The sequence below is a fragment of the Sceloporus occidentalis genome, unplaced genomic scaffold, assembly GCF_023333645.1.
Source record: "Sceloporus occidentalis isolate IW3139 unplaced genomic scaffold, rSceOcc1.0.p SCAF_8, whole genome shotgun sequence".
Classification (NCBI taxonomy): domain Eukaryota; kingdom Metazoa; phylum Chordata; class Lepidosauria; order Squamata; family Phrynosomatidae; genus Sceloporus; species Sceloporus occidentalis.
This window is the reverse complement of record NW_028316988.1, coordinates 7,918,883-8,155,066: the sequence shown is the minus strand read 5'-3', so window position 1 is coordinate 8,155,066 and position 236,184 is coordinate 7,918,883. Positions and strand designations below refer to the sequence as shown.

General features: G+C 45.5%; 2 protein-coding genes across 2 annotated transcripts; one reads left to right on the top strand and one right to left on the bottom strand.

The window, feature by feature from the left end:
* Positions 1–3,325: 3,325 nt before the first annotated feature.
* LOC149307764 (protein Wnt-4-like) lies at positions 3,326–142,819 on the bottom strand. Its single transcript, XM_089536807.1, has 5 exons — positions 142,809–142,819; positions 8,491–8,726; positions 6,914–7,045; positions 5,143–5,285; positions 3,326–3,924 (listed from the first exon to the last, which is right to left on the bottom strand). Exons 1-5 carry the CDS (start codon positions 142,817–142,819, stop codon positions 3,457–3,459), a joined length of 990 nt encoding a protein of 329 aa, XP_089392933.1. The 3' UTR covers positions 3,326–3,456.
* Positions 142,820–143,331: 512 nt separating this feature from the next.
* LOC149307763 (ephrin type-A receptor 8-like) lies at positions 143,332–205,830 on the top strand. Its single transcript, XM_089534396.1, has 17 exons — positions 143,332–143,412; positions 164,154–164,218; positions 170,822–171,485; positions 180,331–180,486; positions 184,808–185,143; positions 186,791–186,915; positions 190,133–190,295; positions 190,704–190,800; positions 191,869–191,936; positions 192,307–192,432; positions 193,891–194,076; positions 195,536–195,597; positions 197,046–197,255; positions 197,758–197,907; positions 200,736–200,926; positions 202,650–202,805; positions 204,250–205,830. Exons 3-17 carry the CDS (start codon positions 170,840–170,842, stop codon positions 204,362–204,364), a joined length of 2,787 nt encoding a protein of 928 aa, XP_089390522.1. The 5' UTR covers positions 143,332–143,412; positions 164,154–164,218; positions 170,822–170,839; the 3' UTR covers positions 204,365–205,830.
* The last annotated feature ends 30,354 nt before the right edge of the window (positions 205,831–236,184 follow it).

Sequence of the window (236,184 nt, the reverse complement as noted above, 5' to 3'; positions counted from 1 at the left end):
CTTCGACTTAACATGTTTAAAGGATTGCTGTTTTAACACGGTACGAATCAGCCCTCCATATCCACAGATTCAGCCATCCATGGCTTGAAAATATGTCGCATGCCTTCAAGTAATTTCCAACTAACCCTAAGCTGAAGTTAGCATGGGTTTTTTTCCCCTGGGGTTGAGAGTATGTGATTTGCCTAAGGTCACCCAATGGGTTTTCTTGGCCATGCAGGGAATTGAACCCTGACCTCCAAAGTCCTAGTCCAGTGATGGTGAACCTTTTAGAGGCCGAGTGCCCAAACTGCAACCCAAAACCCACTTATTGATTGCAAAGTGCCATGTCTCTCTGGCTTTCTAGTAACAAACTCTGGCAAACTCTGTGCTGGGGCGACGGCACATGTGCCCACAGAGAGGGCTCTGAGTGCCACCTCTGGCACGTGTGCCATAGGTTCGCCATCACTGTCCTAGTCTTACGCTCAAACGCTATGCCATGCTGGCTCTCCTGGTTGCATTACTTGTTACTTTAAAAGCATTCATAAAACAGTAAAAAGGAAGCAAACATTTGTGGAATAATAAGCACATTACCCACCATTTGAACATTTGGAACGGTTTGATGTTATCACTGTAATAACAAAGAAGTAACCGTTGCCCAACATTATGCCCTCTCCAACAGTCTGCCCTCCATATCCACAGATTTTTTTTAATCCACAGTAAACCTTGATTTTGTCATTTTATACAAGGGATGCCATGTATAAGGCCATTGTATTTAATGGAACTTGAGTATCCACAGATTTCGTAATGCCAGAAATTGCCTTAACCTCTCTTCTCTGGTATGTTGTCCTACAGAGGTGGCCACTGGGGCTTTGGACCATGGGATAGCAGCCCTCCAAGCATAAGAGCCTGGTAAAGTTTTGGGGTACAACTTCTCAACCTGACCACTGACCGTAGTCTAATATTTCCAAGCTTTAATTGTCCCCATTTTCTTTCCTTGTTGCTATTCTCTCTTTGGCCTTTTGAACTGCAGCTTTTCAATGCTAGGGTGCTGGCGAGCTGCTTGAACTCTTGACAGGTAACCCAAGGGAAGAATGACAGCCGGAGAGGTCCAAGGAGGTTCAAAGACCCCTCAACCATCAGTTTAACATCCTCCGCTGGTCGCCACAGGAGGCAGCCTGCAGGGTTTTAAGAGTCATGGTCACAATTTATAAGTGCATCCCATCAGGTGAAAAACAACAGATGACACAGCCGCTTTGTTTGCTAGATCGACAGCTAACAGGGCCAATGCGATTTTAGGCTGCATCAATAGAGGTATAGTGTCTAGATCAAGGGAAGTAATAGTGCCACTCTATTTTGCTTTGGTCAGGCCCCACCTGGAATACTGTGTCCAGTTCTGGGCAAAACAATTCAAAAAGGAGAAACTAGAGCATGTCCAAAGGAGGGCGACTAAAATGGTGAAGGGCCTGGAAACCATGCCCTGTGAGGAACGACTTAGGGAGCTGGGGATGTTTAGCCTGGAGAAAAGAAGGTTAAAAGGTGATATGATAGCCCTGTTTAAATATTTGAAAGGATGTCATGTTGAGGAGGGAACAAGCTTGTTTTCTGCTGCTCTAGAGATTAGAACACGGAGCAATGGATGCAAACTACAGGAAAGAGATTCCACCTCAGCATTAGGAGGAACTTCCTGACAGTAAGGGCTGTTCGACAGTGGAACACACTCCTTTCTTGGAGTGTAGTGGAGTCTCCTTCATTGGAGGTCTTTAAACAGAGACTGGATGACCATCTGTTGGAGATGCTTTGATTGAGATTTCCTGCATGGCAGAATGAGGCTGGACTGACTGGCCCTTACAGTCTCTTCCAACTCTATGATTCTATGACACAACCATGCTGGTAGAATTCAGAGTCTGGAATATCAGTATGCAAAGGGATCTTGTATCACCTTTGAGACTACCTGCGCAAAAGGAGTTGGATCATAAGTTTTCATAGACTTGGTCTACTTCCTTAAATCTGAAGAAGTAGACCAAGTCTATGAAACTTCTGCTACAACTTCTTCCACACAGTTAGAGACTTGTCGCATGAGAAAAAGCCAAAAAGACCAGAAGAGTAGTAGCTTTCTCCATGTTTCCACGTGGCACCATAGCACTTCTGTTCTGTTCCAGAGAGAGATAGTCATAAAAATGTGCCTTTTGTCAAACAGATTTGTCCAGTGTGACAAAAGGCAAGCTTTTATGACTGTCTCCCTGGATCTGGAACAGAATGGAAATGCTACAAGGGAATGCAGAGAGGCATGGAGAAAGCCACTACTCTCCCGGTCCATTTCAGCTTTTTGTTTCTCACGCAATAAGAAAAGTCTCAAAGGTGCTACAAGATACCTTTGCATACAGTGCTTGGAAGAACAAGCAGCTCTGGGAATGCCATAGGTTGGTTGGTTTTTTACACAAGCCTCTTGAGGAATAGCACTCCACATATAGTCAGAGACCCTTCCATACATTCCAAGGCTGGTTCTTGGTGGTGTCACACCTCCTTTGAGATGCTGGTATAGTTGTCGGTCTGACACCAAGAACTTTGAGCATCATCTGTAGCCATGTGGAGATGAGTATTGTTACAAGGTATTTTCAGTGCCCTTCTGTTCTCCCTTCCCTCCATATTTCTGTTTCCATGTTGGGCTCCCACACTGAAAACTATGTTTCCCGGGGAACCACTGTACCAAGCTTCTCCAGGGGAAGAAAAAATTCTCTAACAATCCACAGGTTTGTGATCACCACAAACAAGCACAGCAGGAGCACAATATTGTGCTCTCCCCTCCCATAAGAGCAGCTACTTTACTTCGTACCCAACATTTATGGTGGGATGGATGTGTAAAATCTGACTGCATCCGGAACAGAGCAATGATACAAGTCACTATTACCATCGTCCTTCCATATCCACAGATTCAATCATCCACAGCTAGAAAATATTTTTAAAGCCTATCAATTCCAAAAATCAAACTTTGGGTTTTGCCATTTTAGGCAAGGGACGCCATTGTGTTTAATGGGACTTGAGCATCCATGAGGGGTCCTGGACCCAAACCGCAGTGGATAGCAAGGGCCCACTATATTGCTATTATCACTGCCGTCTCCTCTTTTCAGGCGCCGTATTCCTTCCCAAGGTTTGTCTCTGGAAACGTCACAACCCTCTCTCTCCATTTTGGGTCAGTAGCCACAATAGCCTTAAGGTCCAGCTTTTCCCTGCAGCAGCATGGGCTCTGTCCCAGAAGAGATGGCAATAAATAAAGCAGACCAAGAATGACAACAACAAGCGCGGAAGCAACCAAGCAAAAACCAAACAAACCATTCGTTATTGGAGCTTTAAATATTTTTCTTTTTTTAAAAAAAGATCTGATTCCTCTTTTGCAGTTTCTCCCAAGGTCCTCTCCCGCATTGTCTCTGAGGCCGCCTCTGTCGGATCCAAGGCGCGACGGAGGCTCTGCGTCCCATGTCACCGACAAGTGTGCATTTCCACGACTCGGTGGCACTGTTTACACTTGACAAAGCAGCACCAGTGGAACTTGCAGCTGCACCGCTCAACCACCTCCACTTCGTCCGTGTGGAAGCCACGGCCGCAGCACATCAACTCACAGCCGTCTATGGCCTTAGAGGTCTTGTTGCAGTGCCTTCCGCTGGTGCCCAGGACGCCATTCTTTAAGTCATGGTCACAGAAATCGGGGCTGGAGTCCAGGTAGACCAGATCCTCGTCTGTATGCGGCTTGAACTGGGAATTCTTGGGGACCAGCACTTTGGTGGAGCCGGTCTTCCTCTGCTCCACCTCCGTGGCCCCGTCAAACTTTTCCTTCAACACGTTGCCTACTTTCCGGAAGGGAGGCATAGCTTTCCAGCAGGTCTTCACCTCGCAGGAGCCCGACACTCCGTGGCATTTGCACTCCACTCGCATATTGTTCAGGATGGCCTAGAAGGGCAAAGCAGAGCTGGTGAGGTTCTCCTAAAGCTCAGGATTGAATTCTACTATCCTCACATCTTCCCTCCATCCCCATTTTACTCCTTCCAGAATTCATTGGACACATCTTGTATTGAGGTGGAACTGTCCTATAGCTGACCATTAGCATACTGCTAGAATTTCCCATAGAGTTGCTATAGCTGCCCTAGGCCTGATTCCCACTACCTTTTAAACCAGATCGCAAATCCCTTTGAACTGGTTCAAACAATCTGGTTCCCACTTAAAACGAATCGCTGGTGCGAATCTGAGAGGGGGAGCCATGCGCTAGACCCATTTAACCTGCGTCTTTTTGATGCTGATGTTTTCCCTGTCTTTTGTGATAAACCGATTCCGCACAAGTGTGAACCAGATGCGGATCAGAATCAATTTAAATTGTATGACTTATCCTAGAAGTAAGTGTGTTTAGGGTTATACTTTAAATCTCTCCACTTTAACACATACATACATACACAATCACTTGGCACCTCCTTATAGTATACACATACACATTATTAAATGTACAAGAGCATTGTGTTTCTATCCTTTCTCCATGTGGGACTATCCCCATTCAAACATGAAAACCAACCCGTTTTTAAGATGCTATGTCAACTTAACCTTTAACAGCATACAAATCACGCATAATATCCACATTCAAAACCCTCTTCACTCTTTTGCAACCTTATATAAAGCCTCCTTTCTCCCCTAGCCCCATTTCTACCATCTCGCCCCCCAATTTGCATGTATCTATTATATACATAAAGTAAACCAAAAAAATGTGACTGTACAATAACCAAATCTGTTTATGGAGACTTCAGAAACAACCAGGGAATTCAGCTTGAGAGCCTTTCTGGCTGAAGGGTGGGATAGAAATACAGTAAATAAATAAATTCAGGAAGTTGTATGACAAAATAAAGCCAACTTTCTTTGTTCTGGTTGAAAAATGACACTGGATTAGGAATAAAGCGGAATGTTTTCCAGGTTCCTTTCCCCTGGCTTTTGCGATAAGATGGTCTAGTTCTCCAACTGTGTCTATACTCTTCTCTTTGAGCCTTAAGGGCTCAAAACACACTGCTTATATATATATATATATATATATATATATATATATATATCTCAACTGTGAATATGCATGAGAAGCAAACACTTCTATTCCATGGAGCCTTGACAAGATGAAGATGCTGCGAATATTACCTTCCTTCCAGCTTCATTGTTATGAAGGTTCATGAGTGCCCTGCTGGAGGAAGCTCCTTTGCTCCTTTCTCTGACGTCGACGAAAGACTGGGAAAAAGCCACTCCGTAGGCGATGTTGTCGGAACAGCCGGACCATTGGAAGCCTAGAGCAGAAGGACAATGTGTAAGGATATGGAAACGGTAACACATGCAAGTACTGCATCTCAGAGTAGGGAGCTACTTTGACTTTCTCCTCCTTGAGGTCCTGTAGGATATCTTTCTTTGGCCAACAATCCCAAAGTCAGTGGCTGCCGTGTCTTTTTTCCTTTATAGTCTTTCCAATGTTCAGCTGACGTTAAGGACACCATGGGAAAAGAAAAACAGGGCATCCTCACAGCCATCTTTTCTCCACACCTTACTCCTAGACATCACTTAACTTCTAAAGCTGAAGATGCCAGCCACAGATGCTGGCGAAACGTCAGAAGAAACTCTTCTCGAAACAGATAAGGGTTAGGTTTGGATTTGCGTTCTAAGAAGTGCTCAGGGTAAGCATCACTAAAGGTCCTGCTAGGACTTGCCAAGATCCAGTAACAATTGAACTATGCTCCATTTACACCGACATGCAGTAGCTCTTTACTAAGCTACATTCGGTTTTGACTAGACATTCATGTCAATGGGAAACCTTTACCTTTAAACTATGCACAGAAGCGATCTTCATTTACCTTTACACTGCTGCACAGGAACATTAAATACTTTATTTAGTTCATTTTAAGTATGGTCTCGCAAGTACACAACAGCTTGGATGCTTTGTTTGCCATGGTCTTTGGACGAAGCGATAAGACATGAAAGCCATCCCACTACAAAAGAGATGGTCAATACAGCATTGCCATCTTCCAGGCTGGGTTCAGGTCCTGCATCCATTTGCTGCTTCACACAATAAACAGCTAGAATGAAACAAGCATAGAGTTGGAAGAGACCCCAAGGGCCATCCAACCCCATTCTGCCATGCAGGAAGACACCATCTAAGCATTATTGACAGATGGCCATCCAGCCTCTGTTTAAAAACCTCCAAAGAAGGAGACTCCACCACTTTCCAAGGCAGCGCCTTTCACTGTTGAACAACTCTTACCATCAGGAGGTTCTTCCTAATGTTTAGGTGGAATCTCTTTTCCTATAGTTTCCATCCATTGCTGCATGTCCTAGTCTCTAAAGCAGAAGTAAACAAGCTTGTGCCTTCTTCCACAAGAGCATCTCTCAGCAAAGAAACCTTAGCATCATCATGATCATCATCATTAAACTACCCCTATTACTATTTCCGATCTTGGGATGAGGTGGTCTTCAAGGTCCCTTCTACTTCTAGGACCCTAACATCTTTGCAGCAATACAGCCTTCCCCACCACAGCATGCTCCAGGGATATTTCCTTACCTTGCGGGCTGACTAACTGTAATCTTAACCCTAACCCTTCTGCTTCTAGGATCATAGCATCCAAGCCTTGCAGCAATGTAGCTTCCCCACCAGAACATGCTCCAGGGATATTTCCTTACCTTGCGGCCTGACTAACCCTAACCTTAACCCTAACTCTTCTGTTTCTAGGATCCTAGCATCCAAACTTTGCAGCAATATAGCCTCCCCACCAGAACAGACTCCAGGGATATTTCCTTACCTTGTGGACTGACTAACCATAACCCTAACCTTAACCTTAACCCTATCAGGTCTGCTTCTAGGATCCTAGCAGCCAAGCCTTGCAGCAATACAGCAATACTGCAACATGCTCCAGGGGTATTTCCTTACCTTGCGGGCTGACGCCATGCACTGTCCTGTCACAGCCACATTTGTCGAGTTCTCCGCTGCTGCATGCCCGCGTCACGGCGAAGGCAACGCCAGCGGAGGAAATGGCGTACACAAAGGCCGCCTCCCGTGTCCCTGGCAGAAGGAGCAGGAGAGACAGCTATCTGAGTGAAGGAGTAACTTGTGCATAAGGAGCGCACACCGATTTATCTGTAAGTGGCAACGAGGCCTTGGCCTCTCTCAGAGCCTGGCTGTTTTTTCACCCTTCTTATGTAGAAGAAGAGTTATTGCTATAGAGGTTGACTGTGTATATTTCCTTATGTGTGTGTGTGGGGGGCATATGCGCCACATATGGATGTGTGCATCTGTGTGTGTGTGTCAGAGAGAGAGAGAGGCAGAGAGATTGGTTTAGCGGTTCTCCATTAAGTCTTGCAACACTTTAGTCCCTGCCAAGGGTGGTTAGAGAGTAACAGGCCCTTCTGTCTTGGAGGATCCTGGCACAGAGAGGACAGAGGCCTTCCTTTCGTTCCCACAGGCTTCGACAGCCAACAGGGAAGAACACAGATGCCCTTGACGTCTCCAACGCCAACCCAAGCCTCTGCCCATCAACCAAGGATGGGAGGAGAGGAGGAAAATGAATAAGCCTCGGCGTTCAGGATATGGCAGGCATTGAGGGATTGGCAGTCCGAGCCCCGGCTCAAGCAACCAAGAGACCTCTGAGTTAATCGAGGGTAATAGCAGACTACCGTCCGTGGGTTTTGCTCTGCGGCTGTCCCAGAGAGAGACGACTTCAGCTGCTGGTATTTCTGGCATTTCCAGGGGTAAACCTTAATAAGCAGAAAGCAACAGAGGATGCTGGGTGTATTCAAAGGGGGCAGCGGTGGAAGGAGGAAACTGGGGAGAAAGGAGCATCTGAAAGAGGCAACGAAAGCAATCCCAGTTCTAGTTCTTGTCTCTTTATGGTGGAGGAGAAAGGAGATCAGGAACTATTTGGTGCAACAGCGTAACCCAGGCTTCCATATCCAGAAGCAGAAGGCAAAGATGTGGCTTTAACATCACTCTGACCAAGTACAGATGCAGCTTTAACATCACTCCACACTCGCTGGGATTAGGGGTAAAGGACCCCCATTAATGTGGGAAAACCACAAATTAAAAAAGCACTATTATTTTTACTTGAGAGAGCACCCCTCTAGGAACCTCTAGCTTCTTCAGTGCAACTGCCAGATGTTGGTCATAGAGTCATGCCGGAGAACCTACAAATGCCCAGTGAAGTGTTTTCTCTAGGAACTTCTAAATTTTCCAGCACAACTCTATGGTCAACTTCTGGCAGACATTGCACTGGAGGACAGAGGTTCCTAGGCAGAATATAATAATCAAAACCCCAAATAATCAGATCCGCACAAGTCAAAGCCACAAATGCGGAGGGCCAACTGCAGATGGGTAACCGTGAAAGCTCATGCTAAAATAAATCACTTTGTCTTCAACATGTGATGCTAAAATCTTCCTTTCCCTTCCTTCCGCACCTTCGTGCTGAAACAGGAGAACAGAGCAAAACTTTTAAAAGTGTGTGTGTCCCTCACCTTGAGTTACCACTTTGCCAAAGACTGGCAGACTATCCAGCGTGGAGCAGTTCCAGCGGCGGTTGCGGAATTGAAACTGGCACTCCTCTATGGCGAGCTGTGCCCCCCGGCGCACGGAGTCCATGACTTCGAGGTTCCTTTTGCACATTTGCACTTGGCGCTGGATCAGGCCCTTGAGCTTTTCACAGGTCTCCTCCTCTGAGATGCTCCCCACCGATGACAGCTTTGCTAAATACCTGCCAGGGCAATATCCCCCCACCAAAATGTATACATTTTAAATCGGTGAATCCAACCACCAGTCAGAAAATTTAGCATCTAAGATAACACTATACTACTAGCAGAAAACAAATGCATTTGTCATCCCTAGTTCAACCCAGTCCCAAATCCTGTGTCTTGTACACAGATGAATTTCTCCCACATCCCTTGCTTTCCCCACTTTTCCAACCGACAGATCATGGCCTCCTGGTCAGTGGTCCAGCAAGATTCAGGCTGATGAAAAGCTAGAGGTCAAATTTCAGTCCAAACGTTAAATGAGTTCTCCAAGGTGCTGAACTTATTTTGAGGCAAGTGTTCAGCATTTTGGATAGACTCTTTACAGTCTGGACTGAAACCCAGAGCAGATGCATTCCCCCACTGAAACTACTACACTCTTAGTACAGAAGATCTATCCAAGCAGAATACAAAATTAAACATATTTACATTGTGCATTCACATCCTAAAACCCTACTCTTTTCTATCCAAGAATTGTGAAAAATTAAACATATCTGCATTGTGCATTCACATCTGAAAACCGTACTCTATAGTACTGAAGTTCTATCCGAATGATATGCAAAATTAAACATATTTACATTGTGCATTCGCATCTGAAAACCCCACTCTTTAGTACTGAACTTCTATCCGAACAACATGCAACATTAAACATATTTGCATTGTGCGTTCACATCCGAAAACCCCACTCTTTAGTACTGAAGTTCTATCCTAATGAGATACAACATTAAACGTACTTGCATTGTGCATTTGCATCCTAAAACCCTACACTTTAGTCCTGAAGTTCTATCCAAACAATATGCAAAATTAAATATACGGTATTTGCACTGTGCATTCACTTCCTAAAAAAAACCCTTCTTTAATACTGAAGTGCTATCTGAGCAGTATGCAAAACTAAACATATTTGCATTGAGCGTTCACAGCCGAAAATCCCACTCTTTAGTACTGAAGGTCTGTCAGAGCATTGGTGCTTACAAATGCAGCTGTGCATGCTTTTTGGGGTAACAGCCCCTGCCCAAACACAAATACACACATTGTGCCCAGCAGTTCAACAGCCATCCTTTGTCCTCCCCAAAAGGAAAAGGATAGGACTTGCCCTGTCAGGACTAAGGAGTCCCAGTGTATCCAAGGACTATTAGCAGAAGCCAAAGCGGTCCAGAGCCAGCCAAGATCAGCAGAAGAAGGCCACCGGCTGCCAGCTCTGGCCGCCACAAGGATCCCTCCGCACGGTCAGTGTTCGGACTGGCAGAGGCTCCCTCCAAAACCACTTCCCTCCCCGAGGCCACACTTCGCTTTTCCTGGCTTCCTTTGCTTCGCAGAGTTGGGCCTTCCAGCCGCTGGGAAATGTTGCAGCAAGCAAAAAGGAGAGAGACAGAAACCTTCTTCTCCCCCCCTTCAGACAAACCCACTGGAGACTGGCACGTCTTGAGACCCCAGCAAGCTCAAAACATCTGTTTTTGGCCTCCGTTTCCTAAGCAAAGCCAAAGGGGAAAGAAAGAGGCCAAGAACTATTCTTCATTTGTCGCTGCAAAAAAAGCCATTGCGATGGGACCCAAGTCTCTGTTGGAGGACAGGAGCTTGGAAAGGTTGCTTTTGGGACTCTAGTCCTCAGAATCCCCTGGCTAGTGGGACCACTGGGAGATTTTGGGGTTGTAGTACAGAAAAACTACAGTTCCTTTCCCAGGTTCTACTACGAAGCCAGGGCCAAACTGGGTACGACATTAAGGAGACAGTTTTGGTTAACATTAAGGATGACATCTCCTTTGTCTACAGCCATGTTCTCCAACTCTTGGCATTTGTCTTTTGGTTTTTCAACAAAGTGCTTGCAAGAACCTGATACCACAACTCCAAACTATAAGGGCTCCTTAGTTTTCCGAACCAGGTGCCAAAATAGGCATGTTGACAAACACAAATGCTCAACACCTGAGTTAGAAAGACCCTTTTCCATCTTCCTCATTGTGACTGCTGCCAGTATGCTCCTCACCACCAAGCTGTCACAGAATGAGATGCTCTGGTTTTGAGCATTTTGAGGCTGCCCATCTCTGCCCGCCTTGCCCATAGCCCACCCTGGACTTCCATTTGGCAAGCGACAAGGACCCTGGTTCACAACCCCAAGATGTTTCCCAGATTTTCCCAGACGATGGATGCGTCTGACAAACTCAAATGTAGTGGAGGAGTCAAAGCCCAGCAGATCCCTTTCAAATATTTCCAAATAAAAAGATGCTCCAGATAAGAGCTTTCCCAAACAAACACTTTTTTTTACTCTTTGAGGAGGATAAAAATGAAGATAAACGTATTATTTCAAATGACAGATGGGACCGGAGCAACGGTTCTTGAGAAATACAGTTGCCAGATGTTCTTTGCTGCAGCTTCAGTTGGTTTTTGGAGAAGTGAATGCCCCTGGGCAAAATATATCTAAGCATTTTCAGGGCCTGAAAAAGCACATGATGCATACTCTCCCACTGTTGAAGCTAAGCAGGGCTGGCAGAGTTTGGCATCACTGCAGATCCCAGAACCCCCCCAGACACCACCATGGTGCTTCATCAATGGCTTTCCAGACAGCATGATCACAACTATGGCTTTTGCATTCTGCTGCCTTTAAACTCCATTATGCTCCATTATGTCTGCATGACAACCAAGAAGACCACAGTCCACACTATGCATCCAATGAAGAGAACTCTAGTCCACAAAACCCTACGTGTCTTCAAGCCCCCTTTCAAATTATGGCAACCCCATGATGGTTTTCTCTGGTAAGGAATACTCCAAGGAGATCTGCTTGTGCCTTCCTCTCAACTATAGCTTCCGGCACACGGTGAAATCCCACATCCAAGTACTGACCAGGCCTGATCCTGCTCAGCTTCCAAGATCAGATGGGATCTGGTACCTTCAGGTACTGTGGCTACGAAACCTTATGCCATAATAAAACTGATAAGATTGGGGGATGCAACCAGTCTGGCACAAGTCTCTTGTTGCTGAAAAAGATGTGTGCCATGATTCGTTCGGTGTATTTTAGCCTCACCAAATACTAGGGTTGGAAGAGGCCTGGGCCATGGAGTCCAACTCCTGTTCAATGCAAGATCTTCAACTAGGGTATCCTGAACATGGAACTGTCTAGCCTCTTGTGGAAGATGTCCAGAGAAGGAAACCTCACCACTTCTCCAGGTCATTGTCTCCATTGCTCTTCCCATCAAGATGTTGCTTCTAATGTTCAATTGCAACCTACCCTCCAAGTCTTGAGACTCTTTTGGATGATACCCAGAGAAGGAGACTCCACCATTTCTCCAGGTCAGTGTCCTCATTGCCCCAATGCTCTTCCCATCAAGATGTATCTTCTAACGTTCAATTTCAATCTACCCTCCAAGTCTTTAGCAAGATGCTGTATTTCAAGTGTAAAATAAAACTGTCTTTTAATTGGGGCCGCGTCCGCAATTCAGAAACAGTGGAGTTTGACACCGCTGTAACTGCCATTTGTGCCATCCTATGCACTCTTGGGATATGTAGTTCGTTGTGGCACCAGAGATCTCTGACTGAGAAGGCAAAATGTCTTGCAAAAGTCCAAACCCCAGAATTCGACAGCATTGACCCACAGCCATCCAAGCGGTATCCAAGTACTGCATTTCTACAGAGGCGATGAAGCCTTGTATTGCGACCCACCAGGTCCTACACTGGAAGATATGTAGGATATAAAATCAATCAACACAACAGAAGTTCAGCTTTTCAGACTAGTCCAGCAGAGAGCGCAGTGTCCTAAGAACAGAACTGGGGGGAAAAGAGAGCAATAATCCAACCTGCAAACAAAGCCCTGGGCCCAATTGCTAGTCCTGATTCAATCAGATGCCAAATGCCAAGTCAACACCTACGTAAATCCTATGGATTCAATGGGTCTAATCCAGGCGGTGCCAGAAATGGGACTTGGGCCAAAGGCTGCAAGGGTTCCTCAGCCTTCACTTCTGCCTTTCTTGCATGCAAGTGTGGACAAGATAGGCAAAAACCACAGACCATCCCATGATGTTTTCTCATTGCAAAGCACAATGCCTGCCCATCAATGTCAGCCAGTCCCTTTCTCTGAAATAGAGCCTACAGCACCTGGTATTCATTGGCAATCTCCCATCCAAGGATTAACCAGCACTGCCCATGCTTAGCTTCCAAAACCAGATGGGATCCGGTGCCTCACGTTGTCAGCAAATGGCATTTTGGAGTTGCATTTTACGGCCATCTCTTTCGCTGTGGAGAGTCAGTGTGTACATCTTAAAACTCATTGCAAATAAAACGTCGGGGCATTTTGCATCTCCAACACACCTGCCAAACATTTTTGTTTGTGCACCCTTGGATCACCCACAAAAGTCCCAGCTGTGGCTTTGCCAGGTTCCAAGAGAATTGCCAGTGGGAATGCTGTCCGCCAGTTAACCTCTTGTCACCAAAAGCGGAGAGGATTGTGCCAACTCCGAAGAACAGCCCTGCCCTCTCAGACTAAGCCCTGGAGCTTCTTCTGCCAGCAAAGGGCAGGGGGGGAAATCCCAAGAAACCAACCAATTTTCTTGCAAAATGAAAGTTCAGTGTTTGCAGCAATCAATGGAAGGAGAGGAAGGAGGAAACAACCCATAAAGTTATGCAGTCAACCCACAATTGATTCCTTATCCATGGATTCAAGCACCCATGGCTTGAAAATATATAAATTCCCCAAAGCAAACCTAGATATTGCCATTTTATATAAGGGACACCATGGTGTAGTGGTTTGTATGCTGAACAAGGATTCTGGAGACTAAGGTTCGAATCCCGCTCGCCCATGAAACCCACTGAGTGACCTTAGGCAAGTCACACTCTCTCAGCCTCAGGGGAAGGTCATGGCAAACCTCCTCTAAACAAACCTTGCCAAGAAAACCCCAGGATAGATTTGCCTTAGGGTCACCATAAGTCGGAAATGACTTGAAGGCGCACAACACACACAGGGAGACCATTTTACTAGGCCATTGTATTTAATGGGACTTGTGTATCTACTGATTTTGGTATCCATGGGAGGTCCTGGAACCAAACTCCAGCGGATACCAAGCACCTACTGTCAAGTTAAGATTTTAACTCTAAGTACCCGATCCACCCCAGATTATTTGCCCAATGGAAAGAAGGAGACAAAGCAGCTAGAAAAATAACCCAAGTCTCTCTTCGGCCATGGGGTTAAAAAGACAATGTGTTGGAGATGGATTACCAATATATTGCAATCCCATTTTGCAGGGGGACCTTCTTATCTACCAGGGTTTGATTCTGGGACCCTCCATGGATACCAAAATCCATGGATGCTCAAGTCCCATTTGATACAATGGGGTATTATTATTATTACTAATACCATTTTTAGTGGGCCCTTGGTATCTACTGGGGTTTTGTTTCAGGACCCTCCATGGGCACCAAAATCTGTGGATGCTTCAGTCCCATTATATACAATGGAGTACTAAATTGGCGCCTCTCATACAAAATGGCAAAAGGAAGGTTTGCTTTTGGGAATATTTTTCAAACTGGATAGTTGAATACATGGATATGGAAGGCTGACTGTACTCCTTCTCCCCCAGTTTTAACCCCAAACTATTAAAATACATCAACATAATAACCCTCTTTGACAGTAACTGAGGCTTAGGGGAGGCCTCTAATAATGCTCCCGTGGGAAGGGGATCTGGCCTACAGGGACCATTTTGGAATCCCACGAAGGCCATATCTAACATGGCCTGAAGTTCTTCATCCCTGATATAGGATTAACATCTAGTGGGACTTTGCCCCACCTTCTGGTCACGAAGCTAAGCAAGTTACCTTAAGCCAATGATTTTCCTTCACAGTGGCATCACAAGGGTTGGTATTGCCCGGTACGATCCATACCACTTGCGCTCTTCTAGTGATGCCCCTGTTCCCTCGCAAAGAACTAGAGCTTGGAAACATTGCCCCCATTTGGACTACAACTCCCAGAATCCATAAATGCTACTACTAATAAAATGGAAAGCAGAGCTAGTTTTATTTCCAGGGGGGGTGCAATGGGCAGGCTCTATGCCTAAGTAAGAATGAAGACTGGAAATTAAACACAAGCGTTTCTAGCCCAACAGACCTTGCCCACACCTTCTGCCCCTTTGGCACAGACACCTCCTCGGGGCACAGGAGAAAGGAAAACATTTACTACAAAACAACCAATCCGCTTAGCAACTGTAAGGGTACCGCTTGGCTCTTTCCAAGTCGAGGCTTAACCCCAAGGGCTGCGTTGCCACACGCTTCCCCGCCCTTATAAAACAGAGAGTCGGGGAGGAGCGGCTGGCATCATGCCCTGATCTCCTCGGAGATGCTCTGAACCCTGTCTGGCACGTAGGTGTCCCGTGGTGCCCTTTTGGGAAGCCGGGAAATACCTGAGCAAGAGGAGAAGGTAGATTTCAGTTGAACGTTGGTAGAGATACTGTGCCATTGTGGAGACCTGCTTGGCCAAGAGAACCCAATGGGTGCCCTTGGCCAGGTCACACTCCCTCAGACTCAGAGGACAACAAGGGCAAACCTCCTCTGAACAAATCTTGACCTCCTCAATAAAAAACTCAATAGGTTCGCTTCGGGTTACCGTAAGTTAGAAATGACTTGAAGACACACAACCACAAGAGCGGTTTGGGAAGAAAAGCAACCCATTTGAAAGGTGGTGCTGGAAGAGAGTTCTCCCAAAGTGACCGATAAATGGGTCTCAGAACAAATCAAGCCAGTATCTTCCTGAGAAACCAACATGACTAGACTGAGGCTATCCTACTTTGACCATATCATGAGAAGATATATTAGAAAAGAGGGCATTATAGAAGCATAGAGTTGGAAGAGACCTCAAGGCCCATCTGCCCCAACCCCATTCTGCCATGCAGGAAGACATGATCCAAGCACTCCCAACGGATGGACATCCAGCCTCTGTTTAAAAGCCTCCAAAGAAGGAGACTCCACTGCTCTCCAAGACAGGGAGGCATAGGGAAAAAACAAAGAAGACTGCATTAGTCTTGAGCTTGCAGGGCCTGAGCAAGGCTATGGAGGACAAGGTTTCTTGCAAAGTTGGAGATCTCTCATTCATAGGGTCACCATGAAGCGAAGCAGAGAGATTCAGAAATGGAATCATTGACTGGGAATAGAGCAAACCATCGGCCAACAGGAGTAGAGACTGGCCCAACCATGTGTTATGGGTGTTCCACCTCAAGATTTCTTGGGATGGATTAGATGGCCTCCAAGACGTTAACGATTTTGCAATAAACATGCTGCCCTTCAAGGCCTGCTCCTTTCTGCCACCAAAACATAGTGACTTTAAAAATGAGAGACAGAGGTATCCATTGGTCAGCTCCTCATTCATACTCCGCTCCAGATTGAGTCTCTGGAGATCTTCAAAAAGAGTCTGGACAGCTACCTGCTGGGATGCTTTCGCTCAACGATTTCCAAACTTTATTCTTCTGGGGGGTTTGGGGGGCTTCAGTTGCCAGATGTTTCAGCCAATTTTGCCAATGGTCAAAATGTCCGAAACGTCTGTAGGACCAAAGTTTGGGAATCAGTGCTTTAGCTGGAGATCTTGCACTGAGCAGGGTTCTCAAACTTTGGTCCTCCAGGTGTTTTGGGCTTCAGCTTCCAGAAGCCCCAGCCAGCTTGGCCAACAGGCAGGAATTCTGGGATATGAAGTCCAAAACACCTGGAAGAACCAAGTTTGGGAACCACTGGGTGGCCTGTGGATGCATGCTTCCAATTGTATGGTTCTATGAAAAAAACGCAGAGATGTTCTGAGCAGAAAAACTGCCAAATGGGAAAAGCAGTCCTTTCCCAATCCCATGCCGCAGTGATTCCCGAACTTTGGTCCTCCAGGTATTTTGGACTTCAGCTCCCACAATCCTTACTGATGGCCAAGCCAGTGGGGACTTCTGGGAACTGGAGTCCAAGAGATTTGGAGGACCAAGGTTTGGTAACTATCGCCATACCGGCATCTCGGTATGTTGTTGTTGCTTTATTAAAACAGGAGAAAGAAAATATGGGGGTGGTTGCGCATAACGTGTGTTTGCTTCGAGAGCTCTGATAGAAATGTTGCCTTTTCTGTGAAGTGATGGAGAGGGCGAGTCTCAACAAGCTGAAGAAAGAAAGAAAGGAAAAGAAAGAAAGAAAGAACCCAAACACCCTCTTGTCGTATTGTGAAATGCTCCCCTGAGCATCAAACCACACATTTGGCAGGCACAATTCCACCAAGCCGCCCAAAGAGAAAGTGAACACCTCTGTACCGGCCTAAAGCAACAGGGAATGCCACATGCACCTGGGCACACAAGTGCCAGGAATTGGGCCAAGGAGAGCGTGCCCATGCGCACAGCGGCTAACCCTCACACCCCCATGATGTGCATTTGCCTATTGTGACCCACAGCTAGGCATGGAGGGAGGGGGGTCCACTAAAAAAATGCGACAGGACCAGGCGCATTCCAACCCAGAGAAACCTTCCAAGCATTTCATATCTCCCGAAAGTCATCTCACTCATGGGAGCTGCCCTCCGGCAATCTCGCCTCTTCTGGATGTCTGTGGAGAGGAGAAGAATGCAACAAAGCTCCTGTCTTTTGACCTCTTATGCTTAAAGTGCTTAAAACATATCCAGGGGTAGCTGCGTTGGCCGTAGAGCAAAGCATAGTAACATCCAAAACCCACAAAACCTTTATCAGTCCAAACGAAATGCACAAAATACATGTTGCAAGCTTTCAGAGCTCCACTGGCCATAAGCACAGTAACATCTACAAAACAGTGATATCTTTATTGGCTAAGCTGAATGCACAAAAAGACATGCTGCAAGCTTTCGAAGCTCCACCAGCCAAACAGCAAAGCACAATAACCTCCAAAATCCACTGAACAGTGATACCTTTACTGACCAACTCAAATGTGCAAAAATACATCTTGTAAGGTTTCGAAACTCCACTGGAACAATAGCATCCAAAATCCACCAAACAGTGTGGATCGGACCAACTCAAATGCACAAAATATATGTTGCAAGGTTTCAAAGCTCCATTGACTTCTTCCTTGGGCAAAGGGGTTGAAAATTATACAGAAGAAAGAAAAACATGACAATGTTAAGTCGCAGACACATTTTTAACACCTTTGCATGTTGGAGAAGCCAGTGGAACGTCCTGGACTTTATGACTCTTTGTATCCCAGAACCCATATGGCCAGAAGACACCACACTGTCTCTCCGATATATATATATGTGTGTGTGCGTTTCAAGAGCAAACCAACAGCACTTCTGCCATGTTTGTCACTTCAAAATATCGATGTTGCTGTTGTGTGCCTTCAAGTCATTTTCAACTTATGGCGACCCTAAGGCCGAATCCTATCATGGGGTTTTCTTGTCTGGTTTCGGGTTTGCAATGGCCATCCTCTGAGGCTGAGAGAGTGTGACTTGCCCAGGGTGAGCGGGGATTTGAACGCTGGTGTCCCAGTATCCTAGTCCAACGCTCCAACCACTGTGCCATGAACTGTCTGTCTGTGTGAAGTTGAAGGCTTTCATGGCTGGCATCCATAGTTTTTTGTGGGTTTTTTGGGTTATGTGGCCATGTCCTAGAAGAGTTTATTCCTGACATTTCTCCAGCATCTGTGGCTGGCATCTTCAGAGAAGGCCATTCATCATCTCTGCAGATGCCAGCCACAGATGCTGGCGAAATGTCAGGAATAAACTCTTCTAGAACATGGCCACAGAGCCCGAAAAACCCACAAAAACTGTCTGTCTGTCTAAATATCCACCCATCCACACATCCCTCCCTCCCTCCATCTATCTATCTCTCCATTTGCTTGTTGGGATGAGTTACGTCTCCCATCCCTTTCTTCTGTCGTTGCTCTTGCCATCAAATGCAACCTTGTCTTTTGGGAGGAAGGTGAGAGACAGGCCTGCTTTCCTCCACTTCTTCTCCACCTCTCCCCATCCATCGCTCAGCAGCCGAGACACACTCAAGCAAGACTTTCAGAATGCCTCTGGCACATTTTCTCCAAGCTTTGCACCCAAGACGAGTCGCAACAGTTACACACCAAGTAATGCATCTGGTATGCGGCGCGGGTCTCCCCCCGACCAGCCCCTGTTCCCGATTCCACCCTGCCCTGGGGCTGGATTTTTTAAAATCTAGGTTAGGCACTGAGAAAGTCTAACTTGCATTGGGAACGCATTGGGAATGCAACCGGTTTGAAGGCTGCAACCCAGTGGACAAAAGTGACTCTATAACTGAGCCAAACATCCCATCTCCCCCCTTTCATTGCTTATGTGGGTCTTCCTCCCCTTTTGCAAGCATTGGGTGACTTTGGGAAAGTCACAGACTCTCAGCCTCAATGGCAAACCCTCTCTGAACAAATCTTCCAAGAAAACCCCCTTAGGGGTTGGAAAAACTGAGACGTATCGGAACCATATGTTGCCTTTTCTCCTCCTCCTTTCTTTTTAAAAAGGTAAATCAATTTAGCATTATAAGGTTATAGTGAAAGGGCATTTTTGCATTATGCAGTGGGCATATCCAAGAGGATACCAAAAGTTGTGGGTGCTCCCTTCTCATTAACTACAATGGCAAACAGTTCCCTTATATAAAATGGCAAAAGCAAGCTTTGCTTTTGGACTATCTATCTATCTATCTATCTATCTATCTATCTATCTATCTATCTATCTGGAATATGGACATGGAATATTTTCATGTCATGGATGTTTCAGTCCGCAACCATAACGCCAAGTCAGCGCATTATGCCCCAGTTTAGTTTCGTTTCATGTTCGAAAACCTTTGGAAGAGCCCTAGTGCAGATCTAAGAAATCCCATTAAAAACCATGGATGACAACCGCCAGCGAAAGCCAAGGAACTAGAAAACAAGAGCTTCTCCAGAGCAATCCAGAAAAGCCCTGCATTGGCTCAGACATACTGAATACATACTGTATATACTCATGTATAAGTCTAGAAATTACATGCCCCTATGTTTTACCCTCGACTTATCCACGCATCAAAATCAAGAATCGTGGCCCCAAAACTTGCCCTCGACTTATCCATGAGGTCGACTTATAGTGGAGTATATACTGTATCTCATGAATGTATATACTAGGATGGCAGTCAGTTTGATCACGCACTTGAAAATCTTTTGAGTGATTCAAAAGAGGCCAAGAAGAACCAGGTTGCAGATGATGATGTTATATTATGGCCATTCCTTTCAATGCATAGGCAAAAATACAGTGGCAAGGTGTACCATTTTTGGAAGGTGCACCATCCATCCATCCATCCATCCATCCATCCATCCATCCATCCATCCATCCTGGCATAGGGAAGGGAATGTCTTTTCCAAGGTGCCTGTTGCAACAGATGCAGGGACCATCAAAACCCAGCAAAAGCAATGCTGGGAATTGTCATAGAATCATAGAGTTGGAAGAGACCGCAAAGGCCACCCAGTCCAACCCCATTCTGCCATGCAGGAAATCTCAATCAAAGCATCCCGGACAGATGACCATCCAGCCTCTGTTTAAAGACCTCCAAGGAGGGAGACTCCATTCCACTCCGAGGAAGGAGTGTGTTCCACTGTTGGACAGCCCTTACTCCCAGGAAGTTCCTCCTAGTGTTAAGCTGGAATCTCTTTTCCTGCAGTTTGCATCCATTGCTCCAAATCCTGTTGTCCGGAGCAGCAGAAAACAAGCTTGCTCCCTCCTCAATATGACAGCCCTTCAAGTATTTAAACAGGGCTATCATATCACCTCTTAACTTTATTTTCTCCAGGCTAAACATCCCCAGCTCCCTAAGACTTTCCTCATAGGGCTTCATGGTTTCCAGACCCTTCACTATTTTAGTCGCCCTCCTTTGGACACATGGCTCCAGTTTCTCAATGTCCTTTTTGAATTGTGGCGCCCAGAACTGGACACAATATTCCAGATGGGGCCTGACCAGAGCAGAATAGAGTGGCACTATTACTTCCCTTTATCTAGACACTATACTTCTGTTGATGCAGCCTAAAATCGCATTGGCCTTTTTAGCTGTCGCATCACACACTCTTGCCTTCTAGATGTTCACAGACTCTCTGTTTAAAGATCTGCTCCAGAATCTTTCCTGGTATCATCTTGGGCATCACCAAGGAAAGCCTTGATATCGAGTGACCACCTACAGTTCCTGTTATTGAATGCCAACAGTCCCAATGACAACATTCATATCAAGAAACAGGAATGATTCCAGTCCCTTAGAACAGCTAAAAGCAACTGCAGTGATAAACTCCATAGACACAATTTCTCATGCTTTGCGTTATGCCGACTCTATAGAGCAACATGAAGCTAAGCAAGTGCTAACTTCCAAGACTTCCCTCCAAATAAATCCCATCACTCTGCTTTTACATTGGCAAGCAAGGACCTTTTTATTCCATCCGATCTGGAACGAATCTGTCTTGTAAGGACCACCATCTACTGTCTCGCTTTCCCTCTCCATTTTAAAGCCACTGTTCCAGTTGATATTTAATTCTATAGAACTTTGCTCCTCCAGATGTTTTGGACTTCAACTCCCAGAAGCCCCAGTTGAGCATGACCAACAGTCACGAATTCTGGGAGACGAAGTCCAAAACATCTGGAGGACCAAAGTTTGGGAACCACTCCCATAGAGCATGGTACCATTTGAATGTTAATGTGCGGCCCTCCGGATGGGAATGGACTGCAACTCCCAGCAGCCTTTCCCAGAAGAGCCAGGTAAGAGGAAGGCAAGGATATCTAGCTCCGCAAAATATGGAGAGGCACATGATTCCCATCCATCGCTGGTTGGGAGTTATGGGTTATGCAGTACCACTGCATTTGCACAAATGATCCTACTTTGAAGCATGGATGGAAAACTGACATTGGAAAGTTGCATGCTTTGATGGAGGATCCTTGGTTATCTTTCCTAAGCTCTGCTTGAATCATATCAAAATGTTTGCATTTGAGGTTTTTAACCAAATAAACAGTGATACCCGCCATGCCCCCAAATCTTGTGCATCCAACCAAGGAAGCCCCTCTCTTGACCTGTCAAATTTCTAGCCCTTCCATGGTTTGCAGATGCCAAGGAAGGCCAATGCAATTTAATGCCACATCTGTTGTTGTTGTTGTTGTTGTTGTTGTGTGCGCCTTCAAGCCGCTTCCGACTTATGGCAACCCTTAGGCGACCCTATCGTGGGGTTTTCTTGGCGACATTTGCTCAGAGGAGGTTTGCCACGGCCTTCCCCTGAGGACTGTGGGACTGCAACTCTGGAGACCAGGGTTGGAATCCCAGCTCGGCCATGAAACCCATTGGCTGACCTTGGGCAAGTCACACTCTCTCAGCCTCAGGGAAGGCAAGGGCAAACCTCTGAACAAATCTTGCCAAGAAAACCCCAGGATAGGTTCGCCTTGCCATACATTGGAAATGACTTGAAGGTACATGACAACAACAACAATGTGCATTTCGGTTGGCCCTATAAATGTCTCACAATTGGATGGATGTGGGCTAATATCCTACTTTGCAATATGGCCAAGATGCCCCCCCTCCAAAAAAAATCCTCAAAGGGCTACAGATCCCTTTGCAAGAAAGGAAGAATGAAAGGAAGGCCGAGAGAGAGAAGAAGAAGGGAGGGAGGAAGGGAGAAAGAAGGACAGCAAGAAAGCAAGAGAGGAAGTAAGCAAGGAAGGAAATAAGCAAGAAAATAAGCAAGGAAGAAGGGAAGGAAGGAATAAGCAAGAAAAACGAAAGAAGGGAGGAAGAAGGAAAGCAAGGCAGGAGGGAAGGAAGGAAGAGGCAAGAAAGCAAGGGAAGAAGGAAGAGAGAGAAGGAAAGCAAATAAGCAAGCAAGGAAGGAAGGGAGGAAAGAAAGAAGATAGAAGGAAAGCAAGCAAGGAATGGAAGAAGGGAAGCAAGAAGGCAGGGAAGAAGGAAGGAAGGGAAGAAAGCAGGGAAGGAAAGAACGAAGCCTGGAAGAAAGATTGAGGGAAAGCAAGCAAGGAACAGAAAAGAAGGAAGGGAAGAGAGCAAGAAAGCAAGCAAAGAATGAGGCATGGAAGCAAGGTAGAAGGGAAGGAAGGAAGGAAGGAAGGAAGGAAGGAAGGAAGGAAGGAAAGAAGGGGGTATGTAAAAAAGACAAGGAAAGGAAGGGAGGGAAGAAAGTGTGGAAGGAAAGAAGGAAGTATGTAAGAAAGAGGGAAGGAAAATAAGCAAGGGAGGAAGGAAGGAAGGAAGGAGCATGGAAGAAAGAGAGAAGGAACGTAAGCAAGGGAGGAAGAAAAGGAAGGGATAGAAGGAGGCATGGAAGAAAGGTAGAAGGAAAGCAGGGAAGGAAGGAAGGGGAGAAAGGAAGCAATGCAGGGAGGGAAGCCAGGAGGGTGCTGGGTGCCAGGGTCGGGGCACCTGCTGCCGGTGCCAGCCTTGCCCTTGCCCCTTGGGTGTCTGTCTACTCACAGCCAGTTGCTGGCGTTGGCAGAGAAGGCGGCGAAGACGAGGAGGAGGAGGGAGCGGAGGAGGAGGTAGCCTCCCGGGGGGCTCATGATCTCCTTCCCGGCCGGGGCTCCGTCCTCCTCCGGCTCCTGCTGCCTCTGCCTCTGCCTCTGCTGCTGCTGCTGCTGCTGCTGGGGCTCCTTCTGCTGCTGCTGCCCGGCGCGGAGCCTCACTCTCGGCCAGAGGAGGCGGAGCGCAGCCGAGGCAGCCCCCGGGCGGAGCGGACCCACAGCCACCCACGCCCCGCTGCCAGGGATCTCTAGTTCCCCCTCCAAGGCACCTCCTGGGCACACAAGGGCTGCTGCAGGCTGCAAGAAGGGCAACACTGGTGGGCATTCAGGAGCAGCTGGCACTTCAGTTGCTCTGCCGACTGCAAAAGGGGTAAATGCAGCTGGCAGCCAAGAGTCATTGGCACTCAAATGACTGCCAACTGCACAGGGCCAAAGTAGTTGGCACTTCAATGACTGCCAGTTGCAAAGGGCCAAAGTGGTGGCACTCCAAAGCAGTCAGGATGCCCATTGCTGCCAACTCCAAAAGGGGCAAATGTAGCTGGCAGCCAAGAGTCATTGGCACTTCAATCCCTTGCCAGTTGCAAAGGGCCAAAGTGGTGGCACTCAAAGTCAGCTGGGATGTCACTTATTGCAGACTGCAAAGGGCAAAAGTAGTGGGCACTCGGGGGTAGTTGCCAACTGCCAAGGGCCAAAGTAGGTGGTACTGCCATTGCTGCCAAATGCAAAAGGGGCAAATGCAGCTGGCAGCCAGGAGTCGTTGGTGCTTAAATGACTGCCAAGTGCAAAGGGCCAAAGTAGTGGGCACTCGGGAGGAGTTGGCACTTCAGTTGCTACCAACTGCAAAGGACCAAAGTAAGTGGCCCTCCCAAGCAGTCACGATGCCCATTGCTACAAACTGCAATAGGAGCAAAAGCAGCTGGCACTCAGGAGTCACTGGCACTTCAATTACTTGCCAAGGGCCAAAGTAGTGGCACTCAAAAGTAGTTGGGCTGTCAATTACTGCCAACTGCAAAGGGCAAAATTAGTGGGCACTCAGGAGTAGTTGGCACTTCAGTTACTGCCAACTGCCAAGGGCCAAAGTGGTGGCACTCCAAAATAGCTGGGATGTCAATTACTGCAAAGGGTAAAAGTAGTAGGCATTAAGGAGTAGTTGGCACTTCTATTACTGCCAACTGCAAAGGGTCAACGTGCTGGCACTCAAAAGCAGTTAGGATGTCCATTGCTGCAAACTGCAAAGGGCAAAAGTAGTGGAAACTCAGGAGTAATTGGCACTTAAATTGCTTCCAGTTACAAAGGGCCAAAATAGTTGCCACTACAATAATTGCCAACTGCAAAGGGCAAAAGTAGTGGCACTCAAAAGTAGTTGGCACTTTAATTACTACAAACTGCAAAGGGCCAAAGTAGTTGACACTTCAGTTATTGCCAACTGCAAAAGGGCAAAAATAGTGGCACTCTAAAGTAGTTGGGACATCAATTACTACAAACTGCAAAGGGTCAAAGTAGTTGGCACTTCAATTGCTGCCAACTGCAAAGGGCCAAAATGGTGGCACTCCGAAGTAGGGGGGATGTCACTTGCTGCAGACTGCAAAGGGCAACATTAGTGGGCACTCAGGAGTAGTTGGCACTTCAATTATCACCGACTGCATAGGGCAAAAATAGTTGGCACTTTAATTGCTGCCAACTGCAAAGGGTCAAAATAGTTGGCACTCAATTAACTCAGGAGAAAGGAGGAGACATGGCAGACTCTTGCCCTTCCCAGTTGGCTTTGGCAAAAGCAAACTGCTGCAGCACTGCTTGGCTTATAGGTTTGCCTTCATCCATGTCTTTAGCTGCCTTGACCTCACTCTGATGCTGCTTGACCAAATGCGTGTCTGTTTTCAGGTGAGAGTTTGGGACAGTGGTGCAACACCTGATGTGCATCGCATCATGTGGAGTTTTAGGTGACGCAGACTTGATATAGGACCTGAGTTAGCAAAAGCCCTTGTGGTTCGAGGCAGAGGGCAAAGGGTTCTCCATATCTGCTCCGGCGCCCAAGTGCTGGGATATTGCAGCGTCAAGGGTCACCTGCCGAACAGAAGCGTTACTGAGGCCTATGGAAATGGCACGCAATCCTATGCGCTGGGGCGCTTTCATTCCAGCGTTGCCCCCTTCGCTCGGAGATTGACGGCTCTCGATAGCAGATAATTCAAGTCCCAAATTTGTCTGCTCCTTGGACTCCATCCAAAACGAAAATGGGGAACGTGTTGACAAATTTCAGTAGCTTGGAATCCGGTTGAGCGAGCCGCGGGATTATCGTGGCACAACGCAAGTGAGAATCCCTTTTCTTCTTCTTCTTTTCCCTTTAAAGAGGAAAAGGTCATGTGCAGCAGAAACTTACAATGAGATTTTCGAACGCCGCTCCGTTCCGGCGTTGCGTTTTCTCAGCTCTCCTGCGCGACCAGGGGTTTTGGATTTGAACACAGGGCGCCATAAACGTACTGAACATAGGTACTCAAGGCTGCCTAAGGATGCTAAGAATTTTCTAGACTAAGAGGGTGAGCAAGGAAGAAGTATTAAAGTGTGCATATGTGCCATCAAATTGTCGGTTGACTTACAGCAATCCAAAATCGAGACGAGACTCTTCTAGATTGGCTTGAAGAACGATGAGTTCTTACAATATAGTTCCATGGGATTTGCCATCATCTCTATGGCTGCACTGCCATTTTGTTGGGATTCCTGCACTGAGCAGTGGGTTGGACTTGGCGACCCATAGGACATAACTAGGAGGTGTGGAGGGTGCAGATCACACTGGGTGACACCTCAGAGTAGACTGGTGGGAAAGGGTGCCTTCTGGGTCTGCCATCTTCATAGCCATCCTCATACCCAGACTTTTTAAACACAGTCAACACTGTCATCTTCATACCCATCCTGTGAGGCTATTCAAGGCGTTACGGAGCTATAGGATGTTACCATTAAGCAACTGGAATGAGCGATCGTTGCTGATCTGCCATATATCATCCAGAGATCAACCAGTGGACCCAGGTTTACTATGTCCTCACCTCCAGTGTGGCTTCACAAAGTCCCATCAAAACCAACTGAGGATGGAGCAAGCTTGTTTTCTGCTGCTCCAGACACTAGGACATGGAGTGAAGGATGCAAACTACAAGAAAAGATATTCCACCTCAATTTTAGGACGAACTTCCCAAGGGTAAAGAGCTGGTTGACATGGAAGATGCTGCCTTGGAAGGTAATGGAGTTGCCTTCTTTGGAGCTTTTCAGGCAGAGACTGGATGGCCATCTGTTGGGAATGCTTTGATTATACAGTGGGACCTTGTTATCCTCTGGGGTTTGGTTCCAGGATCCCCTGTGGATAACAAAATCCATGGATGCTCAAGTCCCATTAAATATAATGGCATAGCAAAATGGTGTCCCTTATATAAAATGGAAAACCAAGGTTTGCTATTTGGAATTTATACTTTTTTGGAATATTTTCAAGCAGTGAATGCTTGAATCCGTGGATAAAAAAATCCGTGGATAAGGAGGGCCGACTGTAATATTCTTTCTTGGCAGAAGGAGGTTGCACCGGATGGTCCCTGGGTTCCCTTCCAACTGTATGATTATACGGATGGAGATTGATTTCCTCCCCAAAACGTTGCAGCAGGAAGGCTATGGAAGACGCTAAGATGGCGGAGTCTTCTTTGGAGGGCTTTAAGCAAAGGCTGGATGGCCATCTGTTGTGGGTGCTTTGAGGGTGCATTCCTGCATGGCAGAATTGTGTTGGAATTCATGGTCATAGAATCATAGAGTTGCAAGAGACTCCAAGGGCCATCCAGTCCAACCCCATTCTGCCATGCAGGAACTCACAATCAAAGCATCCCTGACAGACGGCCATCCAGCCTCCGTTTAAAGACCTCCAAGGATTCTATGATTCAATAGGACTTACATAGGACTGTGAGCCATGAGCCAGGTAGGCTCTGAAAGAGACAGTTCCTCGTCTCTAATGGAATCAGCTCTGCTAATTGTTGTTAAGGTCAACTTCAGCATTTGGAATATTCTCCAGCTATCACCTGCCATTACTATACTACTGCTTTGCTAAGGAAGATCAATGCAAAGAGGGTTCGCACGTTCTGGTTGAGTTCCTTCTCTGGACAGCGTGCCGCGCCGTCGGATGGAAACCCAGAGGCAATCTCCTTACATCAGCCGTTCCTTTCCTGCACGAGAAATCCATTTCGCCGAGGGTCGGTTCAAAATGTACGGCAGCGAAAGAATTATTAACTCGAGAACCAAACCAGTCCACCTCCCTCGCCTTTTCGGACGCAGGTCTCTGTATTGGACAAGCTTGCAGGTTGGGGGGAGATTTGAGCACAGATTCAAATGTGCAGCTTACATACATACATACATACATATTCATGTTATAGTAATAAAGCCATCAAAGCATATCCTGGTATAAATGAAATCTTAGCAACATTTTACAGATGTTTCCCCACTTTATACATATCCATTCAGATTAGACGAAGATGATTTTCTAATGTTTCTGACATGTTCCGTAAGTACTTTACGTTTAGTAATTGTACATTGGTTATGTAAGAACTTAGACAAATGTGCAGTTTGTTAAAAAAGACGAATTTTCTCTCTTTAGGGGTTGGATCATCACATGTTGCTTATGCCGACGGTGTTGGTTTGGTTTTACTTCATTAGATTTTGGCATGCTTCTGTTCTGTTCCTGTTGTATCACCAACATCCCATCTGCAATCTAGTCCTGGATGTCCAAAAACATTTAAGAGCAAAACCCCATTTTCGGCTGCCCCCCGGACGACATTCCAGTTATGCTTTTTGTGTTGTTCAGGGTAATATTTCTGTGTCCGGTGTCGGCAGTCTCTTTGCATTATTGGCCTGTGCTCTATCTTTTCATCTGCGCCTTAATTTTCTTTTTGCAAAGGCTTCGGAGTTATTAATCTTGCAAAGGGACGCCCACTGCTTTCTTTTGATGTTGCAACGTCCTTTCGCTCCGGGTCGGCTTTTGTTTATTTTTCTTTGCAGGGATGCTCATATTCTTTTTTAACAATTAGTCTCCTAACCTTTCCATTGCCTCTTCTTCTTTCGTGGTTCAGATTGTCTTCTTCATTCCTCTGAGGTAAAAAGATCCCTTTGCAAACTTTCAGGTCCCCTTGATCTATAGATAGGCTTCTATTTCCGCAACACTGTCATCTTCATATTGTCCCAATTTGGCATTAATCCAGTTTAATTCTCTGTTGTCCCACTTTTCCATCTGCTTCTATAATGTCCCTGTTTCTCTCTCTTCCTCAGCTTTCTCCTTTTGTCCCGGATTTAGTTCCGTTCCTGCAAACGTCGGTCCAAAATGCACTGCAGAAATAATCCGAGTTGAGATCGCTTTAACTGCCCTGGCCCAGTGCTAGAGGATGCTGATAATTGTAGTTTATTGCGGCACCAAGGTCTCACGAAACTACAGCTCCCAGAATTCCCTGGTATCGAACCTGGACAGTTAAAGCGGTCTCAGCCTGGATTGTTTCTGTAGCGTGTTTCGGACCTGAGTTGAAGCAGGAAGAAGAGGAGTCATCTTGCTCTTCCCAAGACGTTTGGGCAAAAGCAAATTGCTGCAGCCTTTCCTACCTTGTATGTCCTTCTATGTCTGAAACTAAGACATAGCCATGTTAGTCTGCAAAGGGATCTTGTAGCACCTTTGAGACTCAGCGAAAGAGAGACGTTGGTAGCATGAGCTTTCATAGACTCAAGTCTAAACCATTTCAGTGAGTCCCAAAGGCGCTACAAGATCCCTTTGCGGACTAATACGGCTATGTCTTAGTTTTGGTTTAGTCTCAAACGTGCTGCAGCAATGATTTCCAAACTTTGGTCCTCCAGGGTTTCTTTGGCACTACATCTCCCAGAATCCCCCATCACCTTCGTCAACAGTCAGAAAGTCAGGGAGCTTAAGTCCCAAACACTTGGAGAACCCAAGTTTGGGAACTGCTGAGCTACAAGATCCCTATGCCTATATTATTATTATTATTATTATTATTATTATTATTATTATTATTATTATTATTATTATTTATTGTGAGTCTCATTGCTTACTCCCATGGCAGTGGATGTAGGAGTATTGCAACTTATTCTAGGAGTATTGCAATTTATTCCTTAATTAGAGAGATCTTGTAGCATTTTTGAGACTCACTGAAAGACAGAAGAGGACTTAAGTCTACTTCCTCAGATGCTTTTTGGTCTCCAAAAGCTCATGTTTCCAACTTCTTTCTTTCAGTGAGTCTCAAAGGTGCTACAAGATCTCTCTACATACTTATCCTACAGACTAACATGGCTATATCTTTGAACTTATTCCTTGCGAGGGATTTGGCGCATTGAATGCTTGCTTATTTATTTGATTTATTTGATTTGTATGCTGCCTTTCTTCCAAAAAGGGACCCAAGGTGGCTCACAAGATAAAAACACTTAAAAACAATTAAAACAACCCAGTTAAAACAGTATAAAATTAAGATTAAAAACACACAGACGTTAAAAAATGTCATTGTGTTTGCAAATCTTGCAATGCGGTGATGTTGAAATACTTTTGGTATCCAAGCAAAGACCGCCTTTGCCGGAGAGGCTGAAATCCTGGTGAACGTTATCCTCTTTCCTCCTCTTTTTTAGGTCCCCGGTTTATTGCAGCCCCCTTTGCTTCCACCCGGACTATTTTTGGGAGACTTTTATAGCTGCAAAAAATGTGTTTATGAACCCGGTAAACAGTCCATGCGGCCAAAGCGGACTCCAGCATCTCTGCGGCTCTCCGAAATTTGGGCCCGGGCCATTCGGCCAAAGGACAGCACAGCTGGCAGGCCATGTGAGGATGCCTTTCCCAGAGGTTACAGATGTGCGCGGGACATTATGGGAGAGAAGGGTTGTTATTTTATTTTATGTTTTGAAAAAAGAAGAGTAATTGGTTTATTCCTGAGGTAAGCTGTATAAATAGGAGGGGGAAAATGTTTCCTGTTCCAAGGCAAATAATGAACTTGGCAGTGTGTTGGCCTTGCTCCACCAAACAGCACAAGGCCAACACGCATCAGTGTGAATTGTGCATTTTCCTCTTTTATTGGGGGGTAAAATGTTACCCTAACTTGGGAAAGTGCCGTTTTTGGACTTTATTGGCCAACTGAAATGCGCAATATACTTGTTGTAAGCTTTCGAAGCTCCATGGGCTTCTTCGTCTGGCAAGAGGTTACAAACCGAACCATTTTTGTTGCATTTGTTCAATGGCCGACGCATGTTGCGTACCCCTGCATGTTTTTGGACTGTGTGTGTCTATGTGCCTTCAAGTCATCCATCGGTTTATGGCAGCGCCATGGATTTTATAGGGTTTTCTTAGGCGGGGAAGACTCAGAGGTGGTTTGGCCAGTTCTTCCCTACAAAATATCGCCTGAAGCACCCGGTTTTCCTTGGTGGTCCCCTATCCAGGTTCTCACCAAAGCCAACCCTGCTTAAGAGCAAATGTGATCTGGTACCTTGTGTGTGTGTCTGTGTATATATGCCTCCAAGTAACCCATTATTTGAGACATTTATCCTTCTCTGTTAGAGAACTTTGGTGCCAGAACAAACTACGGCTCCCATAATTCCATAGAATTGATCCATGGAAGTTAGAGTCAAACTGGATTATTTCTGTAATGCGGATGCAGCCTAGAAGAAGCAATCGGACCCCTCTTTCTTAGAAAAGGGACAGTTTGGAGAGGTTGGAGGTTGCAAAAATGGGCTGATACATCTCCAAAGCTACACTTCACCCACTGTTGTTGTCCTCTAATCCTAATCCAACCCAGTTTCCAACATGAAATCCAGAAACAGAACATGCCCAAGAGGTGGCTGTCTTATCCCTCCTTGGGGACCGCAGTCAGCAATGTTCTCTGGAGTATTGGTCCCAATATTGGGTTGTTCTTAGAATTGGAGGAGTTGGAAGGCATCTCAAGGACCACGTGGCCCAACTGTCTGACACACAGGAACAATGCACCAGTCAATCTGTGCTCAAAGATCTCCAAAGATGGAGAGCTCTTACCTTCAGGAAGTTCTTCCTGACATTTAGGTGGACTCTCTTTCCTTGTAGCTGAAATCCATCAGTTTGTGTCTGAGTCCCAGGAGCACCAGAAAGCCAACTGTTCCATCATCTGCATGATGTACCTTCAGATATTTAAAGATGTGTGTCAAGTCACCTTAGCGTTCTTCAAGCTAAGTATACCCAGCTCCCACCAAGCATGGTCCCACTTGTACAGTAATGTTTCTGCAATGCTGAACTGAATATGGACACTGCATCACAGAAAAATATCCGGCTGCCTCTGTAGGAGAATGTCCTCCATGCCGGAGACATTTACTGGGTTACAGCTGGTCAATCTGAACTACTCAAATGGTTTAAAATGCCTTGAGAGAATAGAAGAGTCTTAGCCTGGTTCCAAAAAAGGTAGGATGGGTCTTTTGACGCTACTGAATTATAGTGCTACGATCCCACTTTGACTGGCATGACAACATCTGATAAAATCTTGGAATTTGTAGTTTGTAGGAGAACTGTCCTGGGCAAGTCATAGTCTCCCATAAAACACTCGACAACAACAAAGCCACGTGATCCAAAAGTAGTAACAAATTGAAGTGTGTGTCATCTTTCTGAGCCAATGTGATTTGAATGGGACTACAACTCTGGAGACCAGGGTTCGATTCCTAGCTAGGCCATGAAACCCACTGGGTGATTTTGGGTACGTCACATACTCTCAGCCTCAGGGGAAGGCAATGGTGAACCTCCTGTGGACAAATCATGCCAAGAAAGCCCCATGATAGGTTTGCTTTGGGGTCACCATGAATCAGAAATGAAGGCCCACAACAACAATGAACAAGTGTCGCCTTTATCAGATCCCGAAATTGCCACAAGCTTTCGTTGTGTCCACAAGCATTCAAGTTTAGATGGTACCAAATTTGGAGGACTGAAGGAGAATCGTTGAGTTCCGGCCGAATTCAAAGACACTCGTAGCTGTGTTAGTTTGAATCCATATGCAGCACCTTTGAGAAGTTGGCAGCATGAGCTTTTGTAGACTTGAGTCGACTTCTTCAGATGCAAAGAAATAAGACACAAGTCTATGAAAGCTGATGCCTTAGTTGGAAAGGAAGGCACACAACAACAACAACAACAAATGTAATCTGCAATTCATGTTGGAGACCATGCAAAGTGTGCAACCACCCAAAGCCTCATCCGCGCCCAGTATGGCAACAATTCCCAGCTTTTCCAGTGCGTCGAGTGAATCCAATTCCACGGCCCTTTCTTTGGGAAGGAGATGGAAACCTCCCATGGAGTGCCCTTCTGACCCGCCCGAGATAAAAGGTTGACTGAGGCATGGGGAAGAGAGCCGGCGGAGAAAAGCAGAGGCATTGGGCTTACCGAATCCAGCTCAGCACGAGCCTTTTCTCTGTCCCTAACCTTCTCCCGGTTAATCATCACCGGTGCCTTGGCAGACAGTTCCAGGCTGCTGCCTGGTAAGAAAAGACCATTAATTCAAGACTTAACAGGATTTCGGATGCACCGCAAGAGACGCCACGGAGGAGAGACGGGAGGCTTGATTAAATATAAACTGGGGGTGAGTTTGAAAATCCTTGGCGGCTTCCAGAACAGATCAGTGCCATGCCCCAGGCATCTGTGCCCACTATGCCAAGGATACCCCTTGGGTCCATTGTGCCGAGGATACCCCTTGGGTTTGTGGCACTCTTTGCTTTGAATCAAAAACTTGCCCAACTTTTGGATCCTCAAACTTTCTTATCCTCTTTAGGTCTCTGTCTTTTGTTGTAGATTTCACAGCTTCGGGTCACTTTGGAGGTATGCTGCTTAAATGACACATGCATCTTAAGAAGCCAGAAGCTGCACGAAAGCTGCGCTCAAGCCCTTAGGACTGGAGCCTGGCTTTGCCATGGCCTCCAGCCTCTTAGGACGCATGCAGCATTTACACAGCATACCTCCAAAGTGACCCAAAGCAGCTTTATTTTGGCCTGTCTGTTCAGGCCCATAGATAGCCAGTGTGATGTAGTGGTTTGAGAATTGGACTGTGATTCTGAAGACCAGGGTTGGATCCCTACCTGGCCATGAAACCCATTGGGTTGCCTTGTGCAGGTCACACTCTCTCAGCCTCAGGGGAAGGCACCATCAAACCTCCTCTGCCAAGGAAACCCCAGGATAGGTGCGACATAGGACCAACACTCAAATCGTGATACAATGCTGGCTCTCTTCATGCCAGTATTGGTATGTATGTCTTTGAACATGTTTCACCTGGCTAGGCCAGAGATCAAACATGAAAAGGTACATATAAGGTGCATTCTCATGCGCAATAACCCTCATCTCAGAAAATTGAGGCAGAGGACAACATCCATTAACAGACAACATCAGTTGAAACACTTGTTAAAACACACATTATCTTGGGATAGGGGCTATTCAGTCACGCACCTCCGCTTTCCATGGAAGAGTTTCCTCTCTTCCTTTTCTTCCCAATAAATCTCTTCCTTCCTATCCTGGCGTTCAAATCGCCTTCCAAGATCATCAATCACTCCTCCTGAATGGAGCAGCCACACATATCCTTTCTGGTCAAAGGAGCCCTCCCCATTCAACCTTAACTCTCTTTTTTATACTGCGACTTTGGCAAAAAGATGGGCAACCCTTCCTTGGCACCCTGCCTTCTCCAAGGTGCTCTCTTGCATCGCCAATCTTGTATCTCTCCCCCCACCCCCCGCCCCAAACTCAGATCTAGCCTTTTGTATGGGTGGCTTAGCCTTTCTTTGCAAAGAGGACATGGTTTGTGCAAAGTCTCCTTTTCCAAGACAAAGCCTGATATTGTGCTGGGCTTGAAACACTCCGAGGGTGTCCTGCCCCATTTTCCTCTTGTGTTGCTCCTTTGCCTTCAGAAAGCGAATGAATGATGATAAAGCCCAGCAGGGGAAAGGGTTGGATCCTCCAGTGTCCTGCTGATGCTTTGGAGGTTTAATTTAAAAAAAGGAGGGTAAGAAACGAAAGGGGGAAAGACGTTGTGCACATACACACTTGCAACACGGCCGACTGTTTTGGCCATCCATGTGCACAAATTGAATCAGCCAGGCCTTGAAGGCGATGCTGCAAATGTGGCACTCTTCCATACAACACAATGGTTGCGCTATGATTCCAACTTTAACTGCGATGGTTCTCGCACATCAAGAAAGGGCATTTGGCACTATCAGCCAGAGAGCTGATGCGTCCATGCACATTGTGAACGTTGTGGAAGGGAAAACAGAAATTAAAGGCAAGCAAGCAAACAAAGGGGAGGAATTAAAAATGAAAGCCATGGAATGTTTTGCAAGAAGAACAAATAATAATTAACATAATGCATTAAGTTAATCATTAAATGCCTAGCCTCTAATGCAGTTATCTGGAGAGTATGACAAATGTAAGAATTATGGTAATTTTAAATGCATGTTTAAATTTGGGACATAATGCTGTGTTGTTGCGTGCCTTCGAGTCGTTTCGGACTTATGGTGACCCTAAGGTGAACCTGTCACAGAGTTTTCTCGGCAAGGTTTGTTCAGAGGGGGTTTGCTTTTGCTTTCCTCTGGGGCTGAGAGAGTGTAGTAGGTTTTCATGGTCGAGTAGGGATTCGAACCCTGGTCTCCCAGTGTCCTAGTCCAGGACTCAAACCATTACACCACACTGGCTCTCTAGATCAGTGATGGCGATCCTTTTAGAGGCTGAGTGCCCAAACTGCAACTCAAAACCCACTTATTTATTGCAAAGTGCCATGTCCCTCTGGCTTTCTAGTAACAAACTCTGGCAGACTTTGCACTGGGGTGATGGCACATGTGCCCACAGAGAGGGCCCTGAGTGCCACCTCTGGCACGCGTGGCATAGGTTTGCCATCACTGCTCTAGATGCTGCACTATTACTTTAATGCATATCCTAACCAATATGTCAAATTTCTGGCCTCATTCTCGCTACCTTTTAAACCAGATCGCAAATGGGGTTGAACTGGTTTAAATGACCCTGGTTCGCACTTGAACCGAATCAGTGAAGAGGGGGGCCATGCACTAGACCTATTTAACCCATTTTGACGCTGATTCCCCCCCCCCCGCTTCTTTTTGGATAAACCGATTCCGCGCAAGAGTGATGCGGATGGGAATCGATTTCAATTTGCCCCGGAGCGGGTCCGTTTTGAATCGAATCATTCAAGTGTGTTGTTTCAGTTTATTTTGCGGCATGAAAATGCGATGGCGGCAAATGTCGTGCGAACCATGCTCCGCTGCTGAACCGATCCATCGATTCGGATTGTGAAGCGATTTATTTGTAAGTGGGAATGCAGCCTATGATTCTGTGTTACGTTACTGCATTATATTATTACATTTCACTTACGAAAATGACGGTGAAAAAATGCCATCTATTATTATGTGTCTGTTGCATGTCTTCATTTCCGACTTATGGCGACCATAAGGTGAACCTTGGCAAGTTTCTTCAGAGGGGATTTACCATTGCCTTCCTCTGAGGCTGAGAGAGTGTGACTTGTTCAAGGTGGGTTTTCCAAGCTGAGCAGGGATTCGAACCCAGGTCTCCAAAGTCATAGTCCAGTGATCCAACCACTACACCACATACCCACCCTCATTTTCAGCTTTGGAGAGTCGGAAATAGCTGTATGCATTCTTGGGAACCCTATTTCTTACCCGTCCAAAACACTTGCATTTTCCCTCTTTCATAATATAATCTCACCATCCTCTTTGTTTAGATTGATGGCTGCCATACAGATCCAAGGTTAAAGGGCTCCAAAAAAGTGAGAGGACATTGAAACCCGTGGATTAATAGACTATGGACTCCGACTGATTTCGCGATGTACTTGGTGACCGATTATGAACGGCGTTGTAAAAGGATACGGAGGCTGCAGGGCTGGGAGAGAACTACAACCGACCTAGTGCCTTCACTTTTGCAATTGCTTTGTCAATGGCTGCAAACTGAGTTCAAAATGCAACAATTGGTTTGCATGCCATTAACTCACTGGGCAGAGAAGGCAAGAGCAAGCCGGCAAAAGCAAACTGCTGCGAGCCTCTCCATCCTCCCTCATTTACAACTGTTTGCCATCTTGACCACACTTGGATCCCAGTTTGCATCTGTGATATGTCATTTGAGCGTTGGACTATGATTCTGGAGACCAGGGTTCGAATCCCACTCATAAAAACCCACTGCTTTGGGCAAGTCACATTCTCTCAGCCTCAAGGGAAGGCCATGGCAAACCTCTGAACCAGTCTTGCCAAGAAAACCCCAGGATAGTTTTGCATTTGGATCGCCATAAGTTTGGAAAAACCTGGAGGCACCCAACAGACCCAAAATAATAGATAGGATTTTCCCCCTTGATTCTCATGAGCGAAAAGTAGCAACATAATGTTGTTATTATTATTATTATTATTATTATTATTATTAAGATGTATTTCCAAAGTGCTGCAAATTTACACAGAGTAGTCAATTAACTCAAAATGCAGCGATGCAACATGCATTTACCGCTTAGTACCTCGGTAAGCGGTATAGAAAAGTACTTGCTATTGCTATTGCTATGCATTTGAATGTATATCCCAGTTTTAATCTGTGAAATACTGGAAGGTATGCTTTTGAAAGCTGTGTTTGCTGTCCACAGCTAGCAATTGGTAAGACTTCCTAGAATGGGGGAAAGAGTGACTATTTTGAGCATACAATCTGGAACCGTCCTTATACATAGGTAGCACCAGAGCAAGACAGCAAAGGCCGAAGCAGGCAAAGAGGCTGCATTGGACACACAGACACATACATATATTATACTTAAGTGATCTCTGCCAACAAATCTGTGTATCAGAGCAATGCACCTTGGCCTGCCGGAGCTCAAGGGCTCTTTGGAGCAGAGGGTTAAGGGAAGAGGACCGGACCCTGGGGCATCGCACGCCGCTTTCCCCCCAGCCCTGTCTGTCGGATTAAGCGGGATCGCCGCTCACAACTGCGGCCAACGTGAAACAGGAACTCGGACTTCCCAGACCCCCAAAAGTTATTTTGGGTAGCGCTGCGTAAACTTTCCCCTTTGGAAAATGTGACACACGCTGATCCCTTTTGTATTTGCTCACCAAACACTAATTAAGGCATGTAATGAAGACAGGGGCGTCCATTAATAAAGAATAATTATGGAGTGGGATTAGCCAGCTTATCGGAAACAGGTGGCGGCCAGGGACGCGTCTGCTTGCTGGGCAGCCGGCATGAGCTCAGGCTCTCCCCCTTTGCCCAGGACGATGGGCTCATAATCCACGGGACAAGAGCCCACCCTTGGCGGGTTCCCCCCCAAACAGCCCTCTCCCATCCCAGCTGTGCCCTTTCTTTTGATACTTGACTTTGTGGGATTGACGCAAGGAGGCCACTAGCCCTGTGCAGACACATTGCTGAGGAACCGGCTAGCTAGCCATGACTTGGTCCCTCTTTTCCTTCCTACCTTGCCTCTCTATCTTTTGCAATTCTGCAAGTGGGCCTCTCTGTGTTCTGTATGCATGTGAGTTTGCTTTCCTTTGGGGAAAAACTGCTCCAGCGAGATGCTTTGGAACTGGCGGATCTTAAAACTTAACAACTCTGGAGACCAGGGTTCGATCCCAAGCTCGGCCATGTAAACCCATTGGGTGACCCTGGCCAAGGTTACCCAGTGGGCTTTCCTAACCCCACATCAGCCACAAAACCCACTGGGTGAGCTTGGGCAAACCTCAGGGGGATGCAATGGCAAACCTCCTCTGAACAAATCTTGCTAAGAAAAGCCCACGATAGGTTGGCCTCATAGTCGCCATAAGTCAAAAACAATCTGAAGACACACAACAACAACAAATGTCATCATCATCATCATCATCATCATCATCATCATCGCGACAGTTTGATGTTCAACAGTGGAACACACTCCTTCCTTGGAGATCGTGGTGGAGTCTCCTTCTTTGGAGGTCTCCAAACAGAGGCTGAATGGCCGGCTGTCGGGGATGCTTTGATTGAGAGTTCCTGCATGGCAAAAGAATGGGGTTGGACAGGATGGCCCTTGGTGTCTCTTCCAATTCTATGATTCTATGATTCTATGATCATCTCTTTATCTTTTCTGTCTTCTAATGGCAACTTGCAGTTTACCTCTCTGAGCCATCTGCCAGGCCTGTGGGCCGAACCTTTCCTTTTCCTTTCTGCCTCGACTCAGTCTTGATTCAACCTTGATTCCATCACTTTGCTTTTTCCTCCAGCCAAACTCCCTTCTCCTCTGCAGCTCCAAATTGTTTTCTTCCTCCCACGAAACGCCTTGATCTCCCTGCCAAGAGGAACAGGGTGAGCAGCTGGCTGACACTGATCAGAAGTAGGCTGCAATGAGTCAAATGTTGCTCTCAAGAGCCGACAGGCTTTGTCTGGGTGTCGGGAGGCACGAATTACCCCATCTCTGGTCCCCATTTTTTTTGGAGGCTGGGTTTGAGATATAGCCATTCCCAGTTATTGAACGCGCTTCGGAATCAATTCTTCTGAAACTACTGTCTGAAAAAAAGCAGGTTTTTTTGCATCGATTGCACCAGGATCAGAAACGGTTTCAAATGGGAACGACGGTTGTATAATCCGCTCGGCAATGCGCTGTATTTTGTAGTGGGAATGAGCCCACAGAGAGCCCATAAAAGCAGTGACAGTTGGCATGGCTTCTCATCCAAACCTGGGTTAAGTGATGGCTTTGGTAGTACACCTACTAAAATTGGATTGATGGATTGAAAATTAGCACGGTTTCTACACAAGGATGATGAGATACCTGAAGCTATCACTTCAGGATTACTTCTGCATTTCTCTGGGCCAATGCTGCATTTGCAAATACAGAAATAATGCAATTTGACCCTGCTTTAACAGCGATGGTTTCATGCTATGGATCCTGGGATTTGACGTTTCCATCCTATGGATCCTGGGATTTGCACCTCTTTGACGGAGGTTAGCATTGAACTCCCATTTAACATGCAAAGATGGTACATGCTAAAATGTAACCAAATGTCTGCAAAAGGGCACACTATCAAAAGGAATGGGGCACTAGCTGTTGTAGGTGAAAAAAGTCTTGAGATGTGGCTAAGGAGAGCAGAATTTGGCTCTAAACGCCTTGCGCCTACAAAGCCAGACAGTAATTTGCAATTGCCTAGGAATATAAACCCACTGGGTGATATTGGGCAAGTCACACTCTCTCAGCCTCACGGCAATGACAACCCCCCCTCCTTTGAACAAATCTTGCAGAGAAAACTCCATGATAGGGTCTCCTTAGGGTCATCGTAAGTCGGACACGACGTGAAGGCACGCTGCAACAACAAAGAGCTTTGAAAAATGACTTTCCGGACTTCGAGTTAAAGTCCAAAACGTATAGTGTCATAGATTGGAAGAGACCACAAGGGCCATCCAGTCCAAGCCCCTGCCATGCAGGAAATCTCAATCAAAGCATCCCCGACAGATGGCCATCTGTCTTTCCAAAGCTCTCCAAAGGCATTCAGAGAGTCTATAGATCTGCTACGTTCCTGCAGCTGTGTCACTATGTGGTTGCTGCCTGGTATTGTGTTGGACAGATTGTAAATCGTCCTCTCCTTTTTGCAAAGTCTCCCTGTCGAAGCAGCAGGCAACATCTCTGGCCGCCCTTGAGAGAAGGCCACCTAGGGACACATCCTTGCCCTCCGCGTCCTGCGTCCAAACAGTCTGTTTTTTCATTCTTTCACGGCAACAACATTCTTCACAATCACACTCTGTCTCTTCCCGACTGGTCTGCTAAGGATCATTGAGACCTTGACTTGGGTTCCAAGAGGGGTACCAAAGAAACTCCAGCTGTGGATAGGAGAGAGGATTACATATCAGTTCCTTTTGTTATGAGAAAGTCACATAAAGGATGGGAAACGTTCTTTCAAATGTGGATGAAATCGAAATAGATTCATCCATGCAGCCTTGAATGCTTATGGCGGCAATGATGGAGTTGCTGTCAGTGAAATGGGCACCAATTCCCATCTAACTTGATGCTGAAGGGCAACCTATTGAAGTGGTACCAAGTGTAATGGGAAACTGAAGGTACACAACCTTGCAGAATATTTAGGGCTACTTCCCAGTATCTGTCTTTCTTATTCAATTTACCATCACATCCTTCCGCACATCTTCCACTGTTAGCTGCCTTGAATCCCTGAACTGGAAGGAAGGCCGGATATAATTAAGCATCATAATAATAATAATAATAATAATAATAATAATAATAATAATAATAATGGGATGCCAGCCACAGATGCTGGCGAAACGTCAGGATTAACTCTTCAAGAACATTATTTCACATCTTTTCTATTGCCTGTAGTTTTACCCTTTTATCTGAAGATTGAACCTATGGCTTTCCATGTGCAAAGAGCGCACTTTACCACTGAGATAAGTCCCCTCTCCATCTGAACACAGTCCAGTCCATTGGTCCAACTGGTTCATTATTATGTCTTTTGACTGGCAGCCACTCTCTATGGTCACAGGAAGAGGCAGATATTCGCCATCATTTGATGTCCAAAGAGCCTTTTAACTGGAAGTGGAGGAGATCCTATAGAGACAGATTAAGGACGACTGCCTCTATTGTGTGCCTTCAGGTAGGTTCCAGTTTATAGTGACCCTAAGGCAAAGCTAGCATGGGGTTTTCTTGGCAAGACTTATCCAGAGGGGTTTTTTGCCATTACCTTCCTCTGAGGCTGGTGTTTTATTCAAGGGATTTGAACCCTGGCCTCCAGAGTTCGAGTCCAATGCTCAAACCACTTAACTACATTGGCTTTTGGGGTTGTGTCTCCCTTAAGATTGTTCCTGAACTTGGAAAAAGGTGGTTCGGTTGATCTTCCCGTCCTGTCCTTACTCCAAATAATATCTTTCCTAGATGCAAAGCATTCAGCGATCACAGCTGGACCGCATTCAGCGTTGCTCCGACCAACGTCCTCTCTATCCCTGTCTCCACATTGCACAAAAAGACCGGAGGAAGATGCCGGAGAGCTGTAGCATCCTTGTGCGGGGAAGCGTAGTTTCTACTCACCCTAACCAGATTACCTGCTAATCCGGAGCTCTTCTATGGCTGCTCCGACGACCATGTTGAGAGAGGCCTCCCTAAAAACCAGTGCATCCCACCCTTTGCCCCTTGTCTCTCCAGGGGAGTTTATTCCTTTTCAGGCCCTTTCTTTTGGAAGGAGAAAGAAAACTTGGCTCGGCTTTTTAATCTCAGGGGAAAGCGACATTCCTTGCAAGAGGACCTGGTTCCCTAGGAAGCCAGCGGGAATGAGTCTGCTTATGAAAAACCTTTTGGTCTGAGATCACAGAGCTTTTACAACAAGGTTTGGCAGCAACCGTTGCTATTAATCCTCTGTCATCCCACTTTTACAGCTGCTTCTAAAATGTCCTGGTTTCCTTCTCCTCCTCCCACTTTGTCCTCAGCTTACTTAGCTTGCTGCAAACTGAATCCAGAGTATAAACGCAGTTTGCACTCAACTCAACAGACCGGCATGGTGTAATGGTTTTGGTGTTGGACTAGGACACTGGGAGTACAGGGTTCGAATCCTGGCTCAGCCACGGAGGGACCTATGGACAAGTCACACTCTCTCAGCCTCAGGGGAAGGCAATGGCAAACCTCCTCCGGAGAAGCTTGCCAAGAAAACCCTATGATAGGTTCACCATAGGGTCGCCATAAGTTGGAAACGCCTTGAAGGCACAAAACAACCACAAATAACTCAACGGGGAGCAAGGGAGCAGAGAGGGCAAAAGCATGTCCTTCCCAGTAGACTCAGGCAAAAGCAAACTGCTGCAGTTTCTTCCAACTTCTGTGTCTTTCCTCATAAATGACTTTTGCCACCATGACTACATTCCACTGTTACTTAGACAAATGCATCCCGGTTTCCATCTGTGAAATGTTGGCGCATACTGACTCTCTAGCAGAAGGCAATGCTCTGGCTATAGCAAGCATGCCTGGAATAGCTGCCATTTGCATTGATGGAGGGACTGCTTGCATCAATGAAATGTCAGTGCTTCAAAGTCTATCTATCTATCTATCTATCTATCTATCTATCTATCTATCTATCTCTCTATCCATCCATTCCTGGCATGAGTGCTGTAGTATACAAAACCCCACAATCTTGAGTTTCTTGTTACTATGTACCGTCAAGTTGCCATATTGACTTGACTTACATCTCAGCTTTATTCCAAGGAGTATTATACATGCCCCTCTATTTCATCCATACAGCAATCCTGCAAGGTTGCCTACTATTACCTAGGAAGACTTTAATCAGAGTCTTGCCACTTTGCACCCTTGCAGGATTATGATTCCACTTAAAATGGCTGCCTCCTATGGCATCCTAAGTATTGTAGTTTGGCGCAGTGCTAGAGATCTCTGGCAGAGAAGTCTAACTATTCCACCGAACTAGAAATCCTAAGATTTCATAGGATGGAGCCGTGGAAATTAAAGTGTCATCTAAACGGTTTCATTGCATGGGGCCAATAAAGCACAATGATGGTAGGATAAGAGCATCTTTGGCAGGTATCTATCCCTCCTGTTGCTACTTTTCATTTCCATGTTGGCAGAGAGCACTTCTTCCAGCGGAAAGGTGCTTCCCGCCAATGACTCAAATGCAAAGCAGCAACAGCAGAGACACAAAGTTGTGTGATAAGCACCTGCCGAAGACGCCATTACCTTGCAGTCGTTGTGCTTTGCTTTGCTAAACTCCTAAGCAACCGTTGCGTAGTGTGCATCAAACCCTAGCCTTGCAAGCATTTGCTTGCTATGGTTAAATGGCAAGCCCTCTTGTATTTCAATCTTTCCTAAGGCCACCTACATTACAATTATATATATATATATTTATATATGCACGTTTAATTGACTGATGAGTAATAAAATGTTAAAAAGCTTTTAATTGACTGCCCGCCCTATTGATTTTTACATTTAGAGCCCCATAGGCCATCCGCCTCCTTGTCATGCCGACTTCAAAGAGGATTAAACGCTCCATAAGAAATTTACAAGCATCTCTGGAAAATGCAACGGAGGCATGCGCCAGACAGAGGTCTACCTCTGGGTTTTGCTGGATTCTCTGGGAAAGCCTTTTCTTTCCTGCCATGTTCACATGTTGCAAAGACGTCAAAGGTTGAAACATAACCGGGCATCGTCATAGCTTCACATTGTGCGGTCAAGGTATCTAAATGGATACGCATTTGCAAGGTATGGAGCCTGAAACAAAATGGTGCAATGTATCCAGACTTCCTAGCATAGAATTGTAGAATCATAGAGTCACAAAGGATGCCAAAGATCATTTAATCCAGCTCTCTGGCATACATGAATATACAACCAAAGCACTCCCAGAAGGTGCCCAATGCCATCCAACATGTTTGGCACCCCACTTATTTTGTCGCCTGGTGTGGGTTTGAACCCCCAGCATCCCCCGAATGATGCCCATGGTTTTCTTCCTCGCTCGTCTTTGTACAACTCTTTTATCTTCCTATAATAATAATAATTTATAGCATATGATACTATGGAAAAATAGATTCGAGTATCTTTAAGAAGTTACCGCAGATTTGAATACGCGGAAGAAACATCGAGACTTCGTTAATACGGAAGGCTTTTAAGTTGTATTTGTTTGTGTGTTTATGTGGATTTGTGTGTTGTATGTTTATATGTTTATGAAATAAAAATTAATAATAATAATAATAATAATAATAATAATAATAATAATTAGAAAATGGATGCCTGCTTCCCTTTTATCATCCCCGGAGGACTGTGTAGCTAGAAACGTAGGCTTGCAGTATTAATTAATTGATTAATTAATTCAAATAATTTGTGTTATTAAATACATCTTATCATTATCTTATCTTAACAACAACCATAATAGTTCCTAACATAATATATTTCCCTATACGTTTTCATTTATATTTTATCCCCATTCGTCCCATCATAGTCTTCTGTTATTCATATTGGATTAAAATTCTTATCGGGAATCTTCTAGTTCTTCTCTCCAAATATTCCTTTCAACTCTTGTTACTACCGCTTTCTTATCTATCTATCTATCTATCTATCTATCTATCTATCTATCATCTATCATCTATCTGGAAAAATTAAGAGAAGACAGATAGTAGAAAGGAAAGGGAAAAGATTTGAACAATTCCAGGTCTGTAAAGATCATGGGTTTATAATGAAAAGTATAGTACAATTTAGTTGAAATTAAGGTACATAATGTTAATCTCCGGAAGGACATTTTGGATATATGCATTTTTGTGCTGTTTATGCGCTATTGTGTTTGTTCATTTTATGTCCTTTAGCATTTTTATATCTATATAATTAAAAAAATTGGCACAGATGTATAAAAATGACTTTGCGGTATTCAAATAAATCCCTCGAACCCAAGTTGAATTCGGCGTACCCCGATCCAGTCTCTTCAAGAGAAACCCATGCAAAGCGATGCAGAACTCCCCCTCCATGAAGCAGGCCCTTTCGCCTCTAGATTTATGGAGGAGCGAAGCTCATCCTGTTATGGTTGCTGCTGCCAGAGTTGTGCAAAAGAGACAGGGTCTGCTCCCACACAGAAATGTGTGTGTTCCCCCCCCCCCCCCCCCCCGAAATTGGGTCTTCTTGGCTGCCTGCGGAGTCTGGCATGAACATGGTCCAGCTCTGTTGTAACAGGAAATGCGGATCAAAGTGATGCTTGTTTTCCAAGTGAGTCTGTTATCTCTCTCCGCCGGCTCCTTTGTTGTCAAACATCCTCCGGGAGTTTTTGGCCGGCGCGGCCATTCACACCTGGGCACAACGGGCAATACCTGAGCCTGGTTTTGAAGCATCTCAAATGGGAGAACATAGGCCTGATACAGATGGGTGGGAAGCAGTGTGGCATCATCGATTCTAGGGTTAAGATATCAGCATGCTCCAGAACCCTAGTCCAGTGATGGTGAACCTTTATGAGGCTGAGTGCCCAAACTGCAACCCAGACCCCACTTATTTATTGCAAAGTGCCATGTCCCTCTGGCTTTCTAGTAACAAACTCTGGCAAACTCTGTGCTGGGACGATGGCACATGTGCCCACAGAGAGGGCTCTGAGTGCCACTTCTGGCACGCATGCCATAGGTTTGCCATCACTGTTAGTCCATATGGATGCTGCCACACAGGGGCCACCATGATGCTGAGCCCTATCACACGGAGGTTTTTGCAGCTTTTTGCAGCTCAGATCCAAGGTGACTGCGGGTCCAACAATGAGAATTCATGCCATAACGTGAAGTGTTATCACACATGATTCCTTTCTATGGGGGCTCCTTCCGTGGCGCTTCCGCAGTGAATCCAAAGTGACTTCTCATTTTGGTGAATTCGGAAAAAAGTGAATTCACCGAATCCACTTCCATGCTCACTTCAATTTCACTCCGAATTGGTCAGTTGTGGAATGCAACTTTGCTTCTGCAACCCCCCCCCCCCCAACCGGGTTGCAAATTTCCCATGATGCCACACTGCAATGTTCCCCCCATTTCCTTTCGGTGGTCCTTTCACTTTCAGGGCAACTTTCAGGGCAACTCATTTTTTGGGAATATATATATATGTGTGTATGTGCGTGAATGTAAATATACAGATATGCCTATCTGTTTATCTGTCTATCTATCTATCTATCTATCTATCTATCTATCTATCTATCTGCTGAAATTGCTGAAATGGAAGGGAAAATAAAAAAGGGGGATGAAGAAGACACAGAAAGATTCACGAGGCAAATATTCATGCAATCACGCAATTACACAGAACAGGGAACAAGAACTTGCTCCCCCTTTCACCCTGGAAACGTACATCTCGATGCATTCAGACCCCCACTGAGCATGCGCAAGGGTGCTGATGCGAATCATTGAATCCCACTGGTGTGGTAATACAATTTGCACTCACTCCGCTTTGCTTGAATCCGCATCATGTGACTTGCCTTGGATTCGATTCCCCCTCGATTCAGAAGGGCAACGCAAGGGCAACCAGGTGTGATAAAACACGTTACAGTGTGAATTCACATAGCTGAACCAGGAGTCACCCTGGATCTGAGCTGCAAAAACTTTCGTGACAAACACCGCTGCCCCCGCCGCGTGTTGTCCGAACATCGCTGGCAGGAAGTGGCATCATGGTGGCACCCCTTCCTGTTTGCGACTCTGCAAAAAAGAAGCCGCTCTAGTGGGTGCGTCTATGTTGCAGCACAGACAAGGGGCAAAAACGGGCCACAGACCCACCCGTCTGTACTGCCCCATACTCTCCAATATTTCACAGACGGAAACTGGGAGACATGTCACTGAACAACATGATAGTGAGGACAAAATGTTCAAGTGCTCAGTGAGAAAGAAGACACAAGCTAGGAGAGGTTGCAACAGTTTGCTTTTGCCTGAGCCTCCTGGGAAGAGCAAGATTCTTCCACCTTTTCTCCTTTCAAACTGAGTACAAGCTATTTTTGCATTTTGACTGCTTTTTGATGCAAGGTAAGCCAAGAGGAAAGGGGGGAAATGGGAGAAAAACTGGGACGTTATAAAAGCAGCTGGAAAAGTCAGATGTGAATCAATCCCTGCCAAACCGGGACTGTTGGAGAGCTTGCTTTTTTGCTATTCAACGTGAATTCAAACCTGTTATGGGTCTGCAGATAAAATGGTTGCATTTCCCAGTTCCTTCCTGCAAGTTATTTTTTTGTGACCATATGTATGTTTGGCCATTTTTAGGGATGTGTTAAAGAGTGAAAAACAGCAATACACTCTTCCCTCCATATTTGCGGCTTTGATATTTGCGGATTTGATTATTCACGGATTTGGTTAATATGTTCTCTCTGGGAATCTCTAGGTCCTCCGGTGCAACTCTATGGTCAACTTTAACTGCAAGTTGCACTGAAAGAACTAGAGATTCCTAGAGAGAACACACTACTAGGCCTTTGTAGCTCCTCCAGCGCAACTCTATGGTCAGTGTCTGTCAGATGTTGACCACAGAGTTGCACTGGAGGACCTAGAGATGCCTAGAGAGGTGTTCTCTCAGGTAAAAACATGGTGTTTTGTTATTTGTGATTTTCCCATATCCACAGGGATCTTGTGCCCCTAACCCTAGTGAATATGGAGGGACAAGTGTATTTTAAACCTTAGTTCAAAAGCATTTAAAATGATAAAATACTTTCAAAAATAGGTTTGTAACCCATTGCTGGCACTAAGGGCACAGGGCTTTATCACATGCACCTTAAAAAGTGGGATGTGCAAAAGTGTCTTTGGTTGGTACTTATCATGCAACATTGTGTCCGTCCTGCTACCGCCTAGCATTCCATTTTTTACTATTGTGCATCTGTTCATTGATGGGAAAAACCTGTCAATAGGCTCTCAGTCTAGCTGCTGTTCCATGACTGCCATTCTGCGATAGGTCCCTTCCGCCGCAGCTCCGCTTCTCAGGCAGTTTTGTGGTGCGGACAAGCCTGATTCTGCTCCTGTTCCCATTTGCTACCTTTTCCCCCCGAAGCATGGGACTGGTCCATGAATATACACACAGCAGCAGAGAGAGGGCAAGAGCAGAGATTTTGGATGCCAACACCTTCCAGAAGCCAGCTGCTGTGTGCACATTTACACAGCACCAGCTTCAGGAGGTGGTTGGCAGCGGCGATCACTGGTCTCTCTGTTCCCAAAGCTGTGTGACATGCTGTGTGAATGTGCTTTGGAGGATCAAGGCTGCCAACACCTTCCCAAAGTCACCTGATGTGTGCATTCACACAGCAGTCGGCTTTAAGAGGTAGTTGGCAGCCGCCGTTGCCCATTCTTCCCCTTCGTCTTGGAAGCTGGCAGTTGGCATCTGTGGAAAACGGATCGTGAGACCAGTGCTACCGTGGTGAGAAAGCCTGATCAGACATGATGCCAAACTGGTACGCTTCCATTCTTAAACTAGCATGATTGTGGAAGGGACGGTATGTTGGCATGACAAAAACATTACCCATGTGGGTTACAGTGTTAAACCTCTCCTCTATGCAGGGCATCATTGTGCAATTGGTAACTCGGCGCAACCTCCTTTCAGGACAAAATGGGATTATTCTTCATAGCGGAGCTCCTGATCAATTCCCCACTGCGTGCTCCTCTGTAGCAAAGCCGATCTCTCTATCCAGTTGCTGCGGAGTCCTGTTCCTGTGCTGCTCTCCTCGACAGTCAAAAATGAACATCTGTTTGTTGCTGTGAGGGGATCTCTGTCATGCTCCTTCTCTTTCCCTTCTCCGCTTCTCCCTCAAGGTTCAAAAGGTGATGGCTGTAACCAGGCCGGTATCTGGTTTACACGAATGTGCTATTTGGGTGTGGTGTCAGGGGTTAGGGTTTATTGCCTCTCTGTTTTACGCTGACATCTTGCGCTTCTCGACTGTCACTTGCCTCAAATACTTGGAAGGCCCAAAGCAGACCACGAAGCAATGGGGACCCGTATAAATACACACCCTCTAACATTGCGCAGACGGTGACTGAGATGCATGTGGCCAAGCAACATCAGAGTGTGGCCAAAGAGAGAAAAGTTATTAAAGAGGAGGAACCAACAATCTAGGAGGGGCTGCAGCAGTTGGCTTTTGTCTGAGCCTACTGGGAAGAGCAAGGTCCCTTCGCTTGCACTTTGGACTCAGTTTGCTGCAACAGAAGGAAGCAGAGACAAAGCAAGAAAGTGGGAGTAGAAGAGAGAAACCGGGACATTTTCAAAGCAGCCGAAAAAGTGGGATGACATAGGATTAATGGGGGCTGTCCTTGCCAAACTGGGACACTTGGAGGATAGGTAAATTATGGACATGCTGAGATATCACATTCACTTGGTAAGCTGTGGGGTCTATTGCCAGTTCATCCATCCATGTACCTTGAGAGAAATTGGCTTCCCTGAACTAGAGATGGATGAATGGCCTTTCACTGTTTTAAGATATTTTAAGTTCCAGGTTCTTTGTCCTAACTATGAAGAAGTGCGCCCAATTTGAGGAGCATCTTGAAGTGAGACCAGGAACGTATGGGAATGCTTGCAGTCTATATCTCTATCTATCTATCTATCTATCTATCTATCTATCTATCTATCTATCTATAGAGACAATGTGGCATAGTGGTTTGAGTGCTGGACAGTCACTCTGGAGACATAGAGCCAATTCCCAGCTCAGCTGGGAACCACAAGCAGGTCGGAATTGATTCAAATTTACCCTTCGGATGGCTGGAGCTGAATCATTTTCAATTGATTCATTGGTTAATATGAACCAAAAGTGGGTTATTTTGATGTCAGAAAATGCCAGAAAATGGGATCGGGGCAAATGTAGTGGGAACCACGCTCCGATGTCTAATCGATCCATCAATTCGGCTCACACACCGATTTATCTGTAAGTGGGAATGAGCCCCAGGACACATTGCCCATGATATGAAAGAGACACCCACCAAATCCAGAGTTTAAAATCATGAGACTGCATCTCTGCCTAGGAAAGAGTCCACACGTTTTGTGTTTTTCTCTCTCCAAGATCCACGGCAGTTCAAATGGTGTCAAACTGCATGATTTCTGCCATGCGAATGCAACCCAAGAGGAACAACCTACAACTGGGAAAAGCTGTTGTACTTTGACTTGGCCTGAGCCTTTGGGGTAAGGCAAGACTCTGCTGGGTTAACTTGCACTACTATGCATCCTTCACTTGCTGCAAACCGAGTGCAAAGTGCAACGTAGTTTGCACTTCGGACTCAGTTTGCAGCGAACGAAAGATGCTGTGGACCAAGGAGGAAAATGGGCGGAAGCGTGAGAAACTGGGACATTTTAAAAGCAGCTGAAAAAATGGGATTGCATAGGGTTAATCGGGATGCTTAATCAGGTGGCTATTAATAGACAGGGCAGGGATGGTATCTGACTCTGCAGTCTAAGGATTGGTTTGGAAAAACAATGATTTGGCTATGAGTCAGCCAGCATGGCCAGAGGGGATTCTGGGAACTCCCTGGAAAGGTGCTTTCCAAAGCTCTGCCAAGGATATTGCAAGCTGGTGCCAGGCCTGAGGGCATGGGGATGGTCACCCCTGTTTAGTGTTTTCCCTGGGAATTCCTCCATGGATAAATTTCCCCCAAGTGTTTCTCAGTGCTCCGTATCATCCTTGGCCTTCCAAATGGAAACGGCTTCAGGTGGGGCCCTCTCTCCCCATAGCTTTCCCTATAGACTCATGCACCCTGTGCCTCGCCTCTTTTCCTCCTGGGCCTCCCTTGCTGCGACTTGTTCAGGTAAAGGCAGGCGAAATGCTGCAGGTAACATTCCTGGCCTGAAATATTTCTGCAACGTGGCGGTCGGGGGGGGGGGGAGGTGGAAAGGGTGTGTGTGTGTGTGTGTGTGTGCGGGGAGAAATACCTCTCTGACTAATTCCATACAAATAGGCTAATATGCTGAGGAATGCTATTATGAGATGGGTGTGCATGCGCGTCTCTCTCGGTACAAAAAACAAATTGTCAAATGTCTCTTCGAGTGGGCAGAAAAGGACAGGTAAGCCGAGAAAGTGAGTGGGTGCAATCCTGAGGTACGGTTTAGCTCCGGTTTCAAAATGCCACTGCCAGATTTCGAATCATAGCAACCTAGAGTTGGAGGTGATCCCAAAGGATATCCAGTCTGACCCCGTTCTGCCATGCAGGAGTTCACAATGCAAACGCTCCCAACAGACAGCCATCCAGCCTCTCTTTGAAAGCCTCCAAAGAAGGAGACTCCATCACTCTCCAAGCTGCTTCACATATCAAAGTTGAAAAAGATGGCATCTATATTCCACCGTCAAGTATTCACTTGTGCCAACTGGGCTGGGAATGCCATTCTTGTTCATACCCTGTTAAAGTCATAAATAGTTTATTTATTGCAACCAATACAAACACATCAGTTGTCGCATCGTAGAATCATAGGGTTGGAAGGGTTTCCCAGGGCCATCCAATCCAACCCCATTTTTCTGCCATGCAGAATTATTTATATCAATTTACACTGTTATAGTATTTTAACCTTGTGATAGTAATATTCTATTACTTTTATCATCTATGTGGTTTTTAGATTGCAGGTTTTTGATTTTGTCTTGGATTGCTGTTCTCCCTCCTTTGTACAGTGCTATGTAAAGCCGATGGTACTATACAAATCAATGTGATGATGATGATGATGATGATGATGATGATGATGATGATGATGATGATGCAGGAAGACACAAGGAAAAGCGTTTGGACAGATGGCCATCCAGCCTCTGTTTAAAAACCTCCAAAGAAGAAGACTGCACCATTTTCCAAAGCAACATATTCCGCCGTCGAACAGCCCTTGCTGGAGATCACAGATAGTATGTTCAGTGCCCTGTTCCATGATTGCACTTTAACTACAGCGGCTGTGTCCTATGGAATCCTGGGATTTGCGGTTTTAAATGGAGAGGCAACTCAGAATTCTGGGTTCCTTCCTTCCTTCCTTCCTTCCTTCCTTCCTTCCTTCCTTCCTTCCTTCCTATTCCTTGCAAGTGTCCATCAAACAGCTCTTACTGTTCAATGTCTCAAAGGTGCAGCCAGATCTCTCTACCTACTGATTCTACAGACTAAGAGGGCTATATCATCAGAAGCAAATACAGCAAGGCATCTCCCAAGGAGGTGCATCAGGTATCGGAGAAACCCTGGATCCGCTCCATGTCAGGGCTATTCTTCTTCCCGGGGCTCCTAAGCCACTGAACAGATAACTGGTCCAGCCTAAATTCCAGGAAGCCCGGACATTTTGAAACATAGATCTCATTCACGGTTGCTGTAACCTGAGAGCAAGCCCTGGAGCCAGCCGGGATTAGCAAAAGTCGTTAGCTTCACCTGCCTTGCTTAGCTTTTTGCAGAAGACTAGGTGGGCCCTTTGCCTCCCGGCTCCAGGGGAAAGCGGCAAGAGCCCAAAAGCCGCGGGGTCTGATATCGATCCTGTATTCGGCAGCACCCGCACCTGCGGAATAAGAAGGGCAGACGTCTTGATAACCTGTGCCTTAATCCTGGTTTCCTTCCTTGTGCTCAAAGCTAATTATCCACCTTTGGCTCTTGCAACACACAAGATGGGATTGTTATAGGTACTCCATGAGAGTTACCTTCTGCAAAGTTAATTTATTTCACGGAGTTTGCCTAGCATAGTTGCTGCCAGCCAAAATAGATAATGTTTGTTGTGGGGTTTTCGGGCTCTGTGGCCATGTTCTAGAAGAGTTTGTTCCTGACGTTTCGACAGCATCTGTGGCTGGCATCTTCAGAGAATGCTGGCATGGAAGAGAGCTGGATATATATATATATATATATATATATATATATATATATATGGATACTGGTGAAAGGTCAGGAGCAAACTCTTCTAGAAAATGGCCACAGAGACCGAAAAACCCACAAAAAACTACAAAATAGATAATGCTGGTGAATACACAAAACAGAACTGATATTAGGCTAAATGCAAACAGTTCTGGTTCCAAGCACAAGACAAGCTCAACCTGTAGTTACCTGTAACTATACTCCTTGTAACTTGTTCTTTACCTGTCCAAGCTCCATTACTTGTAACGTCTTCTCTCTAAGTTTTGGATGTTGTTAAATTAGGGCCTCATTCCCACTACCTTTTAGATCGGATCGCCAATTGGTTTGAACCAGTTCAAATGATCCTGGTTCCCAGTTAATCCGAATTGGTGAGGGTGGCCATGTTCCAGACCCATTTAACCCACATCTTTTTGACGCTGATTTTTTACGCTTCTTTTTCGATAAATCGAATCCACGCAAGTGTGAACCACAAGCGGATTGGAATCGATTCAAATTTCCTCTTTGGCTGGCTGGAATTGAATCATTTTGAATCAATTCATTCGTGAATGGGAACCACAAGTGGGTTATTTTGATGACAGAGAATGTGATCAGGGCAAGTGTAGTGTAAACCACGATCCGATGTCGAATAGATCCATCGATTCGGATCACACACCGATTTATCTGTAAGTTGGAATGAAGCCTTTATTTGTTGGCGGGGGTCAGGTGCTTCAGTCTGGCCGGCTTTCCTCCTTTCTTGCACCATAATCCCAGGCTCCAAGGCTTGCCCTAGAGAAAGAGAACCGTCCCACAGAAATCTGAAGCCAGACTGGATCGATAACACTCAGAGAGAAAGAGATATGACATACCAGCCACAGCCCATTCCATACCATGGAGATTCCAGACCCTTATAGCTCAACACTATACAAAGCTCCCAAATGGGTCCACAACCCCAGGACCAGCTCTCTTCACTTAGGACAAACTGGGAGGAAGCCCATTTCACTTGGTTTGTTTCTTTTATATCCCACTTTATCCTCAGCGAGCTCCAGGTTTCATCCGTGGCTCTCCTCCGCAGGTTAAGAGAAAGAAGATGAACAGTCACGCTATGAGTTGAATGTGGGTTTTGCAAGCCTCCATCCATCTAATGCTCCATCCAACACTCTGGAGAAGGTCAGAATATCATTTTGGTTTGGAATTTGGGAGTCATCTGAAGAAGGTGTACACCTCTACGATTGTAGCTTCCAGATCTCTTGAGGGATATTTTCATTTTGATTCTATCCGTCGAAGCCTAGTGTCTTGGATGACCCATGCCACTTAGTTTGACCACATCTGGGTCCTCCCTGATCATGTTGGCAGTTATTCTCCTCCGCACCATCATACAATCTGGCTCTAAAAAGAGTCTATGGTCCAGTATTTGACAGCTGGTGGCTCTTTGCAGGTTGGCAGAGCACCTGGATTGTATGAAGAAGACACCAGGTACAGATTAAGAGATCATGGATGGCATTGCGCTTGGGATTTAGGTGCCCATAAATGGCCTTACATGCATACAACATTGAATTGAGTACTTACGCAATGTCCATATTTGACTAGAGGCTTCCAAGACTTTACAATGTATGGGTATCCATTGCACTATGGTCGCTAGTGGAATAACTGGTGTACCATGACCCAACGGGAAGGATAGCGCTGGCTAGAAAGTGCAAGAGCACACCAGGATGTCTGATGGACATTGGGGAGTGCCTGAGGTGCCTCGGAAATGCCCAAAATGCACTGGAGCACTGTTGCCAGTGTCCAAATGGAAAATTCACTAACAGAATTTTATTGCTTCTCTGCAATGTGGCTACTGATTTGTAACATTATGTAATACAGAATATCCATACCATCATATTGCTCATACAATTCATGGGGACACAAGCAAGATCAGAGTGTGTTCAAGATGGCAAAAGTTATCAGCAAGGAAGAACACATGTGGCTGCAGCTGTTTGCTTTTGCCTGAGCCTACTGGGATGAACAAGATTCCTTCATCTCCTCTCCCTCCTGCAGTTAATGGAGATTTTGAACTCCGTTTGCAGCCACTGAAGGAGGCTAGGACAAAGTGGGTGCAAGGAGGAGGAGATAAACTGGGGCATTTAAAAAAGCAGCTGAAAAAGTGGGACAAGAGAGGATTAATTGGGACCATCCCTACCAAACTGGGACAGTCGGAGGGCATGGGTTATGTTCATACAGGGCACTGTTGGGATTCTAGCCTTGAGCGTAGGTGGGCCCTTGCAGAAATCTTGCGACGGAGGAACTCTGGCATGCCTCTCCACCATGGAGCCACCATATCTTGCCAAAGATTCTGCAGTGTGCGGCCAGTTTGACAGGAATTTTGGCTGGACCGGTTGGCTCTCGTTGTGTGTGACTATGACTGGATCTTGGAACAAACCCAACACCTGCCTCCACCTCCTGGCAACGGGAAGCCCTGAAATGGCAGGCGGGCAGCTTCCCGGGGAAAGTTTGCTTATGTATTGATCATATTTATTGCTTATGTATTGATCATATTTATTTAATATCACCACTTTTTCCTCCTGCGTGACCGAAGGAGGCTTGAAACACCGATTAAAACAAAATGCAGCTGAGAACCAATCATTGCAATAAATGCAATGGAGTAAAATAAAAACAATAAATCCTGCTAAGACCAGCATTAATTTAAAACGGTTTAATAGCTTGTCCACACATCATACTTTTCACTACGTACAGCATCTCATGGGTCTCTTGAGTCAAGCTTCCGTCAGCGCTGTCTTCTTCACATATCCTCTGACTGTCCCAGTTTGGCAAGAAAAGCCCCAATTGATCTTCTTAACACACCCTTCTCTCTTGTGTCACCCAGTGCGGTCTGTACTCCCCGCACTCCCCTAGTGACACCCCAGTTCTTGGGCACCTTTATACCTTGCCCTTATTCAAAGCAGCAGAAGAAAGCATGCATAGATCTTCCCTGTCCTCCTACAAAACCCATAAGAGATAGGTTAGACCAGATTCCCAAACTTTGGTTCTCCAGGTATTTGGGATTTCAGTGTCCATGGGATGTCCTGCAACCAAACCACAGTGGATACCAAGAGCTCCGTGTACTTACATTGATCCGTGGATAAGCTGACTCAGTTTCTAACCTAAAATTTCTAGACCTATACACGAGTATATAAAGTAAAACTTAAATCTTGCCCATGCCAATGATGGCAGTTGTTGGGCACCTTTATCCCTTGACCTTCCTCAAAGCAGCTGAAGGAAGCTTGCATATATCTTCCCTATCCTCCTGCTTTATTCTCACAAAACCCATATGAGTTAGATTAGACCAGTCATTCCCAAACTTTGGTCTTCCAGGTGTTTGGGACTTCAGCTTCCAGAAGCCTTGGAAAGCTTGGCCAGCAGTCAAGAATTCTGGGAGCTGAAGTCCAAAATATCTGGAGGACCAATGTTTGGGAACCGTGTGTCCGACTGAGAGAGAACAACTGACCCAATATCTCCCCAGCGAGCTTTGCGGCTGAGTGCAGATTTGAACCTGTTTCTCACCTGTCCAGCTCCAGCCCATTGCCTTTAGACCATCGGAGATTCTGGGGTATCATGAGAAGGCAGCTCAGGTAATGCATTTGCTGCTATTGCTCTCTTGCTGCAGGGGCCAGGAGGCATTTGTGGAGTTGTCCACCTGAGATGGAAGAACGTAGGTACTCTGTACCTTGATTTGGGTGGTAGTGGTAGAGCATCATGTTTGCTCTACCTTAAAATGTCTTGCACCTTTGCCAGGCTAACTGGCTAAACCCTAGGCAACACTGTCCCACGCCAGTCATTGCAGCACCCCAGGCCTGTGCAAGAAACAGCTGCCACCTGCTGTCGGACTGCTATTTCACAGCTATTTCGGGTGCCGCAAGGGGACAAGAAAGGGTGAACATGCTGTCGGTGGCGGAGGGGGTGGAAGGAAAGTTGGGAGCCCTTCCTAGTGGGCAATGAACCCAAGGGCTGCCATAGTCTTGGTTGCTACCGGGGCAAAAGTTCACCGGCTCGGGGTCTCTCCACCAGCCATTCTCCCCGAATGCCGGATTAACTTGGACACACTCTTTAATATCCCTGTTTTCCGAGCGAGGGCTCCAAGCCCCAGCCTGGGCCGCATTCACTTCATATTTCGGAGCATTTTCTTGAAAAATCCCGTTGACAGATGAAGAGTAGGACGGGAGCCAGGTTCCCATGGAACAATAGCTCCATGCAGAGCGTCTCCATGTCCGACCTGGCCCCAGGGAAGGGCTGATGCCTCGACTGCACCAGCAAGCCTCCCTGGGCTCCGGCCCAAGGCACAGGTGCCAGCCCCAGGATGGGCCTTTGGGTCAGCCAGGCTTGCTTTAGGCCCTCTCTGGCATCAGGCCAGGCAGGGGCTGGAAGTGTTAACCTGTTGTGTACTGTGAAGATCTCTCTCTCTGTCTCTCTCTCTTTCTGTGCGCATGTGTGTGTGTGTGTGTGTGGTTTCAGAGAGGTTGTCTGCGCGAGAGACACAGCTGTCAAAAGAGAGGCGGAGGTGCAGGGTGTTGGAAGGAAAAGCTGAGCCGCCAGTGAGAAATTCAGCCGAAATGTGTGCGCATGTGTGTGTGTGCGCATGCCTGCTGACTGTGATGGACAGAGAGAGAAATGGAAAGTGAGGGGGTAATCCAGGATAAGAAGAAGAACCCACGGAACAAGACATTGTTGTGTGCCATTGAGTTGTTTCTGGTTTACAGCAACCTTATATTGATTCTAGCATAAGGTTGTGTTGGAAAGATTTGTTCAGAGGAGCTTTGCCTTTGCCTTCTTCTGAGTCTGAGAGAGTGTGACTTGCCTACGGTCGCCCATGAGGTTGCCATGGCTGAGAGGGGGGATTCGAACCTTGGTCTCCAGGGTCATAGTCCAACACCCAAACCAATATGCCACGCAGGTGTTGGTGAAGATATTACTAAATTTTAAAAGGGAATGTGACAGATTCAAACATTAGAATCTGGTTGGCACTCTAGACTGGTAATTGAGTGTTTTCCAGGGTTGTGCAAGGTTGTGCAGTTTCTCCCTCCCATCACCACTGTCAACACCTATGTAGTCGCCCTGGCATAGCGCACCAATAGAAATCTGTACACCAAAATGTTGTGGTGGAGCCTACCTCACAGGGTTGTTGCGATGACATGGAATAATTCATGGCGGGTGAGTAGTGTGGCCAACAGAGAAAAGGAAAAGGGCCAGGCAGCCATGACTCTGGTGTTGAGGAATTCGCCTCCATCTCTTTCCAGCCATTCACCCGGAGAGAAGTACAATGCTCTGTCAGTGGAAACCAAAAACCATGCACAATTGGAGAGTTATGAATCTTCAACGGTCCCTAAATAAAGGAGAGAAAAAGCACCATGTGGACCTCTGATGGATCCAGGCTGTTTGCAAATCCATGGGTGGATTACCACATGGGCTTGTGCCATCTGCAATGTTTTGTGGCCTTCACCAAATGCACCAGGGTCTAAGAGACTCAGGAGTATGGACTGGCTGTGAGAGGTGCAGGTCATGAGCGCATTATGCTGCTCGTGTCCTGCAATGCCTGAAGGAAGAGGTAATGTTACCGACGGAGCTGGGATCAGAAAACAGCTGGCAACCCTTGCTTCTTCCAGCTGTGTTTTTGCCCGCTGCATAATAGGGCCGCATCTCCAGCTGCTGAGCTGGCTCCGAATTGCAGCTAGGCATGCGGGCATGCAAGGAAACAAGAGCGCAGGGAAGGAACAGAGATCCGGGTCTGAGTATGGTCAACATACATAGCAGCAGGCATGGTTCATCGGAAGCTGGTGCGTTCTCCACACATGAGGAATGTGGGTTGGCTATGCCAAGCATTGGCTCACAGAGAGCAAGGATGGGTGGAAACTGCTCCCCCCAAAAAAACTTTTGCTGGGAGAGAAGAAAGTCTGCTTGATTCCTGAGAAGACTTTGCCTGTGGAAGAATTTGGCTTCGGTCTGCACATTGCAGCAAAGTGGATTCTGCAAGAAGAGAAGCAAACTGAATTGAAGTATCGAAGAACATGCAATGAGAGTTTATCTATGTGAATGGTTTACTGCAAATTCCACCTTGGATCTCTCTTCCTGGGCACATTGCATCCCACTTACATGACGCAGGGCCAAACCCCAAAATGGGGCCTAGACTGTCTTCATGACATTGCACCCAATTCGGGGTTTTCTCCCCCAGTTGCTGCTGTCGTTGTGTGCCTTCAAGTCATTTCTGACTAATTGGCGACCCTAAGGCGAACTCATCATGGGGTTTTCTTGGTAAGATTTGTTTAGAGAGGGTTTGCCATGGCCTTCCTCTGAGGCTGAGAGAGTGTCACTTGTCCAAAGCCACCCAGAGGGTTTCCATGGCCAAGTGGAAATTTCAACTCTGGTCTCCAGAGTCGTAGTCCAGCACTATGATAGGGTTGCCATAAGACTTGCAGGCACACAACAACAGCAACAACAAACAGAGGGTATTATTGTTGCTGAGTCAAAGGCTTTCATGTCTGGCATCCATAGATTTTTGTGGGTTTTTCGGGCTCTGTGGCCATGTTCTAGAAGAGTTTATTCCTGATATTTCACCAGCATCTGTAGATGCCAGCCATAGATACTGGCATTTCTGAAGATGCCAGCCATAGATGCTGGTGAAACGTCAGGAATAAACTCCTCTAGAACATGGCCACATAGCCCGAAAACCCCACAAAAATCTGTTGTTGTTGTTGTTGTTGTTTTCTTATATCCCACCTTTCTTCCAATATAGGAACTCAAGGCGGCAAACAGCAGAGTAGAGGAGACATGGTTCTCCAAAGGTGATGTTTCATTTTCCAGGACTGAATGCGTGTTTGTGGGATGGAGAAGGATGGTGGATTGGCACCGATGCCTCCTTGCCCTCTTGCTCCTGAGCTGCATTGCTGAGATTCAACCTTGTAAGAGGAGCCCCCTTTCTGCCACCTGAGCCCACTGGGCTCCCTAGGGGGTCGGGGGGCAGAGTAAGGAAACTCCCTCTCCTTCTTGCCCAGGGAGCTGGAAGGTGCCTAGTCATGCAAGAGTCTCGGGTTTCCCGTCCCCAGCACCGGTGGCCTTGCAGGTGCATGGGAGCCAGAAATAGCCCCCGGAGGGCCTGAACTGGGAGTGGGAAGGCAAGGGAAGCACCCATGGGAGTGACTCAGAGCTGAGTGGGCAGGAGATGCCAGCCAGCGAGAGATGGGAAGTGATAGCAATGGTGGTAATGACTTTGGCATCATGCGTGCATTCCTGGGTGCAGGATGGGAAGAGGCTGAAAGAGGACACTTACACATGAGAGGTGTAGCAGCTTGAGCATTGGTACACCAACATGGTGTAGCGGCTTGAGCATTGGACTAGGACAGTGATGGCAAACGTTTTAGAGACTGAGTGCCCAAGCTGCTACCCAAAACCCAGTCAAATATTGCTAAGTGTCATGTCCCTCTGACTTTCTAGTAACAAACTCTGGCGAACTCTGTGCTGAGGTAATGGTGTGTGTGCCCACAGAGAGGGCTCTGAGTGCCACTTCTGGCACTTGTGCCATAGGTTCGCCCCCACTGGACCAGGACTTTGGAGACCAGGTTTGAATCCCAGCTCAGCCATGGAAAGCCATTGGGTGACCTTTGGCAAGTCACTCTCTCAGCCTCAGAGGATGGCAATGGCAAATTCCCTCTGGAGAAACTCATCAAGAAAACCCCAGGATAGGTTTGCCTTAGGGTTGCTGTAAGTTGGGAATGATTTGAAGGCACACAGCAACAGCCACAACAACAACAACAACAACAACAACAACAACAACAACAACAACAGAGAGGTGTACAAGCAGATAATAAGTTCATTTTGCTCTGGGTTGGTTGGCCTTGTGCTAATACATAAATGGATGGTTTTCTAGTGATTCCATATTAAGAAGGCGGTTGGTACTACCGGCAATGTTGAATTCTGTCGCTGGAGTATCTTACATCTGAGAGTTTTGGTCCGATTTGCATCAGGGAAGGCTAAGCAGAACCAAGAGGGGCAAAGATGGATGATGTGTTTATTTTCCTCTAGGCTTACTCTGGGTCTTTGACTCCATTAGTCATTTGCAAAATGGTCATTCCATCCACCAAACCACCTTCAAACTCTGCTACTCCAGAGACTAGGAAACAGAGCAATGGATGCAAAGTGCAGGAAAAGCCATCCAACCTAAACTTTAGGAAAAACTTCCTGATGGTAAGATCTGTTTGAGAGTGGAAGATACTGCCTTGGACACTGGTGTAGTCTCCTTCTTTGGATGTTTTTGAACAGAGGCTGGATGGCCATCTGTCGCAGGGAGGGCTTGGCTTGTGTCTTCCTGCATGGCAGAATGGGGTTGGATTGGATGGTCCTTTGGGGTCTCTTCCAACTCTCTAGGATTCTATGAGCCAACACTAAAGTCAAAACGGAGATCCAACATTTGGAGCATTGGGATGAAAAACGCTATCAGCAGAGAGATCTCCAGTTTTGTGACTCACCCGAGTGGGTTTCCATGGCCGAGTGGGAAATTGAAAGTCTCCAGAGTCATAGTCCAATGCTCAAACCACTATATCATGCTCTGCTTTTATGCACACTCTGCTTGTCTGAAGCATCCTATAAGCCTCGCAAAGACGCATGTCTCGGGAGGTGTGAAAAGGGCTACTTTTGTCGAGAGTGAAACGTCTTTCCATGCCGAGAGAGGGAATTATCTGCCAACCCAGGGCTGGATGACCTTCTCTTGGGGGCCTTTTGCACGACAGAGATGGGATTAGCCACAAGACAATTGGGAGGCATTTCTCGCTTCGTCCTGAGCATTATTGGTTGTCGGGTGGGATGTGATTTCCACAGGTGCCGTTGGAAGGCACCGCGGCGCTGGTCCGACACCTGCCTCTGGCAGCCCAGCTCCAAAGAGAGCAGTCCGGCTATTGTCTGGGATGCTATTTGATCTAAGAGGCCCAAAGCCTTCTGTGAAGTCTCTGGTTACCCAGACCGCCGGCTTGGAATGAGCTCAGCCACTGCCTGCAGCCTGGAGTTATAGCATCGAAGAAGGGAGAGTCAGCCAGCCAAGCTCCATCCTCCAGGAACAAAGCTGGGAAACATTACTGGGAGATGTACTATGACTCCCAGAGATTGGGGTTCACATCTCCACTTGGCTATGGAAACCCATTGGGTGATCTTTTGCAAGTCACACAACCTCAGCCCCAGAAAACCCCGTGATAGATATGCCGTAGGGTCACCATAAGTCAGAAACAACTTGACGGCACACGATGATGGCAGCAACAGGAACTTTATCACGCTGCAAGTTTCAGTGAATCATTAGAGAGGACTTTCCTTGCCCTCTGTGATGGGGATGGAAAGTATAGTTGCCGTTGCTTGCTTTGTCGTTGCGCACCATCAAGTTGTTTCCTACTTATGGTGACTCTCTCACAGGGTTTTCTTAGCAGGAATTGTTCAGAGTAGGTTTGCCTTGGAAGAGCCAGCATGGTGTAGTGGTTTGAGTGTTGGACTATGACTCTGGAGACCAGGGTTCAGTTCCCAGCTCAGCCATGAAAACCACCTTGGGCAAGTCACACTCTCTCAGCCTCAGGGAAAGGCAATGGCAAACCTTCTTTGACCAAATCCTGCCAAGAAAACCCCAGGACCGGTTTGCCTTAGGGTTGCCATAAGTTGGAAACGACTTGAAGGCACGGAATACACATACGTAGCCAGGTTTGGCTTTGCGTTCCTCTGAGGCTGAGAGAGTGTGACTTGCCTAAGGTCACCCAGTGGCTCTCAGCTCATATATATATTAATGATATTTATATCCTGACTTTTTCCTAGCCTAGGCATAGTCAAAATTTGTTCAGCTTCGTATCATACTCTAAATTCAAGTGGAACATTAACCAATGTTGTTATGAGCTGAAGGTGATGTTATAATTCTTTGAACATCTCAGGAACCACACATTTCTACTTTCTAAAGAAATGTCAGCCTCCTGAAAAGATGCTCACTTAAAACCCTTTGAGCCCAAATGCTTTATTTTGGGTTCCTTCCATGACAATGAAATCCCTTCGATGATAGCTTCAGCCCAGGCCCCACATGGATTCAATTCCTTTCCGTGACATGACCTTACGTTCTCTTTAAAGTTTTCAACTCTCCCTTTCCGTACCTCGGTTTAATTCTTTCAGTTTTGGAAATCCTTAGCAGGAGTTTAACCGCTTTTATATCCTCCGCCGAAAGAATTTGGCGAGGAGAGGCACCGCTAAGTCCTCAAGAATGACAGTTGGAGCACACGGGTGCGGACGCCAACAAACTTAACCAAGATTGACTCTGTTTCAGAAAGCGTGTCCTGGGAATGATGGGGATGAATGGTTTTGGAAAAGAAAATGGGAAAGGAGAAGAATAAATCATGGCGTTGTAAGCGACAAGTGGATCTTTACCATTGTATTCAGTGAGACAGCTGTGCTACTCTGTTGTTGTTTGTGGTCAACTGACTCAAGGTGACCCTATGGATGAAACATCTCCAAGACCTCCTATCCTAATATGATCTGCTCAGGTCTTGCAGTCTCATGCCAGTAGCCTATAACCATCTGGCATGTGGTCTTCTTCTGTTTCTATTGCCTTCTCCATTTCCAAGCATCATTGTCTTTTCCAATGAGTCCTTCCTTCTCATGATGTGTCCAAAGTATGACAACCTCGGTATGATCATCTTGGCTTCCAGGGAGATCTCAGACTTGATCTCTTCAAGGACCCATTTGATTGTTTTCTTGACCATCCATGGTACCCTCAGCACTCATCTCCAGCGCCACATCCCAAATGATTTTCTTTCGATCCGCTTTCTTCACTGTCCAGTTCTCACATCTGTATGTGAATGCAATGGACTTGGATGATCCTCACTTTGGTGTTCAGAGTTATATCATTATATCTTTAGGATCCTGTCCAGTTCCTTCATAGCAGCTCTTCCTGACCCTAGTCTTCTTCCGATTTCTTGACTACAGTCTCCGTTCAGATCAATATCGGATCCAATGGCATGGACAATCCTAACTTTAGTATTCAGTGGTGGGTCCTGGAACAGATCAAGCCAGAAGTCTTCTTGGGAGCCAAGATGACCAACTGAAGGCTGTCATACTTTGGCCACATAATGACATGGATTGCTAGAAAAGACAACAATGCTAGGAAAGGTGGAGGGTACAAGGAGAGGAAGACCTCATGCCAGATGGCTGGACTCAATCAAGGAGATTATGGGCATGGGTTTGAAGGACCTAAGCAAAGCAGTAGAAGATAGAGGGTCTTGGAGATGTCTTCTTCAAAGGGTCGCCATGAGTTGAGATCAACTCAGGGGGAGCTAACAACAACAAATGATGTATCTTTACACTTCCGGATCTTGCCTTGTTCCTCCATAGCTGAGGAGCACACAGTCCCACCATGATGGAAAGGTAGCACCATGGGAATGTATAAATACTACCAATGAGCTATGGTCCTTCCCCATGGACAACATTGTGTGCCTTTCAGGCAAAGCTACTTCCAAAAGCCCAGAAGCCCATTTCTCAAGGACCCTAGAAAGATGCAAAATAGGTGCAGCAGTTGGAATCTCTGGAATGCTATGCTTTACCAGTTTGTACAAGTTGCGCATGACATTGTTTCGTCTCATTCTGACTCGGTTCTGCCCCCTGGAAGCTCAGAGAGCTTGGAAAAGTGAATTTTGAGAGTACAGCTCCATCAGATTTCCTAGCCAGAAAGGCCAAGGCCCATGTTGCCTGTTATCTGGTAGTGAATACTAGAGGTGTACTCCAAAAAAAGTAACTTTCCTAGGATCTGTTAGCTACCAGCACATGATGCTTAACATTTGGCAGCTTTCTTTTCAGATGACTGTTGGAGTTAAGGCCAGGCAGCGTTAGCTTGGATTTTTGTATTATTTACTATCCCCAACTGAATTGCAGAAAAGAAATGGTGGGAAAGTTTGCATTATGTTGTCTCAGCTCCACTCCTTTTAAATAGCTGGAAAACAACACCACCACACAGGAACAAAGAAAACCTTGGTTTTGCTCCAGCCACAACACCACAACGTCTGTATGGTAAATTGCAGATATGTAGCATTAGGCGCACAGGCTGGCTTTGCAAAAATGTGGGACGCTGAGCATGGCCATGGCTTCTCCTGCAGTTCCCATCATAGGACCGATGGGACCATAAACAACGACGGAGTCTGGATCAACAGGGGGAAAAGTTCTGTCTAAGTTTCTGGTTCCCCAACAACAACCCTGCTCTGGTATTTTCTTTATTTCCGAACAAGAATGTCAAGAACTTGGGAAAGGAAAACTAACTGTACGGGAGCGACCGCAAATACCGCTGGATGATCCTCCACAAGAACTTCCACCCAGTGTGCCACCGCAGCTGGAGCATTCCTCAGGCTTGCCAACCTCAAATATTTCCAAAACATGAGTCAACAGCTCTCCCCATCGCTCCCAAAACGGGCGAAGACAATAAGGGACACACATAAACCTCATGGCTATGGGGCTTTTTAAGGTCAGGGGCAGCTGTACCTGGGATCTGGCAAAAGGGAACCAAAGAATCAAAGAGTAGTAGGGACTGTGAAGGCATCTACTCCAGCTTCTTATCAGCACAAGGATCCATGTGTTGCTTTGGCTGCATTGCAGCAATCATCCAGTTTGACACCACTCTAAGTGCCATGGCTCCATGCTATTGAATACTGGGATTTGTAATTTGTAATTAATAGTTAATTATCGTATATACTTGACTATAAGTCGACCTCATGGATAAGTCGAGGACAAGTTTTGGGGCCAAAATTATGGATTTTGCCATGACCCATGGATAAGTCGAGGTTAAAACTTAGGGGCACATAGCAAAGGATCTAAAGGATGAAGCAAAGCAAAGCAAAGTCAAAGAAGGTACAAATTTCCAGCAGGTATAAATCTTTGCACTTATTCTTAAGGCTGGATGCATGAGAGAGTAGAAGGGTTCAGTGCCTAACATATTATACTCTTGCTTTTCACCAGGGGATGGTTCCTTCTTTTAAGTAAGAGTTAAGATACAGAACTTACATTGACCCATGGATAAGTCGACTCAGGTTTTTGGGGTCAATTTTTTGATCTAAATTTCTAGACTTATATATGAGTATATACAGTAATAGTTTATTATTTAGTCCAAAGACCATTGCAAACCAAGCACCCAAGCTTTCATACAATTACGACTGCAGAATCAACATGAAAACATGAAAATTAGAATCAACTAACTAAATAAAATACATACCTAAGCTTAAGATGCATGTTTTCATTATAAAACAGATCACACGGTCGTAACAAAGAAAGAGAGCTTATTAACCATCGATATTATAATCAAAAGCATTTTATACACTCATATCCTCAGGTTTCTAGGTCAGTTAAAGGGGTCTACAAGAACTTTTCTCTACGCTTGGGAGTCTTCACCGCAAATACTGTCATGCTTTGCATCACATATTGATTTGTGGCTTGTAACAAGGAACTATGGTCCCATACAGACAGGCCAAAATAAAGCTGCTTCAGGTCACTTTGGAGATATGCTGTTTAAATGATGCATGTGTCCTAAGAGTCCAGAAGCCATGCCAAAGGACTGAAACGCAGCTTTGGCGCATCGTCTGGCCTCTTAAGATGCGTGTGTCATTTAAACAACATACCTCCAAAGTGACCCAAAGCAGCTTTATTTTGGACTGTCTGTATGGGCCATATGTTTCTCTTCTACACCCCAGCACCTGGGATTTGTAGATTTGGGATATTTCACCTTCTCTCTCTGAGAGCTCTGGTGCCACTACAAACTACAAATCCCAGGACTCCATAGGATGCAGCCATGGCATTTGCTGGCATGGCTGCATCCTATGGAATCATAGAGTTGGAAGAGACCCCAAGGACTATCCAGTCCAACCTCTTGCCAGTTGGGCTATCCAGTCTAACCCCCAACAGATGGCCATCCAGCCTCTGTTTAAAAACCTCCATAGAAAAGCAGGGTCAAACTGCATTATTTCTGCAGTGCAGACTGAGCCCTAGCCACTACTGGGAGGAACTAAAGAACCAGGGGAGACCCGACAGGGTTGAAACTCCTTAGGAAGGTTGGTACCGATTCCTAAGTCCTCTTCCGAGCCTCGCCGCACCCTGGAGAGCTGCCTATTTATAGACTGGGAACAGGGACTCTCTTTGTTTTGTTTCGGATAAAATGGAAAGCCAAGCAGGGCCCACCCAGCGACTGGGGAGGCCTGTATCTTTCCTTATCAGAGAGAGCAGCCCCAGAGGCAGAAAGACTGGGCCATGGCACTCCACGATCTGTTCTTCAAAGGTGGGCAAACAGGATGGAGACGTCTTAATCGTGCCGGATGTGTGCCACATGGAAGAGGAGAAGACAGAGATGCTTGGGCCGAGGCTGAGGATGCTGCAAGCCGAGGAGAGCCTTCTTCTCTCTCTTGCAAAAAATTGGTGGGCACGGCTTGGCTGTGTTTCCTTGGGCGAGGTTTCCAGCTGAGTTTGTAGTCTCACTTCTCCATCGGTTCCCAGGCAGCTGGCTGCAGCCTCCCTTCTTGCTATCAAGACTGGCAGATAAAACAGGCTTCCTGTTTTGGAAGAAGCTTTTCTTGAAAGAGAAAATTCGGCTGCGAAAGAGATTGGGAGCTGCAGAACACAGCTCAGCCCTGGGCTGAAGGTCTCTCTGCTCCATGCTTCCCACATCATCGTCATCATCATCATCATCATCATTGACCTCATGTATAAGTCAAGGGCAAACTTTGGGGCCAAAATTATGGATTGTGCCATGACCCATGGATAAGTCAAGGGTAAAACTTAGGGGCACATAGCAAAGGATCTAAAGCAGTGGTCCCCAAATGGTGCCCTTTAAGGGATTTTAGACTTCAGCTCCCAGCATCTTAGACTATTGGCCAACATGGCTGAGGCTTCATGGAGCTGATGTCCAAAATCTCTTAAAGGGCACTGTTTGGGGACCGCTTATCTAAAGGATGAAGCAAAGCAAAACAATGTAGTAGAAGTTACAAAATTCCAGCAGACATAACTCTTTGTAACTTCTATTTTATTTTATTTTATTTCTGACAGAGAAGCCTAAATAGCTCACAAATAGCTCACAGTGCCCTAAATCCCATAGCATGGAGCCATGCCAGTTAATCCAGCCTGGATTATTTTTGCAATGTGCAATGTGCAGGACATAAGGACTAAGGAATAAAATAAGCCAAATCGTGGCCAGGTTGGGGCGGTGCAGGTGTGGTTGATGCCCCCTTCTGTCCTTTTTTGGAGCTGTGCCACTGGGGAGGCTTGTGCCCTGACCTTGTGGTGCCCTTTGCAAAAGCAATGACTCACTCCCCGCGAAGAGGCAAGGCACCGCTGCATCTCCCTGGGAGGCGTTGGAGAGCGACGGAGAAAGAGCGTGTCGCAAAGAGGTCTGCAGCCGAGCAACCGGAGCCAAACAAACCCATGGGCAGAAGTTCCAAATGATGCAAAGCCGGGTGGGGTACCATGGAGGGCTGGGGAGAAACCTCACCAGGATAATCCCTTTGGAGGGGGGAAGGTGTAGGTAACTGTCATTGGACACCTTCCCACAGTAAAAGGCAGGCCTGGATGGAGCAGGCAGAGAGAAGAGGTGGAAAAACAGAGAATGGCTGGGAAAAAATGCAAGAGGATAGTGCTGGGAGCATAGAATCGGAGAGTTGTAAGAGACCCCAAGGGCCATCCATAGAATCATAGAATCATAGAGTTGGAAGAGACCGCAAGGGCCATCCAGTCCAACCCCATTCTGCCATGCAGGAACTCAGAATCAAAGCATCCCAAACAGATGGCCATCCGACCTCTGTTTAAAGACCTCCAAGGAAGGAGACTCTACCAATCTCTGAGGGAGTCTGTTCCATTGTCAAACAGCTCTTACTGTGAAGACGTTCTTCCTAATGTTTAGGTGGAATCTCTTTCCCTGTAGTTTGCATCCATTTCTTCATGTCCTATTCTCTGGAGGTGCAGAAAACAAGCTTGCTCCATCCTCAGTATGACATTCGTTCACATATCTAAACAGAGCTATCATATCACCTCTTAAGCTTCTTTTCTCCAGACTAAGCATACCCGGCTTCCTAAGTCTGCTCTCATAGTATTTAGTGGTTTCCAGACCGTTGACCATTTTGGTTGCCCTCCACTAGACACACTCCAGCTTGTCCACATCCTTCTTGAATTCTGGTGGCTAGAACTGGACACAGCATTCTAAAGGGTTCCTACTCCATTCCTCTTCTGAATACCAACTTTTTGCAATCAAAGCGCAAACAATGATACTTTCGACAGGACTAACAACAGGACTGAGTCTTCAGCGAAATAGTTAAACTGCACTTATGCAGACCTGGGCTGAAAATGTGGCTTAGAAAGCACAACTGTGTGTGGAAGGCGTCTTGCACAGGTGTATGGCACAGACACATTCCCAGCTCCTGCTGAGTGTGAGCATGCGCATTTGTGTGTCAGCCACAAAGACAATTGGATTCGATGCTCTCTCGAGTACCCTGCCGGAGGTCGGAGGGAGAGAAACATTGCAGAGCCCCCGGCTGCAGGCTGTCAAAGCTGGGGTCTCGTTCTTCGGGACTAAGGGGGATTTGGGAGGGCGGAGGCGCCTTCCTCCAAGCGGGAAAGGGGGCACCACCGTGGGGACAGGGACAAGCTGGAGGGTGGGGGCAAAGGCAGACACGGCACCTGTAATAACAAGCTCCGGGCACTGGGCCTGACAGCAGGACGCAGGCTGAGTTGGAGTTACAGCTCCTAAGGGAGGCCCCGGTGGCTGTGTGCCCAGGGAACACCTCCTGCTTGAGCTGCCCTTGCCTTGCGGAGACAAGCAGAGGTCAATCCGGCCCTATTCCCCACTTTCTTTCCCCCCTACAGCCTGCAGTTGTAGGGCTTTCTGGTCACAATCGGTGTCTGCATCACCATTCCTTATATCCCCCATCCCTATGCATCCACTCAGAGATACACATTTGGTTGTTGGAGTCCCATGGGAGTCTGGGAAAGTGATGCTGGATGGCACTGCCCAGAAGATCCTGGGAGCTGGGGTCTGCAAAAATTACTTTCTTAGGATGTTGCTGCATGCACTTGGTTTCCAACTAATGTCTGTTGTAGGATGTGAAGTCAAATGCTTTCATGGCCAGCATCCATAGTTGTTTTGTGGGTTTTTCAGGCTCTGTGGCCATGTTCTAGAAGAGTTTATTCCTGACGTTCTGCCTACATCTGTGGCTGGCATCTTCACCTTCTCTGAAGATGCCAGCCACAGATGCAGGCGGAACGTCAGAAATAAACCCTTCTAGAACATGGCCACAGAGCCCGAAAAACCCACAAAACAACTATGTGTTGTAGGATGTCAAACTCTGAGGGAGAGAAAGAAATCGCCATGATATACTGGGTGAGTCAAAAAGGACAGTGCAAAAGTAATGCTGTTCTTCTTTTGTTTCACACCTCTCTTTTGGAATCATTACCGAGCATAGAATCCATTAAAGACACACATGCTTTCATCCTAAAACGGACACTGTCCAAACTTTAAAAGGTGCTGTCCTTGGTTCTGGACCCTATGCCCCAAATAATTTCTGCACTATGGATGGAAGCCACAAGTCCCCACTGTGATTCGCGTAGCATCATTTGTTTGGTTCGTGTCCTTTCTGGAAAGACTTCAGGGTATGGTTTTGCAACAGTTCCTTTGCAAAATAGATAGGATGCCTCCCTTTGCCAATGGACATAGTTTAGGACTCAGGTGTGGAGGCCTGGTTGGCGCATCCATCACCATGGAGGCTGCAGTGAACCCACTCTTCGCTTTATGGCCATTGCTGCTCAAGTTGCTCCAGATTGTGTGGGAGCTGTCCATGTGCTGAACCTCAACTAGAAATAAGGCCCAGCAGATGGGAGGTTCTCATTCCACCTGAACTAACAGCAGGTGCAGCAATGTTAAAAACCAAGAGTAAATGCACCAATCCTTTTCAATGGATCTCACCCCAGGAGTCTTGCTTTCTAAGAAACGGTCATCCTTTCCCTGGGAATATGGAAACCTTAGGTTGGAGAGGATCTTGTTAGTCATGGCTGGGGAAACTATTTGGTTATGGGGTGAAATGATAGCTGTGTATAGATATCTGAAAGGATGCCATATGGAAGAAGGAGCAAGCTTGCTTTCTTCTGCTCCAGAGACTAAGGAATGGAGCAATGGATTCAAATGACAGGGAAAGAGATTCCACCTAAACATTAGGAAGAACGTCCTAAAGGTAAGAGCTGTTAGGCAATGGAAGATGCTGCCTTGGAGGATGGTGGGGTCTCCTCCTTTGAAGGTTTTTAAACAGAGGCTGGATGGCCATATGTTGGGTTTCTCTCACTCATCCATATCAATTATTCTATGATTCTTCTTTGGTATGGGGCCCAAATTCAATTCCAGATCAATTCTCAGGTGCCATGGTCCAACGGTGAGTGGGACGAAAGATAAAAGGGATGAGACGAGAAGTAATAGAATATTTTAACTCCAAGCATTTAGGATCAAGCCTTTGGAGGGGATTTTCAGCCTTTAAGTATCTGGGGGTGTTCGGTGGGGGCACATAAAACCTGGCGCCATGGGCGAAGGAACGTAGTGACCCCATGCGTTTCTTAGGGTTTTCTTAGGCAAGGAATACTTGGGTGGGTTTGGCTGGTTCTTGCTACTGATAGAGCCTCCAGCACCTGGCATTTGTTGGCAGTCTCTAATCCAAAGAAGCAAATGCGCTTAAGCAAAAGATGCGGCATGGTTGGATTTTCCGAAGATGCAGGCAAGAAGGAAGGCTTCCAAGATGGCCTGCAGCAGCTGGCTCTGTGAGATGCAAATCTCCCAATGGTTGTGTGTCTCTCCTCCGGCGGAGGAGTGATCCCAAGCCCGAGAAAGGCAATTTCACAGATTTATAGCTTTGGTCTTCTTTTGATCTCCCTTACGCTTTTGTCTTTGGAAGTACCCCCATCATAACCAGTTTGAAGGGAGGATGGGATCTATTTCAGGGCTTGCTGAACTCCAGGGCAGTGGCTGCTTCCTGGATCACTTTTGAAGTGCTCTCCTAACTTAAACCTTGCTCTTTCCAAAATGCTAACCAGTTTGGAGCCTTTCGCTGTTTCTTGACATCAGGAGGCAATCCGTCACAAGTTCGTCAAGTAAGCAATTTTAATTAAATTTAATTTATTTATGGGATTTATATCCCACCTTTATCCCAAGAGTGAGCAACCCTCCCTCCAAATGATGGAAAATGTACACTTTTGACGACAATTCTCAAAATCCCCTTACCAGCTACCTGGGTTTCTGGGATTTATAGTTCAAAAGGCAACTTCCCCAAGATCTGAGGTTAGGTATGGTTGTAATTTATGGTGGCCTCACATACTCCCTGCCAGACTTGCAAGGACCACATCTCATCCCATGTTCCTTCATCCAATTCAATTAAAAATGACTGGGAAAGCCCCACTATGCCCTCTTGAGGACATAGAGGAGAACATCACCAGATGTTCCTCCACATGTGATGCCACTTGGCCCAGGAAAACTAGATGTCACTTCCTGTCTTGGAAAATAAAGTCCTCCTTTCCCCATGGATAAATTGACCTGTTGGATTAAGGAAACAAATCCCAGGGATTTGATCCACTGATGACCTTAGGTAGAGAGAATGGACTGCATCAAGTATAGAAGTCCTAAACCAGGTATAGCCAAATGACTAAAGCAGTCTTTGGGCTCATTCCCACTGGCAGAATAACAGAGGTCCGCTCTGTGTCTGTAACCAATTTCAAAAGATCCCTCGTTCTCATTATAAAAAGGGATCATGAACTATCATGGCCTTATGGTGACCCTAAGGTTTCGATCATGTATCCCTATCATGGGGTTTTCTTGCCAAGATTTGTTTGGAGGGGGTTTGCCATGACCTTCCCCTGAAGCTGAAAGCATCTGACATGCCCAAGGTGGGCACCATAAACTACTGGAAGCCATGTGGCCTTGTATACCTGAGTGTGAGACCTCTTGAACTCTTGGTTACATGGCACCATTGGGGAGGTAAGGACTTTGGGCAAATGAACTACTTCTTAAGCTACCCCTCTCTCCGTCTTTTGTTTAAAAGGGGCTACGGGCAGCTGTTCTACTTGTAAGCCAGCCAAGAATAATTTGTGGCAGGAAAGTTTGAGCATTTGTAAAAATACTACACACACACACACACACATAGACATATGGGAGAAAAAGGCCTTTAGAGTGTTTTAGTGTGAACTGAAACAGAATTAGACGTTGCAAAAGCAAACTAACCCCTGATGGCCCTGGCGTGTGGCATTTTCTGGGCATGTGTTGGAATTAGAGGGCCGTGTGTCACTCCATTGCTCCTGCCATGACGTTATTGTATTAATCACACTCCAGAACTTGGCAGGGAGCAAACTATGCTTTACTTGTTAACACACCACTATCTCTCATCCGCATACTGACCAATCTTGGGCATGTCTATACTGAAGGCGCATGGAAACATTTTCGTAGTATCGCAACTGTGCCAATTAGGTTGTTGTTGGGTGCCTTTCAGGTCGCTTCTGACATATGGCAACCCTAAGGAGAACCTATAATGGAGTTTTCTGGGGCTGAAAGGGTGTGACAAGGGACAGGTCAGTGGAAGGTGTGCAATGTTGGACCATGAAGGACACCACTGTGGCATCACACTGGAATTAACCCAGTGAATGTGGCCAGACTGGTCCCTGATTTTTCGTCAGCTTGGAGCATATACCAGGGTGGCATACGGGTTTGAGAGTTGGACTACAACTCCGGAGACCAAGGTTCGATTCCCAGTTTAGCCATGAAACTCATTGCGTGACTTTGGGCAAGTCACACTCTCTTAGCCTCAAAACTAAGCCCCTCTGAACAAACCGTGCCAAGAAAACCCTATGATAGATTCACCTTAGAGTCACCATAAGTCAGAAATGACTTGTAGGCACACAACAACAACAACAACAACAGACAAGCGCCAAGACTCCCGGAGACCAGAGTTCAAATCCACACTCAGCCATGGAAACCCTATTGGGCAAGTCACACTTTCTCAGTCATGGCATGCCTTCTCTAAAGAAAGCTTGCAACAAAACCCTTCTGAGAGAATTACCTTGAAGCATAGTGCACCTGAAGGTACATAACAACACAAGATATACCAGTGGTGTAAACCAGTAAAAAAGAAAACCACCTTCCAAAATTGTCTTCTTGGGAGAAGGAGTGGAAGCTTGGCATCAGCAGAGTCTCTGAAGAGATTGAAAACATTTCACATTGTTGTGGAAATCTGAGGGCCAAAGAGACAAATCGCTTAATCGTTTCCATATGATGCCTTTATCCTTGAATATTACCGACGGAGAAAAGGAAGGAGGACACCGACGGTGGGGAAAAAAAGGATTTCGTAAAAGCAGAATCCCGACTTCTTAACATCCATTTCAGGCTTGGGGGAAGCAGACGGTAGCTGGCCCCGCGGATATGGCATGCGCAAGGAGAGCCAGCGTGGCATCGTGGTTTGAGCGTTTGGAGACCGGGGTTCGAATCTCTTCTCAACCCTTCACAATCAGAAGCAAGATCCTTGCTCCAATTCCATTGCACTGGAGATTGCTGTCAAGACAGAAAGTGGAACGGACAACCAAACCACATTCACACTGTGCCCACTTTACAGTTTTTCTCACAATGGAGCAGAATGAAAAATTCACACCCAAACTGGTCCAAATCTCCACTCCGAATTGATGCTCACCCAGGGTGCATCTGCACTGTAGAAGTAATGCAGAGTGGCACCACTTTTAACTGTCATGGCTCAGTGCTATTCAATTCTGGGATTTGTAGGACTGTGCGACACCAGAAAGGATAATGGCCTTGCAAAACCATCCAACCCAGGATTGCATAAGCCAGAACTGCAGCACTTAAAGTGATGTCAAAGTGCAATATTTCTACAGTGTAGATGCACCCAGAGAGCCCTTGAGACAATCGCCATCTTTCAGCAGCAGCTATCTCAAAGGCTATGAGAATATGTGCAACCCTAAGCTTCTTGTAGGGGAAAAGAAAAAATATGATCGATTGATCGATTGATTGATTGACTGATTGATTGATTGACTGATTGATTGACTGATTGATTGATTGAAACTTTCATCTACATTCAGCGTTTCCATAAAATTAGCTTACATGGCCGTCGTTCACGCCAAAGGGTTCTCTATACAATTTCCAAAGCTTTACGAGTTCAAATGTTACCCGATCTCTCCAGCGCAAAGTGTGTTTGTTTTAATTATTGGCCACACAAAAAAATACTTTGGTCCCACACACTTTCCTTTTTAAAACATATTAAAAAATCATTTTGGAATGCAATGAAAAGGGTTTGAAAAGTCACACTTCCAACGACGGAGCACATTACTGGAGCATGGAAGCCATACGGAAAAGAAATGTTGCTCATAGATGTTCCTACCATGATTTTTTATCACAGGAAGACTTGCAACTTGTAATTTCTGTATTCTACGTTTAGTCCACAAAAACCGAAATGCAATTGCATGGGACAAAGCATACATGGCGCAACATTGCTATATGCAAAGAGGATCTTGGGGTTATTACAGATCAAAATTGAACATGAGCCAGTGGCACAATGCTGCAGCAAAGAAGATGAATTTTATTTTAGCTTGCCAGTTTCCAAGTCGAGGGAAGTAATAGTCCCAATATATTTGGGGCTGATCAGACCTGATCTTGGATACTGCATTCAGTTCTGTTAAGAGAGATAGACAAGTTGTAGCAAGGTCAGAAAAGGATGAATCCACGGACATTGTCAAATTGTCTAATTCAGTTTTGCGCGTTTGCAAAGATGTTAAGTCCAAGGCAGAATTCCAGCCACTGCTTTGTAAAGCATTGATTTTTAGACTTCGTAAATCTATTTTGTAAGGTTTTGCAAAATATTGATTTTTAGAAGTGTTTGAAAGAGGCAACAATAAATTCCGTAAATCATAAATCAACTGCATTTTAAAAGTACCTTTAAAAAATAACCAGAGAACCTTGCCTGTTACAAGTCATAAACTAACTCCACACTCATTTTGAAATGATATTTTGTTCTGCTTTCATTGCTAGAAATAGTAACTTATCACACCATTCGTTGGATCTACTCTCCTCCTCCAGAAATAGTAACTTGTCATAATGAAACTGTATGTTTTTTAACTTCTATGATTGGGGAGAAAACCCTGGCTGGGATTTATTGTTCTGTACTACTCTAGTCTATGAGTAAATCCAACCGATTCAATAGGTCTACTCTACACAAGACTAACAATAGGATTCCGGGCTCCTCTTTTGACTGCCCTCGGGGGTCTCCCATAAATCCAGCCGAGTCTGGAAGTGGGATATATTTCTTATTTTCCTATTCCAACCTCTCTCCCAGGAAATCTCGACACGGTATCTGTAACTCTGAAAAGGAATCCATCAGAGAACCAGGCAGGGCCCCACACTGACTCCATAAATTGTCTGCAAAGGCAGGCACCGGCGGAGGGCTGCCTGATTTATTTGCCCCATACTTTGTGCTCCATGAGAGATGTCTGCAGACTTGAGCCTTGTCTCCAGGCGGCAGAGAGACCCCCTCCTTCCATCTCTATGGCTCTCCAGGCACAAGGAGCTCGGCTTTTGTATAGGGAAGCAGATGCTCTGCTGCTGAAAGTGGCTTGCTGTCTCCAAATGTTTCGGTGGACCCTATGCAAAATCATCATCCAGTTACTCATTGCCATGAGCTTTTCACAGGTTCTGGGGAACACAAGAGAAGAATTCGTCTGGACACTTGCAGTGGTTCCACCACACATATAGAATCATAGAGATGGAAGAGACCGCAAGGGCCATCCAGTCCAACCCCATTCTGCCATGCAGGAACTCTCAGTCAAAGCATCCCCAACAGTTGGCCATCCAGCCTCTGTTTAAAGACCTCCAAGGAAGGAGACTCCACCGCTCTCCGAGGGAATGTCTTCCACTGTCAAACATCCCTTACTGTCAGGAGGTTCCTCCTAATCATAGAATCATAGCATTGGAAGAAGCCCCAAGGGTATCCAATCCAACCCCATTCTTACTTTGTTGTGGGGTTTTCGGGCTCTGTGGCCATGTTCTAGAAGAGTTTATTCCTGACATTTCGCCAGCATCTGTGGCTGGCATCTTCAGAGAATGCTGGCATGGAAGAGAGTGGGGTGTGTGTGTATGTGTGTGTATGTGTGTATATGTGTATACACACACACACACACACACACTGTGTGTGACCCTGAGTAGAGAGAATTCCATGTTAATCTGTGTAATATCCTCCCACTCTGAGGCCTTGCCATTCAACAACAGAACAATACATAGATTAACATGGAAATCATTCCTGCCTACCCAGGGTCACATAGTGTCTGTCTGTCTGTCTATCTGTCTGTCTGTCTGTCTGTCTGTCTGTCTATCTATCTATCTATCTATCTATCTATCTATCTATCTAATCTCCAGCTTTCTTCCATGCCAGCATTCTCTGAAGATGCTGGTGAAACGTCAGGAATAAACTCTTCTAGAACATGGCCACATAGTCCAAAAAACCCACAAAAATCTATAGATGTCAGCCATGAAAGCCTTCAACATCACAACCCCATTCTACCACAGAGGAAAACATCACTCTGACAGATGACCATCCAGCCTTTGTTTAAAAGCCTCCAAACAAGGAGACCCCACCACTCTCCAAGGCAGCATCTTCCCCCGTTGAACATCTCTTACCATCAGGAAGTTCCTCCTAATGTGGAGCTGGAATCTCTTTTCCTGCAGCTTGCATCCATTGCTCCAGGTCTTAGTCTCTGGAGCAGCAGAAAACAAGTTTGCTCCATCCTCAATATGACATCCCTTCAAATATTTAAACAGGGCTATCATATCACCTCTTAACCTTCTCTTCTCCAGGCTAAACATACCCAGCTCCCTAAGTCTCTTCTCATAGGACTTTACGGTTTCCAGACCCTTCACCATGTTGGTCATTTTTGTGCTCAGTCTTTGGCTGCTGAACGACGCTGCGCAATTGTCCGGCGCGAGGCTATTGACATTATAACTACATTTTATCTGACACATTGTTTCAGGAGGTGAGAATTAGGTAGGGATTACTTGCCAAACCTTTCTGCACGCGATGCCTTGCCAAAGGCTGCGCTTAATGTGTTCCATTTCACGGAACACAGGAAACAATAATGAATCACGACGCGTCCCCTTACCGATCCGGGACAACACCATGAATATCTTGTTTCAGAAGCTAAGTCGGGTCAGGCCTGGTAGTCCTTGGATGGGAAGCCACCAAGAAACTGATCACTAGGGTATGTTTGGGATTGCATATCTCTGACACGGTAGAAAGCATGCGGTTTGACACCACTTTAAGTGCTGCAACCCATCTAGGGATTTTGTAGGTTGGTGAGGCACTAGCGGACGTAGAAAGCAAAAGACCCTGTAACATTATAAATCCCAGGATTTCATAGGATGAAGCTATAGCACTGAAAGTGGTGCTGAACTGAATTATTACAGTGGTCCCTTGGGATCTGGAATATTTTCAAGCCGTGGATGTTTGAATCCATGGATCAAAAAAAGAATCAGTGGATAAGGAGGGCCGACTGTATTTCTCTTTCCACTCTTCCTTTGATTTTGATTTTGTTTGAGAACTGCTACTTGAAAGCCAGAGATTGTAGGTCTAGTCATATATGAACTTTAGAGCTTATATAAAATGGCAAAATCAAGATTTGTGTTTGTGTTTGGGAATATATATATATATATATATATATGAATATTTTCAAGCTATGGATAGTTGAATCCATGGATAAAGAATCTGTGGATATGGAGGGCCAACTCTATTACGGTGTAGATGCACCCTATGAAATGATGGACCCTGTTGCATTGGATTCTTGGAATGAAGCTTTTAAACAGCTTCAAAATGCCTGCTTCAAAATGCCATATTTAATGGATCAAATCTTGAGTAATTAAACAAAATACACACATACACACCCATGTGCAAGAAAACACCCTGGTGAATGAAATAGGTTCTGAGACTGGTTTTGTCCTATATGTTCAACACTGGACCAGATCTTGAGATGTTGCACACAATACACTCATGTGCAAGAAAACATCCCAGTGTGAATAAAAGAAGTTCTGAGCCTGGTTTTGTCCCACTTAGTCAACAAAACGTTACACCATGTCGCATACTCCCTTAACCTTTCCATTTTTGGAATACTGTATATACTCGACTATAAGTCAACCTCATATATATCAGTCGAGGGCAAGTTTTGGGGCCAAAATTATGGATTTTGACATGACCTGTGGATACGTCGAGGGTAAAACCCAGGGGCATGTAGCAAAGGATGTAAAGGATGATGTTTGTGCTCATCCTAAAGGCTGAATGGATGAGAGAGTAGAGGAGATCCATGCTTCTTTTTAGTGCTCCCAGGATGGACTAAGCTCTTGCTTTTTACCACTCTATTCAGAGAAAAGGGATGGCATATATATATATATATATATATATGAGTTAAAGTGCAGTACTTCCTGTATATACTCGACTATAAGTTGACCTCATATATAAGTTGAGGGCAAGTTTTGGGGCCAAAATTATAGATTTTGATATGACCTGTGGATAAGTCAAGTATAAAACTTGACTTGTAATGAAAGATGTAAAGGACGAAGTAAAGGAAAAGAACTTACAGAATTCCAGCAGGCATAACTATTTGTGTACATACTATAGGCTGGATGGCTGAAAGAGTAGAAGGGGGTCAGTGCTTCCAGGGCAGATTGACTCTTGCCTTTCATGATATATATAGATGTATATGCATTAAAATACAGTACTTACATTGATGCATGGATAAGTCGACTCAGATTTTTTGGGTCAACTTTTTAACCCAAATTTCCAGACTTATACATGAGTATATACAGAAAATTGACCCGTGGATAAGTCAACCCAGATTTTTTTGGGTCAATTTTTGGACTAAAATTTCTAGATTCATACATGAGTATATACAGTGTATGATGGTCTGGATCTTCTCGCCTGCTTCCCCCTCTCCTTCTTCTTTGGTCTTCTGGAGCTGCTGACCTTATCTATGGGACGCAGGGACTCATAAGCCCATTTTCACACTCCCTCATTCTCTCCGATGGCCCTCAAGCCAGGCTCACATTACCCGCCTGTGAAAAGCCAGCCACCTCTTGGGTGCAATTGGTCTCCTGCAGCAGCCTCACGTTGGCGGGACCGACCGATCTGCTCTCAACCTGGGCTTATAATCTTTTCCCCCACCTTCCCTGGACCCACAAGGTGTTGAGCCGATGGCACTGAGTCACTGGGTCCAAAGGCTGGAAGCCTTTCGTCCACAGTCCCCATCATTCCAAGGAAGGCTTTGTATGCATTGAAATGTTCACTGGGCTCCCCTTGCCGCCCCATGCCTCTACCTCCCCACCTCTGCTGGGGCCTATAAATCTGACGGTGCAAAAGCTGTTCCCTGCTTTGTTTCCTCATCAAGTGGGACTCGGTGTTTTTCTTGGAGGGCCGGACCGGCGTAACCTTTCCTCAAGCACCTGCTCCTCCGCCCGTACGGCGCATTCCTCAGCAACACCAGAGACTCGATACGCATCTGGGAGTTCTCCTTATGATGCTGCCCACCTCCCCACCCTCCTTCCCAAAGGCTTTGTGAATTCCTGCACAGTTCCCCCACCCCCCAGCTGTCATTCCATACCTTGTTTCTTTTAGTGGTACTAGGCCGCTCTGAATGCAAAGGTGCAAAGGCCTCAGGGCCCCAGGAGCAAATCTGGCCCACTTGGAGGCTCAGTCTGGGCATCTGGGTTTTCCCAAAGGGCTATGCCAACTCTCTACATTCTAAATACAGTATTTCCCATTACACCCCTCTCCAGTTCTAAAAAGATGAAAATCCCCTCCCAAGGTTGACTTATTGGCAATAAGATCAAGGAATCATAGAGTTGGAAGAGACCACAAGGGCCAACCAGTCCAACTCCCTACAATGTAGGAAGACACAACCGAAGCAGCCCTGACAGATGGCCACCCAGTCTCTGCTTCAAAACCTCCAAAGAAGGAGACTCCATGACAGTCTTCCACTGTCGAACATCTATTACTGTTAGGAGGTTCTTCCTAATGGTCAGGTGGAACCTCTTTTCCTGTAGCTTGCATCCATTGCTCTGGGTCCTGTTCTCTGGAGCAACAGAAAACAAGCTCGCTCCATCCTCCATATGGCATCCTTTCAAAGATTTAAACATGGCTAGTATGTCACCCCTTAACCTTCTCTTCCCAAGGATACACATACACAGCTCCCTAAAATGCTCTGCAGAAGGGTTTGGTGGTTTCCAGACCTTTCACCATTTTGGTCCTCCTCCTCTGGCTACGTTTTAGATTGTCCACATCCTTTTTGAATTGTGGACTGGGCACAGGATTCCAGGTGAGATCTGACCCCAAAAGTGGCACTGTTACTTCCCTCAATCCAGACACTATACTTGTTCCTGCAACCGTGTGGGTCATCCATGATAGTGAAAATTCAATGAACATGCTCAGCATGCCCAGGCTATGCACCTGCTCCTTCTGAAGGAAGCTGACCCCAGCTAGTACACAGGCAACCTGCCTAGTTCCAAGACCTGGGAACTCTTCACCCCAAGGACCTCAACCTTACCAGGATTCAATCTCCGTCTATTTATTTTACCTTGAGCTACTTCATCGCTAGCTGTCTCTCCACTTGTCTCTTTCCCCACACTTAGCTGCCAGCCTTTCCCCCGCCGTTTCCCCCCCTGTGCTGTAAAAATAACCAAACCATCGAAATATGTAAAGCCCAAAAGGATTTGGTGCTTTAGCTTCTGAGCATCTGGATTTATCTTTGGGAAAGGAGCAGTGACTCGGGGAGGGATCGGCAAGATTGGCTCCTTTGCTTGTTCAGCTTTTGCTGGGCTAGTTCCCAAGGGGCTCAGTGCCAGCGCACTGTCTGTTAGCCTTTAAGCGCTCTAATATTAGCATGTCCCTGGAGGAAAGGAATCAAAGGGCAGCTAAGGAACTCTCGTCTGTCTATATGGCCCGTCTTGGCAGGATCTGGGGACATCTGATAGGATACGCCAGGGAAGGAAGGTTCAAACAGGGTATGCTTGATATATGTCTACCCAAGTTCTTCCACCAATTCTGGTGGAGCATAGGAGTGGTGCTCTTCCACTGTGCTGCCCTTCTATCCTGCTACACCTGTTTAGTTGGAAGAGACCAAAAGGGTCATCCAGTCCAACCATGCAGGAAGATATGATATAGAATCACAGAGTTTGGAGAGACCATAAGGGCCATCCAGTCCAACTGTGTAGGAAGATACGATATAGAATCATAGATTTGGGAGAGACCATAAGGCCCATCCAGTCCAACCATGCAGGAAAATATGATATAGAATCATAGAACTGGAAGAGACCTTAAGAGACCATAAGGCCATGGCTCAATGCTATGGAATGCTGGTATGTGTAGTTTGTTATGGCACCAGAACTCTCTGACAGAGAAGGCTAAATATCCCACAGAACTACAGATCCCAGAATCCCATAGCATCAAGCCATGGCAGTTAAAGCGGTGTTGAACTGCATTCTTTCTGCAGTGCAGATGAGGCCTACGTGAGCTCTAGATCTTAGCATGACCAAGCCCTGGCTAAGCAACCAAGGTTGAAAGACTTGGATTCAAGGTGCTTGCCGACATCCCTGTGCCTTTCTCCTTTGCTCCCTGGGTCCCCTCCTCCTTCGGCCCATCCTTTTTCGACCGAGGGCTTGTGCCGAGTAGGGAAGGCGGCTCTCTGACCCCCCTGCAGCTGTTCCTCGCTGCCTGTGTGAGCTTTATTGTTTGCCTGTTGAGGTGTGAATGAAGTAATGGACCTTCTCTACCACTACATCCATCTCGGGGTTGACAGGCTGCCTCAGACACATTGTGTTGGGCTCGCTCTGTATAAACCCTGTCACCTTGCCATCTCCGAACAGGCGGCTTCCTCTGGGAACCCTGTGTAAGCAGCCTCTTCTGGGCAACAATCGGCCAGCCTCGTCTGCGCTTCGTAAATCACAGCTGCTTTTATGGCAAGCCTGCAGGCCTGCGCTGAACATGTCCTTTTGGCCACAGGAGCTGCATCTTGCCCAGGTCTCTCTGTAACTGAGAGTGGTGTTCAGAATGAGAAAGATGGCCTATCTACCTAGTTTAGTGCAGAGGGCCCCGGAAGCCCTGTGTTTCCCCTCAGAGCTGTTTTTGTGGTCCTCTACACCTCCAATTCCCTAGATTGTCCTTTTAGAATACAGTCGCCCCTCAAGTCTGCGTACTTGATATCCACAGACTTGAAAATCCACTGAGGGGCGACCGCCATTAACGTCAATGGGGTGCACACCTGTGGTGCATGCCCTGCATGCATGCCCCATTCAAGCCTATGGGACTTGAATATGTGTGAGGTTTGGAACTCACCGTGTGTCTGTGTGTCCGGAAGGGATCCCCCACGAATTCCAAGGGCCAACTGTGACAGAAACATAGAATGGAATCATAGACTCGGAAAAGACCTCAAAGGCCATCCACTCCAACCCCATTCTGCCATGCAGGAACACAGAATCAAAGGACCCCAAACAGATGGCCATCCAGCCCCTGTTTAAAGACCTCCAAAGAAGGAGACTCCACCACTTTCCAAGGCAATATCTTCCACTGTCAAACAGCTTTTACTGTCAGGATGCTCCTTCTAATGTTGAGATGGAATGTCTTTTCCCATACCTTGCATCCATTGTTCTATGCCCTACTCTCTGGAACAGCAGAAAAAAAGCTTGCTTAATCCTCAAGGAGACATCCCTTCAAGTATTTAAGCACAGTCATCATGTCACCCTTAACCTTCTCTATCCGAATAGCTTACAATTCAGCAGTTGCTTTACGTTAGTAAATACAAGCCTTCGGTCCCAAACAGAGTTCCAAAGAAGGAGACTCCACCACTCTCCAAGGCAGTGTCTTCTGCTGTCGATCAGCTCTTGCCATTTTTATTTCTTTCCCACCTCTCCTTAAGGCTCAAGCTGGGATGCAACATTAAACAACATTAAAATGCAAAACACAGCTGTTCACCCCAACTGGAAGACAACGTAGCGTTGACATATCAAGCTGACCTTGGTGCGATGGAACTACCAAAGGTGGGATGTACATTTCTTTCCAGGAAGAAATGTATGTGTGTGTGTGTGTGTGGGGGGGGGAAGTGGAAATCAAATGCACAGATAAAGGATGGGGGACACCTGGCTGAATGAAACTACGTGTGAAAGGGATCCAGGAGTCCAAGTAGACCACAAGTTGAACATGAGTGAACAGTGCGATGCGGCAGCGAACAAGGCCAATGCAATTTTAGGCTGCATCAATAGAAGTATAGTGTCCAGATCAAGGGAAGTAATAGTGCCACTCTATTCTGCTTTGGTCAGGCCCTACCTGGAATATTGTGTCTAGTTCTGGGCACCACAATTTAAGAAGGATGTGGAAAAACTGGAGCCATGTGTCCAAAGGAGGGTGACTAAAATGGTGAAGGGTCTGGAAACCATGAAGCCCTATGAGGAAGGACTTAGGGAGCTGGGGATGTTTAGCTTGGAGAAAGGAAGGTTAAGAGGTGATATGAGAGCCCTGTTTAAATATTTGAAGGGATGCCATATTGAGGAGGGAGAAAGCTTGTTTTCTGCTGCTCCAGAGAATAGGACCCAATGGAGCAATGGATGCAAGTTATAGGAAAAGAGATTCCAGCTCAACATTAGGAGGATGTCCTGACAGTAAGGACTGTTCGACGGTGGAAGACAGTCCCTTGGAGTGTAGTGGAGTCTCCTTCCTTGGAGGTCTTTAAGCAGAGGCTGGATGGCCATCTGTTGGTGATGCTTTGATTGAGAGTTCCTGCATGGCAGAATGGGGTTGAACTGGATGGCCCTTCTGGTCTCTTCCAACTCTTTGATTCTATGATTCTATGATTCCATCTCTATTCACCATCCCAATCTGATTGGAGCCACTGGTTGCCGTGGGTTAGTAATGTCACATGTAATGAGCCGAGCACCTGCTGACATGCCTCCTCCAGTTTTTGCCACTTTCCCGGTTAAGCCTTGAGCGTCGGAAAGCCAAGCCCGAGCCGTTGGGTCTTGCAATCCATGCGCTCTGTTCTTGCCCTGTGGCGCTTGGCTGGCCTTGTGCTTCCCAGCCCACCCTCTGGAGACCCTTGCTGTGATATGTAGACCTCATTAAACGGGGATCAAGCCTGCCTGGTTTCCAACACCCAAATGGTGTCGCTCAGCTCTGACTTTCTTCAGCTTGCAAATCGGGGAGGGAAAAAGGCGGGAGGGAACCCATGAGGTTGCCCCACCTCAACCTTGCAGTGTCTTTGATTTATTGGGTCCACTTGGACATTTTAAATAGAGTATTAAGTGCAATAAATGTAGATCACGTTCCTAAATATTCGGTGATTTATGCCCCGGTCCCTTCCCCAGGGCAGAGTTCATAAATCCTCTATATGTAGAGCTGTCATGGAACTGTAATTGTGATGTAGTTAAGAGAAAGGAGCGGAGTGAAAAGGAGCAGATGAGGCAAGGAAGAGAACGCTGGCATGTGGGGCAGAACTGGGGGCCAGAAGGGCAAGATGGTGGTATGGAGGCCACACAGCCGGTGGTACTTCAACACCTTCAGGGTTGCACATGCCCCTGGCATGACCAAAACGCTGATGGATTCTGTCCAAATGCTGTTCAGATCGTATGGAGGAACTGGTTTTGGATAGCCCCCGTTTCAGATTACGGAATGATCCATCACCTCTTGCCCCTCAGTGACTTTTTCATTGTGTCATAATCCTCTCCCGTCCCATTTTCAATAGAATAGGGTATTATTATTATTACTGTTATAGTGGGCCCTTGGTATCCACTGAGGTTTGGTACTAGGACCACCCCCCATGGATACCAAATCCATGGATGCTCAATTCCATTCAATACAATGATGTATCATCATCATCATCATCATCATCATCATCATCATCATCATCATTATAGTGGACCCCTGGTATCTGCTGAGGTTTGGTACTAGGACCCCCCATAGATGCTAAAATCCATGGAAGCTCAAGTCCCATTAGATACAAATGGGTTTTATTATTATTACTATTATAGTGGACCCTTGGTATCTGCTGAAATTTGGTACCAGGACCATCCCCCATGGATACCAAAATCCATGGATGCTTAACAGCCATCCGCCAGCCTGAGAGGCAGGAGACTCCGCCCTCCATAACAGCCATCCACCGGCCTGAGAGGGAGTTCACCAGGCAGGTCCAGCTCCATCAGGACTAGCCTGGAAGAAGGAAGAGCCCTCCCTCCAATCCATCTGCCTTGGTCCAGGCCTCAGAGGGAGAGAACAACCACTGGACCTCATCCCCTTTCCCTCCATCATTCCCTTCTCCTTTTGTTTCGTGTCTTTTAGATTGTAAGCCTGAGGGCAGGGAACTGTCTGATTAAAAATAATATTGTAAGCCGCCCTGAGAGCCATTAGGGCTGAAGGGCGGGATATAAATACCTAAATAAAAAAATTAAAAAATAAATAAGTCCCATCTGAAACAATGGGGTATTATTATCATTATTATGACTAATAATATTATTAGTGGGCCCTTGGTATCTGCTGGGGTTTGGTTCCAGGACCTCCCATGGATACCAAAATCCATGGATGCTCATGTCCCATTCTATAGAGTGGGTAGGAAAATGGTGTAAAAGCCAGGTAAAACAGAGGCTGGATGGCCATCTGTCGGGGATGCTATGCTTTGATTTAGATTTCCTGCATGGCAGGAGGTTGGATTGGATAGCCCTTGTGGTCTCTTCCAACTCTATGATTCTATGAAAAGGCATGAGCAGGAGTCTGAGTGTGTGGGAGGGCAAGGCAAGCAGCTCATGTTTTTTGTCCTGAGTGCGACACAACATGGCACTTTAATCGTGATGGATTTGCAATGCAAATCCAGGTTGGAAGTCATGCCCACTAAGTGAGTTTTGGCCTTCTTGCCCTGTTTGAGCCTCTCCCTCTGGGATGAACCAGATTGAAGGGAATTAAGATTCAGAGGCGAATGGAGTTGGAGTCGGGGGAGACTCCTTTCTCCCAGCAAAGGAATGTCTGGTTCAGCTTTTGCAAAGGAAGATTTGGAACCCAGCATGTATACTGTCGCGGGAGTACATTAATGCCCCAAATCCATAAAACCGAGATACACCATTTAAATAAAATAAAATAATTCATCCCAAAGAGAGGGTATTGTGTGGTTTGAGCATTGGACTATGACTCTGGAGACCAGGGTTTGAGTCCCCTCTCAGCCATGGAAACCCACTGGATGACACTCTCTCAGCCTCAGAGGAAAGCAAAAGACAATGCCCTCGAGGTTTTACACTTCTTCAGGAGCAGAAGACAAGGAGATCTGATCAAAAGTCAGAACAGAATTTGGAAAAAGGGACTCATTTGGAATGCAGCTCACAGAATCCCCAAGCCTGCACAGCTGTGGGATTCTGGGCTTTGTTGGCCTCATTCCCACTTACAAAGAAAAGCGGTTTGTGATCCAAATCGATGGATCAATTCAACAGCGGAGTGTGGTTCCCGCTACATTTGCTCCAGTTGCATTTCCCCCCTGTAAATAACCCACTTGTGGTTCACATTCACAAATGAATCAGTTCAAAATGGACCCGCTCCAGCTGGCCGAAAGGGCAAATTTAAATCGATTCTGATCCCCATTTGGTTCACACTTGCGCGGAATTGACTTATCCAAAAAGACGTGGGTTAAATGGTGTAGCGTCCCCCTCTCTGAATCACTTCAGCGATTCGGTTCAAGTGGAAACCATGGTCATTTAAACTGGTTCAAACCAATTTGCGATTTGGTTTAAAAGGTAGTGGGAATCAGGCCCTAGTCTCAGTAAATCACTTCTCCAGTGAGTGAAGACTCATTCCTGCCATTCAGAAAATGGCTGTTTCCCATAGTGCACTTGGGAAGAGTTGGCAAAAGTCAACTCACTTTAGATCTAAAAATAACATTTGAGATTGTCAACACGGGGATGGATGTCTGGCTCCGTGGAGGTCCGAAAAGGACCAAAAGATTCTCAACTTGTAGGGACAAGTGGGGGAAAATTGTGGCTGCTCCAGCTACAAGCAAGGGCTAAGCCCCATGGAGCTCCTGAGTCTGTGCAGGCGGCTGCATCCCTGGCGATGTAGTCAGGCGAGCCATTCATTACAGGAGCATGTCAACAGGTTGTACTGCAGAGTCTCATGAATCGCCAATCTGCCGAAATTTGTAAAGAGAAGAAAACAAACTCCAGCCAAGAGGCCGGATCTGCCTAGGATCTGCCTAGACACAATGGCTGAGATCCTACCCATAGGGATGATGACCTGAGTGCAACATTTCCTACAGCAGCAATCCTTGACTCGTTTGAATTTTGGAGGTGACCGTCTCTCCTGGGGGCACCAGGCCTTCTCTATTTACATGGCATGGATCCCAAACACCTGCCAGCTACCATAGCTGTATCCAGCACTGATGGATGAAGCCGTGGGTAAATACAATGCTTTGGAAGGCAGTGCTGTAACAGCCTGGGTTATCACAACAGCTATAAATCCCCCCTGAATCCTGGATGGGAAATCTCATTATTTCTCTCCCCTCCTAGGACCGGGAGACCTGGCACAGTGATAAGGAAGCAGGGTTGACTCAGTCCAGATCCAGCAAAAGCAAGTGACTCATTCTCTCCATGGGATCCTTCCCTGTTTTGGCCCTTGAGCTTGGAGGTCGGTCCTCGTGTACTGGACAAAAAAAAGCAGATGGGGATCCATGCATTCCTTTTTTAAACCTTGGATTGAATCTGTACAACTTTCTTTACCCTGGGAATTGGGTGGACTTTGGCTTGCATACATACATGACCCTCTGCCCTGTCATCTTCCTATGCTGAAAAACATTTGGGCCAAAAATGTTCATTTGTGGTCTCTGAAATCTTCAGGGACTATTACCAGTAACACTAGTGTGGTGTAGTGGTTTGAGCGTTGGACTACAACTCTGGAGACCAGGGTTTGAACCCTGGCTTGGTCGCTGGTTTCCACAGCCAAGTGAAGATTCGAACTATAGTCTCCAGAGTTGTAGTCCAACTGTCTCTCAACCTCAGAGGATGGCAATGGAAACCTCCACTCAGAGGATGTTGAGGAGGATTTGGGCCCTGGTCTTCAGAGTTGTAGTCCAACTGTCTCTCAGCCTAAGAAGATGGCAATGGAAACCTCCCCTCTGATGCAACTTGAAAAGAAAACCCCATAATAGGTCATAGAATCATAGAGTTGGAAGGGACCCCAAGGGCTATCTAGTCTTGCCATGAAGGAATGTACCATCAAAGCACTTTCTTTTACAAGACCCAGGATTCCACAGAATTCCATAGAATGGCGCCACAGCACCTAAAGTGGTGTCAAACGGCATGATTTCTACAATGTAGATGTATCGTTAGCCAGAGTGACTAATGTCCTGGGATGACAGCAGGCCAAAAATAGGTTGCCTATCCATGAACAAACACAGTGCACCATTCCTACATTAAGTGAGTCAACATTCGTCCGAAATGGTGGGCTGTTTGAAGAAGGAATTTTACTTGTCTCACAAAACCTGAACTGATGGGGTCTGTACCTGGAAATATTCAGCGAAATATTTCCCCTACATTTTAAGTTGCACAAACCAAGCTGGAGAGATTTGCAGGAGGACCATTTCCCCCCCTCCTAGGCCTAAAATTTACCTTTCTTTGCTGCTAGCCCCGATAACTGTGCCGACAACATCCTTCTTCGTCAAGAAGGTAGTTTCTGGCTTCTTCGCCGGGTATCTATTTTTAAAAACAGGGCTTTTATTCTTAGCCCCAGGTTTCCTCCCTTCTTTCCTCCTCTCTCCCACCTTCCAGCTACACATTGCATTCCCCACCAGGTTTGAAGGAAGAGCTCCAGGCCCTGGTTACCCGAGCGCCTGCCAAGTAATCTTTGGCGCTGGCAAACCGGACCCAGCAGCTTTGCTGCCCCATGAAAAGCTCCGATTCAACGGCCTGAGCATGGAGTACCTGACACCTTTTGCAACACAAAGGCCTCTTTCTCCCTCCCGAGGCTCTCCAAGAGCTCTAGGGAAAGCAACAAGCACAGAGGCAGAGCACAAAAGCTCTCAAAAGTGCGCACAGGGGGGGAAATTACGACAACGGCAACAATGCAATGTTTGTCTGAAGAGGGCACACGGCGACCTGGAGCTCATGCACTCCCACAAAAGACTTGCCAAGGATGCTCAGGGGCAGGGATGCAGGCAGAATCCCGGCTCCATCCCAGTCCTGATCCTTGACTTCTGAAAGTGATCTTCAGCTCAGAATGATTTCATACAATCATTGAATCTTTGCGGAAGGGTCCACAAAGCTGAAAGTGTCCACTCCTTGCCATGCAGGAATACACAGCTATAACACTCCTAAAAGAGATACACAGTGAGATCTTATAGCACCTTTGAGACTAACTGAAAGAAAGAAATTGGCAGCATGAGCTTTCGGAGACTTCATCCTCCTTCCTCAGATGCATCTGGACTCCTGAAAGATGACTATCTGACTTCTGTTTAAAGTCCTCCACAGCTCAGTGGTTCGAGCACTGGACTATAGGTCATGTTATCAGGTCAGGAAGGGGTTTCTACTAGTAGTGTAGCATAGTGGTTTGTGTATTGGGCTATGACTCTGGAGACCCGGGTCTGCAAAGACCCTCCAACCGCCCATCTCCCCTGCTGAAAACCATCCTTGCCAAACTAGGACCATTGGAGGGGCATGGGATCTGACTATGCTTTGTCTGTTCCAAACTAAAGCCAGATGAAGCATTGTTGCAGTTCAGCATGGCAATGTGGAGTTGCCCTTCTCCCAGCCCAGTCATAGGAATTGCCAGTTGCAGGAAGATGATAATACAGGCATGAAGTAGAGATGCTCTGTTAATTTGCCACCTTACCCAAGAAAATGCCCATTCACATGCACAATGGCTCTGGCACAATGCCCCTGGTCAACCCGCTCTTCCAGTCCCAGGAGAGAGGCATACAATTCCCTTGCCTCTGCCCTCTTTTCCCTGGGACAGGAGCTGCTGCGTCGGCCGAATCTTCTCCCCGCGCCCCCCATCGCTTCTCCCGGGGGAAGCCAAGCCAACAGACACTACTCATCTGTAGCAACCACAGCCAGGCAAGAGGAATTCTTCCTGACAGCCCAGTTCCCTTATAAATCACCCGGGTCTGGAAGTTGCCACATTTCTAAATATTGATAGTGTCATGGAGTTGGGGGGGAGATCAGAGCTGCAGAGAGAGCACCATTCACCAAGGAGAGAAATGTTGGTGTTATTTTTGGCTTTGTCAACAGAGGCAATGTGTGGGGAGCCTGTGTGGGGGGGACAGGGCTTGAGAGAGTCAATCCCAGTGTGTTTGAGCAGCAGCGGAGTGCCCAGAGGACTATTTATCTATTTATTCTGGGGTCAGGGACCTGGAAAGAGCGCTGTTGTCTCGGGAGCATTGAAGAGAACACCCTTCTATGTATGGGAGTGTTGTTTTGGCTTTCGGAAGGATGGGGAAGCCGTCTTCTTCCCATCTTCACATGCTCTTGAACCAACCCAAGAAGAGGGAAGGGATTCAGGGAATGATCGTCCAATCAATATGGCACCAATTTGGATCAGGCCTTATATCTAGGAAAAAGTAGAGGGATGCAACTATCTGGGGGCAAAATTAGGGAAATGCTTTCCTTAGCATGAAGTCGAAGGCTTTCATGGCCGGCATCCATAGTTTTTTGTAGGTTTTTGGGGCTATGTGGCCATGTTCTAGAAGGCTTTCCTTAGCCTTCACACAGCCATGGTTTTGCAGAATGTCAGGCCCTCTGTGTCTGAAAGGCTGGCATGTCTCCATAAGCTAGAAGTGGGAAAAGTGAAGCCATTGCTCCCCAGATAATATACTTGTCTCTCCATATTGGCTAGGGTTGGGGGCACAAGACCCCCGTGAATATGGAAAAACCGCACATAACAAAAACACCATGTTTTTCCCTCAGAGGACACCTCTAGGGATCTCTAGGTCCTCCAGTGCAACTTTGTGGTCAACATCCGACACACACTGACCATAGAACTGCATTGGAGGAGCTACAAAGGCCTAGTAGAGTGTCCTCTCTAGGAATCTCTAGTTCCTCCAGGGCAACTCTGTGGTCAACGTCCGACAGACACTGACCATAGAACTGCCCTGGAGGAGCTACAAAGGCCTAATAGAGTGTCCTCTCTAGGAATCTCTAGGTCCTCCAGGGCAACTCTGTGGTCAACGTCCGACAGACACTGACCATAGAACTGCCCTGGAGGAGCTACAAAGGCCTAGTAGAGTATTCTCTCTAGGAATCTCTAGGTCCTCCAGGGCAACTCTGTGGTCAACGTCCGACAGACACTGACCATAGAACTGCCCTGGAGGAGCTACAAAGGCCTAATAGAGTGTCCTCTTTAGGAATCTCTAGGTCCTCCAAGGCAACTCTGTGGTCAACGTCCAACAGACACTGACCACAGAACTGCACTGGAGGAGCTACAAAGGCCTAGTAGAGTGTCCTCTCTAGGAATCTCTCGTTCCTCCAGGGCAACTCTGTGGTCAACGTCCGACAGACACTGACCATAGAACTGCCCTGGAGGAGCTACAAAGGCCTAGTAGAGTGTCCTCTCTAGGAATCTCTAGGTCCTCCAAGGCAACTCTGTGGTCAACGTCCGACAGACACTGACCATAGAACTGCACTGGAGGAGCTACAAAGGCCTAGTAAAGTGTTCTCTCTAGGAATCTCTAGGTCCTCCAGGGCAACTCTGTGGTCAACGTCCGACAGACACTGACCATAGAGTTGCGCTGGAGGAGCTACAAAGGCCTAGTAGAATATTCTCTCTAGTAATCTCTAGGTCTTTCAGGGCAACTTTTAGTTAAAGTTGACCACAGAGTTTCACTGGAGGACCTATATGTTCCTAGAGAGACATATGAATCAAATCTGTGAATAATCAAACCTGAAAATATCAAAGCTGCAAATATGGAGGGATGAGTATAATTGAAATCTTTGCTTCAATCCCTGTATTTCTAGCACTGCAAACACTTAAATCTTGATTTCAAAGATATAGCCATGTTAGTCTGTAGAATCAGTGTGTAGAGAGACCTTGTAGCACCTTTGAGACTCACTGAAAGAAAGACGTTGGCAGCATGAGCTTTTGTAGCATTTGAAGAAGTAGACTGTAGTCTACGAAAGCTCATCCTGCCAACCTCTTTCTTTTAGTTAGTCTCAAAGGTCCTACAAGATCTCTCTACATATACATAACTGAAAGGAAGAAGTTGGTAGCATGAGCTTTCATGGACTACAGTCTACTTCCTTAGATGCATTTGGAAGTAGACTTAAATCTATGAAAGCTCATGCTGCCAGCTTCTTTCTTTCAGTTAGTCTCAAAGGCGCAACAAGATCTCTTTACATACTGATTCTACAGACTAACACGGCTATATCTTTGAATTTAGAGATGCACTTTAGTCTTTCAAAGGAAACAGACACACACAGTTATGGATGGGATGTGGACACAGCAGACAGAAGATTTTGCCCTCATTTCCACTTACAAATAAATCGGTTTGCAATCCGAATCGATAGAGCAATTTGACAACGGAACATGGTTCTCACTACATTTGCCATGACTGCATTTTTTCCCTGTAAAATAACCCACTTGTGGTTCACATTCACGAATGAATCGGTTCAAAAGGGACCCGCTCCAGCCGTCCAAAGAGTAAATTTAAATCGAGTCCGATCCGCATCTGGTTCACACTTGTGTGGAATCGATTTATCCCAAAAGGCGCGGAAAAAATCAGCGTCAAAAAGACGTGGGTTAAATGGGTCTAGTGCATGGCTCCCCCTCTCCGAATCGGTTCAATTGGGAACCATGGTCATTTAAACTGGTCCAAACCGATTTGCGATCCGATTTAAAAGGTAGTGGGAATGAGGCCTGGGTATGAATGATTTTCAGTTTCTCACTCCATGCAACATTTGAAGTTTGGGTACTGAAGGATAATGTCATGGAGGGCAGGATTCTTAGTTGGGGGAGCAATGCTTTCATTGTCCTCCATCTTCTTACTATGCCTCTGACAAAGGACTTTATGGGAAAACAATCATGGAAAGGTGGAGGCAAGAAAAAGCCGCCTTGCATTTGATCAAGGAGGCAGCCTCCTGCAATCCAGGAAAGCTCCTGCCAAATAAAACATGTTAGTCTTTAAGATGCCACAAGATTTTGCAACAAGGTTTGCCACTCTGTGGCTTTGAAAAACAGTGGCTGGGGACAGGATGGTGGTCAGGTAAGTAGATTATTATAACGCGAAGCTCAAGGTGGAGACCGTGCCCAAAATTCAAGGAGAAAAGAGAGAATATTGCACAAAAGCGGAGGTTTTGAGTTGTTAAGAAATCCCAAAGAGGTGCAGCATTTTTGCTGTGAACGCGGAACAAAGAGGGGGACAAATATCCATTTCCACATTCGCTGAGGTTATGGGTGAAGGACCCTCATGAATGTGGAAAAACCAATAATAATAATAATAATAATAATAATAATAATAATAATAATACACTATGCTTTTTACCTGTGAGAACACCTCTCTAGGAATGTCCTGGTCCCCCAGTGCAACTCTGTGGTCAACATCGGCCAGAATTTGATCATAGAATCACGATGGAGGACCAACAAATGCCTAGAGAAGTAGAGAAGTGTCTTCTCTAGAAATGTCTAGGTTCTCCAGCACAACTCTATGGTCAACCTCTGGCAGAGTCGCACTGGAGAACCTAGAGATTCATATAGCAAATATATAAATCAAACCCACAAATAATCAAATCCGCAAAGTCAAAGCCGCCAATGCGGAGGGCCAAGTGTACACAGTGGAATACAATACATTAGAAACTTTTCGAACCAGGACCATCATAGATCATCTATTGAAATTTCCTTTCCCTTTCCAAAACACAGCAGAATTCTGGGCAATTCCAAGAAACTGGAAGCCAGCAAGTTGAATATAGATTATTTTTTGGCCACACAACATATAACTAAGAAGGATTTCATGGCTGTAGGATGTGGGGATGGCCACCCGGTTAGAAGACATTGCCAGCAAAGTTGATACATAGTCTTTTTTGGTGGGTTTTTTGGACTATGAGGCCATGTTTTAGAAGAGTTTATTCTTGACGTTTCTCCAGCAGCCGTGGCTGGCATCTTCAGAGAATGCAAACAAAACAATAAATCCATCCATAACAGCCACAGATGCCAGCGAAAGATCTGGAATAAACTCTTCTAGAACATGGCCGCATAGTCTGAAAAACCCACAAAAATCTATGGATGCTGGCCATGAAAGTCTTCGACTTCACAAAGTAGATACATTCCTGGGAGATGGATTTGTTCATGGATATGGACCAGGGCACCTTGGGCAACCATATTCAAGGGCATGCTGTTAGTCTTTCAAACCGTGTAAAATTCCTTGCAAAAAATCATTGTTATATATGGACTAAATGATACGTGGTGTAAATGCATTTTAAGCGTATGTTGTATTTTATATGTGTTTTTTTTCTGATGTTGTAAGCCACCTTGATCCTGCGGGAGAGGCGGCATATAAATGATGATGATGATGATGATGATGATGATGATGATGGTACTATTCCACTGTGTGTGTGTGATGGTTTTTGCTTTTAGCCTTTTCCTTTAATTTGTTTTGCTTCTTCTTTATGGTTACTGCCAGTAACGCGCTTGTATTTTAATAAAAGATGGATTTAAAAATAAAGAACATGCCCAATATTGGTCAGCTGCTGCAAGATGGATTCGTCCCCATGCAAAAGCAAAAAACAAACCCCAGCACTTTTTTTTTCTCAGTGGCAGCTGATTTTTTATTTTGCACCAAAAAAGGGTTCTTATTCTGCGCCCCACGTTTTGTGTATCGAATCATCACAAAAATGTTTTCAGGGTGATGACGAAAAGCTCTTGGATCCGCTTTGCTCCGAACGGCTAAATAGATCTGTCTCTTCCCTCTAATTAAAAACTATCGACAGACAGTACCTTGTCTGGCTGAAATTCATTCATAATAATATGAATGACCAGCGTTGGCAAAGATGCAGACTTTGTGGCACCTACATGCATCTTTGGTGGTTTTGCCCTAAGACAAGGAGGTAACACTTCCCTCATTTTGTTCTGCAGCGGTGAGTAACTTCAGCCATTTTCTTCCCCGTCTTTACAAAGTCTTTGCAAACTTCAAGACTGTGGACAGTTCAGTTTTGCAAAACCCATGCAAGGTAGTTTTGCACCGAAAACCTCACTTTATGTGCAGGAAACAGCTTTCAATGCAGGGATATAGTTTTCCGGGTAGAAAAATGGTGCTTCTTGTGCAGACAATGCTGCTGCTGGGGTCTTATTCTGGCCAAATTTCACACTTTTTTCACATTTAAAAAACTCCATGCATTTTTTTTTTTTTGGCATATAGATAATAGTATTTCTACGCAGGGATATTATGTTCTGAACAGAAAATGCAGTTTTCTGCACACATGTATATTTTATGCAGAGTAAATCCCAAAGAATCTCTGCAAAGAAATGCATTTTGCAACCATTTTTTCAAAGGTGTTTGGATATTTTTTTCCCCATTCCTTATCCAAAGGTTGGAAAAATTGGGCAGAAGCAACTATGGATGCCGGCCATGAAAGCCTTTGACTTCACACTCCACAAAACTGTGCATCCAACCTCGGTTTCAAAGCCTCCAAAGATGGAGAGCTCACCATTTTGCAGTCTATTCTACTGTTGGATAGATCTTACAGTAAAGAAGGATTTCTTTTTTTAATTGGAAACAATTGATGCATAAAGATATTATCATTTTTGTGTGAACTGGTGCACATTTAGAGATTGCATCAAAACAGAGAAGATCTCAATAACTTGGCATTTATGGGAAAACAACAACTCCCCCAGTAAAGTCACAGACAGACATTGATGCAACGGATAGCTTTTATGATACTTGGCTGACATTTATTGACGATGCAAAGAGACGTTCTGGTTTGCTTATGAAATTGCATGTTCTCTGACCCAGTCTAATATGAATTTCTCTTTCGTATTCGTCGTATTTGGGTCCCCATTAGCTGCGGTTGCTATTATGTCTTATCTATCGGTGCGTCCTGCTGTCTATTTGCAACTCAGGGATTTTACAAAAGGTTTGCTCCAAAGTCTCACAATGCAAAGAAGCATTGATAAATGCAAACAAAGCAAAGCAAAACAAAACCCTTTTGTGGTCTCGCTCTGCAAGGGAGAGGAATTTTTGGAACAAATTGTTTTCACATCGAGGGACAAAATATGGGAAGATTGACCATGAGCTTCCTAGGAACGTTTGGCTCTCTGCGATTGATAGTCGGACAGGCAAATTATTTTAACATAATCCAGGACTGGGAATGCAAAAATGCCTTAGTGGAGAATCAGACCAGGATTCCAGACAGGCTTCGCAGGGAGGGGATATTTGAGTTTCTTTCCATTGTGATCCTTCTCCTTCCAACCCCATATCACTCCACCCATGGAGGAGAAATAACCTTCCAGTGGGCCATGTAGGAATCCGTGACTCCGGCCAGGCCCTGGGGAGCGTGCGTTGTATGGACTTCATCTTCTTTGGGACCCGGACCAGAATATGATAATAAAATAGGAGTGAGAAAAGTGTCGAGCTGCTAATCGGAACAAGATTTCCAGGAAACCTCGCCAGATAATTCAAACCAGCAAGGAGTCCGAGTACCATCTCCTCACAGAGTCATAGAATCATAGAATCATAGCGTTGGAAGAGACCTCAAGGGCCATCCAGTCCAATCCCATTCTGCCATGCAGGAACTCTCATAGAATCATAGTATCATAGAGTTGGAAGGGACCATAAGGGCCATCCAGTCCAACCCCTCGCCATGCAGGAACTCTCAGTCAAAGCATCCCCATTGACAGATGGCCATCCAGCCTCTGTTTAAAGACCTCCAAGGAAGGAGACTCCATCATTCTTCCAGGGAGCATCTTCCACTATCAAAACATCTCTTACTGTCAGGAGGTTCCTCCTAATGTTGATCTGGAATTGCTGTTCCTGGAGCTTGCATCCATTGCTCCATTGGGTCCTATTCTCTGGAGCAGCAGAAAACAAGTTTGCTCCATCTTCAATGTGACACCCCTTCAAATATTTAAACAGGGCTATCATATCACCTCTTAACCACCTCTTCTCAAGGTTAAACATACCCAGCTCCCTAAGTCTCTTCTCATAAGGCATAGTTTCTAGACTACCATTTTGGTCATCCTCCTTTGGACACACTCCAGCTTCTCAACAAAGCTGACTTAATAGCAAAGAGTGGTTCTCTGCAGATTGAATGTTGGGACCTCATCTTCTCCATTTCTAGTTGTCCTTTTCCTCCAGGTGAGGCCCAACATCAATCCCTGACATGTTGGGAAAGATGCCAGGATGCCAAGAAAGATCCAACGGCACCAACATCAATGTCCAATTCCCAGGTCAACCAAGAAACCCTTGGACAAGTCACACTCTCTCTGCCTCAGAGGAAGGCAATGTCAGACCTCCTCTGAACAAATCTGGCCAAGGAGAGATAGGGTGACCATAAGTCACAAATGTCTTGAAGGTACACAACAACAACAACAACTATATGTGGCTGAACAAATTATGGGTGATGTTCCAAAACATGGATCCATTAGAGAGACGTTTCTCTTCCTTTCTCAGAACACTTGAATCTGGAGATCATCTGGGGAAGATGGTGGGAAATGGACAAAAGGAAGCATTTCTTTTCATGGTAAATCAAAGAATCTGCAAAGCAAAGACCAGACGGGTTACACTTTCTATGAGAACTTACAAATGTGAAACTCCTCAAGATTACTCACAAATGGGAATGGTACAAAATGTTGGGCATCCCTTTCCCCGCTTTCCCCACCCCAGTTGATCCTCTTTCCTCCAAATCAACAAGTTCCCTTCTTCATTCCTCAAATATTAATGTTCCTCTTGAAGAGGAGAGAAAAACCCTCCTCAGGCCAAGGCAAAGCAGCTCTCAGAGCTGCTATTATTTATGCCCTGAACATGGTTCTCTCATCCCACACGACGGGGGCGCATCAACAACAGACGTTTCCATGCAATCAGCCACAAAAAATTGTGTGATTTGTCAGTGCAATCTCTGTGTGCCACACCATAGAATACCACACGCACTTCACTTTCTGCGGCCTGGTGTTCCTCTCCCTGAAGAATCTCTTGGTTCTCATCTTTCACTCCGTTTCCAATGTTTGGACTGTGAATGTTGTTGTTTATGCAGTCATAATGGTGCCACACACATACAAAAGAGATGTCTCAACAGGCCTGGAGTAAACCCAGTTTTGCAGACTGCAACAAATCCTTAGGAAAAAATAAACCTTATGAGAAGGAATATTTCCAAACATCCCGGTGAGAACCAGTAATCGGGGAGAACTGTAATTCCCAGTATCCCCCAGCCAGCATAGCCACTAGTCATGATGGCTAGGGGATTCTGAACATTGTAATCCAAGGACGTAACATTTCCATGCTCTCATAAGAGCTGAGAACATACATTACTCAGTTTCCCCCCAGATTTTTGTAGAGGCCACTTCATATCATGCAGTAGTTCCCACTGAGGCTGCATCTACACTGCTGAATTAATGCAGTTTGATGTTGCTTGAACTGCCATGGCTCAGTGTTATGGAATCCTGGGATTTGTACTTTGGCGAGAGATTTAGCCTTCTCTCTCATAAAGCTCTGGTGCCAAAACAAAGTACGGATCCCAATATTCTGTAGGATGGAGCCATGGCAGTGAAAATGGTGTCAAACTGCATTAATTCTGCAGGCTAACTTTACAACCATGCAATCCAACATGAAAGGCATAGTCAAGGATATTAGATATTTCATGTTCCAGATCTGCACTCTGTTCATTTCAGTCCTGTCCTTGAAGGGAATTTTGCTTTGTCTATGGGGTACTGAAGATAATAGCCCGTTCCATAACCCATGGAGGTTACAATTGCACTCCATGAAATAAAACAGCGAAACAATGGTCTAAACAGAAGCATCCCTCTTTGACCCACGGAACAGGGTTTGTGCGGAGACCTTCACTGCATGGACTATGAGCATAACATCCCCAATCTGCTCTGCCTTATCAGGAAGAGATAGGATCAACTCCTGCAATCAATTGTTCATGAAGAATGACGATATCATTGGACCATCCCTCAATAAATATGATGGAGTGTTAGTAGATTTAATGGATTTGATTTCATTCCCCAGGAACAAGAAACCACTACTGGGAATGGAGTCCTCTAGCATCCCCCAGATGGTCACACTTCCTTCGCCACTACACATTTGTTGGGTGGTTTCCCAAGTTTTGTACATGGTCTACATTCTAAAATGGCTGCTGAGAATGTGTCTGGAATGGAATTCGGCCCTAAGGCTGAAGGAAGTTCCTCAGCGCAGGAGGAACCATATAGCTGAAAAAGGTCTTGGTCATTTCCTAGTCCAACTCCTAGTCCATCATTCTGGTCAATGCAAAATTCTAGGGGGTCCTTCAGTATGGAGGTGCTCCGACCAACAGCTGTGCTGGTTTGCCAACTGGGGCAACTGTTTTCAGCACTGGGTGACCTAAGGCAGAAGATGATCTGTGATCCACTAGCAGATCTCTGGGTGGTTTGGAGCAGATTCCTGAATTCGGATTCTGCAAGAATAGCATCAACAAGATCTCTGTGTCTGTCTCTCAATCTGGTCTCTCTCTCAATCACCAACAAAACTGCTGAAATGAAAGTTATGAAACTTTAGGTGCTGGGGGAACTAGTTGGTGGAAATCATGGTCCTTGTAAAAATATCAAGTGGATCCTCAAAGCTTAAAGCCTTTCTTGAGATTATCTAAAGCACTTTTCAGCTTTGGGTTCTCCTTTGATATTGGACCTCAGGTCCTAGAATCCATGATCACTGGCCATACTGGATGGATCTTCTTAGGCATGAAGTTCAAAAACACCTGAAGGACCTAAATTTGAGGATACTGTCGTAATGGATAGTGACTGGTTCAAATGGGCCTGTCCCACCATATGAAGGTTTCAATCATGTCATGGAGGATATGTCCCACTCAGTTTGTTTTCACTGCTAAGGATTGTGAAAAGGTCACAATGATTCTAAGCATGGTTCTTATCATGATTCTATGATTCTAAGCAAATTCAGACCATCTCTCCGCTGAATCAGATGGATCCAGTCCATCACCACCAACCCCAAAAAGCTAGCACTCATGTTCCAGGAATCTGCTTTTGTTTACACCAGAGAAGATAAGTTTGAGAGGCAACATCAGTAACAACCATCTTTAAATATCTGAAGGTATGTCATGCAGATGTTTCCTTCTGCCCCAGAGGCTGAGACACAGACCAAGGAGATGACAAGAAAAGTGATTTTACTTAAACATCAGGAAGAACTTAACTGTTGTAAGACCTGTTCAAGAACTGCCTTGTAATGTGGTGGACTCTTCTTCATTGGTGGTCTTCAAGCAACGGTTGGATGGCCATACTCAGGAGTGATTTAGCTTTGGATTCTTGCGTTGCAGGCAGGGACGTAGCTAGGATTTTAGGAAGGGGGGGTCCAGACTAAGTGCCACCATTATAATGGGGCTTGGGTGCAGTGGCGCAGCAGCACACACCATTCATTTTTCTAATGGGGGGGTCCGGACCCCAAGAACCCACCCCCCCTTGGCTACGTCCCTGCTGCAGGGGGTTGGACTCCTAGATGAACCTTGCATTCCCTTGGAACTCTATGATTCCATGTTTAAGCAGGCCCTTGGCTGAAGGGTCCTTTGTCCCTTGTTGGCATGAAATCATAGTATCATAGAATCGCAGAGTTGGAGAGACCACAAGGGCCATCCAGTCCAACCCCCTGCCATGCAGGAACTCTCAATGATGGTCCAAATGCTTTGGACAAGAGCATGCTAGCTTCATTCTGGCCTTCCCCCTGCCTTCCCATGCTGGGACTGAAAGATATTGGCCTTGCCTTCCTGTCCTCCACCCTGAGTCAGCCAGAGAGCAGCAAATGCACACTTGGCACATGGGTCGGATGAGAAGTGCGGGCGCGACAGATGGAGACGTCTATGAGATCACCAAAGGGCCCGAGCCCAAGGAAAAGTCCTGGCTCTTCCCATCCTCCTGTTATCTAGCACTTAGCCTGGGATGACTCAGTGGCGGGGCTAGTGCAGCGTCTCCCCACCCCTCTGCAACCCCCGCCCGGGCCTTGGGAGACGTTCCAGAGCGCTGTGAGCATGGAAATATTTCCTGATCATCTGCCCAAGAACTTGAGTGCTCTTGGAGAGCCCAACGCTGCTTCTGATTTCCCCAGAGGCACCCTGCCATGTCTCTCTACCCCCTGCATTCTTGCAGACAGATGTCAATGCTTCTTCTTTTCTCAGGCATCCACAGTGATGATTCTGCAATTGCAGATGTTGGCGGGGGTGAGGACACAATTCCTGACAATGTTTGGTTTTGCATTTGGGTTTCCTGAAGATGACTCCGGTGGCAACCAGTGGAAGACCAACAGCGGTGGGAGGCGGGGAGAGCTGTACTAGGAGAAATAGAAACAGTTGATGAAGAGAAGACTTCCCATACTTGGTCAAGCCACATCTATGTAGCTTCTCAGCATCTCTTCTCAAAGTTGCCAAGCCAGGACATGGTGAGAGATAGCCATAGCATTGTAGGACTGAAGAGTTGGAAGGGACCTCAAGGTTCACAGTCTAACTCCATGTGAGCAGAAGAAAGCCACAGTTATGACAGGAATCCAAACTTTGTTTAAAATGCTCTAATGAAGGCAAATCCCCACGACTTCCATTCCTCTGTCGATCAGCTTTTGCCAGAAGAGCATTCCTCCTGATGCTGAATCAGAACCTCCTTTCTAGCAGTTTGCATCCATTAGTTCAGGTAATATTATCTAGAGCTGTGGTTCCCAAGTCTTCCAGATGTTTTGGACTTCAGCTCCCAGAATTCCTAATTGTTGACCAATCTGGCTGGGGCCTCTGGGAGTTGAAGTCCAAAACACCTGGAGGACCAAAGTTTGGAAACCACAGATCTAGATCAATGGTTCTTAGGCTATCTGATGCAAGGGACCAGCTTTTCCCACCCCAAATGTACCACTGGGGGCAGGTACCATATTTGTACCCTACAACTCTTTCTTTCTCCCTGGAAACCCACCACCGAGAGGCTGCTTTTGGCTTGTGGTCCGGTACAGGTCCGAAGTCCATGGCTTTGAGTGGGACAAAACAAGCTTACATTACCTTCCACACAACAACTCTTCCAACAATATGATTATCATATCACTTATCAATCTTCTCTTTTCTGTGCTGAACATGCCCAGATTCCTTAGCCATTGGGAGCTAGTCTGAAGTTGGCTTGGTGTGAACACCTTTCAGAGCTGCCCACTTCTGGGCATGTTCCAGTCTGTTGAGGTCCTTCCTTTCCCTCTTTCTATCTCCGTCTCCTTTCCTTTCATTGCATGTCTTTAAAATCATACACACAAGGGCAAAGTCTGTATTATTTATGACTGATTGTACACAAGATGCTGTATTCACTGAAAAATTCAGGGCAGGGAAGCAATAAAGACCACCTTGACCATAAGTAAAGGGCACAAGAGATTTCTGAGAGTGGCTTCATCTGACATAAGTTTTGAAGGCCTGGTTTGGAGTTTGGGTAGGACCTTGGATAGCTCCTTGCAGACAAGGTGCTTTACGAAGGCCTGAAGTTCAGTGGGTCCACCCTCTTCCTGAGAAGCTGAAAGTCTTCAAGAACATTCCTTGGTCTATTTGTCAGCTCCGGGTTTTGGTTCTACTAGCACTGGTGGTGGTGAGCATGTGTATCCCAATGTAAGTGGCAACATGCTCCTTAAAGGCAAGGGTAGCCAATGAGCCCCATTTTATGGTTTCCCCAGAACATCACCTTCACCACCATTCTTTTGAAGGAGAGCCAGAATGGTGTAGTGGTTTGAGTGTTGAACTATGACTCTGGAAACCAGGGTTCGATTCTTCAGTCATCTATGGAAACCCATTGGGTGACCTTGGGCAAGTCACACTCTCTCATCCCCAGAGGAAGACAAAGGCAAATACTCTCTGAAGAGTGTGGGTTTTTCGGGTTATGTGGCCATGTTCTAGAAGGTTTTAGTCCTGACGTTTTGCCAGCATCCGTGGCTGGCATCTTCAGAGAAACTCTCTGAATAAATATTTCCAACAAAACCCTATGTCAGACCTCACAATCCCAAATCACAATGAGAGGTAGATGTTGCAAGATGATGCATGTTTTCAAACGTGTCTTTCAGTCCTCTTCTGTGGTTAGTGCACATCAATTCTAAGTTGAAAGGGCTAAGTTACCTACAAGGGGCTACCCAACATCTTGTGAATCTAGGTCCTACATTTGGTGGATCAGTCTTCTGGGGTTTGACAGACAGAAACAGTCTTTCCAGCCCTGAAGCTTCCATCCAAATTTGCTAAACAAAGCTTAGCCTGCAACAGGAAATGAATCCAAATGTGGATGAAAGAATGCTTTTGGTCCAAAAAAACCCCCAAAAAACGAAGGAGATGGCAAGAGATACTCCTTCTGTTCTTTATTAAGCAACAAAGGGCGAAACCCACAGCAAATTGTGTGCAAAACCACCCAACGGCTGCCCTGAGACATCTTTATCCACTTAATCTGGGACTCAGGAAATTCTCCCCAAGCCAGTTTTATTGGGCAGTCTTGAAGTTCAGCTTTCTGACTCCCAATCACTAACAGATGAACAATTTCGGATTGCATTTTTCTTGATGAGTCTTGGCTCGGCCCTGTCCTTCTCATGTAAAACCCTTCTGAGAAGAAAACGGCGACTGAGCTCTGGGAAGACGTGCAGGAGGTGCTTCCAGAAAGCGCCCCCGTGGCCAACCTACCTGAGGATCTCTGTCCTCTTCTGACCACAAAACCTCTGTCTCTTGATCATTAAGAACTTGCTGTGACTTTCCCATTCCGTACGCTCCCTCCCTACTCAGCAACTCCTTTCCACTATATTCTTTGAGGATGGGGATCATAACAACCAGTCCACTGCTGTTGCATGGCATAAAAGCTAAGGGAAAGAGAACTTGTTGTTGACTGCCCTCAAGTCAACCTCAACCCATGGTGATCCCATGAATGAGAGACCTACAAGTCAAACTCAACCCATGATGACCCCATGGATGAGAGACCTACAAGTCAAACTCAACCCATGGTGACCCCATGAACGAGAGATCTACAAGTCAAACTCAACCCATGGTGACCCCATGAATGAGAGATCTACAAGTCAAACTCAACCCATGGTGGCCCCATGAATGAGAGACCTACAAGTCAAACTCAACCCATGGTGACCCCATGAACGAGAGACCCACAAGTCAACCTCAACCCATGGTGACCCCATGAATGGGAGACCTCCAAGTCAGCTTATCCTCAATCATCCTGCTCAAGTCATGGCCATGTCTTCTCTACTTGAGTCTACCCATTTGCAGTATGGTCTTCCTTACCAAGCATTATAGTTTCTTCTAGTGAGTCCTTTCTTCTCATGATATAGCCAAAATATGACAACCTCAGTTTAGTCGTCTTTGCTTCCAGGGAGAGTTTGGGCCTGGTCTGCTCTAGGACCCATGTATTGGTCTTTTTAGTAGTCTACGATATCCACAGAATTATTTTCCCGGGTACCACATCTCAAATTAGTTGATTTTTTCCCCTATCGACTTTCTTCACTGTCCAGCTTTTGCAACCAGGCATAGAAATGCAAAATACGGAGGCACAGATGCCAACTTATCACCAGATTGGTTAACGGAGAAGAGAATATGGGTAGGAAATGGTGACAAGGCCCAGCTAAGATGGATTCTCCAGACCTAAAGGTTGTCTCTGCTTATCCTCATATTGGTTAGTTTCTAGGAAATCCACGGACAACCTAGGCTGGGGTGGTCCTCTCTCTTCAGCAGGTGCATGGAAGAGGGGCAGCAGAGTAGCAATGAGTGATGGGATTTTAATACCTGACTATCCATCAGTGATGAATGATCTCTTATCTCAATCTGATCAGTCAAAGGAGGCTTTAGTACCTAGGTCTGGTTTCCCTCCACAGATAGTAATGAGAAAGGGAGGGAGAGGAACATCCCAAGTCAAGATTTTTCAACTATACATTATCAACTGAAAAAGCTAAGTCTTCAGGCAGGCGATTGAGGAGATCCATTTATCTTCCTGATTTATTTATAGCCAAGGACCAACAAGGAAAAGGGAAAAGAGGGAAAGGACTTTCACCCCCCGCAAGAGTTCCTGAAGTATTGCAAACACAGAGACTAGAAGTGAGACCAGGGTTGGGTGCCCTAGAGATGTAAATCTTCACCCATATTCCCCCCCCCCATTGAAGCAAAGAATTGTTTTAGCAATGTTCTTCTTGCTTTGCAGGAGTCTTTGAGAATTGCACAGTGTTCTATAACAACTGACGGTTCAGGACTATATATTTTCAACTATTCTTCCCAAGCCTTTCCATAAAGATCTTAAAATTTGGGTAGGCTTGTACCTGGGGTGCATCATTACGCCGCCACGAAAATCTGTTCCAAGCTGACTCTCGGTGTGTGGCATTTGAGAAAATGAACATTGCGCCTGCACTCTCCTGTATTTTGTGTGTAAAATGGAGGCAGAGTAACGTCATGCAAGTATGTCCAAAGTCACATACAGAATGATAGAGAATGGTTGACAAAAGGAGAAGGGTTTTTCCCCCCTACAGAGAAGAAGAAGAAGAACCTGAAAGATTTACAGTTGTACAAAAGATGTTAAACCCAGTTCTTGGAAACAGGACTGGCAACCGCCAATTGCATCTGTGTTAGCTGTTGCTTTAGGAATCCCTGGCATGTTGACATTTAACATTGCTCATCACTCATAGGCAGCTAATAATTTATCACATGATTAATATATTGAAAATCTTAATTTTTTTATTGTATCTATATTTTTAAAGGTTCTTTGCGGCCACTCAGAAACATCCCTGCAGTTTTGCTGCCAATTTCAGAATACGTCTCACAAAGATTAATCCTTTCCTTTCCTTTAAACCAGTGATGTCCAAACTCTGGCCCTCCAGGTGTTTTGAACTTCATCTCCCAGAATCCCAGACTATTAGCCAAGATGGCTGAGACTTCATAGAATCATAGAATCATAGAGTTGGAAGAGACCTCAAGGGCCATCCAGTCCAGTCTCATTCTGCCATGCAGGAACTCTCAGTCAAAGCATCCCCATTGACAGATGGCCATCCATCCTCTGTTTAAAGACCTCCAAGGAAGGAGACTCCACCATTCTTCCAGGGAGCATTTTCCAGTATCAAAACAGCTCTTACTCTCAGGACGTTCCTCCTAATGTTAAGCTGGAATCCCTTTTCCTGTAGCTTGCATCCATTGGTCCATGTCCTATTCTCTGGAGCAGCAGAAAACAAGCTTGCTCGCTCCTCAATATGGCATCCCTTCAAGTATTTAAACAGGGCTATCATGTCACCTCTTAACCTTCTCTTCTCTAGGCTAAACATGGGAGCTGAAGTCCAAAACACCTGGAGGGCCAGAGTTTGGACATCACTGCTTTAACCAACAACTCTGGCCACACAGGTACAAGTAGTGTCTATAAAAGCTAATGGCACACTTAGAGCGAAGATCTGCTCTAGGGCCCACTTATTGGTCTATTTAGTAATCCATAGCAATAACAATAGCATTTACATGTCTAGACCGCTTATCAGTGAACGCAGTATTCTCTAAGCAGTTTACAGTCTGTAAGCCAATTGCCCCAACAAGCTGGGTACTTATTTTACCAACTTAAGAAAGGATGGAAAGTTGAGTCTACCTTGGAGCCTGGGGATCGAACTCACAACCTTGTGGCTGCAGAACCGGCATTTAACCATTATGCCACCAGAGCTCCTAATCCATGTCTAAAACCCAGTATGGATTCGTGATACCATTGTGGGTAAGCCAAACCACTGGCTAACATCTGCCTTTGTCCGCAATGCCATGTAAAGAAGCTGACTTGACTATCACTTGGGAAGGATAGATTATTTTAGTCAGAACCAACATGGTTGAGTGTTGGACTGTGACTCTGGAGACCAGGGTTTGATTCCCTGCTTGGCTATGAACCTTGAGCAAGTCACACTCTCTCAGCCTCAGGGCAAGGCAGTGGCAACCTCCTCTGAACAAACCTTGCCAAGAAAACCACACGATCGGTTCGCCTTAGCTTCGCCGTAAGTCAGAAATGACTTGAAGGCACACAACAACGAAAAACAACTCTCGGTCTTCCAGTTGTAACGTCGGACCATGAAGACGTCCTCTGAAAACAACTCTCCTCTAAAGCAGTGTACTCCACTCTTATGGTTAAAATATTCTTCCTAATGCTTAGATGGAATCCCTTTTCTTGTACTATATATACCCGACTATAAGTCGACCTCATGTATAAGTCAAGGGCAGGTTTGGGGGCCAAAATTATGGATTTTGATATGACCCGTGGATAAAAGTTGAGAATAAAACTTTGGCATCATTTCCCTTTGCATCATCCATGTAACAAAGGATGTAAAGGATGATGCAAAGGGAAATGATGCCAAAGAACTTTCAACTCTTTGTGCTAATCCTAAAGGCTGGATAGATGATAGAGTAGAGGGGATCCACACTTCTTTTTGGTGCTCCCAGGATGGACTACGCTCTTTTGCGACTATTCAGAAAAAGGGTGTGTGTGTGTGTGTGTGTGTGTGTATATATATATATATATATATATATATCCCCTCTACTCTCTCATCTATCTCATATATATATGAGTTAAAGTACAGTACTTACATCGACCCGTGGATAAGTCGACCCAGTTGTTTAAGTCAATATTTTGACTAACATTTCTAGACTTATACATGAGTATATACAGTATTTTGAATCCACTGCTTTTAGAGAATAAGCTGGGTCCATCTTATCACCTCTCAGTCTTCTCTTCTCCATGCTAAACATGCCCAACTCCCTAACTTATTCCTCATAAGATTATTTTAGGGATGGCAAGGCAGGATCTGTGGGAGACCTGTGGAAAATGGCCTTCAGCACTTCTCAGAAGATAGGAGAAATTACAGCAACATGGAAAACACCCGCTCTATAAAGACCTCTCATGCCCTATATTGGTTTGAAGCCCCTGGATCTAATCTGTTTTTAAGCAAGCTGCTCTCAAAAAATAAAGCAAGATTGCAATTATTTTCCAGCTCGCCTAGCCCTTGTCTTAAGTGTTCTTTACAGTAGGATTTGCAGTCTTTGTTAAGGCTGGTCTTTAGGAAGAGGGGAGGGGAGCAGACAGATAGAGGATTAGTGGCAGATGAAAGCAGCACATTTTGATTTTGAATATCGGAGACGGGCTGATTTGTTCAAAGCATATCCCATGGGTTGGTCCTCCTGAAATGGCAACAAACAGTTGTTCACACCTGTGGCTTTAATAAACAGTGATAGGTTGCTATCCCCATTTTTGAAAAATATTAGAAACAGTAGTTGTTGTTGCGTTCCTTCATGTTATTTTTGTCTTATGGCAAACCTAAAGTGAACCTATCACAGGGTTTTCTTGGCAAGTTTCTCCAGAGGGGGGTTGCCTTTGCAATCCTCTGAGGCTGAGATAGTGTGACTTGCCCTAGATTACCACACTAAATCTGAAAAAATCTTCCAAGTTGGTTCTGGATGGGCCAGAATATTCTGGAGTTAGAGTATTTCGGCACCAAAGCTGTGCCAATGCCCCCTGTTACCTTAGGCAATCTGATGTAATGCCTGTCAGCTGTTCATACACATGTCCTACTGTGTCACCCAATGCTGCCACCACCACTGGCACAAACATGGTGCCCAGCATCAACCCCATGGTTGGGCACCAGGTTCTGACCTCCAAACAAGTGACTCACGCCAGTGGCGGCAGTGCTGCATGTCCTAGTATGGTGTTTTGTAAATGGCAATCCAGTGTAGCTATGGAAAGCTCTTTATTTTTCTAGAAGATCCAGAGCAAAAGGTGATTTTGGGCTCGAACAGACAGGCCAAAATAAAGCTGCTTCATGTCACTTTGGAGGTATGCTGTTTAAATGATGCATGCATCCTAAGAGGCTGGAAGCCACACCAAAGCCAAGCTACAGTCCTAAGGACTGAAGTGCAGCTTTGGTGCAGCTTCTGGCCTCTTAAGATGCGTGTATCATTTAAACAGCATACCTCCAAAGTGACACGATGCAGCTTTATTTTGGCCTGTCTGTTCGAGATCATTAAAAAGATTTAAGGGTGGTACAGCGTGGGTTCCATGCTGAACTGGTCATCCATCATCCAAACAGTTTGCACCAGATCCTGCATCATCTGGACTGAGCACCATTGGAAAGAGAGGGTGTGTGTTATTTGGTTCAAGACTTCTGAATTATGGTGAATGTACCACAGGGTTTTCTTTTCATGTTTCTTCAAAGGGGATTTGCTATTTCCACCCTCTCAGGCAAAGAGAGTATGAGTTGCCCAAAGCCACCCAGTGAGTTTCCATGTCCAACACTCAAACCATTACACCACGTTGGCTCCCTTAGTAAGGTACCTTCTAAGGTAGTTCAGTATTATTGCCACCCTGCACATTCACTGCTGTCACCATCAACCTGGCAGTGCCATTTGAATATATGATACATTTCGCATTCCTTTACATGTGCATATGCATGCTGGCTGTGCCTTCGTTCCATGCATCATGGTTTGCCACCCATGAAAGCTGATGCCAAATAAAACCCAAAAGCCTTGCATGCGCCACAGGAGTCTTGGATGAGCTCCTCTGGATATTTCTGCAGTTCTACCAGTGTGCCATGTTATTGGTGCTCCGAGACACATTGTCCAAAGCTTGGTCAAAGTTCCTTTTCTAGGATGCCACATTGGTTGGTGAGAACTTTTAGTGCCCCAAAAGATTACTTTCCCTAAGCCTTGGCACTGGCATATGTAGATGTACCTATAGCTTGACCAGATGTACCCATAGCTTGACTTCCTCTCCCTGGCTTTCTCTTTACCTTTCCTCGCTGGCCTCCTACCCGTGGTCCTTTCCCTCCTTGCAACGGATACTTCTGAAATGTTCCTTGGCCTCAACCATTTTACACAAAAACTCCAAAAAATGAAGAAAGAAGTGGAAAATTCCATAAAGCACCCAGTGCTTGCTCCTTCATTGAAAGGCTGTAGCAGGGGAAGCCACAGGTTGGCACCATCGTCTCGCCCGTGCCGTTCTCTGAGCTTTGGCGCACCATGCCGGAGTGCCACTTTTGCCCGCTTCGGAACCATCTCCAGCTGCCTGTTACATGACCTCTTCCTGTAATCTGCTGGCAATCCCTTCCCTTTGAGTAAACAGCCTCCTGCTCACCTCTTGCTGGTTAAGAAAAGTGCCAGTGAATGTTGAAACTTGGCAAGCTTAAAAGCCGCCCCCTTTTTTTTGCTGTTTCTAATATTAACACCTTTTTCAAGGAAAACTTTCTTCTCTGTTTGCCTTCCCATCCAAATACTCCCGATGTATTTTTGCATTCGGTAAACATTTTGCCCTCCTCCTCCTCCTCGCTGGTCATTTCTAAGGCTTTTCATCCTCAGATCTGCTCACTGGCTTGATCCAACTTGAGATCTCTTACAGGGCTTCTGGCGGAAAAAATCCTGTCCTTCCTTTGGTGTTAGATCAGTGATTCCTAGACTTTGGTCACCCAGATGTTTTGGACTTCGCTTCCCAAAGCTCCTGACAGTTGACCAAACTGGCTGGGCTTCTGGGAGTTGAAGTCCAAAACATCTGGAGGACCAGCGTTTGGGAACCACTGCTTTAGATTGTTCGGAAAACGGCTCTCTATTATTTTATTATTCTATTAGCAAGAGGTGAAGAACTGGTTGAACAAATGACACACAACCCATCACTGTTGGAGGAAGAGTCTTAAGTCAGGCCTACATTACAAAATGGACCCACCTTAAACTCTGCTCATGAAAGCCAGCATGGTGCAATGGTTTGAGCGTAGGATTTAGACCCTGGAGATCTGGGTTCAATACATGCTCAACCATGAAATCCTGTTGTGTGACCTTGGGAGAGTCACACCCTCTCAGCCCCAAAACACCCCATGATAGGGTTGCCTTAGGGTTGCCATAAGTCGGAAACGACTTGAAGGCACACAGCAACAAACTCACTTCACAAGATTGTTTGCAGGAGATGTAGGTCATTGAACAAATATAAAACCAGTTACATAATTGGGGTGCAAAGATATCGTTTGCATTGCCTTTATGGGGCTTATTTTATGTTATCTGTTAGTTAAAATCTATTGGCTATTTTTAAAAGCCCCAATCCTGAAAATTCACAATGTTTGGCTCCCTCTGCTGACATAATATTTGCAAACCATGTTCATGCTTTTAGTATGGTTCACTGTTGACAGGTGACGGCGCATAGGCACATACAATGTGATATGCTAGAGTGTATGAGCCCTACATGGTTATAACAGATGGGTACCATTTTCACTGCCCTGGCTCCATCCTATAGAATGCTGGGATTAGTAGTTTGGGGAGGTACTTAGACTCCACTAGCATGCTCCCCTGAACTACTCATCCCAAGGTTGCACTGAAACCACAAAGGAAAGCGCATCACAACTGTCTGCTTCAAGAATAAAATAAGTTATATGGAGGGAAGGCATGATCTCCCAACTTATAGCATACCATGAAGAGGATAAAATTCAAGGTCTATGCACCCTTTTAGCCATCAGGTGGCAATAGCATACAGCACATCAAGAGGAACCTTAAGTGTAAGCGAGGAAACATAACTCAGGAAGAGGAGAAAAAGATGCACATACACAGCTATCCCTGCAGTGTGTAATGTGAAGTGCACATCCATGGGCAATGTGCATCTACAATACGCACCATGCACAATGGTATTGCACGTGCAACTCCATTCCTGCAACCTCGAACTGGATGCAAATATTCTGCATTGGGGGGGGGGGGGAATGTCCTATCACTTCTGGAGGGGAATTCATGTAGACCTTTGAGACCAACAGGCCTTTGAGAATTCATTCTCAGTGGTGGTTAATTCCACATAAAGAACAGGTACCTTTAAAAAGTTGCATGTTCAAGGGCTCTTGGATTTTACCCCCATCAACAACGTAGCAAAGGATGGAGAGAAAGAGAGGCCAGCTTTGTGATGACCCTTGCAACCAAGTGAATGAGCAGCTCCTTTGGAAGAATGGCTCTTGGCTCCGAAATCCCAGTATACTTTACCAATCCGTGCTGTGCATGGCCAGTTTGGTCTGCAAAGAAAAGAAACAGGCTTTCCTTAATCTCTTTCCTTTACAGCAGGTCTTTCTATGAGAAACATAGGCCTAAATACTATTGGTGAGTCCCATCTAAAGGAGATCCAAGGAATCTATTGCTGAATTGTCACAACACATAGGCAAACCCTGTGTATTGGTTTCCTGGCATATACTACACATATTAGACCTCTAGTTACTACTCTGGCCTCATGAGGGCTCTCTTGCCCATTTTATCATATCTTCTATCTGGGTCCCAAACAGCAACATACTATAATTTCAAGAACCACCTTCACCATTCATATAATCATAGGTCCTGAACAGAACAGGCCAAAATAAAGCTGCTTTGGGTCATTTTGGAGGTATGCTATTTAAATGATGCATGTGTCTTAAGAGGCCTGAAGCCGTGCCAAAGCCATGCTCCAGCCCTAAGGACTGGAGTGCAGTTTTGGTGCAGCTTCTGTCCTCTTAAGATGCATGTGTCATTTAAACAGCATACCTTCAAAGTGACCCAAAGCATCATTATTTTGGCCTGTCTGTTCAGGCCCATAGAATTGGAAGAAACCTTAATGGTCATACATTCTAACCCTCTTCTATGCAAGAAGACACAATCCAAGCACTCTTGACAGATAGCCATCCAACCTCTCCTTAAAAACCTCCAAAGAAGGAGACTCCACCACTCTCCAAGGCAGCAATGTATTTCCTTGTTGAACGGATCTTACCATCAGAAAGGTCTTCCTAATGTTGAGATGGGATTTCTTTTCCTGTAGCTTGAATCCATTGCTTCTAGTCTCTGGAGCAGCAGAAAACAAGCTTGCTCCATCTTCAATGTGACACCCTTCAAAATATTTAAACATGGCTGTCATATCCTCTCTTAATCTTCTCTAAACATATCCAGCTCCATCATAGGGCATGGTATCTAGACCTTTACATATGGATAAATATCTTTCCTGACCATTGTTAGAACTGAACTTGCCATCTCGCCACCATGTCCATTGTTGTATTTTGGCCACATAATAAGAAGGCAAAACTCATTACAAAAGGCCAAAAATGTGTCTAGAAAAGGTGGAGGATACTAGAACGAGAGGAAGACAGAACAGCAGATGGATAGACTCAGTGAGAGAGGTCATGGCTTGAATTTACAGAACCTTTGTGGAGCAGTGGAGGACAGGGGCTCTTGGAGATGTCTTATCCACAGGGTCTCCATGAATCATGGTCAACTCAAAGCCAGCTAACAACAACAAGAAGACTAGGAATGGAGAGGGCATCTATGAAGGAACTAGACGAGACCATGAAGAGTAAAGCTTATACAACTGAGCATTAAAGTTGGTCCAAGCCACTGTATTCTCCATCACTATGTATGGGGAGAGCTGGACAATGAAGAAAGCAGATAAGAGGGGAATCAACTCATTTGAGATGTGGTGCTGGAGATGATACCATGGATGACCAAAAAGACAAACAAATGGGTCCTTGAGCAGATCAAGCCTGAACTCTCCCTGGAAAGGGAGTTGAGTTGAGGCTATCGTAAGGCAGATGAGGTTCAAGGTGGAATTCAGAGTAAATATTGCAGGGGAGGACAGGAGACTTGGAGATGTCTCATCCACAGGGATAGCAATGGGTCAAGGTCCACTTAAGGGCAGTTAACAACAACAACAGCGCACCTATGTGGATGTAGATGGTGGTGATGCTGCTTCAGGGGGTCCAGTGGCAAGTAGTTTCGTGGGAACAATGGACACCATGTAACCATGACATAGGATCTTGGGAGCATCATGAGAAAACTGCCAGTCTCCGCAGATTCTCAGACGAGTCCCTTGCATGTTGCATTCGGCACAGCTCCTCTGCTTTTCCTAAGGAGGACAGGCAAGAAGGAATGGGAAGAGAAAAAGTGGGGGAATGCAGCAACGCTGGGGGAAGTCAATAAAAGGACAAGCAGCAGCAAGGTATTCTTTGTTCCCTGGCAGTTAGAAGACTCCCAGCGAGAGATCTAAGTGAATAGCAAAAGCTGATTCCAAAGCACAAGGAGGACAGAACACACTTTGCTATTCTCTTTAAACAATGAAAGGGAAATGTCTCATTTATCTAGAGGGGCACCCGAGCACAAAGCAAGCCGGTGGTTAATGTAAGGTGTGCGAGGCCACGGCTGGCTGTCAAATGGAAAAAGGGGCAACGCTTGCTCTCCAGAGGGAGGCAAGGGACCCCGGCCACCCAGCCACTGAGCAAGGGCAAAGCCCGCCTTTGGAAACGTCGGAAAGAAAAGCAAAAGTCGGGAAGCGGACGCACTTTTCAGAGCACCAAAGTTGGAAACCTGTGGCCTGTGGGCCGCATGTGGAGCCAGAGCTGTTTGGAGGTGCCCAAAGAAGAGAACTGTAAAAACAGAAAAAGCAATGCTTCTGAAAGCATCCTGGTGTTCTTGTCTACTGGGAGCAAATCAGAGACCTCTCTCATGTCTCCTCTTTTATGTACACATTTTTGGATTCTTGCAATGTGCCAAGGGTCCCCCTCCCCTTCAGCTTAAGGGACCCTCAACCCCCATTTTATGGTTATTTTTTATGTGGGGGCAATGTTGTTTGATATAAAACCGGGAGACACTATCCAGTTTACTCCTTGTTGAAACTACTAGTTGGCTTCAATAAAGGCCTCTGCTGGGCATAATATAGTCAAAGGCAACATCTGGACTGCAGTAATAATGCAGTTTGATACCGCTTTAACTGTCACGGCTCCATGCGGCAGAATGCTTGGATTTGTATTTTGGTGGGGCACCAGAGCTCTCCGACAGGGAAGGCAAAATGTCTCACCAAACTACAAATCCCACTATTCTAGAGCATGGCACCATGGTAGTTAAAGTGGTGCCAAACTGCATTGTTTCTGCAGAACAGAAGCAGCCTGAGCGGAGGTTGCGCATGGCAAAATTCCCATCTCCTAATATCAAAAGTGCATGCTCTGCATGAATGCTTATTCCAAACCATTTCACAGATGAAAACTCAGACGCATGTGGCCAAGCAACATGAGAGCGTGGTTGATGTGGAAACGTTATTAATGAGGAGGAAGAGAGAAGTTAGTGCAGCATGTTGCATTTGTCTGAGCCTACTGGGAAGAGCAAGACTCTTCTTCCTCCAGTTTGATCCTATCCTATCCTATCCTATCCTATCCTATCCTATCCTATCCTATCCTATTCATTTTCTCTCCTCAGCTGAGTTAACTAAGTACAACCTACTTTTGTACTTTGCACTCAGCTTGCAGCAATGGAAGTAAGTGGAGGACAAATGGTGAAAGTGGAAGGAAGAAGCAGAAAGCAGGACATTTTTAAAGCTGCTGAAAAATGGGATGGCAGAGGATTTAAGACTGACTAGCTGAGTTTGTTTAGGCTTCAACTACATACAAATATCTGTGATGAAGTCTCATAAAATCCAGACATTGAAAAGCCCACAAAACAACCCTGTAGATGCCGGCCGTGAGAGCCTTCGATGTCATATCAGACATTGGACTTTGAACAGAGACAAGCACATGACTACACTGTCAGGGAGGAAACTTGACTCTTTTGTATGCTCCTTCCCCCTTCCACCTACACAATCCCATATAGCCCTTATATCCCCTCCCTAATCTCAATAAAGCTCAACAAATCTTCTTCCTTTGAAAAATGGGATTTGGCTGCCTACCTTGGACTATTCATCTCGAAATACCAGGTCCCACATCCTTGTGACAAGTTGTGATCAAGGAAAGGCGAGACAAAATCCTGGTGCTTTCTGACCCTTCTCAACACCAATGAGTTGACAGTTGCTTCCTGTCTGTTGATGCAACTTTTTTCTTTAGGCGCACAATATTTTTGGATTAGGGATGTGGCTGAAATAAGGCGATGCCATCTATACATTGGCCAGTGAAGGCTGGCTGTGCCATCCCACAGCATTGTTATTATTATAAGATGATGTATAGATGGTACTTAACACATTTATGGCTGACGTTGATCATCCACATTCAAGGTCAAGGTTACAGAGTCCAGGTGCACATGGATGGACAGACAGGTGCACACCTGGTGTCTTGTTTCAGTTGTGCAATGTTCAGTACACAGATTGTGTAGCACATAATGCATAACTCTGCATACAGAGATGTACGCTGTTGAACTCAAATGTAGGATCTTGGACAAGAATGGTAAATGCTATCCCAGTGGCAGCTTCTGGCTCCTGTAACAGTTGAGCAGTAAATTCACTTTGGGTTGAAGGACTTTAACTGTATGATTGTAATGATTATATACACATTTAACTATTTTTACTTTTGACATTGTTTGCATTTCTCGCGCTCTTTTTCTCTTACTGGGTTTCTTTCTTTCTTTCTTTCTTTCTTTCTTTCTTTCTTTCTTTGCATTTTATTGCTTTCTAACCTTGTCGTTTACAACCACTCCCTCCAACAATTTGATAACAATCCAGGTATCTGATGGAAGTGGATTCCACTCGACTATAAACCGATGCCATAATGCACGTCTTTATCTTTAAGATGTCAGAAGGCTCTGTTGGCGGAGCTGTTCCTCCTGGTTGTGTATCGCTTCATTTAAATATGATCGGTCCCTGCATTTTAACGAAAGACCCGGGCTGTTTCCATGAGTGTCTTCTTTTGCGTGCCATCATGCCACTTTGTGAGTTTGGTACGACGCTTTGCTGGGCGTCCGACGGCTCCTGTGAGCATATCCTGTGCATAAAATATGAGAATCAAGATGATGAGGCACAGCAGGGCTAACACATTTGCCAAGATGCGCATTGAAGAAGGAGTCGTAAGCAGGTTTGTTGGAACCGTGGGCCCCATGTTGTTGGAAAGGAAGATGTGGCAGTTTTGACTCAAATAATGTTGCGAGGAACAGAGGCAGGACTTTATTCCATTCCCAAAAGAGTTTAAGAAATATAACATTGCATGGTGAGATGGCAATTGCACGATGTTGAAGAGTACCACTTGGAAATCATAAAATCTATGGCCTCATTCCCTTACCTTTTAAATCAGATCGTGAATCGGGTTGAACCAGTTCAAATGACCCTAGTTCCCTTTAATCCAAACTGCGGAAGCAATTCCGAGAGCAGAGCCATGCTCCAGACCCATTTAATCCACGTCTTTTAGGCACTGATTTTTTTCCGCTTCTTTTCAACCAAATCGATTCAGCGCAAGTGGGGACCAGAAGCGGATCGGAATTGGTTCAAATTTGCCCTTTGGCCAGCTGGAGTCAAATCATTTTAAATCAGTGAATGCAACCCACAAGTGGGTTATTTTGATGCCAGAAAATACGTTTGGGGCAAGTGTCGTGTAAACCATGCTCTGATGTCAAATTGATCCATCTATCCGAATTGCATATCCATTTATCTGTAAGTAGGAATGAGGCCCCAATTTGTGCCATCTTCTCTCACTATCCCACCTTCATCCTCAACTTGCTGCAGCATGAATTCTCAATGCTTTGTTTCTCCCCAGTTGCAGAAGCAGAACATGATACATTCGTAATTTTGTTTGGTCATAGAAATTTCTTTTCCACCCCTGTTTATAAATTGGGACTTTGAACTATACTTGGAAAGCAATTGTTAACCGCGATAAGCGACGCTGAGACGGGGACCAGAAAAAAATTATTACACCATAAAATGTAGCAATGTTTCACGGTAAAACCGTGGATAATGAGGAAAATAGAACAGAATGGAAGCAAACAGTCGTACAAATACTAATAGGGCAATCAAATCTCTCATTTGAAAACAACACCAGCAAGATGAAACAATTCCTCAATCGTCTGTATAAAGGCCTAACAACAGAAAGACAGAAATAGTATCAATGCAAAGAGCAGCAAAATCCAGAATATTATTCCAATCTAAATGCTGTCGTTCCAAAATGGACCCTTTGGCTCAAGGTGATTATTTAAAGCATTATATAAAGCATTAAAAACTGTTGCAAATATGATAGTTATCTCCTCCCTCCAGAGACTCCCGAAAGCCATGACAAACCTGTGACTGTGTGTTGTGTGCAAATCATTTCAAAGTTGTGGCAACTCTAAAGCAAATGCATCACGGGGTTTTCTTGGCCCAAGAAGAGCCCTCCCTCCAATCCATCTGCCTTGGTCCAGGCCTCAGAGGGAGAGAACAACCACTGGACCTCATCCCCTTTCCCTCCACCATTCCCTTCTCCTTTTGTTTTGTGTCTTTTAGATTGTAAGCCTGAGGGCAGCGAACTGTCTGATTAAAAATAATAATTGTAAGCTGCCCTGAGAGCCACTAGGGCTGAAGGGCGGGATATAAATACCTAAATAAATAAATAAATAAATAAATAAATTTGTTCGGAGGAAGTGTGTCATTGCCATCACTTGAGGCTGAGAGAGTGTGACTTGATCCATGTCCCCCAGTGGGTTTCATGGCCAAGCTGGGAATCAAACCATGCTCTCCAAAGTTGCAATGCAGCACTGAAACCACTATGCCATTATGGCTCTCACTATTTCAAAAACTGCCCAAAATTTCAGCTTTCATTTTTGGTATCAAAACGGAACGGTGTGCCGCCACTGAAGGAGTGCGGGGAGAATGCCTCTGCTCCATTCCCCGTTGCTTGAGCTTGCCTTCGGCAGTCAAAGTTGGGAGAGAATTGCATTTGCTCTTCATTTTATAACGTGCGCCAATCTAATTTGCACATCCTTGACTAATATGCGTTGCAGATTGCTGCCCAGATACTGTTCAGACTGCGCAGATCCCCGACCGTTGTGCTGTGTTCCTTGGCTGACAAATTGCGAGCCAAAATGGATGCGTATTTTAGGGAGTGATGGATGTGCCAGATGTTGCATGCAAAAATTGGTGTGGGTTTTGTTGGGAGTGAGATTGCCGTGACAAGCAAGGGCCACAATCCTACATGCGTAACACAGTTCACGATTCACAGAGACCCTTCATTTGAGTCTATCGCTATCTACCAGACAAGAGTGACAATGTGAGAGTGTTGTGTGTCGTTTGCTCTTGCACCATTTAGGGCTGCATCTACACTAGTGCAGTTTGACACCGCTTTAACTGCCATGGCTCAATGTTATGGGATTCTGGGATTTGCAGCTTCATGAACTTTGCTTTCTCCGTTGGAGAGCTCTGCTTCCACAGCAAACTACAAATCCCAGGATTCCAGAAGATGGAGCCAAGACCATTAAAGCAATGTTAGACTGCATTAATTCTGCAGTGCAGATGCAACCTAGGTTCACTGAACAGGGCTGGCGTTTCCTTCTAGAAGGTGTAGCTCATGCCTTCCTGATTCTTGTGTCTCCACTTTTGTTGCTTTTCTGGGTTTGTGGGGTGGAGGTAAAAGGACAGAGAACAAAGCCTCCCCGCCTACTCACAAAATAACCGGTATCTGAAAGTGTTCTCAGGCATACTGCTTTGAGCCGTTGCTCTGATGCATCTTCCACTCAATTGCACACCTAATATCCGACCGCTCGGCTGATGCATGGAGAAACTTCCCATGTGAGGAAGAGTTGCTGGTGTCACAGATCCTACTTATCCCAGCAGGGATCAGCCGAATATTGGGAAGAGCATTCCACGGCCCCCTCTTACCGCCAGCCGCCGTCCTCCGTTGCTCCCAAATTACCTTCTGGACTGAAACGTCTCTTCTTCAAAGCTCCGAAATGATTTTGCAGAGAGGAACTTGATGACAATCCATTTCTCATTTGTTTGGTGCTTATTTGCCGCGGCTCGAAAAATTGTTGGGGTCCTTTTCTTCCCTCGCCTTATTTTGTTCTATTTCTTTCTGGCAATCAGCTCGACAAAATAGGGGAAATTCAAAACTCCAAACTTGACTCTAGTCTGTAATTGAATTTTGTCTTCGGACGTCTCTTGGCCAGGAACCAAGATGGTTCCCAACAGGGACTTAGTCAAATGACCAGGGTCCCTTGAAAGTGCTGGAAAAACAGCAAAGCGGATGGGGAAATCAAGCAAGGGCAGGATGGGTATTTGTCGGCCACATAAGGTTTTCTCTTTGGCTCAAGTAGATGCATTTTGCTCTTCTCAATAGCCCACCCTTGCCATTTCTTTGCATTAAGAACACAATACATTTTTCCATACTCAAAAGACAAACAGATGGCTGGAATCCTTTAGGTGACTTATGCATGGGTAAACTTCCATATGGAAGTAGCTGGACAGTTTTGGTCAATGCAGAAAAACCATATTAATTTCAAGGATGTGGAAGCAGAGTTTTGGATGCACCTAGCACCTGTATGTGAAGCCACCTTGAGTGTCAACTTGGGGAGAAAGGAAGGCAGGGTGATGGTGATGCTGATGATGGTGATGCTGTCAGGCAAGCTTTGTCTGTACGTTTCAATGCGCATTGCATAATGCACATTTCAAAGCATAGTTTGTATATTTCAATATACATTAAGCAATTAAGTGGTGACAAAAGAAATGGGGAAAGGCCTAGAAACCCCCAAGCCCTCTGAGGAGCAGCTTAGAGCGCTGGGTGTGTTTAGCCCGGAGAAGAGAAGGCGAAGAGGTGATATGATAGTGGCCTGCTTACTTCTACTGAGAGCAGCACAGCAGGGCAGTATACAAAGGAATAGTCCAGTTCGAAGCTCACACAATACCAGTTAGTCAGTCACAGCAAAGGGCAGAGGCAAGTGCATAGTCACAAGGCAAGTCTAGAGGTCAGATAACCAGAGTCATGAATCCAAGAGCAAGGAACACAGGAACAACAAGGCTGCAAGACTGGTTGTCGGCTGCAAAGAACCTCTGCATGTGGAGGTCTTTGAAAAGGTCTCTGTTTCTCTCAGTTCAAACCTATTAGCTCTACTCTTGGCTTCTAGCCTGGAAGAGCACCTCAAAGACTTCTTGGCTTGTCTTCATGTCACAGGTCCCAGCACCTGCAGCCTAGAGTTCATAGAGTCCGCCTTATAGAGTCAGCTCCAGATCTGCCCCTGTCTCAGACTCCTCCATGTCTTCAGAGTCTGAGTCCTCTGACTGTGCCTCTAAGTCAGGTCCAGGGCAGTCCATGACAGAGAGCCCTGTTTAACTATTTGAAGGGGCGTCATGTTGAGAATGGCGCAAGTTTGTTTCCTGCAGCTCCAGAGGGTAGAACCCAGAGCAATGGATCAAACTAAAGGAAAAGAGACTCCACCTCAACATTAGGCAAAACTTCCTGATGGTGAGAGATGTTCAAATATGTTTTGCCTTGGACAGTCATGGCATCTCCTTTCTTTGGAGGTTTTGAAGGAGAGCCTGGATGGCCATCTGTTGGGGGTGCTTTGACTGTGTATTCCTGCATGGCAGGGAGTCGGACTGGATGGTCCTTGGGATCTCTTCCAACTCTATGACTCAGTGAGACAGTTGACTCAAGTCAGACTCAAGTTGCTTCAAAAAGCCTGCTGCTCCTAGGTCAAGCTTTAGAAAGCTTGTCCAATATGCAGTGAAGGTAGGCTGCTGTGTTAGGCCTCATTTTTCCAAAATGCAATCTTGATAAATTCCCTATGAGCATTTAATATCATAAACCTAACTTTGTGCACGTTATCTTGAGGTCCTAGTTATTGAAACACCACGTCTGAACACCCCACCGCCACTTCCATTTTTGCTATTAGAGTTGGCTCCCAGACTTGAGACTTGACTTAGCTGTATCTTTCAAGGATTGGAGACTCAGCTTGAGACTTGGAGCCTTGGAGACTTGACTTGAGACTTTGGAGCGAAAGACTTGAATACATCCCCGGAGGTATGCAGGGCTATAGTTTTCTCCATCATTTCATGCCTCCCTTTATGGCACCCGAGGTGGTGGTTTATCTGGAGGTGAACGGTTGAACTTGAATATTGCTTAACACACTTGGAAATGAGGTGTATTTACTCCTCGCATCTTCCGAGGGGGCTGTCAGACATTTATATGGCATGGTACTCCCTGGCTCTTGCTTTGAACTATCTGTCACATAAATCTCTAATATTTCAGGTTTGCCCACGTTAATTTGGAACCTTGCAATTTCCCCAAATCCTTTTTGTATGAATTGCTTGAGATGTTGTTACCGCAAATAAAGTACAGTAGCACCATCTGGAAATTGATTGATCTTAACGCACGGCACAGTCGATGCCATAACTGACTATTTTAGGATTATCCCCGATGGTATGAGCAAAGGGCTCAAGGGATGCAGGAAAGAAGAGAGGGGACAGAGGGCATCTTTGCCTTGTCCCCCCTCTTTAGACGAAATTTGGTGTAATATGCCATTTACCACTGTGACAGCTTCAGGAAATGCGGCAAGAGAATGGGAGGCATGAGGATTTTCTTCGGTTCACATTTCAAAGTGAAACCATCCTCATCGAACCTCATCCGAGGATAAGGTCCTGATAAAGCTGGTACCAACACATTACCACCAATGAAGTTGGGAATTAAGTTGAAAAGCTGCCTGTAAAATGAATGCAAATTGAATTAAATTTATTTCATTTTCAAAAAAAATAAATAAATCATAGACTCATAGGATTTTGGAGTTGGAAAGGGATCACAAGGATCCAACACTTGCCATGGAGGAATACACAACCACAGCATTCCAGACGTTCATCCAACCTCTGTTTAAAGGCCTCCAAAGAAGGGGAGTCCATCACCGACCAAGGTTCAACATTTTGCTGTTGAACCATTCTTACAGTCAAGAAATGCTTTCTAACGTTTAGGTGGAATCTTGTTTCTTGTCCTTCAGATCCATTGGTTTGTGTTCCTTCTGGTGCAAGAGCAAACAAGCTCACTGCGTCTTCCACATCAAATCCCTTGAGATATTTAATGGTGGCTATTTGACAACATTTTGAATTTCAGGTTTTTTAAAAAAGATATTATTTTAAAAATTTCTTTAAAAATATCACATCCTACCAAATTTTCACTTTAGCCACATGAAACTATGCGAAACTATGCGGAGTTTATCACACTTATCGCACAGGCTCTGGGGAAACAGAAATGGTGCAGAATGTAAGGGAGCGGGAATGGAACGGAACGGGGAAATCACGCATGTTACCACATGGGAGAATGACGCCAATGCCGCCGGACATCCCCAATCTGTTCCCCATCCATCCAACAAAGGTGGATTTTCAAGAATGATTCTGAACAGTTCTTGAAAATCAGCCTCTGTGGGACATATGGTGCATGGATCGGGGACTTCCGGCGGCATCGGTGGCGTTCTCCCATGTGGCAATATGCATGATTTCCCTGTTCCGTTCCATTCCCACTCACTTCCATTCCCATGCGATAAACTCTTATGTTTAGGTTGTGCATACAATATTGTAATTTAGAGTTTTAACTTTGCTGGTTGCTTTACGTCACAACTGTGACCATTCAGTGATACAGGGGAATTATGGTTTACGAGTCGCATTAGTACAAAAACATGGCTATGGATTCCGTATGGCGTGGTATGGAAAGACGTCAATGGCGCGGGTGACACCACGAGTTTCTGCACCAGGTGATTCCAACCCTAATGATGCCACTAAGGGTTGCCATAGCTTCCTTAAAGTGTGGATTAAAACCCAAACCAGATTCACTGCCCTTTGCCGCCACGGCTGGCCAGGCGTTTTCCTTGGCCAGCCGCACTGCTATTCTGCTCAGCAACTACAAGGAACGACAATGAGGTTGTGCCGTCCCCCCACCTTTGCTGGCTGTAGCTGCTTGTTTTTGGAGGCCTTTTCCTCTCTCTTTCTTTCTCTCTCTCTCATTTCTACGCAGTGGGGTGTTGCATTGATCTCTCTATTATCCCATACCTCTGCTCCTATAAGCCCCCTGAGGCTGTGTCTCTAATTCGGGAAGAAAAAAGCCGGAAAGGGCAGCGAGGGCAGCAATTGCTGTGTATCAAACACGGTGGTGAGCGAGGGGGAGGGAGATGAAAAAAAACGAGGAAAGAAAGTTTTTCGCTTCCGGATCTGTCCGGGCGACTCTGCGCTGCCCTTGATTCTGTACGTACGAAACACCGGCGGTTTGCCCTTGCCTCTCCCTCCCTTCTCCGGCACGAGCAAATGGGTTCATTAAGCGAAATTCAAGCTCAATTTTGGATTAATGTGTCGAGAATGAATCTACCTTTCCCTCTCCAATCACAAATTTACCACACACAGAGAGAGCTGCTTCTCACACGGTTGATGCATGCAGACACAGGTCCTGTGGAAACCTCCCATCTTTCAGCTGAAGAGATGTAAATGCTTTCCGAGAGGCCCTTCGCCTCACATCTTTTCACCATGTTGCTGTTGTTGTTCTAATCTGAAAAATATCCAGGGTAGCTGCATGGGCCTTATAGCAAAGTACAGTATTAGCCCAAATCCACAAAACAGGGACACCTTTATTGGGCTGACTAAGGCCTCATTCCCACTACCTTTTAAACCGGATCATGATTTGGTTCAAACAACCATGGTTCCCACTTAATCTGAATCACTGAAGCGATTCGGAGAGGGGGGACTATGCGCTACATCCATTTAACCTATGTCTTTTTGACGCTGTTTTTTCCCGCTTCTGTTTCGATAAATCGATTCTGTGCAAGTGTGAACCACAAGCAGATCGGAATCGATTCAAATTTCCCCATCGGCCGGCTAGAACCAAAAAATCATTTTGAATCAATTCATTCATGAATGGGAACCACAAGTGGGTTATTTTGATGCCAGAAAATGCAGTTGGGGCAAATGTAGTGGGAACCATGCTCCGCTGTCGAAATGATCCATCGAATCACATCAATTTATCTGTAAGTGGGAATGGGGCCCAAAATGCACATTATATATGTCATAAGCTTTTGAAGCTTCAAAAGCTTACAACATATAATAATAATAATAATAATAATAATAATAATTTTTATTTATATTTCCCACCTCTCCCTATGGATCGAGGCAGGATTACATCAGTGAAATAGTACACTACAGTATAAAAATATAGTTAATAAAATACTAACATTAATGCAATAAAATAGCTAGACCTTATATCATGTAGCACCTCTGAGACTAACTGAAAGAAAGAAGTTGGCAGCATGAGCTTTCATTGACTTCAGTCTACTTCCTCAGATGCATAAAGTAGTCTTTACTCAAAGGTGGTACAAGATCTCTCTACATACTGATTCTACAGTCGAACATGGCTATGTCTTTGAATTCTACCAACATGAATCATGTGCATTTGGGCTGGAGCAATAAAGATATCCTGATTTTACTCTCCTTTTCTAATTTGAAAGCATCTCTATATGGGGCAATGTTGCAATGTTGTTTGGCCACAGAAACAAGGTTAGTAGGGTTTGGTCCAGATGTCCCATGCTTCTGGTCCTGGATCAGAAGTTGCAAGGATTCCTTGGTTCAAGGCGGAACCGTTGAGCCCTCCAATGCATTGTCCCCTGTAGCTTCCAAATTAATATTCCAGCGACAAATCCCATCCTTGACAGCTTTATCTATGCGCGGCTAGCAGCTTGCCCTGCTGTCGGCATCAGCGCGGTTCCACATTAGCCCGGTGAAATGTCACAGGTTACGCTGTCTTGCGCAAAGGCACACTTTGTACTTCTGGCCGATCGCAAGAGAATCGGCCCTTCTCCCGTCGCTGACCTGTGCTGAACCCCTGGCGCTCAAAACGGGGAAATCTGCAACTGAGAGCACAAAATGCGAGAGACGGCGCCTGCGAGCGGCTACAAAGCCAGTGTGTGACTAGCATCGCTCAAGCGCTCCATCCCATCCCATCAGCGCAGGCATGAAAAGGATGGATCAATCTACAGACAGCTGACACCTCAAGATTTCAGAGACAAAATGAGCCCCCTGCTCAGAGATTCATGGCAGGTTAGGGTCTGGAACAGAGGGTGAGAGTAATGGAATGGCAAAAGAGAGTGGGTTGCCACCTCTCTTGGAGAGAGAGAGAGAGAGAAGGAAACGACTTTTTCTCGCTGGCGTACATTTATCAGTTCAGAGGTAGGCAAGCCTTGCAGCTGCCTGTTCATTACTGCTCAGTTCAAATTTCTCCAAAGTCAATTTCTTCTAAGAGGGGAAAAAATGTCTCTGTCCTTTTCTTCCCTCTCCCTGCCCACTAGAAAAAGTAGGCAAAGTGGTAGAGTTGTCTCTGAATATTCACCACCAGTGAATATTTCCTCCTTCCACTCTATGCCCAGGAATGACACTCAGTATTAGATGCTGCAGAAGATGCAAAATGGTGGCAAAACCATTGCTGTTGCGGCCGACTGCAATTGCCGGTGGAAGGGAGAGAAGAGGAACAAAGAAGATGTGCTGCTGATATATATGTAGAGAGATCCTGTAGCACCTTTGAGACTAGCTGAAAGAAAGAAATGGGCAGCGTGAGCGTTCGTAGACTTCAGTCTACTTCCACAGATGCATTTGGTGGAGTGGAAGATATATCCAGTCACTCCTCCAAGTCCGCGGACTTGAAATCCACCTACTTGAAAATCTGTGGAGGGGCGACTGCCATTAACCGTAATGGAGCATGCACCCGTGGCATACCCCCCGCATGCATGCACCCCATTCAAGCCTATGGGGCTTGAATATATGCGAGATTTTGAATACGCGGGTAATGGATCCCCCGCATGTGAGAGAATGTTTGCTCATGGAGTAATCTGATGATACCATTCCCATTCTCTGTCAAATGGTCTATTTATTGTTGTTACTGTGTCCCTAAAAGTCATTTTTGATCCTAAAATGACCCTATCATGGGGTTTTCTTTGCAAGATGTGTTCAGAGGGGCTTCCTCTAAGGCAGAGAGACGGTGACTTGCCCAAAGTCACTGAGGAGGATGCCATGGCTGAGCAGGCATTCAACCCAATGGAGTATACACTAGTGCTCAATGCAGGATCTCCAGCTAAAGCATCCATAGCAGAGACCTATCCAGAGACCTACCCAAGACCTGCACAAAAGGAGACCCTACCACCTCTTTAGGCAATTGGTTCCATTGCAAACTGTATATAACATTAAGAACTTTCTTCTAATGGTCAACTGAAATCCACCCTTGATAACTTTAAAGCATTAGACCTGGTCCTACCTTCTGGGGCACCAGAGAACAAACCTGCACGTTCCTTTCTGTGAGGTTATTCAAAGAATGCAATCCTATCACCCCAAGTCTTCCCTTCACCAAGCTGTATATGCTCAACTTCTTCAATCTTTCCCCTTATGTTTTCTTTTCCATTCCTCGTATCATCCTTGTTGCCCTTCTCTTAACTTGCTCCAATATATCTATGCCCTTCTTATAATGAGACAACCAGAACTGTGAACAAAGTGTTCCAGATGTGGATACCAAACTTGGTGGATGCTCAAGTCCCATTAAATACAATGGCGTAGTAAAATGGTGTCCCTTATGAATCCAAGGACATGGAGGGTCAACTGTATATATGGGAAATGGGCAAGGCATTAGCTGTTACAAATTATAGATATGTGGGGGGAGATGTGAACAAGAAGACAGGGACTGGATTCCCATTGGTGTCTTAAGCATGCGTAAGATCCTCTATGGGTATCATTGACCATTTTTTGTCTGATGCAAAATGGCCATATTCCATTCTATGTTGGGAAAGTAAGATCCCTATGCTGTGTCACTCCACATATTTCTGCATTACACATGGATGAGCATGTGTGTGATGCACACACTGTGTGCATATGCCCATCTCCCCCGCACGGGGAGAAGGGGTGGCGTGTCCCATAGGGACTAATGGGGTGAGCGTCCGTGGTGCGCCTGCACCAGCGCGCCACCCCATATATGAGCCCCATTCATTTAAATGGGGCTCGAGCATAGGCGGAATTTGCTTTATGCGGGGGAGTCCGGAATGGATCCCTCGCGTAAAGCAAGGGCACACTGTACTGGGTTGCATACTCAGTTGCACATTGTTGCAGTTAACTAACTAGGTGGTGTCGTGTGACCCCTGTCTAACTCTATGAGCCTAAAGTTATGCGCTGTCTCTTCAATGCAGGCTCTCAGCCAAAATTGGGGAAAATGAGTGGGAGACAAAGCATGAAATGAAGCATCGCATGCAATTATTTTCTTCCTAGTCACTTTTTTTCAACGTCAAGCTCAATGCCAGACTCCTCTAGTTCGGTCCACAAGGCAAACCCAAGTGTCCCATGCAGAAAGTGCCCTCCCTGGACTAGTCCCTGATCCTCAACCTCCTTTCTATGGAAAATGGCTTCCTTGTCAGCTTGGGAGTGTCGACACAATTCTTTCATGTCCGCTAATGTGCTAAGAGCACCATTTGAGAGTGCATGTTTTATGTGGACGTGAAAGCACCAGTGTGCTTTTTGTTTAAAGTGTGCATGGGAGGGAGGAGGAGGAGGAGGTACGTTCCGCCGTCCCTGACACTCCGGTATGCTAATGCATCGGCTCCCTGCATTTTCATTTTCAACGGGGACTAATTTAAAAGAAATGACCAACCTCCCAGTGGACTTCAAAGCTAGCATTTGATGAGTTTTAGCAGTTTCAGCAAGCTCTAATTTGAATTTCAGAGTGTGCTATGCAATTTTCCTGGTGACATTCAAGAGGGATGATAGCACTAGTTCTATCTGTCAGTGGAACTGCTTTCTCTTGCTGTGTGCAACTGATTTGTTACGGTGGGATGGGGGAAAAAGAAGGGAAGGAGATGCTGGAAGAGGAGGTGGTTAGTGACAGCAGAACAACATGGAAGGAGGAGGGAGGGGAAAGGAGGGAGAAAGTGAGCAACGGAGTGCAATTGAACGAGTTCAAAAAGGCGGCGCTACATCACCAAGGATGGAAAGGTCATAGTAGACATCCACTTATCCAGATGGGATAGGATCCATTTGTAAAGCACAATGGGCCTTAGGTTTCCACTGGGGTTGGGTTCCAGGACATCGCCAAGGATGGAAAGGTCATGGTAGACATCCACTTATCCAGATGGGATAGGATCCATTTTTAAAGCACAATGGGCCTTTGGTTTCCACTGGGGTTGGGTTCCAGGACATCGCCAAGGATGGAAAGGTCATGGTAGACATCCACTTATCCAGATGGGATAGGATCCATTTGTAAAGCACAGTGGTCCTTTGGTTTCCACTGGGGTTGGGTTCCAGGACATCGCCAAGGATGGAAAAGTCATGGTAGACATCCACTTATCCGGATGGGATAGGATCCATTTTTTAAGCACAGTGGGCCTTTGGTTTCCACTGGGGTTGGGTTCCATGGACGCCAAAATCCATGGATGCTCAAATCCCACTACAGTTGGCCCTCCACATTTGTGGCATTGACTTTTGAGGATCTGATCATTTGTGGTTTTGCTTAATCTCTTCTCTCCAGGAATCTCTAGGTCCTTCAGCGCAACTCTGCCAGACGTTGACCATAGAGTTGTGTTGGAGAACCTAGACTAGGGAAAACACGTGTCTAGGTGTTTGTAGGTCTTCCGACATGATTCTGTGATCAACTTCTGGGCAATGTTGACCTCTTTTATCCCTATCAAAAGTCACAAGGTGGAGTCTGTAAAGGTCCAGTACCTGGAAATAAGAGGAGTGAGGCCGGCATGGTTTGACAATTGAACTAAGATTGGGGATACCAGGGTTCAAATCTCAACTTGGCCATGGCAGCTGGTCAAGTCACATCCTCTCAGCCTCAGAGCATGCAATCCCCCTTCTGAACAAATCTAGCCAAGGAAACCATACAATAAGTCAGAAATGACTTGAAGACACTCAACAACAAGGGTCCCTGGTTCTTCTGCATTCTGGTGCTGCCATGTGTTGTAGTTCCTTGCTGCTTATTTAGGTCTGCCTTTGTTCCCTAGACTTCCCTCTGTGTTTCATCTTTCAATTTCACCATCTCCTTTTGATCCCTGATCATTTGGGCACAGAGTCTGTTCTAGCTTTGCATATTTGATCATTTATCACTGCCCTGCTAATGGCACATTTAACGTTATACAGGGCCCCATGGCTGTCGCTTGAAGCGCATAGCACTCGATGTGTCCTAGCAAGCTGCTTAAGAAGGGAGGACTTAATGGAGCCATCAGAGAATACTACATTATTGTGTTGGAGAGACCAGGGGTGCAGTGCTTCAGCAAATTCTCTTTTCTCCCTGTCTGGTCATGCTTGTTTCCTCTACAAACGGTGTACTCTGTAGCGCTGGGTACAATGTAGCTGTTGGTGAGAAAAAGACCTCTGCAGCATTGCCCATGTTCCATTTAATGCTGCGCTCTGCTGTGCTTAAAACTGTCAGTGGCAATTTCATGCTTCTCTCGACATCTTTTAACTTTCCCCCATAGCCGACAGCTTCATATCCCAGCTGTCTCATGCAGACAAGGTGAGGGATAAAAGGAAACTTGGATCTCCCTTAGCAGGGAGATCAGGGCCCGTCTTTCCATTTCGAACTCAGCCCCAGGTAGCTTCGACAGGGATTCACCGAAAAAAGATACCAGTCACATACCCCCCGCTGCCTTCTCCATCTAGACCCAGCATTTTCGGGCTGTAAGGTGGACTGGCGTGAATGAGAAGTAGCCCTGAGACCTCAGCAGTAGCCACTCTTGGGGGTCCCATAGGCGGTCATGGTGACAGGGAGATGGAGAAGATCGTGATGCCTTTTGTCAATTGTGAGCGAACACCATGCATCCCAATCAGCCCCTGGCTTTTGTCGTCAGGAAAATCCGAGAGAAAGCAGACGGACGAAAAAAGAAGGATGGTGTGTGTGTGTGTTTTAGGATTTATTGGTTTAATTTGTCCTCACTTTTTCCTCTCCCATCTTTGTGCATCTCCGTCATTCAGAGAATTGCATCTTGTGAGCTAGAAATACTCAAATGCAGAAGCAGGAGCTGCTGTTCCAATGCTAACAAAGATCTTGTTCCTATCCATTACATCTAAGAACATATAAAATCATTTCATATCCCATCCAAGTCAGTTCTACACGGATCCCACTGTTCTAACCTTTCCGTCCAATTTGGCACCATCTTGCTTCAAAATAAACCCAATGTACACTCATGCAAATTTGCATTTGCTTCCTTGCACAACTTCTGCAAAAATGCACATTGAGGAAGCATGCATTCTGTTTGCAATATTAACCAAAATGCATGTTTTTGGACCTCACTTTTCCTCGAATGTGGACATTTTCTGTGTGCAGTTTTTGAGCTGCATTGCCAAAGGGGAAGAAGCACGGACTCCATGGGAAAACTGTGTCCCGATCTGCATTTTAGTATGGGCAGTGCAAAATTAGGTCAATTCACTTAAAAATGCAGACCAAATGAGAATTTTTCTGCCTTCCCATCTGGGATAGGACCCTGATTAACCCTTCTGGGGCAGGATTGTTGCCGGAGGCAAAATTTCGGGTTTGAATAAGAAGTATTGGTTTTTCTGCGCTCTTTGGATGGTTATCTATTTATATTGGCTTAAATTGAATTGTTAGTTCTAACTGGAGCAGAGCTGTTCAATCAATGGAACTTAAGTAAGTGTTGACAAGCTCTCATTAATTCAGTGGGTCTACTTGAGTCTGGACTAACAATTAATTTTAGGCCGTTGTAGTTACTCTCTCTCTCTCTCTCTCTCTCTCTATATATATATATATATATATATATGGGTTGTCAATTGATCTAGATCTCTTTGTACCAGACATCCAAATGAAGCTGATTTCACTTGATTTGGACCCTGGGAAAATGAGCATCTCCCATTATCTAGGCAACATAGTTGTGGGATAGATGAAGGCAGTGACGGGTAAAAGAGGTGATAGTGTTACATTGAGACTATTGGGGTAAATGTCACCAGAGAGGCATCGAAGTCACGAGAGACCATTGCCAAATGAAGATGGCCAGTGACCTGAAGTGCGCAACTTTGTGAAGCTTCCCAAGCAAAGTTATTCAAGTAGACCACGAGGTGAAGAGGGTCCATCGAGATGGACGGGATACCATGGACCAACCCTGTAGTATCCCATCCATGGTTCTGATCCATGCCCTATGAGGAACGACTTAGGGAGCTGGGGATGTTTAGCCTGGAGAAGAGAAGGTTCAGAGGTATATGATAGCCCTGTTTTAAGTATTTGAAGGCATATCGTATTGAGAATGGAGCAAGCTTGTTTTCTGCTGTTCCAGAGAGTAGGACCCAGAACAATGGATGCAAGCTACAGGAAAAGAGATACCATCTCAACATTAGGGGGAACTTCCTGACAGTAAGGGCTGTTCGACAGTGGAACAAATTCCTTCCTCGGAGATTTTGGTGGAGTCTCCTTCTTTGGAGGTCTTTAAACAGAGGCTGGATGGCCATCTGTCCAGTATGGTTTGATTGAGATTTCCTGCATGGCAGAATGGGGTTGAACTGGATTGCCCTTGTGATCGCTTCCAACTCTATGATTCTATGACCCAGGTCAAACCCCAGGCCAGTGTGGCAATGGATGGGTGTTCATATGACCATCCACCACCACCGTGAGGCCTTTACCTGCCACTGTCACCATGTCACTGTAAGGATAGAAATAATAGAATCGTAGAGTTGGAAGAGATCCTAAGTGCTAACCAGTCCAACTCCCTGCCATGCAGGAAACTATGGTTTTGCGACGCAGGTTTGCTGTTTGTTTACATAGAAAACAGCAAGATCACACAACACAACCAGGAACCTATTTTTTTGGTTAAAGATTGCTAGATTTTGTACAACATCTTCGGTGTGCAAGCAATTGTATGCACCATACACATGAGGTTGCCTAGAAACAGTCTAATTGTTGCACGATTCCTTTTCCGCACCAAAACCAGCACCGATTTCATGGAAAGCTGCTCGGTTCTCGGGAAGAAGCTGAGTGGCTTCTGGAAAATGATGCTCTTTCTTGGGCTGGCTGCCCAACTTTTGCAGGAAAGCTGAACATATTCCCGCCATTGCAGGAAAGGAATTTCCCTATATGTCTCAAACCGGCGGGATGTAAAAATTCTTCCTTGTTCTCGGCATCCGCCGGCACTCAAAGACATCAACATTTATCATCTGTAGTCAAAAGAATGGCCCAATGGTGTCAGTGGAGGTTGATTTGGAGTAAGCTTAGAGAACATGGCGTACCAATACCAGACGCATACTAGTTTTCAGGGATACACAATTTCTTCCTGCCCTCGGCAGCAAAACTATCACAATGACACATGATTGGTGAGAGGGTGGGCTAGGCATAGTGTGGTATGCCTCAATCCCAGCAAGCCTGGGCTATGGAGAGAAGCAATGCTCATTGCTCCTGGTGGAACATTGGAATTAAGCCCGTCAGGACTTTGGGGAGACGGCAGGCACCACCGTGCTGAGCGGCGATTGGTTTCCTTGCGGCGGCGTGCCGTGGTAACAAGCGGCTGAGACGGGACTGAACTTTCCCTGAGCTGGCAGAAAATCTCTCTTTAAAAAGGCAGATTATCTGGTGAAACCGAGGGCAAGTGGGGCTGGTAGGCTGGGGGATAATGGGGGACGCCTCTGACAGCTTTATTAGGAAGTGGCTAATGTCAGATGGATTTCATGGAGGCGCTCATTGTGTGGAGTTGACACCGGGGGGGAAGGGGCTTAGGTTTGTGGCTACTGAGCCGCACTGAGACTGTCAGATGGGATTAGAAGGTAGGTGACCTGCCAGCTGCACCCTAGGAAGCCACTGGAGGAGGCAGCCATCAATATTCCGCTCAGGATGGCTTGGAGGCTCCATCTATTGATGCAGGTAAGTGCCAAACCATTGCTCAGGCTCTTCTTCTCCTCCTCCTTCTTCTACTTCCATCTGTTTCCAGGATCTGCTCAACATGGTTCCCTCAATCCCAAAGCAACATCTCTGAGGACTCCTCAAAGTCATGACCCAAGAGAACCCCAGAATCATAGAGATGGAAAGGTCTCCTCCGACAGGCTATTCCATAACTTGGGAGTGGTAGAGGAGAAGGTCCTCTAGGTAACCGCAGCCAGCTTACTTTTTGCTGGCTCCAGTAGATTTTTCCCAGAGGACCTAAGTGTGTGGGGCGGATTGTATAGGAGAAGGCAATACCATAAATAAACTGGACCCAAGCTATGAAGGGCTTTGAAAGTCATAACCAACACCTTGTACTGTGCTCAGAAGCTAATGGGTAGCCAGTGAAGGACTATATGGTCACTCCTAGGTCTCCCAGTGACCAGTCTGGCTGCCATGTTTTGAACCAATTGAAGTTTCCGAGTTAGGCACAAGAGTAGACGTATGCAGAGATGGGCCGCATCTATTGTACATACACCTAAACGTTAGGAAGAACTTTCTGATGGTAAGAGTTGTTCAACAGTGGAGAGTGGTGGAGTCTCCTTGGAGATCTTCAAACAGAGATTGGATGGCCATCTGTTGGGGGTGCTTTGATTCTGTGTTCCTGCATGGCAGAGGGTTGGACAGGGTGGTCTTTGGAGACTCTTCCAACTCTGTGGTTCTATGATTCTCTGATCTTGGTTCCAGAGCTGCCCTGCCCTTCTCCCATTACTTTAGGCCCTCTCACTGTGCCACTCAGTGTATCTACTACTATGGTGGCTTGCTTTATTTTGAGGTCATAACAAGTCACTCAACAACCATCACATGGCTGGAAGCTTCGTTCTGACCTCCGAATGAGCGACCCATGGCCGTGATGGATGCACCAGTCACCATGGCGGGACACATTTTAAACAGCTGCCTGTCATCAGAATGGAGGGCTCTGGATCTTCTTGGAAGATCTGGAGCAAGCAGGGAACACTCACATTTTCTTACTTTGTATTAAGAGAGGTATACCCTGGGTTTGGTGCCGAATGAGCCAGATGTCATCTGGTTTGTTTGCTCCGGACGCCTTGCATCACCCGAACTCCCTACCAAGAAGACAGGGAGATGCCGGTTTATTCGGCCACATTCATAGAAATACTGGTTTTCAGTTATTTTATTCAGTGTGTTCCAGTTCAGTGGTATCCTTCTGGGATCCACTTGCTACCCAAGAACAGGGGCCTTGGGTTGTTTTATCCAACTGTTACGACGCACCTCGGTCAATACAGAACTAGATCTTGTCCTCAAGCACTGAGAACCTCCACTGTTGGAGTACTGTATATATTTTAGCTTGTTTTCGAAAGGGATGCAGGTCAGTGCCCAGCAGGGGAGGGCTGGCAGACATGGAACAGCTGCGTGTAGCCTGTGTGGGGATATGCCAAACACGCAACGCAGCAGCTGCAAACCCACGTCTTCCTGGGACGGAGCACAAAGAGCCTCCAAAGAGATGGGAACCGTAGAAGACAACAGTCCTCAATGTCTTGGAGAGGCCCCAACCTGGTCCAGTGAAGGGAAAGGTTGTTTATGTGAAGAAAGGCAGTAGAAGACATAGAGCTGGGATGGCGGGGAATGCAGCTTCTCATAAAAGGTTGGGAAAAGCTGCATGTGCAGACTGTAAGATGTTCCCTACAACTCTAGGAAGTTGTAGGCTATCACACTAGCCAGATCCTGCGGGCAAATGGGATTTAAACGCGATTTAATGCAAAAGAAACCAGGAAATGCCCAAAGTTTTTCACACGATGTCACAGTTAACATGCAATAACACGAAGTTAATCCGCAGCGTTTCAAATTCGGTTGAGTTCCGAATTTGAAAAGCGGCTGGTTTCCTCTGCTTTAACTGCAGATTAGATTCACGTTATTGCACTTTGATGCCATTTCGGTGTGAAAAATTAACCGTATTTACAAGTCTACTTTCAATTTGAATGTAGTTTAACTCCCATTTAACTCTCGTTTGTCTGCAGAAACTCGCTAGCGTGATAAACTTCTAGGATTCGACAAATCCATCTGTAACCCCAATGCTGCTTACAATGTTTATCCGTCTTGAATCCCATTGTGGAAGAAAGGTGGGATACAAATCCTTTAAATAGATAAATACAGTGTGCCCATGGCTTACGCGGGAGATCCATTCCAGACCCCCCCACATAAGCCAAATACCACTCATGCTCAAGCCCCATTCAAGTGAATGGGGCTCGTGCATGTGGCAGCACGCCGGTGCGCGTGCACCACAGGCGCATGCCCCATTCATCCAAATGGTACATGCCACCCCTTGCGTCCTGCGTCCTCCCGCACGGCTTTGCATATAAGCGCAAAGCCGCATATAACGTGGGCACATTGTAAAATAAAATACAGGTATTTTGGTGTTTGCAGGACTTTTCATGGTCCCTAAACTAGGGGCTTTGTAGGGATTGTGAATACATAGCAGTTGCACTAGTTACACATTCATAACTGGCCAAAGGATTCCGATGTTAACTATTTGACCTTCCATGTCCATGGATTCTGCATCTACGCATTCAACCATCCATGGCTCGAAAAGATTCCCAAATCCCCCACCTCAAAGCAAACCTGGAGTTTGCCAATTGTATATGAGAGGCACCATTTTACTACACCGTTGTACCTAAGGGGACTTGAGCATCCACCAATTTTGATATCTATGGTGGCATCCTGGAACCAAATCCCAGCAGATACGATGGGCCCAGGATCAGGGAAGCCGGGAGTTGGTACAGCAAAGGAATAAAACCAGCCTCAAATGTGCAAGACTTAAAGGCTGAAGAGTGTCTTCTCCTTTTGTGAGTCTGGCAAAGCTGTAGGTGTTGTTTGGCACCTGTGGTGCCGCCATATGGTGCGCTGCTCCGCTCCGTGGGCAGCTTAATTGTACCTGCTGTCTCTTTGTGGCACACATGCCATGGTTTGTGTCTTGGAAAACAACCTCTGCAAGAGAGTGGGAAAAAGCTGAACTCGATCAACTCAAGAGAGACTCAAGAAACTAGGCGCAGTGATGGCGATCCTTTTAGAGACCGAGTGCCCAAACAGCAACCCCAAACCTACTTATTTATTGCAAAGTGCCATGTCCCTCTGGCTTTCTAGTAACAACCTCTGGCGAACTCTGTGCTGGGGCGATGGCACATGTGCCCACAGAGAGGGCTCTGAGTGCCACCTCTGGCACGCATGCCATAGGTTCGCCATCACTGAACTAGGGTTTCCATCTGATTGGAATAGAAGTGTTGCCTGGGTTTGTCCCAATGTGCCAAATGAGACAACATGCGCACACATGACAATCCTTTGCATCACAAGACAGTGAGTTTGAAAAAAGTTGAATCAACTCAAAATAAAGTTGGTCTTATGACAGCTTTGTTGAATGGATGAATAAAAATGGTAGAGGTTTTGTGTCTTTGTGATATGTCAGTCCCACGGCGATTCCTCTGTACATTTGTTTGTTGGCTTAGCTTCACATCGAGAAAAGGACACTAGTTTTGTACAGGGATGGAAAGACACTTTAACAATATTTGGCAATGTCTTTTGTTGGCTCAGAAATTGGCATTTTCTGCAGAGAAAATAAGTTTTCTGCACAAAAAACGAAACAAAAGACAATTTTCTGCACAGGAACAAAAAGGATGTTTTCCATGCAGGAAACTTGTGTTCTGCACATAAGTATTTTCAGTGTGGAAACCTGTGCACTATTTTTTGGCACAATCCCATACTGCGAATAGCCTTTTAAAACATCTTTGCTTGATCTTTCTTGCAGCAAGGATGAAGATTTTAAAATGATTCATTCTTGCCGGTAAGAGTTGCATCCCTAATACAGACTATTTTGCCAAAGTTGAAGAAAACATGATGGAAAAGATGGGAAAAAGCGCTCTTGGTTTTGCACTGGATACAACTCTTTGGGTAGATCAGTGGCCACCTGTTTGTGGCCTCAAAGTAAAATGTTCAGGCCTGTTACAGACTGCCAAAATAAAGCTGCTTCGAGTCTCTTTGAAGGTATGCTGTTTAAATGATGCATGGGTCCTAAGAGTCCAGAAGCTGTGCCAAAGCTGCGTTCCAGTGCTTAGGATTGGAGTAAGGCTTTGGCATTACTTCCGGACGCTTAGGACCCATGCATCATTTAAACAGCATACCTCCAAAGAGACCAGAAGCAGCTTTATTTTGGCCTGTCTATATCTTTTTTCTTTTAAAATTTATTTTAATAATTTAAGCTATCATTTCCTCTTAATTAATTAATTAATCTATTATTTCTGTTTGCAGTTGCACTCTTTGGATTCGATATGCGTTCTTCATTATTTCCACGTTCAACTTTATCCTCAATGATTCTCTTGCAGGTGTTGGAGAACCCAGGACAGGTTACTTTACAGTGTCATGGTTTGGATTAAAATGGAAAAAATAGCGGGATTATTATTACTAATAATAGTAATAATATAATAGTGGGATTATTATTAAAACACATACATCACACGCTATACTAAAGAGGTGAAAAGTAATCATATGCTATACTACCGAGGTGAAAAGTAACCATAATTTTTGCTCTCGTCTTCAGTTTTCTTTCTTGTATCTCTCCCTCTTTCTCTCTTTCACTTCTAATCATCCCTTCTTTTCCCTTTCCCAAAGAGGATCATCTTTGCAAGAGAGAGACGGAGGAAGAGATAACTAGGGTTAATAATGGTAGGGGGAAAAAAGCCACCTCCTCTTTCTGTGTAATGAACTGAATTACTTTCCGCCTTGTTGCTTTCCTTACCTGTTGGGAGACGGCCTTTCGCATCCGAGTTCAGGTTCCCGAACAAGCTGATTTGGGATGTGTTTTACCCGGTAACCCATAAGGTACTTCCCAACCCTTAGCATAATTTGCCTGGGCCAAGGAACGACTCTCGGTGGAGAACGCGTCCTCGTACCAAGTGCTTTTCAAAGGGATTATGCACATTGCTGTGTAATTTTCAGCCTCGCTGCGATCTGCATTCAAGGCATGTGCAGAGTCCCGGCAGCAAAGACAACAGTTTAAGTTAATAGCTTTGCATTATGGATGTATCTCAAATAGATGGTAGTTTCTGCAATGTGTTTGGGTGAAACGTAGGAAGCTCCCTTATACCTGGTCTGATCATCAGCCTTTCTAGTTCCGTATTTCTCCATAATTCATCCCTGGGATAGGATTCAAAGATATAGCCGTGTTAGTCTGTGGGATTGGTATGGAGAGAGATCTTGCAGTACCTTTGAGACTAACTGAAAGAAAGAAGTTGTGTCCCTGGCTTTCCACTCGACCAAATGCATCTGAGGAAGTAGATCTAAATCTACGAAAGCTCATGCTGCCAACTTCTTTCTTTCAGTTAGTCTCAAAGGTGCTACAATATGTCTCTATATTCATTCTTGGGATGTATTTCAACTCCAGATGTCAAAGGCTGGAGATGTCCAGTCCATTTTACTGGGTTTAAGGTTGCTTCATTTCACTAAACTGAAGTAGCAAAGCAACAAGGCAAAGTTGGCTCTTTCTGTGTAAGAACCTGCTCCAGAATAAACCATGTGCCAGAATCACCAGATGCTTGGATATAATGCAAAGATTATTGCAAGCAAGTCATATAGGAACGCAAGAATTCATTACTCATTTGTTTTTGGTCTGAAAGTTTCTTCATGTTTCTTTTAGTAGTCATTCAAAATGCACTTAACAGATTAGAGAGTTGGGCCAAAAGTACAAAATGAATTTAAGAGGGAGAAATCTTGCAGCACCTTTGGGACAAACTGAAAGAGATTGGCAGCATGAGCTTTCCTAGACTAAACTCTACTTCCTCAGATGCATTTGGAAACTTGGAAGTGAAGTCCAGGAAAGCTCATGCTGCCAACTTCTTCCTTTCCGTGAGTCTCAAAGGTGGGAAGGTTAAATGAATGTCAGTCCAGGGTCATCCATGGGGTTTTATGTTATTTTTCAAGAGAATATCATACAATGTCACAAGCAATCCAAAGGCAATCCAAACGCAATCAAGAGTCATCCCAGGAATAGCTAAATTCGACAAAACATTGAATATATACAACAGTGGAATTGCAATAATGCATTTCATTGCACCCCATGAAATGTCAGAAAACGTGTGGCATTGCTGCTCATGTGAATGAGAAACACATCCCTTGCATTCCTAGCCCAGAAGCAGCTAAGTTGTTGTTGTTGTTTAACATTGCCACAATCTGTCTCTATTTACTCATCCCAGCTTACTTCTGGCTCTGGGCATTTATGAGTGGGTAAAAATACCCAAATGCAGGCAGATTGAAAATTGGGTCAGCACCAACTCCCGTTATGGCCAGGATTTTATGAATTAGAAATGCATTCCAGGACACACATGCAAACATGTCGGTGTCTGCTGATGGCTGGATTCTTGTCGCACAAACACACAACGGAAAGAGTGGAAAGGCAGGCTTAGAGCAACTGTGTTCTGGGTCTGCAAACCTTTTTGGCTCATACTCCTTGCTACGGTTGTGGCACAGATACTGCAGAGAGTCCAAAACTAACAAAATGAATTTCAACGGGGAGGAATCTAAGGTACTATACCTGGCATAAAAAAATGAAATGCACCAATATAAGATGAGGACACTTGGCTTGACAACTACGTGCAAAAGGTATCTGGGAGTCCTAGAAGACCACATGTTGAACATGAGTTAGTAGTGTGACACATGAGCTTAAAAAAGCCAGTAGGGGAAGTACATACTGCACCGAAATGGTGGGCTACAGTCACCCATTTTAACTGCGAAAGGACGCCACAGCCGCCAAACTGTGCAGCATCCCTCTGCAATAAAAAGAACCCAGTTCTTCTGGGTTCTTTTTGTGATGTGTTGCGTATGTCACTAGTGCACCATTGGCACACTCGTGACATACACATCACGCAGTGACATGCATCATCATTGTCATCATGGCAGCGCCCATGTGGACAGGACGCCACCATGATGACGCTGCGTGTATGGACTAGGGTTCCAGAGCGTGTGGTTGCCATGCACTCTGGAACCCTAGTTTCGGTGCCGGCACACCACTTTTGGCCGGTGTGTCTCATTATCCTAGTGCAGTGTCTAGATTGATATATTCTGAGCCACTTTGGGTCCCAACTTGGGAGAAAGGTGGGATTAAGATAAAATAAAATAGGGAAGTAATATTGCCACTCTATTCTGTTTTGATGAGACCTCACCCGGAATATCGTGTCTACTTCCGGGCACCGCAATTCAAAAAGGATGTAGACAAGCTGGAGGGTGTCCAGAGGAGGACAACCAAAATGATGAAAGGTCTGGAAACCATGCCTTATGAGGAGAGACTTAGGGAACTGGGGATGTTTAGCCTGGAGAAGAGATGGTCAAGAGGTGATATGATAGCCCTGTTTAAATATTTGAAGGATGGAGCAAGCTTGTTTTCTGCTGATCCAGAGACTAGGACCCAGAGCAATGGATACAAACTACAGGAAAAGAGATCTCACCTCTACTTTAGGAGGAACTTCCTGAGAGTAAGAGCTCTTCGATAGTGGAACATATTCCCTTGAAGAGTGGTGGGGTCTCCTTCTTTGGAGGCTTTGAAACAGAGGCTGGATGGCCATCTGTCGGGGGTGCTTTGATGATGTCTTCCTCCATTGGATGCTCCTTGTAATCTCTTCCAACTATGGTTCTATGAAAAGGAAGGTGGGGTGCTGTTGATCCTCTGGATCAAGCATTGCTAATCGATGAGTAGGAAAATTGAAAGCAGCAAAGCTGGGAATCACTGGGAGATTTATAGGTAGCACACAGGAGTCTAATTAGGTCAGTGTCTTGTACTTAATAGTCTCTGGGATCCGGGTTTCTCTCTTCGGCGTTCAACTAAAGGAGGGGTGTATGTCTTCCATGTCTGTAAACTCCTGCTGGGATGTTGGGCCTCTGACTGTCTCAGTATCAAGCCTATCAGATTCATGCGTCCATTTGAGTAAATGAAGGATCCCACATTCTTGAGATATCTCCCACAACAGCTTTATAAATCAAATTATAGAAGCATTGAATGGCGGCATTGGAAGGGACCCCAAGGGTCAACTAGTCCAACCTCCCTCGGATGTTGGAAATGGATGGCTGAAGTATCCCTGGGGGCCAGCATCTAACCTCGGTTTAAAAACCTCCCTCAAAATAAATAAATGGACTGACTTCTGCACCGTTGTTTTGATCTTTTGGAACGGAGTCTTATTCAGGTGATAATTTGCCCTAGCCAATCACTTTTGGTTTCACAAAGTTTATTCTAAATCAATATATACATGCCTAAACTCATGGATATAGAGAGAATAAACTTTGCTAAATCAGAGGCGACCGTCTTTGGCAAAGCATCACCTGGATTGAATGGCAACTTTCTCCCACCTTTGTACCTGTGTATCTATAAAGTAAAAGCAGAGGCAAGTCTATTGCAGAATAATCCAGCTGCACACAGCTGTTCAAAGCCTGGCCCAGCAGTGGCTAAAAGCAAGGCACCTGGAGATCAGCAAACGCAGGACAGTCTACAGCTGAGAGTGAATGGTGGATGAAGCGAAGGGAATGAATCTCACAGTGCCTTCAGTCCATCCCAGCCTGCTTTCTGCACCATCCCTGCCCTGCCACTGGGTTTCTGGCTTGTCCTCTCACCTGAGAACCATCGTAGGGTCCAGGATGGAGACCTGGGATGCAAGTTCTGGTTTCCTAGCAACCCCAAACAACCAGCTTTGCAAAAGGAGCCAGGGACCACAGAGCATCCAGGGGCTGATATGTGTGTGTGGGTTTTGTTTTGTTTTTTGTAAGCCAGCCCAAAGAGAGGAGGGATGCAGAAGAAGCAGACAGCATGACAAAAGAAGCCCAGCCCAGCTGCATGTAAGAGATGCTCTCTCTCTTTCTTTCTCTGTGTGTGTGCACAGTGTGTATGTGTGTGTGCGATGCTCAGGGTGTATAGGGTGGGAGGGAAGGGGATATCTTGGCCCAGGCAGTGAATCCAATTGGCTTGGGGAACTGTGACAAGCCGCCCACCCACCCCTCCTCTGCCATGCAGTTGGTGGGGATGTGAGCAAACGTGGGGAAAGTACATTTGGACCAGCTGGGGCTTTGCCGACAGCACTCCAGCTGGGTGCTTTTTGCTCCGGCTTGACATCCCTTGGATGCACCATGGCAGGGAACCCAGCATCTGACCCCTCAGCATCCCTCACTGCCTTCCTGCTGGCAGCATCAGCTGCCTGCCTCTCAGCCACCACCAGCGAAGGTAAGAGGATGCCAGGGATACATTTGGGTGGGTGATGGCAAGAGCACTCCTTGCAGCACCGCTGACTGACTCCAGTGGGCTGGGCACAAGCAAGGGGGCTCAGTGCCAGTTTCCCAACCCAGCTGTTGTCAAACTTCCTTTTTGCTCTGGCAGACCAGGGTTGCATGCACTGGTGTGGGGAGGTGAGAAAAGTCCATGCGCTTCAGTATCAGGATACTAGTGAGCTTCCCAAATTTGTAAGGAAATAGAGCCCTAGAGTGCTTCTGCTCTGGGTGCCCAGAAAGGAAAAGTGGCAAGGACAGGTGTGTGTGTGTGCGCGCGCGTGCACACACACACACACACACACACACACACACACACACACATTAGCAATGGTGGACTGGCAATGGGAAGCGAACAGAGGGAGTTGGGCTGCTTTAAAAGAGACAGTGCGTGGGTTTGTAGATGGAAATGGGACCCCATCGTTCATTGTCGCTTCTGTGCCTGGCAATGCGACCCTCCTAGCCACACCTTTTCTGACTGTTTTGTCCCAGAGCACTCTTGGCAATTATGTGGCTGCTGGGGCATGCACAAAAACGGGTCTGCCTCCAGTGCCACCCTATGCTGGCACTTTTGCTTTGATTATGTGCCTCCTTCTGCCCATCCCCTTGATGCTGGCAATACCACCTGGAACACTCAAAGGTTTTGGTGACACTAGCCTGTATGCCCCCTCCTCATGGCACTCAAAGCCCCGGATCCTGCCTTGGCGCTACCATCTCCATCGCCTACCCATCTTCCCTGGACTTTGATGGATGGCTCCCTTCCTTCCCTGACATGCCATTCTGCCCCGATGACCTCTCTTTAGGCCCTCCATGACCATCCTATGCATCCTCAGATCCTGAGCTCAGGTACACAGGTGAGCAGCGGTGGGAATATTGCACAGCATACAGTTCTCTATGCCTTGACGCTGCCATTTCTTCAGCTTTAGAACTGAACGCAAACCCTCCGTACCTACTCACATGCCTGCTGTTTCACCTGCCCATCATTTCCTTGCAACCTGTTCTTGGTACCATATTTTGTACCATCCTCATCCCCATTCTTCCCGATTTAATATTTCATTCTTCACCTGTTCATTCATGCATTTCATTTCCATCTCGTGTTTTCTTCAAGGGTGGCCGACGTGGTTTCTTCCCATTCCGTTTTAGTCTCACAACAACCCTGTGAAGTGGTTTCTCCTAAGGCATCACCCTGACATCACCCAAGGAACTTTAGCAGAGGATTTGAACCTGGGTCTTTTCAATCCTAGTCAGCTGTGCATCCCAGTCTGTATCTGTTCACCTCAATCTGTTCACTGCTGGATTAGGGAAAATCATGCAGGATCAGCCCTAACAGCTAAAGGAGGACCTCCAAATTTAGATGAAGTATACCTGGTTGATGGAGGGCAAAGTTTGGGGGGCACCTTGGCTCATCCTGGAGACATTTGGTGGGTCACTGAGGGAGAAAGAAGGCTGGCACACTGCAACCGGGCGCCCCACACAGACTTCATGGTATTGCCCATTTGCTGGCAAAGAAGCCTCATGTGCCCTTCTTGAAGAACGCTCTTAGACTGGCAATTCCCTTATTAAATAGGTTGCCAGGTCCTCTGATTCTGTTTAACCCTTTTCTTAAACAAAGAAAGTTTTTCCAAGCCAGACAGTGGCTGCATCTGCACAGCAGAAGAAAAAAATCCAAGTGGACACCACTTCAAATGCCATGGTTCAGTGCCATGGCATTCTGGGAATTGAGACAATTGTCAGAGAGCTCTGGCACGACAACAAATGACAAATCCCAGAATTCCATAGTACTGAGTCATGGAAGTTAAAGGGGTGCCAAACTGGATTACTTCCGCAATGCGGATGTGGCCACAGATTTCTAGCTACTTCTGCTTTGGTCTTATTGTTTTAATTTTTGTCGGCCTGGGATTTGTCGTTTGTCGTGGCCCCAAAGCTCTCTGATAGAGAAGGCAAAATGTCTCACAAGACTGCAAATCCCAGAATTCCATAGCATTGAGCCATGGCATCTGAAGTTATGTCAACCTGGATTATTTCTACAGTGTGGATGTGAGTAGATCCTAGAGGGCAGAAAATGGTCCCATCGATTTGCTGAGGTTGCCCACCCCTGGATTAGATGGAGCCTCAGTTCAGTCCATGATAGCTGTTGTAATGTTTTCTGTGTGTTCAGGTGATTCTGATGATCCTTTAAAAAGACACTGGGTGGCTATCTTCTAGGTGTGCTTTGGTTGTGTATTCCTGCATGCCAAGAAGGTTGGACTAGACGTCCCTTGAACTATAGTGAGCCCGCACTATAGGCGGGCGCCCCATACGTGGCTTCCACCTTATGCGGAAGCTGCACGATGGGAGAATGAATGGTGTGCGTGCCGCGAGCATGAGCCCCATTCAATCGAATGGGACTTGAGCTTACGTGCTATTTGGCTTATGTGGGATGGGGGTCCAGAGCGGATCCCCCGCGTAATCCAAGGGTGCACTGTACTTTCTAGTTGTAAGGTACTAGGATGTTCGCCAGCCCAATGTGTTTTGCCACTTCACTAAGAAAAACAGAGGCAGGTGGCAAACAGTGCACAGTTCTTACCTGCTTCTCCTAGAAGCTGGGACACTCCTCCCCTTGCTGCTGAAGGTCATGCCAGGGCAAAGCAGCTGCCATTCTCTGCAATACTCACATGGCATTAACCGGCATTGTGAAAAGAGCATGTTCGGTCAAACACAGCTTGCAAGAAGGGGGTGATGCACTGGACGTGGTGACCAGGGTCATTCTGTGTGCAATTTCCAGCTGTAAAAAACATCTGGTCAAGAGAACTGTGTGTCTTGGCCATTCAAGAATATAGCCTGTAAGCAAGAAGGTGTTGCAGTGGTCATGCCAGGTGATGTATTATATGGCATTATATTGTTGGCACCGCCAGGGTCTCTGTCTTTCTTTCCAGAGGAGGATGGAGCAAAGGTTGTCACGGGGGACCCATCACCTTCATGGCTTGCCATGGTGCTCTGGAGCGTTCCCTTCTCTCTGGCTTCTCAGGCCTTCTGCCTAAGGGGATCATGCAGTTCGCGTGCTGGCTGGGCAACTCGGTTTCTGCTTATGTAACAGCGACCCTTGGTTTGCAGAACGGCTTATTTTGGTGCTGTGGGTGCGTCAGAAATATGGGCCATGGCAGAGGTGCTTGTCCTTGACTATGGGATTAAGCTGTCCTCTGCATGGCCAGGATTACCTCAAACAAGGGGTTGTGCATTTCTCTTGTCATGACGGTGGGTGAGCAGAGGGAAGACATGGGGTCTTTCCATTCTGACACCCCCATGGCTGCTCCTTTGCTTCTCTGGCAGTTGCCCATTTCATGCCTTTCATTCAATGTTTTGATTTCCCAGCTCCCACCTCTTTCCTCCCATTTTTGGAGCTCTCCTATCTCCTATGGATTGCATTCACACGCAACCGCCCCCCTCTTTTTATTCAGATGCATTTCATCCCACGCTATCGTATGCATCGCCATTTGGTTCTGTTGCCCCCCTCTTCCATGCACACATCAGTATGTTCGCATCAGTGTTTTCGAAGGCTGTCTAGATTCCTCCATCAAGACCATGATGCTGGCAGGCAGGCAAGGCGGTGTGCTTGTGGCAAAAGGCGAAATTACACAACAGGGAAGCCAGTGTAACACAGGCTGTCAATGGGGAGTTTATCACTGGCCCCAGGAACACATTTGGTAACATTTGGATCGCACTATTTTTGGGGATGGTTTGATCCTGGAGATGGAAGAAAGGAGGAAGAGAGGGTCGGTTAATGGGGAAAATGGATCACCAAGCCAGGAAAACGACAACATAGTCCAGTATATGAACATACTAATGATAATAGATGCAAAGACAGTGCCAGTGATATTACCGTTCACCAGAGACAAGTGGGGTGTTCTGTCATGCAACCATGTTCTGGACTGCTTTCTGGACTGCTTCAGAATGCATTCAATATGAATCGGTTCAGGTCATATTGGTCTTGCAAATATTTCAGTGCCTTTCCTCATCTCTAGACATGCTAGGACGCATTCAGACAATATACTGAAGAGCGAGCCACAATTTAGTCTGGTTTGTCAGCCTGTTTGTTTTCCCCCCCAATTTGGTTCAGGAAGAGAACGATTGTATGAACATTGACAACTATGTAGACTCTGCTTTGTGCATAGCAGCCTTACCCAATTGTTTCTGGTTGTTGCTGTTGCATGCATCCAAGTCATTTTTGACTTATGGCGACCCTAAGGCAAACCTAATCTATTGCCTTTCAAATGCTTTGGACTACAAACCGTATCATCTGGTCCTTATGGTCATGATATACGGAAGATGGGACTTAGACCCAACACATCTGGAGGGAACCAAGTTGGGACAAGGTGGTCTTCAGCTTTGGCTTCCCATTGCTGTTGATACTGCAAGAGCTTGGGAAGCTTTGGAGACAGAGAAACTCCTTTTAAATACCAGGATAATACAGGTGGAGACTTTCTTATTTGGCATTAAATCTGAAATTCCAAAATCCAAAATTGTGGTTGAGAAATTGTGCTTTTTGGTGGTTCAGTGTACACAAACATGGTTTCATGCACTCAATTATTAAAAATATGATGTATAAAATTAACTTCAAGATATATCTATAAGGTGTATACAAAACAAAAATGAATTTCATGTTAAGACTTGGGTCCCATCCCCAAGAAATCTCATTATGTAGACGCAAATATTCCAGTATCCGAAAAACTCCCAAACTCTTGTAGTCCAAAGCCTTTTGAACAAAGGAGACTCAACCTGTATATTAATAGAATCACAAAATTGTAGAAGTGTAGCGTTGGAAGAGACCTCAAGGGCCATCCGTTCCAACCCTCTTCTGCCATGCAAGAAGATACAATCAAAGCACACCCAACCGTCCAGCCTCCATAGAAAACCTCCAAAGAAGGAGACTCCACCACTCTCTGAGGCAGCAGTGTCTTCTACTGTCGAACAGCCCTTACTTTCATGAAGTTCTTCCTAACATTTAGGTGGAATCTCTGTTCTTGTAGTTTGAATCCGTTGCCCCATGTCCTACTCACCTGTCCAACTGATATGTCCAGTCTGGCCAGGAAGGTCATAGAATCATAGAGTTGGAAGAGACGCCAAGGGCCATCCAGTCCAACCCCATTCTGCCATGCAGGAACTCTCAACCAAAGCATCCCTGATAGATGGCCATCCAGCCTCTGTTTAAAGACCTCCAAGGAAGGAGACTCCACTACACTCTGAGGTCATAGGAGCTGGTGGTCAGTATTGTAGAAATTGTGGATGCTAGCAAGCAATTCTTCCCCTGATCACCAGCTTTCCATGCAACATCATTATTTGTTCCATTGCTCACCCAACTGTTCTCAGTATTTGGCGCATTCAGCAGAGAGAGAAAGATTTTGAATAAAGACTGACAAAGAGGCCAGAATCCTTATGGTGACTTACATTGGGGTAACCAGACGAAGTGGCTGCATGACTCCTTGTTTTGCAATTGCAGACGTATGTATAGAGTAGTGCCTTATGCAATCGTTATGCCAGGTTGAACAATGACTATTGAAAAGTGCTTGGGCATAACTCTGCCTCCCATTGCTTCCTTTTGCCACTATCTGGCTAACAACCATAACCGTCCCTTTCTTCTGGCCTCCTGAACCTCAGCATAAGTTTACTGGTGGACCTTCATGCTCCACCAGCTTCAAATACCATCTCAGTGGACAGTTTGGCTCCACTTCTGGCGAAACCTGGTTTTCTCATTCCACAGGACCATGTATATTTCTGAAACAGTGGTAACAATTTCTTCTTTGATACCAATTTCTGGGGAACAAGCAATTGTTGGCCGCTGTAGGAACAGAACGCTGGATGAGAGTGGCCTTTGCCCTTATCCAGCAAGGTTCTTCATATATCCATACATTAGCTACCAGTAGGTATGAATGAAGGCTTCTTTATGGAAATAGCTGGGGTTTATTGGGGTGTGTGTGACTGATTTTGATCCCTTACTCCATGATCGCTTTCCTACTTGGCATCTCTTGTGGTGGTTAATACTTTACTGTCATTGTTTCTGTTGTTATGTGCCTTCAAGTCAACACTGCTATAGGGTTTCCTTGGCCAGATTTATTCAGAGAAGGTTCACCATTGTCTTCTTCTTAAACTGAAAGAGTGGAACTTACCCAAAGTCACCCAATTGGTTTTCAGGTTCAAGTAGGAATCTGATCTCCCACTCGTAGGGTGTATCTATGCCATAGAAATAATGCACCTCAACACCACTTTAAGTGCCATGGCTCCATGTAGTTTGTCGCGCCACCAGAACTCTTCATCAGAGAAGGTTAAAGACCCCGTAATAGTGCAAATGCCAAGATTCCCTAGGATGGAGTTACAGCATTTGAAGTGGTGACGAACGGCATTATTTCAATGGGGGTAGATCAGTGATTCCCAAACTGCGGTCCTCCAGATGTTTTGGACTTTAGCTCCCAGAATTCCTGACTACTGGCCAAACTGGCTGGGGCTTCTGGAAGCTGTGATCCTGGAGGAGCAAAGGTTGAGAATCACTGGTATAGGTCTCATCCAACAATGACACCATTACACCATAGTGACTCTTGCTCAATGTAGTTATAATGTATTGCAATTATCATTTGGCTGTTAGGATCGATTGGTTTCACCAGGACACCTGTCAATGAGTTCCTGGGCAACGTACAAAGTGTTGGTTATTACCTCTAAAGCCCTACATGGTTTGGATCCAAGTTACCTACAGAATCGCCTTCTGTCCTATAATCTGCCCTGTACGCTCAGGTCCTTTGGAGGACATTTACTCCGGTCAGCCAGGACTAGGTTGGCAACTATCAGCCAGAGGATGTTTTCTTTACTTGCCCCTAGATTGTGGAATGACCTGCCAAAAGAGATTTGACAGCCAAATACACTGTCTGCATTTAAAACAGCACTGAAGATCAGTCTCTTTTAGCAGGCTTATCCATATGGTTTTTAAGTTGTGAATTCAAATGATGAATTTTAAAGGTGGATGGTTTCCAAATGTCCATGTCTTATGGACTGCTGCATGCTTTAATGCCGGCATGGTGCAGCGGTTTGAGCATTGGACTAGGACTCTGGAGACCAGGGATCGAATTGCAGTTTGGCCATGTAAATCACTGGGGTTTGAGCAAGTCACCCTTTCTCAGCCTCAGGGGAAGACCATGGCAAAACCTCTTCTGAACAAATCTTGCCAAGAAAACCTCAGGATAGAGTTGCCATAGGGTTGCCATAAGTCGGAAATGGCTTGAAGGAACACGACGACGACAACATGTTTTAATTAATGTGTTTTAAGGGATGGCGTGCCTTGTTGATTTGTTGTTGTTCCCCACCTTGATCCATGGGAAGAGGTAGGTAAGAAATAATAATAATAATAATAATAATAATAAGTACTAATACTACTAGCCAAAAATCCAGATTAGTTCTGTAAGAGGTGGCAGTGAGCTAGAGGTCTTCAAACAGAGGCTGGATGGCCATCTGTCATTGGGGATGCTTTGATTTGGATTTCCTGCATGGCAGAATAGGGTTGGACTGGATCAGGGCCCTTGGGGTCTCTTCCAACTCTATGATTCTATGATTCTATGAAAGGAGTTTATCACTTGAAGGAGATCGAGAATTTATCTCATGAATATCCTGGGAAAATCATGTAATAAAACATGTCATGATTTCACACGACGTCACACAAAACCCGCCACTAAAGCGGTCACCAAGAAGCATCAATGCACATTTGTTCACTTTTGGGATTTCAGCGACAAAGCATTCCCACTCTGTACTTTCTTTGCACCATTGCGTGTGATCCTCATTTGCGCAATCACTTGCTATTTTTGCTTTGTATGCAGGATGCACTCTCTTGAATGCTGAAATTGGCCCCAATGTGACAAACCCAATAGACTCCTGTGGCATCTTCAAGGTGACCAGTTTGCTGTTAGCATCCAAGTCCACATGGCTTTAAAGCGCATAATCCATCGTGACGTTGCTAGTCTATAAGGTGCCCCAGAGTGCGACACTTCTAGGTTATGGCTAAATCAACACAACCCCAGCAGAAGAATTCATTACTTAATTAAAGCAAGCTATTTAAAGAAGGAAAACAAATCCAATAAATTCACTATTACGGACTACTGGGAATGCAAGCATTTTTGTCTCCCTTTCGCTAGCTGGTGCATTGGCTTCCTCAACTTCTTTGACCCGAACGGACAGAGTGGTCAATGCTTTAATTATTGGTTTCCTTAAGATGATTAAAAAATCAGTAGCTCCCAATTGGGAAGGAGTGAATGGAGTCCAAGGTTTCCAGTCTCCAGACAGGCAAGAAAGACAAAGGAAGAAAGCCAAAGAAGGAGACTGGGGTTAAACCTGCCTTTGCCGACCCCATTCTTTATCACTGGCTTCACCTTCCTAACCTTCATTGGTCAAAAAAGATGTCTCCCATGAACATTTGCATGCGTTTTTATCTGCATTTCTCCAAACACATGCCTTTTAGTTGGGTATAGGCATACCCAAAAGTTTAGGCATACCAAAAGCGTCTAGGCATGCCAAAAAGGCATACCAAATTTGAATGTATTTTTAACTGCACTTCTCCAAATACAGTTGGCTTTCCTCATCCATGGATTTTTTAAATACATGGATTCAAGCATCCGCAGCTTGAAAATATGCAAAAACAGTATAAATTTCAAGTATCAACCTTGATTTTCCCATTTTGTATAAGGGACATTATTTTGCTATGACATTGTATTTAATGGGACTTGAGCATCCATGGATTTTGTTATTCACGGGGGTTCCTGGAACCAAACCTCAGCAGACAACAAGGGTCCACTTGTCCACCAGATATGTCTAGGCACACCAAAAAAGCAAAAAAGTACTATGACTTCCCTTGATCTAGACACTCTTCTTCTATTGATTCAGCCTAAAATTGCATTGGCCTTTTTAGCTGCCGCATCGCACTGTTGACTCATGTTCAACTTGTGGTCTACTTGGACTCCCAGATCCCTTTCACATGTAGTTTCATTCAGCCAGGTGTCCCCGATAATCCTATATCTGTACATTTCATTTTTCCGCCCTAAGTGCAGTACCTTACATTTCTCTGTGTTGACTTCCATTTTATAAGCTTTGGCCCAGCTCTGTTCAGGTCGTTTTGAATCTTGATCCTGTCCTCTGGAGTATTAGCTACTTCCCCTAATTTGGTGTCATCTGCAAATTTGATAAGTATGTCCCCAATTCTGGCATCCAGGTCATTGATAAAGACGTTGAATAGCCCTGGGCCCAGGACAGAGCCCCACTGGACACCCCACTGGTCACTTCTCTCCAGGATGAAAAGGAGCCATGGCTGACCATCCTTTGGCTTCGGCCGGTCAACCAATTACAAATCCATGTAACAGTTACTTTGTCTAGCCCACATTTTACAAGCTTGTTTGCAAGAATGTCATGGGAAACCTTGTCAAAGGCCTTACTGAAATCAAGATATACTATATCCACAGCATTCCCTTCATCTACCAAGCTGGTAATTTTATCAAAGAAAGAGATCAGATTTGTCTGGCATGACTTGTTTCTCTGAAACCCATGTTGACTTTTTGTGATTATGGCATTGCCTTCTAGATGTTCACAGACTCTCTGTTTAATGATCTGATCCAGAATCTTTTCTGGTATTGATGTCAGACTAACTGGACAATAATTGTTTGGATCCTCTTTCTTCCCCTTTTTGAAGATGGGGACAACGTTTGCCCTCCGCCAGTCTGTTGGGACTTCTCCTGTTCTCCAGGAGTTTTCAAATATGATTGCCAATGGCTCCGATATTACATTTGCCAGTTCTTTTAATACCCTTGGATGTGGTTCATCTGGTCCTGGAGACTTATATTCATTTAGATTAACCAGGTATCCATGTGTTATCTCTTATTCTGTGCTGAAATTCCCCTATTCTGTCCTCTGCTCCATTATCCTCAAGCTGAAAACCCTTTGCCTTTTTCGAGAAGGCTGAGTATTAGTTTAATACTAGTTCAATACTTGTATGTTTTTAACTGTATTTTTTTTAAATTTGTAAGCCGTTTTGCATCCCAATTTTGCGGCAAAAGGGAAATACAAAAAATATAACGACGACAACAACACAGTTGGTTCTATTGTAGTCAGAACAGTGGGGTTTAAGTCCATGCTTTCAGTGCATTTGATTCCTAAGGAAGGAAGAGATGCAAGGATTGACTGATCCCTTCTGTCCACAGCTCCCCTTTCACTACAGTTAATTTTCATTAGCATCAATTGTCCCCCGTGAAAAATAAACAGCCGATAGTCTTATAAAGCGGCGTAGACAAGGCCATGAATTTTAAAACGGTTCCCCTTCTTCGATGTGTGATTTGCCGGCCCTGGGATTAAACAGGAAGCCGCTGCTTTTGTCGCTTAATATCCTCAGATCCTGACTTCTGTTGATAACAATGTAAAAATTCATTTTAATTGGCTATTTTGGTTCAAAGCCAAGCGTTCGATCCGTCAAAAGCGTTTTACTCACTTGACAGTCCTGCGCGGGGGGAATTCTTCCTCGCCCGAACGATGGTGAGAAAGGGAAGATAGTGCTCGCCAGTCCATAGCATTAGTAGAAAAGTCATTGATCAGGCATTTTGATTTGTTTCTGTTCTTCGGTCTCGCTTTCCGTTTCCAGATGAGCATCTTTATCACCGGCCGATTTGGTGGGTTTCTGGTGCAGGTCTTCCTTCATCACTTTCAGGTGGCAGATAGGAAAAGCAGAGGCCCAGAACTGGAGGAATCAATGCAAAATGATTGATTTCATCTCCTGGAAGAAACTGTGAGTTTCATTGCTGATAATACAGGAAAGGTTCAGTAGTAATTTGGGGAGCAAATCTCTCCGTATAATCTTCCTTTATCCCTCTCCTGGTTTGCTCTGCTTTCCAAAGTCTTCTTCAACCTGCCTCATTCCTATTACCTTTTAAACCAGATCTCAGTTCAGTTTGAACCAGTTTAAATGCTCCTGGTTCCCACTTAAATCGAATCGCTGAAGCGATTCGGAGAGGGGGTCCATGCGCCAGACCCATTTAACCCACGTCTTTTTGATGCTGACGTTTTCTGCGTCCTTTTGGATAAATCAATTCCGCGCAAGTGTAAACCAGATGCGGATTGGAATTGATTTAAATTTGCCCTTCGGATGGCTGGAGCGCATCCATTTTGAACCGATTTCTTTGTGAATGGGAACCACAAGTGGGTTATTTTACAGGGGAAAAAATGTGATCGGGGCAAATGTAGTGGGAACCACACTCCGCTGTCGAATCGATCCATCGATTTGGATCGCAAACCGATTTTTTTGTAAGTGGGAATGAGGTCCTGGAGAACGGATAAAATTAATTCTTTTAGGCTGTGCGTTCTTTATTCTTTTAATTCTTTTAGGCTGTATGGGTATGTTTAGCCTGGAGAGGAGAAGGTTAAGAGGTGATATGATAGCCCTGTTTGAAGTATTTGGAGGGGTGTCATGTTGAGGATGGAGCAAGCTTGTTTTCTGCTGCTCCAGAGAATAGGAGATGGAGCAATGGATTCAGGCTACAGGGAAAGAGATTCCACCTTAACATTAGGAGGTACTTCTTGACTGTAAGGGCTGTTCGACAGTGGAACACACTTCCTTGGAGTGTAGTCTAGTCTCCTTCCTTGGGGGTCTTTAAACAGAGGCTGGATGGCCATCTGTTGGGGTGCTTTGATTGAGAGTTCCTGCATGGCAGAATGGAGTTGGGCTGGATGGCCCTTGATGTCTCTTCCAACTCTATCATTCTATGATTCCATGCTATCTCTCATGAACTAGGAGATGAAGTAGCATCGACAGATCATAGCTTGAGCATTCTTTGCAAATGCACATTTGGTCACGCATTTGGTCATGCAATGTTTCTGTTCACTAGCAAGCCAGCAGCTTGCAAGCCCCCCATACTTCCAAGTTACGCTCTGTGTGCTCAACTCAGGATTTCGTCCTATGCATGTTTGTATTATTGCAAGCTATTATAAGATGCCCCGAGGGCCATTTGAATGAAAGGCAGGATGGAAAGCTTTCAAATAAATAAACAGCCTCGGCTTGGCTATCAGATCCGATGCGACGCCTTCTGCTTACCTCGAAGGGAGGTACTTAGGCATTCCTTTGACGGAACAAAAATGTGTCTTTGCCCGTAATCGGGTTGGAGATCTTGTACAGTATTGTTTTGTCCCCTGCCTGTGGGCCCAAGGAGAAAACCATTGTTGAATATTCTCCAGTGTATCTTGGATATAATTCCACACAATGCTCTTTCATTGCAGAGGTGGGAGGTTGCAGAGGGCTGCATGAGATTATCCTGTCCTGTCCTATCCTGTCCTATCTTATCCTGCCCTATCCTATCCTATCCTATCCTATCCTATCCTATCCTATCCTATCCTGTCCTATCCTGACTTATTCTGTCCTGTCCTATCTAATACTATCCTGTCCTGTCCTATCCTATCCTATCCTACAGCCATTGGGCTGCATGAGGTTATCTCTTCCCTTGGAATACAGTACTTGGATGTATCATGAGATGATAGGACCCATTGGAAATCAATACAGCAGATGCCATTGAAAGTCCAGTTCTGGTCACCACAATACAAGACGGATGTTGACAATCTGGAGCATGTCCAGAGGAGGAAGACCAAGATGGTGGGATCCTGAGATTTGCAATTTGGTGAAGGATTCAGCCTGGTCTGTCAGAGAGCTCTGGTGCCTCACCAAACTACATATCCCAGGATTCTGTAGGAATGGCAATTGGTGGTGCTATACTGCTTCATTTCTGAAATACAGATAGTAATTGTTGTGGGCCTTCAAGTTGTTTCCACCGTACGGTGACCTTAAGGCGAACGTATCACAGGGTTTTCTTGGCAGTTATCTTCAGAGGGGGGTTTGCCATTGCCATCCTCTGAGGCTGAGAGAGTGTGACATGCCCAAAGTCACCCAGTGGGTTTACATGGAATTGAACCCTGGTCTCCAGAGTCATAGTCTAACACTAAAACCACTACCCTACATTGACTGTCACAGAATTATGTGTTAGTGGCATAGTGTCATCTTGTTAGTAAATTGCAACATTCTGCAACCAAATACAATCCAGTTTCTTTGGGGTGTGTGTGTGTGTTTTGTTCTTTTACACCAACACATGTTCAGGAGCGCAAGTGTGCATTGATACAACATTGAGCATGTGTGCATACTGAGGCACAGTCCTGATGCAGTCACCCATACAATTCCATTAAATATTTTTATCATGACACCCATGTTCATTTGTAATAAGGGACGGAGGGGGTGGCGGCGGTTCCAGGAAGACGCAAATGAACGCAAAGCGGAGGCAGACTATGCAATCCCATAATTGACTGGAGAAATTGGTTAATTAATTTTGGAAATTAAGCAATTAATGGAAATATGGAAGGAATGGAATGCAGAGCAGACTGAAAGCAGGGCACTGCGAACGTGTGGAATGTGGAAAATCCTTTTGTCTCTAAGCATCAGTTTGGGCATGGACCACAGTTTTCTTGTGTTTGCTCCTGGAGCTTTTGTGTGTGCATACACACATACACAACCCATCCCTAATCTTGGTTGGAAAGGGTTTTATGTATTTCTACTTCTAGTACAATGTAGTGCAGGATATGTTTTCAGGTGTGCATTCCAGTGAAAAGAAAGCGATGGAAACAAAGAGGATTAAAGATTCCAATAAAGAGTCAGGGTACCATAGTGGTTTGAATGTTGGACTATAACCCTGGAGGCCTGGGATCGATTCCCCACAGCCATGGAAATCCACTGGGTGGCCTTGGTCAAGTCACACACTCTCAGCCTCAGAGGAAGGCAATGGCAAACCGCCTCTGAACAAATCTTGCTAAGAAAACCCTTAGGGTGGCCATAAGTTGGAAATGACTTGGAGGCACACAATACCGTTTTCTGCCAGAACGTTCTAGTGCGGTGATTCCCAAACTTTGGTCCTTTTGGACTTCAACTCCCAGAAAGCTTAGCTGGTTGTTTGGTTGTTTGGTTGTTTTTGCTGTGACAGATCGACCCAGATTAAATTATATCCGGAGGATATCGTCCACATTTGGAAGCATGTTCTGTTGAGCATTCGAATGCACATCCGGTTCCTCTTGTGATTCTTGATCTCATAGTTGATAGGAGTATGCAAACCTGATCATTTGTTCAGGTCATTTTCACTGAACATGTTTTTTTGTTACTATCTGGAGTTCCTACAAGGGAAAGGGGAGGCTACCAGCACCAGCTCCAATGTTTTATATGATTCCTACCTAGAGCTGAAATGAAACCACACAGTCTTTTCAGTTCCCCCAAATGCACATAAAGAGAGACAATTTTGCCCAATTTGGTCATATGCTGGAAGCGGAGCAGTCGGCAATTCAACAAAGCGAGCCAAACAAATGTGTCTTCGATCCCAACATCAGCGTCCCTGCATTTGTAAAGTCCAGATGTGAAGCATGTGGGAAGAACAATAACATCCTTCAAGGGGAAGTGGGTAGGATTGTAATTTGGCTGATGGCGAAGCAAATGTCCATCGGTCTCGTGATCCCTAAGGAGAAACCAAACCAGGCCCCTTTCTCTCCCCAGAAAGATCAGCTTTCTAGAGGACATTTGTGCCGAGAGAGAGAAAAGAGCAGCCGAAATTGTCGACAACAGGAGGCTGCTTTTCCAGGCTGTGTGTGTGGCCATCCCTTGGCTAGACAGAGAGGCTTATGCAAGGGTTTATCCACACAATTTGCCTAAGCATCCCCTGCATTCATAGACTTTGAGCAATGCTCCCACAGGCCCCTTCATGGAGCAAACATCAGTTTGCTCAGATCATAATAGAGGGAAGTAGGAAAGCCCAATGGAGGGATGCTTGGCTGCCTGGCTTTGGGAGCGACCATGTTGCTACACGCTCTAGACCTGTGGTTCCCAACCTGTGGGTTGGGACCCCTTTGGGAGTCGAACAACCCTTTCACAGGAGTCTCCTAAGACCATCGGAAAACACATATTTGCATGTAGCAATGAAAATAATTTTATGGTTGGGAGTCACCACAACATGGGGAACTATATTAAAGGGTCGCAGCATCAGGAAGACAGAGAACCGCTGTTCTAGACAGACCTTTGTCAATTTCACTTACAGTAGCAGAAGTGTGGAGAGAAAAAGAGACCCACACTCCCACCCTTACTTTCCCTCCAGCCCCCTGCCTGCTCTTTCTGATAAGATATGCGCTGTAGCACATGAGACACTCTCAAAGCATCCAGTTTGCAAGCAAAGCGCTGTGGGTTGAGAGACCCCACTTCAAGTTCTCCAATTACTTTGTGTTTTTAATTCTTCTTGGCTGCTGTTGCCGTTGTGTTTTGCACTGTAGAAACAGGCCATGGGGTAGAACCCATGTAGAGAGCCAGCGCGGCATAATGGTTTGGATGTTGGACTACAACTCTGGAGACCAGGATTGGATTCCCAGCATGGCCATGGAAACCCACTGGGTGACTTTGGGCAAGTCATACTCTCTCAGTGTCAGGACAAGGCAAGGGCAAACCTCCTCCCCAAGAAAACCCATGGTAGGTTCAATTTAGGAGCGCCATGAATTGGAAACAACTGGGAGTCACACAACAACAACAGAAGTCATGCACATGTTTCCAATAACCATGGATGGCCTGAAAGGGGATGTCAGAATTGTTCCTGATGTTTCAACTGTGGCAGGAGGATGAAACAGGCATGGTTCCCCATCCTTATATCTTTACACAGAGGGATTGAGAAGTGAAGTTGAAGGTTTTCATGGCTGGCATCCATAGTTTTTTTGTGGGATGTGGCCATGTTCTAGAAGAGTTTATTCCTGACGTTGCGCTAACATTATCTGCAGATGCCAGCCACAGTAAACAGGTTGACTCTTTTAGGCTATTTATTATGTGCGCTCATTGATATCCAAATACAGAGGGCCCTTGGTATCCACTGGGTTTTGGTTCCAGGACCTCCCATGGATAACAAAATCCATGGAAACTCAAGGCCCATTAAATACAATGGTGTAGTAAAATGGTGTCCCTTATATAAAAGAAAAGGGATGCAGTGACTTAGTGGTTAAGATGCTAATTCTGACAACTGGAAGGTTGGCAGTTTCAGGCCTGAATTCTGCATGATGGGATGAGTTCCTGTAGCTAGTCGCAGCTTCTGCCAACCTAGCAGTTCAAAACCATGCAAATGAAAGTAGATAAATAGGTGCCACTGAAGATGCCAGCCACAGATGCTGGTGAAATGTCAGGAATAAACCCTTCTAGAACATGGCCACATAGCCAAACCCACGAACAAACTATAAATACCACTTTGTTGGGAAGGTAGTAGTGTTCGGTACAGTCATGCTGGTCACATGATCACTGGATTTGTCTTTGGATAACGTTGGCTCTTCGGCTTAGTAATGGAGATGGGCACCACTCCCTACAGTTGCTTATGACTGGACATTCATGTCTAGGGACTACCTTTACCTTTTTATATGAAAGAGCAAAATCAAGTTGTACTTCTTCCAAAGTGGTTATTTTGGCACTGTGCAACAGCCATGTCCAGATGTTGGTAGCTGAAACGGAGATTCACATCTGGACTGCTGCACATTGCCTATTGCAGAACAATTATCCAGACATGCTCATAATCTTAGAACTGAAAGTGGGGGGAAAGGTCCTGCCATGGATTCCTGAGAGATGGGCATCTGGCTTCTGTTTAAAAATCTCCAAAGACAGAGAGTCTAGCATCCTCTGAGGCATTATATTCTACTGTAAAACAGATGTTACAGTAAAGATATTCTTCCTAACGTTTGAGTGGAATTGTTTTCCTTGCAATTTGAATCCATTGTTCTGGTTTCTGAAGCAGCAGAAAACTTTGCTCGCTCCATCTTCTATGTGACATCCCTTCAGATATTTAAAGATGGTTATCATGTTACTTCTCAGGCTTCTCTTCTCCATGCCAACCTTGCCCAGCTCCCTAAGCCATTCCTCATGAGGCCTGGTTTTCAGATCTGTTTGCCCTTCTATGGACCCATTCTGGCTTGTCAATATCCTTCTTGAACATTGATGCTCAGAAGTGGACACAATATTCAAGCTGAGGTCTGTTCAAAGCACAATAATCCCTTGATCTGGACACTATGGTCCTATCAGTGCAGTCTAGAACTGCAATGGCTTTTTTTTGTTCGCCACATCACACTATTGACTTTGTGTGGATTGTGCAATGTTGCTTTCTATACAAGAAGGGCATAATGCTACCATGGTGCATCCCTCATATAGAACAGCATGTGCACACACAAATGCGTATCACTCCAAGATGCAGTTCTAATCTGTGGCCCTCCATAACTATGGCTCTCATAGATTTCACACATGCACATTGCTGTTTATTGCTGTGGAAAAGGCAACTTCCTTTGCAAGGAGGGCATGTGAAGCATTAGAGTCCTTAGAAACGACAAATGCACAAAATCCGTAGACAGCAAACTACCATTCCTAGTGTTCCGTAGCATTGAGCCGTGGCAGTTAAAGTGTTGCCAAACCAGATAATTTCTGCAGTGTGGATGTCTCCCTTGACACTCTTGCATCTCACACACACATTGCTGTTTATGGCTGTGGAAAATGCAAGCTCCCTTGCAAGAAAATGCAACATCCTTTGCAAGATATTGGAAGCATTAGAGCTCTTAAAAAGGACAAGTGCAAGAAATCTGTAGGGCCTTTGTCCTCTTCCCTCTCCACCTGGACAACTGAAGAATACAATCTTCTCCAGAACTGAAGCAGTGCAGAACAGATGAAATGTTAAGGAGAGACGGCAGACCCCCGTCTCTGTGTCAGTGCCCTAGAAAGAAAGCTAAATATGAGATTAGCTGCTTAATGGGCAGGAATCCAGAGGGGTTTTTCCCTCCCCTCCATCAGTGTTTAGCTTGCCCTGAATGATGCAACACTCTTGAGCGGGAATGCTGCCAGGAATTTGTTCAAACAGAACAAGCTGTATACTTTACAGTTCATAAAATCTGTGCTCTCGGATGTGCCATTGTCGCCTGTCTTTTCTTCCAGGAGCAGGGCAGGGCAAAGCGCCCTTATTTTAAGAGACTACAATACTTGTTATCCCCAGGTGAACATGTTCAGTGGATTTGGGGATCTGTGGTCCAAAAAGAAGCCCAGCTCTGCCAAATGCTGCAGGCAACCTATGTGGCTCTCCTGCTTTTAACTTCAAAATGATGGTGTTTACTCATGTATAAGTCTAGAAATTTAGGCCAAAACTGACCCAAAAGACCTGTATCAACTTATCCATGGGTCAATGTAAGTACTTTATTTTAACTCTTATTTAAAAGAAGGAACCATATCTGTCCTGGAAGCACTGACCTTCTCTATTCTCTCATCCATCCAGCCTTAAGAGTGAGCACAAAGAGTTATGTCTGTTGTAATTTTGTAAGTCCTATTGTATTGTTTTGCTTTGCTTCATCTTTTAGATCCTTTGCTATATGCCCCTAAGTTTTACCCTCGACTTATGGGCTTTCACTTTGTATTGTCTTTTGATGTTAAATTTTGTAAACCGCTATGATCTCTAAGGAATAGCGGTCTAGAAATAAACTTTCATTCATTCATTCATTCATCCACGGGTCATAGCAAAATCCATAGGCTTGGCCCCAAAACATGCCCTCAACTTATACATGAGGTCGACTTATAGTCGAATAGATATGGTATGTTAAGTCTGTGTCCTAGTCTCTGGAGCAGCAGAAAACAAGCTTGCTCCAGCCTCAAGATGGCATCCATTCAATCGTTCAAACATGGCTATCATGTCACCCCTTAACTTTCTCTTTTCCAAGCTAAACGTACCCAGCTCCTTAAACCAGGGCAGTGAAAGTGGTCTCCAACTGGATTACTTCTGCAGTGTGTTTCGGACCTATGAGAGCTCATGCTCCCAACGTCTCCCTTTCAGTGAGTCTCCCATTGCATACTGATTTTCCAGACTAACATGGCTGTCTTTGAACACTTCCAACTGTTAAGTAATGGGACTTGGGCTTTTAGGCCCTTGTCCGCCCCACTTAGCGACGCGCAAATGCAGAATTGCAGACGCAGAGAGTTGGCCGGATTAAAGAAGCTGTGCGGGAGAGTGTTCCAAAGTGTTTTGTTTCCATGGCACGGAGAGGAAGATTGGCCTGGACTTCCTCATTAACTTAAGCAGGACTCCCCGGAGATGCAAGACTTTGGAGCAGGTGACTTTGAATTTCCCCCCCACCGTCCCTTCTGCCCCGTGTGGTCTCCACTTGGGAGATGGTGTCCTCCTGCTTCAATCGGGGGAGCAGAGAGGAGCGGGGGCCGGTGTCATAGCGGTGCACCACGGGGCATAATTACCTTGGCTTTCGTGCGCCGACTTCAAACCTGGATTAAATCCCGCGGGAAGTGCGAAACAAATATCAAGGCCTCGACTGAGCTTCTGGAAAGGCAAGATTGCAGGGAATGGGGACACATTGTTATGGGTGGAATTTCATACACATTGGGGGGAAACCTCCCCAACATATGCGTACTTTGGGAGTAGCCCTGGGTCTGTCTTTGCTTCCAATCCAGGGGTGTTTGCGTCTAGTTTAATGCGGTCCATCGATCAGAGGTGCTTCAGAATGGAATCTATTGATCTTTTGTGGGAAGTCGAAGGCTTTCATGGCTGGCATCCATAGTTTTTTGTGGGTTTTGGGGGCTCTGTGGCCATGTTCTAGAAGAGTTTATTCTTGATGTTGCACTAGCATCTGTGGCTGGCATCTTCAGAGAATGCTGGCATGGAAGAGAGTGGTGTGTGTGTGTGTGTGTGTGTGTGTGTATACACACACACATACACACACACTGTGTGACCTTGGGTAGGGAGGAGTGATTTCCATGTTAATCTGGCAAAACGTCAGGAATAAAACTCTTCTAGAACATGGCCACATAGCCTGAAAAACCCACAAAAATCTATGGATGCCGGCCATGAAAGCCTTCGACTTCACATCTTTATCCATCTGTTTGGAGGATTGTGATGCGCTGCCTTTGGAAACTGGAAACTTTGAGTCATGTTCTGGTCATGGCAATAGCGTCACAACTGTGACTAAATAGCAATCGTGAATAGGAAACTATTGTTGTCATGCACTTTCAAGTCATTTTCAATTTATGGAACTCTAGATGAAACTATCTTGGGGTTTTCTTGTTCAGAGGAGGTTTGCTGAAAGTGTATGACTTGCTCAAGCGCACCCAGTGGGTTTCATGGCCAAACGGGGATTCGAACCTTGGTCCCCAGAGTTATAGTCCAACACTCGAACCACTATGCCATGCTGGCTCTATGTGAGACAGGAGGAAATAGCTACAGATTAATAATTTTAAGCATTCCTTATTCATGATTGCCATTTAGGGTGCATCCATACTGAAGAAATAAAGCAGTTTGGCACTACTTTAACTGCCGTGGCTCCATCCAGCAGAATCCTTTGGCTTCTTCCGACATTTCGGGCTGTCGTTACATTTCATGTGCCAATGTTTGTTTAGTTAAGGAACAATATAACCTCCAACAGTTCATAGATGAAAACTAGAACATATGTAGTCAAGCAATATTAGACTGTAGGGGGCAGGAGAAACATCATCACAAATGCATCTCTCTCTCTTTGAACATCTATAGGGGCATCAAAGCCAACCATTAGGGAAAAGGTCTATGAGATGTAAGAAGAAAACGGTTCCCTTTCCCTCTCTGGCTGTTTAATGAACATTTTTCTCATGTGTTTTTACAGTGAATTTGCTGGACACATCCACAGTTATCGGCGACTGGGGCTGGCTCACCTACCCTTCCCATGGGGTAAGTAACGTCAAAACATGGAGATGTGGTATTACACAAAATCTCTACCTAGACTACCATTAGGGCCAAGACGGGCATTCTGTAGTGCCAGTCTCCATATGCAGACTGTGCAATGCAACCATTGGGTTGAATGGCCGTGTTACACCACTGAATGCACGTGCGACCAGATGCACAACAGCATGGGCAAAGACACACACATCCCATGCACATCCATATCTATGTGCCCCCATGTGTCTCCATAAATATGTGTGTCCATGCATAATTGTACTGTATGCACCACTATACTGATGCAAATGGGGAACTAATGTGAACATGAGCTGCTTCGACCGGGAGACGCAGGCATGGACAAGGTTCTGGTCCTTGTGTCTCACAATATACAACCGTAATCCTACCACAAGCTAGTATTTGAAAAGGTGGGAAGGATAGAACAGTGTGTAGCAACTGAGGACAAAGGGGAAAAGTGGAGAGAAGTGCCATAAATCTACATGGTGCTTTACAGACATCATAAATCATAGAATCATAGAATCATGGAGTTGGAAGAGACCACAAGGGCCATCCAGTCCAACCCCCTTCTGCCATGCATGAAATCTAAATCTAAAATCCACATGTAACTGTCATAATTCATGGACAAGATTTATGGAGTCAAAGAACCCTTCTAATCCCTTTATCAAAGAATCTCAAGGCGGTGTGCAATCGAAACCATGATATATGTTCATGTTCGATTCGCCATAAGCCAGAAACAACCTGAAGGCACTTGATGTGTCCTACCGCTAGTGATGGTTAGCTAGTGTTTGAAAACCTTCTTTGGAGGTCTTTAACCAGAGGCTGGATGGCCATCTGTCGAGGATGCTTTGATTGAGAGTTCCTGCATGGCAGAATGGGGTTGGACTGGATCAGGGCCCTTGGGGTCTCTTCCAACTCTATGATTCTATCAACGACAATGAATTTAATTCTGCTGCAAAAATGGGGGCAGTAAATAGACATCAACAGGGTCTTCTTTGCTTTGGCACCTTGAACTGTAGAATACCCTCCCCTTTGAAACCCAGTATTGGTTTCTTTCCTGCACCAAGCCAAAAAGTGGATTTTTTATTATAGCCTTTGTTATTAATTAATGTCCAATAGTCTATGTACATGACGTTAAACAGTTGCCATTTCTAAAACGGTTTGAACCGTTGCTACGTTTAACACGTTTTCATCTCGTTCCTTCATGCTTTCAATTTGTAGGTGTTTGAAGGGGTTTCGGGTGGCTATCATGGCACCTCTCGGTCTTTGATTCTCCAGGGTAAACACAGCCAGATCCCTAAGTAATAGTAAAAGTATTACTCAGTGCTTAACAAATGCAGCATCCTGACCTTGCATTCTCTGGGAAAATCCTGGACGTCAAAACTCCAAAAAAGGCTCACTTTCCCAACCCTTTCTCTCTCTCCTTTTCCTTCCTTTCTCTCGCCATGTGGGCCAAGCTTAAGCCACATCCATATCTATTATTTGCATCTTTATCCTTTTATAATCTGGCTATTTTTTTATGGTTAAAAAAAATTAAAAATCTTGTGTTGACTTTAATTTAAACGGTTAGCAACGGCCTGAATACAGATGTAATCAAACCCGCTCGCCTGCCGCATTAATTATGATGTCCTCATTTTCATCTTGCTAGGGGACCTTATCTCAATGACATGCAAAGAGAGGAAAGCCGTTCCATTATTATTATTATTATTATTATTATTATTATTTAAACAATCACAACCAGTGACAGGAACAAGCTGTGACATTTAAAGCTGAAATGGGAACCTACCCAGGGATTCCCAGTGTAGTGCTTTTTTAGTACACCGAGAGGAACCTCTTTAAACGAATGTGACATTTTTGCTCAACGAATCTCACCGATCAATTGCCAGCCCTTACTGTGTTGGTTCAGATCGGAGTCCTATTGAGCTCAATGAGGCTATGGCGCATTACAGACCGCCCAGAAGGGGCGGTCTCGCACCACTGCCGGTTGCAGCACGGAGGAGCCGCAGCAGCCAAACCTTGGGGCTCCTCTGCGCTGCAAATAAGAAGCACCAAAATGGCACTTCTCTTTACGGCGCGGATATGACGCCGTGAGGCACCAATGGCACACTTGGAGCGTCATATGCGCCACACGACGTGCGGAGGCAGCGCGTCCGCTACGTAAAGATGGTGGCCTCCATGTGGAACGGGCGCCGCCATTTGTACGGACTGGGTCCGTATTAGGGTTAGGGGTGTCCGGAAGGGACGCCCCTTTCTAACCCTAATACAGACCCAGTCCGTACTTTATGCCCGTTTGTAACAGGCCTTACTCTTAGGTAGGGAGATAAGGATATATATATGCGGATCGCCATGCTGATGCATACCCGGATCATTGTTCCCATTACGTTTTGGGTTCCCAAAACTCCCAGTGTCATTTTGACCCTGTTGTTATTCACACACTCCATTGTTTTTGGCATAAAATGGAGCCGCCTCCATTACCTTGAATGATACAGAGCAATCCAAATTGATTCAGTAAGGTATTCACACTGACATAGATAAACATTGAGGTGGATCTTTCAGGAAATTGAAGGGGGGAGGAATTGGTATTGAATATTCCGGGTTAAGTGTGTTTTTTGGTGAGTGCATTTCGGGCGAGTGTGAACACGAAAGAGATAACCCAGATTCAGCCTTGATTATTTTCATAGTGTAAATGGGGCCTAAATTTGCAACCTCATTCCCACTACCTTTTAAATCGGATTGCAAATCTGTTTGAACCAATTCAAACAACCCAGGTTCTCACTTAAACCGAATTGCTGAAGTGATTCGGAGAGGGGGGCCATGCGCTAGACCCATTTAACCCATGTCTTTTCGATGCTGATGTTTTCCGCGTCTTTTTCGATAAATTGATTCTGCGCAAGTGTGAACCAGATGTGGATCGGAATTGATTTAAATGTGCCCTTTGGCCAATTGGAGCGGGTCCATTTTGAATTGATTCATGCATGAATGTGAACCACAAGTGGATTATTTTAGAGGAAAAAACTGTGACCGGGGCAAATGTAGTGGGAAGCACGCTCCGCTGTTGAATCGATCCATCGATTCGGATTGCTCACTGATTTATCTGTAGGTGGTAATAAAGCTTTAGAAGGCTTATAAGGTGGGCAAAATGTAGCCTTCTAACAGCCTAGCATGCAAGGGGCATTTTTAGTTGTGCCAATTGTTCCACAAACATACCTGTGGATACAAAGCAGTACGATGCCATAGGCCTAGCTTATAATACTATAACCTTCTTACAGGATACTAGACTTTCTATTTCACAGACTCCTAGAATCATATATCTGGAAGAGACCCCAAGAGCCATCCGAGTCTAACCTCCTTCTGCTATGCAGGAACTCACAATCAAAGCATTCCTGACAGATGGCCATCCAGCCTCTGCTTATAAACCTCCAAAGAAGGAGACTCCATGACACTCCAAGGGAGTATCTTCCACCGTCGAACAGCTCTTACTGTCAATACATTATTCTTAATGTTGAGGTGGAATCTCTTTTCTTGTTGTTGTTTTCTTGTTCTTTGTTGTTGTTTTTTTGCTCAGGTAACTCATTTTTTGTGCGAAACCCTAGATTTTTGCACAAAACACCCATGCATTTTTAATCCACACAATAATTCCTTTTTGACACTTCGGGACATTCAACAACTGGGATCTTTTTTTTCTGTAGTGCAAAATGATCAAGCCCACGGAGCGTGCGAGAGAATTCATCTTGCCTCTCCATTCATTTTTGAACCACGATGTCAAGAACGTTTTCAACATTTCTCGTCGTTGTCCAGACATTGAGAAATTGACATGCCTTGCAAGGTTTTTCATCTCCTGCCCGAAAGTGAGACAACAGACTCCTTTGGTCAAGGCTCCTTGCTTCTGGACCAAAGTAGTTTCATTTCCCTGTATGAAGCAAAATGCATGCGCACAAAGAAGGACAGGCATATTGATCAAAAAGGCACAGGCAAGATGTCCGATCCTGCTTCTCAAAACAAGGCAGCAGCAATGTAAAAGAAATCATCTGGGCACTTTTTGTGAAATACAGACACACAACTTGCTTGCAAGTGCTAAGATGGTTGCCAAGAATGCCTAATAAACCCCCTCGGTATTTGATCGGCAAAGAGGAAATGTTGAGGCTTCTCATTCTTTGGTGTGCAAGGCTTTAACACCTTAGTTCTGAGTTTATGGCAGAGGTCAGATTCTCAGTGATGGATTTCTTAGCTGAATGAATTTCTATTTGCCTGGATGCACTCTATCACATGTAAGCCAAGCATTTAGAGACAGAGAGTGCAGCAGGGTACATCCTCATGTTTTAGTGTAAGTCTGAGTTAATAATAATAATAATAATAATAATAATAATAATAGCTTTATTTTTACCCCGTCTCTGCCAGAAAGACAATCGAGGCAGCTTTCAATTAAAATGAACCCATACAATACCCAATATCCCAATTATTCCCTCCCTCCCCTAAAACATCAGTTAAAAACATTAACTATTAACAATTTAACATTAGTATTTTTAAAACTAGGGACAATGTCTTTAAAGGGCTCTGAACAACATTCAGCATACAGTCAGACCTCCTTATCCATGGATACTTTATCCATGGATTCAACTATCCACAGCTTGAAAACATTATACCTACTGTAGATATAATATATATCCAGATCAAATGCATCTGAGGATGTAGACTTAGGTCTACAAAAGCTCATGCTTCCAAATTCTTTCATTCAATTAGTCTCAAAGATCTACATCCACGAGGTCTATATCTATATCATCTACGTCTATATCTATCTATATAGCTTAATTAATTTTAATTTGCGCGGATGCACTCAGTCTTTGCGCTGGGTTTATTTCACACTGGGACAACCACCAAGACATTTTGTGCAGTTGGTGGAAACCTAAGATTGGACAAGGAGAAAGTGGTCCTTGCCTCATTTGACCAATGATGTGAAATCTTAAGAGGGAGGAATTATTTCTCCAAAACGTCGTCCTGGTGCAGCAAGACAGTCTGAATCACTAGGAGTGAGTAATTGTTACCTGGTTTTCCTCCCACATCCTATCCCATCTGGGACGTGTCCATAGAGGGTGACCAAAATGGTGAAGGTTCTGGAAACCAAAAAGCCTTATGAGGAGAGACTTAGGGAGCTGGGGATGTTTCGCCTGGATAAGAGACAGTTAAGAGGTGATATGATAGCCCTGTTTAAGTATTTGAAGGGATGCCATATTGAGGATGGAGCAAGCTTGTTTTCTGCTGCTCCAGAGAATAGGACAGAGCAGTGGATACAAGCTACAGGAAAAGAGATTCTGCCTCAACATTAGGAGGAACATCCTGACAGTAAGAGCTGTTCGACAGTGGAAAATGCTCCCTTGGAGTGTAGTGGAGTCCCCTTCCTTGGAGGTCTTTAAACAGAGGCTGGATGGCCATCTGTCAGGGATGCTTTGATTGAGATTTCCTGCATGGCAGGATGAAGTTGGACTGGATGGCCCTTGGGGTCTCTTCCAACTCTATGATTCTATGATCTTTCAGACTCTGTTGCCTGGGATAACTACCTTACTTGGTCTAGTGGTTGGCCTGGCTCCAGAAGGTCTGCACAAGTGGTCCGTGGCAGTGGAGCGCTGAATCCATTCTGGGTTCTAGTCCAGATTTTACAGGAATTCTCCCAGATGCTGAACCCTAACCCTCAAAGAGGTTCAGCCCCTTGGAGAATTCATTGAAAGTTTAGAGTCTAAACTAGACGAAACCCCAAGGAAGGGTCACTGACCCACTCCAGCAGAAGTCACCAGCTTTTGTCTTCTCTGCTCTTTGTTTTGCCTTCCTGCATCTCTCCTGTCACTTATAAATGTGCTGGGGGGAAAAATCTCTCTGAAGGAGAATTGGCACAGTCCTTGGCCTCAGTGCCCTCTTTTCCTGGCACTTTTTTTGCAGGATCACTCTTGCATGCAAGAGAGAGAAGGATGGTTCCTCCCTCCTCCAGCCTCACAATCTCAGCAGCTGTGGCTGTGGCGGATTGTGTTGCCTGTAATGAAGAGCAGGTCATCCCCAGAATGTGAACGAAGCCCAGTGTCAAGTCAGTGCAGAGCTGGAATCCTTGGCGTGATCTTGAAACAGACTGCGGGGCAATAAGTATGTGCTGAGTTTCCATCTAAACTTTATAGGAGCTACCTCTGTGGCTGAACTATACCCGCTAAATAGATTCAACGCCTTTAAATTTGGACTAGAACCTGGAGCAGTCTCACTCTCTGGGCTGGGAGTCAGTGGGCTTAGGGTTTACTGTAAGCCTTCTCCTTGAGATCTTAACAATTAGGTAGTCTCATATAGGGAGCTATGGATTTTTAGACAGCATATAATGAATGAATGTTTGTTGGTTTTGTGTGTATTCAAGTAGTTTACAACTTATGGTGACCCTTAGACAAGCCTATCGTAGGAATTTCTTGGCACGTTTCTTCCGAGAGGTTTTGCCATTGCCATCCTCTGAGGCTGAGAGAGTATGACTTGCCCCAGGTCACTTTATATGAATAAACATATGTCATTAAATTAGAGGTGGCATTCAGGTGATTTTACAGCTCTAACTCCGTTCACTTGTTGTCTTGCCAGTGGGACTCCATCAATGAAATGGATGAATTTTTCAACCCGATCCACACCTACCAAGTGTGCAACGTCATGTCCCCAAACCAGAACAACTGGCTGCGGACTAGTTGGGTACAAAGGCATGGGGCACATCGGGTTTATGTGGAGATCCGATTCACCCTAAGGGACTGCAACAGTATGCCAGGGGTGCTGGGCACGTGCAAGGAAACGTTCAACCTCTACTACCTCCAGTCCGACCGCGACCTGGGCAGCACCACCCGGGAGAGCCAGTTTGTGAAAATCGACACCATCGCGGCTGACGAGAGTTTCACCAATGTGGACCTGGGCGTCCGGCGGCTCAAACTGAACACGGAGGTGCGAGGCGTGGGACCACTGACCAAGCGAGGTTTCTATCTGGCCTTCCAAGACATTGGAGCCTGTATTGCCATTGTCTCCGTCCGTGTCTACTACAAGAAGTGCCCGGCCATGGTGAGGAACTTGGCTTCGTTCTCGGAGGCGGTGACTGGCGCAGATTCCTCCTCGCTTGTGGAGGTCCGGGGCGAGTGTGTAGGGCATGCGGAGGAAAGAGACACCCCCAAAATGTACTGCAGTGCTGAAGGGGAATGGCTGGTGCCCATTGGGAAATGTGTGTGTAGCGCTGGCTATGAGGAGCAGAGAGATTCATGCCGAGGTAAGTCTCACTATGGGTTATTCAAAATAATGATGCACATACACTTATGGGAAGAAGGGAGGAGCCATTGGGGGTTGAGTTATATTACGTTGACCTCTCACTCAAGGAAGATGGGAAGTCTGGGCCTTCTACTGTTGTACTTCAACGCTATTCAGAGTGGTGGTCCATATTGTTGTTTTCCGACTTGTGACGACCCTAAGACAAAATGATCATGGACTTTTCTTGGCAATATTTCTTTGGAGGAGGTATGCCATTGCCTTCCCTTGTGGCTGAGAGAGTGTGACTTGCCTAAGGTCACCCAGTGGGTTTCATGGTTGAACTGGGAGTTGAACCCTGGTGTCCAGAGTCATAGCCTAGCACTCAAATCACTATGCGTTGGCCCATAGATCCATGCCAATCCCCCAGATAATTCACTGCCAATCCCTGATGAATTTCCAGGAGAGAAAGAAACCATTTTACCCATTGGGCACAAATTTAATGCTGGTCTCTGGCACATGAAGGGAATAATAATAAGATCGGGTTAAAATTACCAAGCAATCTCTATTAACTGCCCATTGCATTGTAATCACGAGATACTAAATGAATCTGGTTGTGTCTTTGAATTTGGCTCTTGAACCTGTTGTTCATCCTCATTCGTTTGCTTTGCGGTTGCTGTTGCTGTTGTGTGCCTTCAAGTCATTTCTGACTTATGGCGACCCTAAGGTAATCCTATCACAAGGTTTCTGGGACTAGGACTTGGGGAGTGAGGATTTGATCCCTGGTCTCCAAAGTCCTAGTCTAACACAAACCTGGTATTCATTTGTGATCTCCCTTCCAAATACTAACTAGAACTGATCCTGCTTAGTTTCCAAAATCAGCTGGGATCTCGTGGTGGCTTTAAGGTAGTTAGGGCTAAAATATCAGCCCAGTCTAGAGGCCAAATTGAAAATTCAGTTCCCTTCAGGGCTCCTGTGCATGGAGGTAATCGGTAACAAGAAAGATACTCTATCCACTCCAAAAAGAAGTTGCAATGACTACATTCTCCCGGCACATTGATCGCTTGGCATGCTACCAGTGGCTTCCCCTTCAGCTACGTGTGGCTGGCTCTGCTCCAGCGTTGTCCCCTGGCTTTGTCCACCGGTCGGCCCAGCATTTTCTGTAATCCTGTGTTTTCTTTGGCAGGAAGTTTTGACGGCCAGGAAACACAAAGCCAAAGTCGATAGAAACAAAGTTATCTCCTTAATCCATCACCTCTGAGGGTGGTGGAGCTCCAAGCTCAGCCAAGGAAGGGAGGTTTTTTTTCCCAGGGAGAACACAGGATCTGAGAAGACGTTTGGGGCCTGTGACTGTATAAACGGCGATAAGGAGACGGCAGCTGTTCAGAACACACCACCGTGCGCTGGCCTGGGGCTACATGTGTACAGCAGCTGGCTCACTGGGGTCCTCACAGGAGGCTTTGTTTGCTTTCCATTCCTTCGCAAACGCTGTTTAGAAAAGCCAAGCTTTGCCTCCGCAAATACCAATAGGTGGCTTTGTTTGTGTTCGGAGAGACTGCAGGAAAGTGGCCTTGACGGCACGCGGTGCAAGGTGACCTCTGCCAAAGTCATGCAGGGAAGGAGTGAAGAGAGTTGGCCACACTTTGGGAAGGGATGCCCCTTGAAGGAGAGCCAATATGGTGTGGTGGTTTGAGTGTTGGACTGGGACGCTGGAAGATCCGGGTTCGATCCCAGCTCAGGCATGAAACCCACTAGGTGATCTTGGGCGAGTCACACTCTCCAATAAGGCCCTAAGATCTTGCTGTGTTTCCACCGCAATTTACTACCGTATGTTGCCTTCAAGTCATTATGGCAACCGAAAGGCTGGCAATATCTGTTCAGATTTGCATTGATCTGAGGCTGAGAGAGTGCAGTTTGACCCAGGCATCCAGTGGGTTTCGATGGCTGAGCGTGGATTTGAACCTGGAGGAAGGGAATGGCAAACTGCCTTGTGACAAATCTTGACTATGACTCTGGAGACCAGGGTTCGATTCACCGCTCGGCCATGAAACCCGCTGGGTGACCCTGGGCATGTCACACTCTCTCAGCCTCAGAGGGTGGGAATGGCAAACCTCCTCTGAGCAAATCTTGCCAAGAAAATCCCGTGATGGATTTTACTTTAGGGTTGCCACAAGTTGGAAATGGCTTGAAGGCACACACCAACAACAAGGAGAGCGTCATAAAGCTATATAAAATTCACTTTGGAGAAGAAATGGTTTCCCTCCCTTCCTTTTAATCTGACAACCTGGAGTCGCCCAAATGATGCTTAATGTTGGGGGATTCAGGACAGAGAAAGGGAAGCATCCCTTCACCCGGTGCATAGTTAAACTCATTACAACAAGATGCGGGGATGTTCAGAATCTTAGGCGGCTTTAAGAAGGGATTAGGCAAATCCATGGGGGATATGGCTGTCAGTGGCTACTTGTAATGATGGCTCTATATTACCTTCCATGAAAGAAGCCGCCTGTCTGAATCCAGCCGCTGAGAAAACAGCAACAAGGGGGAGACTATTGTCTGGATGGTTTGCATATGGAATTCCTAGAAAATTAAAATTTGGGAACAACAACAACAACAACAACAACAACAACAATAATAATAATAGTTTGCACTCAGTTAACTCAGCAAAAGAGGGAGAGGAGCATAGGGTTGGCATCTTGCACTTCCCTGTTGATCCAGGCAAAAGCATACTGCTGCAAACTCTCCTAGTCTGTGCATTCTTCCTCATTAATAACTCATGTCCCAGTTTTTAATCTTTGAAATATTGGAGGCTGCGCATCGCTGTGCCTTTGGGGATGTCTGTTATTAGAGGAATAGCAATGACACGTTATGCTAGTTTGTGTTTGTATTTGCATTCTTAATTTTGTAGTACTGTAGAGGCCTGTGGCTATAAACAGTAACGTTACGTGTTTTCTGGCCACAAAAGCTTGATGGCTTCCAATGCAATTTACTATGTTGTTTTTGTGCACCATCAAGTTGTTTTTTATTTAGGATGACCAAAAGGCTACCCTATCATAGGGTTTTCTTGGCAAGATTTAATCAGGTTCGAGGCTGAGAGAGTGAGGCTTGACCCAGGTCACCCATTGGGTTTCTCTGACCAAGCGGGGATTCGAACCCTGGTCTCCAGAACTGTAGTCCAACACCCAAACCACTACACCATGCTATCTCTTCACAGTTTAGCATAGCCAACTCCAAATCTACATTGGGGTAAATGCATTGATACAAATATTCCCTTTCCGCATATTGATTCCAATCCAGTTGTTAGCTCCAGCAAAAGCACACCTATTCTTTCAATTGCTGGATGGCAAAGAAGCACTTATTTATAGAACCACAGAACTGGAAGGAACAACAAGAGGCATCTAGTCAACCCCTTGCCATGCAGGAATACACAGCTAAATGTTGTTAACTTAATAGGTCTACTTACGTTGGGGTTAAGCCTGGTATCCACGGCAGGGATTTACCATTTGTGGCTCTCCAGATAGTATGGCCTAGTGGTTGGAGTGCAGGGCTACAACTCTGAAGACCAGGGTTTGATTCCCAGCTCAGCCATAAAACCCACTTGGATGAGTCACACACTCTCAGCCTCAGGGGAAGGCAATGGCAAAGCTCCTCTAAACAAATCTTGCCAAGAAAACCCTATGACATGTTCGCCTTAGGGTTGCCATAGGTCGGAAATGACTGGAAGGCACACAACAACAACAGCAACAAAGATGTACTAGCTGATAGGAGATATAGTCCAGCGATATCAGAAGGGCTCCAAGTTAGACACTCCTAGGCCTGATTCCCACTATCTTTTAAACCGGATCGCAAATTAGTTTGAACTGGTTCAAAGGACCCTGGTTCCCACTTGAACCGAATCACTGAAGTGATACGGCGAGGGGGGGTATGTGCTAGACCCATTTAACCCGTGTCTTATTGGATAAATCGATCCGGCACAAGCATGAACCACATGTGGATCGGAATTGATTTAAATTTGCCCTTCGGACGGCTGGAGTGGGTCCATTTTGAACCGATTCATTCGTGAATGTGAACCACAGGGGGAAAAATGTGATTGGGGCAAATGTAGTGGGAACCACGCTCCGCTGTTGAATCGATCCATCAATTCGGATTGAAAACCGCTTTTTTTGTAAGTGGGAATGAGATCTTAATTTACTCCTTAAATTTGATTGAGGGTGAATCAAGAGAACAATATTTATCATCCGTCTGACCCATAAATTTTGCTCCTTCCATAGTTTTCCTGCCCGCCAAAGGAAAGACCTAGTAGCATGAGATTTCTAATCCAACTCCGCTGCAATGAAACACTAGCTATTTTAATTGTCAGGTGGCCAGGAATGAGATCCCACCCGCTGAGTAAATTTTTGCTATCTGCCATTGAGACGGATCTAAACCCCACCTTGCAGTCCTCATAATCTCTCCATAAATATCAGAGAGATTCCGATTTCGGCGGAGGAAGAAATTAAATGTGTACCTTGACGGGCGCCTTCCAAGTGTGACTCCAAATTAATTTCCCCGTGCTTTTCACAGCCAGACATCTTATTTGTTATGGATATTTGAACAGTGAGGGATTTATTTATAGCTTTAATATTGATTTAAGGAAGGAGCTCCCCAAACAGGGTGTCTTTCGATGTTTCGCAGAGGGAAAACGCAAACTCCTTTTGCAAACTACTTGTTGCACACTACTTTTGCACACTGAACGGATGCAAGGCCAAAACCCTTTGTTCCTGAGAGGAACAAGGAAAGCATAACTCCAGATAGCTTGCTGTTCTTCCATGTGATAGGAGATTCTGGTGTGTGTTTGTGCTTGTTTGTGTGTGTATGGAAGAGCCAGTGTTGTAGTGGTTTGAGCGTCGGAGTAGGACTCTGGAGACCAGAGTTCGAGTCTCCACTTGGCCATGGAAACCCAATGGGGTGACTTTGGGCAAGTGGCACCCTCTCAGCCCCAGAAAACCTGTGACAGGGTTGTCTTAGGGTCTCCATAAATCAGAAATTATTCAAAGGTACATAATAATAATAATAATAATAATAATAATAATAATAATAGGATTATACCAAATATATACTACATAATACCACATATATACCATACACACACACAAACCAAAATGTATACCAAAAGACCAAAAAACACCTTGGGTTTTCATCTCCTTGAGTTTGCCAAAGTTGAAATGATTCATTAGGAATCTCCATATATATATATATATATATATATATATATATATGTGGAGATTCCTAATGGCACAAATACATACACAGATATATATGGAGATTCCTAATGGCACATATACATACACACATATATATGGAGATTCCTAATGGCACATATACACACACACACATATATGGAGATTCCTAATGGCACATATACATACACACATATATATGGAGATTCCTAATGGCACATATATACACACACACATACATGGAGATTCCTAATGGCACATATATGCACACACACATATATGGAGATTCCTAATGGCACATATACATACACACATATATATGGAAATTCCTAATGGCACATATACACACACACACATACATGGAGATTCCTAATGGCACATATACATACACACATATATATGGAGATTCCTAATGGCACATATATACACACACACATACATGGAGATTCCTAATGGCACATATACATACACACATATATATGGAGATTCCTAATGGCACATATATACACACACACATACATGGAGATTCCTAATGCCACATATACATACACACATATATATGGAGATTCCTAATGGCACATATACACACACACACATATATGGAGATTCCTAATGGCACATATACATACACACACATATATGGAAATTCCTGATGGCACATATACACACACATATATGTGGAGATTCCTGATGGTGCATGCACACACACACACACACACACACACACACGGAGATTCCTGATGGATCAGTTCAACTTTGACAAAAAGGACAATGCTTAGGGACGGAAAAACTCAGGGTAAGTGCTTTGCTCTTAAACATCAGCATTTAAATCCCTCTGTGTTCAGCCATGTTGGGAGGCATTCAATTACAGCTGCCACCTTCTACCTCTGACAAGCGCCTCTCATTTAACAACCATAGCTACATTACGCTCTTCTCCATCTGGCAATAGCTGCACCTATCAGGTTAGGCCAGAATAGATGGATAGAACAGAGGTGGGCATAATGCCATCTGCGGGGTGTGTGTACCCCTGGGATCTCCCTATTTTTGGCCCTGAAACACCCACCCATTTATCACCCCTTTAAAATATCAGTGTGAAACATTTCAAAATCCAAAATCGTCCACATGGGTGTCTGAGAGCATGAGAGAGTAACACCTTTGCTTTCGAGAGGTTCAGCATACCCACCATGCACAAAAGTATTAAAACTATTGTAGAATATCATTTTAAAAAGTACGCAAAATTGTATTGCAAAATTATACAGTTACCTTCAGGCGACGTGTATAAAGCGTATGTGAAACGTAAATGAATTTCATGTTTAGGCTTGGGTCCTATCTCCAAGAGAGCTCAATATGCATAGGCAGATATTCCAAACCCAGAAAACTCTGAAATCCAAAGCTCTTCTGGTCCCAAGCATTTTGGATAAGGGAAGCTCAGCCTGTATACAAACTTTGGGAGAATTCAAAGATATAGCCATCTTAGTCTGTAGGATCAGTATCACCTTTGAGACTCACTGAAAGAAAGAAGTTGGTGGCATGAGCTTTTTGTAGACTTCAGTCTGCTTCCCCAGATGCTTTACAAACTTTGGGAGTTCATCTTCCTTGCCTGGGTTTGGAAGGGAAACGTATATGCAGCCGAAGGGATCTGCAGTGTTGCATCTTAAACAGACTGGATAGAATTAGATGTTTAGGGGCCTGGTTCTGCCACTTGCTACAGGGGGTTCCCTGAACCCATCCAGTATTCGATTGTGATGTTTATCTGTCATGTAGACCATCCACTATATCCATTTATCACCAATGAAGGGTATAGAACAACATACCCTCAAAGTATCTCGTTTTGACCACATTCTTGGATACACATGTCCCCATTTTCACCTGTTGGAGGGTATTTAATAGTGATGTGGGTCAGTTTCTGGTTTCAAACAAAGGAGCTTATTGCATGGCACCTGGAGGAATGGGGATGGAACGGAACGGGATGGAATGGAACGGAGAGGAAATGTTTGATGGTGCACGGGAGAATGCCGTCGATGCTGCCGGGAATCCCCAAACCATTCCCCAGCCGTTCCCCAGCAGCCAATTTTGAAGGATGATTTTGAATCGTCCTTCAAAATTGGCTGCTGGGGAACAGCTGGGGAACGGTTTGGGGACTTCCGGTGGCATCGGCGGCATTCTCCCGTGTGGTAACACACGTTTCCCCCATGTTCCATTCCTTTCCATTCCGTTCCATTCCATTCCATTCCTGTTCCTCCAAGTGCTTAAAAGTCTCAGGGAGGCCTGGAAAGGTGGCCAGTTCCAGCTCAGAACAGCCAGAGAGGGGGATGAGCACCTCCAGCATTTTGCTACTCTTCCAAGCTCCATTGAACATAGCCTTCACGTTCCCCAAGCTGCTTTCATATGCGTGGCACAGCCCCCCAACTCCGAGCCGGTACCCAGCAGAGTGGCTCACTCTTAACTATCATCTCTTTGACAGACAGGCCCGTCTATCATTTCAGCCATCCCACCAGCTTATTAGCAGATGCTCGCCTGTCCCCAGAGGAATGAGGAGGCAGACAAATGGACCAGGCTGCAGATGGCTCAGCCGGGCCCTCCCACTCCATCCTTTGCTTCCGCTGAGATGAAACCTGTCAGGTCCCAAGGCAGGTGGCGGTGGCGGCTGGTTACAGAGATGCATTAGAAGGCCAGGCACAGGGATGTGGAAACCTCTCTCTCTTGGGTGCTTGTGGCATTTCTCTGAATCCCTATGCTTTTGTTGCATTCTGTGAAACCATTATGGGTTTTTCTCCTGCGCAGACACTCTGTTTTTAGGAAGAACTTCTGGTTGGTTGAAGTGGTTTGACAGAGGAGTGGAGCAGAGGTTGGGTGGACCTACTCTAGTTGGAACTACAACAGGATTTAGGTGGGCGAGAGAAGGAGGAGGCCCTTGGGCTGGCTTGGTGTCCCCTCTACTAGTGACACCCGGTATGGTCCACACCAGTCGCACTCCCATAGTGACACCATTGGTCAGCTATGATGTTGGACCTGCCAAGTGACTAGGAAGTGGCCTGCTTCAGGTGGCTTAGGGGAACAAAATAGACATAGACAGGAATTAGTATATAAATATGTGTTGGTGTATGTGTCCATGTATGCGCTCAGCAGGATGTGAGGAAGATGCCAAAAGGAATCTATAAAGGTTGGTAGTATGCTATAGTCTCTCATCCGCACCTTTTTAGGCTGAAGAAGTGAGCCTTGCCCAATTTGCGAACATTATTTCCACCCATTTGCCCTCATTTGTGCCCTTATGTATACAGACTGGGTATCCCTTATCCAGAATTCCAAAATCTGAAGTACTCCAAAATCTAGAACTTTGTGAGCTACAACACACCTAGCGTGTAGATTTGTGAGGCCAGAGAGAGATGTGAGGATCTGTGAAACACACACACACGATTTAGTCAGTGGGGACACGCACAAATTACAGACTGTGTTAAAAATGCATTCTGCACATGAGGCAATTACCAAGGGATGTAAGATCCATCTGAGCAAGTGACTGCAGACAGTGTGATGGTTGCAGGGAAGTTCTGTGCCGTTTTGGAGCTAAGCAAGGACCCACCGAACTGGGGGCTAATGGTCTTATCTTAGGGCTTTCTGCCTTCTCATTTATCTCCTTTCTCCTTCTTCTTCTAGCCTGCCAACTGGGCTTTTACAAGTCTTCCCCAGGGGACCAGCTGTGCGCCAAGTGCCCTCCCCACAGCTATTCTGAGACCCAGGCTGCACAGGTGTGTCGCTGTGAGAGCAGCTTTTACCGAGCAGCACAGGACCTCCCTTCGGCAGCATGCACACGTATGTACCCCCTCTTTGAAATAGTATATTGCATGTGTTATGCATGCGTGTATGGAAAGCTGAATCATTACCGTGGCTCTCTGAGCTGGGGCAGTCCTAGGATATCCACAAAGCAATATGCCAGGTTCTTCATAATTCATGGACAAGGACTCATGCTTTGACTTTGCTTTGCTATCCATGGTCCTGGACACATTTGGAAGAACATTGAGCCTAAAGCTAATTCAATGTTCTACTGACATTGGAGACACCACCCTGCACTGGATTCAACAAAAAAGGGGGATTAAGGTTTTCAGTGACAGAATAAAGAAGTAAAGCAGCATTATCTTTTAACACAGGGGCTGGAACAGATAGGTGTCACGTGAAATCTATCATCTATCTATCTATCTATCTATCTATCTATCTATCTATCTATCTATCTATCTAGAATCAAAAAGTTGGAAGAGACCACAAGGGCCATCCAGTCCAGCCCCCTGCCATGCATCTATCTATCTATCTATCTATCTATCTATCTATCTATCTATCTATCTATCTCAGTTGTTCTCAACCTTCCTAATGCCGTGACCCTTTAATACAGTTCCTCATGTTGTGGTGACCCCCAACCATAAAAAAGTGGTGTCTCAGTTCCTAAGACCATTGGAAATATGTGTTTTCCAATGGTTTTAGGCAACCCCTGTGAAAGGGTCATTCGACCACTAAAGGGGTAGAGACCCATGGGTTGAGAACCACTGACCTATCAGAACTATTCTCATTCATGCAAAGCATATCTGTAGACTTGGAAAATAAATGCTCTCGGTCTACCATGATATCTACCTGATTTCAAAATGATGGCCTAAATGCAATATGGCAGCCGAAATGCCTCCTTGTACATGCAGTGTATCTTCCACTCACTGGGTCACCTTCAGACACCATCTGAACCGCACTCCACTTTGTGCGGTTTCCTCTTTAGCGGAGACTTAGGATTCCCTCTATTACCCTAAGTCTATGCTATCCAATTTCCATACCTCTGTTTCAGCTAGTTCTGAATGGTGTTTTTTTTGTGGGCTTTTTGGACTGTGTGGCCATGTTCTAGAAGAGTTTAAATCTGATGTATCACCAGCAGCTGTGACTGGCATCTTCAGCGAAGATGATGCTTCTGTGGCTTCTCTGGGATATTCTCTGAAGATGCCAGCCACAGATGGTGGCGAAACGTCAGGAATACACTCTTCTAGAACATGGCCACATAGCCTGGACAACCCACAAAAAAACTATAGATGCTGACCATGAAAGCCTTAGACTTCACATCTTTATCCGCCAAACGTGGAGCCTTCCACAGTTAGTACTGGTATAAATAGGTGGAAAGGATCCAAAGTGTTATCTACCCTCTTGCAAGCATCTCCTCCATCGTTTAAAGTGAAGCCAGTGGGGACCCCTTAGTTACCCAGTTTACGCTCTTAGGCAGAATGAAGTCTTTCCATTCACCTGCTACCTGATTATTTTCCCAAACTGGAAGTGCCGGGGAGTAAACGTGTGGAGTTGTGCATGCAAAGCATGCGTGCTTCATGAAAGATTTCAGCTGTCCAGGGAACCTGCCAATCCAGGAGCTACTCTGCTTGTCTCCAGCCGTCCTATTTCTCTCTTCTGTCTCTTTCTCTTCTTTGCCTGTCAACTGGGGTTTTTACAAGCTTTCCTCTGGGGGCGAAGGTCAGTTGTGTTTGCTAAATTCTCTTTGCACAGCTATTCTCAAATTCTAGGCTGCACAAGGTGGGATTTTTTTTTATAGAAGTAAGCAAACAAAGTGAGAGAAAATGCTCCACAATCTGCAAGCAAGGACAACTGAGAGATATGGAGGGTCCGAAAAGGTAACCATGCTTAGATCTCACATGCTTTTATTATTATCAGGTTTATGTGACACGGGGACTTAGTGGTGGCTCAATAGTTAAGATGCTGACTCTGACAATTGGAAGATCGGCAGGTTAGCAGTTTGAGACCCAAGCGCTCCGTGATGGAGTGAGCTCCCATCACTAGCCCCAGCTTCTGCCAACCTAGCAGTTCGAAAGCATGTTAAAATGGAAATAGATATATAGGTACCACTTTGGTGGGAAAGTAACAGCGTTCCATTCAGTCATGCTGGCCACATGACTATGGAGTCATCTTTGACACCGCCAACTCTTCAGCTTAGTACTGGAGAAGAGCACTGCCCTTTGTACTGTATGATTTCATAGACTCATAAATCATAGAGTTGTAAGAGACCGCAAGGGCCACCCAGTCCAACCCCATTCTCCCATGCGGGAAATCTAAATCAAAGCATCCCCATTGACAGGTGGCCATCCAGCCTCTGTTTAAAGACCTCTAAGGAAGGAGACTCCACTACGCTCCGAGGAAGGAATATGTTCCACTGTCGAACAGCCCTTACTCTCAGGAGGTTCCTCCTAATGTTGAGGTGGAATCTTTTTTCCTGGAGCTTGCATCCATTGCTCCAGGTCCTAGTCTCTGGAGCAGCAGAAAACAAGTCAGCTCCCTCCTCAAGTATTTAAACTATTATATCACCTCTTAACCTTCTCTTCTCCAGGCTAAACATCCCCAGTTGTTCCTCATAGGGCATGGTTTCCATACCCTTCACCATTTTAGTTGTCCTCCTTTGGATACACTCCAGTTTCTCCACATCCCTTTTGAATTGTGGTGCCCAGAACTGGACACAATATTATTCCAGGTGGGGCCTGACCAGAGCAGAATATAGTGGCACTATTGCTTCCCTTTATATAGACACCATACTTCTATTGATGCAGCCTAATATCGCATTGGCCTTGTTAGCTGCCGCATCACACTCTTGACTCATGTTCAACTTATGGTCTACTTGATCCCTTTCACATGTAGTTTCATTCAGCCAGGTGTCCCCCATGATCCTATATCTGTGCATTTCATTTTTCCATCCTAAGTGCAGTACTTTACATTTCTCCGTGTTGAAATTTATTTTGTTAGCTTTGGCCCAGCTTTCTAATCTATGTCATTTGGCCAGTGATTCCACTTTGGCTGTTAGTCCATACTTTGTAGAAGCTACAAAATATTCACAGCATTTCCAACAATGAAGCATAAATGCATATAAAAGGTAACTTCTGCTATGTTTCACAATGACAATTAACACGTGCAAGTAAAAAGACAAACCATTTCTATAAGTGACAGAACTAGGAAGAAGCAGGTTGTCCAAAGTACAAAAGCTGATCCCCCGCACCTCTGTTCAACAGATTAAAAATGTACTCAATATCAAAAAGTCCCAACGGATTGGTGCAGCTTCTAAGCTGCTGAATAAATCCGATTGTAGGAAAAGCAGCCAACCAGCGATTCAATAGATAATGAAACAACAAGAGGTTACCTGAATGATAAGTAGAGGATGATATTATGGAACCATTTCAGGTCCTCTTCAGTTGCAACCTGTAAGGAAAACAACCACAAATCCAGTTGTTGGGCTATGCCTAAAAATAATCACCTATCTTTTACATTGGCTACCTAGTAACACACACACACACACGTCATTACCTATATGTAACTAAGCAACATCTCCAGGGCCATGTCCGCAGGGGCCAAAAGGCCAATTTCTCACTCATTCAGGCATCATTCTGTTCAGATGATGCATGTCTTGAACCATGATTCTGGTTCAAGAGGTCCAGATGACATCCCACACCTGAAGTGGTCTATTTGCTGTTAACCACCCTTGAGTCAATTCCAGCTCATGGGGACCCTGTGGATGAGACATCTCCAAGACTCCTGGTCCTCCACTATTCTTCTAAGGCCTTGCAGATTCCTACCTGTGACTTCCTTAATTATACTAGCCTTGAAACAATTTTTAAAATATATACCCGTTGCTCTGAATCTTCTGGGAAGATCTCATGCAATGTCTGTCTGTTTGGGCATCCCACTGGGCTGTGAGTCAACTGCTGTTGGTCACTTGTCCTGAGATCAGATCAAGGCACCCAGCCTTGGGTCTGTCACTGGGTGCCTTGTTCTGACCTCAGACATGAGTGACCTGTGGTGATGGTGGACACACCAGGTGGCTCAGTAGTGACCTGCGGTGACCTGTGATGATGGTGGACACACTCAGTAGTGACTTGTGGTGACAGTAGACACATCAGGTGGCTCACTCATGCAGACAGTGACCATACCACAGGAATGGAGGCCAAGGTAATGGAGACAGGTTGGAGCAGGATACTCCAAGGGTCAATCCTGGCCTATGTAAACAAGGGCCTGGTTGGTGATGCTGATGTTGGTTAGATGGCCCTTGGAAGTCACTTGGAGCTCTTCCTCTGTAGATCAGTCTCACTCTGTCCTTTTTCTTATCCTTCTTCAGGTCCCCCCTCAGCTCCCATGAACCTAATGTCCAGCGTGAATGGCACATCCGTGACCCTGGAATGGGCCCCTCCGCAGGACAAAGGCGGCCGCACGGACATCATATACAACGTCATCTGTCGCCGCTGTGCATGGGACTCAGGACAATGCGAGGTCTGTGGCGCTGGGATCCGCTTTGTGCCCCAGCAGATGAACTTGGCCCAGGGCTCTCTGGCTGTTGGAAACCTTCTGGCTCACACCAACTACTCCTTCTGGGTGGAGGCCATCAATGGAGTCTCTGACCTCAGTCTCGAGCCGCCAAGATTCGCAGCCGTCAACATCACCACAAACCAGGCAGGTAGGAGATGACCCTCCCCAATCATTAGATCATTTATTTAGGGCCAGTTTTGCCCCTCTCCTGTAGCTGTACCCTACTTGGCATATCTAAATTCTATATCTTTTAATGTCACCAGTCAATCTGGATTAATAAATTCTGATTGAACTGTCCACAAAATACAGCAAAAAATGTAGTCCACGGTAGGAACAATTTGTATTTCCAAGTGATAATTGTCCAGTCTCAATTAGCAATGTTTGACAATTTAGCTACTGGCAAAGAAACATTAACCTTAGCACTATCAGGACAACAACAACAACAATAATCATCAAGTATCAATGCAGCTGATCGATCAGGAAACATCCTTGTTAAAGGAAGTGACAAGACTTCCCTTGCGCTGACATAAAAATTGTGATTAAAAGAACCACATATGCAAGAAATTTGGTTTCGCCCTAATTGTAAGGTCAAAAGCTTTGTTTAAGGAGAAGTCTTTGAAGGCAACCTTCTTCCAGAGATGGCATATTTGAAAAAGAAAAGACGCTTCTGTATTTGAGCACAGATAATAATCTCAAATTAGGAGCGGAGTCATCCAACTGTTGAATGCACAAATCCTAAATCAAAAGGGACCAGATATAAGGAGACAGATCTAACCTGTTCTGTTTATCAGTATTGTGAACCTGGGCTTGTTTTCATATATTGCTTGTGTACTATGGATTGTACAAATCGATGCTGGTGAAATGCCCATAGGACTGTATGAAACTATGAGTTGTGTGATACTATGTTGGTGGATCTTTGGTAAGACTTCTTCCAACAAGTAATACACGAACCTTGACAATCCCTTGATAAGGTTGCCATGAATTGGAAGTAACTTGAAGGCGCACAACAAGAAGATAAATTGGCAGCATGAACTTTTGTAGACTTCAGTCTACTTCCTCAAATGCATCTAAGGAAGTATACTGAGGTCTATGAAAGCTCATGCTGCCAACTTCTTCCTTTCAGGTAGTCCCAAATATGCTCCAAGATCTCTCTACATAGTGATTTTACAGACTAACATGGCTATATCTTTAAATTCAACAACAACAGAGAGAGACTGTATTTGTTTTTAATACTGAAGGACCTTTGTCATAGAGGAGGTTGTCCATTTTGTTTATATATTTTATACTGGTCAACGTCCAAATAAACTTATACTGAATACCGAGGAGATTGTCTCTTTCCCCATTGTCCCTCTGTTTATCACAACTTTGCTGATGCGTTTCGGAAATATGCCCTTCTTTGGAGCAACCTAGACAGAAACAACATGAAATATTTACAGCAACGTCCAAGATCAGTAAAGACAAAAATGAAAAACCCTAAGGCCTTGTCCGTTACTAAAAGCGTGTTGAAAAAACCATAAGTGCATGCTAAGATGTTTACCCAAAACATCCAACGTTTATCTGTGACGCATTAAGTAGTGCCTAAAGTGGTGTCAAACGGCATTACTTCGACAGTGTAGATGCACCCAATGCAAGGTGAGGTTCAGCTACCATCTTTGTCTTTGCCAGCACAGTCACTCTTGGAAATGGTTTTGACAAAGTTGGAGGCCATGTCCCAGGCGTGCCTTTTGTCTTCTCGGATGCTCTCTCCCCTTCTTGGCATCCTTTTCATAATACTTCTTTTTAACTGTTTCTGCAGCTCCGTCGCAAGTGCTGGGCATTCACCAGGAGAACGTTGGTCAAAACAGCATCACGCTCCTGTGGCAGGAACCAGAGCAGCCGAATGGGATTATTCTGGAATATGAGATCAAGTACTATGAGAAGGTAACGGCAGCTTTGCCAGCTGGTGGCATTTTAGGCACGGTACGTGCCACCCCAAAAAGGTGGCCTGGAGGCATAAATTTTTCTTCCGGAGGGACGCCGCAGCAGCCAAACCGCGTGATGTCCCTCCAAAAGAAAAAGAATCTGCTTTTTTCTAAGGCACCCGGCACATGCCACAAGTGTGTCATTGGCACACGGTTGACGTAAGCAACGCACAGTGACATCTGTATGCTGCGTGTCGCTTATGTCAAGATGGTGGGCCCTGTATGGATGGGAGGCTGCTATTAGGCCACCGCCGTGATGTGTTAGGGTTCTGGAGTGTGCGGTTGCTGTGTGCTCCGGAACCCTAGTATTGGCAGTGGCACAATGCTTTTGGCCTATGTTTATTGGATAGTGGACACTATGGCTTATTTTCAGAGCTTGGAAATGTTATGTTCTGGGACTGCCGCCCCCAAAATCCCCCCAAATCCCCCAAAATCATAATTTAAATTTTCAGGGGAAAATGATTTTATAACATAACATCATCTCTATAAGTCTCTCCAAACCATAACTTTTGGAAACTTTGGTTACTGTAAGCTTTATAACAGGGATGCTTGATTTATTTTCTGTTAGTTCCTGTATTCCTCTTCTGCTTCTTAGACAACAGCTTGCATGAATAGGAACGGAGAGAGAATTTCATACACTTTATCGATCTGACCGTGCAGCTTGTCCTTTGATATTTTGCTTTTCTCTGAATTTTTCAATGCAGCTCTTCAAACAAAACACGAATACAAAATATTCTTTTAAAAAAGAAATGTACTCCCTAAAATACTTTATATAGTGAGAAATAGCTTGCATACAACGACATATTATGCAACAGTGCATAAAATATGTGAATCAAGAGAAATGCTATGATTTTCTCCCCTTTTCCCCTCTTCTTCTTCTTCTTCTTCTTCTTCTTAATGCAACTTGATGCAGAAATGAAACAGAATGAAATGAAACCTTGGAGGTGGGGAACTAAATGAAAATGAAATAGACAGTTTGTCAATAGTAAGAGGCAGGTCCTCTCCTTAGACTAAGGAAGCTTAAGAAAGAAAGAAAGAAAGAAAGAAAGAAAGAAAGGAGAATTATATAACCTTAGAATTATAAGTTATCAGATGAAGGAAGGAAGGAAGGAAGGAAGGAAGGAAGGAAGGAAGGAAGGAGAATTATATAACCTTAGAACTATAAGGTTATATAATTCTCCTTTCTTTCTTTCTTTCTTTATTTTGGAAGGAGCCTCAAGGGCCATCTATTCCAAGCCAGGACTATACAATCCCCAAAGTGGAGGAAATGGTAACGCAAGGAGATCTGTCCTTTAAAATAAAGATGAAATGATGGTTATTGGGTTATCAGATTCCTTCTTATCATCTCACTTGCCGAATAGTAGAGGATGTGAAAGATTGCAACCCAACCACTAAATTGGCATGCAATAGCTAAAGCATAACCAAAGCCAAACAAACAGAATTAAAATGTATCCAAAGCCAAATCCGTGCCCTATGTACAAATGTGTCCTTTCTTATGGGAGATTCATGCAAGATCGGGGTCAGGAGTGCTTCTTCTTTCTTCCAGACTCTGTATGTGTGCATGTTGATCTGCTTGCAGCATTTTCATGTGCCATTGGAAATGCACAGGAGCACACATCTGCACTGATTGGATTACAACACAGAAAGGGACCTTAATCCAATTGCATCAGGATTTCATGCACACATGCACATAGGTGCATTGATTAAATCATGGGTTAAAAAGGAATACTAATGCAATCACATCAAGATCCCCTCTGGCTGTGATTTAATAAATGTTTGTAGGCACCGGGACGCCCCCAGGAGCCTGAAAGGAAAACCAGCCAAACCGTGAACCGAAGACTGTGGCAAACTGTGCATTTGCCAATTCCAATATTGATTTTAGAAATTATTTGAATTAAAATGAGAAGGCAAGCTAAGCAGAATACCTAAGGAGGAGAGCCATGCGGCACCATCCAGAACAGATTAGATGGCTTCTGAATTTGGAAGCTAAGGAAGGTCTGCCCTGGTTGGTATTCAGATAAAAAACCCCACCAAGAACAGCTAGGAAAGACTGTTGCTGGAAAGCCATTGCTGCCATTCAGAGTTAACAAGACCAAGTTAGATGGACCAATACTCTGACTCAATATAAGACAGCTTCCTATGAAGGTGTATCAGGGAATGGTGTCCTCTCACTGTGCATAGAGTAAGTTTTCTTATTTGCACCTTCACATCAATTCCACCTTATGGTGACCCAAAGGAGAACTTACAATGAGGTTTTCTTGGCAAGGTTTGTTCAGAGGAGGTTTGCTATTGCCTTCCTCTGAGGCCAGGCAAGTGTGACTTGTCCAGGATCACCCAGTGGGTCTCCATGGCTGTGCTGGGATTTGAACCCCAGAGTTGTGATCCAACACTCAACTACATTATACTGGCTTTCAGCAGAACATATTTGACACCCATCACAGATCATTTTTAATACCGTCTCTCTTTTTTCAACAGGCTTTTTGGGTCTGGCCTTGCAGCAAAGGGAGAAAACTCTCATGGGCCTCATTCCCACTTACAGATAAATCAGTGTGCAATCCGAATCGATGGATCGATTCAACATTGGATTGTGGCTTACACTGCACTTGCCCGGATCGCATTTTCTGTCATTTTCTGGCACCAAAATAACCCATGTGTGGTTCCCATTCATGAATGAATTGATTCAAAATGATTCGGTTCCAACCAGCCAAAGGGGAAATTTGAATCGATTCCAACCCGCTTGTGGTTCATGCTTGTGCTGAATCGATTTATCAGGGTCAAAAATCCGGGTCAAAAAGAAGTGGGTTAAATGGGTCTAGAGCATGGCCCACCCTCTTGGAATTGCTTCAGCGATTCGGATTAAATGGGAACCAGGGTCGTTTGAATTGGTTCAAACCGATTTATGACCCGATTCAAAAGGTAATAGGAATGAGGCCTTTACTGGCCTCTTAGCAAAGCGGCCAGACCCAGAAAACAACCCAGCCCAACCAATACCTCCAGTCGCACCCCCCCTCAAAGTGTCACCTTGTGCAGTCTTCATTCCCACACTCCCCTAATGATGCCCCTGAAGCAGAATGCCTGCATCCTTTCCAAAACAGGATCATCTTTCCCAGAATTGGACAAAACAGACAACAGGACACAGGAAGGCTTCAGTTTCATGTTCTCTTCTGTTTCCCCAGGACAAAGAGATGCAGAGCTATTCCACCTTGAAGTCAAAGGGCAACAGCACCACCGTTTCCGGCCTGAAGCCTGCGACTCGCTATGTCTTCCAAGTCCGAGCACGCACCTCTGCTGGCTGTGGCCGATTCAGCCAAACGGTGGAAGTGGAGACCGCCAAAGCAAGTGAGGCAAAGATGGGAGAAGAGGGGACCATGCCCCAGTATAGGTGGGGAAAGGCTGGAGGCTCAGATAGGATGCTATGTCTTCCCAATCCAGGATGAGTTAACTATTCAACTATTCCTGCATTCGATCATTGCAAGTCTAGTCCGGATGAACCAAAATCATAATTTCACTTTCTCCCAGATTCAGTAAGCTGAATCCTACTGTAAATCCCAACTAAAGTAGATTGGTCGAACAAGTGGGATTTGCCTTTAAGTTGAACAATTAACCCGATGACTTCACTAGCTGGGACTAAGAAGAATGGAGGGCTCTCACTGTGGATGTTGACATGCTGATGTGAATGTGTGAATTTGCAGAGTACACTTATGTGTAGGCCAGCCCTTAGAGTCTTCTGCAATCTTCCTCTTCCAGCAGCTCCGCGGTATGACACCACCACAGTTGTCTGGATCTGTCTCACACTCATCAGTGGCCTTGTCACCCTACTCTTGTTTCTGATTTGCAAGAAGAGGTAAGCTTGCCTCCTTGGGGCAGATCTCTTTCAAATTGCCTCGTCCATAAGGGGCTGCGGGCACCTTTATGCAACCACTTATATGAGGGGAGGGAAGTGTAGCCTGTGGGCCACATGTGATCCCAAGCACCTGGCACCCCTTTGGAGACCCCCAAAGCCCCATGAAGCATGCCAACCCCTGAAATTAAGAAATTCCCTCACTCCCACCCAGAACAACATTGTCGTTGTGTGCCTTCAAATTGTTTCCGACTTATGCTGACCCTAGGATGAACATGTCTCTGGGCTTTCTGGACAAGATTTGTTCAGAGGGGGTTGGTCTTTGCCTCCCTCTGAGGCTGAGAAAGTGTGACCTGCTCAAGTGGGTTCCCACGTCCGAGTGGGGTTTGAACACTGGTCTTCTGAGTCATAATCTAACGCTCAAACCATTACATCCTCCAAATTGTTTAAGAACAACCAACATTGGCCAGGTTTGAATCCCCACTTGGCCATGGAAGCCAACTGGGTGACCATGGGCATGTCACACCCTCTCAGCTGTAGAGGAAGGCAATGGCAAACCCCGTTTGAACAAATCTTGCCAAGAAAACCCAATGATAGGTTCATTGTGGGGCCTTCATACAACAACAACGGGTTTCTGGATGGGTGTGGAGGGTTTCTTCAAGAAAACTCCGTGATGGGTTCATGTTAGGTTCACCATGAGTTGGAAACTACTTGAAGGCACACACCAACCTTCTCGTTCTCTTTCCCCCTTCTCCACTACTGGGTTTGGGAGAAGGGGATATAGCATGGAGTCCCCCTTAGGCCCCAAATACATGCTTCACCTTGGCAAGAAAAACCATATTGCTTGGTTCTTGAAAATCTCAGGTGGTTCCTACAGAGGTTGAAGTTGGAGGATGGAGCTCACACTCTCACCTCCACTCACTTCGGTGTCACAACTGGAAGTCCAAGCTTTATAAACAGGACATTCCCCCTTTTTACAATTAAAGCCAGGTTGATGTTGTTTTTTCATATACAGAAAACAAGACATTATTAACAGTAGTTTATGTGTGTATCTTTTCCCTGATGCGCCAGACACTGTGGGTACAGCAAGGCTTTCCAGGATTCTGATGAGGAGAAAATGCATTATCAAAATGGACAGGGTGAGTGCAGAGTGAACTCATTCATGCCATTGCTCAATTCTAGATCTGTCACTTTTATTTCTGGGGACAAACTACAGAAGTGTGTTGCTGTTTCAGAGCTGACGCATTGGTTTGGGTGCCACATGGGCACAATCCAGGAGTCACCACTTCTTATGAAGTGTGGGTAGGAAGATGGTGCTCCTCATGATGAGAACCAACAGGGGTAAAGGGGAGGCAAGCAGATGTCAGTTAACATGGAAAGAACCTTTTGACAGCACATCCTGCTCAAGAAAAGAAATTTCTGGGTTAGCAGTCCACAAAGCAGTTGGACTTCTTCTTGCATGGCTGCTTCAAGGATCCCATCTCTTCTGTCCCCTTTGAACCCCAACAGTGAAGTTCCCCGAGTCAAAGTTCTATGTGGAACCACATACCTATGAGGACCCCTGCCAAGCTGTGCATGAGTTCACGCGAGAGATTGAAGCCTCCAGGATCAAAATTGAGAAGGTCATTGGATGTGGTGCGTACTCCCCTTTTTCATAGGTGGGTCTCTCCCATGGTCTTGCTTGGTACTCAGTAAGCAAGACCTAGAGGTTGTGGCTTACTAGGTCAGAAGAATGCACAAAGAGGAACTGGCTTCTTTTGCAACATCTTGGACAAGTCTAGGTCCAATTTCTGCCTTGAGGTCAAGAAACCAGCCTCCTCAAGAGCACTCAACTCTTCACATAGAACAGGAATAGGGAATCTCTTTGTCTTCCATTTCCCATTGTTATGGATGTTGACTTTCAGAAGTGTCAGCCAACATGGCTAAGAGTCGAGGGGAAGGGTAGGAGAAAGATACCAGGTGAGGGGAAGATCTCCAACTCTTGAGTCAGAAGATCAAAGATGTAGCCAGTATTGGGGACTGTTTCACTAGGAACAGAGAAAAGCCACTGCAGATTGGTGGAGATCGGGGTGAAAGTCCTACTGGGCATAAGGGAGCTTCATACATTGTTGGCAAAGCTTGTAACAGTAGTTAGAGCATCTGTCTTAAAAATTCCAAGGTCATTGTTCCCATTAGTTAGCAACTCATATCCCAAACCCTGCAAAGATGCCACCAGTCAGATTAGACTCAGCATTAAACTCGATTGGGATAGACGACTTTCCAGATGTTTTGTATAACATCTGTCAGCCAGTGATTGGGAATTAATGGAACCATAGTTGAAAATAACCGGAAAGCACTTATTTGCTCCCTGAATAGATACATAATTCCTCATTAATTTTGTTCGCAAAGGAGGCAACAAGTCATTTTAGCAATTTTCTTCCCGCAGGGAGAAAATCTTCCTAAACTGGGCAGTGTTCAAAGACTATTCGCAGTCCAAGACTTACTCTGCAGAAAATTTGCACATGTATTGTGTTCTGCATAGAAAATGCTATTTTATTGTACCTTTTACTGCATCCTGTGCAAACCTGGCACAGAATAAGTCCTGAACTGTGAACATTCTCATCAGTTCAGGAGTCTCCTGGTTGCCATTTTCTGACACTTGAGAAACCTGTTTATCAATTTTTGTGTGTGACACTTTTTGAATACTCTTCCCCTCCCAGAGCTAGATCGGGGATTTTGTTGGATTGCAAAATTGTCAAACCTCTTTATTGGCTATACTGGCTAAGGCTGATGAGAGCCGGAGCCCAAAATGTTTGGAAGGCCAGAGGTTGCACAGCTGTGGATTAGATTAACAAGAGATCTGACTTGGTTGATGGCAGGTTTTAGGAAGAGGGCATAGGTTTGTGATGGAACACATGGTTCCTGTGCCTCATCCTCAGCATCTTCCATTAAAAAGAAACTCAGAACACTATGCCTAATGTCTTGGAGAGCCACTGTTAGAGAACCACAAGGTCCAGAGACAAGTTGTGTGGCCCAGGAAAAAGCAAAAGTGTATGAAGAAGGTAGGCAATGAAGGAAAAGCCAGTGAGTATCCTTATCCTTCTTGCTTTGCAGGAGAGTCAGGAGAGGTATGTTATGGCCGGCTGAAATTGCCTGGGAAGAGGGAGATGCCCGTGGCAGTCAAGGCCCTGAAGGCTGGCTACACCGAGAAGCAGAGGCGGGACTTCCTGAGCGAAGCCAGCATCATGGCGCAGTTTGACCATCCCAACGTCATCCACCTGGAGGGGGTGGTCACCAAAAGTAGGTGTGAAGCTGGGCTGGCAATGCGGGTGTGTGCCTTAGATTCGTGGCTGTATTCGTCTCTCTGCTTCACCCAGTTGACAGGTGGAATAATATTAGCATTTGTTAGCATTAGTAAACAAGTGTTGATATTATGCTTTCTTTCTTTTAGCATTGTTACGTGTTCAAAGCCAGGGGAAGCAGGGGACACACTCATGGCAGTATGGTGGTGAATCCACTCTGGGTTTTAATGTAAATTTGATAGGATCTATCCAAAGCACTCAACCTGGAGAAAATTCATCACTTCATTGACATGGAAGCCACCAGCTGTCATTGTTCAGAGCACATTCCATTAGCAACTCTGCTCTCCTAGGAGCAGAATATGTTCTGCTCAGCCTGAGAATACTTGCACTCACCTCCATGTAGACCAGGCTCCATCTCCGAGCCACTCAACCCATCCAGGTTTGGCTCCTTGAGCTACCATCCTTTGCCCCAGTAGGCCCCACTTTATTCCATAAGGCACCACTGCTGCCAGGTAGAAGCACATAACCATGACAGCTCCTCTTCCCCCAAAATAGTACAAAAGTGTCGCCGAGAGGCGAAAAGTCCACCCGGCTGCCCTATGCCTCTCCCTTTCATGGAGGTTTAAGCTGCTGCAGAAATCGGGAATTGAAGCGTTGGGGCCTGGAGGGAAAAGCTGTCACTTGCTAATTGTCACATATCAAATGTCTGTTAAAGAGGTGGTTACAGGAGCCAGCCTCAAAGTTGGCAACCCACTGGTCTGGGCTGCCCTGTCTTCCAAGCGTTGACTTAACCAGGCCACATAGCTGGCTGGATGTCAATTGTTTCAAGACCGAGGGCAGGGAGAGGGGTATCAGTTTCTGTCTCTCCTTTGGATTTTGCCTGGCATTGAGAAAGAGAGAGAGAGCATTTGTCCCTGGCTGCTGTCCTCTGTTCCTTCCAAGCATCATTAGCAAAATGAGCTGTTAGTCTAGCTTGCAGTTTCCTGCAGCCAGTCATTTGATGGAGATGAAAAAAGTTGCTGCGGGTGGCATCCAGCCCTATTTGCGGCTTACTGCCATTTCAATCTGAAAGCCTGCAGCTCGTGCTTTTTGGACTCTCTTTTGATCCCTTCTCTCCAGGCCTGTTGCTTTCAGAAGTGCAAGGCCCATTCACATTTGCAGGATAGGGGCTGAGTTGCATTGAACTGTGAAGGGAAAGTGGTGGGGAGGGAGAGGCTTGGGGAGCATGTTTACCATGCAAAGTATTATTAGGATACAAATGCCATGCACGTGAGAAGGCAGGAATGACCGGAGAACAACGATTCTGTTTGGCATTTCGGCCCAGAAATGCAACCCACACGCGGTGGAGATTTCTTGGCTGGTCCCCAGATCTGCACCCAAATGCACCAGCCGCAAAAAAAGTAACTCCCTGAGCAAAGTGACTTCTCCATTAACTTGACCTCTCTTGTCTCCCGCAGGCAAATTAGTCATGATTGTGACCGAGTACATGGAGAACGGCTCACTGGATTCCTTTCTCCGGGTAAGAGAGAGAAAAAAGCAAAGACACAGACAAATGGCTCCTTCTCATTCATGGTGCATAACTCAGGGCAGAGCAAGTGATGGGAACAAGGACATGCAGCTGCCATCGGAAGTCACAGGACAGCATTATGTCTTCCATGGCTTCCTGAGAGCATCCTGATGATGACCTGACCCTACTCTCCCCCACCCAGAAACCATGTTGCCAAAGTGTGCGTACAATGCATCTCCTTACTCATCTCCCTCCACCGCCCATGTCTTTGTTAACTGCATGTGGCAGCAGTGCCACCGTGCTTTTGACAGCAGGTTGTGCCACATTGCTATCAAACGGAGGCCAGATGAGGGAGATGCTCAATGCATGCTCCACCTCTTCCTTCCCTCCCCAAATAATTTCTCCTATGGGTTATGGAATCCCCCTGGAGAAAAACAGCTGGAGGAGGAGGTTGCAAGCAAAAAGATCTAGACTTCATTCCCACTACCTTTTAAACCGGATCACAATTCAATTTGAACTGGTTCAAACAACCCTGGTTCCCACTTAAATCGAATCGCTGAAGTGATTCGGTGAGAGGGACCATACACGAAACCCATTTAACCCATTTTTGACACTGATTTTTTCCGTGTCTTTTTCGATAAATCGATTCCACGCAAGTGTAAACCAGATGTGGATCAGAATCGATTTAAATCTGCCCTTCAGCCAACTGGAGAGGGTCCATTTTGAATCAGTTCATGCATGAATGTGAACCACAAGTGGATTGTTTTAGAGGGAAAATAATATTATCGGGGCAAATGTAGTGGGAATCACACTCAGCTGTCAAATCGATCCATCGATTCAGATCGCACACCGATTTATCTGTAAGTGGGAATGGGGCCCTAGTTTTTCTATCCCCACCATCACCTCCACAAACCCAATATTGCAAAATTTCTCCCAAGATTACAGGCTTCCACATCCATTGACCTTTCCTCAAGTGATGAAGCATTAGGAAATCTCCAATGTTTGGAGCAGGGACGCCAGAATCTAGATGGTTCCCGTATCTCATTTATATCACCATCACACAAATGAGAAATGAGAAGCAAACATTAAAGTAGTGCAGGATAATGAAGGCATAGCTTTTCAAGTCACATAATTGTTTGGGAGCAATAAGTGATACAAGTGATATTTTAAAAGAGGGCTGCCAGGTCTTTGGGGGATTTTAAGGCAGGAATTTTTCAAGGCGGCAGTACTCCAGTATTTTGTCTGTCATAGCCACCCAAGCCCCAGAATGATACCAGGTGTTTTTAAGGATGCCCAATGGTGGCCAGACTGCCAACACAGTTCTTGCCAATTGCAGCAGGATCTGAAACACAGACAAAATAGATGCCATACTACTGCCACCTGGTAAACACTGTCCCTGGGAATGCATGGGAGACTTTCTCTTCCTGCCGGAGCAATTCACGAGGTTCTTCTTTCTCCAGAAACATGACGGGCAATTCACAGTCCTCCAGCTGGTTGTCATGCTGAGGGGCATCAGCGCTGGCATGCGCTATCTCGCAGACCTGGGCTACGTACATCGTGACTTGGCGGCACGCAACATCCTGGTCAATGGCAATCTAGTCTGCAAAGTCTCCGACTTTGGACTCTCACGGATCCTGGAGAACAATCCTGAGGCTGCTTATACCACAACGGTAATTTCCATGTGAATGCATGGCAGGTTCCCAGCCCAGGAACTGAAGAGGGATGGCAATGCTAGGTATTGTTTTCGGACATAAGAAAATTCCCTGACTTTCCCAGAAACTTTCAGGAAGCACAGGAATCTGCCTGAATTCCCTTTGCTCTGTACAGTTATAGTTGTTTCATACCAATTTAACTGCTATGGGTCCCAGGAGTTAGTCGAGAAAGATCAGAAGTACTGACCTAGTCCCAGATTTAGCGATGGGATGGTTCCCTCATCACCATTTTTCTTTCTCTGATAGCCCCAAATGGGGAAGAATATGCAAAAGCAGATCTGTCTACACTTAGCCGCTACTGCAACATTGTCCCATCTTGACCCACCATGAGCCAATGTAGCCTGGATTTTTAAGATCCGTGGTATTGCACATCTTAAGGTCTGTCTTTGCAGAGTCTGGTGGGCTCCTTCTCTCAAAGCAAGGTGGCCTTCATATCATTGGTGAAAATTTTGTCTTGCAGGGTGGGAAGATCCCTGTTCGGTGGACAGCACCCGAAGCCATCACATACCGAACGTTCTCATCGGCCAGCGATGTGTGGAGCTACGGCATTGTCATGTGGGAAGTGCTGGCATACGGGGAGCGTCCTTATTGGAACATGACTAACCGGGATGTAAGAAAAGCAGATGTTCAACGTGAAGTCGAAGGCTTTCGTGGCCGGCACCCATAGTTTTCTGTGGGGTTTTCGGGCTGTGCGGCCACGCTCTGGAAGAATTTATTCCTGACGTTTCACCTGCAACTGTGGCTGGCATCTTCAGAGATCTTCTGAAGATCTTCTGAAGATGCCAACCACAGTTACAAGCGATATGTCAAACACAACCCAAAAACCCCATAGAAAATCAAAGCAGATTTGCCTTCCAAGTGTGTAATCTGTCTAATGGAGTTTCCCATGTTGGGATATGGCTGGGGAAATTTAATGGTGATACAGGTGAACCTCATCGGCAGGACCTTTCCTGAAGTATACAACAGAAAACAGGTTCACAGAAGGAGAATCTTCTTCTAAGGCATCTGGAGTAAACCAGTGTCTTTCTTATCTTTCCATCCCTGTAATCAACATAAGAAACTGCTTTATATTTTGCCTATCTAGTCCAAGATTGCCCATGCTTAAATTGTAGTCGTTCTCCATGACTCAAGAAAGGATTCTTATGCAGCCCTGCTGGGAGGCATAGATGTAAATCCTCTACTATTTTATCCTCACATGCAAGGCTAAGTAATTAAAGTAGTTTCTCCTTTACTGTGGGACAAAACAAATGTTCTTGTGTTCCAACTTATAGCAACCCTAAGACCCTAAGTTTTCTCAGCAAGATTTTTCCAGAGGAAGAGTGTGACTTGCCTATGGTCACCAAGTAGGTTTCCATGGCTGATGTGAACCCTGGTCTCCAGGGCCGTAGTCCATCGCTCAAACCACTGCACCACATTGGCACTCTAAGAGGGAAATTAGCTTTACAAAATAAGGTAGAAAGATGTCAAGATGGAGGCGGTGTGCAGAGCAGACATATACTAGATCCAATCAAGTGAACACCAGATCCAGTCAAGTTAATCCTCGATCTAATCAAATGAAGAGAAGATCTAATCAGTGCAAGCGCAGCCTGCTCCTGACTAGCAGACACTGGTGATGAATTATACACACAGCGAAAATCAATACTGCAAATCAGCGCCTAAAGAGAGACAATTGCTTTCCGCGGGGAGCTAGACGTCCCCAGGATTTGTTGAGTCCACAGTGTCAAATTTTGTTAGTTCTTACAGTGCCAGAGGACCTTTGGTGGCTTTTGCTGAAACAGATTGACATGGCGGTCCCTTGGGAATGCGTCACAAACACCCGGCGGAAGATGCGAGTTCAAGGCACTGAGCAGTAGAAGGGAAGGCCAGAGGGCAAATGCTTTCACGTGTGTTAGCAGGTGGAGAGTTGGATCTTTGTAGCTTTCTTGGCCCTGAATCTCTGAACAGCTTGGGGAAAGAGAAGTTCTGGCTGGGAACTAGAGCTCATAGGACTTTATTCCACCAGCCTGATGTCCTGCCATAATCGCACTAAGCATACCAGTTTGGCATCATTTGTTACCACATCTTCTCCCACTATAGTGCTTTGGCAATCCATGGTCATGTAATCTGTTTTCTATGCCTCCAAATGCCACCTTCTTGGAGGAAGGGTGAGAACCAGCCAATTGCAGCTGCCAACCGCCTCCCAAAGTCAGCAGCCGGCTTTGGGAGGCAGTTGGCAGCTGCAGTGGCTCCTCTGACCTCCTCTCAAAGTGCGAGGCTGCTGTGCACACATTCATACAGTGGCTTGATGCAACAGCTTGTGGGCGCCAACAACTTCCAAACACTGGCTGATGTGTGAATGTGTGCACACAGAATCTGGCTTTGGAAAGCTGTTGGCCGCCATGATGATTGCAAGGAAGAGAGAGGATAGGAGGAGAAGAGCAGAATCATGACCATTCACACCAAGAGATTGCCTGAGAAGTGTAACTGCAGCGGAAGGCAGTCGTAGACTCATAGAATCATAGATGTTTATCACACTATACTCTTAAAGTGCTACTATTCCACTTTGACTGCTCTAGCTGCCTCCTTTGCATTCTGGGATTTGCAGTTTTAAAGAGGGGTATTTAGAATTCTCAGGCTAGAGCAGTCAAAGTGGAATAGTAGCACTTTAAGAGTATAGTGTGATAAACATCATAGAGTTGGAAGAGACCCCAAGGGCCATCCAGTCCAACCCCATTCTGCCATGCAGGAAATCTAAATCAAAGCATCCCTGACAGATGGCCATCCAGCCTCTGTTTAAAGACCTCTAAGAAAGGAGACTCCACTACACTCCAAGCGAGTTTGTTCCACTGTTGAACAGCTCTTACTGTCAGGAAGTACCTCCTAATGTTGAGCAGGAATCTCTTTTCCTGCAGGTTGCATCCATTGCTCTGAGTCCTATTCTCTGGAGCAGCAGAAAACAAGCTTGCTCCCTCCTCAATATGACACCCCTTCAAATACTTAAACAGGGCTATCATATCACCTCTTAACCTTCTCTTCTCCAGGTTAAACATCCCCAGCTCCCTAAGTCATTCCTCATAGGGCACCGTTTCCAGACCCTTCACCATTTTGGTCATGGAACAGCAGTAAGATTGAGAGCCTATTGACAGGTTTTGCCCATCACTGAAAAGGGGCACAACAGCAACAGATGGAAATGCAAGGTAGCAGCATGATAGACACAATGTTGTGCGATAAGTATCAGAAAGATACTTTTATCCTGTTAAAATCTGATTTTTTAGTCTCGTATGATAAAGTCCTTAGAATGCCCAAAGCAGAAGAGAGGTTTGCTGACCCTCCCTTTTCTGACTTTTCCCTGCACTTCTTTTGGCTGTTTAATGTCAGAGGATGGGAGATAGAACAAAGTGGCTTGCTGGATCTAACTCCAAAGAGTGACTCTTGTATTAATGAATGCAATCTTTGCAGGTCATCCAGTCTGTGGAGGAGGGTTATCGGCTGCCTGCCCCCATGGGCTGCCCCACTGCCCTGCACCAACTCATGCTGGACTGTTGGCAGAAGGACTGCAATGACAGACCACGCTTCTCCCAGATTGTCAACGTTCTGGACAAGCTGATCCGCAACCCACAGAACCTGAAGTGTACAGCCACGGTCAACCGGTATGTCAACTTGTGGGGGATTCGGTCACATGGGAAGGAGAAGTCCTCTCTATATCTGGCCTGGCAACCCATCCAGACTTGTGTTGGCACTGTGTGCAGCAGGGAATGGCCACAGTGGATGGGACTAGCATGAACAAGATGCTCAAGGCTGCCTGGTGGATTACCATTTGGCCACCTTTGAGTGAATAATACAACCCCAGTATTCTAGATTTGGAAGATACCCAAGGGCCATCCAGTCCAACCCTTTGCTATGCGGAAAGACACAATCCATGCACTTCTAGCAGAAGGCCATCCAGCCTCCGTTTTAAAATCTCCAAAGAAAGGAAACTCTGCCACTCTCCAAGGCAGATTATTCCATCGTCTAACAGCTCTTCCCATCAATAAATTCTTCCTAATGTTTAGATAGAATCTCTTTTTCTGCACTTTAAATCTATTGCTCCGTCTCCAGGTCTCTGGAGCAGCAGAAAACAAGCTGGGATTTAAATCAGGACAAAAGAAATTCCAACCAAACTTGAAGAAGCATTTCTTGATTTTTGAAAAGTGTCTGTATCTATAGAATAGATATCCTCAGAGGGTGGCAGACCCTTCTTCTTTGATAGAGAGATAGAGATTGAACGTCCATCTCTTGGGAGTCATCCAGCTGTATTTTTCTGCAAGACAGCGGCTGGACTATACGCTTCTTGTAGTCCCTTCCAAATTCTGTGATTTTAAGAATCTATATAAAAATCAATGGCATTGACCCCTTGTTCCCTCATTAATTCATTACAAGTAATAGATACTACAGCAATTAATGATTTCCAAGCACTGCTCCTTATTCCAATTTGCTTTTTAACACTGAAGTTTTAGCTGTTAAAAAACAAACAGAAGAGTGGACAGTTTGGTGCTCATCCTGAGACTCAATTGGGCCATTTGAAAATTCCTCCAAAATTCTCCTCCTTAAGGGAAATTTCTGAGTATTTGGAAATTAGAAGTCATCCCTAAAACCAAAGGAAGCCAACAGTTTATCCAATACAAACATTAATATGTTCAAGCAATGATGGTCCCATTCCCACTTACAGATAAATCAGTGTGCGATCCAAATCGATGGATCGATTTGACATCGGAGTGTGGTCCCCACTATATTTGCCCCGATCGCATTCACAATGAATCAGTTTAAAATGATGCGGTTCCAGCCGTCCAAAGGGCAATTTGAATCAATTCTGATCTGCTTGTGGTTCACACTTCCGCATAATCGATTTATCGAAAAAGACGCGGAAAAAATCAGCGTCAAAAAGACATGAGTAAAATGGGTCTGGTGCACGGCCCCCCTCTCGAATCACTTCAGTGATTCGATTTAGGTGGGAACCAGGGTTGTTTGAACCCGTTTGAACCGAATTGTGATCCAGTTTAAAAGGTAGTGGGAATGAGGTCGATGCTGATCCAAGCCTCAGTATTTTGTGAGACATGATATGAATGAAGCTTAAGTTCCCAGGACAATGTGGACTATGTAGTCCTAATAAAGCAAACAAAGTGGTTGAGAATCACATGGTTTCCATTGTACCTGAGTAGCATGAATGGCCTGGCTATGCAAGTAGCAGAACTCACTGGATCAGGTATGGAAGAGCAAACATTGCCATTGGGACCTTCTTGATTCTGATCAAAGAAGTACCTGGTTAAAGGCTCCTCCAACCATTGCTTCACTTTCCACTCACCTCTCCATTCTGTACTTCTTTTGGGTTCACAGATTCACCCAAACACTTTCAGAGCGAGGCTGCATCGATTTCACCAGCTGCTCTACTGTGGAAGACTGGCTGGACTCCATTCGGCTGGGCCGATATCGGGACAACTTCGCTCTGGCTGGCTACTCGTCGCTTGGCATGGTGATGCGGATGAACATTGAGTAAGTGCAAACAGGGAGCCTTGGCTAAAGTGGGCCCAAGTAACAGGTTGTCGGCATCAACTCCAAATCCCTGGGCTTTAGTGGCGAAAGTGTAGCTATGGAACCGATCATGGCCATTGATTCAATGGGTCTAAACCAGTTGAGACTAGCACCTGGGTTTAAGCAATCTGGGCAGTGCCTCCAACATAGACTGGAATATACTCCTCTCCTTTGACCTGAACAAATGTCAACGTCCTGTTAAAGATATGGGGAGAAATAAAGATATTAGGCAACTTTGACATATAGTTACGAGAAATCTGGAAACCTCTCCATTGCTCCTCCAGCTGGGACTTGCAGTTTGGGGAGGCATCAGATCTATCAGATGGAGAAAGCTAAATACCTAACAATCTGCAAATGCAGAATTCCATAGCATTGAGCCATGACAGTTAAAGCAGTGTCAGTTTGCATTATTTCTGCAAATTGAAGCCAGATAAGGCCATGACAATGTTCTGAAGATTTTTTTTTCATTTAAAGATTCTAGTCCATGCAATCTGAATGTTGCTTCAGAGGAACATGTGAAAAAACCTCATTTTACACTCCAAGGGGAAACTTGCAGGCATAATGACTCTGGTGGTCAAATGTGCCGGAGAAATCGTCACGGTTTCACAGATGTGGGAGCCTCTCCTGGTCTTGAAAGGATTACATTACAGCATGAAGAAGATGGAAGAATAGTCAGAAACTGAGCTGAACTTTTCACCTTGCAGCTCAGCATTCAAGGGATGAAGTTGGTCACTCGCTTTAGCTAGAAATTCAGATGGACGGTCCAAAGTGTTCAGTCCTTCTCTCTCCCTCCATCATACTGTGGTAAAAGCAGAAATAAGTTTTTACTAAGCATGCATCTACACTGTAGAACTAGTGCAGTTCATATAACTTAAACTACCATGGCTCCATCCTGGGATTTGTACTTTGGTGATGCTCCAGGACTCTTTTGCAGAGAAGATTAAAGACCTTCTAAAACTACAGTTCTCAGGATTCCATTGGATGGAGCACTTAAAGTGGTGTCAAAGTGCATAAGGTTGCCATAAGTCAGAAATGACTTGAAGGCACACAGCAACAACAACAACCATAATAATAACATTTCTTTATATCATCCTTTTCACCAAAGGGCAGAACATTATGATCCACAAATGCAGAACCAGATTCTGAAAGGCTCACATCCTTGACAGAGCCATGCACATAATTTCTGGCAGTGTTAGGTGCACCTCTGTGGCCCACCAGGTTTATACCTTAATTCACTGGTTCCCAAACTTTGCTCCTCCAGATGTTTTGGACTTCAGCTCCCAGAATTCCTGATCGTTAGGCAAGCTGGCTAGGTGCTCCTGGGAGATCAAGTCCAAAACACCTGGGAGACCAAAGTTTGGGAATCAACCACCTTAACTCTTTCTCCTGTTTTTTCCTTCCGCAGGGATGTGCAAAGTTTGGGCATCAGCCTGACAGGGCACCAGAGGAAAATTCTGACCAGCATCCAGATCATGAGGTCTCAGCTGCTCAACACTATGGGCTCCCGAAGGCACCTCTGATGGCCCTCCTTTCTCAGCCCTAGAGACTTCCATGCCCACTTGGCTCCTTCCCTTGGTTTCACTCAGGTGAACCCTCATGAGGAAGAATCCCAGTGATGGGAGGCCGCCTACTCACAAGGGGAGCAATAGGATCTTGCTACCCAAGAGGGCCTTCTGCTGCAGTGTGAGGTACGGCTAGACCCCACCATCAGAAATGGGGAAGACAGCACACTGCACAGACTCATTGGTATGGTGGACTGCATAGACACTGTGGCATAGGAGTGGCCCTTGGTTTGGACTTTGCTTGAAGATGGGGCAGAGAGCCAAGAGTTGTTGGTGGCCTCCTTCTGCCACTCATGGTGCTTAATTCTTCTGAATGAGTTGGGACAGACCGGTGTAGTCAGGGTATATTCTAAGCGTTGGCAGGCCTTCTCCTGCCACTCCACTGCAATAAACTATGAGAGCCACCCTAAGGGTGCACCCTTTGGGGGTAAGAGCTGGGTTTTCTCCTCCCCAGGAACATCTCACAGAAATAAAGGCAAGACGAGACGAGACCTGAACGGAAAGCTGGACAGGTTCCCTTGGAAGTGGACAATGACCTCTGCAGGAAGCCAAGCCACCCTTTCAGTCAACCAGCAATCTGCACCTTGTCACCTGAAGCTTCTTAGCTGTAGCTGCAGGACCTTGGGGGCACAAACTCAGGTCTCCTTCCAGCTCACCACCTCCTGTTGCAAGAACTAGTCCTGGATGGGAACCATCCCTTCCTCCAGCTCTAAGCAAAGTTGGTCCGTTGTTCTTCCACTGCTGCTAAACGCTAGGACCTTCACCTACAAGGACCTTCACAATCAGTCTAATACCCTCGAAATGCTGGTCCTCTCCTGGAAAGTGTTGGGCACAGCTTTTCATGCCAACTGTTATACCCTTGTTCTTTTTGTTATGGGGTATGGTTTTGTAGAAGGGAGTTGGGAAGGAATGCTTCTTTGGTCTCCTTGACAAGCCCAAGTGGCCACCATGGGCCTAACACAAAGCTTGGGTCTCAGTAATCCATGTATTCCCCAGGTATTCATTTATTTCCCAGGTATGGTGCTGGGGGGTGTCTTCCATTATCTTTTGTAAAGGGACTAGAGACGTCCAAGAGATGAAGCAAAGGCGTGAGACAAGCAAAGCATGAAAGACCCTCCTGCCTCTTTGCTCCTTTGCCCTGTAAATAGGATTGTCTAGCACGGTCCCAATGGTTCTTTCCTTCTGCCACTCTGAAGACGCAAAAATGGACTCCAAGCACAGCATCCCTTGCTTTTTCCTATCAACATGGGAGGCTAAAGGGGTTAGTCCTGTATTGGATGCACCCCTCCTTGGTCTCTGGTCCAAAAGTTTGATTGCTGCTTTTCTTTACCTCTTTACCTCTCCAGAGGTAGAGGATATACATGGCCTGTAGAATAGCAATGAGGATTGTCCTGCCAACCTGGTGCCTCCAGTGAAGATCCCTATGGCGGGGGGGGGGGGGGGGGGGGGACCAGCACCGTAATGGACAGTCGTTTCTCTAAGGGCATAGGTTTCCATTTTGAGGTTCTAGGGAATCCCTTTTTTGACCATACCATCTGGTCAGTTCTTAATATTTTAGTTGGGTGAGGCAGGGAGTAGGGAAGGAGGTGAACAATTTTGGTAGGTTTTGCACCTTCATAATTTTTTTCGGGCTAAGTGGCCATGTTCTAGAAGAGTTTATTCCCGATGTTTCACCAGCATCTGTGGCTGGCATCTTCAGAGAACACTGGCATGGAAGAGAGTTGGCATCTCTGTGGCTGGCATCTCTGAAGATGCCAGCCACAGATGCTGGCAAAACGTCAGGAATAAGCTCTTCTAGAACATGGCCACTTAGCCCAAAAAACCCATAAAAAACTATGGATGCCGGCCATTAAAGCCTTCGACTTCACTTTGGCACCGTCGGCTTTCAGAACTGTCCAGTCCTAACGTTGGACACCAGTGTTCATTCTCTCCAATTCAATGATTGGTGGTAACTAGTCTGAGGAATATCCGATCTGCCCAAGAGCTATTGCCAATCCAAGTAGAAAGGGCTGGATTAAAGCAATCGGGGGACATTTTCTCCATCTCTCTGGATTGCGAGGACAGGGGACCTGGTTTGGAGAGGCCTGTGAGCCATTCTAATGCAATAAATATGGCTAAGAATAGCCATCTCTGCAGGGCAAACACCACTTCACGTTTACTCTCCAGTTGTATAGCAGAAACATGTATTTCTTTTTCCTTCCTATGGAAGCTGTCTTTCGTTGTAAAGTAGGGAAAGATGCAATACTTTCTTTTTAAATGTACATTGGATACTGGGCGAAGGGGGAATAGCAGACTTTCCCTCAGCCTCCTACAAATAACCCAGGCTTCTTGGGAGTCAGGGTTCGTTTGTTGTTGTGTTTTCAAAGTAAAGATGTAATGGAAGTGACCTCCTTCAAAACGTAAGAAGGGAGGAAGAAGGTTAGGGTTTGGGGAGAAGCCCCCGTAGGGCAGACATTGCTTCCCAGAATGGGTGCCCAAGGAGGCAGGAATCGAGGCAAGGAAAAGGTCCTGATAAGTCGCCACAAGGAGATCTTTGGATGTTTTCTCTGCCGATCCGCCTTGCTACTGTTTCTGCTCCCGACGTTCTCCTGTTTCTGCAGAGAATAAAACTTTTGCATTCACCACTTGCCTCTTTGCTTCTTATTGCTCTGAGTCTGCATTTGCTCAACAGGATAGAGTAAAAATAAATACATAAATAAATCTTCACACAGTATATAGTTATGAAATTCGGTTCCATAAGTTGTAGTGATGGCCGCCAGCCGTTCAACAATTCACAGCCACTGTATATCCCACCACATACTCTCATTGCTGTATTACCCATTAAATGCTCCAACAAGTGAAGTTACCCAGTGCAACTCGCACCTCCCTCACCTTCTCATGACTCCAAAGCTCTTTAACAGCAAAGGCTAACTATCTCACAAAACTACAGATCCCAGCATCCCACAGCACTGAGCCCTGACAGTTAAAGCGGTGTCAAGCTGCATTATTTCTGCAGTGCAGATGCATCCTTTGTCCTCACTCTTTCATTACTGTTGCTCCCTACAATCCTCATACCTCCAAGTCAATCCTGGCCACAGACCGTGTCCCATTGCCCTGGTATCATGGGTGGCTATGTTTCACCTTTCCCTCCCATCAGCACCGTCTGGCCCCTGCCTCTCTCTGTGTGTATGTTTTTTGTTAAATTCAACACCTTTCCTTATTTTCTGCTCAGGCAGAAGACGATTAATAAAAGATGAAACTCCTCGGGTGCAGGTGTCTCTAGCAATTTCAGAGCAAGGCAGTGAGGGGTTTTGTTGTGGGAGCCGAAGAGTGGGTGCTGCGCTCCGCATACCAACTGCAAACAACCTACTTCAAATGGGCTGGCACACATGCTCGGCCCTTTGATGTGGATCCTGGCCTCTCTGGCTGGCAGACGAAGAATGGGGTGTGCATTGGAGGAAGGGGGGACATATCTAGACAAGTGGTCAAAGCAGCTGGGGAGGTTGGGTGGGCTCCCTAGAGCCCCTTTCCCAGGCTGCTCAAACTCGCATCTCCAGACTTGCAAACTACCTGAGACGAATGCCAAGCAGGATTCCATGAATGCGGGAAAGACATACATGTTCAAACACATTTTTCAATAACAGAATGCAACACAATGTACCTTGTGTACCTCAAAGAGACACAGAGCTCAAAGAGCCTGTCCTATCCTATCCTATCCTATCCTATCCTATCCTATCTTTTAGATGCTTTTTTACATGCCCCTAATTTTTACCTTCAACTTATCCATGGGTCATATCAAAATCCATAAGTTTGGTCCCGAAACATGTCCTCGACTTAAACACAAGGTTGGCTTATAGTCGAGTATATACAGTACTTACAATGAAATCATGGCATATCCATAATACTTATATTTTGCACAAGCATACATTTTCTTTCTTTTTTGTTAAAGGAAGGTAGTTTAAGCTTTTGTGTCTCTACTTCCAACCCTGCAAAGGTTGCAAGAAACCTTTTGCTTACTCCTCAAAGGGAGCAGTGCCACCACTGGATTTGTAGTAACTCTTGTTGCATCACAGACGTGCAAGAATTCAGGCCTACACACTCGCGGAGGAGAGACTACTTTTCAGACCTTCCTTTACATTTCTTAAACATCCAATGCAAGATCATCATTCCAAAAGTGAATCAAATCAGAACATGAGAACTTGTTTTCTGAGCTCCCCAAGACTGAAATGTTTCAGTATGATGCTCTGAAAAACAAAGGCTGGTTGCCAGCTCTAGTCGCAGTGCGATGAGGAATATGCCCTGAGATTTGAATCCAAACCTGAACAGAGTTCTCCCAGGTGTGGAAGCTCATCCCTCAAAATAGGTTCAGTACCTTGAATAACTCCTTTAACAATGGTGCTAAAGCCAAGCACAGATTCCCTGCTCCTGTAACTTTGGAGCCACCAGCTCTGACTGCTGAACATGGAAAGGCCATCTATGGAATGCATCAAGGAAGCCTTTTAATAAAACCCCACAAGAGCGCAAAAAGGACTCAGGGGTGGGGAAATGGGAAGAGGTCTCATTTAACTCTCTATTTAACCCCTTGGCTATTAGCCTGCGATGCCGCGGAGTCCTCTGGGATCCCCTCCCGCCAAGCGTTTCATACCAGGCCGGCCTGCTTTCTGCCTCGCCACGCACTACTCTGGCATCAGCTGCGTCTGACTCATAGCAATCCCAGCACGCTATCGCTGCTGCGTGAGCTTTAACCGAGGTGACAAGGAGGGAATGGAATCCATCCACACACCAGCCAGGCACGAAAACCTTGGCACGGAAACATGCAAACAGATCAATGCCTCCCGCTGTGCAGGGCCTTCTCTGCTCTCGCTTCCGTGTGGACGGAGGAGCGCTCTGTTTTCTGCCTTGCGCTTGGCTCATCCTGAGATGGGGTCACCAGCAAAGGAGGCTGCCTTTCAAGAGCCGGAACGACACGGCTGGTCCAGTTTCCAGATGGGATCCGGTACGTTAAGAATCCACCATTGTGCATGCAGGACAATACAGCTAGAAGGGACCCCCAAAGTTCATATAGTCCAACCCAAAGTTCATATAGTCCACTGCCACAGAAGCTTCCGCACGCACCCATCTTGCCTCTGGTTGGAAATCTTTAACCAGGGAGTATTCATTACCTTCCAGAGTGATCTGGTCTTATGCTGAACAGCACATAGTACCCCCAGGGCTTTCTTTGTGATGTTTACATAATCTTTAATGTTTACAGAAGCACAAAAATCATAGCAGCATTAGGAACACCAAGCATCGCTGATGGATGACGATCCCATTTCGTTTCAGAGACTTCCAATGAAGGAGAGTCCACCACTCTCTGGGACGGTCCATTCCAAACCCAGAAGCACTAGTTCTTCCTAATAATACTTTGTTGAATTTTTGTTATAGTTGTTGCTAACCGCCTTGGAGTCGACTTCGACGCATGGTGACCCTGTGGATGAGGCATCTCCAAGACCTGCTGTCCTCCATTGCTCTGCTTGGATCCTGCAGACTGAAGGCCCATGATCCCCTTGAATGAATCTAGCCATTTGGTATGCATTCCTCCTCTCTTTCTACTTCCCTCTGCCTTTCCTAGCACTATGATCTTTTCTAGTGAATCCTGCCTTCTCATGACGTGGCCAAAGTACAACAGCCTTCATTTTGTCATCTTGACTTCTAGGGAAAGTTCAGCCTTGATCTATTCTAGGCCCCAAGATAATTCTCCTTTAAAACATGATAGCCCCTATGCATTATATTTGAACGACAAAGGATATTAGTGTCCAAAACCCATTCTTGCTAAGCATGGATAGTATTGTTACTCTCGGCATATAGGTCAGAGCTGTTAGCTTCATTTGCTTTGCTGGACTCATACATCCAGTTGAAGGCTAAACGGAAACCCTTGACATGGTTTCTCATATGCTAACCCAAAGAATCTTGCATCTCTGTTTCTACTGTTTCCTGGTGTTGGGGATATATATATATATATATATATATATATATATATATATATATTCCAAATACTAAACCTTAATTTTGCCATTTTATATAAGGGACACCATTTCATTATGCTATTGCATGTAAAGAGACTTGAAAGAGACTTGGGAGGGTCCTGGAACCAAGTATTACACACATTTATAACCTCTGTTTTTACCTTGTCTTTACCTTGTTTTACCTTTTATTCTGTACGCCCTTTTTACCTGTGCTGGTCTATGACCGTAATAAATATGAACTGAACCGAACACGCATCATGTACGGATCCATTCTGGGACTTTTTTCATGATACAATTTGTGCATATCAACTGGAACACTGTCTCTCTTATCTGGAATGGGGCAACATGTTCTCTCTAGGTCCTACAGCGCAATCGTATGGCGTGCTTGTGCTAGAGGTTGACCATAGAGTTGTGTTGGAAGACCTAGAGATTCCCAGAGTGAACACTTCTCTCAACATTGTTTGAATTATTCCAGTCCCGAGCGTGAAATGCAAGAGGAGAGCATTAACTCTTCTCCTGCCACAGCACTGTCCTGTTTAACTTAAAGCGGAGAGAACGAAGAGAGATGGCACTTTTCCCTACCTAGGGCAAAAACACTTGCTTGGGTCTTGCTGGACCATCCCTTTACCATCCCTGTTGCCTCCCTTCCACCCGCAGTGATTCCTTCTTCCGGTTTGCTTCGTCCTGCTCTTTCTTTGAGCCTAAGGGAGGGGAGTAGATTGGGGGTGAGAAGTAGCAGCTGAGTGCGAATCCTGCCTCCCCCTTCCCCTTGGGACCACTTGACACGCTATTCCTCTCACATGGACGGCCCTTTACACGCCACCGCTGTCACAACACGGCAATTAGCCAGGGATTTCTATGACTGACACATCCACGCCGTCCTTCTAAAAGGCCCTCGGCTTTCCTTTCCTTTAACCCCCCTCCATTATTATTATTTCTTCATCTTCTGTGTCGAAAAGACACAAGACACCATTTCCAGAGGGAAAAGATATAAATGCCTTCTTTAAATAAAAGAGCTGGAGATGGATGATTCTTGCCTGGGGTTCTCCTTTCCCTTTTCTTTGCCTTGCTTCTCTTCACTCGACTTTGTCTCCTGCTGCCCTTGTGCCATCTCTGCATCCTATTCTTGTCTAGTATTGCCTCTCGGTTCTCCTGGGAATAGTTTTTGTTGTTGTTGTTATTATTATTATTATTATCATCTTATATCCCACCTTTCTCCCAATATAGGGACTCAAGGCGGCGAACAAATATAAACCAATACAGGTTAAAGACAAGACGAAACATGATGCACCATGCAAAGGAAACAGGAGTGAATGGCGAGCGGCACGCTGTCTGCCGTCAGAAAACCAGGCCTTGGCCTGCAATGCTTCCCATGTTATTCAATTTTGCTTCTTCGTTCTCCGAAGAACGTTGGCCGTATTGCACTTAGGAATTCATAACCTAGCATTATTGATCTGGAACTGCTCCATATTCCCAACACTACCTAGTCATGGTCATGGCACTTTTACTGGGCAGCTACTCCAAGAGAAGGAGGTCTGCCCTGCTGGCGATTGGGGTGCAAGATAATAATAATAATAATAATAATAATAATAATAATGATAATAATTTGTATCCCACCTCTCCCTGTATTTCCTGATATTTCCATCCCTTCTTCTCAGTGAGTGAGGATGCAGAATCATAGAATCATAGAGTTGGAAGAGACCCCAAGGGCCATCCAGTCCAACCCCATTCTGCCATGCAAGAACTCTCAATCAAAGCTTTTCCGACAGATGGCCATCCAGCCTCTGTTTAAAGGCCTCTAAGGAAGGAGACTCCGCCACACTCCAAGGAAGTGTGTTCCACTGTTGAACAGCCCTTACTGTCATTAAGTTCTTCCTAATGTTGACGTGGAATATCTTTTCCTATAGCATGCATCCATTGCTCTGTGTCCTATTCTCTGGAGCAGCAGAAAACAAGCTTGCTCCCTCCTCAATATGACATCCCTTCAAATATTTAAACAGGGCTATCATATCACCTCTTAGCCATCTCTTCTCCAGGTTAAACATCCCCACCTCCCTCAGTCGTTCCTCACAGGGCATGGTTTCCAGTCCCTTCACCATTTTAGTCGCCCTCCTTTGGACTATTGTATGGTAAAGTAGAATGAGGGCATGATATGCTACTATATTGCTTATGTAAAACTAAGGCCCTGTCTGCATGGACCAGGATACTCTGGGAGCAGTCTGATGTCCCCTAGTTGCATAGCTGCCTCAATCTCACCCTGTTACTTGGACACCAACAAAGTAAGAGATGTTGCATTCCTGGCTTTTATTTTATTTTTTGGCATAAATAAATACAATTCAAAAATTCCCAGCTCAGAGAAATCATTTGATCTTGCATGAGAAAATGGAGTAAGCGAAGCTCTGCATCCCTGTATGGGTACATGAGCAGAACAGATGAATAACAGCATGTAAAATAAATGCAAAACAAATGGATAGGGCCGGGGGAGTTGGACAGACCTTTTCCTAACCTTTCCAAAATGCCAGTTTTCACATCCAAGAAGCCGAACGTCGCAAAATTCCACACGGAGCAGGTGAAACGGCTGCTGCGGATCACCTGGTTCCCCCACCTGTCTTACCCCTCAATTCTAACTACCGAACAGGAGACAAGCCGTCTTATCCCTAAAGCCTCCCTGGCAGATGCCTTCATAACCTTTCCTTGAAACTCTCTGGAGAACGTGACGCTGCCGTCTTTCTTCTAAAGCCATTGAACTGCCCTGTCTGTCAGTAGGTTTTCCTTAAAGGATAACCGGCACTGTCTCAACTCGGCGATGGAGCAACGGAGCATGTTGTTGGTGCCACCTGGTGTCGGAGAACGAATAATGTCGCTCTGAAAGCCAAGCACCCATTTCTTGCAACCTTATTGATGCCGCACAAGAGCTGTCTGTCTTACGGCCTGGTAACCCACTGTATTGGATATCATGCGTTTGTCGCATTACATCATTTGGTGCTTTAAAAGATGGATGCCGGAACATAAGAAGAGCCCTGCTAGATCGGACCAAAGTCCTTTCTGGTCCAACGTTTTATTCAGTGGAAAACCCACAAAGAAGAAGATATGAGGACAATAATACCCTTGCAATGATGGGGCTTCTCCCATTATTTGTGAAGTACAGCTGAAGGAATAGTCTTCTATTTAAGTAACAAAGAGTTTTTATCAGCTTTGGATGATACACCAGTGGCACAGTTTCCTAGAATCGGAAGACCTAAAGATATTAGTAATGCATGATCAAGTAACCTCAATCTAGACTTTTGCATTACTCTACATTGGGCTAATTCTGTACCAAGTTTGGACATTTCAGTTAGTTCAAAAACACAACATCTAGGAGTGAGCATATCATACCAATACTACAATAACTTCACTGGATGTTGGTTACTTTCTGAGCCAAGTACAAAGTGTTGGTTATTACCTTCAAAGACCAACATGGTTTCCTACACGATTGCCTTCTCCTGTATAATCCACCCCATACTCTCAGGTCCTCTGCAAGGCATTTATTTCATCTGGCCAGAACTTGCAACTGTCACCTAGAGGACATTTCCAGGCTATGAGAGTCAACATCAACATCTGACCACAGCATCATTCTGGAGGACCTACAAACGCCTAGAGAAGTGGTTCTTCTCCAGCAAGACTCCAAGGTCCACTTCCAGAAGAGTCACACTGGAGGACCTAGAGATTCCTAGAGAGATCACATTCCTGCAATCCACAAATGATGAAATCTGGAAAGGTTAAAGCCACAAATGTGGAGGGACAAAAAATTGTATGTCCCACCTTTCTCCCAAAATGGGATCCAAGGCTTCATGGCAGGGTTTCCTGACACTTGAGAAATAGCTTTCTAATCATCTTCTCAAACGCTTTCCAATATTCCTCCCATCCCTGCCCTATCCAAAAGCTGGAGTGACCTTTTGGTTGCTCTCAATGAAATTTATGCCCGGTTGTGAATTTTGTAAAGTGTTCCCTGCACCATTTTAGGACTAACAAAGCATCCTTTGTTTTGTTGTCTTATCACAACCCTTAAATGGCCAAGGATGCTCTCAGTGTCCCAGGCCAACCCTTGTTCCAACAGGGCTGTGATGGTTGCCTCCAGCTGTTGGTCATTTCACAGGAGGCCAACGCTACGATGGCTCTTAATCTCCTCCATTGGTTTGTTATGGACCCTCGCTTTGCTGCCGTTCCTTTCACATCTCTCCTTGCTGAGGCTTAGCTTGGGCAGCCGTGGAATCGGTCTTTGTCCATGTGTGTCCATTTCTCCTTTGGTAGGAATCCATACTGGCTCTGATGGTAATCGCTTGACAGGCAGCCTCTTTATCATGCCCTGAAATTGTGCCGCATGGAGGCCCTCTTTAAACTTAAGGAATTACTGCCACATCAATTTGATATTTTTTCCCCCTCTCTATTAATTTCCTTATAGGATTTTATGGCCTGCATTTGTCCTATTTCTTGGGGAGGCCAACTCAAATGGGGGCCTCTTTCAGCCACTTTTGATCATTCGTCATTCCTTGCAGGCCTTTTCAGGGCACTGAATAATGGAATCATAAGTCCAGCCTGAATCACTTCAACTGCCATGACTCAGTGCTATGGAATCCTGGGATGTTACATGTTTAATTGTATCAATTTTAATTGTTGATTGTTTAATACTATTTTAGAGTGGAAAGTTTGGGGGGGGGGAGGTAATTAATAGGATGTATTTTAATTGTATGTTATGTTTTATCTAATGTTGTGAGTTGCCTTGATCCTATGGGAAAGGCAGCATATAAATAAACCATTATTATTATTATTATTATTATTATTATTATTATTATTATTTGTTATGGCACCAAAGCTCGCTGGCAGAGAAGGCTAAATTGCTCACAAAAATGACACATCATGCGACCCGATTGCGAAATATTGTGAAAAGAAATGGCGCAAACGTTGATGCATAATACCATTATAATTGACGTGTCGGGATAAAAAATAGTGACATTTATGTGACACGGTGATTTAGAAACGTTTTGATAACTTGGTCATAATTTGTTTCGCAAAACTCTCCAAAGGATGTAAAGTCGAAGCACGATGCGCTTATAAAGAAAACTGGGGTCATTGAATAGATATATATGATAACGTCAACATTGTGGAAGTCAATCAAATGAGCTACTTAAAAGGATTGTTATTTGTGAAGTGGTTTTTAAACATTAGTATGTTGCCTGTGTCTCTTTTTATATGTTGAAAATGTTATAATAAAAATATTTTAATAAAAGTTTTTAAAAAATTTAGAAAATTACACATGCCAGAATTGCATAGAATTGAGCCCTGGCAGTTAAAGCAGTGTCAAATTGCATTAAACAGAGGCTGGATGGCTATCTGTCAGAGGTACTTTGCTTGTGAGTTCCTGCATGGCAGAACGGGGTTAGACTGGATGGCCCTTGGGATCCCTTTCAACTCTATGATTCTTTCATCCCATGATTATATCTGCAGTGCAGATTAGACCTTAGACTTGGAAGGCACACCAAGGACCATCTAGTTCAGTGATGGTGAACCTTTTACAGACCAAGTGCCCAAACTGCAACACCAAAACCCACTTATTTATCACAAAGTGCCATGTCCCTCTGGCTTTCTAGTAACAAACTCTGGCAAGCTCTGTGCTGAGGCGACGGCACATGTGCCCACAGAGAGGGCTTTGAGTGCCACCTCTGGCACACGTGCCATAGGTTCGCCATCACTGATCTAGTTCAACCACTTATCATACAGGAATACACAACCTAAAGAACTGCTGAGAGATACTCATCCAACCTCAAGATTCCATAGGGCAGAACCACGGTGGTTAAAATAGAAGCATTGTGCCATAATATAGTGGTTTGAATGTAGGACAACAGCTCTGGAGACCAGGGTTCAAAATACGCTTGGTCATAGAAACATATTGGGTTACCTTGAGTAAGTCTCCCAGAAAGAGAGAGAGAGGCTTCCAGACTTGATACTCGACTTGAAAGTATCTTGCTAAGACTTGAGTTTCTCTGGAGATGCCAGCCACAGATGCTGGCAAAACGTCAGGCATAAACTCTTCTAGAATATGGACACAGAGCCAGAAAAACCCACAAACAACACGGGAGACTCGACTTGAGTCTCAACGGTAGAGACTTGAGACTTGGCGCAAAAGACTTGGATACATCGCTGCCCCGCGAGGTTCCAGACAAGGCTTTTCCCCGGCTCTTTGCGGTGATGACAGGGATTAAACCGTGTTGCCTTTTGTATGCAAAAGAGATGTACTACCATTGAGCTACATCCCTATCTGGAGCTGAGCAGAATAAATGAATGCCACGAAGGATCATTTATCACGCAAGCATATAGCTACGTATAATCACACATGAATAATGGAAAGCCTAATAGGCCTAGTTCTGGAAAATATATTACAACACAAAGTCAAATGGTTTGCAGCACACTGGTCTTTATCGGCGGCCTAATATAATGTCAGAAAAGCAGACAACTCTCTTTTGTCTGGGCAAGCTCTTGTGATCTGTCTGTCTGTCTGTCTATCTATCTATCTATCTATCTATCTATCTATCTATCTAGGGCGCGTTACACATGTGCCAAAGGGGCGTATTAGGGTTAGAAAGGGGCGTATTAGGGTTGAGAAGGGGCGTCCCTTCCGAACGCCCCTCAACCCTAGTATGGACCGAGTCGGTACAAAATGTCAGCGCCCGTCCACATTGGGGCTGCCATTTTGACGTCGCGGATGCATAGCGTCAGGACGTCGCACAGAGGAAGTGACGCCGTGAGTGCGTGACTAGCGCCTCGTGGTGCCACTTCCGGGGCGCAAAAAGAAGCTGCGGTTCCCGGACGCAGCAACCGGCGGTGGAGGCAGAGTGCCCTTCTTGGGCGCTCTGTAACGCGCCTAGGATTCCTACAAAACGGAGCTGGAGTAAGCAAATGTAGTTCATATTTGAGGTGTTACAGGTTGCGTCTCCCTTCTCTGGATTTCTGAAATGCAAAATATTCCCAAATCCAAAATTGGCACATGGGCAGCTGAGACAGTGACACACCTTTGCTTTCTGGTGGTTCAGTGCACACCAGTTTTGTTTCATGCACACAATTATTTAAGGTATTATGTACAAAATGACCTTCGGGTGACACATACAAGGCATTTGCGAAGCATAAAGGACTTCCATGTTTAGACTTGGGTCCCATCTCCAAGATATCCCATTAGGTATATTGCACATATTCCAAAATCTGACCGATTCCAAAATCCGAAACACTTCCGGTCCCAAGCATTTTGGACCAAACAATCCATCAGATGTTTCCGATCCTTAAAACTCCAAGAAACAAAATGGGCACCAGCATAGTTTTGCACAATTACATATGTCGTTTTGTGCAGTGCTGCATACCTGGACAATTAATGATATAATAATAATAATAATAATAATAATAATAATAATAATAATAATAATTTTTAGCTGAGGCAGGTTACAATAAAAAGATACAAATATATGATACAATAAATCATAAAATTTCACAGTACCCAACCCTCCACCAGATGCCAACCTAGATCTTAGCTTGGGCCCAGAATTTGGGATGATCCTGAAATGGCAACCTGAGTAACAATAATTAAAAAGGTTTTTCTTTCAGTTACCCCTTACCCCAGTCCCTTATCACAGAACGCTTTTGCATTGACACGAACATTTCCCCTCTTCTTGACAAAGCGAGTAGGACGGCCTGCTCCTTCCCTGCCACTCTTTCCTCTCTCTTTTCTGGCAGGTGCCACAAATGGTGCATTGGATGATTTGCACATTCTGGGACGCATCTCTTCCCAACCCCCTTCCCCCACCTTCCATGCCTCTTACTCAGCCTCCTTTGGGTTGGCAGGTCTGCCATTGTTCAGGACCGATCAAGGCAGAAGGCCTTAAGAAAAGGCGGAATAATCAAGCCGACCCATCAGGGTGCCTGACAGCCCATTTCAGACAGGCCCAGCCCTGGTTCATCTCCCTGTCGGATTTTCACTTGCTAAATATACAAATCAGTGGATCCGACGGAGCGGAGTCCGGCCTCTGGGGCTGGTGGAGACATACGGACGACCTGAGAGGTTCCAGATGCGTTTGCACTTTGGGGTAGGAAGATCCTGGCACTTCTACCTCTCACAAGAGAGGGAAAAAGAATAAAACCAGAGTAGAAAGCCAGGGGGCTAAATACTCCAAAGGCTCTGGTTAACACTTGGATAGGAGCCCTCCAATGAATGCTAGATGCGGCAGGCTATATTTCAGAGGAAGGGATGGGCAAAATCACCTCTGAGTGTTCATAGGGTCACCATAAATTGACAGGCAACTTGAAGGTACATTCATAGACACAGAATGCCAGGAGACCCAAAATTATCCAGCATCTAGAAAGTGCCTTATAAAAGGTAATGCATTCCCATGATTCATTTAAGGTCACAATCTTGCTGATGGACATAACTAATGTGGGGGCACATATTCTCCAATGTTTCACAGATGAAAGCCAGGGCACATATGGCCAAACGACATCAGGATGCGGTTGAAGTTATTAACAAGAAAAGGAAGGGAAAAAAGCTAGGCGATACTGCAGCAGTTTGCTTTTGCCAGCATCGTCTGGGAAGGGTAAGACTGCTCCCTCCTCTCCTCTCTGAGTGCAAACTACTTTTGCAGTTTTGAAGACAGTTTGCAGTAACTGAGATATGCTGGGGACCAAGGGGGAAAGTGGAGAGGAGAGAAAATGAGACCTTTTAAAACTGGCTGAAAAAGTGGGATGGCAGAGGATTAACTGGGATTGTCCCTGCCAAAGTGGGGCAGTTGGGGAGCTTAAAGTGCCAAAAGCAGGGATGCAATGGCAGCATGGAAAATAGCTGCAGGCATCATGGCAGTGAAGGCTGCAAAGGAAATTACCTCTGTCAGGAGGGAAAGCTGATCTATATTCTCGGGCACTGGGGATGCTTTCTTTTCCACCCCTTTCCACCCAACACAAAGTGCTGATGTAACAGAGCATTGCATTGGAGTAAATTATCAAAAGGATACCAGACATACTTTTTTAGGGTAGTGGCAGACCATGCAGCCCTTCCGGGTCGTTCGTACAATCTGAATGCCCCAATACCCCTCCACTTGTTGATTTTAGTGCTTCATGGACCAAGTGTTCCCCCTGCCCTCATGTTGCCCTTGACTTCTGCTGACTATCTTCATGACGTGAGGCCAGTTCTGCATCAGACAGTCCACCCAAGGAACGTCTCCGAGCTCTGTGCTTTTTGTCCATCTGTTTTGAACCGGAGACGCCGGAGACTGAACCAGAGACCTCCTGCTTGCAAAACAAGTCTTCTGCCAATTTGTCGTGCCACCTCCATGGCGAATTCCCCCCATCCCTCTCCTGAAGCCCAGGGTCATAAACCTTCATGCACGCAAGTTCTGCACTGCATGGCTTATTTCCTACCCTTGTTCCTTCTCTCCTCTTTAACCACACACCCACAGGGAGGTTCTCCAGGGAAGGCGTCATTGTGATATCGCCTTCAGAGGTTGGCCTTCGGTGATGGGGTGGGGAGCAGGTCTCTCCCTTCCTCCTTGCAGTCAAGCCACTTTGTGACCTGCCAAGAGAAGGAGGACCCCTGCTGTTTCACACAGCCTGGAGCAGAAGCAGAATGTGCCCTCGGCCCTTGGCACAGAGAGGGTCGCTTGCATGAATAGCTGCAGGGATGAGAGAGGCAAGGAGCCCTCTTACATCGCCTCTGTGCTAAAGTTCTCCAGAGTCTAGGGCTGCTGGGACATGGATGGAGATCTGTGTGTTGCCACTTCATCTGGGTTGGTGCATCTCTGAGCAGCAGTGAGATGTTAGGTTGGGTGTGTGTGTTTCATCTTTGCTTTTTTATTACATCCCCACACATAGAGATGAAGAAACACAGCATTTTCTTCTTCAACAGCAAGATCAGAGAGGTATTTCATAATGCTATTAAAGGGAGCCCTTCTGTTTCCAAAAGTACAAGAAAGACTGATTTGTCAGGACCAGAAGTTCCTTTTGCAGCTTCTCGTTTCCAACACTAGACCGAACCAGGTTTTGCATCCCTCTCTGCAAAATTCTTCCTCGGTGTGCAGAATTCCTTTCACCCACTATGGCTTCCAGGGCCAAAAAAATGTTCAAAATGGAGTCTCACCAGAGGAAAGTCCCGTGATGCATCTAGGGAAGAATGCCCAGTGGTTGGAAGGGAGAACTCTGGGCGTCCGGTCCAGCAGGGAGAACTTCAAAGTTAACATTCAGCGTGGCCTACAACAGTCAGACATTTCTCCGTGGGGAGAAATAATGAGCATATCCCTGCAAAGGAGAAGACAAAAGCCTCTGGGAACTGGCCTGCCCCATTGTCCCTTCTTTCTTGACACCCGATTCAAGGCCTGCGGTGCTGGGGATGATTGCCTTCAGTCAAGCCGTTCTTTTCACAGGGAAAAGAGGCCTTCTGCAAAGAAGATTATCATGCTGGGGGTGTGCGAAGTGCAGTTCCCATGTCACTTTGTTCCTCCAAGCCTCTCTGAAGGCAGATCTTAACCTGACATGTGTCTGCAACAGTTTGAAGCCCTCCCCTTCCCCACTTTCCAAGATCTACGTCGAAAATCACAGCTATAGTGGTGTCAGGAGCTGCGGAAGGGCCTCTGTCGGGCAAGACATGTCCCATGGTTCCTTTTGTTTTGTAGCAGCACCCAGGTGCCATGTTTGAGAGCAGCCAGAGACAATAGAAAACATTACTGTTGCTCTTGCATGCCTTTAAGTTGTCTATGACTTACGGCGACCCTAAGCCAGGACAGTTAAAGTGGATCGTTTCTGCAGTGTGCTTTGGCCCAGTGAAGCAAACAATCCACTTTAAAAAAAAGTATCCTCCAAGGTGCTGAACAGCTTTCAAAGAGGTTGAGCACCTCAAACAGCTCCTTTGAAGTTTCATCATGAAAACCTAGGATAGGTTCACTGTGACATGGAAGCCATCACTGCATGGAGCATACAGATATCCAAAGCTTGGAGGACCAAAAGAGCCAGACGCTAGCCTTATGTGATCATGGGTTGATCACCGGGGGAAGAACCTGTATGAAGGCTGCCTGCAGTTCAACTGGTGTCACACCTATCCTCTGGTTTTAATAATCCTTTCCAAAGACTCCTGAAAGGTGGAGACCTTTAAGATGGTAGTTCACGGACCTGAGACAGGGCTGCCCTTGCGTGTCTTAGCCTGACATTCGGTTATCTCCAAGTCTTTCTCACCATGGCCAGCAGAAAAGGTAGGTGCTTTGCTCTGCTTCTCCATGGTAGGGAATTACAAAAACAGCCTCCATCGTCAAAGTGGTTTCTTGCATTCAAGCAAGTCTAGGGGTCTAGGGTAAAAACAGTATTGCCTTGGGGAAGAGGTCACTAGCATGGTTGTCTATCATGTCAGCAACGGAGTTCTGTCATCATGAAGTTCCACTTGGTAGCATTTGGTGCCGGATCTCAAGCTAAAAAAATAACATCTCCAGATGATGATGATGGCGATGATGATGATGATGATGATGATGATGATGATGATGATGATGATAGAATCATAAATAGAGTTGGAAGAGCCACCCAGGGCCACCCAGTCCAACCCTATTCTGCCATGCAGGAACTCTCAATCAAAGCATCCCCGACAGATGGCCATCCAGCCTCTGTTTAAAGACCTCCAAGGAAGGAGACTCCACCACTCTCCAATGCAACATATTTCACTGTCAAACAGCCCTTACTGTCAGGACGTTCCTCCTAATGTTGAGGTGGAATCCCTCTTCCTTTAGTTTGAATCCATTGCTCCATGTCCTATTCTCAGGAGCAGCAGAAAAGAAGCTCACCCCATCCTCAATATGACATCCCTTCAAATATTTAAACAAGGCTTTCATATCACCTCTTAACCGTCTCTTCTCAAAGCTAAACATACCCAGTTCCCTAAGTCTCTCCTCATAAACCATGGTTGCTAGACCCTTCACCATTTTGGCCACCCTCCTTTAGACAGGCTCCAATGGATGATGACGATGGATGCATCTGTGTAAACCATGGCCTACGAAAAAAGCTCCGCTGAGCCTTGCAAAAGCTAGGAGTCTTCCTGGGTGGGTGCAGGGTTGTATAAAGAGTGATTTTATCCACTTCCTTCTTCAAGGCCTCCCTACAAAGGTGGTTGAAGATGGTTTTCAAATGAATTAAAATGATGTACCTTTGGCTCCTGGAGCTGACTCCCCCCATCCCTCTTTGAAGAGTATCGCACCACATTGGTCTGACCAAGAATAATTTTAGGAAAGGGGTGGGCGAATGGGGGAGGAATAAAAAAGGGGGGGATATGGATTGGCAAGGCTAGGAGTCCCAGAAGACCAAGCCACTGTCTAATGGCTTTTAAAGTGCTGGGTTGCAGCTGGGCATCAGGCTTCAGAAACATTGCTAGCAAAAGAAGAGCAAGGCAACCAGGGACCTTCTCCCAGATGCTGCATAAATAAGAAAGTTACTCCAGGCAGCATGAGAAATCAGAAGCAACTTCAAAGGCATGTGAGCTCCCTATCTGTGTCAAACTGCAGCTCTAAGCAGTCGGCGCTGCCCTCCTATTAAAGATGAACTTTTGTACTCCACTCGACATCGTAGAAAGCATAAAACATACGTTCGTTTGCTTTTCAAGTTCCCATGCGCACATGCACACACACACCCGCAGCAGCAGCAGCGCACACACACATGCCCGCCCCTCCTACGTTCCCCTTTGCAAGTGAGGAGCGCCGTAAGTTGATTTGCCAACCAAATTGGAAAACTTTTGTTGCTGTGGTGGGAGGATAAAAAATACTTCACTACGTTGTCTCGCTGACAAGTCCATGGGCACATGAGGAGCGCATAAGAAATACCCTCCCAAGTCAGATCATGGGTCGCAACGTGGGCAAACTTTGCTCCTCGAGATCAAATGCTGCCATCAAAATTTGGGAGTCTGTTAGTGCCGGGCAGGATCTGGGGAGGTTACTATTGGACTACATATCCCAGAATTCCCCAGCCAGTGCTGTTGGCTAGGATATTCTGGGATATGTCATCCAAAAAGGACCTTTTCCTAGCTCTTCTCCAACTGGGCAGTTCTTTCAGTTTTTGCTTTCTCTTCCATCCCTTCCAGCATATTCAATCCTATTGCTGCATGGCGCATGGTGAATTTTTCTTTCACAATTGGCTTTAAAGTACAAAGTATCCCCTAGTACATACACAGAGACTACTCCTGGCAGAAGGGCACCCAGCTTCTGTTTAGAAACCTCCAAAGAAGGAGACTCCATCACTCTCCAAATCCACCCTTATGTCCAGATGGGATTCCAAAAAGCCAAGAGGACAGAGGGAGGCTATTTTATTTGGCGCATGCAGACACTGCCTGCATCTCTCCATTTATAACACTTATGTTTTATTCTTCTAGGGGTGTTCATTATGATTCCTGGGTTGCAAAATGGGTTTCCTAACACTCAGCAAGCCCTGCCAGGAAGAATAGGGAGCTGGGGATGTTTAGTCTGGAGAAGAGAAGGTTAAGAGGTGATATGATAGCCCTGTTTAAATACTTGAAGGGATGTCATATTGAGGAGGGAGCAAGCTTGTTTTCTGCTGCTCCAGAGACTAGGACCCAGAGCAATGGATGCAAGCTGCAGGAAAAGTGATTCCAGCTCAACATTAGGAGGAACTTCCTGACAGTAAGGGCTGTTCGACAGTGGAACAAACTCCCTCGAAGTGTAGTGGAGTCTCCTTCCTTAGAGGTCTTTAAACAGAGGCTGGGTGGCCATCTGTCAGGGATGATTTGATTTGGATTTCCTGCATGGCAGAATGGGGTTGGACTGGATGGCCCTTGTGGTCTCTTCCAACTCTATGATTCCATGATTCTACAATTCTATAACAAGAGACGAGCGAGAATTTTGCACCATTTTCTCCTGCTATTTGAACAGCCCAAAGTGGTTTTGGATGGATGATTCTGCACGAAGAAACGTGTCAGTATTTTTTTGGAGATGAGCTCAGGAAACCATTTGTTTTTATTTACTTACTTTTTGCACACACAGGAAACCAGGGTTTTGTACACATGCACACCTTGTGTTTTTCCATGCCGAATAATTTCTCCGCGGCCCAAATCAAATTCAAAAACAGGGGCATTTAAATACAAGGAGAAGACTGCGAAGGAATGCTCCTTTTATCTGCAGCGCGGAGAAAACTTCTATAATTCTTTGTCCTCGCACACTCAAGGACAAAATAGTCAAGGATTTACATTTCCTCCTATCTTCTTTATCCTCTATCAATAATCTACTTAACTGTATCTAGATATTCCCTCCCTCACATCTCTCTCTCTCTCTTTATCTATCTTCCATTCTCCCAGCGAAACCAGTGGTTCTCAGCTTTTTGCCTTCCTCACACTTTGGATTTCGGCTTCTGGAAGGTCCATAGAATCATAGAATCATAGAGTTGGAAGAGACCTCAAGGGCCATCCAGTCCAACCCCATTCTGCCATGCAGGAACTCTCAGTCAAAGCATCCTCGACAGGATTCTGGGAGATGCAGTCCAAACTATTAGGAGGCCCTAGTTTTGGCCGCCAGTGATCTATGCTTTTCTGATTGCAAAAGCCGAATATGAATTATGGTTACCATTCTTGTTGCACCAGAGAACAGAACGGAAACAAGGGTCCAGAACACACTGTAGAATAATCCAGTTTGAGACCACTTTAACTGCTTTAGCTGAGTGTTAGGGAATTCAGGGAACTGCAGATTTGTGAGACATTCAGAGACCTTTGGTGCCACAGTAAACTACAAATCCAAGGATTCCCTAGCACTGAGTTAGGGCAGTTAAAGCGGTCTCAAACTGGATTATTTCTGCAGTGTCTGTTGGATCCTTGCTTTCTTTCTGTTCTCTGGTGCAAGGTACTAGCAACAAGAACGGTAACAATAATACATATTCCGCCTTGTGTTTTGGACTAAGGAGAGGTAAGGATGGATAGGTTTTGGGTAAGAGGCCAAATGGAGGAAAGAGCTGGGCTTAGATTTTATTAGTGCCAAAGGAAGAAAACAAGGCGGACAGATTTAAACATCCATGCACATTATATATTGGAAACATGTCGCATCAACACAGGTCACTTATACCTATTCAAAATGCTGATCCTCATAGCCCTGGATTGTTTTTTCTCACTAGCAACTTTCTGGTTCCAGACCTATACTTTTGCCTCGTTGTTGTTGTTGTTGTGTCCCTTCAAGTTGTTTCTGATTTATGGTGACTTATGGCTGCCAACCTATGGAGTAGCCAAATTTAGTCTTTGGTATAACTTGTTCTGGTATGAATCCAGTTGCTAAACCCAACTAGAGGAGTGCCAGGATGCAGCAACTGGATTCAGGCTTATAATTTTACAATTAACATCAACTACAAAACAATTCGGGATGAATCCAGGTTATTTCCCTTGAATGCATTTGGTGCATTTTTTTTGGGGGGGGGGGGAGGCTACCAAAACCCCACTTAACCCAGAATATTTGATACTATGTTTCTTCCCCAAGGGGGCAATCCCACTGGCATTATAACCCAGTTTTCGATTCAGCTTGGCTCCGCTTTGGTAATCGATTCCAAAAGGTCCCTAGTTCCCACTACGAAAAAGGATCTTTTGTGGAATTGCTTTATTTTGGCACAATTAATCATAGAACCACAGAGTTGGAAGAGACCACAAAGGCCATCCAGTCCAACCCCATTCTGCCATGCAGGAACTCACAAATATCCCCATTTGTGCTGCTTCAAAATCCTTGTGTCAATCATTTCAGGGAGGAAGGAAGGGACCTGGGAGAAGGAGGAAGATGGGGGACACATTTTTTTTAGAATGAAATGATTCGATGAATCGATAGATTAGTTCAACAACTTTGCAAGTAGTTGCTGAACCAATCTATCGATTCATTGATTAATTTTATTTATTTATTTATTTAATTTTAAAAAGCATCCATAGGTCACACCAACAAATGCGCTGGTGCGACATCTCCAAAATGGGAAGGGATTGTAAACACTCTTCTGCCGTTAGTCCCTCTTCTCCAGAATGAATCAATTCTGATCTGTCGTTCCCACTTACTGAACTCGCTTCAGAATCGATTCTTCTGAAAAGAACTACATAGAAACTACTATATGAAAAATCGGGTTTTTTTGCATTTGCCTCGCTTCATTGCAATTGCAATTGATCGCACCAGGATCAAAACTGGTTTCAAATGGGAACAATGGTCATATAATTCAATCGGCTATTCGCTGTATTTCGTAGTGGGAATGAGCCCGAAGTCTTCCTGAAAGATACACATCAATCTGTATCTTCACCAGGGTGAGTACACTTCCGAATCGATTCGGATCACTCTGTGTCATTCAAGGGAATGGAGGCAGCTCTATTTTATCCTGAAACAATGGTAAGTATGAATAATATAAGGGTTAAAATGACTCAGAGGGATTCGTGGCCCCAAAACGTAATGGAAACAACGATCCCAATGTGCATCAGTGCAGCGATCCGCATCTCCTCAAGACAAAAAACCTGAGTGTGAATGCCCCCAAACATGACTACAGCCATCATTGCCCTCCCCATTGTAGAGGTGTTTCTTTCACAATAGCAGGCCCACTTCCAGCTTGGCACAAAACATCTTTATACCAGGCCATAACTGGATTGCCTGCGAAAGACAAAGAACGGTCATTTGGGTTGCAATGCTGTCTCTGACTTGTGCAAGAGCTTCTTCTCGGAAGGCTCTTCCTCTCTGCCATTTATGGTGGAAGGAAATCTCAGCCATTTCTGCAGCTCTTGCAGGGAGGATGTGACAGGTGCCTTGCCTTTCGCCCAATTGGTATTCCTCTTGCATGCCGCATTTCTGCAACTTCAGCATCACGGCTCAGAAAGAGGCAGCATATTTCTCCCCCCACTCCTCCTGCTTTTCAAACCCAGCCTCCCAAAGTCTGTGATCTGTTCCCACAAGGAAATGCTTCACTCTCTTCTTATTATTGTCACAGCGGCCTACCTCTCAGGGGGGTCAAGGGGGGTTCCAAGTTCCTAATTCAATTCTCAGGTACTGACGGAACCTGAATAAAGACCAGACGCCTTGTGACAGCTGAAGCCTCATGTTCCTTTACACATGGGCCTGTCTCATTCTGGCGTAAAGCAAGGAGAGGAGACATGGGTACCACTGAAACTGTTCAAGGAGTGCATGGGTAAAGGATGTTCAACTCTCCCTTCTCTCAGCTGTAAGGAAGGAAAAAGTGTGCAGCCTCCCCTGTCTCACATTTGATCTCCAGCTTGTTCCATCCTGTTTGTGAAGCGTTTTGCAAATGTTTCTGAGTCCTGGTCAAATATTTGTAGCTTGAGGTTGCAGAGGATTCCTATGTGACAATAGTCTACCCATTGGAGAACAATTCAATATGCTGGAAGCAGCTGGAATCTGGTCAGTGTCCTAGAATCAATGAATCTTAGGACTTTATCACACTAGGGGAGATCTGGAGGGAAAACAGGAGTTGAATGAGATTTAAAGTACATTTGAATTTGACTATGGAGGAGGAGAGTGGAACTGGGATACAGTGCACCCACGTTATGTACAGGTACACTATATGCAGCTTTGAGCTTATATGTTCAAGCCGCGCGGGAGCATGCGGGACGCAAGGGGCACCACGTCCCATTCAGATGAATGGGGCATGCCGCTGTGCCACTGTGCACATGAGCCCCATTCAAGTGAATGGGGCTCAAGCATAGGCAGAATCCGCCTTATGCTTAGGGGTCCGGAACGGATCCCCCGTTTAAGGCGAGTGTCCACTGTATTTTAAAAGCAGCTGACAATGTTGGATGGGAGAGGATTAACCAGGGAGTTTATCACACAGGCCCTGCTGCGTTACAAAGGGGGGCATGATGGGAACAGAAGGTGGCATAGAATGCATCTTACCACACAGGAGAACGCCGCTGCCAAAAGTTCCCATCGTTTTCCGGATGTGTTCCAGAGGGAGCGATTTTCAGGAATGCTTCTAAATGGTTCCTGAAAATCGCCTCCTGGGTAACGCATCTGGAACGCAATATGAACTTCCAGCATTCACCTGTGTGGTAAGATGCGTTCTATGCTGCCTTCCGTTCCCATCATGCCACCTTTTGTGACGCGACAGGCCCATTCCAGGGGCCTGTGAGATAAACCCCTATGTCTGTTGCTGCCAAATTGGAGGGTGTGTAAATCTCAAGCTAAACCCTTGGTAAGCCTTGGATTTGGAAGTGCACACCAGGTCGTAGGAGCGTTTCGGTCAAGCGTCGAATCTGAGTTGCGTTCTCTTTCCTTTGGCATTCGTGTTGTCCTGAACAAGATGCTGTTGTGGACCTTAAGATGCAGGAAGCCAGCAGTGAAGGCAGAAGGTAAGAATAGGAAAGGGCCAGGTAGCAGAATCCCAGTGCTGCCTCTCTGTCTGCCTATCGGTCTCCAACGAGACTTCATCAGAATGCAGAGCGACAATTGGTTCCTTCCCTCTGATCGGCTTAGAGAGAGCAGTTGTCAAACACTTCCCTAATCTCAGGTATAATAAACCTTTCCCATATCCCTGATTCCTGTCTCTGTTGGACAAGCTTGCTGTGAGCTGGGGGAAGCCTGGCGCATGCAAATATCATGTACCTCCTCCCAAACGGATGCAAACCCAACACATTCTCCTTGGCTTCCTAGGCTGGTTTTCTTAGGAATCTTAGAGTCCTTGCCCTGGCTTCCATCTGCTGCCAAAGAAATAGCACTGTCCCTTTCTTTTAATAGTCAGCCTGTGTTTGGCACTGTCTCAGAACGGCAAGTGGATCGTCATATGTTTGTTCACACGGCCCCCAGATAAATTAGATTTACCTTGTCACTTGTGTATCTGATCGTCAAAGAACAATTCAAGAACATTCAACAAAGTTCTGATCTCCAGGGGGAACGCCAGTTCTAATGATGTGTGTATTGTCTTACTTTGGACTTAAACGAAACAAAATCTGCTTCAGATGGTCTGGCTACAGCACATACTTTATTTCTTGGCCTAAAAGAGTTGCCAGGTTGAATATGGAACCCGGATTTGGTCGCTGTAACAGTTAGCAGATCTTGGGTCAGGAAGATGAGCTGTGCGTTTCTGTCCGGAGGAACGATGACACCTTTTCTTCCCTGAACTCATCTTTTAGTTAATGTACCACCCTCCGACATGGCTATTTACAGTCCTGTGGAGGGTGAGGAGTGGGCTTTGACACAGATGCATCCAGCTCCGTTCCTGCATACCCTTCAACATTTCACTAGTGAACCGGAGCATGTGCAACATCAATGTGGTCAAGATGGCCAAAGTTATTACCGAGGAGGAACACACAAGCTAGGAGAGGCTGCAGCAGGTGGCTTTTTCCTTATCCTGCTGGGAAGGATAAGATTCCATACCTTCTACTCCTACAAACACCTTTTGTACTTTCAACTGTATTTGCAGTCATTGAATTAAGGTGAGGACACAGAGGGAGAAGGGAGAAGTTGGGATCATTCAAAAACAGCTGAAAACCTGGGACTGTAGAGAATCAGGACTGCTCTTGAATTGCAACATTTGGAGGGTATGTTCCATGCACAATATGGAACCAAGAGTGTTGTGCATCTAGCTACAGTGGAAGCAGATGTGGAGGTACCACACACACACACACACACACACACACACACACACACACACACCCCAGCCATGGAATGGCTATCAGGCAGTGGCATCATCTAAAAGATAGGTTGGGGAGGTATTAGGAGACATGCCATAGTTCATTAGGAATGGGAATATACAAAACCCAGTTGCAGAACACTTCTGTCTTCCTGGACATTTCATCTTGGACCTCAGAACAGCAGTTGTTGAATAAAAATACTTCCACGTGGAGATTAGAAAAAGAAACAGCTGAGGATCTACTCATCTTAGCTTTAAGCAATATCCTTCCAATAACAACAACAATATATATATGCAAATGGCATTCATCTGATGAAATAGACCCTAGTCTATAAAAGCATATGACATCATATATATCTAGCTTTTATGGTGGTGTATGGCACAGGTCACATTCTTTCAACCTCAGATGAAGGCAAAGATGAACTAATCTTGCCAAGGAAACCCCTTGTCATAAGTCAGAAAAGACTTGAAGGCACACAACAACAACAACAATAACAGCAAACTGATAGTCATCTTTAAATATTTGAAAGGGTGCCATGTAAAGATGGAGCAAGTGTATTTTCTGCTGCTCCAGACCAAGACTTGAACCAATGGATTCAGATTGCAAGAAAAGAGATTCCACCTAAGAACTTCTTCATGAACTGTTTGACAATGGAATAGATTGCCTCAGAAGGTGGTGGACTCTCCATCTTTGGAAGTGTTTAAACACACGTTGGATGGTCATCTTCCAGCCTTTGGAGGAGTGCTGTAGATGTAGATTTCTGCACTGAGAAGAGATTTGACTAGATGGTCCTTGAGTGCTGATGATGTGTCTACATTGCAGAATCAATGGAGCTGGACACCACTTTAACTGCCATGGCTGAACGTATTTTCTTCCTTTGCTTTCTCACGCTTCCACACACCGTAAATAGTGGACTGTCTAGGAATTTCTGATAAGTGCAATGGCTCCTTCCTATGACATTTGTAGTTTGTTGCAGCACCAAAGGTTAAATAGCTCACAAAACTACAAACCCCAGGATGCCATAGGATGGAGCCATTACAGTTAGAAATTCCCAGACTGTCCAGTAGCTCACTATTTATGGTGATGTATGGAAGCATGAGAAAGCCAGAGAAGACAATGTCCATGCAAAGAAAACAAAGCAAAGTTTAGAAGCTGTCACTCACCTGTCCCGTCTCCTGAACAAATGCTTCCGCATCTCCTCCAGCTGTGCTTTGACTCTGGGGTGCCTCCAAGGGGTCCGGCTTTTGGCCCATGGTCATTCGTGGGCCGGTGGTGGTCTCCGTGGCTGAAGCCGTGTGTTCAGGACAAGGTCCTTGCTTTTGTCTGTGCCTCTTTCCCTCTGACTCGGGAAGCCAGGCTTTTAGTGGCAAACCTGCCAATGTAGCTTAGTGGGGTGCCTTTCCACTAAATTAGTTGCTGGCACAAACGGTTGGGTGGCTCCATTATCAAAACATCCCAGAGAGGATGCTGGGCAGCATCACAAACGCTCCCGGAGCACCTGAGTTCTCCAGCAGCACCTGAACACACTCCTGGGATGAATGGAGAAAGACTGTCATGGGGTGCAATAGAAAAGGGGGATGTGGGTCCAAAACGATTGGGGGGCAGATAGGGGGTCACTGACTGCCCCTGTCAGAAGAAGCATATGATCAGACTATATTTGCATAGGAAATTCCATACAGCATTGTTGGGGAGCAAAGAACATTCTGTACAATACACATATGGGGTATCTTAGGCTGCATCCGCACTGCAGAAACAATCTTGACAACACTGCCAAGGCTCAATGCTATGGAATTCTGGGAACTGTAGTTTGTTGTGGCTCCCCGACAGAGAAGGGCAAATGTCTCGGAAAACTACACTCACCTGAATTCCATAGCATTGATCCATGGCGATTAAAGTGGTGTCAAACTGGAACATTTCATAGAATTATGGAATCATAGAGGTGGCAGAGACCACAAGGGCCATTTAGTCCAACTCCCTGCCATGCAGGAACTCTCAGTCAAAGCAGATGCAGCCTTAGGTCATGTCTGCTGAATTTCTTTATGAAGCTAGGGATGGCATGATCCTTAGCCCAAGTAAACAACCGACAAAGGGCACCACAATCAAACCATGCTCTGTTGTAAGCATCATAGAGATTTAAAGAAATATTCACATGTTTTGTGGGCCCTCTCCTGCTTTTTGCCTTGGGTTCCTCAAACTCCTCCCGTTTCTGCAACAAGAAGCATGAATTAGGGCTAAAATAATGGTCACACGTAAATGCAAGTTATCTTAGTGCGCCAACACATTTTCTCCCACTACATTTACCCTGATGGCATTAAAATAATCCACTTGTGGTTCACATTCAGGCATGAATCGATTCAAAATGGACCCTCTCCAGCTGGACGGAGGGCAAATTTAAATCGATTCTGATCTGTGCGTGGTTCACACTTGTGCAGATTTGATTGATCAAAAAAGAAGCTGGAAAAAAATCAGTGTCAAAAAGACGGGGGTTAAATGGGTCTAGCGCATGATCCCCCTCCTCTTGGAATCGCTTTAGCAATTCGGATTAAGTGGGAACCAGGGGCGTTTGAACCGGTTCGAATTGGATCGCGATCTGGTTTAAAAGGTAGTGGGAATCAGGTCCCACTCATCCAGCATTCGGGATTAAAATGGCTGCCATGAGAGCTGGGGTGAACTTTTGAATCTGGCCACTGGGACAGACAGGCATTCTCCTTCCCATCATACTTGGGAATTCGGCACGCCAAGTGTACAAAGTGCCCGTCAGAGGGATATTTTCCTCCTCCCTCTCCATTAATTTGTGTCTTTGTAATTTGCTGTTTTGATTCTTCAGTCCCTCGCTTTGTTGTCTATCCCACCGGGTAACTAATACCACATTGCATGGGTTGGGAGGGGACACGGGTGCGAAAGAGGCCAAAGCTGCAGGAGACGAAGCAGGAGATGAAAGAGGCACAGCCTCCCTTCTCCCCCTTTCCGCCTTACCTCCTTGCGCAGCTTTGCCTCTGCCGCAGAGTGCGAATCCTCCCCGAAGGAAAACACAATTCATTCGGAGTGGGTGGGCCTCCTCCAACAGTCCCAGTCCCAACGCCGAAGGCGCAGCCCCACGGATCAATTTTATCCCTTTCTCCATTTTCCAGCATCCCATTTCCATAAGTGACTTGTCCGCTATTTTTAAAGACAGGTCTAAATGAAACATCAAATGCGTCGCCAGCTCCCTTGCCTTAATATATACATCTTAGATGCAGCTTTGCCCATTGTATGTCCACTTTCTGCAAGCGTCTTCCCTTGATTTCATGCTGTTTTTTGTACTCCCTGCCCCGAGGAATCGATTTACTACTGTTTTGTACTCCTGGTATACAGGCCTTTGTGTGCAGCTTTCCATAATATACATGTATTTGCCTGCGTTTATTGTTCTGAGAAGTGCCTCTCTCGCCGAAATTGTGAAGTGGGGTTTGCGTTAAAAGGATAACGGTCTCTCGGATTCCCATATCGTTTTGGGATGGTTAAGATTTGGTTAAGTTCCTAGCAAAATGTCAACCGAATAACATCTCTCCCATCTCTGCTCAAAACCCAGATCCCAGTTTGCAGAGATGGATGGAACACTCTGTTCCAGGTCTGTATCATTTTCACATGCGTTTACTCATATATCCATTCTGAATCATTCCTGTGATCTTTTCTTTTTTAAATCCTATGTGAAAGATTTAAATATGTCATTAAAATGTGCAAAATGTTCATTTCTAAATGTACTTTCTCCCATCTTAAATGTATTTTGATTCAGTTTGCACCGAGGGCCACATCACAATAGCCAGAGATATGTGGAATACAAGGGATGCCAATTCTCATATTGATTGGCGAGTGCAGAACAAGGGAGTTTTAAAGGTTAGGAAATAGCGATTGGAATACCATGGGAATTGTAGTTCAGAAAAGTAACTTTTTTCAGGGTCTGGTCAATTCATATCTGAATTCGAAAAGGTCAAATGCCGAAAGCATCCCTTCTGGAATAACAGGCCAAGCTGTGCTCAATGACACATGTAATTGCGGAGAACCGAGATTGCTTTTGGGAGAGGGTTTCGTTTCTACAATGTGTGCATGAGCATCAATGCCAAGGATGGAAAGCTTTGGCGCATCATCCTTATACCTGGCAACAAACAATTTTCACCCATGCATCCCTACTGTGGGGGAAAGCGCATATATTCCTGTGCATTCACACATCTTACAATGATTCAGAAGATTATTCTATGCACAAATACAGGTGTGATTGGGTTTTATTGTATGTCTACAAATGTGCTTTTTTGGTGTGCACACCCCTTCCGCCAAGATATTTTACTTTAAAACCCCTTTATGTGCTTTAAGGGGGGGAAATGTGCAAGAAATATTTTATGGGGGACAAACACCACTGTTTTGGAACAAGAAAAACCTTCAGATGTAATTTTTTGCCAGTACTTTTGGGGACATTTTGGGATGTGCAAACGTTATGCAAACAGTGTGCCAAAAAACCTCCCTTCTGTGTTCTTCTTCCCAACTAAATTGTATAAGTGTTCAGAAACCCATTTTTTAAGCCAGGGAACAAAGAAAGAAAGAAAGGTTGATATAATTTTTTGGGCAATGTGGCCATGTTCTAGAAGAGTTTATTCCTGAGGTTTCATTCATTGCAAAGGTTGATGTAGGGATATAGATATGGAAGGTCATAAATGGCCATGGACATCCATCCAGGCCCAGCGTGTTTCATTCTTTAAAGTCTGAGCTTGAATTTCTGCGTATTCAACCATGTTTGTGCCAAACCGAAGTTGCCACCTTACTGGCAATGGCTTCATATAGCCTTTACAAAGAATTGTCACAACGGGAAGAAGTGCGCCTATTGAATGTTCAGCACCAAATGGTGCATTCCCTTTCCTTAAAGTTCATCAAATTTTGCAATTTTCTTCATATTTGGAACATCACGAACATGAACTTTGGTTGGCCAGTTTTTTTTTAAATGAAGGTAGGAGAAAGCAAAACTAATGGATTATACTATCACTAGCAGGGGATGATGGGATGCAAAGAAATGAAAGGACCCAAAAGCTGTGCCCAGTTGAACATGGTGCGCCACTGAAATTAGAAATGTAATTTTTTATTAGTTTCTTCTGGAAGGAAGGACAGAAGGAAGGAAGGAAGGAGGGAGGGAGGGAGGGAGGGAGGGAGGGAAGGAAGGAAGGAAGGAAGGAAGGAAGGAAGGAAGGAGGGAGGGAGGGAGGGAGGGAGGGAGGGAGGGAGGGAAGGAATTATTTTAGCAATTTTCTCCCTGTTTTGAGAAAGTCACTGAAAACCTCACCATTTCTGAAACCTATTCACAATCCAGGACTTAGTTGCTGCAAAATTTTTACACACCATTGCTTTGTATAAGAAAATGCATTTTCTGTGCCGAAAAATCATGTTTCTATGTGGAAATCATATTGTCTACACATAAAATGTGGTTCTCTAAGCAAACCGGCCAGGTGTGCATTTTATTCAGAACAAGTCCCCCTTTGCAAAATTTTCAGCACATGAAACAGCTTTTTCGGAGCACCAAGTAGTATTTAGAAACATATTTGTTTGTGCAGAAAATGCTGCTTTCAGCTCAAAACGGTAACATGCAAATCTTGTGCAAAATAAGTCTTGAACTGTGAAGATTTTCATCAGTTCCAGGATTTTTCACATACTGAAAAAATATGTTTTTTGACATTTAAATTAAATATTCCTTGAATCCCTAATTGAAATCGATTTTGGGCAACCTCCTAAAGCAGAATTCGGAAGGACTGGCACTCGCAAGGTAGAGTGAATGAGAACTAATAAAGGAATGATATAGGAGATTATTGTTAAAGCATGGCGGCCCTGGCCTTGTTCAAATAGAAACTGGCTCTTTTCCTGCCTTTGGTCCTGGATGAATTCCATGCCAGAGGATGGTTTTCCTTCGAGCCAATTGCAAAGGCTGTGCAGTTTTATTGTGCTCTTTTTTTGCTTGTTGATCTTCCTTGCAATGGAAAGGGCTGGCAGTAACTGGGTCACAGGAGTGGCTGGAAGTCAGCACTGGCTGGAGATGATGATTGCCATGTGCTTCCCAACGGGTTCGGTGCTTCCCTCCAAATGACCTTGGCTGCTTGATCGATATGAAGGTGAATTTAATTTCTCACGTTGGCTCAATTTGGAAGGCA

Excerpts from the sequence above, each read along its gene's own strand:
- LOC149307763 (XM_089534396.1), top strand. The coding sequence starts at position 170,840 with ATGGATGAATTTTTCAACCCGATCCACACCTACCAAGTGTGCAACGTC. Across the intron at positions 190,801-191,868 it reads TTTCTGATTTGCAAGAAGAG|ACACTGTGGGTACAGCAAGG; the intron begins GTAAGCTTGCCT and ends CTGATGCGCCAG. Across the intron at positions 195,598-197,045 it reads CACTGGATTCCTTTCTCCGG|AAACATGACGGGCAATTCAC; the intron begins GTAAGAGAGAGA and ends TTCTTTCTCCAG.
- LOC149307764 (XM_089536807.1), bottom strand. Across the intron at positions 7,046-8,490 it reads TGGCAAAGTGGTAACTCAAG|GGACACGGGAGGCGGCCTTT; the intron begins GTGAGGGACACA and ends TCCTTCTGCCAG. Across the intron at positions 5,286-6,913 it reads GCATGGCGTCAGCCCGCAAG|GCTTCCAATGGTCCGGCTGT; the intron begins GTAAGGAAATAC and ends CTTCTGCTCTAG.